The 288,358-nt window shown below is 37.3% G+C and overlaps 1 protein-coding gene across 2 annotated transcripts; it reads right to left on the bottom strand.

Moving 5' to 3' along the window:
* Window positions 1-50,685: 50,685 nt before the first annotated feature.
* On the bottom strand, window positions 50,686-277,466 carry CDH2 (cadherin 2). 2 transcript variants are annotated; one of them, XM_023207748.1, is made up of 16 exons: window positions 277,010-277,466; window positions 247,763-247,874; window positions 113,381-113,607; window positions 111,534-111,680; window positions 109,350-109,505; window positions 105,884-106,028; window positions 103,037-103,209; window positions 94,265-94,402; window positions 93,420-93,605; window positions 90,099-90,352; window positions 88,523-88,665; window positions 85,547-85,780; window positions 85,018-85,251; window positions 82,965-83,104; window positions 63,155-63,319; window positions 50,686-52,073 (listed from the first exon to the last, which is right to left on the bottom strand). In XM_023207748.1, exons 1-16 carry the CDS (start codon window positions 277,067-277,069, stop codon window positions 51,867-51,869), a joined length of 2,721 nt encoding a protein of 906 aa, XP_023063516.1. In that variant the 5' UTR covers window positions 277,070-277,466; the 3' UTR covers window positions 50,686-51,866. The 2 variants fall into 2 exon arrangements, with proteins under 2 accessions (XP_023063516.1, XP_023063517.1); XM_023207749.2 differs by lacking the exons at window positions 247,763-247,874; window positions 277,010-277,466 and adding an exon at window positions 137,842-138,013.
* Window positions 277,467-288,358: the final 10,892 nt, after the last annotated feature.

The following is a 288,358-nucleotide window of genomic DNA, read 5'->3' as shown; positions in this document are numbered from 1 at the left end:
TTTTTTGTTTGGTAGGCTACTAATTATTGCCTTGATTTCAGAGCCTGTTATCGGTCTATTCAGGGATTCAACTTCTTCCTGGTTTAGTCTTGGGAAAGTGTATGCGTCCAGGAATTTATCCATTTCTTCTAGGTTTTCTAGTTTATTTGCGTAGAGGTATTTATAGTATTCTTTGATGGTAGTTTGTATTTCTGTGGGATCAGTGGTAATATCCCCTTTATCATTTTTTATTGTGTCTATTTGATTCTTCTCTCTTTTCTTCTTTATTAGTCTTGCTAGCAGTCTATCAATTTTGTTGATCCTTTCAAAAAACCAGCTCCTGGATTCATTGATTTTTTGGAGGGTTTTTTATGTCTCTATCTCCTTCATTATTGCTCTGATCTTAGTTATTTCTTGCCTTCTGCTAGCTTTTGAATTTGTTTGCTCTTGCTTCTCTAGTTCTTTTAATTGTGATGTTAGGGTGTCAATTTTATATCTTTCCTGGTTTCTGTTGTGGGCATTTAGTGTTATAAATTTCCCTCTACACACTGCTTTAAATGTGTCCCAGAGATTCTGATACGTTGTGTCTTTGTTCTCATTGGTTTCAAAGAACATCTTCATTTCTGCCTTCATTTCGTTATGTACCCAGTAGTCATTCAGGAGCAGGCTGTTTAGTTTCCATGTAGTTGAGGGGTTTTGAGTGAGTTTCTTAATCCCTGAGTTCTAGTTTGATTGCACTGTGGTCTGAGAGACATTCTGTTATAATTTCTGTTCTTTTACATTTGCAGAGGAATGATTTACTTCCAACTATGTGGTGAGTTTTGGAATAAGTGTGATGTGGCACTGAGAAGAATGTATATTCTGTTGATTTTGGGTGGAGAGTTCTGTAGATGTCTATTAAATCTGCTTGGTGCAGAGCTGAGTTCAATTCCTTGATATCCTTGTTAACTTTCTGTCTCATGGATCTGTCTAATGTTGACAGTGGGGTGTTAAAGTCTCCGATTATTATTGTGTGGGATTCTAAGTCTCTTTGTAAGTCTCTAAGGACTTGCTTTTTGAATCTGGGTGCTCCTGTATTGGGCGCATATATATTTAGGATAGTTAGCTCTTCTTGTTGATTTGATTTCTTTACCATTATGTAATGGCCTTCTTTGTCTCTTTAGATCTTTGATGGTTTAAAGTCTGTTTTATCAGAGACTAGGATTGCAAACCCTGCCTTTTTTTGCTTTCCATTTGCTTGGTAGATCTTCCTCCATCCCTTTATTTTGAGCCTATGTGTGTCTCTGCACCTGAGATGGGTCTCCTGAATACAGCAAACTGATGGGTCTTGACTCTATCCAATTTGCCAGTCTGTGTCTTTTAATTGGAACATTTAGCCCTTTTACTTTTAAGGTTAATACTGTTATGTGTGAACGTGATCCTGTCGTTATGATTTTAGTTGGTTATTTTGCTCATTAGTTGATTCAGTTTCTTCCTAGCATTGATGGTCTTTACATTTTGGCATGTTTTTGCAGTGGCTGGTACCGGCTGTTCCTTTCCATGTTTAGTGCTTCCTTCAGGAGCTCTTTTAGGGCAGGCCTGGTGGTGACAAAATCTCTCAGCATTTGCTTGTCTGTAAAGGATTTTATTTCTCCTTCACTTATGAAACTTCATTTGGCTGGATATGAAATTCTGGGTTGAGAATTCTTTTCTTCAAGAATGTTGAATACTGGCCCCCACTCTCTTCTGGCTTGTAGAGTTTCTGCCAAGAGATCTGCTGTTAGTCTGATGGGCTTCCCTTTGTGGGTAACCCGACCTTTCTCTCTGGCTACCCTTAACATCTTTTCCTTCATTTCAACTTTGGTGAATGTGACAGTTATGTGTTGTGTAGTTGCTCCTTTAGAGGAGTATCTTTGTGGTGTTCTCTGTATTTCCTGAATTTGAATGTTGGCCTGCCTTGCTAGGTTGGGGAAGTTCTCGTGGATAAAAATCCTGCAGAGTGTTTTCCAACTTGGTTCCATTCTCCCTGTCACTTTCAGGTACACCAATCTGACGTAGATTTGGTCTTTTCACATAGTTCCATGTTTCTTGGAGGCTTTGTTCGTTTCTTTTTACTCTTTTTTCTCTAAACTTCTCTTCTCACTTCATTTCATCCATTTGATCTTCAATCACTGATACTCTTTCTTCCAGTTGATTGAGTCGGTTACTGAAGCTAGTGCATTTGTCACGTAGTTCTTGTGTCATGGTTTTCAGCTCTATCAGGTCATTTAAGGACTTCTCTACATTGGTTATTCTAGTTAGCCATTCGTCTAATCTCTTTTCAAGGTTTTTAGCTTTTTTGCAATGGGTTCAAACTTCCTCCTTTCGCTCAGAGAAGTTTGATCATCTGACGCCTTCTTCTCTCAACTTGTCAAAGTCATTCTCCGTTCAGCTTTGTTCCATTGCTGGTGAGGGGCTGTGTTCCTTTGGAGGGGGAGAGGCACTCTGATTTTTAGAATTTTCAGCTCTTCTGCACTGCTTTTTCCCTATCTTTGTGGTTTTATCTACCTTTGGTCTTTGATGATGGTGATGTACAGATGGGATTTTGGTGTGGATGTCCTTTCTGTTTGTTAGTTTTCCTTCTAACAGTCAGGACCCTCAGCTGCAGGTCTGTTGGAGTTTGTTCAAGGTCCACTCCAGACCCTATTTGCCTGGGTATCAGCAGTGGAGGCTGCAGAAGAGTGAATATTGCAGAGCAGCAATTTTTGCTGCCTGATCATTCCTCTGGAAGCTTCGTCTCAGAGGGGTACCCAGCCGTGTGAGGTGTGAGGTGTCAGTCTGCCCCTAGTGGGGAGTGTCTCCCAGTTAAGCTACTCAGGGGTCATGGACCCACTTGAGCAGGCAGTCTGTCCATTCTCAGATCTCAGACGCCGTGCTGGGAGAACCACTACTCTCTTCAAAGCTGTCAGACAGGGACATTTAAATCTGCAGAGGTTTCTGCTGCCTTTTGTTTGGCTATGCCCTGTCCCCAGAGGTGGAGTGTACAGAGGCAGGCAGGCCTCCTTGAGCTGTGGTGAGCTCTACCCAGTTCAAGCTTCCCAGCTGCTTTGTTTACCTACTCAAGCCTCAGCAGTGGCGGGTGCCCCTCCCCCAGCCTCGCTGTTGCCTTGCAGTTTGATCTCAGACTGCTGTGCTAGCAATGAATGAGGCTCCGTGGGCATGGGACCCTCCAAGCCAGGCAAGGGATATAATCTCCTGATGTTCCATTTGCTAAGACCCTTGGTAAAGCATAGTAATAGGGTGGGAGTGACCTGATTTTCCAGGTGTTGTGTGTCACGGTTTCCCTTGACTAGGAAAGGGAATTCCCTTCCCCCTTATGCTTCCTGGGTGAGGCAATGCCTTGCCCTGCTTCGGCTCTCACTCAATGGGCTGCACCCCCTGTCCTGCAGCCATTGTCTGACACACCCCAGTGAGATGAACCCAGTACCTCAGTTGGAAATGCAGAAATCACCCATCTTCTGTGTCACTCACGCTGGGAGCTGGAGGCTGGAGCTGTTCCAATTTGGCCATCTTGGAACCGCCTCCTGAAATTATTAAAAATTAGGGCCCAAATAATATTGCTCTATGCAATTCTCTTTGAAATTGTGACATTTTGTGTTTTGTTCATTTTGTTTGGCATTGACTTCATGCTACATAATTTACCTACCTTACATTTTTTAAGTACATTTCACTAAAATTGTCTATCTTCAAAAATCCCATGAAAGCAAATCTAAGGATTATATCACGAATCAATTTGTTTTAAAAATGCAAGAGAAGTGTGTTTTCTGGATAAAGTACAAGATTTTGGCTTCACATCTGTGGGTCCAGGGGCATGGCCAGGATGTATAATCTTAGGTTTTAAGGTCTGCACTATTGGTAAGATTTACACATTAGCTCTAAAGGGGGAGATAAAATGAATGAATCAAGTTGCTTGCAGCCTGAGGACAGTCTTTTTATCTACACATCAATGCTACTGAATCATTTAAGGAAGTTTACAGTTCTTCCTTTTTTTCTTGTAGGAACTGCTCTCCTAAGTGTAACTCCTTGATTGAACCCAGTACTCTGTCCATGCCATTTCTTTTTTCTACTGTTAAAAGAAAGAAGAAGAAAATCTTCCATTCCCGTTCTTCTGTGAACGTAACAGAACCTAACAGGGTTTATCTGTGCAGGCCATTAGAAGTATGGCAAGCAGTCCTATGCATCAGCCATTTGGACAGTGGCTCACTGTCCCCTAAGGAAAAAATTACCAATATCATAAGAATCTCTTTGCCCTTTGTCCCTTTTGTCTGAATGAAATAAATCAATTTGAATGTAATCATTTCAGTTAATCTTTCTTGCATAACTTGCTTTGTTGGATGGCTATAAACCATATCAGGTCAACCCCAAATGCTTCACGGGTACTTGTACTGTAATGCCAAACTACCAGAAATGATTTGCTCAGCCAGGGTTACACAGAGTGGGACAGTAAACCTGGGATGAGTTTCCTCATTCCTAAAGCAGTATTCTCTCTCACTGTCTTTCTTTCTCTCCTTAATAAAATTGTTCTAGCTAATTACTGGATTAGAGAACATAAATCCACATGAAAACTGCTCCAATGGCAACAAAGGTTAAAGCAACAGTGCATTTGTGTGCTGATTACCAGTGGAGGAAAAAAGTCTTTTTGAAAATCATGTCCTTTTCAAGCAATAAACCCTCAACAATAGATACCCACCCTTGGAGAGTAAAAGGCTCAGGGCTGTACAAATGACAATAATCACATGAGAAACTGTTGAAAGCATAAGACAAATAAACCCAACGAGAAACCTTCAGAGGGAAGTAGATAAGCATTGCATCAAAGGGAAATTGTCAGTGAAGCTATTCCAGTCTGGAAGCTATGTTTTTTTCTCCTGAGAGGAAAAAGCACTGATTAGAAACAGAAAATGTGTGTGCATTTTAAACAGAGAGATGAGTCCCGTCGAACACCTATCTTCCTTGTAGCCTCTTGTCTTCTTTGCGTCTAACTCTGTGCTGTGATGGTTTGCCCTTATCTTTTTTTTAAAAAGTTGGGCCAAAATATATTTGTCAGTCAGGTAGAAAAGTAAATGTTAAATGCACATGCAAATTAAAAATGAGAGAAAATGCATGGTTGAAACACACTCAGATTCAAAGTTGGGCTGTTAAACGCAACAGATACAATGCTGATTTATTCACATTGCCACATGCAGATGAAAGAAGTTACCAAATAGAAAACGCATAGTGATGTCAAGAATTTCTACTCAGTAAGCCACCTGTCCCAGAACCTCGCAAGGACTTGGCCTCTGTTTTTAATTCACCTCTTGAGAGTCATGATTGCTTAGGAAAATATGAATGATTCCTTGATGTAGATAAATATTTTTCTACCTGATACCAGCACTTACTTTTAATGCTTCTCAGAGTCACTCACTCATTTGTTAAGCAGCTTTATTGAGGTAGAATTTACATAACATAAATGCACTCATTTTAATTAGACAATTCAATGGTATCTAGTAAATTAATAGAGTCTTACAACAATCACCACCATATTTTCTCTTTCTCTTTGGCTTTCTGCAGTTTGAATGTCATGTGCGTAGGTGTGTTTTATTTCTTATTTATCCTGCCTGATGTTCTGAGTTTCCTGGATCTGTGACTTCTTGTGTCTCATTAATTTTGGAATTCTTTTTGCCTTTATTGCTTCAAATATTTATTCCACTCCATTCTCTCTTTCTTATTCTGATATTCCAATTCTGCATGTAGTACACCTTTTGCAACTGTTCCAATAGTTGTTGGATGTTCTGCTCTGTTGTTGTTGTCATTTTCCTTCTTCTATCTGCATTGACGTTTGGGACATTTCTGTTGACCTTCTTCAAGCTCATGGGTTCTCTCTTCAGCAGTGTCAAGTCCACTCATGAGCCTTTTAAAGGCACTCTTCATTTCTTTTACTAGGGTTTTGCTTGCTAGAATTTCCTTCTGGTTCTCTTTTAAAGTTTCAAAATCTTACCCATCTTTTTGCATGTTGTGTTATTTCTTCATTAAAGACTTTAACATGTTAATTATAGTTATTTTAACTCTGTCTGATAATTCCAATATCAATGCCACATTCCAATCTTATTCTTAATGATTGCTTTGTCTCTTCAAATTTTTCATTCGTTTCGTTTTGTTTTTGCCTTTTGGCATGCCTTGTAATTTATTTTTTTAAGCAGGACATGTTGTACTGGGTAATAAAAGCTGAGGTTAAATAGGCTTTTAGTGTGAGAACTTACAGTAACCTGGCTACAATACTCACTATGTTTAATAATTTCTGTAACTATAGGTGACAGAGTGTTCTGATTCTTCTAGCACCCTCTTTTTTGTCTTTTTCTTGACCTTGGGCTCCCCAACATATTAATATTCAGAGAGAAACCATTTCCTGCAGCTCTTTCAGCTGTCTTCTGTGATTTTCCTGGAGGCTTGTTGGTGTAATGACCAGGGGTTGGGGAAGGAAAGCATTCTACAATCCTATGATTTAATCTCAGTCTTTTAGTGAGTTTATGCCTTGGAAAACTTTTTCGTCATTCTCCACTTCTTTTTCTGGCCACAGCATTCCCAATCTATTTCTTTGAAGCCCTTACTTCTGTTGACTGTGTTTTTTGTTTTTTCCATGAAATAAAACAGGAGGGCAAATGGGGGTTGCAGTAGGAGAATAACCCTTACCCAACTGGGGTAAGACTCTTAGCTTCTAGAGCATAAGCCTTTTTATGAAGGTTCTGAGCCTATTTCACAACGATTACTGGGTCAGTCTGCTCAAGCTGATATAACAAAATACCCACAGACTGGGTGGCTTAAAAAGCAGATATTTATTTCTTATGGTTCTGGAGGCTAAAAAACCCAAGATCGAGATGATGCCAGCTGATTCCATTCCTGGTAAGTGCTCTCTTCCTGTCCTGCAGAGAGCTGTCTTCTTGCTGTGTCCTCCCATGGCACAGTCAGAGCTATCTCTCCCTTTCTCTTCTTAGAATTTCCCTGATTCATCATAAGGTCTCCACCTTCATGATATCATCTAATCCTGGTGATCTCCCAAAGGCCTCATCTCCAAATAGCACCACCCTGGGGTTAGGGCTTCAACATACACATTTGGTGGCAGTGGAGTAGGAGGGACAGAATGCAGTCCATAGCAATTATTCTTCTCCTATTTTTGTCAGAACCATGAGGCAACGTTTTCAGATCTTCACCATGAGAATCTGGTGGAGTTCCTGGAGGGAAAGCCAACAAAAGTGTGGAGCACCCCCTAAAACAGTGATCCCCAGGAGTTTCTCACCATCATAATACTTCACATTCAGTGTGATGGTTAATTTTATGTGTCAACTTGACTAGGCTGTGACACCCAGTTGTTTGTTCAAATAGCAGTTGAAATGTTGCTATAAAGGTATACTTTTAGATGTGATTAACATTTAAATCAGTAAACTGTAAACAAAACAGGTCACTCTTCACTGTGTGTGAACCTCTTTCAACCAGTTGAAAGCTTTAGGAGGAATGATTGAGGTCCGCCAAGGAGAAAGGAATCCTGTCTCCAGATTACCTTTTGATTCAAGGATGTATCAACTCTTACCTGAATTTCTAGCTTGCTGGATACATATATGTGTGTGTGGAGGGGTGGGTGGGTTCTGTTTCTCTGGGGAATCATGACTATTACAACTGCCAGCAATTTATCGAAATCATAGTTTTTTTTAGTGGTCTTACCCGTTTATGGCAGCTCCAGCAGCTTTCTGTTAGATAAGAAGGCCTTGACTGTATGTCTCTGGATGAGACTGTCTTTCCAAATGTCAAAGTGGAGGTTTTCTCTGCAATGTCAGTTTTCCAATAAGTCTAGGAAAAGTCATCTTTTTTGTTCAGTTTTTTATTTTTATTTTTTCTGTTGTAAGGGAAGTGTGATGACTTCCAAGGTCTTTACATGTTGGAAGTGAAACCTAAGGTCTCATTTGTATAAATGGAATCATAAAATATTGTATTAGTCAGTTTTCATGCTGCTGATAAAGACATACCCAAGACTGGAAAGAAAAAGAGATTTAATTGGACTTACAGTTCCACATGTCTAGGGAGGTCTCAGTATCATGGCGGGAGGCAAAAGGCACTTCCTACATGGCAGCAGCAAGAGAAAAATGAAGAAGCAGCAAACGCGAAAAACCCTGATAAACCCATCACATCTCATGAGACTTACTCACTATTAGGAGAATAGCACGAGAAAGACTGGCCCCCATGATTTAATTACCAACCTCTGGGTCCCTCCCACAACATGTGGGAATTATGGGAGTACAATTCAAGTTGAGATTTGGGTGGGAACACGGCCAAACCATATCATTTCACCCTGGCCCCTCCACATCTTATATCCTCACATTTCAAAAGCAATCATGCCTTCCCTACAGTCCCCCAAAGTCAACTCATTTCGGCATTAACCCAAAAGCCCACAGTCCTAAGTCTCATCTGAGACACAGCAAGTCCCTTCTACCTATGAGCCTGTCAAATCAAAAGCATGCTAGTTACTTCCTAGATGCAGTGGGGGTACAGGTATTGGAAAAATATAGCTGTTCCAAATGGGAGAAATTGGCCAAAACAAAGGGATTACGAGGCCCATGTAAGTCTGAAATACAGGAGGGCCATCAAATTTTTAAGCTCCAAAATGATCTCCTTTGACTCCAGGTCTCACATGCAGGTCATACTGATGCAAGAGATGGGTTCCCATGGTCTTGGGCAGCTCTGCCCCTGTGGCTTTGCAGGGTACAGCCTCCCTCCCAGCTGCTTTCACAGGCTGGCATTTAGTATCTGTGGCTTTTCCAAGTGCACAGTGCAAGCTGTCGGTGGAACTATCATTCTGGGATCTGGAGGAGGATGGCCCTCTTCTCACAGCTCCACTAGGCAGTGCCTCAGTAGGGACTCTGTGTGGGGGCTCCAACCCCACATTTCCCTTCCTCACTACCCTAGAAGAGGTTCTTAATGAGCACCATGCCCCTGCAGCAGACTTTTGCCTGGGCATCGAGGTGTTTCTATACATCTTCTGAAATCTAGGTGGAGGTTCCCAAACCTCATTTCTTGACTTCTGTGCACCCTCAGGCTCAATATCACGTGGAAGCCGCCAAGGCTTGGAGCTTCCACCCTCTGAAGCCACAACCCAAGCTGTACATTGGCCTGTTTCAGCTATGGCCAGAGTAGCTGGGAAACAGGGCACAAGTCTCTAGGCTGCACACAACACAGTGACCCTGGACCCAACCCACAAAACCAATATTTCCTCCTGGGCCTACAGGCCTGTGATGGGAGGGGCTGCTGTGAACGTCTCTGATGTGGCCTGGAGACATTTTCCCCATGGTCTTGGGGATTAACATTAGGCTCCTTGCTACTGCATATGCAGATTTCTGCAGCTGGCTTGAATGTCTCTTCAAAAAATAGGTTTTTCTTTTCTACTGCATCATCAGGCTGCAAATTTTCCAAACTTTTATGCTCTGTTTCCTTTTTACAATGGAATGCCTTTAACAGTACCCAAGTCCTCTCTTGAATGCTTTTCTGCCTAGAAATTTCTTCTGCCAGATACCCTAAATCATCTCTCTCAAGTTCAAAGTTCCACAAATCTCTAAGGCAGGGGCAAAATGCCACCAGTCTCTTTGCCATAACATAACAAAAGTCACCTTTTCTCCAGTTCCCAACAAGTTCCTCATCTCTATCTGAGACCACCTCAGCCTGGATCTTATTGTTCATATGACTATCAGCATTTTTTTTGAAGCCATTCAACAAATCTCTAGGAGGTTCCAAACCTTCCCACATTTTCCTGTCTTCTTCTAAGCCCTCTAAACTGTCCCAACCTCTGGCTGTTACCCAGTTCCAAAGTCAGTTCCACATTTTTGGCTATCTTTTCAGCAACATCCCGCTCTACTGGTACCAATTTACTGTATTAGTTTTCATGCTGCTGATAAAGACATACCTGAGACTGGGAAGAAAAAGAGGTTTAATTGGACTTATAGTTACACATGGCTTGGAAGGGCTCAGAATCATGGTGGGAGGTGAAAGGCACTTCTTACATGGTAGCAGCAAGAGAAAACTGAGGAAGAAGCAAAAGCGGAAACCCCCGATAAACCCATCAGATCTCATGAGACTTATTCACTATAATGAGAATAGCACAGGAAGGACCTGCCCCCATGATTAAACTACCTCCCCCTCGGTCCCTCCCACAACACGTGGGAATTATGGCAGTACAATTCAAGTTGAGATTTGGGTGGGGACCATCTGTTTGGCATCTTGCTTGTTTCACATAGTGTCATGTTTTTGAGGTTCATTCGTGTTGTAGTATGTTTTAGTAGATTCTTGCTTTTTACTGCTAAATAGCATTTTATGTATTGTTATATCACATTTCATTTATACCTTCACCAGTTGATGAATACTTGGATTCCAATTTGGGGGTATATAAATCTAATCTTCTAAACAACAGAAAAGAAAGTATACTATTTTCCTTTTGATATACAGTTGTACTTTAACATATGTATAGATTCATGTTATTCTTAAAACAAACAAGATACAAGACAGCTCCATCACCACAAAAACTCCCTTTGGATGTCCCTTTCTATTCTTTCTATATCTACTCCTAACTTTTAACCCTGCCAACTTCTCATCTATTCTCCAGCACTATAGTTTTGTCTTTTCAAGAAGGTCATACAAATGGAATCATATGATATAAAACCTTTTGAAACTGGCTTTTAAATTCAGCATAATGCTCTTGAAATTCATTCAAGTTGTGGGCATCAATTGTGAGTTCCTATGTTATTGCTGACCAATATGCCATTGTATAAGGATATAGGAAAAACCAAAATGTTTTTCCAACTCTATACTCACACAATTTAGCGCAATAAATACTCCTGACACTGATATGTTGAAATTTCTTCCTACACTCTGAGCAATTCATCAGCAAGCACCAGCTGATTGTCCTTCAATTCAATGCTGACATTCTGTACCTGGAGATAGTGTCAGATCCCACAGGTTGAGGGCTCAGTTCCACAAGACTACCTCCCACTTCAAATACCAGTTGCAAGTAGTGGATTATCACTTAGAGTTGTAACCAACCAGCTTTAAATCCGGGTTCCCATGATCCCCTCTTTGGTTCAATTAGTTTGCTATAGCAGCTCACAGAACCTAGGGAAACACGTTTGCCCAGTTATTATAAAGGGTGTTATAAATTATATAGATAAATGGCTAGATGGAAGAGATACTTAGGGTGTGGAAGAAAGGGTATGGAGTTTCCATGCTTTCTCTGAGCATGCCACCCCCTGGCCCATCTCCATGTTCAGCTATCTGGAAGCTCCATGAACCCAGTACTTTTGGGATTTTATGAAGGCTCCATTATAGAGGCATGATTGACTCAAGCAGTGGCTATTGGTAATCAATCCAACCTTCAGTCCATCTCCCTTCCCCAGAGGTTGGGAAATAAAAATCTAAGTGCCAACGCGCTAATCATATTGTGGTCTTTCTGGCAACCAGCCCAATCCTGAAGCAATGAAGGGACCTCCAGTCATCAGTCATCTTATTTAGCATACAGAAGATACTCATCACTTTAGAGATTCCAAGAATTTTAGGAGCTGTATGCCAGGAAATGGGAAGAAAGAACAAATACATATTTCACACTATGATACATTATATGACTACAGAACAATTTGTTGACCCATTTTTCCGAGGAAAATGGATCTTATTGTTAATTCTAGCTATGGGAAATTATTAACAGAGCTGGTATAAACATTTGTGTGAACATCCGTTCACTTTTCTCAAGTAAAAACCCAAGAATAGGATAATGTAAGTGTATATTTAACTATAAAAATCTTCCAAAGTATTTTTCAAAGTTGTTACACCGTTTTTCATTTTCACCAGTAAGGTATGAGAGTTTTAATTGCTCTGTACCTTTACCAATACTTGACATTGTCAGGATTGTTTATTTTAGCTACTATAATAAACTAAATTACTTAGTTTAGTTTAAGCTACTAAACTTAGCTACTTAAGTGTGTAATTGTATCCCATCATAGTTTTAATTTGCATGTCTGTAGTGGCTAATGATGTTGAACACCTTTTCATGTGCTTGTTTCTCAAACTCATACCTCTTTTCAAGTTCTTTCTCCATTTTTAACTTGGTTGTCTTTTTGTTTAATTTTTCTTGCTTTCTTATTGTTGAGTTTAGCAGTTCTTTTTATATTCTGGATACAAGCTTTTTGTTAAATATGTGATTTGCAAATATTATCTCCCATTTGTAACTTGTTTTGCATTCTCTAATAGACTTTATAAAACTCACTTATTAGCTCTAATACTATTTTTCTATGAAGACTCCTTGAGATTTTCTGTGAAGACCATTATGCCATCTGTAAATAGAGATAGTATTATTTCTCTCCTTGCAACCCTCTGTATGATATTAATTTTTTCTTCTTCTCTTATTTCATTGGTGAGGATTTCCATTATTATGCTGATTAGTAGTGGTATGAACATTCTTGCCTTGTCCCAATTATAGGAAGAGCACATTTAGACTTTCACCATTAAAAATAAAGAGATTGGCCAGGCACGGTGGATCACACCTGTAATCTCAGCACTTTGGGAGGTTGAGGTGAGCAGATCAGGAGGTCAGGAGTTTGAGACCAGTCTGGCCAACATAGTGAAATGCCACCTCTACTAAAAATACAAAAAATTAGTTGGGCATAGTAGTGTGTGCCTGTAATCCCAGCTACTTGGGAGGCTAAAGCAGGAGAATTGCAAGATCCCAGGAGGCAGAGATTGCAGTGAGCCGAGATCACACCATTGCACTTCAGCCTGGAAGACAGTGCAAAACTCTGTTTCAAATAAATAAAAATAAAAATAAAAATAAGCAGATCAGGCACAGTGACTCACACCTGTTAATCCCAAGACTTTGGGAGGCTGGCGCAGGAGGATTGCTTGAAGCCAGGGGTTTAAGACCAGCCTGGCAACAAAGCAAGACCATCTCTACAAAACATTTAAAAAAAAATAACCTACAGTGGAGGCATGCCTATAATCCTAACTTCACAGGATACTAGGGCAGGAGGAATGCCCACCAAGTTCAAGGCTGCTGTGAGCTATGATCATGCCATTGCATGACAGAGTAAGATAATAATAAAAAGAATCTGTAAAGAAATTTATTTCTCACAGTTTTGGAGGTAGGGAAGTCCAAGATAAAGATGCCAACATCCGGTGAGGGTCTTTTTGCTATGTCCTCACATAGCAGAAGGCAGAAGGGCTGAATGTTGCACAAAACCTCTTTTATAAGCATCTTAATCCCATGAATAAGGGAGGAGCACTCATGGTGTAATCACTTCTTAAAGACTCCACTTCTTGAAGTATCACATTGGTCACAACTGGATTTTGGAAGGGACCAATACTGAATGTGAATTTTGGAGGCAACAAAAATAATCAAACTATAGCACCTTCCCTTTGTTTTTTGTTGAGAGTTGTTATCATGGGTGGGTGCTGAATTTTGTCTAATAGCTTTTGTGTATTATTTGATATGATAACATGGTGTTTCTTCTTTAGGCTGCTAATATAGTACATTGCATTGGTTCATTTTTAAATATTGAACCAGCCTTGCATTCCTGGAATAATCCTCATTTGTCCATAGTGTATTATTATTTCTATATATTTCTGTTATTAAAGTTACAAATGTTTTTGAGGATTTTTGCATCTATGTTCATGAGGAATATTTTCTTTATTTGTACTATCTTTGTCTGGTTTGGTACTAGGGTAAAGTTAACCTTGTAAAATGCATTGAGAAGTGTTTCCTCTCCTAGTATTTTCTGGAAGAGATGTCTTCCTTTTTTTTTTTTTCTTTTGGTATAATTTGCCTGTGAAACCATCTAGGACATAGGACTTCTTTTTCAGAAAGTTTTCAACTGTGGCTTCAATTTTCTTAAGAGTCAAAGGACTGTTCAGTTTATTTAGGTTGTCTTTCATCTACAAGGAGTTTTGGTAGCTTATGGTTTTCAAGAAATGAATCCAGTTCATCTAAGTTGTTAAATTTATGTATGTAGATTTGTTATAGTATACTTTTATTTTCCTTTTAAAGTTGTGGGATGTACGGTGATATGCCTACTTTAATACTGGTATTGGTAATTTATATCTTCTCTCTCTCTTCTAATTTATTGGAAGTTTGTCAATTTTTCCCCTAAAGAAAAGATTACATACAGATTTTTAATTCATTTTGTTCCATGTCACTTTTAATCATTATGTTTCATTTTTGTACCACTAATATATGTAACTTATGCCACCCATAACTTAATTTTATGACAGTAAAGGATGCACATAATGTTATAAAAGAAAGCATTACACCTAAGGTTAAGAATCACTAATAGAAATCATGGTGCACTGTGGAATGCAGCCACTTAGAGAATCACAGGGACTACCACAACTACTGACCTTTCCTGAGAGCAAGCATCTGAAGTAGGCTTGGGCCAAGGTCCTTAATAAAGACCCACAAAGGTGATGTGTGACTCAGCATGCTCTGCTATTTATTGATCTTTTCAAAGAACTAACTTTTGGTTTCATCGATTTGATCTATTGTTTTTCTGGGTCCAATTTCATTGATATCTATTCTTTATCTACTCTAATAGATAACTATTTCTTCCTTTTTCTGCTTGACTTGGATTTGTTTTGTTCTTCCTTTTCTACTTCCTTAAGGTGTAAACCTAAATTATATGTTTTAGTTCATTTTCTTCTCTAATCTAAACATATAATGCTACACATTTCTTTCTAAACACAGCTTTAGCTATATTCCACAAATTTGCATATGTTGCATTTTTATTTTCATTCAGTTCAAGATAGTTTTAAATTCTTTTTGAGACTTTCACTTGACCTGTGGATTATTTAGCTATATATTGTTTACTTGATACATTTTAGAGATTTTCCTCTTATCCTTCTGTTATTTATTTTTAATTTTATTTTATTATGATCAGAGAACATGCTTTGCATGATTTGAATTCTTCTAAAAATGTAAAGATTTAATTTATGACCCAGCTTATGGTTCATCTTGGTGAATATTCTATATAAAATTGAAAAGTTTATTTTTCTGCTATTAAGTGGAGTGTTCTATTTTTTTCTATCCTCTTTCGATATCTTTTTCTTTGTGTTTAGCTTTCAGAAATTTGGTTATGGTGCATCTGGGAATTATTATTTCAGTTTTATTATTTTGGGGGCTATTAACTCACGTACATATAAAAATATGTATATTCAATGTATGATAAAGGTGGCATCTCAAATCACTGAGACAAAGATTGACTTTATAATAAATGGTGCTGAGACAACCATTTAGCCACTTGGAAAAAGGTGAAGGTAGATCTATATTTCACACCATACACGAAAGTAAACTTAGTAGTTTAGGGATTTGCACATAAAATAAACACTTTAAATACTAGTAGGAAACATGGGTAAACTACTCTAATTTCTGTGTAGATAAAGGCTTTTTAACTACGACTCCAAATCTAGAGGCAATAAAAATGATAAATTTGGCCATAAAAAATTATGATTTTGTATGGCACAAAATACCAGAAACGAAGTCAACAAACAACTGATAACTGGGAGAAAATATTTGCAACATATACTACAAACCGAGGGCTAAATCCCTAATACAGTCACGTGCCACATAATGACATATCAGTCAACAATGGTGGTCCCATATGATTATAGGAACTAAAAAATTGCCATTTCCTAGTGACACGGTAGCCATCATAACCTTGTAGCACAGTGCATTACCTTTTGTTTGTGGTGAGGCTAGTGTAATCAGTATGTGTGCATTACTCATTTGTTTACATTGATGCTAATGTGTGTGCATTACTGTTTTGTTTGTGATGATGCTACTGAAAGCAAACATACTGTGCAGTTAGCTGTAAAAAAGTATAGCACATACAATTATGTGCAGTATATAATACTAGATAAAGATAAATAATTGTGTTATTGATTTATGTATTTATTATAATTTACTATCATTATTTTAGAGTGTATACCATCTACTTATTTAAAAAAAAAAGTTAAACTGTAATACGGGCTCAGGCAGGTCCTTTAGGAGGTATTACAGAAGAAGGCACAGTTATCATAGGAGACTACAGCTCCGTATGTATTCCTGCCGCTGAAGACTCCAGTGGGACAAGATGTGGAGATGAAAAACAGTGATATTAATGATCCTGACCCTGGGTGGGCCTAGGCTAATGTGTGTTTCGGTCTTAGTTTTTAACCAAAAGGTTTACAAAGTTAAAAAAAAAAACATACACACAATAGAAAAGAGCTTATAGAATATGGATATAAAAGAAATATTTTTGTATAGCTATACAATGTGCTTGTGTTTTAAGCTAAATGTTATGTCAACAGAGGCAAAAAATAAATTAAGCATATAAATTTTAAAAGTTACAGTAAGCTAAGGTTAATTTATTATTGAAAACAGAAAAATATTTTATATAAATTTAGTGTAGCCTAAGTGTACAGTGTTTATAAATCTACAGTAGTCTACAGTAATGTCCTAGGCCTTCACATTCACTCACCACTAACTCACTGACTCAACCAGAGCAACTTCCAGTCCTGCAAGTTTTATTCCTGATAAGTGAATATATGGATGTACCATTTTTTGTCTTTTACACCATATTTTTAAGGTACATTTTCTATGTTTAGGTATGTTTAGATAAATTCATATTTACCGTTGTATTACAATTGCCTACAGTATTCATAACAGTAACACGCTATACAGGTTTGCAGCCTAAGAACAATAGGTTATACTATATACCCTAGGTTTGTAGTAGGCTATATGTATCATCTAGGTTTGTGTAAGTACACTCTGATGTTCACATAATGACAAAATCTCCTAAAGATGCATTACTTAGAATGTATTCCTGTTGTTAAATGATGCATGACTATAATTTAAGAACTCTTACAAATTGAGGGACAAAGGATTAAAATCCTGATAGAAAACTCTGAAAAAGACATAAATAAACAATTCACATACAAAACAATATTAAAAAGCCCTGAAACATATGGGAAAATGTTCAAATTTGATCATAATGATATGCAAATTAGACAACACTGAGCTACCATATTTCACTTAACAAATTGGCAAAAATTAAAAGTAAGGCAACACATTCTGTTGACTAGCTGTGGATAAACACGCACTCTCATACATTGCTGATGGAAATACAAACTGCTACAGTCCGTCTGGTGGTGAATTTGGCAACCTACATATACACTTACCTTTCAACCAGCAATCACTTTCTAGCAATCTGCCCTGAAGATACACCTCTAACACTACAAAAATACATATGCACAAGGTTATTGATTGCAGCATTGTTTATAATTGCAACATATTAGAAACAGTCTAAATGTACATGCTTAAGTGTATGGTTGAATAAACTACATACATCCACTCAATGGAATAATATACAGTGGTAAAAGGGATGCAAATGATCACTGAGTATTGCTAGTAAGTGATTTGCAGATTATACTGCTAAGTGTAAACAGCAAAGTACAAAACAAACAAACAAACACGTCTATACTATCCTTCAAATGTAAAAACAGGCTATAAGAAAAGATATATGAATCCGCTCATATGTGTAAAAGAAAATTACCTACAGGGAATGAATGAGAAAGATGTTGAAAGAAGTGGAAATGGAACTGGACTAGCATGAGAAAGATGTAATACTTCTCTAAGTCCCCGTCTTTGTGTAGCTCTGACTCTAAGCTTCAAAGTCATGTTTCAAATGCCCTAATAACAAATAGATAATGAAAATCATACAGCATTTGGGAAACCCAACAGGAATACAAACAGTAACCAATATTCCAAACTGTATTACAAATAAATAACTCACTGAAAGGAGCAAAGAAGACAATTGATCTAAGTAACTTGTAAAAACTGTATTTTGATTGTATACTGTCAGGCTAATGACAAATGGAATTGTACACAAATACTTTACTTTTGTTGATAGATTCACTTCTCACGCATGTATGGTTTGGCAATTAATAAATTATGTTTATACTAGGATTAAACAAATAGGTAAACACATTATAAATAGTGAGAGTCAGGTTTTTCATTTTTAGAGAGATTAGCTACTAATAAAGAAATGAGGGAAGACTAGAATGAACCCTGTCATGTTGGGCTGGAATCAGAAGTATCAGTATGAGCTAATGGTTGTGTGTGTGTGTGTGTGTGTGCACGCACACGTGTTTGTTGGGTCTATTGCCTAGAAGTAATACCAGTTGAAAGCAATGAACACATCTAGTATCTGGAGTTTAGTTTCCAAAATCCAAATATCATTCCTTAGTAGAAGGAACCAAAGCTCCTTGGATAAATGGTTACTTCCACGACTGAGCAAGAAACATACAAGATAGCAACCTGGACCATCCTGCTGTGCCAGAAGGTAAGAAGTTGCTGAAAAGGAGTTGGGAGCTTGTTAAAAGAACACAGAAGCCGTCCTGAAGAAACTCTTAATAACCAAAACTGGAACAATTTGAAGAAAATAACGGAACAATGCACTGAAATATATAGAATAAAATACATATTCAGAGCAAATACTAATATAAATAATTAAATACATATATAAAAGGAGAAGAAAGGATTTACAGAAGAATTCTGATTAGTAAATGTAGAAGAACAAAGGGAATAGAAAGTATCATTTGTCAACCACCACATTGAATAGTTGTTATTGCATGCAAGATTAACCAATGGATGCAAAAACTAGTGGGTAAAAGTTTGAGGAGAACGAGATATTCTAAGTCTCAAAATGCCTTACCAAAGAGATTTACTAATTACAAAGGAAAAACAGTAACTTTATATTAATACTAGAGAACCCGACAGATACCACCTTACCAAGTAAGTAGGTTATTGGCATCATACACCCTGAGATATAATGAACAAATTTACTTCTGTGGCGTTCTTACCAAGTAATCTCAATCTAATGATAAGTAAATATTTAAACATCAAAATGAAAAGATATCCTACAAAATAACTGACCAGTACTCTTCAAAAGAAATTCATGCCTCTGAATTGGAATCAGGAACAGAACTAAAAAGTGCACCGCTCAAAAAAATGATGAAATTCAGAAAGGTCTGTAGTTCAGTTTACTAGAATTTCTCTAATGTTATTTTCCTGGTTTTGGCAACTGTACTATACAAAATGGTAACTTTAGGGGAAGCTAGGTTAAGATCCTACTACATACAGGATCTCCTTGTATTATTTTTGTAACATCACTCTAAGTCTAAAATCATTTCTAAACAAAAAGCTTTAAAAAGAATATATTTAGGGTCACAACATTTTCGTAACACTGTTAGATACCATGAAGGAATAATAAGCATAAAATATAGGCTGGTGGTGACATTTGAGAGTGACAGCATGGGAACTGGATTGGGGAGGGGCACTCAGGAGGCTTCAAAGGTAATTTTAATATAACTGTTTTTAGAATGGTGGTGAATACATGAATGTTTGTTGTAACATGATTATTTTATATCTTCCATATATTTGATCATTTTTTAATCAATGGAATAGATTTAATAAATACAAATATATGATATTCTGACATAAAGAGTTTACATTAGAAATAAGCTCATTTGGCCAGGCGCGGTGGCTCAAGCCTGTAATCCCAGCACTTTGGGAGGCCGAGACGGGCGGATCACGAGGTCAGGAGATCGAGACCATCCTGGCTAACATGGTGAAACCCCGTCTCTACTAAAAGATACAAAAAACTAGCCAGGCGAGGTGGCGGGCGCCTGTAGTCCCAGCTACTCGGGAGGCTGAGGCAGGAGAATGGCGTAAACCTGGGAGGCGGAGCTTGCAGTGAGCTGCGATCTGGCCACTGTACTCCAGCCCGGGAGACAGAGTGAGACTCCATCTCAAAAAAAAAAAAAAAAGAAAAAAAAAAAAAGAAATAAGCTCATTTGTAGCTATTTGACATTGCATTGTATTAAATCAGAATACTCCTAAAAAGACCTTTCGATGTTACAATTTAAAGTGTTAGGTTTACTTCCTCCTCCCTTTGGAAATTCCTAATGTGAGTTGGCTTGCATTTGAGTAAGGGGAGAAGTTGGACTTTTTTTTTTTTTTTTTTTTTTTTTTGCCTGTGGATACAATCTTAAGAAGAACAAATGGGAAAGAGTACTTATTGGCACATATTGAGAAAAAAAAAAAAAAAAACCTGCCGTGAATCTCAAGATACCCAATTAAGATAAAATTAAATCATGCAAATATTGATCCAGTTAAATTTGCCATGGGTACGTCTTATTATCAATCAAAATTTTTATATCAAATAGCAAATAACTATAGAAAAGCTAAAATTATATATATATAAACGAATGATATATATATATATATCAGAGAAACAGTAATAATAAAGAAAAATATATTTTATTTCACTTTTATCACTTGCATTGGGAATTGACTCATAGTTTTGCTTAATTATGCTTAAAATTTCAGACTCCTTCACAGATGATTAGCACTCATAGATAATGCTGTGCTCTCAAAAAACCTAACATACTGCTTAAATAAGATGCACACAATTTTAGTCAATGTGCATATAACTAAACGCACAAAATGGACCACAGAATATCCATGAGCAACACAATCGCCCGTGGCTCTGGATGTCCCTAGAAAATGACTACACATGAGTTCATGGATCAAAGTAATTGATGAGAGTTTTATCACTGTTTGAAGTTATTCCTTGAGGAATTTCATTCCGATTGATGTAGACAAACGTTTAATTCCACAAGTATGTTTGAATGAATGCAAGCCTGAATTTTCTTTGCAAGTTTTTTTTCTTCAATAATATGGTTTCCAAAAGCAAAGTCTCCATTAAAAAGTTTGTATTAAAGCAAACTCACAAAAAAAAAACTCTTCCACAAGAAAAGTACAATTAGCCATGAATTTGCTTTATATTGTTTTCATTATTTAGGACATTATTCCAAGAGAGTTGCCTGCTTTTAAGTCTACCAAATTACACATGCCTGTGTGAGCAGAGACTGCATTAAAGCAGTCCTCTTCAGAGGTCACGTTTCCCATTGATGCTGACCCTTCAGCAAATGCTTTTGGAGTTCCTCTTTTGGAATTGTGCTCAGTGCTTACAACACATTCAGCAAAATCCTCAGAGAAGAACCTTAGTTCTTTGACAGTGGGTTTGATTTTCATAAAGAAAGCTACGTAGCACTTGGTATAGTGATTAAAATAGGTGCTGAATCTGGTTAATGGAATTCTGAGCTAAACATGAGGCGTAATTACAAATGATTGCTACTGCTCCACAGGACATTTTAAAAGGACTTTGCACCAATGGGACCTTTGTTAAAATGAGCATGTAAACTTCCAAAGAACCTATCTTGGAGGACAATATTCATTTGTCTGCATACGTTATGGCATTGACATTTTAACAAACAACACTTTATAATTCCTTGCAGTACAACGTTGAAGGCTGGTTAAGGTTTGTTGTCCCGAATGTGTCTCTGAAAGCCATTCTGTTTCTGCTAGGCCAGGGCTCTTTTGTGAGTACTCTCAGCCACAGGGTGGGGCCGAGCTTCATGGTAGGCCCCCCTCCTTCAGCACCATCTCCCAAAAACTGCCCTGAGTTCCCACCTTTCTTCTAGCCTTGGTGGAAGGCTTCCTATGAAAGCTTCCCCTTTCTTTACACAGCCAGCAGCCTAGAGGCAGCAGGAAATCAAGACTGCTTCAAACAGGTGAAGCAGATGGCCTCGAAGGCCACAAGGTCATCCTCCTGAAGGTACTGAAATTTGACTGAAATGAAATGGCTAACAAGCTCACTAAAGGAAGACTACAGCTGAGAGTCAACGGGAGCAGAGCCAGTGCTACTTTCACCCAAATAAATGAACGATATGCACACACCCCTCGGTTTCAGTAAACAATCAGTTGGCAGAAACTTCTCCTCTCCTGCCCTGACGGCGAGTTTTCTCCCTAACTTGCTGCCGGGGTCCTCCTCCAGGTGTTCTCTCCCATCCAGACTGGCCGGCCATTCCCTGGACCAGACGGTGCTTAGGGCGATCGCGAGCTCTCATCTGGCGTGACTTTTCTGATCGTCAGCTTCCTTTCTTTTTCACTCTCTGATTCTAAAGAGAAAGATAGAGCCAGTTTCTCCCCCTTTAGTGTTTCAAATTCCTTCCTCATTACTCTTCAGGCAGCACAGTGAGGAGATTAAGTGCACGACGTGGAATTCCAGCCTGTCTCCTTAATAGCCTTCCGATCTACCTCCCGGAGGTGTTGTGAGGGTGGAATGAGTGAGTGCACAGAGGGCCTGTAGCGTGGTGCTTGGCCCAGAATAGGCCCTCAGCGAATGTTAGTTATGATGATGATGATTAATACTTCGGTTTCTCTGTGCTCAGCAAACACCACCTCCCTGTGCTGGCGCTGTATAATCCCCTCGCCACACATATTCAGGGTCCTACCCCTGTCTGCTTATGCTGTGGCCTGTGAGGAGGAGGAATGGGGGATGCCTGTCACCTTCCAAGACTTTTATCTGAAACAGGCTTTATCTCTTTCTCTGTGGGGATTTTTCCCCAAGTCTCTTTTGTCCCCTCTTTCAGAGCTTATTTTGCCTCCCTTTTGTGTTACATTTGCTTCTATAGGGGGGTAGAATTGCCCTATTTACAAGAGTAGCTATCACCATGGTAACTTGGTATTTTGATACCGGCATGAAGCATTTCTGAGGGAAAAATAGGTCCCTTATTTTTCAGCTTTGGCATGTAGATGTATGGGAATCAAAATACTTGCCCAACGTTATACAGCTGGTTCAAATGTCAAAGCAAAGAAGCAAGTTTTGTGGATATTTTAAATACGTATTGAGCAACCACAGCATGGTATCAATTGGGCAGAACGTTCTCACAATTAATTCCTGCCGCTTAGGCACTAATGCCTGAAGGCAACGTGACATATACGTTGGTGAACTCGTTCTCTGAATGAAAAAAATAATGGTACACATGGTTGGACAATAAAACATAGTGTTCACTCACATTGCAAAAAGTGTCAAAGATGCCAGGTTGGAGTTTCTGAAATATTTTGATTTTGAGAACAAACAAGACAGAACATTCTAAAGTCAGCCTGTTGTTTAATCATCAGGGGGATGTGATTACTGTATGTGTCACTTTAACTTAAACATCGGGCATTAAGGAGAAGGATGGTATTGGGTGTTGAATGCCTACTGTGGGCCAGGTTCCCTGCTATGAGCGGCTAACATAGGTGAATGAACTGTAATTCCTACCTTTGAGACTTTGCATTTGGTGAAGAAACAAGTAATTATAATACAATGTAATGTGTCTTGATAAAGATAGCTACAGAAATGGTATGAGGGACAAGGAGGATAAAAGGCCTCATAAAGATGAACTTTGAACTGTTTTAAGGGTGACCAGATGGTGAAAGTAGAGGGTGTGGGCTCTACCCCAGACTACCATAGAGTATCTTTCCAGAGCATGGATTTATTTTATTCCTTCTGCCAAACAAGGGCAAGAGTAGTCTCTACTTTGGCATGTTGCGACAACCTAGGGATTCCTGGGACTGGGCTTGGAACTATTTTCAGTTCTCTAAATGGGCCATATTTTTCTTACCTTTGCTCATCTTGTTCCACCTACCTGCAATTTTCCTGTACTCCCATGCCTCCTCCCTATCCATCCTGAAGGTACATATCCTCTTACCGGCTTTGTGTCCTTCAGGCTTTGGCTGTGGTGTTTCTTCCTGGGGTAACCTTTGCAGACCCTCTTAAAGGGCTTCATTACTCCTATTTGCTCCTACAATATCCTCTACTTACCTATATATTAGTGCTTATAAATGGTTTTTTTTTTTCATTGCCTGTTTTCTGACTTGGCTCATTCAATTCACTCACCCCCTTCACTAGGAAACAATGCATATCATTCACTTTTGTATTCCCAGAGCCTAACTTCGTGCTTGTTAAATAGATGTGTAAATGAATCAGAGTAGACAGTATTATAACTGCCCTTGAAGGGAAATAACTACCTTGTCGCATAATGTTGTTCTCTTGGATTTGTTTGTTAGAGTCAGTCTTCTGCAAAGTATGGATGGCTCAACAAGATACATGAAAATCTGTGTTTATTTCATTTTGGGGGTAACATTTTATAATTTCATACTTGTAGAAAATGTGCAAGTTTAGTACACACAAAACCATAAATGTTTGTGTGGATTTTAAAAATGGTTTTTATTTTATCCCATTTGCTTTACCATTCTCTTTGTTCTCCTATTTCTCTGTACATATATGAACTTTTTTTTTAACCATTTGAGAGTAAATTAGAGACATCATGCTTTTTAACTTCTACATATTTCAGGGTAAATTTCCCATCAAAAAGACATTCTTTTACTTTAAATCGCAGTAAAATGGTCAAAATCTAGAAATCTAATATTGATACAATATGAATAATTAACAGTTTATACTTCAGTTTCATCAACTGTACCAATAATGTTCTTGATAGCTGTTTTAGCCCGTCCAGAATCCTATCAAGGATCACATGTTGAACATAGTTATCATGTTGTTTTGAGTGTCCTTTAACATGGAGCTATTTCTCAGCATTTCTTTGTCCTTCTTGATCTTGATAGTTTGAAGAATACAGGAAAGTTATTTTGCAAAATATCTTTCCACAGTTGGCTTAGTCTAATGTTTTCTCATAGTTAAATACAGGTTATGCTTTTTTTTTTTTTTTTTGCCAGGAATGCTACAAAAATAAGGTTGCTATATCTTTTCTGGTGCATCATGTCAGGAAGGATTCGACTTCAGGTTGTCCCAATATTGCTGATGTTAATTTTGACCACATGGTTAAGGTGGTGTCTGTAAGCTTTCTCCACTGTAAAGTTTCTATATTTTCTTTGTAGTTAACAAGTTATCATACACACATATTTATGTAATGATGTTGTTAGATAGCAAGGTAGGAAGATAGATGATAAACAGATAGATAGCCAGCCATGAACATAGAAGTGGATGTAGAGATGGAGACAAACATAGACATAGAAGTATAGTTTCTGGATTTTATGTTAAAATGAATGTTTAGGTTTATGAGAAATTGCCACAGCGTTTTCCAAAGTAGCTGCATCATTTTGTATTCCCACAAGCAATGTATTAGACTTTGAGTTACTCCACATCCTCACCAACATTTTCAGTATTTTGTTTTATTATTGTTAGCTATTTTAAAAGAAATGTAACAGTATCTCATTATTGTTTTCATTTTCATTTGCCTGAAGACTAATGAAATTAAATACAAAACTCCTTTATTACTTTTATTTTTTTCACATTTGGCTGTCCTCTTTCTCTTTTTCTTTAAGTTCTGGGTACATGTGCAGAAAGTGCAGGTTTGTTACATAAGTATACACATGCCATGGTGGTTTGCTGCACCCATCAACCCATCATATATATTAGGTATTTCTTCTAATGCTGTTCCTCCCCTAACCCTCCACCCCACAACAGGCCCCAGTAGGTGATGTTCCCCTCCCTGTGTCCATGTGTTCTCATTGTTCAACTCCCACTTATGAGTGAGAACATGCAGTGTTTGGTTTTCTGTTCCTGTGTTAGTTTGCTGAGAATGATGGTTTCCAGTTTCATCCATGCAAAGGATATTAACTCATCCTTTTTTATGGTTGCATACTATTCCATGGTGTATATGTGCCACATTTTCTTTATCCAGTCTATCATTGATGGGCATTTTGGTTGGTTCCAATTCTGCTATTTTGAACAGTGCTGCAATAAACATACGTGTGCATGTGTCCGTATAGTAGAATGATTTATAATCCTTTGGGTATATACTCAGTAATGGAATTGCTGGGTCAAATGGTATTTCTAGTTCTAGATCCTTGAGGAGTCATCACACTGTCTTCCACAATGGTTGAACTAATGTACACTCCCACCAACTGTGTAAAAGCCTTCCTATTTCTCCACATCCTCTCCAGCATGTTTTTTCCTGACTTTTTAATGATTGCCATTCTAACTGGTGTGAGATGGTATCTCACTGTGGTTTTGATTTGCATTTCTCTAATGACCAGTGATGATAAGCTTTTTTTCATGTTTGTTGACTGCATAAATGGTCTTCTTTTGAGAAGTGTCTGTTCATATCCTTTACCCACTTTTTGGTGGGGTTGTCTTTTTCTTGTAAATTAGATTAAGTTCCTTGTAGATTCTGGATATTAGCCCTTCATCAGATGGATAGATGGTAAAAATTTTCTCCCATTCTGTAGGTTGCCTGTTTATGCCTATGATAGTTTCTTTTGCTGTGCAGAAGCTTGTTAGTTTAATTAGACCCCATTTGTCAGTTTTGGCTTTTGTTGCCATTGCTTTCGGTGTTTTAGTCATGAAGTCTTTGCACATGCCTATGTCCCGAATGGTATTGCCTAGGTTTTCTTCTAGCGTTTTTGTTTTTGGTTTTAGGTTTTACATTGAAGTTTTTAATCCATCTTGAGTTAATTTTTGTATAAGGTGTAAGGAAGGGGTCCAGTTTCAGTTATCTGCATATGGCTAGCCAGGGCTGTCCTCTTTTGTGAAGTGTCTATTCATAATTTTTGCCCATTTGGATTTTTTTTTTTTTTGGTCATTTAATTATTGATTTCTGAGAGTTATCTACTGTGTGTACAAGTTGTTTGTTTATATATTTTGAAAATATTTTCTTCTGGGCTGGTATGCCCATTCATTTTCTTTACAATCTTCTGATGAGTAGAAAATTTTAATTTTGATGTAGTCTGCTTATCATTTATTTTACTTTTGTGGTTATTGCTTTCTGCATCTAAGAAGTATTTTCCTGCCTACTGTAAAGCTATTCGCGTATGTTGCTTTCTAGAATATGTATAGTTTTATCTTTTCCATTTAACTCTATGATCAATATAGTGTTTACATTATGCTGTAGCCTGTTAAGTGTGTGGTAGCATGACATCTAAAAATCAATGTACATACTTTAATTTTAAAATACTTAATTGCAAAAAATGCTAATGATATCTAAGCCTTCAGAAAGTAATACTTTTTCTGTAGGTAGAGGGTCTTTTGTTTAACTTGAAATGGAGACCTCCATTTTTAAAGAATATTTCATCTGGATATAGAATTCTGGATTGCCAGATTGCAGTTTTCTGCAGTTTGAAGATGTTCCTTTGTCTTTGGCTCACATTGTTTCTGAAGGAAAGTTGACCTTAATATATATCTTTGTACACAATGTGTCATTTTAATCTACCTGTTTTCAAAATGTTTCTCTTTATTGTTGGTTTTCAAAAGTTTTATTACAATGTGTCTAGGTACATTTTATGTTCTTAAACTTCTTAGGGTTCACTGAATTTCTTGGATCTACAAGTTACATTTTTCACCAAACTTGGATAATATCCTGACCCTTTCTGTCTCTCCTCTCTTTCTAGGACTTCAGTTACATACATGTTAGACCACTTGATGTCCCATATGCCACGGAGAATCTTCTTAATTAAATTTTTTTCTCTCTGTTCTTCAAATTATATACTCCCTTTTGATTTATATTTAAGCTTATTGACTCTTCTACCACTTCTAATATGCTATTAAGCCAATCAGGACATTTTTTATTTCAGATACTGTATCTTTAATTCTAAAATTTCTATCTGGTTCTTTCTCATACTTTCCATCTGTTAATGTATTACTCCACACTTTTCCTTAAAAACATTAACATATTTATAATAGCTGCTTTAAGCTCCTTGCTCAATAATTCCAATATCTCATTTATGTGAGAGTTGAGTACTATTAATTGCTTTTCTCTGGGCTATGTGACACATTTTTTCTGTTTTGGGGGCATGTCTAGTATTTTTTTTATTATATACTGAATATTGTGGATGATATGCAGTAGAGATTCTGGATTTTGTTATAATCTTCTGAATATTAACGTTTTTTCTAGCAAGCAATTAATTACACTCTAAATTCCTTTCTTCCTGTGATGAACAATAGCTGAAACAAAACTTTCTCTCATTCTTCCAGTTCTTAATTCTAGTTAGTCTTTTAGAGACTTTCTGTGTATGCTTAGTTCAGCAAAGTTTATTCATACATTTTTGTGACATATTCCTCCGATCTGGGACTTCTCGGTATCCCACCTCTCTGGCAGTCCTGATTCCTAACTCTGACTTCTTGAATAAGACCAAGGCTTCCTGCTTACGCTTAAGTGGCTTGGACATGGGGACTGGATGTATCCTCAAGCAAAATGCTATGTAAACAAAATCTCACCCAGTGCTCTTCTTTTTCAAAGACCACTCCTTCTCCAGTTTTTGCTTGCTTTTGATTTCTCTCCAGTACTAATAGTTGCCTGCAGTTTAGAATCATTATATAAAGGAAAGTTAGTTCTATATTAACTACTTTGCAGTTACCAAAAGTGAAACCTGCCAAAATGAACCTTATTATGCACTCAGGTCTTCTGCATAAAATAAGACAAAGATCCATTCATCAATTTACACCAGATATTAGGGATTCTGTCTAGATTTATTCTTTGTTTTGTAATATATCTTTGGGTAATTTTATCTGTAGCCATGACCTCTACTGACCCCTATTATCTCCTCTATTAATATATTTGTAAATCTTTAGCTTTAGACTTTATCATTCTTCTGTAATCCACGTCTTGATTTCCAATTATCTTCCGATTCATATCCGTAAGACAGCATTTTCTTTGTAAAATTTTGTCCATCCATGATGAGTAGAAACTGATACCCCAACTCTAGGTTCCTGAAGCAATGTATTTCTACTTCGATCTAATCACTTGTCAATATCTAATTTTGATTTTAGGTACATTCATGCACTTGTTTTCCCCAAATATACTGTGAACTCCTTGATGCCATATGCCATGCCTTATTTATCTTCCTATCATTAGTGCCCAGCTCAGTTATTTTATTCAAAAATGTTTGTTGAAACCAGATTTCAAAAGAAGCAAATATTTGCATCATTTTTGGCATTATAATTATGGAAGCTATTGTCCCAAAAAAAAGCCCTTTGTTTCCTACAAAGTTAAAATGCTTAGATTTTCAGTAGGCCTCTCAAAGAGGCTTTGAGGAATATGAGAGAAGGGACACACTATGACCCGCTGCTTGTAAGGACAAATATTTTAAAGACAAATATTTAAAGAGAAATATTTAATTTTGAATTTGATTAGATATTGATATTTACCTAACTGCTAGTAAAGGGGAAGTAAGCCTTTCTTTAAAAAAAGAAGTAATTCAATAAGTTCAAATTGTGAGTCGTATACACTCTTGGAAGTGTTGTATAATATATTATCACTTTTGATATAATTATAAGGGGATCATCACATGAAAAACGGTCATTTTCCAAGCTCTCTCTTTCTCATGAAGAAGTAGTATAATAATAAAAAAAAATAGCACATGCTATATTTATTGAATTCTTACTGTATATTTGAGGCATTGTTCAAAGTGCTTCACCTATATTAACTCATCTGATATTCAGAACAATGCTACAGAAATGTATGGTTATTATTTTTATCTCCTCAGTTGAAGAAATTGTGACTTAAGCAGTAGTAAGCTGAAGATATTTTACAGTCTTAGCTTTTGTGATCAAGAACAAACTCTATGGGTATATAATATAATCCCTCTCTGCATACTTATTTCTGATACCTTTATTTTACCAACTCATTGCTCCTTCAATATCTTGTCTTTGCCTTTCATGCATATCATACACCATCATTTTACTAGTGACAAGTTACCTAAAATCCAATTTTTCTTTATGCTTACAAATACTCCCCCGTTTCTGCAAATATTTTCTTTTCTCCGTCACTGCAGTAAGCTTCTGTTTTGTCATTTTAACTGTTGCACTTGCCTATCATTAATACTCCTTTTGACTTAAAGAAATCATATTTTTCAATCATAAGAACCTGATAAGCAATTTGTCCCCAAAACAACAATCCTCAACTTGTTTTTAGTTGGCTGTTCTTCATGTGAATTATGTGTAATGGTATATTGATGTTAGTTGATATCTAATAGGGATTGATTTGACACTACCAATCTCATTTCTTCTAGGTAGTTAGGTGCTTAGGTCCTAAGACCTGAGTGAAGATGATAGTCCCTTTGTTTTTTTAGGTTTATCATGTCACTAAGTGCTTAATATTTGAGGTTTACTTTTTATAAAAAATACAGTAAAATTTTTTGCAGCTTATATGATATTCTTTACCTGGTTATAGGGAAGTGGTACTATTGCTGAGCTCATGAAGAGCAATTAAATAACAATAATTCACTAACATTTCAGAATTAGGCATCGTTATTTTTCTCACATTAAAACTATTATAGTTAGTCTTAAGTATCTCATCATTTTGTTATGGGGAGATTTAGTACACATTTAAATCGGTGTTTTAGTTAAATGTAAATTAGTATTTTTGTTTTAAACTGCAAAGAGCTGGCACTCACTCAGAAATATGGAAATGGTAACCAATAAAAGGAAAATGGTTTTCTTCTCTAAGATGCCTATATGAGAAAATATTATTAACAATAATGGGAGTGAGTTGTTCACATTGAGAGGGCACTATGCCCACAAGTACCCTTGAAGCAACATGGCAAACTTGCCTGTTTCTAAAGTTTTGATTTATGTAGTGCCTTATTCACTGTGCAACAATATCAGTTTCTGAAGTGCATCCTATAATTATACCAGCAATAGCCATTTCTTTTTGTTTATAAAAATAACAGTGAGTGAAGATCTGAAATGTAATTTCCTGAAGCAAAGATCTTGAAAATTGATAACATCTTTGTAACTCTTCATCTATCAGTTTCAAATCCCAGTTCATAAGGTCACTATTTCTGTTCGTTAATGATTTCTCAACAATGTCGACCCAGAAAGTAATGGAATTAATAAAGACAGAAAATCACATATATATCTAATGAATATGTGAAAATATCAAAATATGATGTCAATTCAATTATTCACAATAATTGAAGGATTAAGATATTCTATTTCATTGTGTTTTCTGGTTGCATGAAGCTTGATCCATTTGTGCTAGATGTATGAACCAGTTAACTTACTATGTCTCATTGAGTTACTTACTGTGTCACTGAGTAGACACTAACCAACTGCAAATCTTCAATTTAGAAATCAAAATATTCATTGTATGGTCAATATTCTTTGAAAAAGTATGACAAAAACAGAAATTTAAAGATTCTACCAAATACCATAGGTATAAAAGAGTAATGGCCCAGAAAAATGATTTTCATTATTGCAAATATAAATTTAACTCAAAATTTGATGCAAAAAAGTTTTGGAAAACAACTAGATAATTTTGAATTTATGTAATCTTATTTAAAGAGGTGGTGATAAAAATGCAAATATGAAATTGGCTCTAGCTCTCTTTAGCTAACAGAATAAATCTTAGTTGAATCATTTATCCCCCTTTATACATATTCATATTCTTGCTGTAGCCTGAAAACTCAGAGGTAAAAAAGTAAGGCCTTTAGAGGTATCTAGGACACAATTGGCAAACAGATTAAAAGTCATAATAGTTGGCAATATGCCTTCTTCACGTCTCTTTCTCATTGCCTATGCTTATCTCCATATGGTGCCTCTGTTTCAAGCTAGGCACTATCTCGTCTTCCCCAAATGAAGCAGAATCAAATTTATATTTCATTTTAATCTACTTATTCCAAGAAATTAATGCCACCTGCCCCACATGCAGACTGACATGCCTTCGTTTGGGTGAGCTGTTAACATAATATCTGACTTTACCCTTGTCAAATGATATATTTATTTTTGGGTTTTCTTATATAAGAGAGACTATGTTTACTAGAAACTTTTCTACCATCTCTTTATGACAGTTGATTGATATTATGTACATAAATCAAACATTTAAATGAAATTTACTTTTCCTTTTGCAGGAAATTCCTATGCCAGACTCTTTGGGGGTTATGAACCAATTAACCTTTCTTGATTTCTCTTGAATACTGCTTGGTTCCCATTTATATTTCTTAGCACTCCTTTGGTCATAGGTTAAAAAAATCACCTGAATAGTTTTAAGCAAAGAGTCCAATTTAGTGCAAGGACTTAGAGATCTCTTTTGTAAGCTATACACAGCAATGGGGTTGGCATCGAGGAATGTCTGAGAAAGAGGCACCAGACTGCCTGCATTGAAAAACTCAGCTGTCCCCTGTCATTTCTGTGTCTCTGTGCAGTTGCTGAGTCTCCAGTTGCAGACCAGCTCTTTTTGTTCAGTTCATATAATGGAAAATGGCTATTGAATAACTCCATGTTTGTGTTGCCTTCAGTAAGACATGAGCATGACAGAGTTGAAGTCTTGTTTGCAGCTACATGTTTTCAGAGTCAAACTAGGATCAGCCCCATATACTTTGGCCCGAAAGCTGAATCATGTCAGACAAGCATAGCTGTTGCTGTTGTAAACCATGTAAATGGTGGGAGGACCTTTGAAAGCAATATAAGATGGCTTGATTTTAACTCTCAAATTAATTATATGAAGTTTTGACTTACAGAAGAGATAAATTATGTTGATCAGTTCTATTCATCAATTTTTAGTATCTATCAATGATCAATTAAATATCAGTCAAATAAAATCTAGAGCTTTATTTAAGGGAAAGTTAGATTTGGCTTTGGCTTGTAATCATGCCTTTTAAATCCTGCTACTTATGATCCAGATATATTAATAATATTTGCCCACTTGGAATCATATTTACTAGCAAGCCAGATAATATATTCATGCATTTTTAAATTTTAGATATAAATAATACTATGCTGTAATATTGCTGAAAATGCAAGCACATAGGTTCATATGTAGTTGTAACTCTAAAATATTAATTGTTGACCCTGGCACTCTTCTCTGATGTAATGTGGTTCATACTCATTAGGTCCAAAGGCAGGCATGATAGATGCATTGCTGAGATCATGGTGCCCACGAAGCCAAGGTCATAGGTGCAAGCTCTGTGTGGGCCAGGTTTTCTGTAGAAAGAAAATGAAAAGCCAGCATCTCAAATCTTATCTCTTTTTTGGATGAACACATACCATTAAACAGGAGGTATACTGATGGTGATATTAAACAAACCAAACCAAAATGCATGTCCTCCTTATTGTACCTAAGATCAACTTCATATATAAAGGGAATTTCTGTATTTAATCAAAAGAATATCTTGGTTCAAGAGCATATTTGGCAAAATCATACACTCTGGACTTTATGGAAGTAGGTCCTCTTTACTTTCAACTATTCACCTATAAAATGTATAGATATGTTGTGAAATAATTGTTTAGTCATCAACATGACCAATATAAATCATAATACATATTATTGCTGAACCCCTATAGCATGTCCTGAATATTATGATTTTGCTACAATAACTAGCTAGCTGTTTGAATATACTTAATTCCAGTTCTTAGGTTGGAAAAAAAGAAAGAGAGAAAAGGAGGGAGACAGAGAAATATTGACTATGTTGGAAGAAAAGCAGTCTTGAGGCCCAGCATAGTGGCTTTTACGTTGAGAGATTAAGCATCTTGTAATTCTAACCTGTTTTGGATGCCCAGAGTCACTAAGCTATGAAACTGACTGATGCATCAATGATTATTTAAGAAAGAGCAAGCTATAAGTATTTGGGATTTAAACAAAATGGCATGACACCTTAATGCATATTTTCTAAGAAATTTGAGATTATACTTAACTAAGGCTTTCCAAACCCAGTAAGAATTTATCAGAAGTTGTTGACTTGAAGGCCGTGGTATATTAGCAAATGGTGATAATTTTAGGTAGCTTTGATTGAAGAGCTTATTTGAGTTCCATGTGAACAGTCTCACTGAAATAACATAAATTAAAGATAGAAAATACGTTATCAGCCAGTAAAGACAGTTTTTCTCTCACAACTGTGAAATAGTGAGATGACGGGGCTGCTTATACCCTTTTCATTCTAACAAATACACGTAGGATATAATACACCAAATACTATTATGATTCCTCTATTAATACCATTTTCTTTACTTCCATCAAGTGTGCTGAGGCACACACACTCACAGGCATATGGACATTCTAAGGTCTGTCTCCTTTTCTGGTTCTGCTGGCTTCCATTTTAGGTTTAGTTTATGCTGCTGTCTGCGTCAATGTCTGTCAAACTAGCCAGTAGGTTGTGTCAGTTAACTCCATATTGCCTTCTGACATGATTCTGAGAGCAATCTGAGTGCCATTTTTGCTTCGATGTACAGATTTCTTTTCAAACCAATGAAGGTTCCATTACTGCAAGGAATAGATTTTTCTATCAGAATCACAGTGGTTTATTGTCTCTTTGATACTGCAGGATTTTCTTTCAGAGACCTTTTTCTATTTTAGCAGGATGTCCCTTTCTTGCCCTAAAGATCAGCTACTTTCTAAACCAGCATCTTCCTTAAAGGGCAATACACTAATTTTAATAATACATTTATTAGATAAAACATAATCTCTGCAAGCATTTGAAACATCCTATTAATATTAACATACAATGAAACAGTTACACAGCTGTGTTTTCTTTGGTCCTTGACCCCAGGATTTTCGGAAGCAGTAATTAATTAAATTAATCAATTAACTAATTAGGTACAAGAGTCTGGAACAGAATTGTGTCTGCACTGGAAGCAAGTGGAAGATTTGATTTGGGCCCTGCAGACTCCATAGAACTACCACTGTAACTACTGAAGAATGTCAGTCTGATGATATCTTTCCTTTATTTCAAATTCCTACTCAGCTTTTTATAACCCAAGACATAAAAATCTAAATTCTTTAGCATACTACACAGGTCTGAGTATGATCTGAACCTGCCCCAACTTCCAGCAAACTTCATTCCTTGCTGCTCCAGCCTCCAGTGCTTTACTTGACCATTCCCAGAACGTGCCTTGAGATCACACCTTGGTGTTTTTGTATTATGCTGTTCCCTTTGAGAATGTTCCTTTTTTCCCCCTTGGGTTTGGGAAACTTAGCCTTCCACACTCATAGTAAGTATTGCCATGTGTATTAGTGCATTATCACTCTGCTAGAAAGATACACCTGAGACTGGATAATTTATAAAGAAAAGAGGTTTAATTGGCTCACAGTTCTGCAGGCTGTAGAGGCTTCTGCTTCTGGGGAGGCCTCAGGAAACTTCTAGTTATAGAGGAAAGCAAAGGGGAAGCAGACACATGTTCACATGGTTGGCAGGAGAGAGAAAGAGAGGGTGAAGGGGGAGGTGCTACATACTTTCACATAACCAGATCTTATGAGAACTCTTATCGCAAGACAGCATAGGGGGATAGTGCTAAACCACTGGAAACCACCCTCATGATACAATCATCTCCCACTAGGCCTTACTTCCAATGCTGGGGATTACAATTTGATATGAGATTTGGGTGGGGACATAGAGCCAAAGCATATCACCATGACAAGTAGGTAGGCCAGATGAAGTCAGATATTCCTTTCAATAGCTCCAGTAGAATTGGGTCCATTTCCACTATGGTACTGCCTTGTGTAGTGTCTGGCCACATGACTTATCTCTACATTAGACTAGAAAGTCTTTGAGGGTAGACCACAAGTCTTAATGACCTTTGTAGACTTGTGCTTAGCATGGTGCTTGGCACACAACAGAGGTCCAATCAGTGTCTATTGTTCAATGGCTATCTTTCTGGGCTAAAGTACCATGTGAAATGCATTTTCTTTATTCATTATAGTTTCTTATGCAACAAAATTTGTCTCTTAAGAATTAAAAAGCAAATTATTTTTTCATTTCACATTTAAAGGATTAAACTTAACAAAGCCCTTTTAAGAAGGCTTCACTAAAACTTGTACTCATTGATTTATGTGAATTGCTATATTATCCTGTTACACTATAAACACAACTGTAATACTGAGAGAAAATAGATCAACAAGGGAAGTCCAGATGTGTTTGGTTTTATGTTTTTAATTTCACTTCTTCTTGACAATGGAAGACAGAGATAGATAAAGGGATAGACTCAATGCTTAGACTTACACGTAATGAGCAACTGCTGTGACAACCATCAGTCAAGGTTAGAAGATCAAAATTAATATCGGTATACATTTACATTCTACAAAGGTCTTTTATACCATTTCCTTTTTGCCTCTCATAATGGCCTTTTAAATTAAATAGACAAGCAGGCATTGTTATATGCTCATGGTACAGATAAGGATGCGGATGCCGTGGTGCATATTCACGAGTAACTGGCGAATCTGGGACACAAATGCAGTGCTTCTGGCTGTAAACCTTTCTCACTGTACAGCATTCCTTATTCTATGAATCTGACTACCTACAGATTCCTTTTAATGAGTAAAACAATCTATTTCTCACTCACGCTTTCATAGCTGATGTATTTTTCTTTTTTATACTATCTTCCCCCATTCCGTTTTGTTTTCTCCAAGACAGAATCTCACTCTGTCACCCAGTCCAGAGTGCAGTTGTGCTATCACAGCTCCCTGCAGCCTCAATGTCCCAGGCTCAAGCCATTGTCCCACCTCAGCATCCTGAGTAGCTGAGACTTCAGGCATGTGTCACCATGTTCTGCTAATTATTTTATTCTATTTTTTGTAGAGATGGGGTGGTTTCAAACTCCTGGGCTCAAGCGATCCTTCTGCCTTGGCTCCCAAAGTGCTGGGACTGGCATTACAGGCTGAGCCAATGTGCTGCCCCTCTCCTCCCTTTTGAATTACTTCAGTTATTTCTGCCTGGGCTCAAAAAAACTTATAGGAAACTGGCATTTTATTATGAAAGTAAAACACTCTCAAGTTTTAGAGATATTCTAATTCAAAAGGAAACTTTAGTAATGCCAACTGAATGTGCTGGTAAAAAAAGATGTGCAAGCAAAATAGTTACATTCATATTCAAAATATGAGTAAACTTCATATTAGGACAGCCAACATCCTCAAATTTCATTTTATTTTCTCTTTTCTGGGAACATTAACAGCATTGAAATTGTGGGGTCAACTTTCAAATACATTAAAAGCTTGAAATTTTACCAAAATACGCAAAAGTTACAATTGAAGTTTGAAATTTGGCTATATTAGAGGTAAAAAATCCATCTTTTTGAAAATTTTATTATAATTAAAATAAAGACATTTAAAAGAAAATGTAGTGGTTCAAAATCTGGATCTTAGAATTAGACATGACTAAGTTTGTTTTCCAAACTCTGTAATTTACTGTGTGATTTTGGGCAACTTACATACATACTTTTTGAATCTTAGTTTACTCATTGGTAAGACAGGTTGAGGTTTGGATCAGATTAGATAATTTCTGTAAAGCATATCAATCAGGAAAAGATGTGCAAAATAAAAGGTTGTTATTATTATGACATAAGGCTAATTTATCCCTTTGTTATTTTTAATATACCATTTTAGGGTCTCAGGTACCATTGATATGTATCTCTGAATAACATGAAAATAATCTACACACTGAGTCTTCTAACTTTCTTTTCTTTTTTTTTTTTTTTTTTTTTTGAGACGGAGTCTTGCTCTGCCGCCCAGGCTGGAGTGCAGTGGCCGGATCTCAGCTCATTGCAAGCTCCGCCTCCCGGGTTCAGGGTATTCTCCTGTCTCAGCCTCCCGAGTAGCTGGGACTACAGGCGCCCGCCTCGTCGCCCGGCTAGTTTTTTGTATTTTCTATTAGAGACGGGGTTTCACCGTATTAGCCAGGATGGTCTCGATCTCCTGACCTCGTGATCCGCCCGTCTCGGCCTCCCAAAGTGCTGGGATTACAGGCTTGAGCCACCGCGCCCGGCCATAAGGCTAATTTATCCCTTTGTTATTTTTAATATACCATTTTAGGGTCTCAGGTACCATTGATATGTACCTCTGAATAACATGAAAATAATCTACACACTGAGTCTTCTAACTTTCTTTCTTTTCTAAATTCTCTTCACTATTTCTCTCAAAGACCTGTGAGTTACACAACACAATGGTAGGATTATAAGTGAGCCAAGGATGTAGGAACTACATTTCAAGTTTTCTTTGACATAAGTTGAACTAATAGTCAATTATTTTAGGTTCTCAAGAAAATCAATAATTTATTTTTCATTCCAGAAAGATTTTATGCAGATCCAGATAGATAGTCAGAAAATCATCTGCTATGAATGGTGAGGCAAGTTTTTATTTAATTTTGAAAACACCAATTTTTTTTTTACCTTCTTTAAAAATATAGGCATATGGTATGGTTTGAATATGTGTCCCCACACAAATATAATATTAAAATATAATTTCCAGTGCTGGAGGTGGGGTCTGGTGGAAGGTGATTGGATCATGGGGGTTGTTTCTCATGGTTTAACATCATCCCCCCTTTTTGCTGTCCTCACAATAGTGAGTTCTTGTGAGATCTGCTTGTTTAAAAATGTGTGGCACCGCCCCCATCTCTCTCTTCCTTGTGCTCCAGCCATGTGAAGTGCTGGCTCCCCCTTCGCCTTCCACCAAGATTGTAAGTTTCCTGAGACCTCCCCAGAAGCCAAACAGATGCCCGCATTATGCTTCCTGTACAACCTGCAGAACTGTGAGCCAGTTAAACTTCTTTTCTTTCTAAATTACCCAGTCTCGGGTATTTCTTTATAGGCAATGTGAGAATGGCCTTATACAGCATACGTTTTGAATACCACCCACATAGTATTCATAAACTGGGTATATAATTTGAATACATAATCCATATTTATAGACCATGTTTGTCCTCATACACTTCTATCACTGTGAATTATAATAGATAATTCTTATCTCTGACATCAACATTTCAAGGTAATAAAATGTTATGAGAAGAACAAAATGAATCAACTTGTGGATTATCTTTTTTAATCAAAAGCATTTTTGAGAGCACTGAGATTAAAGCAAGTTTTAAAAGATGCTACTTGTGACTATTAAGTAGGAATTATTAATAATTGCATACTATACCCTTTCACTCTAGTAAGTTATACTTGATTATGTTCTAGATATTTCCCTTATCTTGAGAAACTAAAACCTCTGTGCTTTTTAAATCACTTCACTATCAAGTACTGAGCAGCGCAGAGGTATAGCATAACTTAACTTCTGTATGTATAATCTAGCAGAATTTAAGACAAAACACACCAATTAATTGGTATAGAAATATGCAGGTATATGCAAATTGTGTCTGCTAAATTAGGATATTTGAAGGAAAGCAAAAATATTTTTAGCAAGGAATTCAAATATTCAAGTGGTATAATATTTACGATCTAGATAGAAAGAATGCTAGTACGTTATAAAAATATATCCCTAGAAGTTTATACAAAGTACCTATCTCTATTTGTCAGGAAAATGTTTGTGGGCCTTCTGGATCAGATGAATTCTCTTTCTTCCTATGTGTTTTTGGGAATGCATTCTGCATTTCCCAGTCCTTTATTTCTTGGGCTCCTTCCTCCCAATTTGGCTCTACATGATGGCCTAGTGAGTTTCCCTATGTTTTCTTCCTTGCAGCTACCAAATCAAGCACACGCGTTCTTCCATAGATGAACTAATCACTGTGGGTAAACCCTGGGAGTCATAAAAATAACTGCAATTTCAGATAGCTCCTGGGGTCTTGGTGTCCTTAAGAGCTACATTACTTCTATTTCAATCTGTCACTCCCTGCTGCACTAATATTCCTGCTGAATCTTTACCTGATTTTTACAATGCACTAGAAACACATGAAAGGAGAAAAAGCACAACAAAACCCCCAAACCTCCCACATGACCTTTATAGTAGAAATGGAGGGGGTGGTTTGTAATCAGCACCGCAGATACATTGAAAGTGAGTGTAAAATGGCCCTGATGTCAAACTTTCCCATGCTGTTATGTAGGCATCACTGCTTTCATTCACCTCCACATGCTTCCTGTGCATTGCAGATGTGGCCCTTGAACTCACCTCTTTTCACGTTGCCTCATTCCCAAGAAGTCATCATCCTAGACAAAGACTTCCTTCCTGAAAGGGGAGTTCTTATATTATGTGGTTTAATTTTATTTTTACTCTACTGCAGCATAAAATGGCTAAGTTACCAAAGTTAAAAACAGATTAATAAGCATGCACTATTGTGTGCCTCTCAGGACCTTCTGGAGAACTGAAAAATGTGCTTTCCCATTTCTGAGAGTACTGCTGGCAGATGGCTCTCAGTTGTCAGCTCTCTTCTAGGGTTGCCTCCCAAGGCTAAAACCTTCCTAGGGCTGCACACATCCTGTGTCATATCTATACTGGGCTATATAGGCGTGCCCACAACCCTACCCTTGGGCTTCAATTTGGGACCACCCTAAAGAACCAGTATAGTTTTCTAGTTCCCTAAAGACCAGCATAGTTTTCTAGTTTCCTCAGGTATCAGTTGAGAGCCTTTGTTGACACTTCATAGTAGCCCAACTTCTCTCTCTACCTCATCTGGCTTCTTTCCCTTTCTTTCCACAAACATAAATCCTTAAATTACTCCCCGATAAACTCTCTGCATGCTAATCTCCATCTCAGTATGCTTCCATTGGAACCCATACTGGGACAGGTTCTTAATTAGTGTTCCTCCATATGGTTACCAACTGTCTGAATCAGATGAGACCCCAACAACGCTTTTAGGCAAATCCAGACTTGCTCTTCTCTTGGGTAATCCTGCATGGCGGGTTCAGTTGCTCAGACTGTGGTCCTGGGTATATTGGTGTGGGAGCCAGGCAGTATTTTAAAAAGATCCCTAAAAATTCTAATATGTAGTAAGTTTAGGGATCACTGGTCAATAAACTCAACCATCATCCATCAAGTCCTTTCACCTTCTTGGATGCCTCTTATTATAAAAAACCCTTGCCAACTCTTTGGAGCTTTTTCTTGTGCTTTATTTGGACAATAGTCTTGTTTAATGCTCATCTGAGAAGCCATGTTTTTTCCACCCTGAGACTAATAAGTGACTTCAGTCTCCTTGGCTCCCATTATAGTTCCTCCATTCTTCAAGGCCATTACATGATTTATTCACATATTTCATCTTTCCTAGAGGACCAGTCACATGAGAAATAAGGTTTGATAATAGAAGAATCAATTTAACATGTAAAAACAGTAAAAGACAGTATCCTTCAAAGGACAAAATATCAGTTTGTCACACCATTTAATAATTTTGTCTCACCATTAAGAAGTCATAATTACAATAAATTATTGCAACTATGAGAAAAACAAAATCAAGCAAACATATCCTGGAACAAAAGAACAAATGAATAGCTCCATCTGTGACCTGTTTCTCTGGGTTGTGACATCAGTACATTCTGAGACAGCTGAGTATTGGCTTTTAGTTTGTAGGAGAGACACATAGCTGAGGTTTCAATCTAAGTAGCCCCCCCCCCCCTTTTTTTTTTGAGGAGTCTTGCTCTGTCGCCCAGGCTGGAGTGCAGTGGTGCAATCTTGGCTCACTGCAAGCTCTGCCTCCCAGGTTCATGCCATTCTCCTGCCTCAGCCTCCTGAATAGCCGGGACTACAGGGCCTGCCACCGTGCCTGGCTAATTTTTTGTATTTTTAGTAGAGATGGGGTTTCACCATATTAGCCCGGATTGTCTGGATCTCTTGACCTTGTGATCTTCCCACCTCGGCCTCCCAAAGTGCTGGGATTACAGGTGTGAGCCACCGCGCCCGGCCCAGTAGCACATTTTGTTATGATACATATGCCATCCATTTTTCTAAGTTATTGATTTAATATTTAAAACCTAACATTTATACCACCCTTTCTAGTTTATAAAATACCTTCACATTATTGGTCTCATTTCACATTCTTCAGTTGTGCTAAATGATTTCATAAACTTGGTGATACTAAGTTCTTGTAACGAATGTGATTCTGATTAACAAAAGCAATTTGATATATTTGCTTCTATGCCCTGTACATCCAGTTATTAAAATTTAATGTTGCATGATGACCTAATTTCTGAAAGATTCCTATACATGCAGCCAAAGGGTTTAAAAGGAATCATACTGTTAAGAAGGGAAATATTAGAAAGTAGATATAGAATTAGGTGAGCCAGGCTAAAATGGATGATTCTGCTAACATAGCTGAGTTATTAAATCTGCACTTTTTATGCCAAAGTCCACAAGGAAAATCTCCAGAGTAATAAAGTTTGATCTCTTTAGGATCTATCACTTCCAGGCAATTTAATCGATTTTCAGAATTTCTGTGGTTCCAAGTTTCCTGGATATACTTGGATATTCTTCCAGAGCTGGCAGTTAAGGAAACAAAGTTAACAGATGTTGAAGCATTCTGGAAATTGGGACCAGAAATCAAGTGCAATTCTACTTCCATAAACTTGACTATAAGGGCCAAATAAATTATATAAAACATATTTAATGCCGCTTTTAATAACGGTAAAAAGTTTGAAACCTGGAATGCAGAAAACTTAGACAGATTTTTAATTTTTTTTATGAGGTAAAGTCTCTTACCAACATAAGTGTGTATACTAGAAGGGCAAAAAGAATATGTATGATAGAATTACAAAGTTTTCATGGAAGTTCTGTCTGAAGCCCTTTCAAATAATGTTTGAAAAAATAAGAGAACAACTTGAAACTTAAAAGCTTTTTGAGGGTGAAACATTTTCTTTCTTTGTAAATTATAAAAGGATACAGTGTAACAATTATAGGCATGTAGATAAACATGAACATGTCTTCCTAATAATAGATAACAATAGCTAACTTGTAATGGTGTGTTTACAATACTCAGGTGTCTTCTATTCCACAGACAAGGACACAGAGACTGAACAAATTATCTGAAGTTATGCAGCCATTAAAGGGCACAGGTGGGATTTGAACCCAGGGAGAATCATGCCAGTCTGTGCCTCTGGCCATGTTTAATTTCTTCTCAAGGCACTTGAGGATGTTGCAGCGCTCTGGAAGGCCAAGAGTTAGTATATTAGAAAAACAAATGTTTTTTATCCAAGCTATGTTGCATAAAGAAACAGGAGATTCATCTTTCTTAGTGGAGAAGAAAATGAGTTTCTGCTAGCAGACTAAATGTTCCCCAGAGCCTGGAAATGTTACTTTGATTTTCAAAATTGTTCAGTTTACAACTGGAAAATGAAACATGTGGGCCAGAGATGGTAGGTAGGTCTTGTTTTGTGTATGAATGAGACAGTCCATAGCGGCTGTGTGAGCATGCCTGGCAGCTTTCTAGGCCCTGGAGAGACTGATGAGTAAGAACACTAGAAATGTGGCAGTCTTGGTGTAAGCAGTCAAGGCACTTAGTGAGTATAATAAACTATTATGTTTTTTTAAAAGTTTCCTCTTATCCTGAGGTCTCCCATTCATCTCCTTCCCCCCACACACCCACACTTCTATGTTTAGTGTTTCACAGGGTATTATGGTTCCTTGTAAATTATGTGATTCATTCTTAAAGTTTAGAATGAACTAAAGATTTAATTTAGGTGTATAAATATTTGACTGTCTGAACACCCCAAAATGGCGATCCTGTGTGGTTCAACTAATACACACATGGCACTATGTAAAAGAGCCACTCTTTCTTTTGTTCACTCAGCCCTCTGTTTTTTCACTCAGTGTCTTGTGGAGATAAGTGTGAGCTCTGGAGCTAGACAGTTGGGCTTAATAAATCATGGCTCTGCCACTGACTACCTCAGTGTCAGTGGACAAGTCACATAACTTCTCCTAATAGAGCTCCTCCATCTCAAGAAATCAGGAAAAATAAAAGTGACCTTATATACTTTCATATGTGTTTCATAGACTCAGACACTCTGATGCTAGTGCTTTACTGATGTTATCAAAAAGCATCAATGTAAAGTTTTCACACAACTACAGCACCTTGCTGGGGTACACGCTATTAACTGTATGAAGCTTCTTGATCTTAGAATTGTTAAAATGTGGGAAGTAATGATGAGTCAATAAGAAGTGATGAACTAATTACAATAAAGATTAAATGACTTAATATGCCAAATCCACAGCCCAGTATCTATGCACATGGGAAGAACTCAGTATTAATAAAATCCACGTTGTTGGATGTATTTCTGTGCAAGACTGGCAATAGATTTTGTTCAACGCAGTCTCTGAGGCCATGTTTTCTACAACCACAAAAGAGGTCTGCTTTAATTTATATTGTTCACGAGGCCTGAAGAGATGAGGCTTTGATTTACTTTTACTTATTCCAAAGATTGCTGAGATACTAGTACAGTGGTATAAAACTAAGTATTCCAGGTGAGAAAAACTCTGGGACAAAAGGAAAACATTTCCTTCAGTCTGTGGTGGTTGATGCTTTTTTAGATACCCAAAGATTAAGATGGAGATAAAACAGGAAGAAAATGAAACAAAAAATTATTAAAATAGTCTAAACCAGCCTCTGACTACAAAAACCATTTAAAATGAAAATAAACAAAAATATTCTCATTCAGTAATGTTTTGCTGCTGACCATGGGTGTTAATACCTTTACCATATATAATTTAAAAACTATTCAAAAAAAGCAGCAAACTCTAAAATTGTACTATGCAAACTACCTTTCTCACAAGTAGAAACTAGAAAAATAACCTGTCACTGATAAATATATATGTATTCACCTACAAGACAAAGGTCAACATTCTTAAACTTGCAGTTTTTATTCAGTGTTCCTTAGTTGCCAAGAAAGATCAAGTAAATTACTGTAGAAGCTGACATCTATTTCATAATTAAGTTAGCCATGAATTCCTGAATATATAAGTACTTTTTTGAATTACTCTTGAGATCAACTTGTCCAAACTTTAAAACCCGATTAAATGAATCTAATACATCAAATACATGTTGGCTAACAGTAACAGAATACCTCAAAGGATGTCTGTCTTCCATCATGTTTCTGATTCACAAAGATGTTCCTAATCAACAGGCTTCACCTCTTCCCCTCCTTCTGCCTCCTCATCCAAGAGTGGACACTTAAAATATCAGGCCAGGTGAGGTGGCTCATGTTGCACATAACCCTAGTGCTTTGAGAGGCTGGAGGATCACTTTAGGCTAGGAGTTCAAGACCCAGCTTTGGCAACACAGTGAGACCTCCTGTCTGTTAAACAAACAAAAAAAAAAAAAAAAAAAAAAAAAAATCCATGCCAGGCACACACTAGTTCCACCTACTCAGGAGGCTGAGGTACGAGGATGTCTTGAGCCCAGGAGGTTTGAGGCTGCAGTGAGCTATGATCACGCCACTGCACTCCAGCTTGGGTGCCAGGGCAAGACCCTGTCTAAAAAAATTGTAATTCTCATGTAGACTTAGTTTTTGCTAAAACAATTATAAAAAATATATTCTCAGATTTTAAGTTGTACCTGTCGTCAGCACATCCATTTGTTGTACTAGAAATTAAAGGTACTGGAATTACTTTAAATATACAAATAATCTCTCTTAAACTTGTTTTAGCTGCTGTAGCATCATCTCTTTTTCCACTCACCCAGTGCTTAACTAGGCTGGCTAACAAGCAGAAAAAATGGTGATGTGTTAGCTTTTACTATAAACCTTACATAAGTACTGATGACCAATGAAAAAGCAGGACCCGTAAGATTGAATTTGCTGCATTAAAAAAAAGAGAGAGAAGTGCTCTTGCTTTCTCCCCTCTGAGTCCTTTCGTACTGGGGGTCAATTAACTGATACTTTTCAGGAAGGAAGAGTTTTTTTTTGCTGTTTGCTTGTTGTTGCTAAGGATGTGGTGATAGTAACTGTCAGGTGGTTGATATTTGTATGATCTCAAAGTCGTCTCGCATGAATCAAAAAAGTGACAGTTCAGGATCATATGAACTCTCAGGTCTTCCAGTTTTCCTTATGAGTTAGTCTTCCCATTTTTCCTTTGAATATGAAAATGATACTTTCTCCCCCCAGTGAGGAAAAACTTTTATATCAAAACTATAAAGCTACCATGAAGTAAACATGAGAGGGATAAGAAGCCTGGTTGTTGAATTTCTCTTCAATACCATCAGGGTCCATTAACATGCTGGTGACCTGGAGACACCCTGAAGAGCTGTGGGACCACCAGTGAGAGCCTAGTTCACTGAGGTCACAATTCAAAATGTAGGACTGTTACTGGCTTAAAAGGAGGTAAACTGCAAAAATCAAATCATTGTCTGGACTGGTGTTTTGACCAATCCACTGTTACAGTGTCTGTTTGAAAATGGCATTGAAATAAAAGTTTTAAGACATACATGTTTACAACGTAAAAGGAAAAATTATTCAAGTTATTAACAATGAGATGGACATGCTACCTCAGACTAAAATCACACATATATTTGGCTAATCAAACAAAAAATCAACAAAAGATAGCAGGTATGGCTATATTAATATGGAATAATGTGGAATTTAGAACTGAAGGTACTGAAAATTACCGAGCAAGGACGGGTAAAAGTTACAATCCAAGTTTCAAGCACATATTCATCATGGTCTGGAAATACATCCAAAAAGCTCATGGGAAATGTTAACAAATCCCTTTCAAGAACTGATAAACCAAATGGAAGTAAAACACTAGTATATGAAAAACAAATTAATAGGCTTGGGGAAATGTGTACCCAATAACCAAATGAATATCTGTATCAATAAATATAAAGCTAGTTCTTTTAACAGAATATTTGACTACCCTGATGAAGAAAAAAGTAAAAGGAAAAAGGGGGTGAGAAAACATAACCTAAGGTATGATGCAGAGTTTATGAAGATAATACTGTATGCAATTTTCTACTGATACATTTTTTAAAAAGCTAGATTCTGCAACAGACTTTTCAGGAGAATGTAAATTGTGAAAATTGTTCAGAAATAAGTGCAACATCTGAATTATCCCAATTCCTACTGAAGAAAACCTATCCCCACAATGGTAAAACTATAGAATTTTAGCATTTTTAATGAAGAGTTCATTGTGATGTATAAAATCCAGAGCATAGAAAAAATGGCAGTCTTCCTAATTAACTTATTTTAGGCTAGCATTAAGCCTGATACTAACACTGAGCAAAAATATTGAAAAAACAAAGTATAAGATAATCACATATAACTTAAAATTCCTAATATAGCAGCAAATATATCAACCCATTAAAAGAATAACATTATGACCAAGTAGGGTTTATTCCAGAAAAGTTCAATTCAATATTAGAACATCTAATGGCATTAATGATATAATTCACTCCATTAGTGGGCTAATACACAATCATCTATGTAGATGAAGAAAATGTATCTTATAAAATTCAACATGTACACACAAAATCTCAAAGTAGAAACTTGTATCTATACTAAATGCTATGCATAATCGTGAAACATACAAAGCTTTCCTATTATAGTCAGGAATAATAAAACAATGCTTATAATGATCACTGCTACTAACGATATAGAAAAAAAAAAAAAACTATTCATCTTGGAAAAAGGAAAAACCTGTTATTGCAGTTATGATTGTTTGTCAGGAAAATCCAAGAGAATCGTCAAAAAGCTATTACAAGTAATACAACAGTAAAATAAGACAGTAACGAGAAATAAAAGTTGATAAATTTCCAACAGAGCAGTATCACTAGAAAAAATGCTATGAAAAGTAGAAGCCCACTCATAATAGCAATGAAAATTATTAGAGTGTAATAAAAGGAGATGTTTAGTGAAATTCCATGAAAGTATATATAATGTGAAAAATGAGAACGATATTATAGTATTGGATAGAATAGCAAATGAAACTGTTAGCTTTTCACAATTCAATCAAATTTTGAATAAAATTTGTTATGGAACTTCACAAAATATTTCTACAATTTATGCACAAATGTGAAAAAAGAACATAAGAAATTGTAAGTGGCTTGTTCAGAACTGATAATTCAGTGTAACAATTGAGTGTTGTGCACGAATCTAAAGATCAATGGAACAGAAAACATTCAGAAACAAACACATGCTTGTAGCACAACTCTAATGTAAGTGTATGTGATGTAAGTATATGTGATATATGTAAGTACATGTGATATAAGTATGTGATATATGTAAATATGAGATATAAGTGTAAGATATGTATGTGTTGTAAGTATATATGTGATATAGGTATGTGATATGTGATGTAAGTATATGTGATGTAAGTGTATGTGTTGTGTGTATATGGTAAAGAATGCATTCCACATGGTTGGGTTTATATTGAAGTTTTTAACAAGCAGTGTTTGGAAAACAGATATAAGTGATATAAGTGTGTGTGACAGAAGTGTGTATATGGTAAAGAATGCATTCCACATGGTTGGGTTTAGATTGACATTTTTAACAAGTAGTGTTTGGAAAACAGACCTTTATCTATAAATTTTTTAGCAAGTTAGATTTCTGCATCATGCAAAATCATTTCTAGGTGTATTAAAGAGATAAATGCAAAACAATGGTAAGAGAACAATATAGAATAATAATCTTATAGTTTAAAGTTAAGATCTTCTCAAAAATCTATAGTCAAACATAGAATAAACCACATAAAAATGAAATTTGCTATAAATTTCTGTAAGAAAATGTACTGGATTAGCAAAAGATCATGAAAAAATGCATGTAAGCCCTAATTAATTAAAAAAAGGCAAATAACAGGGAAATGAAAATACGTAATTCAAAGAAACACAAATGGCTAATAAGTGTAAGAAAAAAATCTCCAATCCCTTCATTAGTAATCAGAAAACTCTAATTATTAACATGAGGTATCTTTTGTTGCGTATCATAATGGCAAAACTTCTAAATGTGTATGTGATGTCCAGGACTGTTGAGGATGAGTGTAAATATATTTTTGTACACAGGCTGGTAGGAGTGTAAATTGGCATAGTTTTTACTTAGAGAAATCTGGCAGTGTCTTACTAAAATTTAAACTGCACATACTTTTATCATGGAAAATAACCTATTTCATAGGGGTACTAACACTCTGTATGCATGTTTTTTATCAGCAATATTGCAGAAGAGATCCAAATGACCAGGAATGGCCTAGAAAAACATGTTTCTGGATGGGATCCATAAACCATGTTCATAAATGTATAGTTTTCAAGGTTTTATTATGTCACATGGTTACAGTCATTTTACAGAATACTTAAAACTAGTATTGTGGCCTGACTCAAAGGCTAACTTCCCAAGAAAAAAGAAGGTGGTCCTGGCTAGATTGTCTTACATTTTGTGGTTACTATTTTGAGCTGCATAAAATCCTTTTGCCAGTGGAGGAAGTTGCTGGCTTTTAGAAAGCCTTGTCTTCTTTCAGCTAAAAGGCACTTTTAAGCATGCTAAAACATTTATAATTTCAGCCATATTTAACTAACTTATCTCCACATTCTTTAATCCAGCAATTCCATCTCCAAGCCTCTACTAGTATTAAGAGAAATACTCCCATGCAAAGAGACATGCACAAGGACGTTTACTGTGGCATTGTTTTTAATAGCAAAAAATTGGAAACAACAAATTAATTAGGAAATGGTTCAATAAAACTATTATGTTCATATTATGGAATACTATGTAGCAGTTAAAAAGAATGAGGTAGGTGTACATATATACTAATATGGAAAAATTTCCAAGATACACTCTTAGTGAAAAAAAGGCAACTTACAGAATAATATACAATGTACAATCTCATTTTCATAAAAACGAAAGAAAATCATTATGGACATGTGTGTGTAAAGGACTAGAAACTAGATCAACCAGCTAAACAGAAGTTAATTCTGTAGCATGGCAGGGAGTTTCCATTTTTTATTAGTTTCCTGGTGTTTTTATATATAAAAAGAATGTTTTTACAAAGAAAATACAGTTGTGTATGCCTACAAAAATTAACATTTACATTTATTGTGTATATATTAAACTTTACAAACACTTAAAAGTTTATATATATACACACTAGATATGGCCTGTGAATTGTACATCAACCGTTAAGAAAATAATTTTAACAGTGTTTATCTAAATGGTGTAAACGTTAAGTGTTACAATGTATGAATCTGAAAATATAGTTGTTTCATTTGGATGTACAACAGCATGGAGGCACAGTCTAAGAATCAATTTTAGAAAAGACTATTCTGGTTAGCAAATTTAATAAGTTTCATTACGGAAAATCCCAGAGGCAAGCTCTGGCATTTAATGATTAGAAAAGTAACAAGAAAGTATTGCCTACAAAATGAATCAATAGAAAAGTAAATTCCACTATCTATGTGAAGCAAAAAATATAGTTAATTAGAGGAGGTATATTATGTAAGTGTTTTCAAAGTGTACAGTGTAAGACTGTATGGTGTGATAATGATTAAGAAACAAACAGATAAATACAAGTGAGAATTTCTTTGCCTCTTAAAATTCAGAATGAATCTTAGTAAGATACATAAACAATTTTACAAAATTTAGCACGATTGTTTCCTTTTGTTGTCCTCTGCAACCATTACTATATCAAACTGCAGCAAATGATCAAGTCAATGGATAAAAGCCAGTCAAATCTAAGTGTGTTTCACTGAGTACATAAAACAGTGGCTTCAATGAATTGCACAAGAATTCCAGGTGTCCACTGCAGGTTCCAGGTTCAGTACCATAACCCACTTTACTGAAGTTTCCCTTATGGTGGTGGCTCTAATGGGAAAGGCCTATCAATCAACATAACAATTAGCTTGAGCAGAAACAAATTAAAACACGAGTTGTATTAAGAATTGACACTGCAGTTCACTGAAGATAAAGGATGTGGTTTTTCTATCACCACCAGTAGGGTCTATTCCTGAATCACTTGATGTTTTTCTTCTATGATGATGGCAAGGTCCAAAATGATTCTCTCTGCTGCACACTGTACATGGTTGCCATGCTACGCGATTCAATGGTGAATAGTGCAAGAACAAATACATACTTTTTATACTGTTGTTCTCCAGTACTTGGGATTTTTGCAACATTCAAAGCAGCTCAAGTAGAAAAGAAAAAGTTCAAACCAGTCACCAGATCCAAAATTAGCATTTTATTCAGAACGCTGGGGTCAGAGGTGTATCATTTATATTCTGGTACACAATACAGAGGCAAAGCTGTTGTCAGAAGTCTCTCCAGTTTAAAAGCTTTTTTTTCCCATTTTTTTAAAAAAACCACACACTTAGTAGTGCCAGCAGTGTCAGGCCACCCCTTTCTTTTCTTTCCTTTTTTTTTTTTTTTTTTTTGGTACAAATTATGTAAAACATTTGTGCTAAGAACTTTTCTCCCTCCCCAAACCAAAAAGAAAATAAAAAATAAAAAAATTAAAAAAAATTAAAAATTGAGTATTCTAACTACAGCTCAACAATTGAATCAAATGTCACTTTGTTTTGTAAATACTTTATCCATAACGAAAGATATAAACATGCAAAAAACCTGAATCCATAGTCCAAATAATACATACACATGTTCTGAAGTTTCTGCACTTCTCCATAGACTATGCCAATAAAACATTATGTACACATACTATTTTTACAGTGAAGTGGAAAAATACAGAAATAAAAAAGTGTACATGGATTAAGACCAAAATGTGTCTAACATTCTAGTTTATGAAAAAATTCAATTTTGCTACAAATTGGTGATATGAAAACTCCCTTTATTTGCAACCAGCTGAGTAAGTTTTAAGATTTTAGTGGAAAAAAAGAAAACTAAAGTCTAAAACTAGAAGTAATGTACATTTTCCAATCTCATGGTCTCATCCCCCAAGGTAATAAAATCGCTCCATGAGTTTTTTTTTGTTTAATTTTGTATTTTAATAAAAGCAAATGCAATGTAACAAAGGCATGTTGAAGCATATCATGGTTTAACTTACTGCTCCCACCACAAAATATTTTGTCTTTTACTTATCATTTCAGAAATCAGTACCATTAAAGCCTTAAACAGAAAACTAATTCCAATCTGAAAAAGGTACAAAAAGGCACATAAAATCCCAGTGCTTCTGTACTGTAAAATTCAAGTGTAACTGAGCTCAGTGTTTTTCCAAACAGTATGGATCACTGATATTCCCTCTGAGCCCAAATTGGTTTGCAGCCTATGCCAAAGCCTCCAGCAAGCACTGTGCTAGTAGACTACAAAGTTAAAGCCTAGCTTCTGTATGCTTTTTGGGAATATCAGTTGAAATTGTTTGTACTTGTCCAAAAACCAAGTTCACCCTGAAGTTCAGTCATCACCTCCACCATACATGTCAGCAAGTTTCTTGAACCGTGGCCCCCAGTCGTTCAGGTAATCATAGTCCTGCTCACCACCACTACTTGAGGAATTAAGGGAGCTCAAAGACCCAGCAGTGGAGCCACTGCCTTCATAGTCAAACACTAACAGGGAGTCATATGGTGGAGCTGTGGGGTCATTGTCAGCCGCTTTAAGGCCCTGCAATTTGGAAACACAAAGAATGAAAGAATTAAGAGAGGGTTACAATTTACAAAACCACAAGCAGATCCTAATGAATTCATGGGATCAAACAAACACTTGTTTGTAAATTTCCATTTACAGACCACATTTTCAACACATGGAAACTGGGGATATAACCATTTGAAAGTTAGATAAAAATTAACTTATATCTTTCCTGTGCAAAGAAACAACCCTAAGCAGTCAAGCTCAGGGAGGCCAAGACTTATGAAGGGAGGAGGTTAACTGGGTAATACGTTGGACAGGTGGCAGAAATGAATGGCCCTGCTTGAGGCAGAGAAGGAAGGATCTTAAATAACATAATATATAGAGCAGCATTGCTAGATTAAATTTAAAAAAGCACCTCACTGAAATACAAGAGACAAACAAATGAGTACCATGTGGTCCGTGTCCCTCCCTAGGCTTACAATCTAGCATAACAGGTGCTACTACTGTGTGAAGCAAATGACAAGTGACAAAACTATGAGGTCAAAGCAAAAACCATCAAGTTGTGGGGAAAAAAAAAATTCAGATCAGCATTAAGTGCTAGGAGTTCAACGAGAAAGTAGCATTGTATTTGACCTAATTTTGGAAGGACATCAAAGGAAGACTGAAGACAGGTCAGATGTGATTACTACATAAAGGGAGGTACTCACAAAATAATTTGTGAGATTAACATAATATAAAATGTGGAATTGATTGATTAATTGTAAACTGGTATTTAAAAAAGTAGGGTAACTTCTAACTTCCAAAAAATCCTAGAAATGTCATAATCCAGTATCTGTACATGGTATAAATATTGAAAAGAGGAGGACTCCTGTCAGTCTAAAATAACATGCTTGTCTGGTTCTTATAAAGAATTTTAAAAAGAAAGAAACGAGGAAATAACTACTCTCTGTCTATATTTGTAACTTTTGTAAGCAGATGCTTTGTAATATACAATTAGAGTCTCTATGCTCTGCAAAACTTCTAAGGATTTAGTATTAGGTCCTTTGGTATATTTTCTAACTTTTTTTCCCCAATTCCATTCTAGTACTCCTAGATATACTAACGTTACTAACATTAGTCTCCAAACAAACATTCCCTTTTTCCACATTCTACGTGTCAAATGCTACTTGGCTTATATGGCCTCGCCTATCTAAGACGTGTCACAGGCAGTCCTACTTGAGAGATCAAGCCTGCCAATACACATGCATTTTATGAGCGCATACATGGGTTTTTATAAGCACGTGTTCATCTATCCTTTCAAGGTTACAGAGGAGAAACAGGGAAAAAGCAAAAAAATTAAGGTCAGAATCAGTATGGTATAGTGGTTAAGAGATCACACTGTGAGATAACACCTTAGCTCTCCCCAGTACTAGCTGTGGGACCTCTGCATAACCTCATCTGCAACTGTAATCATCATTGTAAGACTATTACAAAGACCAAATGCAACAAAGGGACCCGACGGCTCACCACAGTGATGGGCACATGTAGAGCTCAATGAATATTAGTATTTTTAAAAAACTTAAGTTGAGAGAAAAATGTCCTGCCTTGGGATCTGAAAAAATAAAAAACAGTAAAGATATATTTTAAGAAACAAAATGGTAGCTACTGACTAGCATCAAAAATCAGAGAAAAAAGTACACATGACCAGTTTTCTCATCTTCAGGTACCTCTTTACTAACAGTCTTAACCATGAAATTTAGCAGTACTTTGCTACTTTTCCTCATGTCACTTTATACTATTTATACTCCAGAAAAGCCTGTGTAAAACAAAATAAAGGAGGTTTCAGCAAAATACTTTGATACATACAACATAAATAATTTTAGATGGGATTTTCTTTATCTTATTTTTAGACTAAACTACAAGGCAATTCTGCTAAGACTGAGAACCACAACCTACAATTTCTCAAAACGTGTAACTCCCTTCTGTGGTAGATTGTGTTACTGCCCTCAGTGATTCACTGCCCTTTTTCCAAACGCAGAACACACACCCACCCTCCCACAGTGCCTCTCTGGGGTCAGGGTTTACTTTCCCAACCACACTGTAAGGCTTGGCTGTCTGACTGGCTCTGGCCAACGCAGTGTAAGTAGCTGTGAAAAGTAGCCGCTTCAAGAACTCTATCTAATGTGTTTCCACCCTTCCACCAATCCTCCTTTCCCCCTCTGCCACAATGGCCTGCTCCAGATGGGAAGTTTATCTGCCTGGATCCTGAAACCAGGAAGACATATGGATCAGGAACTGAGTCACTGACAGACTACAGTTGACTTATAACTTAAGCAAGAAGTAAACCTTCATTATTATAAGCAGCAATATTTTGGAGTGGTCAGTGATTGGCGCCTTAGCTAACGAAAGCCAAAGAATGCACCTTCATTCATTTTGTTTGTGTTTATTAATTCAATTCAAGACATATTTGTTGATTATCTAGTAATATTATTGCAATGTATTCTGCTTACTGGTAGAGACACAGCTATTAATGAGCTAGATCCAATGGCTGCCCTCGTGGAGTTAATATTCACATATTAGCCTACACTCTTCTTCCTTACAAAATCTAGCAACTGCAAATTTAAGCAATAGGGATTCCCTTAGTTCAGCATTGTCTGACTTGGGGTCATACAAGTAGGCCCAAGAAGGATCTGAAGAAAAAACAAGAAAAATCAGGGAAATTCCTGATAAGGAGAATGGGTCCCTGAAAACAAATATTAAATTTTCATTATGACAACTGCGTTATAATACAGACAACAGAGACAATGGCTAAGATCACCTTGTTCAGGTCATCTGCTTTACCACAATTTAATTATTAAGTGAAAATACACACAGAGCCCTGGCCCAATCCTTATGATGTCAACACCAAACTGGAAATATGGAGAGGTTAAGACTCAAATTAGGGATAGCATTAGGAGAAATACCTAATGTAGATGATGGGGTGATGGATACAGCAAACCACCATGGCACGTGTATACCTATGTAATAAACCTGCACATTCTGCACATGTATCTCAGAACTTGAAGTATAATAGTAAAAAAAAAAATAATAGAAAAAAAAAGAATGACAAGTTTAAAAAAAAAAAAAAAGACTCAAATTAGCCCTAAAGAGTCAATGGCAAGGCCGCAAGTTTGTCTGGATTTGGAGGAGAAGAAAAGGGATGGCCTGTGTTTACTACGTCCAGGGAATAAATACAATAAGCGGTCTGGTCTTCCCTGGTGTGTTCATGGACCCCAGGACTCTTCATCAAATGGCTAAGCCACCTAATTTAATTCCTTAAAATAAATATAATGCTTGTGATAATCAACTCCCTATCCACTATTGAGTCTAAAAAATATTATTTTATTTTTTAGCTCCTGCATTGGCTTTCTGATCATCCTGGTAGTTTAGAAATCTGTTTTATTTCTGTTTTTTTTTTTTTTTTTAATTAAAGAGGTTAAGGCCATAAAATCCATTAGAGACAGACCACTGTGCTATGCTAGAGTATGGAACATTGCCTTATGTTTTAATAATTACAAAAGGGCAAAATCACTGTACTTTTTCAAGAGTTCTTAGGCAAGCCAGCTTTCTATGCAGGTTAGGTACTTTAAATCCCTTCCACTTGGATAGCACTGAGTTTCATCTGAGAATAAAATATGACTCTTCTGAACGAGGTATTATATAAACTCTTGGTAATATTTTGGTAATTCTAAAAAGATTGCACTGAAGTCCTAAGAAACTGACAGTAACAGGCACGAAATCTGAGTGAATGTACAGAAGAAATCCAGTGGGCAACAGAACCTTCTGGTTCTCCCTTATGGGATTCCTTTATTCTTGGATGTGAACATTATTTCACAGGATGTACTGTTACCAAATTTACAAACTAACCGCCTGTGTTTCTCTAGGTTTGACTAAATTTAGCAAAGTATCCTCTTGTTCCACCTTTCCTGGAGAGGTAGATCTTGAATTCTGAATAAAGCTGAACTATTTTCTAAAGACTGAGGCTTCTTCTCTGCAGAGAGAGCTTGGCTCTGGCTGAATTCTTGCTGAGCTTGTATTTATAGACTTCTGATCCCAGGCTTTATGGGCGGAGACATGCTTTTATGAGGATAAAACCCCACATTATGCAGTGAGGAACACATGAGGGATGTAAAAGAAAAGAGGTCTTACTGTTTCCTTTACATTCTTTCTTCTACAGTCCTAGTGCCACTGCTTTAGTGCAGGTCATCAATACATCCTGTCTGGACCAGACAAAAAGCCTGCCTAACCGGTCTTCCTGTCTACAGCACTATTCTAGCTTCTTTCCTACAAACCACAGATTTCTCTCTCAAACATTATTTGATATCACTCTTGCAAGTTAAGACCTCTGACTGCTCTCTCTGACTCCTTCCAAATGAAAGAGTTCCCCCAGCAATGGGCAAAATGGTTTTTAATTGGTGCATGAACACTTTAAAACAATTATTTAAAACTCTTTAGAAAGCATTCAGTGAACCAAGACTGTTTACCCACCTTTTCTGTTTCAGCTACTCTCAGCTCCAGCAACCACAACTGAATTACGCACCCCCAAAGGGAATCCCCCCAAACCCCAAAGCATCATGTTCTGGTGCACTTCTATGTTGTTTATTCATTTTTTTTGAATTACACTTCTTATATTTTTTATTTGATTAATATCCATCCATCCATCCATCCATCCATCCATCCATCCATCCATCCATCCATCCAAAAGTTCATTAAAAATATCACTTCTACTGCACAGATCTTTTTTCCCCAGCCATGACTAGGAGTCATTTCTGTGGTCTCTTTGGTCCCCTCTACTTTTTTATTTTTTATTTTTAGAGACAGGGTCTCACTCTGTACTCCAGACTGTAGTGCAGTGGTACAATCATGGCTCACTGCAGCCTTGACCCTCCTGGGCTCAGGTGATCCTCCCACCTCAGCCTCCTGAGTAGCTAGGACTACAGACACATGCCAACATGCTCAGCTAATTTTTGCATTTTTTGTAGAGAGGGTTTTTTGTCTTGTTGTTCAAGTGGGTCTCAAACTCCTGGGCTCAAGCGATCTGCCTGCCTCAGCCTCCCAAAGTGCTGGGATTACAGGTGTGAGCTACTGTGCCCAGCCTCATCTACTTATATCATCTTGTTTGGAAAACAGTAGATTGTGACATCCCTTTCTACAGAGGCTGTTTTATATTCACATCTCGCTGTCCAACACATTGCCTGACATTCCACAGGTATTCTATAAGGTAACTATTCATTGTTGTCCTGGGCATAGTTTTTCCTGCTCAGCATCCTCTTCATATTTATATCCACTCCTTTCAGAAAAAGCTAGAATCTAGATTTAAGACATATGTGGATATAAAAGTACACCATGTTTACATTACAGTATAACTGAATATATCAAGGCCAACATTACTACCCCTCTTTCTGGGAATTTCATTTTACTTAAAGTAATTTTTGATGCAGAAGAAGTGGATTTTTAATTGTTTTCTTACAATTAGAGAACAGTAGAAAGTCTTTTACTCCTAAAAGGTAATTTACCTGTAATAGTTACTAATATGACATCAATAATATATTTTTACTATGTGACAAGCAGTATACCAAGCACATTACAAAGATAATCTCATTTACTTCTCACTGCAGTCTTAAAAGGAGGTTCTATTACTATTCCCATTTTACAAATAAGAAAACTGAAAAGGTTAAAAAAAAGGATCTCGACCTTGTACAAGGTAACAGAGCTGTTAGGTGAGATGGCTAGATTTGAACTTACACAAATGTCCAACTTCTATAAGACCAGAATGAGATATTTTAAAAAAGAGAAATCAAATTAAATTAATAGGAGAAAAAGACAAGCTTTTTTTTTTTTTTTTTTTTGAGTTGGAGTCTCGCTCTGTCACCCAGGCTGGAGTGCAGTGGCACGATTTCGGCTCACTGCATGTTCCGCCTCCGAGGTTCACGCCATTCTCCTACCTCAGCCTCCCTATAGCTGGGACTACAGGCACCACCATGCCGGCTAATTTTTTTTTTTTTTTCATTTTTTTTTTAGTACAGACGGGGTTTCACTGTGTTAGCCAGAATGGTCTCAATCTCCTGACCTTGTGATCCGCCTGCCTCAGCCTCCCAGAGTGCTGGGATTACAGATGTGAATCACCGCATTTCAAGTAAGTTGTAAGAAGCTTCCAAAAGTTTTAAACAATATTAACAAAAAGGTGGTCTTGTAACAGAATTATTCACTTGATTTTTATACTTTTGAGTAGAGAAATAAACTTCATATACTATTGAACACATATATACACACATAATAAACATTTTTATATGTATATATGTGTATATGTGCATGTGTGCACACACAATGATGGTGTTTGACTTTATCCCCACCCAAATCTTATCTTCCCTAGTTCCCATAATCCCTACATGTAAGAGTTCCCTAGTTCCCATAATCCCCATATGTTTTGAGAGGGACCCAGTGGGAGGTAACTGAATCACGGGGGCGGTTACCCCCATGCTGCCGCTCTCACGATAGTGCCTTCTCATGAGATCTGATGGTTTTATAAGGGGCTTTTCTCCCTTTGCTGGGCACTTCTCTATCCTGCCGCCATGTGAGGAAGTATGTGTCTGCTTTCCCTTCTGGCAAGATTGTTAAGTTTCCTGAGGCTTTCCCAGCCCTGTGGAAATGTGAGTTGATTAAACCTCTTTCCTTTGTAAATTACCAGGCTTGGCAGTTTTTCATAGCAGCGTGAGAACAGAAAAATACACATATATATAAAGAAGTGTATTTCTTTTTACAAAGACATACACAGGATTGGTATTAGTAAAATTATTGGAGGCATGTTAATATCTAACTTTTGGGCTGAGATTAACTGAATCTGTTTGAACTTTTCACTCTTTGAAGGTCATGTTTAAAAACTCACAACAGAATTAAATTCTGCAGTGGAAATTCAAAAACATATGACTTATTTTACTCTGCCTACCACACTGGAAATAAGTTATCATTTTTGAGATTCAAGGCAACATTCATTCCTTATTTAAATAAACTAGAAAATGTTCTCATGAGCTTTCTTATTCCTTACATCTATAAAAGCACTCCAATTATAATCATCACTATATTATTCTTCCTTTGGAACATTTGGTGCTCTGCTAAATCAAATAAGACCTGCAGATAAATACATTTGTGTGCCTTTTAAATATTTTTATAAAATGTGCTTGAGTTCTTTCTAGGTGCTTTCAACTGTTTTAAAACTCTACAAGTATTCATTTTTGTCTGTACAGTAAATGAAGACACTGAACAAGTCTTAACATGTATCTTGGATGAAAGAGTCTAGATGGTATTTTGGAGAGTTATTACTGGCTTAGGCCTTCTGACTTACATTAGACTTTCATCTCCCTTAAAAGTCCCACAGAACTGACCATCATCTCCTTAAAACTATCGTTTTGATTGTTTTCTATTATACCTTACCTCCTTAGATTTTCTGTCTCCAACTCTAGGGGCATTTCTAGGTGAATATATTTGGTTCCTCCTCTCCTCCACATTTCTCTATCTTGTAATCACATTCAAATTCATGGATTTGGGCCAGGTGTGGCTCATACCTGTAATCACAGCGCTTTGGGAGGTTGAGGATGGAGGATGGCTTGAGCCCAGGAGGTTGAGGCTGCAGTTTGTTATGACTGTGCCACTGCACTCCAGCCTGGGCAACAGAGAGAGACCCTGTCTCTTAAAACACACACACACACACACACACACACACACACACACACACACACACACTCTCTCTCTCTCTCTCTCTCTCTCTCTCGGATTTAGTTGCCATTTTCGGAATGATTTCCAAATTGGATCCTTTCATCCATTCACTTGTTCACCAAATCATTGTGCCCCATACTGCCCCTCCAGGGAGAAGCCCGTCTCCCCTCCCCTGGAACACAGAAGGGCTCGGCGGGAGGCAGGATGGAACCATGGGATCCGTGATCTGAGGGAGGTGAGTTCTGGATACCATGGGATGCCAGTGGATGGTGCCTAACCCATATTCTGTATGCCTGACCTTTCCTGGGTTGGTAAATACTTAATGAAGTTCCCCCAACGCTAGAAAAATGGGGAAGGGAATTCTAGACAGGAAGAACATCAGATGGACACCAGCATGAAACTGTAAGCTGAGATCGTGAATGACAAGTAAAGTTCTCTGTAGACAGCCTGCAAGATTCTGGGTGGTGAGGGCCTTGAGATGAAGTTGGAAAGCCAGTAAGAGCCGGACAGAATTGGCCTCCTATGCGTGGAAAATAAGGCTTCGGATGCTGGCACGTTTGCATTGCACAAATATTGTGCTAGCAACAAAGCAGGGTATACACACAAGGAGAATTGATGTCTAATTTATGCTTTTATCTATATATTACTTGCACAGTTATGTTACACACACAGACATTTGATAGTGATTTGCTGAATGGATGATCTTACACTGAGCTCAAGATGCTTTCACAATGAGCCATTTTTCACATATGCAGACAATCTTCAAATTATGAAGAGATTGTAATCTGGATGTCAATTTGCAGTCAGTTGCTTGGAACAACGTTTTTCATATAAGTAATCACACCTGTTCGTTAATGGTCTCCAGCCATAACAAACTGTGTACCTGAGCACTGTTCAGGAGAAAGAAAATTCCAAATGGAAATTCCCATTATAACTCCTTCTACTGTGGCTGAGAAGGGTTGGGTAAGTGAAACTTATTGACTAGATGCTCTTTTCTATCTATTGAAGAAGTCAATAGATAGAAATAGATAGTCACTGTTAAAACAAAGAACAACAAAAAAATCAATGACCATAGACATAGACAAACACAAACACACACAGAAAGTACACACTTAAACATAAACTCAGAATTTGAATGGAATCTGACAAGTAGGACGGAAGGCTCCAGACTCAGTATCTGTTGAATCTCAATCAGATGAAAAGTGGGTGGTGCCTATAGCATCATGCCCTACACATTAGCCAGAGTGCATACTCAAATGCCTGAAAATGACAATAATCTAAGAGGTAGGTAACATACTAGATGTTTCAGTTATGAAAACATGAATAAGAACAGTGCTTGTCCTGGAGAGAACTCACATGCTGAGTGGGAGAAATAAATACTGACAGTTACACTCCAGCTGGTGAGGGCTATGACCTGAGGGGCAGCTTGTTACCCCTTCCCAGAGGCATCAAGGAAAGCCTCACAGAGAAATGTTTCAAGCTGAATCCTGAAGGCGAAGTGGGAGTCCTGCAGATGGCCAAGCAGGTAAGGGCTTTGCTGAAGTTACAGTATATTCCAAAGTGTGATGCTTTTGAGGAACTGCAAATAGTTCAGTGGGGCTGCAGCACAGAAGGGAAAAGTGGAGAAGTGAGGGGTAGAAGAAGGTAGGAATCAGATGAGGAACAGCCTTATAAATAAACCTTACTGTTTGATCTTTAGCACTGAGAAAAGAAGAGCATCAGGGATGGAAAGAAATCACACAGAATACTGATACTTCAGGGACAGGCAGAAATATTTGGTAAGGACTTGTTAAATTATACTTAAGGCAGAATTCTGGCTTCAAAAAAGTATGGTTCCAGCTGGGCACAGTGGCTTATGCCTGTCATCCCAGCACACTGGAAGTCTGAGGCAGGGGGATCATTTGAGCCCAGGAGTTCAAGACCAGCCTGGGAAACAGGCTGGTGAGACCCTGTCTTTACAAAAATAAAAATTAAAAAAAAAATTTTTAAGTCCAGTTCCTAAACCTACAGTCAAAAGATTCACTATATCTCGAATTGACAACAATCAGAGTTAACTCAACAATTTCTTACGATGACAAACACAAAATGAGAAATAAAATCATTAGGCACTCTTACATTTTTCTAAAAGATCTAGGCATATATGTATACATTTCTGCAAATTATCCTAACTGGATCTATATATAACTAAGAGCTGGCAAAGTCAGGACATATTTCTGTGGATAGAGGGAGTTACTGGCATTCTGTTGCTTTTGCTTTCTATGTGTTTTTAAATCATGTCAACTACAAATTAACCTTATTACCTATCTAGCAGAAATGAATACGTATGTTCAGAAGGCAGCATATATCTTAGGAATAGAAAGTAATGGATAGTTATAGAGACAGGCAACTATTCCAATTTTGTTTTAAAACTTTTCTACAAGCAATAAGTATATCTAAAAATCGAATGTAGATTATGTTTAATATTATATGAATTTTGAGGAAGCCCAGGATACAAGAGTCTTATCAGCCTATGACTGAAGGCCGTATACAACAGATGCGTTCCACTTTGTAACGCACTGAGACCTATTCTGATCTTGGAGACACCAATGATACGACCAGAAAACAGGAGTTCTGCCACATATTCACAATCAACATCGATATGTATTGTTCTCTTATATTCACAATACAAATTCAAAAGAATTATAGTAAGACTACAGACATGATCAGAAGATGCAGCATAAATCATTGAACTTCAAAACTTAAATATTAAATGTAACAGAACTCTTGGTCAGTAATAAAAGAATGTCACAATAATTTTGACAGTGAAAATCATATCTGTTATATGCAACAGAGAAGTAGCTTTCTTTTACAGAAGCTCTTAAAACTCCTCGACTAGACAAGTATTTAAATCACTTACATAATATTTAATTTAGCTCTTCCAACTAATCTCTTTTGATGGAGTCATTGGGCAGGCACTGAATTCTCATGATTTGTAGGATTCAAAGGTTACAGTGTGAGGAAAATTAAAGTGAACTACTGTTATATTTATTAATGCTAACAAATGAAATCAGAATGCATTATAATATTGTTAGTCTCTTTATTACTTGTAATCAAGGGGAAAAAAATCCTTGGAGACAGTGTGACTAATTCTGATAACATATGATGTATGTCATTTTACAAATGCAGAATCTTAATTGATAGATCTCTTTGTGATTGATCAAAGCAATTACATTTGTTATTTGTCAACGAAGTCACATTTGCTTTTACACGAAGATAAACTTCAGAAACAAAAGTATGTTTTAGCGAACTATATAGCTGTATTCCAAGCAATCTGTGGCCTACACAGATCTAACTATTAGTATGAAATGAAAACTCTTATAGAGAAAACGAGTCTCTCTCTGTACCTCATTAATGAAGTCCCCGATGTCTCCAGGGTGTGGGGCTGCCGATCGGACTGGATACTGGGGCTCGGCATGGATGGGTCTTTCATCCATTCGTCGGATTCCCACAGGCTTGATGGCATCAGGCTCCACAGTGTCAGGCTGCTGCAGCTGGCTCAAGTCGTAGTCCTGCAAAAAGACAAAATCAAAAACCGATGGGAGATGGGCACAGAGATAGAAAATTACAACCTTGCTTTTTAAACACATACTCAGAACACAGAGAAATGAGGAAAATTTAACATAATGGAAAAGTTGCCACTATGAGTTTTTCATGTTATGATTAAATATTTCTTTCACACAGCTCTTTCTTCTGTGCTTTTCATTTCTACAGTCTGTGCTCCATCTGCTTTACAGTGTTCCTCATCAGTTTCCAATGAAAAACAGCAGTGTGATAAGGTCTCACTATAAAACAACTAAGAAACCAACTAGACAATATAGTTGTACCATACAAGTAAAGGGGCTAACTTACTGTCTTTAATATTTTTTTAAAATGAGGGTGGTTATTTTTCCTTTTCCCTAAAGGAAGGCATTAGTTCATCAAGGTTTCAAGCCACCCTCTTTCCTCCCTCTCTCCCTTCTGAAGTCTAGAGCAGAGGTCAGAAAACTATGATCTCCAGGCCCAGTGTGACCTATGGCCTATTTTTCTCTAAGACTAGCTTTTACGTTTTTAAAAAGTTACTTAAAATAAAAATGACAAAGAAAAATGTGCTACAAGGAATATATGTGGCCTACAAAACCTAAATTATTTACTATCTGGCCCCACTGAGGCAAAGTTTGCTGACCTCTGGTTTAGAGGTGTTAGGCCAGAGAGAGCGTGGATTTTCTTCCAATTCTGCCTTGTGGGAATGTCCTGGAAAAACAGTCTGTCCACTTTCAGAGAGGCAAAGTACAACTTGTAAAGAAGGATGCTCTGGCCATAGGTTGGGCCCTCAGAACTATTTTTAGCTCAGGCATCAGACAGTTGGACAGGAATGTATAAAGAAACAGACTACAATGTAGAAATACATCCACATTTTAGGTTTGGGTAACTACTTGGTAGTTTTCAAACCTCTGAATTCTGGTGATATAAAATGTCGTATCCCCAGCTTACCCAACATTCTCCCATTTCAAAACTGACATTTGCAGAAAGCATAGATTTACTTATACTTTATTCTTAGTTTAGCCTTCATCTCTGTCTGAAACTAGCTTTTAAAACCTTTTGCAGTTATCTCTATGGAGACTTTGATTTATTCGACAGTTGAACATTTACCATGTTTTGGCAATGGTCTAGGTGTCTTATATATGTTCACTCATTTCATCCTTAGTACATGTGATATTAAGTTTTATTATCTCCACTTAAGAGACGAGAAAACTAAGTTTCAAATACCCCAAGTCAGTCACATATGGTCCCAGATCTATTAAGAAATAGATTCTGATTCCAAGCGCATTAGATTCCAAAGCCTGGCTCTCTTCACAGTCATCTATGAGTAAATCAAGACTGAGTTACAAGGTTGGATTTAAAGGTAAGGAACTAGATAAATGAGTTTTGAGGGACAGGAATGTGAAGAATGCTTACAATAACAAGGAGACAAAAGGAAGGAAAAGGTCAGTAACCTTCATACTCACTATGGGCCAGGTACTAAACCAGGCTCTTGATAAGTGTTTTCTCACTATCAATGCTGTTTAACAAACCCATGAAGAATGTTTTATTATCATCTTTTTAGATGAAGAAACAGGTTGAGTAACTTGCTCAAGGTCACACAGCTAGTATAAGACTAAAATGAGAATCAAAACCATGAGTGTCTGACTTCATAGCACCTGATTTAAAATTTATCTCTATGCTAATTGGGACACTCGGATCCTGGCAACACTCTCCCTGAATGTCTCCTTATCAAGAACTTCAGCTGACAGGTGACGGCATTCACATACCCTGATGGAAAAACTCCTCCTCTTAGGTGTGTGCAATGTGATGTGGAAAGTGAGGTAGGTACAGAGACTCTGAACCCGCCAGAGTGGGATGTATATTTGGTGTATTACAAACTATAAAATGTTCAGGGGGAAACTGGCTTTAGCTCTGAACCATCTATGGGCTGGCGACAAAGCACCACTTTGGAAGAGTCCATAGCAGGAGCAAAGGCATCAGAATGCTGCTTTCTCTTGTCAGGATGGAGTATTTCAAATCATCCATACAAAACTTGAGAAAAAACACCTTGATCTTGCATAAATGTGCTCCATTTTCAATTTTATAGAATTTGAGTTATTTACAGAATATCTCAGAAAAGTCCCTCAATGATGTAACAGATGTGAAAGCCCTTGAAATGTTATCCTTAATGTTATACATGATAAAAAGAGGGATTTATTCCATAGCACTTTGGGAGGCCAAGGCAGGAGGATCATAAGGTCAGGAGTTCGAGACCAGCCTGGCCAATGTGGTGAAACCCCATCTCTACTAAAATATACACAAATCAGCCGGACGTGGTGGTGGGTGCCTGTAGTCCCAGCTACTTGGGAGGCTGAGGCAGGAGAAACGCTTGAACACGGAGGGAGGCGGAAGTTGCAGTGAGCCAAGATTGCACCACTGAACTCCAGCCCGGGTGACAGATAGAGACTGTCTAAAAGGAGGAAAAAAAAAAGAAAAAAAAAAAAAAAAAGAGGGATTTATTCAGAGAAATTTGTAACTACCAAGCACAATAGAGTGGGGTGAACTGTAAGTATGTGCTCTTATTCAATTACCAAAGCTGTCCCTAAAACAGGGGAAAATAGATGGCAAGTATATTGATGACAGTTAATTAATGTTTTTACCCTAAGGGCGAAAAATGTTTTATTGGAAGTCTAAATTACACAAAAATAGGTAATTGACTCTTACATTTAAGTACTGTCTTTTACCTGGCAACATATTCTTTGATGGTCCTGGATATATTACATAATAGCTTCAGGGTGACAAATATAAGAATAGAGCGGAATTTCTTTCATTATAACTGGAGATAAAAGAGGCATGTGGGCTTTACTCATGCTACTCCCTATCTGGGAAGAGCCACTCTACTCTGACTTCTTCTATAACTCCCAGTGTATCCAGAGGTTGCAAATAAAATTGCATTTTGATTAGCTAGTAGAATTTTAAACATATTCAAATAGGTCACCAACATTTAGACATAGGGGTATCTCACCTGAGAATAACAAGATCTGGCAAAAGAGATCTTACATTCTGACAACAATTTGCTACCGCTGAGAGCAGCTGTCCCCTCTGGACAAGGAAAGGATATCCTCCTAACCTGCTTCATTCATGAATGCGTATATAACATACAAAATAGCAAATAATTTACAGTTCTTTATCTTTCTTTTGATAGCTTTTTCCTACTGTCTTAAGAACCAGAGAGCAGGAAGAGTCTTAAAGCTTCTGTGGTCTTGCTCAGACCTTTGGACTATCAATGTGTCAGGCTCACAGAAAATGCTCACTAAAAAAAGAGTGTTGAATATAATCTCAGTGATGATATTTATGCCAGATATCAAAGGAGCAGCTAATTCAAGAAATGTGACTTGGATCACATTACACACTATAGTCATAATTTATGATGTGAAGGGAGAGAAAGACCCCCTGGTCCCACTGCTGAGAATCATTGCCATGGTGAATCTACCCCATAATGACGGAAACCTGTTAAATTCCTCCACGGTGATGGTGTCCAAAAAGATGCAGAAAATCACTGGTTTAGAGGAAGTTAGACACTAGGTTAAAATATACGGCTTAGAGTATCTCTGTGATGGCTTCTCCTTATCTATGCAAATATGGGATATAAAAATCTGATGATGGCAGGGAGCATGTGGAAGTGTCCTCTGGTCACAGGGATGGGCTCTTCTGTTGACGTCTATCTGTGTTGTATGGCAAAAGTCCTGACCTGACAGTCTAATTTTAGACCTTTTGATAAAAAACCCTCCCTAATTATACATCTTTACAATCCCATAATGATATACATAAACACACAAATGACAACATGTAGGATGAGAATTATAAGGAGACTCACAAAGACCAAAAATCTTCTCAATGTCATTGGGTTCATGGCCTTACTCCTGAAGATTATAAACAATCCAAAAAGACATCTTTATTTGGTTCCTAAAACTCTAGACAAAGAGTGGGTCTGAAAATTCTCTTATGATTGCCAACCTTTACAATGTTAACTTCCCAAAGAAATTTAACTTTCAAATGAAGGCCAAGAAAAATCTCTTTTTTAATTCATTTTAATGTTTGGAATGTGTGTTAATTGGCAATCATAATTAAAAGTAGGCATAGAATTTGGGTTCTGATAATATTAACATTGCAAGTAACTTAAAATTTTTTTGGTCTATGATTTAAAATGTCTTAAAGGTGACACAGTTCTGGGGCAGTTAGAAGTTAGCATGACTCGCAATGATTTATAATTAGTTTGGAAAATGATACAACACGTTTAACTCAGAGCATTTGGTTATGCTACAATAAAATAAAACGCTGCATCAGTATCAACTGAAATCCTAGAATCCCAGGCAAATATTTCCAAAAACTACACTGCATGTAGAATCTATAGAATTATACAGTTAGCCCATTTCAGGCAGTAATGCAAACACTCATTTACCATCCCACCAGTATATATGGAATGCCTACTGGGTGCCAGATGTCATTTTCAGGTCTGAGAGCAAGCAAACAAGCAAGCAACCTTTATGTGGTCCTCATCATCTGTCAGGAATTCCGTTAGGTGCCTTCTCATGTGGTATTGCATATAATACAAACAAAAACCCTTCTAAGTGGGTGTTATTGTTCCCACTCTATTGATTACTGTAGCTCAGGAGGTTAATGATTTGACCAAGGGTCACAGACTCACTTAAGCATGTCAAAGGATAACACAGAGCCCACCAGGGCAAGCAAAATAAATAATCAAAAAGCTGCATCTTTTTGTCACTTGCCAGTGAAGAAATGCACCAAAGAGTTTACTGACGAGGAAAACATCTGGGGTTTGAAGTGCTGGGAGGGGGAGTTCAAGATGGTTCTGCTCATCAGGCACTGGGCGCCAGCACTCTGCATAGAACAGAATGAGTTCTTTGGTCTGTGCACAGTTGGTTAAAATACGACTAACTGTTGTTTAGGCAGGAAGGAGTCCTCACTTAGGTCAAGTAAGAGTCTGATACATGGAGGAGAGGGGTGGACACTCAAAGTTCATGGGCCTTTATCAACCTCCACTGGTTAGAACCAGTGATGAAACATAACAGTGTTGCTATCTCTTAGGCATGGGCTGGTACAAGTGGAACATTTTCCTTTTATAGTTGCAAAGGCAAATGGCTTTAAAATCCCCATATAGATAAGGTAAACATTAAAAATGTTTCAAGACTGAGTGACTGAGAGAAATTAAAATACTCACATGGAAGTAAATGGATAAAATCCTGAAGGAAAAAAAAAAGTATCCAGAAAAAAGCTGACTGTGGCACAGGCAAGAAACTTCAGACACAAAAAGAAATGGAAGGTGGGAGAGAAAAACATCATTATCTCACCCTCTACAGCTCCTGGCATTAAAATAATTGAATAAAATAGTGATAAGGTGTCAACATATTACCATACAACTGCTGACAAGTAAGTCAAATATACCCGTGCAAGCTTTATGTAAATTACATTACAACCTGATTTTCTTCCCCAGTGAAATATTGTTATGACGGTAACTATCTTCACAGGTCAAATGATGTGGAAAACGCAGTAGATTCTATAGATTATTAAAGCCCCTCCCCCTCCCCCCCGCAACAAAAGATTTGCTAAAAGCTTTTTCTGGATTGAACCATAAACCTAATAGAAATAAAATAACTTGGGAACTTTCAGTGTACAGATGAAGGATCTCTGTTCTCTCTCTTCACATACATTTTAATCTTACTGGTAGCCAGTTTTCTACTTCCCACAAGGGAGAGGACTGAGTCCCCACTAAAAGGGAACAGTCATTGTTTCTGCCCCTGTGGCTTACTGTTAATGCTGACATGTCACAGTTTCCTTTAAAATGCTACCTGTTTTCAGAATTATGAATGAGCTACAGGTTCACTCTTTGATGTAAAATTACACTTCTATTTTAGAAACTGCGACTGTTGAAATCCTATCACAACTTATTTCCTGTTGTAAAATTATGGCTTATTCTTTTAGGAACATGTGGCATATACACACTTCAATCAGATTTGATTCCACAAATTCTTTCATAAGAGGAGTCTCTCTTGGGAAACAGACTCAGTTACATCATAGAGCCTTTAGTCTAATGTCTTTTAACAGGACACATTTAAAAACAATGAAAGCTTGGCCAAGCGTGGCGGCTCACGCCTGTAATCCCAGCTCTTTGGGAGGCTGAGGCGGGTGGATCACTTGAGGTCAGGAGTTGGAGACCAGCCTGGCCAACATGGTGAAACCCTGTCTCTACTAAAAATACAAAAATTAGGTGCCTGTAGTCCCAGCTACTCAGGAGGCTGAAGCAGCAGACTCGCTAGAAGCTGGGAGGCAGAGGTTGCAGTGAGTGAAGATCGTGCCATTGCACTCTGGCCTGGGCAACAACAATGAAACTCTGTCTCAACAAAATAATAATAAAAAAATTAAAATTAAAGCTGAATATAATATCTAAACTGTTACAAAAAATATGGAAAGTGAAGGTGTAAGAAACTATGAAGGAAGTACTGCTGGAAGAAGGGAGGATGCAGATATGCGGAGGAACAGGGCTTCAGAAAGATGGAGCACTTGAAATATGAAATAATTTCCCATTGTTTTGATGCAATCCAGTTATATTCCTATAAAGAGAAACACATTTCTTAACCTTTCCAAGCCACTGTCTGTCTTGGGAGACAAAAGTACAGCCATCTAAATGCATGTTGGGTTCCATGTTTTCACCTCGAGCTCCAATTTCTTCTTGGAAAAAACAAAAAACGTGACCACTTGGATAGAGATCAAAGCCACTCTATCTCAGCATGACCTATTAATTCATCTCAGAGAAAACATAAAAATAGGTAATAAAAAGATGACAACATTTGGTTGAGAATATGGTGGCAGAGCATGAAAATCCGCCCCTAGTTTATGACACATCATTTTGAAATGTCCTCGAGAATATTCTTTGTTTTAGGATAAATGTACACATATAGTAAATACTGCAAAGGGAGTCAACTATTTGATTTTTTAAAATCCTTGATTCAAATCCTGGATCCATCATATTTTGACTGTGTGACCTTGAGCAGATTACATAAACTTCCCATGCTAACCTTAATAGTATTCAACTTTTAGACAAAAAAGCCAATGAGAATTCCATTGATTAAATACATCTATAACAAGGTTCAACAATCTTTTCCTGTAGGGTCTAGATAGTAAATATTAATATATTAGGCTTTTGGGGCCAGATAGTCCATGTCACAATGTTTCAACTCTGCTGTTGCTGCAGCATAAAAGTAGTCATAGATAATACACAAAAAATGGGCATCAATGGGTATGGTGCATGGCCATGCTCCAGTAAAACTTATAAAAACAGATGGGAGGCTGAGGCAGAAGTCTATGTGTAGGCTGGGCGTGGCGGCTCACGCCTGTAATCCCAGCCACTTTGGGAGGCCGAGGAGGGTGGATCAAGAGGTCAGGAGTTCGAGACCAGCCTGACCAACAGGGTGAAACCCCATCTCTACTAAAAATACAAAAATTAGCCGGGCGTGGTGGTGCACACCTGTAATCCCAGCTACTCAAGAGGCTGAGGCAGGAGAATTGCTTGAACCTGGGAGGCAGAGATTGCAGTGAGCCAAGATTATACCACTGCACTCCAGCCTGGGTGACAGAGCAAGACTCAGTCTCGAAAAGAAGAAGAAGAAAAAAAATAGCTGGTGGATTTGGTAGCTGCTAGAACACTGGCCTATAGCATTTTTGCATGTTAGTTTTTTTTTTTTTTTGCATAGTACTAATACATGCTTGTTCAAATCTTTATCACTGTTATTACCAGAATATCAATAACTTTCCATTTCCCTAAAACTAAATACAGAAAATTTGTAATTAGCCAGGAAAATTAAATATTAAAATGATTTATATAAAATACTGTGTCATTCGCATGAAGTCACAGGAATGACAAAAGAAAAGTCATATGCAAATCATGTGCACAGTGAAAGTATTTAATAAGTGGGAGGGAATGGGCACTGACCAGTTCAGAACACATGCTTTTACAGCCTACTAATGTGCACCCTGGCCACAAGTGTTTGGAGAATAGCATGCAAAAAGGGAGTGACAATGTGCTAACCCAATCCCTAGTGAAACTTTCCTTTTCTGCAATCAGAATTCTCTCAATAACTAATATATAATAGTGTTTGCAGGTCAGTAAAAATGTATGAATAACTTGGGAACATCATTAACAGAGCATGCTTTAGCTAACAATGACAGTGTTGAAACTGGTCTCCACAGTTATGCCCAGATTCAGCCATCATCTGTTAAGTTTGCTTATAAGGCAGAATAAATTTATAAAGCAATTATTTCAAGCAATCAAATATACCATGGTTAGATTATACAGCTTCACTCTCAACTTAAAGTCAGATAGCTGGGCTTGATTGCCCACATTAGGTCTGGTTCCTGAGACTGGCAGAAGTCTGCAGAGATTCCCTGGCTCAAGAAGAAATTTCTTGACTCAGAAAAGTAGCTGATTTGTTCTCAAGTTGCTTTCCTGTACCTGTGCCCCATCCTTCTGTCTAGGCATCCTGCCTGGACTTTAGATTTAGCTCCAGACTGTATACTCAGAATTTTTTTTAATAACTTGGCTGCTTAGAATGCTTCTTCAGATTTTAACTTTGTTAATGTCAAAATGTGCCCAATTCTGCAAGCTTAATCAATTGATTACCCTTATGTTTTCTAAAGTCATATTACCAGTGGTCATCTAATAAGCCTAGTTGTACTGGTCCAAGCCAGTAACACCTCCTGCCTGCTACACAACAGTGAGACTAAATAAAATATCTATCATATGACCTCTATCACAGTGCATGAGAGCTTGAACTCTCGAGTCACCAGACCTAGGTTTAAAAACCGGACTAATAGCAGTGTCTGCTTCATGGAGTCATCAGGAACATTATAAAGGACATGCAAACTAAGAGAGTAGTACAGTGCCTGACACAGAACAAGTATGCAACAATGCTAGCATTTATGAATGCTATCATCATTTCCTGAAGACATCAGAGATCTCTAAGGATGACAGTGAAGTTATCGGAAGTGTACTGGTTCAATTAAGCCACAGGTAGAGTTGCAAACTAAGTTAGAAATTCAGGAAGAGGGACCAGAGCAGTTCAACTAACATTCTATGAGTGTTGCCAGGTGCCAACTGTCCTAGAAATAAAAAATAAGTATGACAAATCCGTGCCTTACAGAGCTTAAGGTCAGGACAAGCAGTGGACATAAAAGCTCAAAATAGAGGTAGACAGGGAATGCTGTGGGGGCACAGAGCGGAGACACTCGATTAAGCCTGGTACTCCAAGACAAGATGTCTTGCGATGAATCTTGATGGCTAAACAGAATTAGGTAAAGAAATGGACTATGTTAAAAAAGTGTGAAAGAGTGTGGTATATGTGTGCAAGTACAGGCAGTTCAAAATGCAAAGTGGAGGGGTAATGACAGAAGAAACTAAATCGTCAACCCTTGAAGTTCCCAATCCTAAAAGCCAAACCCCAGGTCATAGGAACTGTGGGTTCTTACCCCATCTCAGGCACTTGGACTTGGCGGAATGTGTTTTCTGTGTCACCAAGACTCTAGGGTACTCATCTACATCAATACTGAAGCTGATTTCCACAAATCACATAAAAAAATCAACTTCATTGAAAAAAAGTCAATGGACACTCATATGGCAATTACATCTAGATCTTCTAGGTTCTAAAAACCTAGGCCACTAAGAGGCACTCCTATTATAATTCCCTTTATTCTGAAATTGTATGTGATTCCTTGTATGTGTCAGTGCTGGATCCTGATCAAGAAGACTTTAGTATCACAGAAAGTACTAGAAGCTTTCTTCAGATAAAGGAAAGCTTCCTTCCCTTGTTTTTAGTGAACCTTACATTCCATTTCTCATGTCTATACAGTATTGTGTTTCATGAGCTGTGCCTACTATATCTCCTTTGTGCCAAGGGACCTACTTCCCTGTAACATACCTGGATTGGTCAGAACAATGCAACCCATTGTGGGTGGGGTAAAAAGGGTTCTCAGAGAATCTCCAAAAAGATTCTCTAAATTCAAGTACCTAACCTGGGTGTGTTAAGACTTCCAGCTTATCACTGAAACCATTTATTCTTCTTGCTAGGCACATTGCTAAAGGTTATTTCCCAGGTAATTAGCAGTGGAAGGGACGTGTGCCACTTCTAGGCCTGGCCCATAAAAATCTCCCAAAAATCATCCTCTGTGCCCTATTGTCATATAGTGATTGCATGGATTTAAGGCTAGGGTGATCCTGGAAGTCACACGTGAAAGATGGGAGAGCCTCTGGCACTTAGGTCCCTGAATGACTGTGTGGAGGGGAGCAGACCTCCTTTCTCCATCCCAAATGCCCACAACCTGAAACCCAGTTACTGTTAAGCAAGCAATAAATACATTTTCAACTAGACTTAGGTCACTGAAATTTTACAGTCTGTTACAGCAGCCAGCCTATTTTAACTAATACCTTTGGCTAAATATATTTGTGTTGACTACTTCTCTCTTTCTCTGTCCCTCTTCTTTAAGCAATATAAAACTATCTTAGAAAATTACTTTCTTTTTGTATAAATCTGTTTTTGTTAATCCAAGACTTATTCATTATTGTATAATTCAATCAGAATCTCCAAAATAAGAATCTATGAAGAATGGGCTGATAACATGTATCAATAAAGCTGGTCTCGTACAAAGAAAAAAATACCGGAACATGACTGTCCTGCTTAGAGAGGGAAAATCTCTATTTAGTAACCAACAATTGTCATGTCAAAATGCAGGCCATGTTTCCAGATCTTTCTGCGTTTTTGAAAGGATTAGGAAACAAGAATTTTATGTGAATATTTTCCATTTTTAATTCTGCAAGCTAAAGAAAACATAGTCATGGACTATTTGTGAACAGATTCTCAGTTTATAAAATGCTACTTTAAAATGATACAGAATCCATCTTCCAGACATGTCCCCCAAAACATAGGGGTTAGTATGAGGTATTGCTATGGTCTGAATGTGTGTCCCCCACTAAATTCACATGCTGAACCTGGAATTCCCAATACAATAGTATTAAGAGGTGGGGCCTTTACAAAGTGATTAGGTCATGAGGGTGGAGACTTCATGAGTGGGACTAGTGCCGTTATAAAGAATACCAAGGAAGGTTTGCTCCTTTCATTGTACGAGGACACAGCAAGAAAGGTGCCTTATACGAAGCATAGAGTAAGCTCTCACCAGACACTGAATCTACTGGTGCCTTGATCTTGGACTTCCCAGCATCTAGAACTGTAAGAAATACATTTCTCATTTATAAGCTACACAGTTTATGGAATTTTGTTATAGCAGCCTGAACTACTTTCTTTGAGAGTTCAGTACCATCTCAGATTAAAACAAAACAAAACAAAAAAAACCACCAATGAACCAGGCCTGGTCAGTCTCTAAAACTTAAAAAAACACATTTTGGAATTCAGGCAGAGTCCTCTCAGTCCTGGCATGTGAAACCTATACAGTGTTCTCTGAGCCTAAGAGGTGCTGGGCCTTGTCTGGAGAGACTGAGAAGAAAATGGAGCCAGTTGTCATGCTCCAGTCAGCAACAGACTTGAGTATGAGAAGCTGAGACATGGTGGATCACAAGGGCCAAGAACCCAAGAGTGATCAAGAGAAAACTGATGTGGAATCTTTAAACAGCCACCCAGCCTTACTGTCACAACCTCCTTTGCCCAGCATCAGCTTCAGTCTCTCATGAGTTAACTCTGCCTGAGAGAAAAGTCCTCATCCCTTTGATGCAGCATATTTTCTTTTTCATTTTTGAGATGGAGTATTGCTCTATCGCCCAGGCTGGAGTGCAGTGGTGCGATTTCGGCTCACTGCAAGCTCCGTCTCCCAGGTTCAAGCCATTCTCCTGCCTCAGCCTCCTGAGTAGCTGGGACCACAGGTGCCCGCCACCATGCTCAGCTAATTTTTTGTATGTTTTAGTAGAGATGGGGTTACACTGTGTTAGCCAGGATGGTCTCGATCTCCTGACCTCGTGATCCGCCTGCATCGGTCTCCCAGAGTGCTGGGATTACAGGCGTGAGCCACCGTACCCGGCTGCAGGATATTTTCTTGACCCCTTTGTGGGGCTCATGACAGGGGTGCCCCATTTACTCAGCATGCTGTGTTCACCCCCTTGTAGGAGGGAGTGCACAGGCCAGGGAGTGCGGGAACCGGCTGGCCACCTTGGCACTGGCAGGAGCAAACTCCGTGCAGGCCGTGGTGGTGTCTAGGTGGGGGTGCCTGCCACCCCAAGGCCCCAGAGGGCGTGTTACAATGTTCTCTTAGCTCTGCCATCTGAAAACAGCAGTGTGTCATCAGCTTAGTGGGCCATTTGCCTCATCGCATGAGGTGGCTGCCCTCTGCCAGTGTGGGCAAAGGGCCCGTGTGACAACCTTTTGGGTACCCACACTTGGTGGGTCTCGAATTCTCGTCTGGTACCCAAGAAGAACGAGGTCATGCGACAAACTGAAGGATGGTGATTGTGGAGAATTGTATTGAGTGATGAAAGCAGCTCTCAGCGGAGAGGGGAGCTGGAAAGGGGATGGGAAGGGTGGGTTGCTCTTCCCTGAAGTCAAGTCACCTCTCTGCCCCTCTCCTCTGCAGTCAGATGCCTCTCTCTGACATCCAGCTGCTTCTCTCTTCTACCGGCTGAGTCTGGGGTCTTTATAGGTACAGGATGGGGGGCAGGGCAGGCCATAGGTAGTTTTGGAAAAAGCAACATTTGATTGGTAAAAAGGCATTATTTAGAAGAAACCAGTCGTGAGAGAGCAGGCAAACAGGGACTGAAGTTCTCACTTTGTGCTACAGGTTCCAGGCTTTTCAGCTTTAAGATGGGGCTTTGCCAAGGACCATCCCTGTCTGCCTAGCGTTTCTCTGCCTCCTGCCTCTATCTGAGGCTGGCATTGCTCTCTGAGTCAGAACTCATGGTCTGAAGGGTTCCAGTTTCTATCAATTATCATTTGTGACCCCAGCCAAGATGAATAGCAGCACCTCTTTTCATAGATTATGAGTTCCCACAACAGCCCAAGGCCTTGGGAATGGTTAATGTTTCAAATCAAATTCTGAAAGCACAGGCAGTTGCTGGATGTTCCAGTTCTGCTTCAAGGACGGGAGAGCCTTCTGACAAATTTGCACGACATTCCAAAAGGCAGTATTTTAGTTGCCTGGTTGAACATGAGCTTTGCCAAGGATGGTGTAAGATATGGTAGACACCATTTTCTTTGCACTAAGGCAGACAAAGATTTAATCCTCCCTTTGCTACTTTCTAACAATATACATCTATTTTACTGGACTACTGTGAAGGACAAATGAACTAAAGTATATTTCAATAACAAAATAACGTACTTAGTACAGTGCCTAACACATGGGGTACACCAAATAACAGCTTTTGCTATTAGTATAGAGAATGAAACTGCATTGTGTCAGGTGATGTAGGTAGAGGTTTCAAATGAGTACCAGTTACTAAGCACCATTTATACACACTCGATAAATGTTTGTAATTAAGTCTAAGCCTTAAAAAGCAGAAGGCTAATGGTTTCTGTTTCTTATTCTGGAGCTGAAAGGGGATGGTCCCAGGGAAAGTAAGATATCGGCTATATTGTACATTCACCCTGATTTTATAAGTGATACTGATATGGAAGGAACTTGATACAAAGATCATGGAAAGCGATACAGCATCTGCAACCAACCCCACTGGCCAAAAGGGCACTGAAGGACATTTACTAATGAGGGTAATTAAACATGCCTTACTAACCAGCAAAAAAGCCCTGCTGACTATAGCAGTGAAGCAGATAAAGAAAGAACTTCACCCTCTGAAAAAAGACTGGATATGATACTAAAAGTGTCTGTTCAACCGCTAACAGCCCTGTGTGGAGATAATACTCTCATCAGAACTCATCTAATGCTAGCTTCAAATATGGGCCCAACCTAGGCCTCCTGACAATCTAAGCCACAGCAGAAGTTCCACAAACTCTAATAAATCTCTATTATACACAAGGTAAGAAAAACAGGTATCGCGGTAGTTTTTTTTTGTTTGTTTGTTTTCTCCCATTAGGCCCCTCTTAGTTATTTTGTTAAAGAAATTAGCAAACTGTACCTTGACATAGAACTTATACAGATAGAGACTCTAATCAAAGGGAAGATAAGAACTACCCTTGTAAAAGGCTATTTTGCTTTGTTTTCTTTGTAATCAGTTAGCTGCTGGTATGGATACTTTGTCTTGGCAGGACGAAGAGGAATCTTAGCTGAGCCAGTTTCAGGCTAATTTTCTGGAGACTGCTGTACAGACCTGCCTTGCTGTAAACACAGTCATTACCTGGCATCCAGCAAATACTTAAACTGATCTCGGAGATCTACACAACTTTTAAAGCTCGATAAACAACATGTGGTTCAGTTTACAATGGAATACTATTCAGAAACAGCAAAAATGATTCTTTAAAGACTGTCCAGCTAAGACATGAAGCAGACCAGACCAGCACTGGTCATCACCAGCCATTCACACCTGAAAGTAACACACAGGCTCCATAAAAAAACAGCTATGGATAATAAAGATCGATGAAAACTTGTCCAGAACGCAGCATGGCACCAGTCCCATTTCCAAGGCCTATTACTGTAGAAAGATAATATCTTCAAAAAAATAAAAATTATGAATTAGATTCGATTGCCAAAAATTCTTACTTCACACTACAAAGAAACAGAGTTTCTAACAGGAAGCCACATGTAAATTATGGAAAATAGAACACAGTATATTTCATACTGCTGAACTTCTCAGGAACTGACCATGATTTTAAGATTTAGAGTAATAACATCTATTTAGAAAGTGGAGTACTTGCAGTAAATACACTTAAGAAATAAGATAAATAAATCGTTTATTTTTCTTAAGGAAAAAGTAAAACAGAATCCACCAAAAATCTAACAACAAACAAACAAACAAACAAACCTTGCAGAATATAGTCAGAAAACTTACCCTATTGGTTTCAAGACCCTAGAAAGCTACAGTAATTAAAACAACATGGGATTGACTCAAGAATAGACAGAACAGGTAGTACTGCAGAGAACAGCAGGAAGCTAACCCACAAAGCTGCACACACACAGCACCTGCTTTATGGCACTGTAGCACTGCAATGCATCTTTTTACCAAAGGGTGCTGGATATTCATAAAGAAAATGAAGAAGTCCTGACCCATGTCTTAACCAAATGAAAAATCAATTACTGATAAATTATGGACTTAATATGACAGGTAAAACAATGTAGCTTCAAGAAAATAATATATATAGTTGGGGAGGATTCATTACCTTGGGGTAGAAGTTTTATTTTCTCATTATTATTTTTCTGAGTCAGGGTCTCTCTCCGTGGCCCAGGCTCTGGAGTTCAATGGCATAATCACAGCTCACTGCAGCCTCGACCTCCCAGGCTCAGGCAGTCCTCCTACCTCAGTCTCCCAAGTAGCTGGGCCTAGAGGTATGAGCTACCATGCCTGGCTAATTAACAATTTTTTTTTTTTAAGAGATGTGGTCTTACTATGTTGCCCAGGCTGGTCTTGAACTCGTAGGCTTAAGTGATCCTCCTGCGTTAGCCTCCCAAAGTCCTGAGATTATAGGTATGAACCACTGTGCCCTACTCAAAGTTTTTAAATAGAAACATGAGCACTAACCATAATGGAAAAAAAAATTATTAACTGGACAACATAAAAAATAATAAAAAAACTTCTGTTCACCTAAAGACCCATTAAGAGAATTAAAAAGCTACAGAACGAGAGAAGATATTTACAATATATTTATCTGACAAGGAACACATATCTATAATCTGTAAGAACCTCCTACAAGTCAGTAAGAAAAAGACAGACGACCCAATAGAAAAGTAGACAAACAGGCTGAACAAACTTCATGAAATAAAATGTCAAAAGGGTAAAACCATAGGTAGGAATATCCCAATTAAATAAAGAGACATACATCATCAATGTGGCCTAAATTTTAAAAGACTGAAAAAAATCCAAGGGCTAAGTGAGAAAGAGGATGTGGAGCAATTGGAACTTTCATGTACCACAGTGGGGAAGGGAGGTGTCAATTGTACGATCACTTTGGAAAACATACAGGGCTGTAGTCGAGCTGCACATATGCACACTCCGTGGCCCAGACATTCAACTCCTGTGCACACACCAGAAAATGCACCAGAACCTATGCACGCAAATGTTCACAACAGTTTTATTCATAATAACCCAATTGGAAAACCTAAAATGCCTAAGTGAAGTAGGATGGATACATAAAATGTAGTTAATTCTTACAACAGAATACTATTCAGCAGTGACAAAAATGAACTACTTCTACACACAATTCTCACAGGTATAATGTTGAGTAATAGAAGCCAGATGCGCAAAGTGCCCACTGTTTGATATCTATTTACATAAAAGTCAAAACCAGGGAATGCTAATCTATGGTGACAGAAATAAAAAAGAGTGGTTACTTTGGACAGAGGGCAAACCACCTGTTTGTGGGTCCAAGGGAAGCTTCTAGGGTGCTGGAAATGTTCTTTGTTGGTGTGAGTCATAGTTACACTCTTGACCCTATAGAAAGTATCTGCTTCTGGTTGGGATAAAGTCACGAGACCATTATTCAAACTCTAATGCCAAGAACAAATCAGCTAACTTCCCAACCAAAGCTTTTTGAAACCATAAGATAGCAGAGAACAAAATAAAGCCTAACTGAATGAAAATATAGACTCAGACAAGCCCTTTCTAGGAGAAGACCCACAGCTGCCTTCATCCCTGAAGGAAGAGTGAGAGGAAGAAGACAGAACTCTGCCTTTAAAAAACATACGGATAAATCACCCTAACTTTGAAGGAAGCTGAAGTCGCCGTGAGTCAACAGGCTTGATGAATTCATATCCTGAGGGAGTCTGCACCCACCACTGACTCTTTCTCATGGGTTTTTATCTAGTATATGAGGGGGTAAACCAAAGGTTGGGTGCAGCACTGAAGAGCTGTCATGCTAAGGAAAAAGTTCCAAAGGGTGGATTGGAATGTTAAGGCACAGACAAGACACCGTTGAGGAATCTGTTGTAGGATGGAGGTAAGTGAAGGTAGAGGCCTTGGAAATGAAGATAAGTGAATGGATTTCATGAACTGGTTTAGAGATAGAGGAGAAAGAGCCTTGGTGTGGCACTCCTACATCACATATTTTATTGTGTTATGAGGTTAAAAATTAGATGCATAAAAATCCCATTATATAATTTTGTCACAACTGTCTAGAATGAGAACTGCATGCAGAAATCACAACAGAGGATCAGAGATGAGTGGAAGCTCTTGATCTAGACTAATATGCTATCAAGAACCCAGATAAAAAGACACCACAGGAAGGTTGGTACCAAATTTAAAAATTAGCCCCAGAGTACAATACAGATAAAATTCCAGAAAAGTCTTTGGACTCGTGGGGAAGTACGTATGAAGCAACACATTCATGTCCAAGAGTTTGGCTGGGGTCAAAAAAAATCCCCAAAACCCAACAAGCTTCAGAGAATAGGTAAAGAGGAAGCTGAAGATTTATGATAATTATTTTAACAAATCTTATAATAGGTGAGTTTCACCACTTAATCTCAAGCATCAATCTAAGTGGATAAAGTCAATAAATAAGTCTTTCCTAATGTAACAATAAAGCCATATTACACAATTTATCGAAGGGACTGGTGGGAAAAGGAGAGAAAGACTCGGATCAGGTGACATTAAATACCTCATGGTCCAGTCCCTATATGAGAATTTTCTTGGTTCTTGCCTCTGAGCCTCCAATTTTGGGCAGCATCCAGTTACTACCGTGGTCTTACAGCTATTACTGCTTTTACTGAAGCCTAACTGAGCTGGGTTTTAGGTTTATGCCTTTGTAAAGTACACACAATGACATAAACAAAATACTGGAAGTAGATGATTTATGAGAGAATGTGATCAATATATGTTTGTTGATCTTGAAAACAGCCTAGGAGAGTGAAATAATAGATTAATTAAATAATTAAGCCAAACATGAATTTTAATATTCAAAGACATTTATAAGCAAAATACCCTAAGGTATATTTATAGAGCCACTTCAATTAGTCAGTATTCAAAACGGCTTTACACATTGAGTCAAGTTTTCAACATACTTTAAATATGCATCTCTTCTAAATGAGAGAGCTGGGGTACTGTAAACCAAGCACGGAACCTGGAATCAGAATATGAGGCCTTGAGTCCTGGCTCTGTGGGGTTACAAACTCTGAAAGTAAATCATGCAACTTTCTTCAAATGGAAAATGGAAAACTCTAAGGGGCTGCCACAAATATTAAATAATAATGGATGTAAATGTGCTCTGTAAAATGAAAAGTGATGTATCATTTCCTCAAAGGAGTGAAGCAAGGGAAAAATATGTTCATGAACATTTGCTTTTATTCAATTAATAGCCTTATCAATAATATCTGCACATATACTTAAGACAGTACATTTCAACTTACTGATACTGATGCAAAACCAAAGAATCCTAGGTTCTCTTTCAGACTATTATCCCTGACATTTGCATTAGCCAGTAGAAATTAGATGACTATAAAATGTATCTAAGAATTACCTGTCATAGTGATTTCTCATGGATTACATTAATACTGCCCATATAATTTCAAGAGAAATTGTATCAGAATAGTTTGTTTAGGCTGTGAATTCAGAGAAACCTGCATGCAAACTCTGCATCTATTACTTCCTAAGTGCATGATTTTGTAGAATCTAATCATCCTTACACTTGGGTTTATGCCACAAAAGTGGAGATGTTCACAGTACTAATATCACAAGTTTCAAGGATTTAAGAGAGAGCAGCACCTAATGTACTTAACAGAATGCCTGGCATGTAGTACAGAGCTTACAGATGTTTGCTATGATAACATTGAAAACGTTGCTTCAGAACAGTAGAGACCTTTGTTTTCCATTTATGGTCATTCTCATCCTTGAAGAGGTATGCAGTCCCATATGCACACAGTGATATAGGCTCACATTATTTAATGGCCACAAGGGGATTCTGACATCTATTGAACAACCACTTCGAGCCAGGAACTATGACAGACACTATAAATACAAAGACGAACTAGATGTTCACTCTAACTTCAAATGCCTCACAAGAATGTAAGACTCTTAAGGGCAGATTATTTGTTAACTCTGCCCATGGAGTTATCTTCAGGGATTAAAATAGTATCTGAAATATTGGATTTCCTTGGTAAATACTTGTGGAATAAATAGTCTTAGTTTTCTACCATACGTATAATTATCTAGATCCCAAAGCAGAAGGTGCTTTTAATATATTTTGGATATCCAGTGAAGAGAAACTGTAAAGAACAGTATATTTATCATTACATAGATATAACTAGAATTGGGTTTAAAGTCTTTGAAACAATGTTAATGTTTTTTTTTTACAAAATAAACACAATGACATTTGCTACTTCGAAAAAAAATTGAGAAATATTCAACACACATAGGAAACAATTCACCAAATGACTGATAACAGGAGGGAAACCTGATACCATTTTCTTACCGATGTATTAACACTTCCCACTACTAAATTTATATGATCATAAAATTTCTTTTTAAAGATTTAAAGCACTGCTCACCTGGTCTTCTTCTCCTCCACCTTCTTCATCATATTTTAAAATATTATCTCTTACATCATCTTCTGGATCAATTAAAAGTTGTTTGGCCTGGCGTTCTTTATCCCGGCGTTTCATCCATACCACAAACATCAGCACAAGGACTAGGTAGGAAAATAGTAAAAATACATAATACTGTCATTTTTAAAGCCTGGCCTATCTAGTCACAGTATTCAGTACTAATAATTTATACTTATATAGGCTGAAGGCTTGTAATGCATCTTTCACTCTACTATATCTTTCTGACCTCACATTAAGAGAGACAAGACAACGCAGGCTGAAGCACTGGGTTTAGAGTATGAAGGCCTGGGCTCCCATCCCTGGCGCCCTGCAAACTCATTTGAGAGGTGATCATCCTTGTTCTCAGTTTTACCATTCACATATGGGGACAGTAACTTTTTCCATCTTCCCTTTGGCTTGCTAAAGGATAGTTGTCCTTAACAGGGCCTTGTGAATTCCAGAGACACAAAAACAGCAGTAAGTTGTTACTTGCTGTGTTATGTAGGTTGGTCAGTCATCATTACACTCCAAAATTCACAGAAAACAACACTTCTCCAGGAGAACAAAGTTTGCCCAGATGACCTGGGTAGTAAATTGGAACTAAGTCAGGAATTGGACTTTGAGGTTTTGACTCCCAGAGGCTGGTGCATGTTTCAACTAAGAAAGCTAGGGGATTCATTTGAACACTGAAAAAACATTACACTTTCATGTTTTATACTTCGTGCCAGGTCTAGAACCATAAATTTTCCAGTAAGTTGATGTTAAAATCAGCACCAATTCAGTTTCCTTCAAAACGTCAGTTACTTCTTCATTGCCATAATCCATCATACCTAAGTCTTTCTTGATAAGATTGGCATCTATGGCACATTTCAGTTGAAATGGAAACGTATCCCTGACTGCACATCTAGGAACAAATTCTGTCTAAAATCTGGGGGTATCAGTTTATATCCTGAAGCAAAAGATTTAATGACTCCTATTGGAGCACATTTTTATTATTGGCCATAAAAGTAAATATCCTCCTTTTAAAGCCAGATAACATGATCTCATTTGCTATTGTTCCAGGGCTAAAACTAGCAAGTGGATTATTAGTATAGCATGCAGGTTTCACATTATAGCCAAAGTAGTCTCCACACAGGAAGTAAAAAATGCTTAGACTCCTATAGTAATTGCTTAGAATAAAAGGATAGAATTCTAAATTACCAGAACACTTGTAAATGGAGAAAACATAAAAGAAATGGCCAACATTTTCAAGAAAGTGATTGGTGTATAGCATGATCACACAATAAACTAAGTCCTGCTGCTATTTCACAATAAAACACAGGGCCCAGGCAATTTATTCTTTTAACCTGCCTGCTTAGAAGTGGTTCCTAAAGTACTTTCCAGTGGTTAATTTTTTGCATTCCATTGAACCAAAGATTGTAAAGTACCTTCAAAAGAAGCAATTCCTTAATCTACACTTACTCTAAAGACAATTTATTGAGCTGTGTAATCATTTCTATTATCAAACGTGCTGTATGTGAAGTGCAATCTCTCACTCTTTTACACAGCCCTTCAGAAACAAATACCTTGATCCTCGCATGACTGGAGCACGTTGCTGACTGTGCTTTATATGAAGGAAGGTGAAGGAAAGCGATATACTTATTTTCCTAAATCAACAACTACATGCCATAAATTCATACTCATATCATAAGAAAAGTGCTCAAACTTGGGATTGTTTAACGTTTTTTCTATGAAAAGCGTTTACTACAGCTCCCTGAGCAATCAGCACGAGAAAGGGGAAGAGGGCACGGAAGAGGCATGCTGAGGAGGCTTGTTGCAAACCTCAAGTGCTTGAAACAAAGCTCTGGGGTTTTTTCATTCTAAAGTGGACTTGGCCGACCCATATATGATTGGCGAGGAAATGCTGAAAGGTCAAAAGGTTGTTAGACTACTTTGCCAGGCAATAGCAACAAATGACTTTGCTGAACATCCTGGAAGCCAAGAGAACTGAAATCTAAAAGGCAGTAGAAGTACTCACTAAGCAGGATGATGATGCAGAGCAGGATGGCAATGATGGCACCAGTGCCAAGCCCTGCACCCACAATCCTGTCCACATCTGTGCAGTCCCCATTGGAGTCACACTGGCAAACCTTCACGCGCAGGATGGAAATATTTGATTTGGGAGGATTACCCGAATCTGTGATTATGATGGGAACTTCATAGATACCAGCTTCAAGAAATTTTATCTTTAAATTAAGCTGAGCAAAATCACCTATATGAAAAAGGAAAAACATAGTTTGATAGGTAATACTTAAAGTGGTAAAAAAACACATAGCATTGTTCAGAATGTATTTACTACCTAACAGTACACATAAAGTGGATTACAACTATGCTGCATTCTAAATACTTTTTTGGCCGTAAAGGCCTTTAATATCTTACTTAAACTTTAAGTAGGTTTTAAAGTATGTATAATGAGAAGATTACGAAGCACATAAAAATTAACTTTTCATGCCAGGCTTCAAAATCTCTCAACTGCACATATAGTCAAATAATTAACCTGTTCTTACCATTAAGCCGAGTGATGGTCCAATTTCTCTTAATAGTCACTGGAGATAAAGGAAGATCAAAAGCAAATGGTCCAGCATTTGGATCAATGTCATAATCAAGTGCTGTAATATTAATTGAATTGGGGTCTGGAGTTTCGCAAGTCTCTGCCTCTTGAGGTAACACTTGAGGGGCATTGTCATTAATATCAAGTAAATAGATCTGCAGCGTTCCTGTTCCACTCATAGGAGGAATTCCTGAAAAGAGAAAAATCACAAACGATGCTGAACAGTTCTCTCCAGTGAGCCTCAATTATGGTGAAATTCTCAAAGCTTCTAACCTTCTGGCCCTTATAACTGTGTAACCTTGGAAAAATTTAGTTGCTATGGCATCTGGGCAGACTGTTTCCAGAACAAAGCCCCTTCTTGCTTCCCAGAAAGAATGACCCTGAGCTGCCACTGCTGCTCTGCAGGAGCTGAGCAAGGTGACAAAGAATGCCCCTGCTATGGAATCCCAGACTTTCCTTGCCCCTCCTGCCCATTATTCAGGGCCTGCACAGACCGTGCTCCTCCAGGCACTGTGAGGAATGTTGGAGATGCAAACACAGGGCTCGTGATCCTGTGGACCCTACTCTTTTTATGGAGAACCAATATATATGCATGAAAGAACATAAGAATGCTTTTAATGATCTAACACAGCTTTGACTTCTTGAAACAGTCTACAGACAAGTGATACAGAACCACAGACCTCAACTCAGGAAGGAATATCATGCAGAAGAGAAATGATATTTACTAACCAACCAACTACCTGCTTGAGATCATATTAGGCTGCTCTATGTACATTCTTTCATTGTAATCCTATGACATAGTTTTAAACAGATGAACCTGAGTCTGTAAACTGCTCATGGTCACACACTCTTGTAAGTGGTGGAGTTGTTACTAAAGATGGGTCGACCTGACCTCAAACCCATTCTCATTCCACGATAATAAAATGCTGTCTCCACCACTTTGTGTGATAATTTAGTCTAGTGATTTGATTTGCTTCTGCTATACTATAAATATTCACACACACATATATATAATATGTTTATGAATATTTTATAAATAATGCTGTACACTGAAGACCAGAGATTTAAGCAACCTGCCAAAGGTCATGCAACTAGGAAGGTGCACATACATACGCAATCCTGGGGAGGGAATAAGGAGGAATGTTTACCAATTTCTATGAGGAATATGATAGTTCTAAGATCAGGGAGAGTTGAACTGGAAGCGTATAGTGGCTGTTACAACATTCCAACACCACCATGACCACTATGATACTCGATAGTTTGAGGGACTTTGAAATTTATTATCACATTTAATATTACTATACTTTTTAAACAACCATATAGAATATGTAGGTAGTGAAACAATTTATCAATAATGAAAGTAAGGCATAAAGAGTATAAGAGCTTGCCTAATCATTAAGAAACAGAGCTGGGGCTCCAAATCTAGCCTTGTGACTAAAAATAAAGTGCACTTGCAAAACATCACAGCTACATACATTTAACAGGTCACTTCTCTCTCTTATCAAAAGCTTTTCAATTAGAAAACAATCCTTATTGGTGAATGAGAAATCTGGTCGTAACTCACAACCAATATACATACATACATACACATAATTGTATGGCTCTTTAGATCTTAACCTAGTGATTCAAGATGCATTACTTTCAGTTCCACTGTAGAAAGAAAGCCACTGTTTACGGCAAAAAAGCATAAAACAGGTACGACTGATATGCTTTGATGTACAATGGCAAAAGCTATTCCTACAAAGTTCCAACACTATTTAAACAAGAGGTCCCATATTAAAAAGGATAAGAAATATTTCTTTGGTTGGTCATTACATAGATTTTCTACAAATAGTAATCTCATTAAATCTTAGTATACAGAATTTAGAAAGGTTAATGGACATTATTCTTAAAGTATTGGTATGTAATATTTTAGCAATGCAAAATATTTTACAATTTGAAAATTGCAAACACCAACTTCAATCACCAAATTGAAGCCTGCTATTTTTTTTGTTATTCATAGTTTAATACTGAAAATATTTTAAAATATAGTTGTGTTTCAGTTTTGAAACTATTAATACACAATAGGAATACTTATTTGAGTGGTTAGTTTGTGTCAGCCACTGTTTCAAATGCTTCATATATATGTAGAAGTCATTATATTTTAGTTAAAACACTGAGTAAGGTGCGGATACCTATCTCTATTTAACAAAAAAAGGAAACAAATATATTTAAAACCTCATGCCAATCCCACAGATTCAAAGTGGGAAAGCTGGAGTCTGTGCCTGGGGGTCCTGTAGAACTCCAGAGCTTGAAGTCTGAAGCACACATCATACTGAGAGCTAACAAAGCAAAATAAGCCCCTTATCAGGTCTGCGTAAGTTCCCTTTATATTACATATCTCAAAAAAGTCCTTACCTATAAATCTTAACCAATTAAAAACCAGCAGAGACTCAGGAAAAAAAGAAGGTGCTACGTATATATTCCAAAACCCACACCCTGAAGCTCACTACTCACTTATCTCAATTTATGCACAAAATTAAGTTTCCTAGCCCACGGCAGACAGAGGAAGAGAATTATAAAAAGCAAGACTGATAGAGATGCATATATGAATGGCAGCAAACAGAGTGACTAGAAGACATATAAAAAGAGCCACTCAAGAAACCCAGTGTCTAGGGCCACTGAGGATGGACTTAGGGCATCAGCGTGTGACAGCACAATAAGATAACACAGGTATGTCTACATGAATGGTGGATGAACATCAAGAACAGTCATTGCAAAGACTGAAGGATGTTCCAGAACACCTGTCTGAAATGATAAATAAAAGCTGGACCTCGGAGTTATAAGTCAGTCTTCCAGGCAATTGAGTTTTGTAGAAAATTTTAATTCCTGAGCATGCATGATGAGGATCTACTGTCTTTCATCAACATACAAGAAAAAACAGGGAACATACCATTGTCAGAAGCAAGGAAAGTAGCATTATATATATTGTTTTTCACATTTGGTGATTCTCGGTCCAAAACAGCAATTGTAGTTATTTGTCCATTCACAGGATCTATTTTTAGCCAATTGGCAGGATCAGATAATTTAGTGTATCTACAAAATAAAAGTGAAGTTTAATTTTTTTATATGAAACTTTAAAAAAGCATATTTTACAGGTTTAGTTCCAAATGCAACTGGCTCATTAACTTGCATTTCTGTAGATGACGGCTGGAAATACAGCTTTAACATGAAAAAGTATTTTTGTGACAGTGGTATTGGGAGGCACATAAAGGTTGTTTGGTCAGGCATGTAGGGAACATTCTACAGGTGTCTGAGGGACAAGACTAGGAGCACATTCTCTCTAATGTGGGCTAAAGCAGATTGGAAAGATATCATTTTAGGTTCTCGTCCACTTCAACAGATATCAATGGTGCAGGAAAATAGCTTGAATATAGTTTCTAGATAAGCAGTAGTCTCAATGTATAGGAGTTAAGAGAAATTACAAAAGAAATTGAATACTGTATCACAGAACATGCCTAAAACATTTTAACACTTTATCATGGCCAACATGAAGCCACACTGGAAAGACCATCAAAATCCCATTCCTACTTGCATCTTTCACACTGGGCCGAGCCTCAGATCTATACCTTTGCAAAGAAAGGCCTATAGTCTTGAGTCTAAATTGGCAGATTTATCAGCTTAAATTCCTTTTTAAAATTTGGAGTGGGGATTAACTTTTAAAGATTAGATAACCAATCAGATTGGAAAAGGTATGCTATGTTTGGAGAGGTAAAAGTTGTAGGATTTCAATACCTCTATTAACTGGCTATTTATTAATAGCTACCTTGATTTCAGTGAATAGAGAAATGGAGAAAATTTAACATTTAATAAAAGATAACAATATGAAGTTATCTTCTAGCAGCAGTTCTGTAAGAAGTTTAATGAAATATAAGTTCATTTTAAAAATGATCATCACCAGCTTTGGAGAACAGTCGCATGGGGTGTGCTCTGCCAACCATCCACTCCCTCATCAGGAAGGATAAATTAGATTTTGCTGAGTTTGGAAATCTTTACAGATAGGTTTTATAAGTTCAATAACTACTGTACAGGTAAGGGATGAAAATACTTAGCTCTTCGAAACTGGTTTTGGCATAAGCTTTCTTTCCTTCATGATGCATGGAGGAGAGATAAATGTTATAAGCTTCTGAAAGTTCCCCGTAGAATGTTTTTGTGATGTTTGGCATAAAGGCACAGGCTAAATCATTCTACAGTATTTTTAAAGTAAAAATGGCAGATACAGAGAAGCAAGAACAGCTTTTTCTTTAAATAATAAAGCCATTTTAATATGGATACAGATATCTATATCTAATATAGTCATTGACTGAGAAGAAAATTCAAAGAATTTTAAATTATCTTTTAATATATAGTTTTGATTCCAATGAAAATTCCTTACTCAAATAGTGAATTAGATAGTGAATAGTGAATAGTGATAGTGAACAGTGAATTAGAACATAAGCTCCAAAAACACTGCAAACAGCATTTCATACCTAATATTTTGCTGCATATATCGATCTGGGTCCTGAGCAGTGAATGTTGTCAACATGGTACCGGCATGAAGCCCTTCTTCTTGTCGAATGATCTTAGGATTGGGAGCAAAATAAGGGTTTTCATTTACGTCAATAACTGTAACAGACACGGTTGCAGTTGACTGAGGTGGGTGCTGAATTCCCTTGGCTAATGGCACTTGATTTTCTGCAGCAACAGTAAGGACAAACATCCTATTTGTTTCAAAGTCGATTGGCTGGAAAATAAAAAGGAAGCCATATTTTTGCAGGAAATAAGAATGCTTGCATTCTGTAGTTTATTCCTCTATCAACTCCATTTCCAAAAAATTAATTTGTTCATTTACTTCATGATAAAGTTCCTCTCAAGTTTCTGGAAAACATGCATTAGCATGGTCACTTATCAAAATATTTATTCCAATTAACCTAACTATATAAATCTTGAGTACTTAAAGATTTATGTTCACAAAACAATGCACATGATTACTGCACAGATTTATTTATTTAGGTACATCTAAAAACTTGATTATTCTTAAGAATAGCATTGTTGACTAAAAATACTAAATAATTTAAAGTCAATGAGAACATGAGTGTCTAAATGCACACTCTCAAACATTAGTACAAAGATCACTCCTCATCCAGGAAAGTTTTCACCAGTCTATGATGAATTGACAACAACCCAAAAATCAGAAAATGTAATTTTTAAGTAAAGCTAAACTTATTTGATTTAAAAATACCTTTCATAATTTGAAGCACACATTCTGCAGTACAAACGTATACCTAATCACAAACACACCTTTTAAAAATAATACTGTTGGCATCTCACACCAGTTAGAATGGCAATCATTAAAAAATCAGGAAACAACAGGTGTTGGAGAGGATGTGGAGAAATAGGAACACTTTTACACTGTTGGTGGGATTGTAAACTAGTTCAACCATTATGGAAAACAGTATGGCAATTCCTCAAAGATCTAGAACTAGATGTACCATATGACCCAGCCATCCCACTACTGGGTATATACCCAAAGGATTATAAATTATGCCACTACAAAGACACATGCACACGTATGTTTATTGCGGCACTATTCACAATAGCAAAGACTTGGAATCAACCCAAATGTCCATCAGTGACAGACTGGATTAAGAAAATGTGGCACATATACACCATGGAATACTATGCAGCCATAAAAAAGGATGAGTTTGCGTCCTTTGTAGGGACATGGATGCAGCTGGAAACCATCATTCTTAGCAAACTATCACAAGAAGAGAAAACCAAACACCGCATGTTCTCACTCATAGGTGGGAACTGAACAATGAGCTCACTTGGACTCGGGAAGGGGAACATCACACAATGGGGCCTGTCATGGGGAGGGGGGAGGGGGGAGGGATTGCATTGGGGAGTTATACCTGATATAAATGATGAATTGATGGGTGCTGATGAGTTGATGGGTGCAGCACACCAACATGGCACATGTATACATATGTAACAAACCTGCACGTTATGCACGTGTACCCTAGAACTTAAAGTATAATTAAAAATAATAATAATAATAATAATAATACTGTTGGTAAGTGGAAAAGATTTTTCTTTTCCTCTTAGCAAACTAAAACTCTGTTGTCTTCCAGAATATTTCTGAGTATTTTACTGGTCTGTAAAATCCCCAAACTTAAGAAAAACACTCTAGATAAATGCAATGCACAAATAACCCTTCATGTAAATATTAACTTCCAAAGTTCACTGAATCCTGCTGTCACTAGAAATGTTACCAGGAGTCAACTGACTGGACTGGACATTCACTCTTAATTTCCCCTGTTCACCTGCTAATGGAGGTGCAAATAAGCATTAATGTGCAGTAATAACAGGAAAAACAAGAGCATTAAGATCTCTTAGGCTCATAACTGGTAGCCTAAGAATGATCAAGAGGTGACGCTCATGAGAAAGCCTCATTATCACAGCAGAAACTGTACCAGCTTCCTACCCTAGACCACCTTTTAAAATCTTCAAACACATCGTTTTTTTCTCTCTAAAATCCCCAATTCAACATTCCTTTCTCTAGTATTTTAAAGAAGGCAGAACAAATGCCAAAAAGCAAGACTGCCATATTTAGAGTGATTTCACTAGCCACAGGAAACTTTCCCCTGATGTAACATTTATTTAAGCTAAGGGGTATACGCACAGTTCAAAGTCCTTTAATGTGTATGAAGCTCATTTATCTCTCATAACACCATGACTAACGTACTGTTATCAGCCCCTTTCTGCATGAGAAACCTAGAATTTACAGTGATTAAATAGCTGGCCATGACCACACAGATATCAGGAGCAGCACTGAGACTCTACACAGACAGCGGACTCGAGTTGGTGCTTTTGATCACCATGTTCCTTCTGAGAGTTTCCATTCCCATTCCATTCTACTCATGCATCTGCATAATTCTTGGCAACTTTAGCACATCTTTCCACGTAAGGTCAACATTTAGGTTCACTTACAAATCAAGAGTGTTTACGTGGGAGGCAAAGAAGTAAATCTCTTTACTGGGCAGCTAAAAGAAAGGGATGTTCACTTTAACAGGCTTTTCCATTATAGCTATGCGTTTATTATTCTTGAAGAACATCCCCTTGGCTTCTAGCATTCAATTGTTTTGTTTCGTTCTTTTTTGACCATAAGATCAGAAGAACCGATTTCTTAACGTCTCAGAAACAGCATTTAAAAACAGCCATGCAAATGCAAGAGCTTTCTGAAATGCAGGCTTTCTTCTTGCCTACTCATTCCATTTTACTTCTATGGCTTTTCTGGTTTGTTCACTATCTGCCAATATTCTAACAGCTGTAGACATGAAAATAGCAGGTGTGAGGCATCATTCTTAATAGCTATCAATGGTGATCAAAACTTCAGAATGTGGTATATCACGAACATATCAACTACACCGACAGTTAATGTTGCTTAGGACAGTCCTGTACTCAGATTGGTAAAAACTGTCCAAACTGATTCAAAATCAATCATCAAAATTGATTCAAAATTGATCAATTGATTCAAAATCAATCATCAAAACGCTCACAAAACTCTCACTCAAAACTTATTCAAAAACTCACAAAACTCTCATCACAAACCTCTCATTCAAAAACACTCACATCAGTGATGATGCCTCAGCATAAATTAAACAGTAAGACATAACCTCCCAAATATATATCAGACCCACACCTGGACATATCTGAAAGAAAAACGTCCTAAGCTTCCATTGCAAAACAATGAGTGAGGGACATATATTGGTCCTTGCTGAGCAGCTGTCAGTGGCCTGAGGAACACTTACTTTGACCACGGTGACTAACCCGTCGTTGCTGTTTGGGTCGGTCTGGATGGCAAACCGTCCTGTAGGATCTCCGCCACTGATTCTGTACACTGCATTCCAGGCTGGTGTATGGGGTTGATCCTTATCAGTCACAGTTAGATTAGCTACTATGACATCTACCCTGTTCTCAGGAACTTCACCATAAAACTGCGAGAAAGACAAACCTGAGTCAGAGGAGCAGCGTGGACCACTGAAGGACAACTTGTCTTGATGACCACACCGTCCAATTTTACTGCCCCATTAAATTTTTATTATCAACACAAAATGAGGAGACTGATAACTCAGGTAATCACAGCATTTATGTCTGACTTTAAAAATACTGTAACATTTTTCAGTAGTCCAGTTTTTTTCTAAATTACCTTACAATTTCATTAATATTAAAATCAGCATCCATTTGTGAGTCTCTAGGTGATTATGGTGGGGTAGGGGAAAGAACTTGTCTGCGCAAAATGATTTTACTCCAGATATGGATAATTATATGCTGACAAAGTAGCATAAATCAGTTATGCAGCTCATGCACCTGAAAATATTCATAAGCATTTTGTTATAACAGCACAGTCTTTTTAGGACGTGTTTTCCAGGCAGCTTATTTTAACAACTTTAGCAGTGGACTTGGAGACTACAAGGAAACAAATTACTTGGATGCCTCATGTAAGGCCCTGATGACAGAAATGTCCTAGTTAGCAGCCATGCTACTACTAGGTAAAGCAAGTTCCACTTCTATTTAACACACTTATTATTCATGACCAAACTTCTCAGTAACGAACTATAGACCCAAAGTTGTGTGAGTGACAGGCTGTACTCACCGTCATGGCAGTAAACTCTGGAGGATTGTCATTGACATCTGTCACTGTGATGATGGCCGTGGCTGTGTTTGAAAGGCCATATGTGGGATTGCCTTCCATGTCTGTAGCCTGAATTATTAACGTATACTGTTGCACTTTCTAAAAAGAAATAAAGATAACAACTTAAATGAAACTAGTTCCTCAAGAAGACGTAACAGTTGTTCTGTAAATGGCTCTTTATAATGCAAGGAGAGCATGGCATCATTCATTCTGATTAACATGACTTGAAATTTCCTAAGTGGAGTTCCCTTTAACTTAGAAGCACAGGTCTGGTCCCTGTCTAGAGAGATTTAACTGTGTATATTCACCTCTACTGGCAGAAAGGAACGCAATGCAGATGTGTGAAATTCACAGCTAAGCTGAAACCTCCATCTGGTTCCAACTTTCGCCTTTCTTCACTTCACAGGATTGTGATCAAGCATTCAAGTCATTTGGTTCATGTTTACTTTCTTGTATGTTAATTTCTACCCAGTTTAGGATACTAAAGACAATGAAGAATCTCAAGAGAGGGAGAAGAATGCATATATAATTCACGAAGTATGTAAGCTTTCCTTTTATATGTTCTTAGATATATTCTATTTTAACAGGGTAGATGCAATATTTCCCCTTAAATTCCATTAATACATATAATTCAAGAGATACACAGAATTCTTAAAACAAAGTCAAAACTTGAAGGGTTTACATTTATTTCCATAGTCTTCTAACGGCATATATCTGATAATTGCGTATTCAATGGATTAAGATTTGGGTATAACACTCATTGTGTCCACTGTTTTGAGCAGAGACCTACAATGGACATACATATTGATACATGTAGATGATGATTATTATACAGGCATCCACTACTTTCAAATCCCAGGTTGACTGTTTTAAAAGAGAGCCAAATTAAGCTGTAATAGATCTAAGAGAAAATGCTGGGATTGAGAAGTCAGGCATTTGACGAAAAAGTTTTATACTAGGAAAGCCTAACTACAAACAATATCTAAAATCATTTGGAATCTCTGTGGAAATTGGCACAGACAGATCAAAAACAGTGATCATTTTCATAAATGTTAAAACATTCTGAACAACAAAATCCACTACATACAAAAATAAACTGTCACTGCAAAGTGCAGTTTTCCCTGATTCTAAATATAGCTAACATTATGAATGGCCATTCTTAAGGGATTTCTGGAGCTTAGATAGAACAGACACAAATTGTAGCTTTTGATTTAGTTGTCAGAGGGAGGGGCAAAGAAAAGAAAGGAGTAGGAGGGAAAGCCAAACCGCCCACACTAGATTCTAAGTCTCTGTCTGTCCACCCAAATGCCAATCTCTAGCAGTTATTTATTTCAGTTATTTTTGTCTTCCTAAAAGAGAACATGTTAGACTTTTTTGAATTAAAAAACACACACAAAGAAATAATGTTGGTCGAGTCATTTAATTCTTCTTAACCCACAGTACCTCGCTATAACGTGAACATAAGCTATAATACTTCTTCAATTGGTTTTCTTCCCCAGTTAGAAGTGTCACTTCAGCTTAATGCTTTCATGGTTAGTGAGAGAATTTTGCGGGGCATTCAGTTCAGCCTCCCAGCTGAAAACCATGAAAATAAAAAAAATTATGACTTTTGAAATGTGAGTTTTGTTAGCTGTTATTTGCAGAAACAGATGAACATTCTCAAAAAGAGAGAAAAAAGGAAGTTTACTTTTTAAGAAGTTAACTCACATAGGTATTACATGAAGGTATAGTTCTTTCCTAATGTCTGTTCTACAAAAATCTTTAGAATTGTGTATGCATAATATGTCCAATAATTTTCCACTGATCTGCAATACTGGAATTAGTAGCTAATACTTGAAATTTCTTATTGCTGCAAGCTAGTCTGGAAATTTTAAATTACAAAAGGACATTTGTTATTTCCAAAGAACAGTATCTCTTCAAGTAAAAAAAAAATTCAGTTGGTAAATAATGTCATCTCCATTTTCAAATGCCTGATTGGTAAAACATTCTTATATTTAGTAAGGAAGCCTTGATGGCCTATGTTTTAGACAATGAACTGCTTAGAGATTCTTGCCTAATTTGGTCACTGGGCATCTGTTTGTGAATGACTGACATTTAGATTCCTTAAGGGTTCGACTTCCCGCTCTCATAGTACCTTAGCTGATCAGGGGGATTCTGCTTGAAAACTTCTCTTCCCTTCCTGCTCTATATAGAATACAATCCAAACTCACCTGCTTACTGTCAATCCTTCCCTCTCTGAAACTCGCCTATTTTACAAAAGTGATTCCTCCCATTCGCTTACCCCACACCTGGAGCTATTTTGCATTTATCTTCAAATGCCCTGTCATGATCCTATGTCACAGAATTTGGCATTCACCTCTGCCTAGACTAGTGGATGTTACCCAGAGTGAACATTTTGGGTTGTCACAACTAAGGAGTGCTTAGTTGTGACAACCAAACTTAGTACCGACATCTAATAGGTAGAGGCCAAGGATGCTGCTAAACATCCTACAATACACACGATAGGCCTCATCACCGAGTAAAAATGTCCTAGTGTTCTGGCTGAGAAACCCTTGCCTGGAATACCATTCCCTTCATTCCAAGCCTGGCTAACATGTGGCTTAAAAGCCACTTTGGAGATGACTTCTGCCAAGTCCTCAGGACAGAGCCCTCACAACACATCCCATCACTGTTTATAGTTTATATGGCTGTTACCGGTCGTATATCTGTATCTGCCTCACTGTGCATGTGTGTGTATATATACAGACACACACACACACACACGTCCCAAGGGCCCTTGCTTTGTTGATGCTTGTGTCACTGGCATATGGCACAGTGCCTGACTCAGAGTAAGAATTCCACAAATGCTTCTGACTTGGTGGATGGATGGGTGAATGCATAAGAAACCTTGCGTTTTGCATGATCTTACCTCAGGTAAAGAAAAAACCATCTTCTATTCACATGGATAGCTATAATTTATTTATTAAAATCCATACTGGGAGCATAAGCTAGCTCACCTTTTCCCAAAACCACAGTGATTCATATACAATAGTCCCAATTCTAATATTTCCTCATGCCATGAGTCACTTCCTATTTATCTTGACATTAATTTGCTATTTAAAGCTTAATTTATTGTAAAAGTCCCATAAATGGAAAGCTAGCATCACTTATCATAAATATGACAGTAAAAAACAAACATGATGAATTTCTTAGATTCTGGCAGTCTCTACTTGATGAAGTAGCACCTGAAAGGCTGTGTCCACTTGCTGTCCTAGAGGCGTCTCTGCATTTACCAATTAAAATCTTACGCATGTGCAGCACTATTTTGAAACACTGAAGTAGAGTGACATCAGTGAATGAGGAGGTGAGAACATTTAGTCATTCATACAACAGACATTTAATGAATGTCTTCTAAATGCCAGGCAATGGAGTATTTACTTGGATAAAACAGTGGTCAAAATGAGATACAGTCTTGCTTTCATTAAGTGATGGAGGCAGAGAGTAACGGATGATAGGACCATAGAGAGCCACCAAATGCATGAGTGCAAGTATAGAAATGGTAGGAAGAAGTAATATGAAGAACCTTCAATAGTGCATACCAACTATTAGGTTGGTACAAAAGTAACTGCAGTGTTTGTCATTACTTTTAATGGCAATTACTTTTAATGTCATTACTTTTTTTGATTAAAAAGAGAACCTGATGACTAAACAGATTGTGGGTAGTAAAGGCAATTAAACTATGACCTTGGGAGACTGAGGAGAAGGTCCTGGTCATGTGAAATAGGAAATTCATCATAAATCACAGACTTCAGGACATGACATATTTGCCTCTAGATAAACTGGGTTGGGGACAGAGAGTTTAATAATAATGGCACCGAAACTTAGGAGGGAAGTACAGATTTGTGACTTTGTTCAAATTCTTAACTGCTAAGCCCCAGTCCCCTTATCTGTGAAATGGGACTAAAAGTACCATCTACCTTATAAATGTGTGTCTAACTTTCTTTTGTATACATACTACATGCTGGCACTGTTCCAAGGGCCTTGATTTAAAAACTAAAAACAACTTTTAGTGAGTTTGAGCACTACGTGCCTGGCAGAGTGGTACACACTGTGCATTATTTCATTTAGTCCTCACAATAATCCTATGAGGCAGGTGGAGTTTTGAAACCCCATGTTACAGATGAGGAAACAGGCTTAGGAAGGTACGAAAGCTTGCCATGGACACCCAGCCATAAGAGGCAGAGACTAGACTTGAACTCAGGTCTGAGTCAAGAATCTGTACCATTCATCAACCCACTATGTGAGTGCCTTCTAAGATGGTCAGAGTACTGCACACACGCAGCATGTGCACAGGTCAAGAGGGGAAAGCAGATGAAAAGCCAGACTTCAAGTAGATGAGGAAGGAGTGGAAGTATTTTTTGTTTGCATGTTCTTGAGACAGGGTCTCACTCTGTCACACAGGCTGGACTGCCGTGGCGTGATTACGGCTCATTGCAACCTTGACCACCCAGACTCAGGTGACAGGTGACCCTTTTACCTTAGCCTCCTGAGGAGCTGGGATTACAGGCATGTGCCACCACGCCTGGCTAATTTTTTGTATTTTTTGTAGAGATAGGGTTTCGCCATGTGGCCCAGGCTGGTCTCAAACTCCTGGGCTCAAGTGATCCGCCTGCCTTGAGTACAGGCTGCCCCTTGGAGAAAACTGGTGTGGAACTCAGGGAGAGTATAGTAACTTAAACATTTCTTTAAGATTCATGTTCAGGGTAATGAGACAAGGAACATCTGCCCCACCGGATGTTGAGAATGGGAATCTAGATATACTTTCTGTGCAACACAGTCTATATAGAGGTATGCAGAGACTATTGTGGGTGCTCAGAGAAGGGATTGAGAACTGGCTCTCAGAGGGTAAGGATCAGCCTGTTATGCAGGAAAAAAATATTGAGGCAGAACAAATGGGAACAGGGAACAGAAGAATAGAAAACTTCCTATTTGCACAAGGACTGCGTGTGGTTCAATGAATGGTTGGGCATCATTTGTATGTGAAAGGCAATTAATTCTAGGGGGTTAGGTTAAGGAGGGTTTGGGGGCCAAGGTCACAGAGGATCTGGAATGCACTATTAAAAAGCTCTAACTTCATCCTATAGGGCGTGGAGAGCTATGTTACCACAGTGGAGACCCAGCAGGTTTGTAGATTATGAAGCAACCTGTAGAGAAAGGAAGATTGAAGACACAACAGAAAACAGGAGAACACCCCTTCAGGATGGAACTAGGAGTTGAAGGCACAGACAGAAAGATTATTAGGTTTGGAAAACAGGAAGTATTTCTTTCATCTTATGAGGAGGAGTAAAGGTGATAGATAGTGCTCAACCAGGAGATGCTGCTGTTGCTATTCATCATGGCAATGGGGAAAACAATAGCTCAGATGTATTGGGCACTGTACTGAATGCTTTTCAAAATGCTTTTAAATACACACACACACACACATTTTTTTTAAGACAGGGTGATATGGTTTGGCTCTGTGTCCCCACCCAAATCTCACCTTGAATTGTAATCCTCATAATCCCCATGTGTCAAGGGTGGAACCGGGTGGAGGTAACTGAATCATGCGGGCAGTTTCCCCCATACTGTTCTCATGATAATGCGTGAGTCTCACAAGATCTGATGGTTTTATAAGTGTCTGGCATTTCCCTTGCTTGCACTCTTCATTTCTCTCCTTCCGCCCTGTGAAGTGGTACCTTCTGCCATGATTCTAGGCTTCCTGAGGCCTCCCCAGCCATGTGGAATTGTGAGCCAATTAAACCTCTTTTCTTTATAAATTAACCGGTCTCAGGTATTTCTTCACAGCAGTGTGAGAACAGACTAATACAGAGGGTCTCACTCTGCCACTCAGGCTGCAGTGCAGTGGTGCAATCACGGCTCACTGTAGCCTTGACCTCCAGGCTCAGGTGATTCTCCTGCTCAGCCTCCCAAGTGGCTGGGACTACAGATGCACACCACCATGCCCAGTTAATTTTTGTATTTTTTGTAGAGATGGGGTTTCGCCATGTTGTCCAGGCAGGTCTTGAACTTCTGGGCTCAAGCCATCCACCCACCTCAACCTCCCAAAATGCTGTGATTACAGGTATGGGCCACCACACTGGCCTGAATGCTTCGTGTGTCATGTTAGATAATTCTTAAAACTGTCCCATGAGGTAGGTAATATTATTATTCCCATTTACGGATGCAGGAGCTGAGGTTTCAGGTTAATACACTGGAAGTCAAACAGCCCATAATAAGCAGAGCCAGAGTTCAAACCTGGGGGAGCAAGGGTGAGTCACTGGCAGTCCTGCACAAAACGGAGGAAAATGGACATGAAGTGGAAAGGCCAGGAATACTACCAGCAAGTAATGTCACAAGAGGACAGAGAGGAAGAAACACTGAAGACCGGGGTAATGTGGCAAGTACACCTTTAGGTCTGGAGAAGCTGAAGAATTAAAACTGAATTTTTAAAACCTGAAGATTAAAGACAAATAAAAAGCCTAATCTCAGTAAGCATTTCAGTGATTAGGAGTTCAATCACTTAAAGGTGTCATACATCCTGAGAGAACGAGAACAAATATTACTTTTGACAGAAAGGAAACTGTGAATTCTAATAGAAATAAAAGAATTTCAAGCCTGCACAAGGCCTGAAAAAGTCAAAGTAATTTATCCCCGGCCTCAGGAAGAATTATCATAAACCATCCGAGATAGATACATTTTTTCTATGTTAAATGACTTTCAGAAAAGGAAGGTTTTCCATAATTTTCCCTAGTAACTCATTGTTGTGTTTAATAATTTCATAGTCAAGAAGCTATTTCTCATACTGTATCTAACCCAGAATTCTATAGTTTCAAATCCATTTCCACATTAGTTTCATCAAGGGGTACTGAACAGCTTCTCTATCCACTGGAAGATCAACTTAACGACGATTATGGCCTCACGTCAGGCTTTCATCCTCTAAATGAAATACAGTCTCTTTGATTTTTAAACATGGTTGGTCTGTTTTAGTAAAAAGTATCTTTAATTTTCCATGCCTCTTTCTTTTCATAAAACAGCCAGTCTAAATGAGATAGGAATATTACCGTATGAAAACAGGATGAAGTCTCATTTCTGTATCTCACAATGACAATGTGAATGAAAGAGAAATATTAGGATTGTGAAATGAACTAAATCTACTTGGTATATGAGCAACCTGGCACTGAAGAAAGAATACTGAAAATTACCCCGGATTCTCAGATAAATTATGGCATTCATGCTGAGTTTATCAGCATATAAAAATAGTATTTCATATGGTAATGAAGAGGTGAAAATATATACATGTTCCAAATATTACTGAACTAAAAGTACTAGTTAAGAAACTAAACTGATTTCAACAATCTCTGATGTAAATCGATTCTAGAAAAAGAACTGTTGATGCCTACAAGTTAATAGGTACAATGTCATAGGCATACACCAACTCCTAAGTAAGGCTCTCAGCTCAGAATAAAGTAATCTTAATTGGCTCATATTACTTTATTGTAGTGCTTCTAGCACTATTTTGTGTATAATATTAATTGCAGTAGTAATGTTTTCTTCTATTCAATTCAAATAAATGCGTCTACAGAAAATAAAGTGTCAAAAAACAACGAACTTCTAAAATCCTTGTCAATGTTATTTTATTGCAGTGGGTATAATGTCTCCTTTTGACATACATAATCTGAAGTCTCATTACAGTAAAAGCTGGCTCAGTCAGAAATCTACAAAGCACCGATCTCCCCGAGTTGGCACTTTGCTATTTCACTCAAACAATGATTGCATATGGTCAAAATAGTGACCTTGAGAATCTGTAAGAAAATAGTCAGGATAGAATCGAAAAGGATGAAAAAAGTTTCACTAGGAGTGAGGTTTTCAGGAAAGAATATGAGCAGTGCTTAAGTCAGAACTTGAAGAACTGGAAGATCCAAGATCAAGGAAAAGGTGCAAGGCATGCCTGGCCGAGGGGATCACATGTACAAAAACACAGGGGTATGCAGGAGCACAGTGGGTCGAGGCCGGTAACACTGAGATGACCCACCGGGAATCAAAAGAAGTACCCGTTCCCTGTCAGACTGTGATACTGCATAGTATTTCAATGCCTTCAACACTGCATACATTTTCAACTAAATGTTATGTCAGAAATGTGTTTCCCTGTATTTCTAACTTCAAATACTTGTGAGTAGAATTAATGCAGTTACTACTGCTCAAGCCTTTTAAGTAAATTAATCATAGAGTTAAGGGGCTAGTTCTAATAAAGAAGATAATCTACTATACACTCTATCAGCCTATTCACAAGGGCTAAAAAACCCAAATCACACACATGTTATTTGCAGCCTTTTAATAACACAAGCACTAACAATTATCCTAAGTTTGTGTGCAAATTATTTGGCTGTGATTTTTAATTCCTCACAAAAATCTTTGACTATCAAGGAAAACTGAGGAAATGTTAAAAATTTTTAAAATTAGATACCAGAGAATATTGCTTAGTCAGTATCACATTAAATACTACATAGGCTAGCATTGATTTATCTAGTATATAGACATCATTTAACCAATTTGAAGCTCTGCAGAAAAATATACAACAGATTACTTAATGGAAACGATTAGCATAGCATTTGAACAACACTGTGAGTATATTGTGATGTGGAGATAAAATGTATGTGATATTGTGCACCTTTAAGATTAAAAGCAAACACAAATAAGAGTTTTTGGTTGGCTTACTTCTCGATCAAGTCCAGCCGCCACTGTGATAATGTCACCAGTCTCATTGTTGATTGTAAACATGTTGGGTGAAGGGGTGCTTGGAGCCTGAGACAGGATTCTGTACCTCAACATTCCATTGAGGGCATTGGGATCATCAGCATCAATTGCTGTTACGGTCATCACGTATGTTCCTAGAGACAGTGTACATGGAAAATGGTTACCCTTCATTCCAGGGACCCCAAAAGAGAAGGTATATTTATGGTTTTGATATGTCTTATTTTCACTTTTTAAAAACAAATATTTAAAGTCATTTAGACTTGATTTAAAATGCTACTCACAAGAACAGTACTTATTTCAAAAAAGATAAAACCTGGTCTGGATCCTTGAATGAAAAATTATACAACATACATATTTATAAAAACTCAATTTTTCCATAACTTGGAAGATAAATTCACTTTATGATTCCAAAAAGGTTCATTTTAGACCTTAATTTATATAAAATGCAAATAATGGATAATACAGATACCATTAGAAACATAATTTATTGCCGCTGATTCTTCCCTCTGTCATCTTTTCTTCCGTTATGCAATAACGTCTAAAATAACATGCTGAGTATGATTCTCCCCAGTGCCTGAGTCATTTTCCGAATGTAGGCTGTGTGCAGAACGCGGCACACTCCATTTCCTCAGGTCATAAGGAACCATTTCATGCACTGCTGTTTTGGTACATTGCATAGAGATTTGGCATTATGTTTCATTATTTCCTCAGTGATTAAAAGAACATTGGAACCAACTTAGAGACTTCAATTTATTAGATATTTTGGAAAAGAAATCTTCAAAGCCTTTGTATCCAATTAGTTCAAACTAGCTAGACAAACTGTAATTTAGAAATAGAGTGAGAAGTAGTTACTGTTTAGAATGGTTTGTTCCATGGGATCCTTTTAAGAAGTGAATTATGAAATGTTTATCTCTAGTCTACCTTCCTTTTGAATACTCAAGTTCAGTTCTACCTCAGAGCCTGTTTACATTGGGTATTCTCTCTCCATGGTATACCTTGGGTTCTGAACTAACCATGCTTTGGTAATATTAATCAAATCTCATTTCAGAACTTGTCCCTTTAAACCATTTACCTGTTTTGATTATGTGTCATCCCTACACCCTTATTTTTTCAAAACCTTCAGTGTGTACTTGCTTGTTGTCATGTTTTTTATTTCTCTCCCCTACTACAATTTAAGTTCCAACAGGGCAGGAACTAGCTTGTCACCACTGTATCCACAGTATCAGAACAAGGCCTACTACACAGCACATGCTTTATAAACATTTGCTGAATGAATGAATAAATCATTAGAATAAAAAGGTATGTTTCAAAAGTGTGAGCCAAAATATAGATCACAACACAGTTTAGCTCAAGATTCATCACAAATCTTGCCTAGAAGGATGTTTTCAAACTTATAGAAGACCCACAGGAAATATACTCACAATATGTCTATTTCTAGCAATAGCTGAGAGTCTTTTATTTATGGGTGGATCATATGGAAATTCATGGTAAAATGCATAATAAATATAGCTTTAGTAACACATTTTAAACAATTTTTTTTGTGAAACAATTCTTGCAAAGTTTGAAATAATAGACAAAAAAAAGAAAATAATACAAAAAAATTTCCACAGTCCCAAAAGTCCAATGTTTGTTTTCTTTGGAATATTTGTAAAGACTTGTGTTTTAGTAAGGAAATGCTGAATTTGCTTTAATTTTACTGTATTTTAAAATACTGAAGAAAGCTACTCTGATGACGTGACTTAGAAGGAGTCACAGATGGCTGAACTTCCTGCACAGCCCCTGGCCTCCCTCTAGCTGCCCCCACCCTACCTACATCTTTCCTGAAGAGGCACAGATATGCACTGGGACCAAGAAAATGTATGCGTTTGAGCCGTAGTTGGTTATATCTGTAAACTGACTTATGTATAAGGGTGTTGCATAAACTGGTGTTGATGACAAAGGTATTATGCAGCACAATTTTAAATGCTGAGGTTTTTAAAATACGAAACAAAAATACGATAGCTAATTAAATCTCTCTGAACCCCATGTCATCTCAGGAAGCCTGGTGAAACACTTACTTTTACCATCCCTATACCAACTGATTGTCTTGTCCACTGGTTTTCTAGGGGCCTGGCTAATTCTACAGTGACTGAAGTGTGTCATATTTTTAATATAAGAATCTAAAATCTTAGTCAAACACCACTTTACAATCATGGGTGGCTTTCCTCAAGTGCTATTTCTAGGCCAGCGCATTTTCCATTTTGCTGGTTGAAGGGACAGCACTGCAGGGGACACGCTGGCCACCCTGAAAACAACTGTCCTGAGGAGCTAGAGGGCAGCAATCACAGCTGTCACCACACCCCTTCCATGCTTTCGCTTTGACTTCGCCACCTAGTCCCAGGAACATCAAGTATCTTTAAGGCTTTCCCACCGTGTTTAATTGCTGCTATGGCTCATACAGTCACATCTGTACTTTATAAACAGAAAGCCTCTCGTCTTCTGGGGCTCACTTTCAAGATGCATTGGCTGAATCAACTAAAGCAGAATGAAAGGATCCTATGTATTCCACAGGACAGAATCAAATACTGTAGTGCATATTTTTTCAAAGGTGGGAAAAATCATTATGGGTAATAACAAGGATTTTTGTTGTTGTTTTTCTCTCTTCAATCGGTTTTTTCCTAAGTTACCTTCCTTCTTTCCCAAAAGCACGAATGAAAGAAAACGATCCAAAAAGGCTCACATGATTTCTCCATTTCTTGCTCATATAACAAGGCTGGTTTATACCAAACTTTCCTCAAGTCATCTTCAAATTATTATCTTTAAACTTACCAGGCTTTGATCCCTCAGGAACTGTCCCATTCCAAACCTGGTGTAAGAACTCAGGTCTGTTGTCATTCATGTCAATAACATTGATGACAATGTCAATGGGGTTCTCCACTTGATTTCCATTAATATCTACTGCATGTGCCCTCAACTGCAAAAGGAATTAGGAAACAAAACTATTTAACAGATTTATGTCTGTGAGAAGATAAATACATCATTATAAGGCTACTAAAATAGCAAGAATAAACTCATAACTTAAAAACAAAAGCTGTTCTTCCCACCAAAATTTAAGTTACACCAAGTCCATATAATTAGGATAGATATAGTAGCAAAAAGCTATCATTTACTATATGCTAGGCATTGTTCTCAGAGCACAATGGTTTTTAACTCATTTAATCCACATACAAAGGAGTGAGGCAGAAATTGTCAGCATTTGAAGATGAAATTGAGCCTCAGAAAGACTAGGAAATTTATGAAGGTCACTGCTCTTGCTTTTGACAGGACTCAGATCCAAAACCAGTTGTGTCCAGCTCCAAAATCCTATTGCTAAACCAGTTGAGAAGGCAGACTTAAGGTAATTAAAAATGTGAAAGTAGGCCAGGCATGGTGGCTCATGCCTGTAATCCCAGCACTTTGGGAGGCCAAAGCGGGCAGATCACCTGAGGTCAGTAGTTTGAGACCAGCCTGGCCAACATGGCAAAACCCTGTCTCTAGTAAAAATACAAAAAAAATTAGCTGGGCCTGGTGGCACATGTCTGTAATCCCAGCTACTCAGAGGCTGAGGCAGGAGAATCGCTTGAACCCAGGAGGCGGAGGCTGCAGTGAGCTGAGATCGTGCCACCGCACTCCAGCCTGGGCAACAGAGCGAGACTCTGTCAAAAAAAAAAAAAAAAAAAAAAAATACACGAGTATATACGATAGCTGTTCCTCTCCCCAGCTCAGTTCTCAGTTTTATAGATATTGTTCTAAAACTTTATCTTACTTTTCTTTTTAAACAAAAATAATCATTCGGCTACACTTGGCAGAATATCATCAAAATCCTTTCATCTAGCCCATAGAGTCATTTCATTCTTTTCAATAGCTGTTTAGTGCTCCTTTAATTGTTTCTTTTTGACTGGAATGCTTCTAGTTTTCCTGTTAAGTCTGATGCTTGCCATTGGTTGCTGCTGGATACTCAATCAAATTAAAAAATACCTTCAACATATCCTTTTTTAAATTCAGAGGTTACTTAAACACATAAAAACAATGTAAATTTTAATACTGCCATTCAATACCTATAAAGATAATAATTTTTTTTCCCTTGGCTTATTTAATATCTTATATTACATTAATATTCTTAATACTAAAACTTAATTATACTTATATAAAATACTGAATCTGAATACTAAACCTTAATACTTTCATTTGTATAATTAATTCTACTCCGTTATGGTGTTGCTTTTTTGTGTGTGTGTGAGATGCAGTCTTGGTTTTTCACCTAGGCGGGAGGGTAAGAGTGCACTGGCATGATCTCGGCTTAACTGCAACCTCTGCCTCCCAGGTTCCAGTGATTCTCCCACCTCAGCCTCTTGAGTAGCTGGGATTACAGGCGTGTGCCACCACATGAGGATAATTTTATTTTTTATTTTTAGTAAAGACAGGGTTTCACCATGTTGGCCAGGCTGGTCTGGAACTCTTGACCTCAAGTGAGCCACCCGGCTTGGCCTCCCAAATTGCTAGGATTCCGGGTGTAAGCCATCACACCTGGCTGGTATTGCTCTTTTAATGTGCGAGTAGCAAGCACTTAGCAATAATTTAACCCAAATTTGACCTGAATATACTCATTTCCTGAGTTTTAACCACAGGAATTCAGATAGCGAGAATTCCTGTAGGAAGAGATCCTTAAGAATTTTAAATTGATCTTATTTATATTCATAAATTAGAGACTAGCCTAAGTAGTGGCTGGTCTATTGTGTGCTATCTAAAAATACGTTTCCTTGTTAATGCTATGTTGTCTTTGTGAGACGTTTGGAAGTTTTACTTCTTTTCCTACATTTCACAACAATATGGAAAGCATTAGAATAACCTATTCCTCCAATGATTTTTAAAAATGGAATGATAAAGAAATCAAGGTCTTTGGGAAGAGAGAGTATAGAGCGATACTCAGTGCATAAGATATTTTAAATTTTTCATATACTTATTTGTCTGTCTGATCTAGGTGAATCTATTGAAGTTTAAAAACTTCAATAATTGTTCTCACTCATAGGTGGGAACTGAACAGTGAGAACACTTGGACACAGGGTGGGGAATATAACACACCGGGGCCTGTCCTGGGGTGGGGGGAGGAGGGAAGGATAGCATTAGGAGATATACCTAATGTAAATGATGAGTTGATGGGTGCAGCACACCAACATGGCACATGTATACATATGTAACAAACTTGCACGTTGTGCACATGTACCCTAGAACTTAAAGTATAATTAAAAAAAAAAAAGAAAAAAAATCAGTAATTTTAAAAGTCAGTGAAAGTACAAGAATTCAACAAGTGTATGAGTGGGCAAAATAAGAGTCTGGAAACACATCCATGCACATGTGGGATGAAAGTTTTAGTGATTAAGTAAGTGTAGATGATGGATCTAATGGGGAAACTAATTCAATATATGCTGTTGGGACAAGTAGCTAGTCATAAAGGAAAAACAAAGTGGGTCTCTCCTTTTATTAAAATAATTTTGCAGAGGTTAAAAATTCACATGTAAAAAGTAAACACAACAAAAAATTGGGGAACTGGGGAGACTGGTATCCTGGAGTAAAACTAGGGAGACTGGCACCCGGAGTAGGGAAGGCCTTTATCAACATCTCTGGAAAGCCAGAATGTATGAAATTTTTTTTTTAAATGAATTTTACAGTGTAAAAACGATGTTCTACTACGGGAAAATTATTGACAATGTTAGAAATAAACATAAGGAGAAAATGAAGGACAAACCAAGCACTAATATTCCTAATTAGATAAAAGGTTCTTAGCAATAAGAGTAAAAAAATCCCAAAGAAAATTCAACATAAGAAAGGAATAGGGGATTCACTTTGATGAGAATATTATGCATTCATTAACAATGCTATGATATCTATATATTTTACATGTAACAGATTTGACTCCATTCATATAAATCTGTTCTTACAGGTTCTTAACCACATATCTGAAGGCAAGGATCAATATGTAAAGAGTAATGAGATTTTAGGCAATTTCACTTCCTTCTTTCTTTGTTGTGGCATTTATCTATTTGTTTTTCTATCAGGGCACTTACCAATTCTACAAAAACAATACAATTATTAAAATTAACTAAAAGACTACAGATGCAATTAACTAAAAGACTACAGATGCAATTCTTAAAACTCTCAATACTGAGGCTTTCAGACTGATATAAGAGGCAATGGTAAACTCTGCAGACATTTAGAAGTGTTAATACACAGAATTATCAGCTGGTTGGAAACTTACATGAAACCGGGCTATCTGCTCGCGATCCAGGGGCTTCGTCACTGACAGCTGACCCGAGATGGGGTTGATAATGAAGATACCAGTTGGAGGCTGGTCAGCTCCTGGCCCAGTTACACTGTACCGCAGTGAAAGGTTTTTATCTCTATCAGACCTGATCTAAGGATCAAGAAAACAATCACATTAAGTGAGAGACTAAATGAGCTCATTATCAGAGATGGGGCACATCACACTTCATGCCCTTTTTCAGCTACAAACTTATACCATCTCTTCCCAGAAAATCACTGAAACTCTCCTAGTGCCTGTTTTTCCTCTGCTTCTTGGTGATAGGCTTCAAAAGAGATGTCATCTATCACCAGAAAGACTGGAGGCAACATTAACATCTAAAAGAAGACTCACTAGGAGCAGTGCAAAAGTTCCAAATCTACAAGCGTCAGTTTTTAAACAATCAAACTCTGTCCTGGGAGTTTCTAGGTTAGACGATTTAACATAGTCACAGCTGTCCAATTTCATTAAAATAAACATTGTTTACCTTTTTGCATCAGTAACAAGAATTAATTGTCTATCCATAGTGTGAAATATCCTCAAATGGAACTCTAATACAGTTATGGCTGAGCCTGAATGTCGGATTTCTGTACTTGCATTGTACTAACACTGTTCATAGCACCAAAGCTTTCCATATCATTTTAAAGTGATACCTGAAATTTTCATTAATAATAAAACACAAAAGAAAGCACTTTAAGATATATTTTTTGTGCTCGCAAACATTATATCACTTATAGGCTCACTGCCTTCTCCAAATACAACTACTCTCAAGAAAATTAAGTCAATGTATAAGCAGTCACAGGAGACAGAATAGGCTACGGAAGGGGACGGAGGGAGGCAGGTACAGAGAAAAAAATAAGAGATCCTTATGTATTAGTTACTTATACTTAATCTATCAATAAAATCTAGTTTTTGTTTTTTTTGTTTTTTGAGAAGGAGTCTCGCTCTGTCGCCCAGGCTGGAGTGCAGTGGCGCGACCTTCGCTCACTGCAAGCTCTGCCTCCCGGGTTCACACCATCCTCCTGCCTCAGCCAGTAGCTGGGACTACAGAAGCCCGCCACCACGCCCGGCTAGTTTTTTTGTATTTTTAGTAGAGACGGGGTTTCACCATGTTAGTCAGGATGGTCTCGATCTCCTGACTTTGTGATCTGCCTACCTTGGCCTCCCAAAGTGCTGGGATTACAGGCGTAAGCCACCACACCCGGCCTTTTTTTTTTTTTTTTTTTTTTTTTTAAGTTAAAGCAAAATGCTCTTTTCTCTAAAACTTCATCAAAGTAGAAAAAGAGAGAGTATCTTTACTTCAGAGTTACATTCATTGTTAAAGTGAATTATAATGTACATTAGGAAAGAATATGCAACATAAATAAGTGGCCTATTTTTAAAAAAAGGCTTTCAGTAAGTATATGTTAGAATGCTAAAATAATCATATACAGAAACATTTATATTGTAATAAATGGGAATACAACAGACTTGTCTTACTACACTTTTGTAATAAATAATGGGTTGTCATGTTTACTAAAATGCAAAAATATCAGCATTTTTTTTTTTTATGTAGCTGATGGTATGTACCTAGAGTAAATAAAAACAAAATAAAACAAAACAAACAAAACCTACTCCTCAGATTTGAAAGCCTATGATTTTACACAGCCCTGGGGATTCTGTTAATGGTATCAGAGGTCACTCTTTTCTTTAAAAAAAACTCTCAAATGCATTTGGTGCTGACATTTTTAACAATGATTGCCCTTTATTTTTTCTGTGGCCCAAAAACCATCTGTAGAGGGCAAAGATCATCACAGAGAGCCCAGCTTTCAGACAGGGAAGTTTAGGGGTGTGTGTGTTGTGAGAGTGGAAATGGTATGGTAGGGAATATGTGTTGGCTTCAGGGCTTGTGTAGTCACAAACTGAAAAAGCTTTCTAATCCATAGTGTGCAGGACCTACAAGAGAGCTCTACTTATAAATAATCCAAAAGGTAACAAAGAAAATGACAAGAGGCTTTCTACAACACTACACAAATTCTATCTATATAGAAAAACACTTTTAGTATATACATGTCATAAATTCTACTTTGTAAAAAAAATAGAAATATTTTTAACATACATTCGTCTTGTGCTATGAAAACAGTTAAAATTGTGCCACCTTACCCTGACAAGCTCTTGAGGAAAAGGTCCCCTGGAGTTTTCTGGCAAGTTGATTGGAGGGATGACCCAGTCTCTCTTCTGCCTTTGTAGGTGGCCACTGTGCTTACTGAATTGTCTTGGGAATACGATTTCTTCAACTTCTGGTGGCTCCTTTATATTAAAATACAACAAGACATTCCTGAGTACTAGGAAAAACATTTTCTGAAAGTACATCAATATTATTGAATACCTGAAAGCATAGGAATCACAGTTTATTATGAACAAAAAATAAGTCTGGAGGCCCTTTTCCCTGGCCCCCTATTAAAATAAATTTTAAAATTTTACCATAAAATTTTTGGGTTATACTGTGTATCTGAAAAATTGAATTCTAAACAATTTATTATATGGCACAGCTGTGTAAACTATTTGCAGTTTCTATAAACCTTCTTAGATAGCAGTTAATATTGAGCAAAATTTAATAGTACCCTTTTATATATTTCTCATTAGTTTAAACCACAGTTCAGGTAATGTGCTACTGTACATTAAATTTAGATCTTGATGTGCTAAAATATAATTTGAATTCCAAGAGAAGTTTAATACATACTGCTAAGGAATGTCTCAAATATTTATGACCCTATTAAATCCCACAGAATTAATGCTGTAATTATTCTAAACCTATGTCAGCCATGATGGATGCTGTAGATGACCCACTTTGCACATTAGGTATTAATCTCTGCTGGATGTCAACATTTTCTTCTGTTTCTTCCTCTATCAGTAGACATTTTAGCCATTAGCCCTTGCTGCTTCAGTGCAAATATCCAAGCTAGTTTGCTGGAACACAGCAAATCGACAACAGCAGCATCTTTTCACTCCATTAGTTACTGGGTTTTCACTTTATATTACCCAAATGACATGACTTCCCTCAACAGTTAATAGATTAACAAAGTAAATTTCACATAATAAAACCACAACACTGAAATAAGAGAAAAATGATAAATTTTCCTCTGATATCTTGATTCATGTTTGACGGTGGGTATGTATATCACATTTACAACTAAATACCCAAAATGAATGTGTGTGTTTCTATCTCTCACAGTACAATAAGTATAAAATAATGTAGTGGTCATAGTTCCATAGTTCATGGACTTCAGAATATATGGGTGTGTCCCATCATATTTGTTTTGAATTAACTCAAAAAACTAAAATATTCAGAAAACATTATCATAACTTTACTGAAATTACTGTATTTTATTTGAAATTCCTAACAGTAACTTATACAAATTAAGTGCTCAATAAATATTTGTTGAATTGAACTGAATGGCACTCTGTTGGAAATGTACCTCATTTATTTTATCTTGGCTCACAGCAGCTTCCACCAGAGGGAGTATATCATTCCTAAAAAGTCATGTTGGTAGTATAAATAATTCATAACCCCCAATTTGATTATTAAGGAACAAGACAAAAACCCAATACTCACTGCCAGAAATGTTTTCCTGTTACTACTTTAAATCTGTACTTCTCATCTAATAAATCTGACTGATGACATCTTGTAAAGAATTGTTTATTTTGTGGTTTTATTTAACAGCTTATAAAGCTTCTAAGAAATTTAAAACAAACTGCTTCTAGTTTAAAGTTATAAATCTCAAAGTATAAACAAATCTTTAAAACACAATTCCTAGTTGCTGAAAATACATTTAGTCTAAGTATCTTAAAAGATTAAAAACACAAAAAAAATTACTAAAATGACCGAAGTTGATAAAAATTCAAATAGTGGCCATCCATTAATGTGATCTGAAGCAAAGCATATATTTAGTTCAAACTGTGTAAATCTGATTTTTAACCAGCCCTAAAGCCAGATTTGGATACTATACCTTCATTGAGTCCTCAGTTAAGGTTGGCTTCAGGCTCAATTTCACTGCCACTTGCCACTTTTCCTGGGTCTCTTTGTCTTGGGCATATATCAGGAACTTGGCATGCTCAGAAGAGAGTGGAAAGCTTCTCACGGCATACACCATGCCATCTTCATCCACCTTAAAATCTGCAGGCTCACTGCTCTCATATTGTACTTTTCTTTTTCCATTGCAGTTGCTAAACTTCACTGTAAAAGATAAGAAATATATCAGTTATTATAAATATACCAAAAAGGCAAAAAAATAAACCCCTAATACTTAAACCTATATCCTGCTTAGGTTAAAGGATAAAAATACAGTAGCATGAAACACAGAAGTTTTATTTTTATTTTATTATATTAAAGGCATTTTCATACTATGAAATGCCAGATGGTAGTTCTTCGCTGTGCCCTAGCATTTCCTTCTTCCAAAGCTTTCCCCTTCTTTTCATACTTCCTGGACACTGGGTCCTCAGGTGCACCTGCTTTTCACCCTGACATCTTTCACTGATATTTCCTCCCACCCTATTACAAACTTCCACTCATTCTTCAGTCCCAGGTCTAAAGTCACTCAAAGTAGAACAACCCCCTTTTTCTCAGTTTTCATGTAGTGTGATTTGAGTTTCTGCTATCTCAGTTTCTTAGTCATGTCTGACACTGCCTGGAAGAGGCAGTTCGGGGCAAGTGTTCTTAGTTATCTTGCATACCTCTGCATACTTTCTGGCACACAGTCTTAATACATAATTTCTGAACAAATGCTTACAGGAAGAAAGCAATGCATTTATTAATGTTGAATGCTTACTATGCTCTAGAATTGTAAGACCTTATGGTAATTAACAGGTAAATAATCTGCAAATTTCTATTCCTCCTAGTGCTTATAGTACTTCTATTAAGCAGTAACATTTTAAGCATTTTAAAACAAATAAAAATAAAGGTGTATCCCAAAATAAATTTTAAATTAAAAAATGATGACAAGAGTAGACGAATTCAAAAAGGTTCAGTGTCTTATCTCTATCATACATGCAATGACTTCACACTTAAAAAAACTAGTGCTTTCTTAAATGCTATGACAGTTTATGTCTCAACAGGTAATATAACAAAAATTAAACCATGAACTTGTGTAGAACTAGACAAATTCAAGATATTAAGAACAAAAATAAAAATATTCTCTAAGGAAGATTATTTCCTTTAAAGTCCTTAATTGTTCTTCTAAAGAAAAATTCCATGGGAATAGCAAGTAAAGGGATCAAATATAAAAAGCGATTTTTTATTTCTGTAAACGTCTGATATTATGTTCCAGCTATAATTACATAGGATACTCTTTGGAATGTAATTAATAGGGACATATTACAAAATATAATCAAATACACCTTGTGGTTTTCTCGAGGATCTAAGTAAAGTGTTTACGAACCTTCCCACTGCACAAATGAGCTGCTGACAGTTCTTTTGCTGTCATTAGTATAAATTCACTGAGACGTGCACACAGCCACAGCCAAATAACAGGCATGCTTATTTCCCTTAGTAACCATAAAATCCTTGATATAAGTCATAAAATACTCTAACTACTGAATATATTATTTTCCACATAATGCCATCTATATCATCTTTCATATTTCAATCATTTCAAAGTGAAAATAAAAGTTATATCTCAAACGAAATAATGTGAAGTCAAAATGTTTGTCTTCGGAGTAGAAGTATCTCAAAAGATATTTAATTACTCTATCTTCCATGCCTCATAATTTAAAAGTGAAAAATGGGAATCTTTTCTACAGAACAATGCCATCTACTGCTCATCTTTCATTAAAGACAAAAAATGAAAAGTAAAATTGTTTTTTGGAACCCTGCTGAGAAATAAAAAAAAGAGACTTTTGCCATCTTTTTGTAAAAAAAGTACTTTTTTATATTACAAGAGGGATTCATGGTCCTTAAAAACAAAATCTGGATTAGAAAAATTATATACTCTTCTGCACACTTTTTTTGTTAACTGTGATCACTCTAGTATTATTAACTGTCATCCATAAACACCTGGACTGTTACATAAGCCTCCTTGGTAGTCTTCCCAGTTCCTGGTCATGGCCCGCCCACTGCTAGACTAGACCCCTGCCGTGATTTTTTCCTCCCTGCTTAAAATCTGTAACATTATATGTCAGATCTTTAACCCAGAGTACACTGTTCTCTTAATTCTTGGGTCACCTGGTCTCTTCAGTTTTACTTGCACCACTTTCTAATACATATACTGCCCAGTGAGTGAGGTTACAGTCATCCCCTGACTCGTGCTGCTCCACCCCACAGGCTCATCATCTTACCTGGGACACTCTCCCATTTTCCATACCCAAAGCTCTAGAGCCAGGCCATCATTTTGGGGGAAGAGTCGACCATGATGACTTTCACAATATTTCAGCCTATGCCTTCATTTGGAACTGCTCTAAATTTTTTATTTTTATTTGTATTTCCTGTTCATTAAAACACATTGATACTTTATTTTTATAATAATAATAGTTATAATGATGGTTACTAGTAATTTCATATGAGTAGATCTTCTCTCCCTAAGCAGACTATAAACTCACTTTGGCTTCGTGAGAGTTAAGTCTTGGTTCTTTTGTTTCTTACGACACTTGACGGTGACAGGAACAGTGTAAGTGCTCATTAAATACCCATTAATATCTTACAACTTTTTCAAAAACTAGGAAATAGACTGGAACCTTAGAAGTACCCACAACCTACTATAGTAACATCTAGCATCACAAACAAATGAATAAACAAAACCCAGGGAATTCAAAAAATTCTTTTTATTAGGTTGTTGGTAGTAGAAGAAAATGAATTAATACTTGTGGAATGCCAGGCACTGAAAAAGACACTTAAGATTATGTCACATATGTTAACCTTAAAAATGACTCCTGAGGTGGGAATCATTGTTTCTGTTCTACAGATGAGGATGAAAACTTCAAGTCATCTATGCACATGGCTGTCTGATTTCCAGCTTTTCTTCCCATACAAAAGCGCAAAAGAATCTAAACTCATGACACAAATCACTGAAATCTAAGGCTTTAATAGAAAACAATAAAATTACCAAAACATCTGAAAAATGCATATGAAGAGAATGCCAAAACTGAGAGTACCACAGCAAATAGCACATTAAAAAGAAATCTTTTTCTGTGTCTGAGATGATGATGTTATTTTTTGTTTTTAATTCTGTTTATATGGTGTATCACATTTATTGATTTGTAGATGTTAAACCATTCTTGCATCCCTGATATGAAACCCACCTGATCATGGTGGATTATCTTTTTGATATGCTGTTGTATTCTGTTGTAGCTATTATTTTATTGAGGATTTTTGCATCTATGTTCATCAGGGATATTGGTCTGTTGTAGTTTTCTTTCTTTCTTTTTTTTTTGTTATGTCCCTTCCTGGTTATGGTGATACTGGCTTCACAGAATGATTTAGGAAGAATTCCCTCTTTCTCTATCTTGTGGAATAGTGTCAGTAGGGTTGGTACTAATTATTTGAATGTCTGATAAAATTCAACTGTGAATCTTTCTGGTCCTTGACTTTTTTTTCTTGGTAACTTTTAAATTACTACCTCAATCTTGCTGTTTGTTATTGGTCTGTTCAGAGTTTCTATTTCTTCCTGGTTTAATCTAGGAGGGTTGTAAACTTCCAGGAATTTATCCATCTCCTATATATTTTCCAGTTTATGCATGTAAAGGTGTTCATAGTAGTCTTGAATGATCTTTTGTACTTCTGTGGTATTGTTTGTAATACCTCCTGTTTCGTTTCTAATTGAGCTTATTTGGATATTCTCTCTTCTTTTTTTGGTTAATCTCATTAATGGTCTATCAATTTTACTTATCTTTCAAAGAACCAGTTTTTTGTTTCATTTATCTTTTGTATTTTTTTTTGGTTTCAACTGCATATAGTTGTGCTCTGATCTTGGTTATTTCTTTTCTTCTGCTGGGTTTGTGTTTGGTTTGTTTTTGTTTCTCTAGCTCCTTAACACATGACCTTAAAAAAATCCAGCATCCCTTTATGATTAAAGCCCTCAGTAAAACTGGCACAGAAGGGAAATATCTTAAGGTAATAAAAGCCATCTATGACAAACCCACAGTTAACATTATACTGAATGGGGAAAAGTTGAAAGCATTCCCCCTGAACACTGGAACAAGACAAGGACGCTCACTTTCACTACTTCTATTCAACACAGTACTGGAAGTCCTAGTCAGAGCAATCAAACAAGAGAAAATAAAGGCCATCCAAGTTGATAAAGAGGAAGTCAAATTGTCACTGTTTGCTGAAGACATGTGTACCTAGAAAACTCTAACTCATCCCAAAGCTCCTAGAACTGGTAAATTCAGCAATGTTTCAGGATACAAAATTAATGTATGCAAATCAGTAGCTCTGCTATACACCAACAGCGACCAAGCTGAGAATCAAATCAAGAACTCAACCCCTTTTACAATAGCTACAAAACAAAACAAAACAAAACAAAACAAAAAAAACAGGAATATACTTAACAAAGAGGCAAAAGACCTCTACAAAACACTGCTGAAAAAAAGTCACAGATGGCACAAACAAATGGAAGCACATACTATGCTCATGGATGGGTAGAATCAATATTGTGAAAATGACCAGTGACCATACTGCTAAAAGCAAATCTACAAATTCAATGCAATTCCCATCAAAAATGCCACCATTATTCTTCACAGAACCTGAAAAAACAATCCTAAAATTCACGTGGGACCAAAAAAGAGCCTACATAGCCAAAGCAAGACTAAACAGAGGGAACAAATCTGGAGGTATTATATTACTTGACTTCAAACTATACTATAAGTCCACAGTCATCAAAAGAGCATGGTACTGGTATTACAATAGGCATATAGACCAATGGAACAGAAATGTATGAAAAAAATGCTCAGTATCACTAATTATCAGGGAAATGCAAATCAAAACCACAATGTAATACCACCTCACTCTGCAAGAATGGTCATAATAAAAAACTAATATATGTTGGCATGGATGTGGTGAAAAGAAAACGCTTTTACACTGTTGGTGGGAATGGAAACTAGTATAATGATTATGGAAAAGAGTGTGGCAATTCCTTAAAGAACTTAAAGTAGATCTACCATTTGATCCAGCAAACCCACTTCAGAGTATCTACCCAAAGGAAAAGAAGTCATTACACGAAAAAGATACTTGCACACACACACACATACATGTGTATATACACATATATGTGTGTGTGTATACATGTGTGTGTGTATATATATGTTTTTATATGCACACCATGGGATACTACTCAGCCATAAAAAGGAACAAACTAATGACATCTGCAGCAACCTGGGTGGAATTGGAGACCATTATTCAAAGTGATGTAACTCAGGAATGGAAAACTAAACCCTATGTTCTCGCTCATAAGTGGGAGCTAAGCTGTGAGAATGCAAAGGTGTAAGAATGATGCAAAGGACTTTGGAGACTCAGGGAAAGGGTGGGAGCAGGGTGAGGAATGAAAGACTACACACTAAAGGCCGGGCGCGGTGGCTCAAGCCTGTAATCCCAGCACTTTGGGAGGCCGAGACGGGTGGATCACGAGGTTAGGAGATCGAGACCATCCTGGTCTACACGGTGAAACCCCGTCTCTACTAAAAATACAAAAAACTAGCCGGGCGAGGTGGCGGGCGCCTGTAGTCCCAGCTACTCGGGAGGCTGAGGCAGGAGAATGGCGTGAACCCGGGAGGCGGAGCTTGTAGTGAGCCGAGATCGCGCCACTGCACTCCAGCCTGGGCAACAGAGCGAGACTCCGTCTCAAAAAAAAAAAAAAAAAAAAAGAAAGACTACACACTGGGTACATCGCACACTGCTCGGGTGATGGGTGCACCCAAATCTCAGAAATCACCACTAAAGAACTTATTCATGTAGCCAAACACACCACCTGTTCCACCAAAAACCTACTGAAATTTTTTGAAAAGAAAGAAAAGTAAGGAGGGAGGGAGGGAGGGAGGGAGGGAGGGAGAAAGAAAGAGAGAGAAAGAGAAAGAAAGAAAGAAAGAAAGAGAGAGAGAAGGAAAGAAAGGAAGGAAGGAAGGAAGGAAGGAAGGAAGGAAGGAAGGAAGGAAGGAAGGAAGGAAGGAAGGAAGGGAAAGAGAGAGAAAGAAAGAAACAGAAAGAGAAAGAAAAGAAAGAAAGAAGAAAAGAAAAGAAAGAAAGAGAAGGAAAGAAAGGTGGGATAAGGGTGTGACAGACAGAAGAGGGGATTTCATAGTCACTGGCGCTTATTCTATTAATGTTCTACTGTTACCTATTTGGATTCAGGTGTCACAGTGCTTCAGGGAGGGAAAGAAGGAGGCCTCTGCAAAAAATGCATTTGTAAAAAGTCACTTACTGCACATCCTATGAATGAGAAGAGGTTGACCTAAGTGAGTCTGATAAAATGCTCAGAAGAAACCAGCAAAGAAAAAAAATTCTGAAATAATAAATAAAACTATTCCGTAGCGAAGGCCTTTTTGGACTGATGCTGTACGATGACCTTGATAGGTACTTTCTCGGACGATATCACGTCACCATTGGTATACTGTTAATAGATTAGCTGATAATCCCAATGTTAGTAGGGTAGTGGAATAAAAGTGGAATCATATAATTAAGCCAGATGTTATTAGGAGAGCTGAGAGGGCTCCTGTTAGTGGTCATGGACTAGGTTTAACTATGTGATAAGGGTGAGTTTGGTGAGTCATTAAGTATTGTCATGTAAATAGAGGCTTACTAAGAGTGTGAAGACATAGGCTTGAATTAGGGCGACTGCAATTTCTAGAATTGTTAATAATACTAGGAGAGAGAAAACACTTTGGAGGAAAATGTATAAAGTCAGTCATTTAAAGTCAATTAGTTTTTCTATCACCTCTGCCCCTAACCTATGACCAATATGAATTGGTTTAATATATCTGTTATGACAGTTTTCAGAGTTTTAAAAACAGGTGCTAATTCTCATGTGCTCAAATATTACAATACACAAAATCTTTTGGCATTATTCAGGCTCTATGGAATGTGGTGTATTACATAATTCCCTGTGTACACTTAACCAGTTGGGTCAGTATCTTAGATAAAACTAAGTCAACTGAAAAAGTTCTCCTTGACGAAATATTAGTCCTGACTTGATCTTGTGGTTTTGAAGCAATCCATGTACGGTACCTGGCTCATGATTATATGTGCAAGTCACACAAATTAAAAAGCTTTCAAATTTCAATGGATAACATGTGAATTCCATTTATCATCCACGGGTTAAGGTTTATTGCCTGTTGTCTGGTTCACCTGTGACTTACATGCAGCTATGAATATCTTCTTGAATTTGAAAAGATTCACCTCTGCTCTAGGAACAAACACTAAAACTTACTCAAGTTGTTTATTTTACACAAACTTAAAAGTTAATAGGAAAAAAGTGGGAAACTGTTAAGTTACAGAATCTTAGGTATACAGTAATATATATATAATTTATAAATTATATATTTTTTAGATCAGCCTTTCAGAAAGACTTTAAGGCTTAAAAATAAAAATAGTACACAGAAACAATGTGGAAGGGAGAGGATATACAAGGGACATGCTTTGATAGTTTAAATTAGCTTCAAAAATTAAACTTTGATGATGAAAATAAGGCTAATATCATGGACATTTGAGTGCTGTAAGGAGAAATACATAATCCACTGGAGTCAACCTGTTTCTGTTATTATAATATTTTCCTTATGAATGGCAGGTACAGAACTCTGAGTAACATAATGAACAAGATTTTCAACTTTTATTTTTCAAAATATGAAGCAGTTTTATCATTTTTAATATATGGGCTTTCAAGAAGAGATGATGTCAAATTTATCTTAAAATATAGGTGTAGGAGTGAAACTATTCTGTATGATGCTCTAATGGTAGATACACAGCACTATGTTTTTGGCAAAATCCATAGAGCTGTGTAACACAAAGAATGATCCCTACTGCAAACTAGAAACGTTAGTTAATAATAATGCATCATTATTTATTTGTCAACTGTAACAAATATACCACACTAATGCAGGATGTCACCAATAGAGGAACCAAGTACTGGGAGAGATATATGAAACTCTGTATTTCTGCTAACATAAAACTGGTCTAAGAAGTAAAGTTTATTAAGTTAAAAAAGTATAAGATTTCGTACAGATGATGGTCAAACATGCTAATTATCAGATGTATCTTAAAGGAATGGATGGTTGTCTAGTTGTTAATATCCCTAATCTCTCACAAACGTGACTTCCACTGAATTGCCTCAAGCTGGTATTAGTCAGAGTTGGATAATATAATTGAACCAATAATTTTATGTAATTATCCTAAGTATGAAGATACTGCGTTGACATTTAATGAAAGTTATGCTATTTTAACAGATACATGTAAACAATTAAAATTTTATTTCAAAAATGATTTTAAAATTTGGCTTGAGATCTTTTCCTGAGAGAACCTTCCTTTCACCAACATTAAATTTGCTTATGCTCAGCTAATCTCAAGTAGAAACTCCAGAATATCATAACATAGGATAAAAGAAAATACACTTCCTTAGACAAATGAAATAACAGGCTTGATCCTCTGGATTAATTAAGCCTATCATGACTAAATGATTATGGCAAAAAAATTGTACTATTAAACAACAAATGTATTATTAGAGATATTGCATAGTTTACACACATCAGATGTAGTTACTGTGTTCTAGCCCACATAAAACTGTGTGAACATGATTAACATAAAATTAATCACCAGGGAAATAATTACTTTAAAGAAATTTTTTACTCTAAAGGCAATACCTCAAAATGATGTTAACCATAAAACCATAGTATCCTCATAAAATATTAACAAGAAACCACAGATCTTATATATTAAATGTATTAGCAGTTAATAGCACTACATAAACCAAATGAATGAAAATGTGCAAATATTCACATATGGTTTATAATTTTTGCTCAAGCAAACATTATACCATATTTAGAAACAATTATGTGAGAACACTAAAATATTTTCATGTCTAAATATACCTTTGACTTTTTTTTCATACTAATTGCTATTTTCAAAGGCATTGAGAAAATAGAAATAGTTTCACAGTGTTAACAGAAATTTCTTTTCCACAGCCACAGAGCAGTATTTATTAATGAATGAGATTTCAATTAATGAAGGCATTAGGAGGGAGGAAGGTAGGGAGAAACTGTCTCACCAGTAAGTGTTTCACAGTGTTTTTACATATACATTCCAACGGAGGATGGTTATCACATAACAAATTTGCTCATAAATCTGAAAAAAATCTGCTTCAGTATCATTTTGCCACAATAGTTCCTTTCTAATTTTCATACAGGAACAATTTTTTTTTTCTAGAATAACTTAGTTGCCATGTCAGGGCTTACCAATCCTTTTCACACATATACAATGGGACAGTTTTAGAGACAGGTTGAGAATGAGCTCGGTGAAAAAAGTCATTCCATTATCTTTACAGCATATAATTATGATAAGAAAACAAATACAGAGTATTATGGAATATATAAATTCTTTAATATGTGTAAAATTTCCAACTAAAATATTTTTAAAATCTTTAATGACAAATTTGAGCTTGTGTTCACAAAGTATCTTTGTATGTTTTCTGACTGAAATATCAAATTCTTAATTGCTATCAACGAAAACTTTATTCGCAAGAGTTAGTGGGAGCAAAGGACAGTATAGCATTTACCACTTTTTCTCCAAGTAATAGAAAGTTCTTTCTTGTCATGAGCCATGAGGGCTAAATTTATTAAATTTCATGGTCCTTCTTTTACTTACAAGGGCAAATGTAATGTGGAAAGTCCTTCGGAAATGCAAACGTTTTTCAAAATTTTTCCTATTAAGTACTTCAAAATAATGAGTTTCAAACATCCACAGGGATTGCTCTAATAGTTTTAATCCTGTTTTTTAGGTTTTCAATATAACACCAATAACACAAGTGAATCATTTTTATCCTTTTTTGAAAGTTTAACTTTTGCTTTGTATCTATAAACTGTGTGTGTGTAATATTTTTATATGGCCTTTGCAATTTTCAATGAAGTTCATTCAGGTGCTCCAAAATGTCTGGTAAGCAAGCTATCTTTTTCAAGGGAATAACTCTCCTTCGACAAAGCTAAAGAGAGTAACATTTAAAACACACACTACATTTTTTAAATTAAGTCTTGAAAAACAGGTATTTTTTGGACAGCTTGTGTACACACTGGCAAATATCAGTAAATGTGATAATCTAATCCCTTACCTTTGAATAAAGCGGTAGCCATTTATTTAGATTCATATTTTCATATGAATTTATGTGAAATTATGATGTATGAGCAAACAAGAGCTGAGTACAAGAGCTGCTATGTGAGTAAAACTCATCTCAGATGAAACTCTTGATGTTTACACCTTCATATCATCTATAGCCTTTATAGCTGCATGCCACTAGGGCCAGAGCATCAGCCTCATGGATGAATACTTTTATTTTATTTTGAGACAGAGTGTTGCTTTGTCACCCAGGCTGGAATGCAGTGGGGTGATCTTGGCTCACTGCAACCTTTGCCTGCCAGGCTCCAGTTATTCTCTTGCTTCAGCCTCCCAAGTAGCTGGGACTACAGGCATGCACCACCACGCCCAGCTAATTGTTGTTATTTTTTAGTAAAGACGAGGTTTTACCATGTTGGCCAGGCTGGTCTCAAACTCCTGGGCTCAAGTGATCCACCTGCCTCGGCCTCCCAAAGTGTTGGGATTACAGGCCAACTGCACCTGGCCAATATGAATATTTTAAAACATGAAATATGAGTATTTATTTGCTTCCTGGCATACATAATCTACAGAAGTTTGTTTTGATTTTTTCAGAATAAATAATGATCTTCAAGGATTCTAAAAAGTCTATTAATTAGCAAATATACTAAGGTCTTAAAGTCATCAATATACAGTAAGTTTTTAAATTTAATAATCTGTTTGATTAATGCTGTCACTACGATGTGTGACACGCCCATCACTGCCTGTTCTGACAGTGTTATGCTAACCCGGCTTTTTTTCTACTTCTTCTGCTTCGTTTGTTGCCAGTCTACCACTGATAGTGAACATAGAGGCTGGTAAAATAAGAAATTCCATGTAACAGGGAAGCACTTTGGCTTAAAGTATTATATGTGAAACCTTGTAAAAGATGGCTTTTAAAACTTGAGCATATAGTGCTCAAATCTTTCTCATAAAGAAAGATTCTTACTTTTTGTGTAAGAGAATTCAAAACTACTTATGTCTAAGATGGCTGTTTTGGGGTAGAGTGCCACAAAAATTTGTCATGCAAGGAGCTTCACTTCATCACTTTTGCATGCAAATGAAATATTTACTCCATGTGTGAGAATAATTATAATGGCACATGAATTCCAATTTAAGAGAATCATCATTATATTGCCCAATTATCTTAATCATTTGAGGGATGGATTCTAGTGAGGCTCAGAGGTTTTCAGCATTTATTCTCAAATTATCCTTTGCGTTGGGAAAATAAACACATGTAGAAATGAAATCTAAAGACAAAACAGATTGCAGGCATGCACAAATCTAGAAAATCTATTTGTTAATAATATAAAGTATATATATATAAATAATATAAATTATATGTATTTAAAACATATAGTTAAGACTATCTGCATTTTAAATGCTTTAATATAAAGCATATAAAAAACTTCTACATTAAACATACAGCGATCTAAATTAGAATTTAATTTAGTAATTAAAAGTTAAAAATATATACAATATAATCATTTTCTACATTCCTAGATAACCAAACTGTGTTTTGAAAACAATCAGTTTCTGGAACTTACTGTTCTCTTTAGTAATTCAGTGCCCAGAGATTTCAACTAATTTAATTGAAAGGAGTCTCTTTCCAAAAATGTGTATCTTAAACATAATATAAACACTTTAAACACTTTAATCCTAAAACACACAAAATTAATCACTGATTTCCATTAATAATAAGACTTTTGACTAATTGTTAACGTTAAAATCCAATCAGAAGGAAAAAAGAAATGAAAGCAAAGAAAGAGTAAAAAGAAAAAGGGAGGGAAGACAGAATAAGCAATTAAGAAAATTTACAAAATTAGTAATTTTCAGATACCACACAAAAACAGTAAATGACAATATTTATATAACTTCTATTTTAGAATTAAATAGTAAAAATATCAGCAAAAAATACGTAAATTAAACTGAAAGATAAAATCAATACTTGCATAAAGTCTTCACTGAGGATAAACACATGGGTATTAAAATCGTGATGAGATTAACTGAAGAATTTTGATGGGAAAGTTGGGAAATTTTGTGGTGGTTGCTCCATGAGTGAGGTCTTGGTCAGGGAGATAATCTGGGGAAGTGTTATGCAGGAGACCTCTCTTGTGATCTACACAAGTCTTATGCAGAATAACAGAAAATAATAGGCGGGGCACGGTGGCTCACGCCTGTAATCCCAGCACTTTGGGAGGCTGAGGTGGGAGGATTGCCTGAACTCAGGAGTTCGAGACCAGCATGGGCAACACGTTGAAATCCCATCTTTATTAAAATACAAAAAATTAGCCAGGCATGGCTGTGTACACCTGTAGTCCCAGCTACTCAGGAGGCTGAGGCAGGAGAATTGCTTGAATCCGGGAGGCAGAGGTTGCAGTGAGCCAAGACCACATCACTGCACTCCAACCTGGGTGACAGTGTGAGACTCAGTCTCCAAAAAAAAAAAAAAAAAAGAGAAAATAATAAAAATAATAAGCGTTTGCAATTGCAGGAAGTTTTCAGAGCAAGCCATAAGGGTATTTAAATATTATTATTATTTTTATTAATTTTTAATTGACATAATTATACATACTTATAGGGTATGGTGTGGTGTTTTGATACATGTACATGTACTACAGTGATCAAATCAGGGTCATTACCATAGCCATCACTTTAAACATTTATCAGTTAGACAGGAAGAATAAGTTTCATAGTTCTATTATAGCATAGGGTAGCTATGGCAAATAACAATGGGTATACAGTAGTGCATATACGATTTTGAATATTATCCCTTCAAATACTATTTTAACTGTTGTGAATTAATTTTTATCTGTTTTATTGTAAAAAGTCTTCGCATTTTTAACACTATAAAAAAGCCCAAGGGCACATGAATTCTAATTTGACAGGATCATTATTATATTACCTAATTACTATCTTCATCATTCATGGGAGGAAATGGATTCTAGTGGCTAGGAAGTCACTAGACATCACTGACCAATAAGTGCTATGGGTCAATCAACAGCTTTATCAAAAGCCAGAAACCAGAATTTCTCAGTGAAACTTAAAATCGTAGAGAAAAGGCCAAATTCAGCTAGGCCTGGTCTAGTCTTCAGTCATGCTTTGTTTGTGCTATGTAGCATTTCAACAAAATAATTTCATTTTCTTTTGATCTTTCTACTTCCCCCTGGGAGGCCAGCTGATAAAACTAAGGCACTGATTTGCCCATAAAATGAGACCACTGAAGTTCTAGCCAAAATCTTTTCCCACTATTGTCCTTTTACTTTCTATTACCAAAGTTTCCTTCTAGTCTATTAATAATGTAAAGGCTATTTAGATCAAAACATAATGGTGGCTTGAACAGGCTGAGAAATCTTGGTTAATGTCTTTTGAACATGGTGGTAGATGTGGGGAGTAGGTATAATTATAGACAGCCTTCCAGGGATCACAGCAGAATGACAGAGGTATCAAGGGCAGGCACTCCAAGACCTTGCTAGACCATCCATAACCTGACATCACCACCACTCCCCTACAGATCATCCTCTTGATACCTGGAAATTATTCTCCTTTCTCAGCCCAAGGAGCTACCTGCTGACAGCCTGGAGGGCAAATGCTGTGCAACAGAAATACAATGTGAGCCATATATGTTATTTCATCAATTCTAGCAGCTACAGTAAAAACTAAAAACCAGTTGCAGTGAGTATCTGTAGCACACCGATATCCCATTCATGGCATTCTAGCTCAGAAACATGGATCTACTTGCCCTGCTGCTTAAACATTAAGCCGAATGTAAGCATTAGTGATGCTCAGAAGTATCTTCAGTTTTTCTCCCCTTCCTAGATATTCAGAAAGATTACACTTCTCATCTCCCTTGACATTAAGCCTGACCACATGGGTCAACAGAATCAGCAAATAAAAGGGACACATATCACTTTACAGCAGAAGCATTTAAAAGTTGATGCCCTCCTCCTCTGCAGTGGTCATTCTTTCTGGTAATTATGAAAGAACGGGCCAGCTGGAGGTAATACAAGATCAAGCCCACAGGATGAGTGACCACCCCCATGGAGAGCTGCCCTGAGAATCATCCACACCTACAATGGACTTAGTATGAATATCAGTTTTTTTGTGTTAAACACAGAAAACTGGTGGTAACTGTTAGTGTAGCACATCCTAGCCCATCATGTCTAATAAGGCCTCAACTTGAGTGACCCACGAGACAGTAAAATTAGAAGGAAAGTTCTATAAAAATGAAATAAATCAGAATCAAACTTATTGTAGGTTAAGTTCAAAAAACAAACTTTTAAAAATTACTACAAGTATTGATATTTCCCTACCAAGAAAGTTTTTATTATAATGTTCCCCAAAATACTACAAAGTCTATTAGGAGCTGCTATTTCATTTCCTTTTCAGGAGGTTATGTCATATTTAACTAACGTATACAAGTTGCCACAAATAAAAGAAAGAAATAATGTGCTATGATATTCTTCTTTAATATGAAACTGAAAAAAAAAATCAAAACAGCAGTAGGGATGATACAGAAGAATGATTATGACATCAAAAATAAAAAAATGTAGCTTTCAGTAGTCTAGTAACGCTATGCATACAATTTTATATGTTAAAGTACTGGGAAAGCAGAAAGATTATTGCGTTCTCCCTTGTATACATTCTAATAACTCAAGAGTTTTTAAACTGTTCTTTGCTTCATTGATATTCTTCCTCCAGGCATCTCTATGCTATGAAATTCAAAGAAAACTCTTTCTTTTGACAGAATCCAGCTAAAAATACATAAAATACCAGTGCTTAGGCAGAATTATTCTTTTATTATTCTTTTTTCTTTTTCTTTTTTTTTTTTTTGCAGAATGTACCCATTAACAAATTACACTGAAATATCACTACCTCTAATTAAATTAGTCTTTCAGAGTACAGGTGGTGTAGAAGCTCCCTTTTCCCAACTGTATCATTATTAGTCTCTGAAATTTGATGTAATTTTGTTAGCTCCACATTTCTGGCTACTTATGTCAACAAAGAAAGAAATCTAATTCCTAATTTTTAAAACAGGTTTTTGTTAACTTTGAAAGAAAAAGAAGACTTTCAACATAAATTTTACTGAAAACAGACATTTTGCTAATTGGCATTTTTAAATATACTACTCTAAAAGAAAAAAAAAAAAAAGCTAAACTGAATTAAACCTGTTTCTCAATGAATTTCCACAATGTGGCCTCAAAATGTGCTACAGAAACCATTAAGAACAAATGTGTCCCCCGAGTAACCAACTTACTAAGATACAGGTAGCCCAAGGAACAAAAGGACGTTACTGTTTTGTGAAACTTGATTTTAAAAGAAGATATTCATAGAACATGATGTGCATTAAGCACACTAGCCCCATTGGTATGATGTGATTATCACAGTAACTAAAATTAAAGTACACTGGGCTATTAAGCTACTAAACTCCAAATCATTTGCTGACTGTAAAGTTACAAAACAAACAACAGGGTAAGATTTCATCCTAAATACTTAATACAATTTAAGAAGTGCTTATTTTTTAGGAGAAAAAGGTCATGATCATACACGAAGAAATTTTATATATATATATATAAAACAGTTCTTGAAAATTTACCATAATAATACATAACTGATAGTTTAAAAGGTGAATTCCCAGTATTTACTGCAAATCCAACAAAAAGATACATCAGATCACTAGCTGCTGGAAAGAACTTTGTAAGTTGAAAAGTTGTACTATTCAAGTAAACTGTAAGAATTTAACAAAAGAAATACACAAACCCCATTACTTCTAAAGGATACCTACATTTTCTGAACATTAGCAACCTGATGTGTATTAAGTATTTAATATACACAGAATTCCATGAAACTTTCAGCAATATTACTATTCTTTCACAAAGGCAATGAAGATATTCGAAGTCATGACATGAAATCTTTAAGCTGCCAATAGAATTTAAGTACTAAAAACAATCAATAAATTCTAATATAAGTTCACTGATACCTTATTATTTGTGAAATATTATCATGTAACCAGGTAAAAATCATGGCTTCCCAATGCATCTTTTTATGATTATCTCAGTTCACTACTTTCCAACTTTTCAAAGAATTATTGTATAAACCCTAGAAAGCTGCTCTAGTAGGGAAGATATTCTCCCAAAAATCTATAGGGATAGGTAATATTTCTCAGACTCAGTTCAACTCACTCAGGTCTAACGTACAGAGCCACAAAGAAAACAACCACAAGTAGTCTATGGCACATAATAAGAAATGGATTCCATTTTTAAAGTATTAACATAACAATAATAAAAGGCAATTTAAAGGTTACTTAATTTTATATACACGTATAAATGTTTGAGTTTGGATAAGACTCTTAAAATGCCAGTTACTTTTATTTAGAAATTACATTTTATGCTTACTAGATTTTTATTAGTGTCTACAACTGTAGAACTGTAGTCATGTCAAAATGCCATCATTGGTGGTTTTTTTTTTTAATCCTCTTGAAAAATGTTCCCTCTCTGTTATACCCTGAAATGAACATCTAAATATGTGAACACACCAACTCAGCAATCTGAATAGTTGCTGCTTCAACTGACAATAATAACCCTTATTCTCATTAATGGGCTGACATTTCCTCTTGCAGAAATGATTACACTTCTATTTCACCATTCTCATTAATTACACCAAAGTGAATAGGATTAACTGCCATACACTGTAACAGGATGGCCATCTCAGGTATGCTCCAGCTCCACATCACATGTTTTATCTGGAAAATGTCTTAGGTTGGTGCAAGGTTGCTCTAGGGTTCTGCCTAGGAGAATTCCACACAGACCCCTCCTGAATGCTGCTAAGCACTCTTAGTCCAGCTATTAGGTGTACTTGTAAAGGGTCAAGGTATCTTTAAATTTTTCAGAGGTAAAGAATTTTCACATTTAATTCTCCCTGTGTAAATATATAAACATGTATTAAAGGATTTCCATTACATTAACTAAGATGATGTCCAGGCAAGCATCCTGTGCACGTATTATTTGCTCCCCATTTATATTTCTCAATCTGTATGTATTAGCTACAACAAATCAAGTTAGGCTAAAATAATATCCTTATCCTGTCCTGATAAATAGATGCAATAAGCAGACTAGTCTAAATTACATCCTTTGCCTAAAAGCCCTGGCATTATTAATGCTTCAGGATAATATATTAAAAATCCTATTTTTTTTTTTTTGAAAACTAACTTACAGTAGACATTTGACTTCCATAAGCATAAAAGTGAATAAAAGCAACAGATGTGGATAATTGGGACAACGACAGAAAAAAACCACACACCTAAACAGGAATAATGAAAAATTATTAAGTGTAAATTTTTTGTCTAAAAAAATGACTTTTTTTTAAATGTAGGGATATAAAACCAAGGACATATAGAAATTAGGTATGAAGACTTCTGGAAAGAATGGCATGGCACAATAGGTCCACACTGCTGAAGTATCACCTTGTTCAAATACACAGCAATAATAATCAGATGTAAAAGTAAAAACAAACAGACAACAACAACAAAATACTGGCCAGGATCAAAAACAAGATAGTGTACCATAAATGAACGAGTGTAAATTGCTGACTGGATAGGGAACAAGTGGAGGACAAGCGCAAGTTCAGCCTTTGCAGGGTAAAGGAACGTGAAGGTGACAGGAAGCTGGTACAGCAGCTAGGATGCCACTTGACTCCAAGGATTGGGGCTCGGGCTGGGGCTGAGGATGGGCTTGAGCAAGGGTAGAATGAAAGAGAGATGAAAACAAAAATCTCATTCACAGTGAGCCTGAAATTTCCAAATCATTACATATAAAAAAATCAAGTGCTTAAGAAAGCCAACAAAAATCAATAACCAGAACCTAACACACTGCAAAGGAAATTAATTCCCTGGGGTACTCTTCTGGTTTCCCCAATCCCATTGACGACTCCCTCTCCATCTCCTTCAGTGCCTTAGGGTTTAGATCATGACCTTCCCTGATCCACATTTTCATCCTAGGTAATTTCAACCAATCTTAAGGTTTTAAAAACCACCTGTACTAAGATGAATCTTGAATATGTATGTCTAAACCGTGACCACTGCAATGAGATCTAGACTCCTGTATCTAACTGCCCGCTTGCCATCTCCACTTGGAAATCTAATAAGCAACTCACACTATAGAGATGTGAAAGCCAACTCTGGGTTCACCCTCCTCCTGTACAACCAACTCCACTGTAGTTTCACCCTCCACCCAAATGCTCAGACTACAAGTCTAAGAGTTGAGTTTAACTCTTGTCTTACCAAAGTGTAATCTATTTGCAAGTTCTAACAGCTCCATTTCCAAAATATATCATCAATAGGACCAATTCTCATCACCTCCACAGCTAACATCTTACCTTCAGTCATTATCCAGCATAAGTCATAGATAGAAGGTTCTAACTGATCTCCTACTTCCACTCTTCACAACATCTACAGTGGCCTTTGAAAAACAAACTGGATCGTGCTCAAAAGGTTCCTACTACACACAGAACAAAATCCTTAACAAAGGCCCTGGCCCTTTAACCTCATCCTTCTTTACTCTTCTCCTAGCTCACTGGGTCTCTACAGTTACATATGTTTTCTTGTGATTCCTCCAACAAGCTAAATTGGGTCCTGCTTCAGGGCCTTGTTTGTATATTTGAAATACTGGACAATGGATGAGAAGGAAGAGGAAAGAACAGTGGAAGAGGGGAATCAAGAGAACTTGGAAAAACAGGCAGGAGATGATATCCAGGTTAAAAAAAAAGAGATTAGGCTCATTTTTGTCTTTTATAGATTTTATAGCTAAAGTTATTTTTCCTTAGTTTTTCCAACTTTCTTCCTTTTTCTTTAAGTATTCAATGGGTGATCAGAAATGACTTGTCATCAAATCAGATAATGAATAAAACGAACATGAGATCTTGTTTTATTTTTCAGCTGGTTTTTCTGGAAATGAGTGATGTGAATAATCAGCTTCATAGGGGAGGGGTGCAGTATAGTTCGCTCTTCAATAAAATCTAAACAGATGGAGAAGTGGCAGATAAAAGCGTTTTGATGTTGCAGTGTAGTTATTGGTCTGCTAACCATAACATGTAGCTATGGCCGAGATGCCCCAGATCACCCCTACAGTCTGAACTCTGACTGTATACCACACTCCTTCTCAAACAGCGCTGGAATTTGAAAACTTGCACAAATAATGAACTAAATTCCAACTAGCTTCCCAGTAACATTAATATACAATGCCAACAACAACAGTCTGGTGTTCAGCCAGGGTTCATTCATAAATGTATTACGTCCACTCAAAACTGGGGACTAGGCACAAAGAAATCTGTGGGCTCAGCATCTGAACCGTCGATTATAACCCTGCTTCAAGGTGAATGTGTGTTGAATGACACATAAAAAAACAAGAACAAAGGTAAAGATTGTACCCACTTCCTCATATGCAACAGCACTGGGAACAATATTACATTAACTTGTTTTTTACATATGTGTGAATTCATCTATCTGATAGAAAAGTGTAGCATACAGTACTATACTCTGAACAGAATAAGTAATCAAATATTATTCTCATTACTACTGTTTCTAAGTCATGAGGTTCAGAATGTTTGTGATAAAATATCTCCTTTGGATATCACGTACAATGATTCAAATACTTTAAAGTACTTTTTAAAAAATTATTTGCCAAAACCACAATGAGATACCATCTCACACCAGTTAGAATGGCGATCATCAAAAAGTCAGGAAACAACAGGTGCTGGAGAGGATGTGGAGAAATAGGAACACTTTTACACTGTTGGTGGGACTGTAAACTAGTTCAACCATTGTGGAAAACAGTGTGGCAATACCTCAAGGATCTAGAAAAAGAAATACCATTTGACCCAGCCATCCCATTACTGGGTACATACCCAAAAGATTATAAATCATGCTGCTATAAAGACACATGCACACGTATGTTTATTGCGGCACTATTCACAATAGCAAAGAGTTGGACTCAACCCAAATGTCCATCAGTGACAGACTGAATTAAGAAAATGTGGCACATATACACCATGGAATACTATGCAGCCATAAAAAAGGATAAGTTTGTGTCCTTTGTAGGGACATGAATGCAGCTAGAAACCATCATTCTCAGCAAATTATCACAGGAACAGAAAATTAAACACTACATGTTCTCACTCATAGGTGGGAACTGAACAATGAGATCACTTGGACACAGGAAGGGGAACATCACACATCGGGGCCTATTGTGGAGAATGGGGAGGGGGGAGGGACAGCATTAGGAAATATACCTAACGTAAATGACGAGTTAATGGGTGCAGCACACCAACATGGCACAAGTACACATATGTAACAAACCTGCACATTGTGCACATGTACCCTAGAACTTAAAAGTATAAAAAAAAAAATTGCTGTTTAGACAATGGTTTCCCACCTTTACAAGTAGCAAAACAAAAGGTCACAGAGCGTAAATTTCCTGGTCACACTGAAAAGTGGTGGATGGCACTGATGCCGGAAGCTCTTTGGGGCATCCTGGGAGGCACCCATTCAAATTTAGCACAGAGGGAAATTTCCGTTTCTTGTTGAACTTCCCCACACTCAATGAAAATGAACTACATGATTCCTAATCTACCATTTACGGTGAACATAGAGATGGACATGGCAAGGTCCCTTATCTCTAAGAGTTTAAATTTAGGGGGAAATGGCTTAAAAATAAATAACATAATGAGCAAAACTAACGTGCTTAATAATTACATTTCAAGGGAGACAGGGAAATAACTGAAGATACAATGGACATGGCAGGTGGCTTCTGATCTGAGCACCAAAGAGTAAACATAATCCCAGTAGGGTATAGACAAAAGGTGGCAGCTTCGGCATAAACAGGGGCATGAACGCCAGGCAGCGATGGTACGTTCACAGAGGTATCAATACATAGAGAAAGGGTGGTGTCTGGATCAGCACAGCAGTTCTTCCCTCAATGCCTTTGTTAATGAGTATTTGGGAAGTATTTTTTCAAAGACCAATTTGTTTGGCAAGGTTTTAGGACACATTATTTTTGTAGGGAGGGATTTTTATGGACTAATGTCTTTTATTGGGAAAACAGTCTCTAGGTAGGCTGAAATCCATTAGTCTGAAAGGAAAAATGTCGACAGAGGCACAAACTAAAGATCTAATTACTGATGCACATGAAGTGGTTCACTGAATTTAGGGGCTCTCTGTGTGTGTACGTGTATCTACGTATATGTGTGTGTAACAGACATATCTGACGGCAATATTAAGTGTTAAAATTTAAATTCCGTTGTCAGTTTTGCACAAAAGCTTAGAATTTCCCCATTTTCTGATCCCGTGGGTCCGACATATTAATATGAGAAAGACCATTAGTGGCACTTTTGAAACACAGGCATCATTCAAAAAAACACAATGTAATGTACAAGATGTGATTATAAAGAAATAGGATTGATTCCACAAGTCACACAGAAAAATCAGATTCATTACATTACAGTCATGCCTTGTATAAATTATAGTCCAGCCAACAGAGGCACTAAACATGCACTTTAATTTGGAGTACAGTACAGAAGTAACTTCACTATCTAATGAGATGAATTATTAATAAATGCTAAGATACTAAAAAAAACATGCTTGTATTAAAAAGGCCAATGATAATCTTATGTATTTTACAAGTAATCTTCAATAAGCCACTATCATTTTGTACTCAATTGAACCATACCCTCGATTAGTCTGATATAGTATACTTTTCTTTAAATTGCAAGAAATTACATTGATAATCATTTTTTATCAATTCTTTCCAGTTTGGTGCAAAAAAATTAAAAGAGCAATGAACTAAAAGCCAGTAAACCCAGTTGTGGTTGTGGTTGTACTGATAATAATCTCTCAACAGCTTTGGATCTTCATTTCTTCAGCTGTAATACGAAGGACTCTCACTAGATGACTACTCTGCTAATATCTCGTACAGCACTAAAACTATGCATACGCTAGTCTAAAATTTGGTATCTTAACAAGTACCCGAGTGAGTATCACCAGTGAAAGTTGTGCTCACATTCTGTTTGTTTTTGTTCATGTTGAGCAGTCATTATGAAAAATACAACAGTTTTTCTAAGGCAAAAAGCAAAGGATAAAATTGTTTTAAATTTTTTTTTTCTGGTTTTTAAACAGCTATATATCCCAAAGAAAATTTAAAATCCAAATATCATATTCCAGGTAACTATAGATGAAAGAGCAGCAAGTGCTGCAAATAAAAAAATCACAGTAATTATTCGGTTGTCATGCTTCCTTCCAATACATTAAAAAATTACATAGGCCTTAATGAATTTTAATTTATAATCTAGGTGCTTTTATTTTGCTAAAGTTTGTATGTCATCACAAAAAGAAAACAACAACAAGAAAAACAAAAACAAAACTCAGGCTTTTGAAACACAACTCCCTAGAATAGACCAGTCGCCTTTTTTGTATGAAACAGATTTCAGTCATTTCAACACTAAGGTGTCACAATGAGTATAAATCCTTGAAGTTCAAACAATACTATTCGTACTTCAAGTTCCAAATTCTATGTCTCATTCCCTCTAAAAGTAACGGATGTCAAATAGTAAAGGGAAAACTGTTTAGAGCACAATTCTTTAAGAGTTTTTTGACCTAATAAGGAATACAAAACAGGTGTAACTCTGGAAAGTAAAATTAAACTTTCAAGACAAATAAGGACACAATCCATTATTTCTCTCGAGTTTATCTTTTTGGTAGGATAAATGCTCCTCAGCAAAGATTAACTGAAGACCTATGAAGTTCCTTAGGAGTTACGTGGCAAGCAAACCAGAAAAGGCTCTTCTTTAACCTTACAGGACATAGTGTCTTTTTGAAAGTTTCTAACAAAATAAACTCATTCTTTATTCAGTTTTCTTATCATAATGGCCATACACAGACATTCCACTCCAAGTTTTGGTTTCCAGTGAGTAGCATTCTTTCTCTCAGGTTCAGAGTCATTTGCTTTACTAGCCTATTTTACATACACGTACTACCTTTTGATAATTCTTTTCACGGACTACAGTTTAGAATTTAAAACAGGTAACTTTGCTCCATGTCTTATTGTTTTTCTAGGTGTTTTCAAACCCCTTGATGTTTGGTGAATTTTTACAAAAGTAATGAGGTTAACCTCCATTTTTCAGACTTTCAAAGTTTCTTTATGTTAACACAGACCTCTCATTTAAGGATGACTCATATTCATCTTGTTTAACTTTATTTTTAGGAAAATTTACTAAGCTCAAAGTAGATACAAAAAAGGAGATATATGTAATACCAATCACATTTATTAGATAACTAAATACAGGTTAATTCCACTTACAATAAATGAGAGACTTATGAAGATAGAAACCTCGGCATTAAAATTTAAAGATATATTAATCATGTTTTTCATTGTATAAAGGTCCTTATCATAGCTGCATGGGAGTCTCTTGTCTTTTTCCGTTCCATGCCGAATATGTATGTCTCATTACAAGGTAGGCACTGTGAGGGAGTTGAAAATATAAAAGTGAATGGGGCAAGTATTTCACCAGCAAGGAAGACACACTTGTATCTAAGAATTTCTGCAGTAAATTATATGAATTAAGATGAAGATCTACTTAGTGGGGATTAGGGAAATTAGGTTAAGAAATTTAAAAGCTGAAGTTGACATTTATATAACATAATAGAGTATCACAGAAAATATAAACTTTACCACAAAAAAAAAAAATAGGCTTGTAAATGTTAATTTGCCTGCAGTTTGCAGAAGAATGTCTGCTATAATAAAAGGTGCAAATATAGTTTGTTGCTAACTATTATCAGCTAGATTTGAAAATGTATCCCTTGTTTTGAAATACAAATGTACAACTCTCTAAGTCTACAACTCTAGAAAAGACGAGTGAAATACAGCTTTTGTAACATTTCCTTTTTTTAGATCATCACCATCCCACCCCCATAAAATACATTTGTAGAGTTTTCTGTGATTATGTTTTAGTTCGATTTTAGGATAACAGAAATTCACATAAGCATTAAATTCCTTGTTTAAATATCACATGTACTTTGTACGTTTAAGTCTTCTCATTTTATGCTACTTTGTTTTCCAAGTTAACTAAATCACCATGATATGGAATGAATAAGGCAATTTTTGTTACCTGAAAGGAAAACATACAATTCTGCTTGGTTCTTTAATTTCTCAGTGAAGATACACACATAACGCCTTAATAAAAACATGCCATTGAGTTTCCATTTCCCATAATTCCTTCTGCTTAGTGAACAAAGTCATAATAGGTATGTCAGAATGAAAGCAGGGATAAAGTTCTTTTGAGCTGACGGAAATGCCGAAGCAGCTTTTTATAACTGGAATACTGACCGTCAGCAAAACAGAGATTGGGTGGCTCAAACAGAGCCCTTATTACATCTGATTCACTGATCCCTTTCAAATTCTTGCCCCCAACCTTGGGCACAATACAAAACCTTTCTGAGCTCTGCTGGTGCTTTTGTCTGTTTGCAAAACAAAATACAACATAAGAATAAACTTTAAGGGAGTAAAACAGCACTTCTGTTTGGAAAAATCTCTCCCTTTTGGTTGTCTTAGATGCATGTTCTATCTAGTGTTCTCAGCTAGTAACAATCCATCACTTGTTATTTAGCAATCTGTTAAGTAAAAACATCTATAGCTGTCCCAGCTTTTTCTCAAGAAGGAACTTGGGTGAAAAGTCAATAATATATGCTTTGCATACTCAGTAGCACTTAAAGTGCTTATAAGGTAATCAAGATTTGTAGGGAGTTGGTTTCACATCGTAAATTGTGTATGAATCCAAGATTAGATGTCAAAAAGAATGTATCTGGGAGACTTGTTAAAATACAAAATCTCATAAATAAAGAAATGCATTTTATGTAAAGTGAAAGATGCTCTAAGTGCAAACCATGCCTATAAATAATTTTGCTAATGGGTAGATACAAGATTCTCAAAGAGTGCTTCTTCTCCCAGATTTTTACACACCATGAAACTTTCTGAGGATTCAGATAGGCTGCCAGCATGAAGGCAGAGCTACCTTTAACAATGGGTGGTCAGATGTCTTGTTTTTAAACATTCCCCTTTTAACAATCAACTTTCTAGTTCACACCAAATGCTAAGGTTAGGTACAGCATAAGAATATTGTCGGAAGCAGTAATATAACTTACAGAAACACTTCGAGACAATGCTGAACCTTAGGATTCTGAGACGTCAGACTGGGAAGAAGTGAGTTCCAGTAAGTTGCAGAAATAGCCAGAGTAGAAGAAAGAAGGCAATGACACCTCCAAGGAAAAGCAAAGCTAACCACTGCTTAAAATATGGAATTCATACAAGAAAAAATATCTATAAATTGGATATGGGAAAACTTACAAAAACTTGGTAGACAAGTGTCAAACACTTTTGAGTGAGAGTAATGTTTTGGGCCAAACAAATACACAGGCTGAAATTATAAATGAAAACCTAAAGGCTCGCAAAGCTCTCAAGAGGTTATTGTTTGAACATGAACTAGAGATCTAGCCAGAGTAATGGGAATGGGAATCTCAAAAGAAGAAACATATAAAAAGAGATGAGGAAATAATCCATAAGAATGGGTAGCTAATATGATGTGGGTATAGAAAACAGCGAACGAAGGGAAGTAAGGAGTCCAAAAGGATGCCAATGTTTTGAATCTTGACTTGGCAAAAGATGAAAAGAAACAGGTTAAATCTCAAGGAGGAAATAGTTTTATGAAAGGCTGTTTTTCAGAACTGCTGATTTAATTCAGCATTAAAAATATATATGAGGGCTGGGTGCAACGGGTGCACCTATAGTCTCAGCAATTTGGTAGGCTAAAGCAGGCAGATTAATTGAGCCTGGCTGGGAGTACAAAACCAGCCTGGGCAACATGGCAAAACTCTGTATCTACCAAAAATACAAAAATTAGCCAGGCCATGGTGGCGCACACCTGTAGTCCCAGCTACTCAGGAGGCTGAAGTGGGAGGATTGCTTAAGCTCGGGAGGCGGAGGCTACCGTGAGCTGTGATCGGACCACTGCACTCCAGCCTGGGTGACAGAGTGCGACCTTGCCTCAAAAAAAGGTGTGTGTGTGTGTGTGTGTGTGTGTGTGTGTGTATGAAATGTGCCTGTTCTGAGTGCTAGGTACAAAGGACTCATAAACTAACCCCAAGGCCTTACTCTACAGGAGCTTCCCCAGTCCAATTATAGAAACCAATTCATGTATTTTTTTCGTGCAGTTGAAGTCCCAGGAATCAAGTGAAATCTTTCAGGGAGAAAGTCATGTCTAATCTAACATCTTCCAGCTTAGATTATCTTGTTTACTGGTCTTCTTGACAGAAGACATCTGATAGCCATCTTACACGCAGACATCTCTTCAAAACGGCATTTTAAAAAATGTACTGATGTCAGCCTTGTTTCGTGTTTTCTCCTTATTGAATTTATTAGTTTCTTTACTCATGGATCTTTGATAATTTGTGTGTTTCCTCTGCACCACATTTTAATTTGCTACCACCTTTTTCAAATGTAAAACTCACAAAACTAAAATTTTTAAGAGCAGAACTGCTGGTGCAAATTACTGTCATCACAACAATGTTTCAGTACCTACTGAATGCAAAATACTTTACAGCTTCTGGAACTCCTATGAAGACTCGGCGATTTCTTGTGGGCTTAAAAATCTTTGAATGTATTAATGATAATTGAGGGATCCACATCTCATCTCTGGGACTGTACACAGGACAGTGGCCTTTATGTGTCTTCATACTCTTAGTTCCTTGTTTAAACAATGCCCTGCCACCAGACTGGGTCTAATGTCATACAAAGTCCCTTCATTTCTCTCCTTTCCACAGTTACTGGAAGCTAGCAAGTCCATAACCTACATTGCCTAGCCCTTTGCATGAATCCACATTTCTGACACCTCAGGATTCTGTGGCATAGGGAAGGGCAAGGATACACGACTCACAGGATGTCCCGTGTTTGAGTTCAGGGCAGGGTGCTACACAGGAACTCTCTGATTGGCTGCATTCCTTCCATGCTAGTTCCAGTCTTCTCTTGGACTTGGGAGACTGGTATTGATATTTCATTGATTTTGCATACATGATCATATCTGATCCTTGGAACTCCAGCCTGAGTAGGCAGCAACTCATATTTCCATTTTATAAATGAATTAATTATGGCTCAGGGAGATTAAGCAACTTGCACCTAGGTCCCACAACTGTCAAACAGAACAAACTGCCATTATTAGGGACCAAATGAACTATAAATAACGATAGGTTTCTAGCTCACATTTACTTTATGGGTTGTTATAATTACCTATTTTCTGCTCTACCAGTGCCAAGTCAGGATTCCATAGTCCGTATTGCGTGTTTTTTTGTCAAGTTCTTCTCACCACTAACTTGTAAGGATAATTTTCCTCCAATTTTAAAAGTTGTAGGGTCAGGCAATTCCACACAATTTGGAGTTCTGTGTGGTTTATAAAACAGATCTTGGTATTTTACAGTGCTTAGTATAAACACAAGAAAGCAAAGGTCGGTCAACATTTATGGCTCAAGAAAAAGGAGAGTATTAGACAACCAACAAATAGTTACTTCTTTTTAACTATATGCTGATGACAATGCATGCTTTAATACTGGCAACAACTGACCGGCAATGCCAAAACCAGAAGCAAATCTCATTTTGACTAACTGAACACAAATAAAATTTGCAAATAGTTTGTATTATGATCATATCTTAAAATGGTGCTACTGATGACTGAATAATTATTTGTTTAGTTGGCGGCAACGATGCTTACTAAAAGTTGATTGAACATTTGTGCACAGGGCCTCAGAGTGAATCCAAACAAGTGTGTGGCATGCTGGGGTACTAAACATTCACTTTATGGCTAAATCACTGTTCTTAATAAAGAGAACCACCCCAGATTTCTTGTATGATCAAGATAATAGTACTCCTAACTTATAGCTATGAAGCACTGTAAACGATACAAAACTGCCTTCATATAAGCAGAAGGCCAATTATAATTCTTGACATGGCAGGACTCCAAAAACTGTATGCCAGCGGAGCGAGTTCCATCACATCAGTAATTAACTCACTTCCAAGTAGGTAAAATTCCATGAACAGACAATGTTAATTTTCCTAGGTCAGCACCCTGATAAAAATTGTGTTCCAACAATCTGCAGTCAACACAAAAACCTTTAGGTTTACCTCCTGTTAACAGAAATGTTCAGAACAAAATTATCCATAGGCAGCAAAAATAGCAACTGCTTGAAAAATATCAGATGCAGAGAGCAGAGCAAACAATATAAAGTAGATGCTGAAAAAACACAGTCCAGCCAAGCTTCAATGGAGAATTCTATAAACCCTTATATAGCAAATATTGACCTACTAAGTGCAACAAAAATATTATACACAGAATACCAAATGGATGACTCCCATCCCAGCTTACTGGAGACTCACAGTGTAGTGAGAGCACAACAAATACCACGTATTCTAGTTCATTATTCTCACATGGAAAGATCTTTGATCCACTGATTGGGTGTTTATGCCAGACACACTCCACAGATCATCTCATTTAATCCTAAGAACAACTCTAAAAGGTAGATGTTACTTTAGAAATAAAAAAGCTCCCGAGTCATAAGGAGATAAAATACCAGACCCAGGATGACACAGTGGTGGAACTAAGAATGTTTGAACATCACTGTGTGATTCCAAATCCTGGTATGCTTCCTCAAAAAATCACACTGGCTTTCAGTTACTGGGGAGGGGTTCACAATGAGTACATATTAAGAGTAAAATCATAAATCATGAATTAGTAATTTTATGAATAAAAATATATTTTCCTTAGGAGCAGCACTAGATTATAAACTTAGAAAACAATGAAATCTTTATCATTTGATACATTCTTCAAACAATTGCTTTTACTTGGCATGTTTTCAAAACTGGTGTTCTGAAGAGAAAAACATTTTATTTAGAAGTAAGGTATACATAGGGACCAGGGCTACATAAGTGTTTTTGACTTTGCTGAAAACAAGTACAAAACAAACAGAATTCAATTATTTTCTCATTGTAATCACATATGGCATTTTATATAAAATAAAAAGAATGGATTTCTACTGAATACTTTCTACTTTAATCAAAGCCCAAAATCACACTCGAGCCTCACCAGGCAATGTGCAAAGATGGACAGTCAGCAGGCGACGGTGTTTTTAATGGATAAGTGTCCATGACAACAGGAAAAAATGCCACAGCAATGCACGCAACACTGTTAGCAGACTCAAAGAGATTAGGGTAGAATTAACCTAGTGATTCCTTCCTTCTTTCAGACGAATCATTCTTAACAGAATTAAGAAGCAGTGCAGGCAGTATGGGCCTGCCTCAACATAGTTTTTATACCTATTCCTGAATTTGTCGAGGACTTATGTTCTCCCTAAGTGCTGCCACTATTCAACATTCCTACAGTGTAAATATTTTCTTGTACCTTATAAACAACTTTATAGTCTACAATAACATAAATATGTAAAAGTATACCATTCCAATAAATATTTCCACTTACCTAAGAATTCTACCCTGATTTCATTTAAATATAGTTTATTTATGAAAGAAACAAATTAATGCCCAGCCCCTTAAATAGCAGTCCTTAATTTTTACTATGTCCATTGTAGATATCACTGAGAAACAGTCATATATTAAGAGGGCAATCATCACCATAAAAACAGCAAATATCAAAGTTGTAATTGGTATATCTGAAATGCCAAACTGCTAATAAGCACTTTTCAGTCACACTATGTATTTTTTCTATTTTACTAGTACATTCTAGTCTTAATGTTTTTAACAATATAAATATAAGAATCTTAAAATTGTTAGTATTATTATATAACTAGAACCATTTATTTTGTTTATTCATAGACAAGTTTTTCTACTTTTAAAATACCCAATAAGACAGCATTGGAATTAGGGAAATAATGCTTTATTACTTTAGGAGCATTTCAGTTTAAAAGTTCTTTAGTAATTCCATCATCAACCTGACTCAGATGACATTTAAGGTGATCTATCTGATGTTTAAATCCACTCTTTACAGAATGGTATTACGGTTGGTGTATCTACGGTGATGGTCTTGACATTATACTACCAAAGTATTTACAAATCTTGAAGTTTGATAAATTCTATTCTAATTTTCATGTTGAAAACAAGGAGACAAGTTGTCTCACTTTATCTTACAAAATTATTCATTCATTCAACAAGCACTTACTGGGTACCTATTATGTTCCAGGCACTGTTAGGGGCCCTACGGATACTGCAGTGAACAAAAAAGAAACCATAAAAATACACACACACACACACACACACACAATGTTTATGAAAAATTAAAGCAAGATTTGCATAGATAAGAACAAGTTACTACAGGAAATTAAGGATTTAAAAGTAGAATGTTAGCATTCTTTCTGTTTGAAGTCTATAAATTCAGGATCTCGTCTTTTCCCAGCAAGAAAAAAGAATAATAAAAATCAGAGTAAATGCTTCTAGCTGGAAACTAGGCCTCATACAGGAGTAGAAGGAATAAAGCTCCTTACAACTAAGGAGAAATAATGTTGGTATTTGAAAACTGAAGATATGGATCATAATAAAAAAATATTTGCTAACTTTATTTGTGTTCAATCAGTCAAGAAGAGATTTGCTTCTGCTTCTGGCACTGCCAGTCAGTTGTTGCCAATATTAAAGCAAGAATTATCATCAGCATATGGTTAAAAAGAAATCAACTATTTGTTGGCTGTGATATATATACACCATGGAATATTACTCAGTCACAAAATGGAACAAAATAACGGCCTCTGCAGCAACTTGGATGGAGCTGAAGGCCATTATTCTAAGTGAGGTAACTCAGGAATAGAAAACCAAATATCATATGTTCTCACTTATAAGCAGGAGCTAAGCTATGAGGATACAAAGACATAAGAATAATATTAATATAAAGGAATTTGGGGACTCGGGGGGAAGGGTGGGAGGTGGGTGAAGGATAAAAGGCTACAAATTGGATACAGTGTACACTGCTTGAGTGACAGGTACACCAAAATCTCAGACATCACCAGTAAAGAACTTATCCATATAACCAAAAACCACCTGTACCCTAAAAACTACTGAAATAAATAAACAAATAAATAAAAAATATATAAACAGGTTTGATTTGAAGTAGTTGATGGGGACTTATGAGCTTTAAGGGGACTTAAACTAGACCTCTAACAGCTGATGGCACTGAGTTTTCTTCCATTACATCTAATTTCACTCCAAACTTTATGGTTTTTCCTCTTGAAATAAATTCCCCACCAGCACTATTCTTATTATCATCATCTTTGAAAAGTCTCATTCTGAGTTAACAAGTAAAGATAGAAGAAAATGATTTTCTAAGGTCAAGAGTTGAACAAAAGACCTAAAGGAGCTGGAGATGCTGTGTTACAAGTGAATGATCACAGCAGACTGCTTTAGCTGTGAGTGGCCATCCTCAGGCTGGGCCACTCTTCTCTGGCTCATCTTTCTCAGAATCTTGGACATTTTTTTTTTTTTTTTTTCCAGACAGAGTCCTGCTTTTGCTCTGTCACCCAGGCTACAGTGCAGTGTCGTGATCTCAGTTCACTGCAACCTCTACCTCCCAGGTTCAAGCGATTTTCCTGCCTCAGTCTCCTGAGTAGCTGGGATTACAGGCACCTGCCACCATGCCCAGCTGATTTTTACATTTTTAGTAGAGACAGGTTTTCACCATGTTGGTCAGGCTGGTCTTGAACTTCTTATCTCAAGTGATCCACCCGCCTCAGCCTCCCAGAGTGTTAAGATTACAGGCATGCACCACCACGCCCTGCTAGACTCTTGGACGTTTGAACAGAGGTAAATAAAGACAAGGACCAGTTGGTAGCTGTGCTAATTTGCTGGCTGTACCCTGGAGGTGGAATTCTGGAAACTGTTCACATTTTGCCTGTTAACCCCTCACATTGTTTCTCCAAGGTTTTCCTGGTATATTCTTCCAGTAAACAATTCCTTTTGCTTAAAATGGGTTCTGTTACTTCCATCCAAAAGAGTACTATCACACCCCCTCCCACTGATCCATTCCCCTTTTCTAATCATCTTGCTAAAAACTTTCAATGCTTCCTACGGTCAATAAGATAAAATTAAGACTATAAATATTTCAATATTCTCTGTTATTACACTTCTATAGGCTTTCAAATTCCAGGCCTATCTACTCAGTGTCATGCGAAGTGCATACATAGCCATGCTTCCCATTCTAAAACACTACTAAAAATAATAGTGGAAAAGACAGTGAACATTATTTTAACAGTATGTTTGGGTTCAATGATGGACCTGCTAATTATTCGATGTGGAAGTTTGCACATGTTTTCAAACTTCTCTAAGCCTTAGTTTCCTGTCAAAAAAAAAAAATGAAGATAATATCTTGTTCCTAGAATTACACTGAAGATTTTAATATATAACATTGTGTGTGTGTGTGTAAACAGGTCCTGGCACATAGAATGTTTTCTATAAACGACAGTCGTTATATTTCATTATGACTTAAATCCATTATGTCTATCCCAGAACTCTTTCTTGCAATTCAGAGCAATAGATCTAAATACCTATAGGAAATTATCGTGTGGACAGACCTCACATTCCAAATTCAAAAAGAAAAATTAACATCCACATTCCTCTGAGCCTGGGTTCTCCTACACCACTCACCATCTACCAGTACCTCAGTCATAAGTATGATAATCTTATAGTTCCTCTTCATGCAGCTGGTCTTCAAGCCCTATAGCCTTTACCCTTAAGGGTAAAGGTTCTATCCTCTCCACTTCTCCCAGGCACACAGATTCTCTAAACCTCTTATCAGGCCTCTAGTAACAGCTTCCTAACTAAGCTAGTTTGTCCTTGTTGTACTCACCAAATTTACCCTCCCAACAGCTGATGAATAAGTCTTTGTAAAACTCAAAGCTTATCAGGTTTAAATCTATTAATAGCTCTCCATTGATTAGAAAAGAAAGACCTACTCCTTTGACTGTTACATGTGTCCTTCAACAATGTGGCCACAGCCTAAAGTCAATTCTCTCATCATGGTCTTGTTAATGAACTTCATTTCCATTGTATTCAATTGCTTACAGTTTCTGGAACACATCCAACAGTTTCAGGCTTCTGCCTTGCTCATGCTAGCCCATCTGGGTGGAACACTCTTTCTTAAGCACCTTGGCCAGTGGCTACTCATCTTTCAAGGGTCATTTCCTTTATGAAGCCCCAGCAGACAAAGCCCTCCCCCATGTGCGTGCTTCAACTGTACTCTTTAAATACTTCCATCATAGCACTCAAAGCTGAATTTCACATGCTTGTTTACATATTTTCCTAAACCAAAGCTTCCTTTAGAAGCTCTGGTGCTTAGCTCACAGCCTGGCACAAAACAGGCCCTTGAGATCTGCCTGCTGAATGAATAAAGGTAGAAAGCAGAAAAAGACAATTGAGAGAACTGAATAATTAACAGTAAAGTTCAGGTTATGTTCTGGAGTCTGCAGACATTCAGCTCAGTGACTCTCACTGGACTGACAATGATACTGAATACAGTAACTGTTCATCTTTATGATTTCTACTCATTAAGAAAACACTCCATCAGAGTTGCGAAGGATGCCTTATTTAAGGTAGTCAAGTATGTGATGAAGCTGATGCATCATTCCAAAAGGGACAGAGTCAAGCATTCCTTTCTATAAGATGGCCATTGCCCCTTAAATGACAATTTGAGAAACAGAAAGCCTTCACAGTCTAAATAATTTAAATACTGTGCATTACAGAGCAGCACCAGAAAGAAAGCTATTGTTATCTAGTACTTTGTGATCATCTTTATTATTAGGAAATGTAGGCACTTCAATACATTTATACATAACTTCCTTAGTAGGTAACTGAACTTTCAGAAAAAATCTGGAGGATAAAAATATATTGGAAGAATATTTTAATGAGCTCATTAAAACAGAGAATTAGTTCTTTTAAAATGTTGATAGTTATGCTATAATAAAAACTTTAGAATAAATGCAAAGATGTGGTCAGAAACCCAAAAAGTAAGCATTTTTTGGCATAAAGTGATGCTTTGGGTGGGAAAGAATATAAACATAACTCATAATTTAGAGAAAAATCATATATTATGAATCAAATTAAGTTATAGGACTCGGTGCTGAGAAAATGTTCTGCAGATTTATAGAATGCATCCTACGTAACAAGTCTTCTATGAAATTCTGTCACAGACCTGAATAAAATCTATGTAAGTTGTCAAGATTCAGCCTAGTCAATTAAATAAGTAAATGGAATCAATGGCCATTTTATACTTTTAGATATGCTACTTACTTTAACTTTTATAAATAGTCCTTTAAAAAATGTGGTGGACTTTCTAATGAACTTTGCTCAAAGCAAAAACATAATTTTGCTTTTCAGATTTCACCTATGTTCAATTGGAATAACGGATAAAAGTGACAGGAGCCATGACTGATTAACTGGAAGTAAATTTCTTCCTCTAAAGCAGCCTTAAGGCAGGTATGCAATATTACCTTTGTGAAATCTAGTGGAGAGTTGGAAAAGAAAGATTCTATGAATTTCAAGAATTATACATTACTGGGATGTGCTGAAAACCAAATGGATGTATTTGATGTGATTCCTAGAGGGACTCCTTTACACTTCAGATCTTCTACAGCTTTGTGATCTGCCAGGCTCCAGGCGGTTCACAAACAAATTACTGTCACTTCCATAGGAAGTGACTTTTTAGCTGTAGAGAAGCAACAAGTTACAAAAAAGCACCAAGAGATTTAAATACCTAGAAGCTTGCTAGAAGTCAAGAAGAAATGAGATACTGATTAAAGTTAGATATCTATCATAGAAAGTCTTGGCCCTCAATATTCAAGGCTAAGCAAGAAAAAATATCAAAACACTCTTCATTTTACATCTGAAGATATCTTAAGGACAGAGGTTATGTTTGGCGTGTGGAGCACGCAGCTAACAGATGGCCGTACTTACGATTTTATCCTTTTAAAACACAGGAAACGGCCGGGCCCGGTGGCTCAAGCCTGTCATCCCAGCACTTTGGGAGGCGGAGACGGGCGGATCACAAGGTCAGGAGATCGACACCATCCTGGCTAACCCGGTGAAACCCCGTCTCTACTAAAAATTAAAAAAATAAAATAAAATAAAATAAAATAAACTAGCCGGGCGAGGTGGCAGGCAGCTGTAGTCCCAGCTACTCGGGAGGCTGAGGCAGAAGAATGGCATAAACCCGGGAGGTGGAGCTTGCAGCGAGCTGAGATCCGGCCACCGCACTCTAGCCTGGGAGACAGGCAGACTCCATCTCAAAAAAAGTAATAATAAATAAATAAAACACAGGAAACAACCTGCCCTATAAAGCTGTGCTAAATTTCAGTTCAGTAGGTATCAGGGCAGGAAAAAGCAGTGTGTTCAACTGATCTTTCAAGTTCTGATCTCTTAAGATTTGAGACTGACATAAAGAGACTGCTTCCATAAAAAGAACGCAACCTTGGTAAGTTTGAATTGTGATATGTTTTTGCCTCTATTTAATGTTTTAGTATTTAACGCTAAACTTTAAAAGGGAGCGGAGCTACAGTAAACTTTTCCATTACAGTTTTGCATCATCTATTTGCTTTTCATTTGAAAGTATGGGCAGAGATCTTATTAGCAGGGATCTGCTGCCATTTAATAAATACAATGTCTCGGGCACTAAAGCGGTCGCTTTCTGTTCATTTGATTCTTAAAATAATTCCTGTAATGTAAAATATTATTGTCCTCTCCTGATGCGGCAATTAAGACTCACAGAGGTTAAGCAATTTATCAGATCCCATAGCTAATGGGCTGCAGTTCTAGGTTTCAAGGTAAGTTCCAGGTTTATTGGTAAGTTTGAACTGTGGTATGTTTTTACCTCTTAGTGTTTAATGCTAAATATGAAAAGGGGGGGGAGCTACAGTAAACTTTTCCATTAGTTTTGCTTCACCTATCTGCTTTTCATTTGAAATTATAGGCAGAGATCTTACTATATTAAATGTGTATACAGAAACAACTCTGCAAAAATGTACCTCACAAGGGTGGTAAATAATGATTCTGGTTGTTATAAAGAATAACTGTATTTGATGTGTATTTGATATGGGTCAAATGCTCCCAAAGCATACAAAGTGGGTACCGAGAGACTGGCATTAAAGTGTTGGCATTTCTTCAAGACTACAATGCTATTCAAAATGCTATTTCCCAGCTTTCATGAAGGTGTTTCTTTTCAATAAATCTGAAGCACCATAACCATGACACAAATTTAAATGTAAGCAAAGAATGCTGATCCCCTAACTAAATGCAGCAATACCTTTACTTCAGAACAGGCAAACACTGCCAGTAGAAACAACAAATGAAATTTCTGTTGAAACAGAAACAGCAGAGCGTGAAACAGCAGCCTGCCATCAGATATTAGGAGTTTGATTTTCATCAATGGCAGCTGAAACAGCCCTCTCCACCCACTTCTGCACGAAAAAAGAAAAGAAAAGAAAAGAATACTGATAATACCGTCTACATGCAAGCAGGATGACAAACCTTGTGGGTCTATTTGCTGCACTCCAGCATGAACCTAGAGCAGCCACAAACTCCTCTTTAGGCTCTATTTCATTCCCTGAACCTAACTGATACTCCCAGTTATTGTACATTCGGAGAAATACACAGTGATTTTATTTTTTAAAGATTCTGCCAGTGTTATGACATCTATTGGAAAACTTTTCAAGCAGAGGGCTTCTGATTGATTTGCTTGGGGTCATGTGGAGGTAAAAGAAAAAGTTTGAAGAAATAAGCACTTACAAGTGGCAAATGTCAAATCCAACCAGCAAAGGTGAGTGCATTTCAAAAGCTTCCTCTGTGATGACTACACAAAAACATGCTATGGGCATATACTATGTGCACCAAAATAACTGCTGATGGTTGCTATACGGCTATTTCCAATTCGTCTGTTACAATGCTAAACACGCTCCTGAAACACTACCTTCTGCGAGAGAGGAAACTTTCACACAGAGATGAAATGAATAGGACAAATATACACTGTGGTAGTACTGAAGGGAAATTTAGACCGAATAAAGCAGATTGATAACACGGGTGGAAAACATCTTTAGCTAGACTAGATTGTTAATGATACCGGAGAAGCACCAATGTGCTTTAAAATGCTTATACGTATTTGTGTATCACGAATGGCATATTGATCATAAGGAAACAAAGTGAATGGATTAACTCATCATTGAATAATATCTAGGACAAGGCCACATGCATATTAGGTATCAAAAAACAACCAAACACCACAACAACAACCTCAGCCACATCCTGCAGACCTAGTTACTGCTGTTAAAAATGTTTGGTGCAATTTAACCTGTATGCAACTAATAATTATTATGATGATAATCATTTAAATAGTTTAGAGATTATTGTATAGCAGTAGTCACTACCCTCTTACTGCCACTATTGGCAGAATATACTTTCCCATTTCATTGATGTTTAGTGTGGTGAGGTGTCTTGCTTTGGCCACTGGGATGTTGGTGGATGTAACATCAGTAAATGCTTGAAATGTGCCTGTTCGTGGACTATGCTACCATCATGCAAAAGAACATGTTCTGCCTATCCACCAAATTAAGGATGAAGGCATGTGGAGCAGATCTAGACCAAATCTGTGGCGTGGATCTAAGGCCAGCCTGGATCAGCTGAACCCCACCCAGCTCACAAATGCCGGACGGAGCAAGAAGGGTGACTGTTGTTTTAAGCCATTGAGTTCCGAGGTGGTTTGTTATGCAGCATCATTGTGGCAAATGCTAACTGAGAACAATATCAACAATACATCATCATAAATAGAGCCCATTTTTAATTAAATGGTATAGAGTAAAATTAAAATACAGATATTTCAGTATTGCTGACAGCATATAGTTTTAAGCCTTAGTACTATACAATTGGACCTTCTTAGTTTTACCCCCTTCCGACTCTACTACACTCATATAAGTAGCTGCTGCCATTTAATAAATACTATGCCTCAGGCACTAGAGCAGTCACTTTCTATTCATTTCATTCTTAAAACAATTCCTGTAATGTAAATATTATCCTCCTTTCCTGATGAGGAAATTAAGACTCACAGAGGTTAAGCAATTTATCAGATCCCACAGCTAATGGGCTGCAGTTCTAGGTTTCAAGAAGGTGCTTCCTTAACACTTAACCATATTTCAGAGTAAGATTTTTTTCTATTTAAAAATGTTTAAAGGGGAAACCAGCAGGCTGCATGGAGGAGATATAATGTCTTTTTCACTTTTGTTGCTCTGCAGGGACTCATCTAGCACTGAAATAGCTCTCCCATTCGCACCCCCAGATGGTCCACTTGACAAGGAGAGGCCTCTGGGGATGCCTGAAAGCTCTCTTCTTGCACAGGAGAAGTACAGCCTAGAAAATTCCTACGATAGTCATAAGTTTTAGCTCAAGAGGATTCTTTTTCAAAAGCTTATTTCTTTTAATCTATGATCATTAAGATAATTCAGTCTTGATAAGGACTACACAAAGGAAAAATCAGACTTTTATTTTTAAAAATATGTATTTCCTTAGCCAGGCATATTCCTAACTAATCCATGTTACCAACTGAAAAGAAAATATTTAATTCTCTCAAACAATTTTTCCTTCTCAATTCTAATCCATATGCATATTGTAAAAAATAGGTAACTATGAACATTTTTCTTGAGTTAGCTTTTAGAAGATACTGATGAAGAGATTAAATCCTTCCAGGTATTATATTAGTATTAATATTTCTGTAACCCACACACACTTTTATCAGATATATTTCCTAGTACCCCAGGGTAGTCGGGATTTCTCTATTTTATAGTAGTGAAAACTAAAGTATAGCTAACATGATACTAGGCAAAAATCATTCAAAACCTGAAGATAGTGTAATACCACAAAATAGATATAATGATTAGAAGTAACAATGACCTTGGGAAAATACCAAATAAATTTCAAACTAACCCTGCATAATTAATAGGATGGTGTTATCTCTACAGTCTGTAATACTAGACTTGCAACTAAAAATGTCTGCTCGTCCTGGGAAATGCAGTGTATAAAGTAAGAGAAAGTGATTTCCATGTAAGAGGACAGACTCCTTGTCAGAATCATTCTTATTTCTATCAGGAGTGCTGAACTTTTAAAAATTAAGATACTCAATGTCAAACATTTTTATTAAAGATAACAGAATCTTTTCTGCAAATTAACCTTACTCAAAATATGTCTCCCACCAACTATAGAACTTGCCCCGGATACAAGAGTGTTTATGAGTAAGTTTTCTAACATACATCCTATGAGGACTATTAAGAATGCCTCTAAATCTTTAGTACATGAATCAAACTCCCGAATGTGGTAAAGTACTGTTACATCTTTTTCTATGAAATCACTATGTAATATTGATAACTATGCCATAGCACTAATTTTTTACTGGGAATGACTGCAAAATACACAAAAAGAGAGAAAAGTATGAAAAATCTCATACCAATCATCCAGATTGGACAGCTATCAGAATTTTGCCACGCATGTTTTATATATCTATTTTATTGCAGTTGCCTAAGTACTTTAAAGCAAATCTCGGATCCCATTTGTATGCATCTCTACAAATATAGACACTTTCGTTAAAGAACCACGATGTCATCAGAGCCCAAACATAATTAATGATAACTGTTATGAGATATCTGATATATGATGTTAAAGCAAGCTTTATTACCACCATAATATATTTTACAAAGACAATTCTTTTTTTTTTTGAGACGGAGTCTCGCTCTGTCACCCAGGCTGGAGTGCAGTGGCCGGATCTCAGCTCACTGCAAGCTCCGTCTCCCGGGTTCACGCCATTCTCCTGCCTCAGCCTCCCGAGTAGCTGGGACTGCAGGCGCCCGCCATCTCGCCCGGCTAGTTTTTTGTATTTTAGTAGAGACGGGGTTTCACCGTGTTAGCCAGGATAGTCTCGATCTCCTGACCTCGTGATCCGCCCGTCTCGGCCTCCCAAAGTGCTGGGATTACAGGCTTGAGCCACCGCGCCCGGCCACCCAAAGACAATTCTTTGGATTTCCCAGCTCTAGAGTATGTTTCCCCAAAAAAATTAAGAAATGAAAAATAATTAGAGGAGTCATAATTTCTATCTTCAACTTATTCCACATGGGAAGTAATTTGTGTAAGAGAAGTATAACTGAAAGAAGACATGGTATCAATATCTGTACCAAACTGATTAAACAGATGAAGAAAAAGAAATTATTATTTGAATTTTAGTTTATATTTAAGCCGTAACAACAGCAAATGAAAAACTAAATTTTAACTTCTCAGTGTCCTTTGTCACTGAAGATTATACAGAAGAAAACTCTGAAATGAAAAGCTAATATATTTTATGGTTCGCCTCTCTATAAGGTCTTATGCGTATTTGTTCAGAAAGGTAGAGAAATTTCAAAGACGGCAGAGGAGTATTTGAAAATCATTAAATAGTGCTTTAACTTCAATGTTACATGTACCCATGTTACACGTACCCGTGTCAAAAGTATCAGTATTGGGGAAAATTAAAAGGAAAACAGTACTGGAACAAAATACAAACCACCGAAGGAATGAAAGTGAAAATGTAGGTCGTGACAAAGTGGCCAGACATTCTCAGGTGTGCCTACCTGCTCAGCATCATGAAACAGTTCATTGAAACGAGATGCCTTGTTTTATGCAGTTTAAAAATTAATCTCTCCCCTCAAATCACTAGAAAATTATATTCCATGGGTTATGGGCTGAATGTGTCCCCTTATAATTCATACATTAAAATCCTAACTCCTCAGTACCTTAGAATCTGACTGTATTTGGAGATAAGTCATTTAAAGAGGTAATTAAGGTAAAATGAGGTCGTATGGGTGGGTCCTAATCCAATATGCCTGATGACCATATAAAAAGAGGGATTTTGGACACAGACATGCATATGCACAGAGGGAGGACCGTGTGAGGTCACAGCTAGAAGGCAATCGGGGGAGAAGAAGCCTTCAAAGAAACTAAATCTGCTGGCACCTTGGTCTCAGATCTCCAGCCTTTAGAACTATGAGAAATAAATTTCTATTGTTTAAGCCATGCAGCCTGTGGTATTGTGTTACGTCAGCCCAAGCAAGACATTCTACCTTGTAAATGTATGGTTTGAAAATCTTCAAACTCTGCAAATTATTCACTGACTTCTTACATAACCAGGCAAGTCAGTAAAACCTTAATTTTTAAATAAGTATTAGACATTTTTAAAGATAATAAACCTATTATGCTTAAGAAGATAACTATAATTCATTAAGATTATCAAATATCCAGTGAGTAATTTACCTGTCACATGTTAAACAAAATTTGTAGGGCCCAACAGACCAAACCAAGATGGGGTAATTCATGCTAAATGAAACTAATGAACTTAGGAGTATGTTCATGTAACAAATCGCTGAGTTTTGGTTAGTTACAACAGCTAACTTTAGTTAGTCACTGGAGGCAGCCAACTGGTTCAGATAACTAATTAAGTTCTATACCTCACTTCTGTTTTCTTTCTGTAAATATTGTCTGAACAGGCTGCAGCCCTAGAGTGCGTTCTGGTTCTGACGGCTGCCCGTTTCAAGAATCATAAATATTAAATAATTAACATCTGTATAATAAATTTGTTTTTTAAGACTATTGCTTTTTTGTCTTTTAAGACTACCGGTGTCCAGTGTGGCACCAAAAGTGTATTGACGGTGAATCCAAACACCCCTTGAGGAAAGCAGGACAGGTATCACTGAATTTTTTTTGAAGTCCTCTATCTTTCTTATGGGCTCCCGAGAATTTTAAGCTCCTCTCGAGTTGGACTCTGCTCTTTTTGCATCAAGCCCCTAACCTTTTAGGTTTCCGAATCCGGGGCTAGTTTGTGCTGTGGGAGGCTGCATAACCTGGGGCTAGGTAGTAAGGGTGAGTCTGTGTTGTGAGAGAGCACAGAAGTTTTGAAAGTCTTGACAAAAACAGGACTGGATCCTGTGGGGAGGTGTCAGGAGTCTGAGTCAGATTAAAAGTGCACTGGCTTCCGGAGATAGGTAAGGTTACTAGAATACAAGGAGTCCTGGGATCATCCGGATACAAGGAGTCCTGGGATCATCTGGATCCAAGGAGTCTAGAACTCCTCCATCTGGAACTCCAGACAATTTCATGCATAAGAACTATGGACTCAGAAGCTGTGTTTTTTATTTTTAAGAAAAATGGGTAAACTTTACCAAAAATAGTTAGACTGCTCACAGTGAAGTTCTAACCTAGATAAAATTGTTTACTTGTAGGGCTCATTAGAAAAGAAAAGATCGGAACCTCACAGGAACAATGACATGCATTTTTTTGTTTGGAATACAGAGGCTGTAAGATTAAACTAATCAAAAATTGCCTCCTTAGCAAAGGCAAACAAGTGCATGTCTGTACAGCTACAACACTTAACAGAAATCAAAAGAACTTCCTTGCCACATTTTAAACCAAAACCATGATGTCCCAAACTAAAAAACTTTGTACCCAAGATGTCTGCCTTTATTGTAAACAGCCAGTCCGTTAGAAAGGAAATCGTCCACTTTTACACCAGCCACTTGATTAATGTATTCTCTGAGACCCGGACTGTTTCCCTACTAAAAGAAGCCCCAAAAGACTTTACTCCCAGGATAATAATCATCAAATTAGCCCTCTGTTTGTTTTTTCCTGTTTGATCCTGTAACATGGGAAACTTTCAGTTGACTGAAATTCCTCTTCTCAAACCCTTGTTGCCACCTCTTTCTTGTCATAATCTTTGCTTTACTCCTAAATTTTTTCTTGGTCAAAAAAAAAAATGCATTTATGGCATAATAAGAATTATTTTCAGCTGGTTATTTCAAGACCCTTCTGTAAAAAAAATTTGTATCTATAAAGAAAATCTCAATTTGTAAGTGTGTCTCCCTCTCTATACCGAGAAGACAGAAAGAGCTAAGTGACTAGAAACTTTTACAATGGAGAAGCCAAACGCTTAAATTTATATAACATGCCTCAACTAGGACCTTTTTTTTTTTTTTTTTTTTTTTTTTACTGGACTCATAGTTTCACTTGGCTGAGGAGGCCTCAAAATCATGGTGAAAGGCAAAAGACACGTCTTACATGGTGGCAGGCAAGAATGAGAGCCAAGCAAAAGGGGTTTCCCCTTATAAAACCAGATCTCACGAGACTTATTCACTACCATGAGAACAGTGTGGGGGAAACTGCCTCCATAATTCAATTTTCTCCCACCAGGTCCCTCCCACAACATGCTGGAATTATGGGAGCTATAATTCAAGATGAGATTTGGGTGGGAACACAGCCAATCCATATCACTAGGCTTATTATGCCTTTGTCTCAGCAAATAATGGTATTTAGGCTTGAAATTTACTACAGTGAGCAACCTAGGTAACAACTGCTTAGGGCGATGAAACAGGTAATTGAAAGAGTGATAGTGTAAAGGGTGAAGAAGAGTTATTTGGAGAATGGCAAATGAAAAATCTTAATGAAAGTTCTAGGATATGTTTCTGTCTGTACGGTTATGTATATCTATATATGTCTGTATGTTATATATGTGTGGTATTTTTTCTAAAATTTATAAAGAGCTTTAATTGGCTTTAAAAAGTAATTTAAACATTTAAAGCTATGCTAATTAGTATTTATGAAATGTCTGAGTAATTTTAAGTATGTTTAAACACTGAAACTGCTATATATATACTTTGGCATCTTGATTTTGCATGGTGCAAAGAAGCTAAATATACTATATTTGGGTCTATTAGTTGAAAAAATATTTTTCTATGAGGAAGCCCCACATGTTGTTAGAAACTCTGAAATGTATATACAGAAAGTGCAACTATATGACAGAAAGTTCAAAACTGCTTTGCTTTACTTCCTAGGTTTTTAATAGAAATTAAGACTACTAAGAGTAAAGTATTCTAATGACTATATGGTAATTGAAACTGGAAATGGTAGGGCAAATGGCTCCATATTCGGGGAAAGTAAAACATGTTTTTGGTAAGTGAAGCCATGAGGTTTAAAAGATTTTTTTTTTTTTTAAGAGAAAAACAGTAATTTTTTTCCTAAAATAACTGGTTGTTTCAAAATAAGAAAGAAATATAAGGCCAATGATGAAAAGGATATTAGAAGGTTGTGGAGGATTTGTAGAACATGGGATTTTGTGAAGGGAATTTTAGTTATGACCAAGCTGGCTAAGATTAGAATGGAAATTATTTGTAAGGCTTTCTAAAAATTGAATTTTACTATCAAAGCTACACTGATGCAAAACTAGCACTTGGTCCTTTCTGATAAAACAAATAGGTTTTCTTGAAGTATTTATTTGCTCCTAACAGGAAATGGTAAAAGGCTTTTCTTTATCTCTTAGGTAATTGGCCTACGAAACAAAGATTCTGTGTTTTATCAAGATGAATCCCTGTGCTTCATTTTGCGTTTCTTAGGCCTTTGATCATGTAAGAAAACTGGGTCCTCTCTATTAAAAATAAGACTTTTCCTACAATTATGTAACTTTATTTGTCTTTGAAGAATTTAATGATCACTCTGGCTAAATAAATGACTATTATTTCACAGTGACCTGTGATCCCATTTTGATCAAGTGTTTTAAACCTTTGATACTTTTAACAAACTTCCCAAAAGGAAACTCTAAGACTTTTTGCCTTAGAATTAACTCTGGAATTTTCCTACTAAGTCCCTGAAACCCTCCAAAAATGTGTCTCTCCTCTTGTAAAAGAGATATACTCAATTAATTAAGGTTATTTGATATATTAAGTTATTTGGGAAGCACTGTCAAATAATAAGTGATTCTAAACCTTGAGTTATATTTGCATGGATATGTTATTGGTGTGTGTTCCAGAAACTGTGTAAAATTCTTAGAAATTCAATATTAGCCATAATTTTGGTTATTGTGTTGAATTATTGTATGCCACAGAAATAACAAAATTTCCTTCATTACTGTAAGGAACTCTAATCAGATCTTTAAACATGATCATTTGAAGTCTTGTCATTCACAGATGGTTGTGTACTCTGGTACATTCCTGAGCAAGTATAACTATTTCATCTTCAAGGAGGTTCATGGAAAGAACTCTGACAAGTACAAGTTTCTGATAATTTTAAGAACATATCATTGGACTGGGTCAGAATTCTCAGAACTCTAATGAAGAAACTGATTTGTTTTATAAAACCACTAAATGAACATCAAGCAGAACAAGAATTATTTAAATACCAAGGAAATGCTTTGGCAGATTTTTCATGCTAAGTCTGCCAGTACTGAAATTGCTAAGAAATGAAATTTGAGGCCGGGCAAGGTAGCGCAAGCCTGTAATCCCTACATTTTGGTGAAATCCTATCTCTACTAAAGCAATACAAAAATCAGCTGGGCGTGGTGGTGCGCACGGTAATCCCAGTTACTGGGCAGTTGGGGCAGGAGAATCGCCTGAACCTGGGAGGCGGCAGTTGCAGTGAGCCAAGATCATGCCGCCACACTGCAGCTTCGATGACAGGGCAAGACTCAGTCTCAAAAAAAAAGAAATTTGAATAAACTCTGTTAGATTGATCAAAGTCAAATTACCTATGATAACTTATTTATTAATAGGAAGCAGTCCAATGCACCTGAACTGGACAATCAAAATTGGTATTTAAGAGGATATAAATCCGGTATTAAGTGTAGGCTCATGAAGAACCTGGACAGTCGCCTGGTCTTTCTTGAGTTTTTAAAGTTTCCATTATTAAAAGTTCTACACTTCATCACTCATCATGGAGTAGACAAAATAATACAAATCATGAAAAAAATATTGGTTTGGTGATTGTTCTAGAATTGCTAAGGTGGTTTGTGACCCGTTTGGTTTTTCAAACCTATCATCTTGGGAAGATAATCAAAACTTCAGGTCGTATAATTCTGCTATCTGATGGACCATTTACACAGGTATTTCATTCAATTACCATTTCAATGGGATGTAAATATGTTCTTGTAACAGTGTTCTCTGGTTGGATCAAAGCAGTCCCTGCAGGAAAGTCAATATAATGAGTAAAACCTCATGTATCACCCATTCTTACAAACTTTGATACCAAGCCATATTTTTATAGCTAAAACAAGCCTTTCATAATCCACTCACGATAATCTGACCTTTGGTGATCTGGAACCCAAAGACTGAAACTTCTGGATGGGACGGGACGGGACGGGACGAGATGAGACGAGACCAGACGGAGAGAGAGAGACTATTCTTCTTTAACCCCACTGGAAGGGACAATACAGAGTTCTTCTCCCCTATATTGCAGTAAAGCTTCAAGACCTTGAACCTTGGTTCAAGGTTAAAATGGCCCCTCCAGGCTCATGCAACTGTATAGTTGTTGAAGACTTTTAAGGTAAAGCTGATGAAGGAAAGGTTTCCCTAGGAACATATGACATTTTAGCCTGGATGGTGTTTTCTAAGAAATCAGAACAAAACTCTTCATCAAAATGTGACTTTTATCCCTCTTCATTTTTCCTTGTTTATGCCTACTTTTTTCACTTGGAAGTTAGAGCTTCATAACCGGTCTGAAATGTTGGATCTGTTATGATCTCAGAGATTCCTCAGTCCACTTAGTGTTACTATTAGCAACATCCCTAATCTGACTGTTTATTTAAATTTTCTTAGTGTTCTGTTTTATAGATTTGAACTTCTGGACCCACTTGTTTTCACTTCCTGCTTTGATTTGGCCCAGTCATGGAATGCTAGTTTGCTTACTGGCTAAGTAGGAGTCTGTGCAGTTGCTAGTATTTTTTGTTGTGCATAAATACCTTAAGTATTGTAGACACTTGGTTATAAAACAATTAAAAGAAACAGGCTATTTGGTTAAAACAGGTGAACTCCTCATGTAGCTTATCTATTTGATTTTAGTTGGTTTGATTTATGGGGGCCCTTGCTAAGGCACTAACTCCAAACTCTTGGTATTATCCTCCTGAGAGTCATAATGGCAGTCTCCCTGGGTATGCTGTACTTTCTCAAAAGTTTTAAATGTTTGCCTATAACCATCAAACACCAAATGGTCTCTTTGGTTGGAATGACAAAAACCCAATGAAATCCCTGATCATGATGACACTGTAACCTATGAGGTTAAGACTGGAAATCTAAAATGATAAGAACTGAGAGTCGCACTGATGCCCTTACGTTGTGGTCATACTCTCACCTAAGTGACAGCCTGACCAAAAAGGGGGAAATACCATTGATTTGGACTGGGCTCCTGTACTTAGTCCACCAGACCAAACCAATATGGAGTCATTCATGCTAAATAAAACTAGTTAACCTAGGAGTATACTCATGAAACAAGTAGCTGGGTTTTAGATAGTTAACAGCCCCTGGGTTTTAGTTAATCATAGGCAGCTAACTAATTCAAACAGGATTATAACCAATTAAACTCTATAACTAACTTCTATTTTCTATCCATAAATACTGTCTGACCAAGTTCCAGCCCTGGAGTTCTCTGAACCTGTACTGGTTCTGAGGGCTGCCCAACTCTAGAATTGTGAATAAAAGCCAGTTAAGATATTTGAATAAAATCTGTTGTAATTTTATCTTTTGACACACACATATGCATATATGAGTGCATATTTATATATGTTTCATATATATGTAGATGTATGTATATTATATATCTGAACACAGACATACACATTTGTTTGAATGAGATTCCAATGAGACTGGCTGATAGGTCTCTTCTTTAATCTATGTATTCTTTGTCCTCTTTTTCCTTTCAAACTTTTTTGTGGAAGAAACTGGACCATTTGTCCTACAACATTTTCCCCTATGATCTAGATTTTGCTGATTGTAATTCTATAATTTCATATAATATGATCCTCTGCACTCTATATTACTTATAAGCTGGCACATCTAGAAGTTTGATCAGACCCAGGCTGGTTTTTCTTTTGCTTTTTTGTTTGTTTGTTTTAGCGAACAAGTTCCTAGCAGGAGTACATAACAATACAAACCAGATAGTCTTCCTTTTAGTCACTGGTGATCATCACTTAGATCCACTATTTCAATAAGAGATACAAAATGGTGATGATCAGTTTCTATAATTCCTCCTTTACTTATCATGACTATTATTATTTTTGAGACAGAGTCTCACTCTTTTGCCCAATCTGGAGTGTAGTGGCACGATCTCGGTTCACTGCAGTCTGCCTCCTGGGTTCAAGCAATTCTCCTGCCTCAGCCTCCCGTGTAGCTGGGACTACAAGCGTGTGCCAACACACCCAGCTAATTTTTCATATTTTTAATAGAGACGGGGTTTCACCATGTTGGTCAGGCTGGTCTCAAACTCCTGAACTCAAATGATCTGCCCGGTTCAGTCTCTTAAAGTCCTGAGATTATAGGCATGAGCCACTGCACCTAGCTCCTTCTTTACTTATTAACTGCAGTATTTCTTTACAGAAGAACCTGACTATCTAATATAGTTACCCTAAAGTATAGTCATTCTAGAAAAAGCAAAATAACCACTTGATTCTTTCTCTTTATCTTTTTCAAAACCATACACAAAATGGGATAGGTTTTGTTCCTCATCTTCAATTAGTAACTAAGTTGGCTTAGTTTCAGGAGAACATTTGGTAAGACTAGTAATCTTATAAGACAACATGATATTCCAGGTCATCTCATACACTTCATGCCTTGGACATGGAACCAGCCATTTCTTCAAAGAACCCTAGCTCCTTCTGGTGAACCTCAGTATGGACCCCCAGGGTATTCACTGCTATTGGGTACTCATTGTTTTCGGGCATTTCCAAAGGATAAATCAGCAAAATCGGCAATTTTAAAAAATAAATAATTTTGCTACTTCTCAGGCAAATTCACTTTTTTTACTTAATCACACCAATCTTACACCTCCGTGTTTCTTCCTAATACTAGCACTGCCACCAAAAATGACTGTGAGACAGGTTAACATTTCTTTTGCCTTTTTATGAACTTCAATGTATATCCCACTAAGGTTGTACTATATAGTTAAATTTCTGTGACATAACATCATTTAAAATGGTTCTTCTCAGTGTAGCCATGTATACCAGCATCGTGATTTACACTGGGACTTATTTATTGCACTTTTACTAGTTGTCTTCATTATTTTGGTTTTGTTTTAAACTTAATGCAAAATTTGTACACATTTCCAAAGTCAAGTCCACAAAACACCCTCCTTTCTACAAACAGTAAGCACTGTTTATTAAGTGTACTTCCCTTTTCTGTGCTATTTTCACTTAAAACTTTATCCTAGGCTGAGCATGGTGGCTCATGCCTGAAATCAAGCACTTTGGGAGGCCAAGACAGACAGACAACTTGAGGTCAGGAGTTTGAGACCAGCCTAGCCAACATGGTGAAACCCCATCTCTACTAAAGAAATAAAAAACTCAGCCAAGCGTGGTGGCATGTGCCTATAATCTCAGCTACTCAGGAGGCTGAGGCAGCAGAATCTCCTGAACCCAGGAGGCAGTGGTTGCAGTGAGCCAAGACTGTGCCATTGCACTCCAGTCTGGGAGACCGAGTGAGACTCTGTCTCAAAAAACCCAAAAGCAAACACACACTTTATCCTAGCGCATAAGTCTCTTCTCACACTGCTAATAAAAACATACTCAAAACTGGATAATGTATAAAGGGAAGGGGTTTAATTGACTCACAGTTCAACATGGCTGGGGAGGCCTCACAATCATGGCAAAAGGTGAAGGAATGTTTTACATGGCAGCAGGCAAGATAGCATGTGCAGGGGAACTCCCCTTTATAAAACCATCAGATCTCAGGAGATTTACTATCATGAGAACATCAAGGGAAAAACCTGTCCCCATGATTCAATTATCTCCCACCTGGTCCCTCCCACGACACATGGGGATTATGGGAACTACAATTCAAGATGAGATTTGGGCCAAACCATATCACCTAGAGATCTCTTCACAGCAGTTTGTACACAGCCCTCACTCCTTTTGATAGCCACATAGTACTTCCTTAGAATGATGTACCACATAGTCAATCAATTCCTGGTTTATAATCATTTGGTTTGCTCCAGTCTTTAAATTTTACAAACAGATACAATGAACAGCCTCATTTTTTGCAATAAATTTGTGAGGTATTTAATATTTTTCTAGCCATTTATCTATTTCTTTTTAAAAATTGAAAAGAGGCTAAAATTATTTCAACAGAAAGACAGTATAATGCAATAGGAAAGACTACTGATAAATATTTATTAATTTGTCCAATAAATGAAAGAATATGTCAGTTTTCCAACAGAAAACATGTAACTTCTTCAACTAATTAAGTACAATTTATAATCCAATATATTCAGCTGGAGTCAATAATAGAGTTTTGCCTGTCTTCATTATTTTTATAACATACTATAGATGAAAACTGTTATTTCCACGTTTTTTTTTTAAAATAATGAAACTATTTTTATAACAACCCTTATACTGTAAGTCAAGTAATCCACCCTGTGCAACTGAGTTCATGATGCAAATATTCACCACACTAACATAAAACCAGGCAACTGCATATATTAAAACTCTCCAAATTTTAATGGCGCAACATTAAGAAAAATGGAATGAACTATCACAAATTGAGAAATACATCGTCCAAGTCAGGCATGGTGGCTCATGCCTGTAATCCCAGCACTTTAGAAGTCCAAGGCAAGCAGCTCACTTGAGGTCAGGAGTTTGAGACCAACCTGTCAACATGGTGAAACCCCTTCTCTACCCAAAAATACAAAAATTAACCAAGAGTGGTGGCACATGCCTGGAGTCTCAGCTACTCGGGAGGCTGAGGCAGGAGAATCGCTTGAACCTGGGAGGAAGAGGCTGCAGAGAGCCGAGATCACGTCACCGCACTCCAGTCTGGGTGACAGAGCATGACTCTGTCTCAGAAATACACATTTCATAAAGGCCTAATATGCTCTCAAACTGTTAAAACTATATTATGATAGCATTGTTAAAAAGGAGTACTTTAAACGTAGCTACATTAGATATAAGTAGGAGTGTATGTACTCATAAGTCTTTGCTGTGGTGTTTTTTTTTATAATAAAAGTATATAGCTTTGTAAAATCCTATTCGTTTCATTAAAAACTATTTGGGAAAAAAAATTATTATGGGACAATAAAAATCCTTATACTGTTTTTCTTGTATCTTGAAGATTAACCATTTTACTGAACATTTCATTACTACTGGAACTTATTCACCAATTGGTGTTTAAAAACAAAACAAAGTGGGAAGAGGAGTCAACAACCAACAATGCAGGAAGTACATTAACTAAAGGCAGAAGAATAACACACTGTTTCAGGGAATGAGAAGAGACGGTTCCTTTGAGGAATTGTTCTGTGAAGGCTATGGCAGTCTTTCTCAGCTGGAGCAAAGAACAATAGGGAATTCTGGCAGGTTATTTATAGTGGCACACACCCACAACTTCAGCTCCTCTCTCTCAGCCCTAGTGTAGAGCACTAAAGCATCATTAACACATCCTAATAAAAACTTTTCACAGGGGCTCCCTTTCTCATCAACATGCAAAACTAAATGTCAGCGGGAGGCCTATAGCTTCAGGAAGCCATAAAGTGAAGTTTGAACCCAGTAATGATCTACAGCAGGGTGTCTGCAGAGACAAATTTACTTGGTTAGGGCAGATCTGACAGCATAACTGTGTATGTAAGACTTCATACCATTTAAACTACACATCCTGGGATTTGTAGACAAAAGTATCCTCTTTCATGCTTCAGAAAGCATTAACAGGCTTTTCTACGTTTTCTTCGTCAAGGTGCTTCATAATATTATTCATATTAGAACATAATATGTCTGTATTCTATAATCTTCAAAAATCACCAGCAGCACAGTATATTGCAAATAATAACCAGCCCCAATTTATTCTACCTTTAAGATCGACTTAGACACAGGAAAAGGTAATAGAGTATTTATTGCCTGCCTGCAAGGCGTTAACAGCCAAAACAAGTTAAAATATATGCTGTCCTTCATTTATTTCTCCAGACATGTCTGGATGAGAAACATCTGGAAATCTCTTAAAACTATGAACTCCTCAAAAGAGGATGGAGTCAGGGGGATGGAAGGAGATTTTTCTCTTCTGTCTCAAAACGAACCCCATCTCTAAACATGGTATTTGTATGGAGGCAATCCCTGGGGATTGGGAAAATTTTCTCATCTCTTTTTAAAATTTTTATTAACATTTTTCTTGTAAGAGATAGCGTCTTACTCTGTCGCCTAGGCTAGACGCCCAGGCAGTCACTCAGCCTGAAACTCCTGGGCTCAAGCGATCCTCTTGCCTCAGTCTCCCAACCAGCTAGGACTATAGGTGTGCACCACCACACCCAGCATCCCCTTTTCTTTCACTGGCTTCCTAAACTTCATTTTTCCATGAGGCACCAGCCAAAGCCTATAGGGTCATACCAGCCAGTGGGAAGAAAGGAAATACAAGAGTGGCAAAATAAGAAAAAATTAAAAATAAATAAAAAATAAAACAGGTATAGAGACTAAAACAGAATGATGGGGATGAATGGAACTGGCCACCTAACCCCAGTTCTGAGGTGGTTTAAAGAAATACAAACAAAAAAACCCCAATTAAAAAAAAAAAACAAACCTGGAGTCCTATTTAATAAAAGTATGAACTATAAAGTGAACAGTCACTTAAAATGAGAAAATAAATCACCAACGTTACTGGAGCCTTGAGAGATTCGGGTACCCTTCTTCAGAGATCTCTTGAGGAAATTTACCAGAAATGTTTTCAAATTACAACCTTGCTTCTGCTCTCCTCCTAGGACACTCTAAAATAATTTCCAGCAAACCCTATTACTCAGGGCCTGAAAGTGAGGGGTCCTGAACCTTGACCTTCCCTAGCTTCATGATAAACCTGCCTCTCTCAGCTTGCCCTTTCCAAGGGCCATAAATTATCCCTTTCCTTCCTGAAGCTGCTTACCAGCATAAGATTTCTCATGCCCAAGGAAGTCACAAATGAAGCTGTGGTACAACTCAAGTGCCATGTTCAGTGGCTACCAAAAAACTCTAGATTCACAGTAACTACCCCAGTTTGTAGCTCACTGCAATACTCTCCAGTCCTTCTGATAAAGGGCAACTCTTGGGAACTGAGCCAGAAATTCATTCACCAAGGATTTTTATCTCCTGTTGACATTTCATTGTTAAGAGATGTGACAAGATCTGAGCCAAGACCTAAGCTAGGGTCCAAACTCTATCAGGCATCACAGCTGATAACCTATACAACATAACATTAGTATGTCAGGATACATACAGGTAGTAGGGTGATGGACGAGTATTCAAAACAGAATTTTAATTATCAAAGTTGTAATTAACAAAAACGGCACTTGGGTCATTAAATGTTAACAAGAATCCTTCTATAGCAACTGTAATAAAAATATTTTTCAAAAGGACTGCTTTTTCAACTATATATGCTTCCATCTCCTAATATGGAAGAGGGATTACTGTTCTACATTCCCAGACACTAGCTCAAGTGCCAGGAATGCTACACTGATAATCCAGTCATTGTCAACCTTCAAGGAAATCCATGGTAACTAGCGGTAGAATTGGTTTCTTGTTTGCCCAGAGTGCTGACTTTATGAGAAATGTTACATCATCCCTTTTTCCTCTGTCATTCTCATCTTTATCATCATCATTATCATCATCATCCTGTCTAATTCTCCAACATTAAATTCTGCAGGAGAACATAACCAATGACATCTGAGAAGTATACAAAGATCTCAGTAGTCCCTTAGGTATGAGGTGATACACCACCCTTTATTTCTTATAGGCAATGCCAAACTTAAATGCTAGGGGTTCTAAGAAGACCACACCACTAAATTGCACTCTACCGGGACTTTGAGGATTATCCACCCAGATATGTACCAATTCTGACACAGAAAGCATCCTGGGGCTTTCCAGTGGAGGTGGAGCTAGGGGGATGACAGGTTTCTGGCTGCATTCTGCCATTCTCCCCATTGATGCATCAAATATTCAAGAGCTAGCCATGTTCTAGGACGTGCGTGTTCATTTGTGTCACAATGCTCTCTGAAAATAACCATTTGAAAGTTGTTGGTAAGTTCAAAACATGTATCTGAAATTACAATGGACTGAACTAAACAATACTAAACAATATTTCAATTGCACACAGAAGAAAAAAACCTAGCCAAAGCAGACACTTACTAAATATAAAATAATTGTACCTTCAAAATTAATTATATATAAACTTCAAAATGCAGATATTTCATAAAGAGAAACACTGATTTTACATTATTAAAGTAAAACTTGGGTGTCTAATCACAGTATTTTTAGATTTTAAGGTTGCCACCTTTAGCACAAGAGTTTGAACAAAGGCTCTTATGTTTAATGCATTAAGAATTTTTCAGAATAATTCTTGATAGGAATGCATGGAATTGTATTGATAACTCCCTTCTCCAAATAGACCCCTTTTCACTTTTCAAAGGCAAAACTCTCCTTTTCTTACTGCCTATCAAGCAGACAAGCATGTAATTAAAACCATTTTACTAATTCTCTTTTTAGTTTAGGTGCCACTGAAAAGCTGCTACTACTCTACTGTTTGAATAATGATTTCTATTATAATCAAGCTGAATCTGAACTGTACAAAGGGTAAGTTTTACCACTGGATTAGATGGAAAAAAATTAATCTGTAAATTACAAAAAAAAAAAAGTTTATTGTCACAATTTGAAATCCACAATATGAGCACATTTAGTACTTACTAGACTCAACTCTTGCCTCATTTATGTATATACTCCTCCAATGTGAAAGAATTGGCAAAACTCACAAAAGATAAAAACTGGAAGTAAATTTTAAGTAAAACTCAAAATAAAAGCCCTAAAATAAGAACATATAGAAATTTAGTTTTCTATTTGGGTCTTTCTCCTCACGAACAAGCCTATAAAAACAAAACTTTGCAACGTACGGGGAAAGCAAACTCTACAAATGTACTAACGAATAGATTGCAGGGATTTATATACTTCCTGGTAATTAGCAGCTTATAAAAAAACCTTCACAAAATCTGAAAGTAAGTATCTGCATGCTCATATAGATTATGAAATAAAGATTTTTGTGTTTTGGGTTTTGTTTGCTTTTTGTTTATTTTCTAGTGTTACTGACTAACAGCTTTATTCAGATAATTCACACATACAATTCACTCATTTAAAGTATATAATTCAATGGCTTTTAGTATATTCACAGCTGTACATCTATTACCACAACTGATTTGAGAATGTTTTCTTTACCCAAAAAGAAACCCTGCACCTCACAGCCATCACCTCCCACTCCACTCACCCCTCTCCCCAATCCCCTACCATCCAACCTTAGGCAACTACTAATCTACTTTCTGTCTCTATAAGATTTACCTAAACGTTTCATACAAATGGAATCATACCATATGTGGTCCTTTGTGATTAACTTCTTTCACTTAGCACAATGTTTTCAAGTTTCATCCATGTAGTAGATGTATCAGTACTTCATTCCTGTTTATGACTGAGTAATACTCCATTAGATGGACATACTACTGCATTTTATGTATCCATTCATTAGCTGATGGGCATTTGGGTTGTTTCCAATAGATTAATTTTTTTAAACAGTATCTCTTATTTTGTTTTACTTTGTTGACTAAAAATATTCATCCAATCAAGGCATATAAAGCACCCTCTCCACAAAGTAAAATAATTTACTTTCTGTTCAAGACCATGGTCAAAAGTATTGAACGTCCCTTAGGGTCAAGTTGTAATATTCTTAAGTAAGGTCTATCATCTTATGTGAGCCTCAATTTTCTCATTTCTATAATGATAAATTGTCCAGTTACAATGAGACAAGACTATTTCTGAGTGTAAAGTTTTAACTATTTAGAAATTGATGCTTATAATGCAATGCAAAGAATTGTCAAAATAAAGCTGAATAAAACTCCACATGTAGTATAGTGACACCAGTGTAAAACCACTCCACAGGGAGAAAAACAGAATAATAAATATCCTGATCCTTCCCTCCTCCCTCCCTCCAATCTCTGCCAAGGCTCTCAGTGGCAAATCCTTCCAAAACACAAGGGAGGATCCCACTGCTGAGTCCACACAAATCAGCCTCCTGGGGCAGGGAGTAGATGCAAAGGAGCAAAGAGAAGATCCCCGATCCCCAAACCATTTCAAACAGTTTTCAGACTTGGCAAGTGAACGGTAAAAGAAGAAATAAAAATGTCAGAGCTGCTAGCTATAAGGTCTCAACATTATTAGCATGAACAATGGCTATCTATAAATACAAAGGTGCCAAACAGTCTAAACCTAATAACGTGTCAGTACGCACTGCTGAAGCTCAAAGGTTAAGTTAACAAACACACACACAAACACTCATGTCACTATCAACACCACTTTGAACATTCTGAGATGGAATACACGAATAAATGTTCCTAAATGTTCCCAGCTAGTACAAAACATCAACAAATTAAAAATAAACTGAATTTACTCATACAGCTTATAATGCAGATATTCTGTATTAAAAGTGGAAGATGTGTTAACAGTATGACCAAAATAGCTTCATTGAGCCTTGTTAGAGACTATTGACACTTGATGTTCACATATAAAAATAATAACATTAGCAACCATCATGCAGTGCTAGCAGATTTAAGGGTACACTTGGTTTTAAGAAGGTTGACAAGAAATGCCTTCTTGCTGAAGAAGATTGTGAGTCAAGAACTAACTCATCATGATGAATTAGATCCCATGCTATTTTAGATACAACCTGACAGGGAATGTGCATTTGAAAAGCTATTCAATCTTCAATCTATTTAATAACATAAAAACCTTAGATTACATAAAGGACAAGTCATTCTCTACTATATAAACCATCTTTATTCTTTCTCTTTTGTTATTTTTGGAAAACAGAAAAACATAATGTTGTCCCATATTATACAGGGGGCCTATTCCTGGAGTTCCCCCTTAATTTCAGACTAAACATAACAAGGAATGAGAGGTATTTCTGTTTACCATATGAAATGGAATCACCATGAAAATTACTTCATCTCAACTACTTTGAAAATTATAGTAAACTTGACAAAGCAGAGATGCACATTATTTCACAACTTGTGCACAAAGTTGTACACCTACCTTTACATGACAGTATTTTCAATTTTGGAAATGTGATCACACTAATGCCAACCTTTCCTTGGTTTGTTTATGTAGAATTTGACTTGCTTCTTCAAAATTTGTTTGAGGCAACAATCTAAAAAGGTCTATATGAGTATTTTGTAAGTGGAAAAATAATCAATTTTATTCTGAACTTGCCGTTATCACTCTGGCTCAATGGATGACAAATTTCTATCTTCCAGAGGAACCACCCTCCTCATTTTGAAGTCTTTCTATAATAGTAATCCCATGTTTTCTTTTATTCCAACTTTCAAGTACCCAGAACCAACAGACTTGGTGACAACCAACTTACCTTAACATTGCTTTCCAGGGTACCTTAGCCTTTTTCAGGTGGATTACCTTAAACATTCCTCCCTCAGATCTTAAAAATAAAAGAGAACATTTATTATCTCATCTATACATTATCAGGATGCTGTCCTTGGGCTTTCCCAGACTTGTTTGATACTTGTGTTATGAGCACACACTGAGAGAATTAGCTGCCCCAGTAGAATGTGGGACACATTAAGGCGTCTACCATATTTTATGTGGGAGATCTCCATCTGAGCTGCACTCAGAGCTGACATTGCAACTTTTCTGGAGGCATCTTGAGAAATGGTTGCCTAACCTTCCACCCCATCAGAAACTCCCCTCAAGGTACCATTTCCCTGGGAATGCTATAAAAATGTAATACAAGTAGCTCCTCCCACCACCCCCCAACCAAAATAGTATGATAAAGTGGAAGTTCACTTTAAGGCCTCCAGTGTATCAACATCCACAAGAAGTCTAGTAGGCAGAGGCAAATAACCAGACTAGTAAACAAGGCAACTAACCAGTTAATCCAATCTTCATAGAATCATAGATAGGGTGAAAATTGGGATGTGATTTGGGAACATGGCTTAGAAGAGAGCTGGAATTTTGTAGGTCAAGAAAACTTATGCTAAACTTACAATCACACTACCCTGTCTATAGAAGGAAATTTACCAAGAGTAAAAGTTGCATAGAAAGTATAGTATTTTCAACTACTGTTACTCTATCTTACAAGTTCAACTATAACTACCACCTTTATAATTTGTAAAGTGCTTTCATAGTTATTATCTCATCTGAACCATATCACAACCCTATGAGATAGTATAATTATCCCTGTTTTAGTTGCTAAGGCTTGGAAAAGTACTTGCTAAGGAGCAGAGGTGGGGTGTGCACTGGGGTGTCACTGATTCCAAATCAGATGTTCTCATTCCATGGTACCAGGTTGTCTCCTGTAGCATGAGACTATAATCGACCAACACAAAACGGAGATAGGGACAGGATGTCGAGCAAACTGCCTAGCTAACGCATCTGAGAAGAGAACACATACAGCTAGCCTGTCCTCCATTCCTGAGCTGGACGCTTCACTAGACCAGACGACAAAGCCTTCTGGAATACCTACTGTGAGTGGGGCACTGTGAAGGCAGTAAGCCCACTCCCAGCCCTCACAGAGCTCATGGTGTAACTGGGGACAACACAGTGTAAACAAGTAGTTAAACGTCACAAGATAAATGTAGGGAACAAAAACAAGTATAGGGCAGCATGTCAGGAAATGGTAAACAGCACACTATGTCACATCACAAATCACGAGCAATCCGTCAGTGGTAGGATTTGAATTAAATTACAATTCGATTTTACTTATTTATTATTCAGGAGACATTCTGTTTTTCAATTATTTTTTGTCCTCCACATTAGCCCACCCATTTTAAAGCCCCAAGCATTGATATGATTTCGTGCCAATAATTTGGAGATAATGATTTGTGTCTCGGTTCTGCCTGCATGGATCTCCTTCTGATAATTTGGGGAGAAAATGATGTGTATCTCCCCTCTTTTCAGACTGTAGCCTTGGGGATTTCACTCTTTGTGGGTGCAGGGTCTTAGCTTTTCTGACAGATTTAGGGAACAGGAGGACAGGCATCCAGAACTGAACAAATCTGTCAAACTCATTTTCTTTCACAGTTTTCTCCCAATTTTTGTTCCCTCCCTTTCTCTCTCTCTCTTTCCCCTACTTTTGAGTAAGAGGAAGAGTTGGGAAAATACACATGTGCCGGTTCCTAAACGGACAGACTAATAACTGTTGCTGAGCAAAAATGCAGGTACGTACTAGTCAGAAGGTCACTCTCTGCTCCTTGGAGATGAAGCAGGAAGTCAAGCAGGAAAAGCGTAAGCGAATGCAGGGAGTAGAGAAGGCTAGTGGGAGGGACACTCTGTCCATAACTGTCACACCATCAGCAGAGCACCGAGGACAGGAGGCCAATCTTTGCCTTCCCAGGACTGTACAAGTCTGACCTTCTCTCCCTTCCTCCATTTCTCATCTCCCCATTAGCCAGAAAGCAGGAAAGAATTAAACCTATTTTATTGCTAAATAATTAACAAACTACTGGCATTCTGACAAGTTGGCATGCATTTTGTTAATCAGCAACCCAGTAATTTTGTTTCTAAGCTACTTAAGATAAATACTGTCACTTAAGTATTCTAGATGAGCCTATGTCCACAATCCATTTCCTTGCAGTAGCTTGAGTAATGCTTTCTCTCCCTTCGAGCTTTCTTCTAGGCCAAGTCTGGTTTCTTTTCACATTTAGGGATTACACTATTAACCCTAAAGGTGGCAATAATATGCCTAGGATAGTTCCATTAGAAAAAAATGACCAGGTTTATGAGACTTTTAATGATACAGTTACTCTTTGAAGATCCTAGGAACTTAAGTTACAATAGAGATAATGACATTGCTCTTGATAAGGTCACCAATGATAGCTTAAGCCTAATCGCTCAAGTCCATGATTCTAAAGAACTCTTGTCAAAACATAGCAATGTTTGACAGAGAATCACTTATTCTCTCTGCCTTGAAACTCCCTCACCCCATGCACCTTGGCCCCAACTATCAGGTTCTCTCATTCTCTCCTTCTCCTCTCCCATTTTCGTGCCTTTTCCTTATCAGACCCTTTTACCTCTCTCTTGGGTATGGGTGTGTTCCTAGGCGCCCTGGTTGAATTTTCTTTATATGCTATAAAAAGTCCTTTCCTAATCACCTACTTGTCTCCAACACTAGCCTTATGTGACCGCCATACCACATGCCTTCCAGCTTCTAAGCAGTGCTGTGCTTGTCCTGCACTGGAGTGCCTGTATTCACGCAGCTCTGTCTTTCCTCTTCAGTGCTTCCTATCCCCCTCGACACAGGCCTACTCAACCTGGAAGATACCACCTGGCACAGTTCTTCTCTGTCCTTTTCCTTACCACCATCTGTAATCATGCACTTGTTAACTATCCATCCCACTAGTTCCTTCAGGTCATGGACTCTGTTAAACACTTGTCAAACACTGTTACCCTCTATAATGTAGCAAGTAGCCAATTAAGAGTTCTGAATAATAAAGTAGGTTAGAACACCATGTCCAAATAATAGAGACTAAAAACCCATGAACAATTTTCCATACAACTTTTACATAAAACACAGGAAGGCTTTCTGAGCTTTATGATGTATTTACTATTCCAATGCTTTATTCTTCAAACAAAAGTAATCAACAAAATAACCTCAAATAGTTGTTTACACACAAAGCAATAATTTCTGCTTCACACAAACAGTAGCATTTGAACATAAGAGTGACAACATATATTCAAAATAAAAATCCATCAATGTTCAAAAGTATATAAACCCTAGTTGGAGTCATGGGTTACATACATACATACATTTATGTGTATGTGTAGATCTATATACACACATATATACTCACATATACTCACCTAGCATCCCTATTACTGTCTTAGCTATCAGAATATCAACTGTCAATAATGTCACATAAATTACACAGATGGTGGCACAGAATTTTTTTTGCAAAATATAATCATTTGATAGATGCACATAATACAGAGGATACTGCAAGAATACCAATGAGAATCATCATGCCAGTAATTTGGATTACATTTCCTTCAGTTCTCTAGTGTAAACAAATCTTCTTCCAAATAGCCCTATTAGTAAATGAAATATTTACTACATCGGTAAATTTGCAAAAAAATTTACTGGCCCAACATGTTTTCAATGTAGAGAAGTTCATTTCACAAGGTGTTTATTTCATGTCCATTGTTGAGGTTCACATACAATGAGGGCCTTTAAAAAGCTTAACAGGCTCAAGTTCTAATGACATTTTCTGAGTTTTTATTTTTAAAAAATCAATATAAAGATAGGATCTCTTAGTTGATTGTTTTTTTTCCTTGAAAACTGTAAATCAAGCCCCGAAGATACAGAAAATAAAGACACTATTTTAAATTCTGCTTTTAAAACTGTCCCTTACAATGAGTCTTTACATTTTTACATCTCTTCAGGTGGGGGGAGAGTGTCACTAAAAGGGTGACCTTGAGCCCTCTTAGCTTACTAAAGGCAGATGACAGAATCTACTCTGCTGCAACTGTAAAGATGATGATGTATGAGAAGCATTTGGACTGGTACCAGGTAAACAGATACGTTAAACACATTTATTGAACGGACAAACTAATGAAGCTACTAGTGGGGGTGTTACAGGCTCTGGAATGAGCGAATCTGGGTTCAATATCAGTTTGATATTCTACTAGCCATGTGACCTTGGGAGGCATTTACTTAATACATCCGAGGTTCACTAGCCTTATCTGCAAAAAAGGGTTAACCAGACGACCTTGCTCCTGGGGTTGCTCCAAGATTCGAAGAGATAATGCATACAAAGAGCCCAACACATGTTTAGCCATTCATTATCTTGTTGTTTACATCGTATTAATTTCATTAGCATGTCAGAGGTGGTGGGAAGCAGGAAGATTTGCCCAAAAAGTTCTGAGAGACTACAAATTCTCTGCAAGAATTTTTAAAATTAATTTTTGGTTTTTATTCACATAATGTTTGTTTTGAACATTTTTTGAACATTATGTTTTGAACATTATTTGAACATAATGTTTTGAACATTAACTTGTTTTGAAGTTAACAAGAATACTTAATGACAACTTGTATTTACATGAACAAAGAGGTACAAAGCATTCATGTAAAGGTGAACCTAATATATGGATGATACTCACTTCTCAAGCAAAGATCAAATGAGGCCATTCCGTGCTGTATGAAGACCTCAGCTAGTCTGAATAAGGAAAGCAGTGAGGAAGTCAACTGTCATGACACATGCTTACATGAGAATGCTGAAGCCACCAGCATAATTGTGCAATGTTATTTTTAATAGAACATTACTATCCACGACATTAAATTAACTAATTCCAGTTTAAACCAGTCTTTAGTTTTTGTTTTGTATTTTCAGTAGAGATGGGTTTCACCATGTTAGTCAGGCTGGTTTTGAACTCCTGACCTCAAGTGATTCGCCTGCCTAGGCCTCCCAAAGTGCTAGGATTACAGGCATGAGCCACCACACCCGCATGGGTCTTTAGTTTTTTTGGGTGTGTTTAATTACTCTGCTTTTAAAACTATATAAGCCATATATAATAGTAAAGGTTTAACTAGTTTTATATGTTACATGTTTATAATTATTGTAATATAATTTAACTCCTAACTAAAGGAGGCCCTTTTCATTTATCAAGCTTGAGAAACACTGTTTTCAGGAAATGTGTGGATTATCAGATCTCTCATAAAATTATAACTAAATAAAATAACTGCAAAACTGTAATAGATGGAAAAGCAAAAGAGTATGAAAATTAAATGCTATAATGCATAGGAAGTACTCTATATAGTAGCTGTCACTTGCCTTGATAAAAATTTGCCTTTATCAGTAGCATAATTATCTTAATCATCAGTCGTCCGTCATCAACTATGGCAGCACCTATTCATCTTCTACTTTAGTACTAGGGTGGAAAAGTGGGTACTAAACAGTTTTCATCAAATAGCCAAATTGGTAATAAATGTTAATTTTGCCCTTCCTATTTTAAATAGTTACTGTTGTCTGGAACACTGGCCACACTGCTTGCTGTTTTAAGCCTACTAAAACTGCTAAAAGCCAACTAGTGAGTAACGTCTTCTGCTTGTTTACAATCAGAAGTTTATAAGCAGAAATCATAATCTTTGGAGTCAACAGCCAAAGAATGAATTACATCAAAGATTAACAGAATCTCCTAAACGAACAACATGAAAATTTACAAAGGAAGATGTTATCGGATCAGAAATTAAAATAAGACTGAAAGAAATTCTTTAATAAGAAAAATCATCAGTGCAAGAACATTCAAACATTCCTGCATATATTAGACCAAGGCATCTGTCAGTGTGGTCTGAAATCCCAGAAATATCATCGTTTTTTTAATACTAGAAGTCCTCCAAAATAGAGGACTAAGCAGAAAAAATAAAAACAAATTGCAAAACATTTATCCTATTCCCAAAGAAAAGAAATAGTGAAGGCCAGGCACAGTGGTTCACGCCTGTAATCCCACCAGTTTGGGAGGCTGAGGCGGGCAGAACAATTGAGGTCAGGATTTTGAGAGCTGCCTGGCTAACATGGTGAAACCCCATCTCTACCAAAAATACAAAAATTAGCCAGGTCTGGCAGCATGTGTCTACAGTCCCAGCTACTCAGGAGGCTAAGGCAGGAGAATTGCTTGAACCCACGATGTGGAGGCTGCCCCGAGGTGAGACTGCACCACTGCACTCTAGCCTGGGTGACAGAGTGAAACCCTGTCTCAAAAAAAACAAAAAACCAAAACAAACAAACAAAAAAAACCCAGAAAAAGAAAAGAAAAAAGAAAAGGAAAAGTGAACATCATTAACATTTATTCTTCTTCCATTAAAATGGAAGCTTTGCAAAATTCTGGATACCAAATCAAATCTGTGGCCACTGCAAAAGGACATGTTTTTACCATAGCTTTATCAACACCAAAAACTTTGTATGAAAAGACATCCCTCCCACAGAATATATTCTGACTATTTGTAAAATGTCCTTCATACAGGACAGATTACATTCCTTTTGCATTTCTGCTTGTCATGAAAATGAAGTTCAAAGTTAAAATTTTAGAGTATGCTTCTCAAGATATATTCTGTGTCTCAGAACTCTCTAGGTTAACTGACAGGATTCTCCAGCACTGAGAGAACCCAGATCAGCTGTTGACCTTCTGGAACTGTGCAAACACTGTATGATTTAATATATATAAACAAAGTAGTGATGTACACAAATAAATGAAAATGGAGATTCATTAACCTCAATGTCTTGAGAAAAATAATAGGATATCTGAACTTCAGCAATGGGAAAGGTAGAGTGTTGGGGAGGAACTTAACTAAAGATGGATTAAGACAGCGGAGACCATAGTTGGTGACTCATTAGGATATTGAGGCAATGGAGGGCAATGACGCTACTTCTGACTTCAGGACAAAGTACCAACTCCTAAGAGTGGCAGTGTTGGCCCTTCCTGACCTTGCCTGCCTGCCTTCCGCACCTCCCTCATATTTGATATTCCAGCTATACTAAATTCTCCCTTCCAATATAGTGCTCCTCCAAGCACCTAGGCATTTGCACATTTAATTTTTTTTTTTTTTTTTTTTTTGCCTGAAATACCCTTCTCTAGCTGAAAAACTTCTACTTACCTTTTAAGACCCTAACATGTCCACACAATAACAGTTTTCTATACTCTTCCACCCAGCAGTTTAATCCTCGTCATTTATGCAAAGCATGCTTCTCACTCTTCTACTGTGAGAATGCTTATTTCACATTTGGTTGAATAATCAAATTCGTGGTAACTTAGAAAGGGACTTCTCCTCCGGACATTAATAACCCATTCCTCCACACACTAATCAGAGTAGAGCTACCTTGAACTGCCATTATTTGCTTATCGTGTTTTAATAATGTGCTTTTGGTTCCTTAAGTCTTCAGAAATGTTTCTTATTTCACTCTGTACATAGCAACTTAGTAAATCCTCAACAAATATTTGCTCAATAAAAAAGTAAAATCATCTAATATTTAGCTATCTAAATTGTCTACAATTCCAACCTATGCTTAGCATCATCTCTCAAGATAAAGCTGTGGTAAAACATAATTCCCCTCATCAACATCCATGAATGGGGTTAATGAATAAGTGTTTTTTCTCACCCTCCCTTCAGATTACAAAAACTCTTGCTCTCTAAACATTTTTTTCTATTTTTTTCTTTAATCTCTCTATTAATTCTTAGGATGCAATACATGCAGAAGGTAATATTTTACAGTAGAGCACAGCGTAAAGTTTACATGACTTTCAACCCTATGTGGGTCTGAGTCCTGTCTAGAAACAATCAGAATACATATTCAACTGTATTTGGGTCCAATTATTTGTTATTCTATAGCTAAGTGCCTTCCCTTGATGCAAATTATTCTTCTTTTTAAGAGGTCACAGTTTTGTTTCATAATCCCACTGAATGAAAATCTTTTCCTTTGCAGGATAAATTTATTTTAAAACAAAACCAAGGCAAAGCAAAAATTGATGTTACGGTTAATGGTTTAAGCGGTAAAGATTCTCAATTCCAGTTCTGCTATCGAATCAGAGGCAAGCTGACAAGCCCCTGAGAAGGGGAGAGCCCTGTTAAGCAGGACACTGTCCTAAAACCACAGATCTGCATCGTCATGGTAATGCCCTATGATGGACACTTCGTTCTTGCATGTGTAGGGGGTCACTGCTTTTAAAGGTAAATTCCACCCCCCACTCATAAAACATGTGTCATGTGACCATAGGGCCTTAATTGATTTTTTTTAGAACTGGCCCATTATTTTATAAGCAATTTTTTAAAGCAGCAAAATACAATTTTAGCAAGTGGAAACATGAGGCCAGAAAAACGTCTTCTTACATTTAACACATGAACTGAAATTCTCCAGAATAGCATTACTAGAGTATGATCCAGAGACCCTGAGGAGCTTTCAGTGACTAATGAGAGGTTCCTCGGAAGAGGACACAGCGCTGATACTCAAAAGAGAAACAGAAATGTGCTAGTAATTAATTTACCTGAAGGTGGAGGAAAGACAAGATCCTGAGGGCAAAGCAAAAACTAAAAGGACACTGGCTTTAAGGGCAAAGAGAGAATTAGCAATAAAGAGGAAGGTCACTACCTGTGAAATCCAACACAAGCCCGAGGCCTTGTAGCAATGATCTGAAAACCACGAGTAACACCAGAATTCAGAAATCTGTGCTTTCACTTCCTGTTTAATAAGGCAACTTGAAAGAACCTCTATTCCCATTCAAAAAGAAATTAAAATTCCACAGAAATTATATTAAAACACAAGTTTAGAGTTCCAAGGGGTTTCTGCCATAAACCTGCCTTGCTTTCTAAATTTTGAGGTTGTGAGATGACAGCACCTAAATTTAATAACTAGGTCTTTCAAAAATTAGCAAAGCATAAGACAACAGAAAAAGAAATACTTAAAAAAAAAAAAACTGACACCTTTGATTATCAAAAAATGCTGAAACAAATTACCATAAATCTTAACAGAGTTTAAATTTATTTTGTTTGTATACTGCTTACAGCTTATTTTGAAATCATGCTCATGCTAAGATTTAAACAAATGACCAACCTAATTTAAGAATGATACAGTAAATTGGGAAAGATGCAATACTCCTTCACTCAATCAGCTACTATTACTGGGCACTGCAGATCCTCAGTTAATATTCCACCTTCACAATACAATCCTGTGTACGGCTTGTAATACAAAGAAAAATATTTAACAAAACTGAAAAAGGCCCATGCCTCTGCTTATACCAGATTTCCTGTAATATACAGATTTCCTATAAACTTAGCACCTATTAACTACTGGAAAGCATAGTTGTGCCAGAGTCAGCACCTTTCCTTCCATCTTGAAAGTCTTCTCTGCCCAGAAGCAAGCAGCCCACTGAGCACCCAGCTACAGGATCAAGAGTAAATGATTAAACTCTTGGTCTTGGCTTCCTCATCTGAGAAGAGGCTGCTGTGAGGCTCAACCATAAGGAAAGGACCTTGCATGACTTCCTGTACACCACAGGAATTAGTCATACAGAGTTTCATCATTCAAGATACAGCCCAAGATGCTATTCATTCACCTAGGTCAGGATAAGCTCTCCTTTTCTGGATTCTTTTAACTCAACAGTTTAGCGTATCACTGTTTTTTGAAATTGTTTACTTATGTTAATGTTCTCCCTAGCTGTACTTCATACCAGTTAGGGCAGATCCCATCATATACACTGAAGCACTTCCTAAAGTACTAGTCAAAATAACTTTCCATTAATTCATTTATCCTTGAAAGCCTGAGAAAGTCCACTTTTAAAAAAACAGATGACTGAAAGCTAGAAAGAACAACTTTTGGAAAATGTTTTAAAAGTATCAGAAATTCCCCTACAAACAGGCTACTTTAAAAGTCTTTTACAAACTAGCTGTAATATTTTATCTGAAGATATTTAGCAAGTCATGATATTATAAATCTATTTCTCGGACATCTAACAAAAGTAAATTTTGCCATATATAAATCAAATACATAATTAATTGTATTATTTCACTTAAGTGTAACAATGCTTCATGGATAAAATACCATCTGGCTTCAGGACTGTCCATAAGACTTCCCTGAATAATGATGATGTTGCATTTATAAAATTGACCCTTTCTTATGCTACAGCATTATCATAAGTTGACAATGGTTTAATGCTTAGCTCAGAGGCTGCTGAGCTTCATATATAAGTTAGCATTAAGGTAATAAAAATTATGTGAATAATGCTTATCAAAGGTTACACATTTTGGAACAGGGTATTACATCTGATCAAATTATATAACATAAGCCAGCAAGGAAGGAAGGAGTTTAGCATTTTCTTCCTTGTCATCTTCTGAATACCATCTTTTTCAGTGTCAGCTCTTCAAGTCACATAATCAAGTCCAGGTTGAAGTTCACAGTCTTGTAAAATCTTGCTATAAACTACTGAGAATCTTTTTGTGAAAAAAAATGACTGATCTAATATTTTCTTGTTATAAGGATCACAGTCAATTTAGGATTTCTAAAAAGTGTTTAAATTGACAAGAGCCTGTACTCCCACCATTTTGGGAAGCAGAAGCAGGAGGACTGCTTGAGCCCAGGAGTTAGAGACCAGCCTGGGAAATATAAGGAGACTCTTGTCTCTAAAAAAAAAAAAATTAAACAATTAGCTGAGTGTAGTAGCTCACACTTATATTCCCAGTTACTCTGGAGGCTGAGGTGGGAGGATCACTTGAGTCCCAAAGACCGAGGCTGGAGTGAGCTATGATCACACGACTGCACTTCAGCCTGGCCAACAGAGCAAGACTCTAAATAAATAAATAATAGGGAACATAATACTTATAGGCATGGTTACATTTCTTCACTAGAGACACCATAACAAAGGTTGGCCAGCCTAACAAAAGTAGATCAAGTTCTTGAGTATATTTGCCACATCAGAGATTTTAATAGGTAACCCCCCATCCAAAAATTAATTTACATTTTTTTCTACAAACTGCTCAAAGATTCACAAAGCAATTCTTATCATCTCATTAATCCTATTTTATATTAGATCATAAAATGGTGCATTACACATGTTGTTTTATGACCACACAGCTGTTCCTTAAATAGTTGCTGCCTTAATTGAATTTGAGCTGTGGTTTTTTGAATATAATGAAAACATACTTTCAAAAAATACATTATTTGGGAGACATGGAAAAAGAACAGGAAAATGCTGTCAATACCCACAGAAAACAGTTAATATCATCTCTTAAGAAAAGTATTTCAGCACTGGTGGAAGGCTGGATTGCAACTAGAAGGTTCTTTCCCACCCTCCTGTGACAACAGGGTTAGGGTTTGCTGTCCTTCACAGTGAACGAAGGTAGCAGAGTTTAAAAATACCTTTTGATTATCCTAAAAGCAAGTAACAGTTGATGCCAACTGAGCAAAAAAGAATGTTGATATTCAATTTCCTGCCTATGGACTTCCTAGGGGAGAGACCTGGTAAAACATGCTTGTTGCTGTTGATCTGGTTGCAGAGCTATTCTTTCAATTAGCTACTGGAGACACACACACTATAATTAAATAAGTAAAGATAATATCCCCAAGAAACTCATTTTCAGCATCAGACCAAGACTGCAGTAGTGCCTTGCCTGAATTTTGTATTTTATTGTCCCAGTCCACTCTATGCTGAAGATACTAATAGACAAATAGCCAAAAATCACTTGGAAAACAGAACTAAGAAGAAAATGAAAGGCTTTGATCCAATAGAAACATGGATAGCTGGACCACATTGGACTAAGTAGAAAACATCACGAAAAAAATTGTTTAAAAAATCTTTAAAGTGCAATTTAATGAATTACTAAAATTTGAAAAAGACCTTAAATTAAGATCATTTTATGAATAAGGAAACTAACCTTCCAGAGGTATGTGATTTTTCTAAGGTCACAAAGCTAGTTACTTGCTGAATAAGAACTAGCATACAGATTTTTCTTATTTATATTCAGGCTAAGATTTAGTACACTAGTTCCCTATGCCTTACGTAAGTTTGATGTGAATATGCTCTTTCAATCGTAAAAGGTATGATGGATTGTAAGGTCGACTGAAAACATAAATACATACCCTATAGTTGACTGACTTCATGTTTGTCTGCTGAGGCAAATGGATATAGGACTAGTTAGCACCAGGCCAGGGCTGACAATCACTGCCCTAATCCAGTATTTTGAGAAAATACTATGGTGGCTTGTGAGCAACTCCTCACATTCACATTTTCATATGAGGGTGGGCGGGTAAGTATTTTGATTTAATGAGTTCTACCTCTCTCTTTCTGAGCTCAGTGGACAGCAATTTTGCCGGGTTTAGAGAGCTGTGTCTAACTTGGTTCACATATAATCTGAAGTCTGTCCTGGGTAGCCAGTAAGCAAATCAGCCATGAAGACTTTTGTTTGACAAATTCAAATGAACAAACACCAACAATACAACACTCAGTGATAGGAGCTGGCATACACGGATCTGATTTATTTAATTCTCCGTATACCTATTAGCCTCTGAGCTTTTAGAAATAATCACTCAGGCAGTGCCTATCACTTTTATTTTGCCTGAGAACTCACAAGCAATACTGAGGATAAAATCCAACAGGGCAGAGCCTCCAAAAATGTCACTGAACTCTTAACACAGCAGGGAAGGGATTTCCTTATTTGATGTTATTCTTTCTTTGCTGTTTTGTTTTTATGAGAAGATACAACAGTACAAAATAGTACAAAATAACAAGAATAGTTAAGAGTCACCACCATTTCAGGAGTTGCTTTTTTGTCTTCATCTGTGGTCAACCTTCTGAAAAAATGGCCAGAGAATCTCCCTCTTTATCTGGTTTCTCCAAGTCACATAGTGGAAGAAAGCCAGTTTTATCACTATTTCAAAGAAAGGGAATAGTAATTGGAAGTAACATGCAGTACAAAATGAAAAAAAAAGGACACACACACACACAAACACCGCCCCCCTGCCACATAAAATATCAAAGTCCCAGCCTGCTCTTATCAGCTTATGGGCCAGCTAAACAACCGTTTCTTCCACTTTGACCTGTTCCTTCAACCTCATCCACCCAGCAAAACCCTAAAATTGAGATCAATACAGCAAAGCACGATCTCTCATTCAGATGCAGGAAGCTGAAAACTTCTGGGGGAAAATTGTGCTGTGCTTCTCCTCCTATCCATGACTTGAGTCGTAATCTGGTAACCAGTAACAATGAATTTTTTTAGGTGTCCTCGGTACAGCTCTTTCTCAATTCCCTCAGAGACTATTCTAGACCATCACTAGGCTCTGGACCAACTCACAAGTGATTTATCTCCTGCTCTCCTGAAAAGATGAAGGCCACTAGTACCGGTCAAAGTTGAATTCCCCACTCAACTCTTCTATCTAAAATATACTATACGTAGAGAGAGCCATATCCATCCCTAACTCCGAACTCCTCCTCCTGTTGGAGACTTACTTCCCAATTGAGTTCCTGACCCCGACTTCCTCTAGAGACATGGATTATCTTCAGTCCTTTCCTTTTTTCCATTTTTCTCCTTAAACTTTCCTTATACACAGCCATAAACTTAAAAAATGGTCATTCCTCCCACCACCGGCCTTATCTTAGTGTTCTAAGCTCTATTAAGCAGTCTCTTTCTCGCTCTCTTTCTCTTACACTTACACAAACACACACTCTATCTCCTCCAACTCAAACACTGAGAAAAGACACTTCCCTAGCTAGCAAGCACAGCACCGCAAGCACCGCATTCTACTTGTTCACCCGCTCCTCTGCACATGCATGGTTTTCCACCTCAGTATCCTCATTTCCACCCTGCCCCTCAAATGTTAACCGTCCAAGGCATCATTCCCATATCATGGCTCTTCTCATTCACCTTGTATGGTTGCAACCACTACCACATAGTATCAACAAACAACTCCCTACTGTTGACTGCTACATCTGCACCTTCTAGCCAAGACTTAACCTCCATCTTCAGAAAATCATGTTTAAATAGCTACTCTGTACTGACTGACATTGTCATGTCCATAAGCATCTCAAAGTCACACTTCTGATGGAAATCTTCAACTCTGTTCTCAATCTGGTCCCATACTCTATATTCCTATTCTCAACCCTAGAGTCACAATAATCCTTGAATCCCTAGTGCATAACACTGTGTTTGGGACTTAGTAAGTACTTAATGTGCTCAATGAATGAAATGATTAATTACTTGCAATATTATAATTTCCTAAGTAATTAGTCTTTAGGTCACGTGAACTAATCACATGATAGTCAATATCACAGGACACAGGTTATTAACTACCACTGTGCCCATCTTCTCTAAAGGAGAATAAAAATATTATCCATCTGGAATCATGCTCACCACTGTATTATCAACTTGGCTTTTAGTGACCAGAATACAAGACCTTTGAGACTATGTTAATTTTCACCTAACACAGGGAGAATGTCAACCTTCTAGCAGGCAGCAACAGTACAGCTAAATTCACTCTGGAACAACCTGGTTTGCAATTGATAAGTTGATACAATTAAGAAAATGTGTTTATACTGTTTTAAAGAAGGGATTAACGGGGTTATTATACTATTTTATTATCCTAATGAAGTAGCTTTCCAGTTTTATAACTACCCTATAGTCCTTTTCAACATTATAACTCCATAGTTCTTCAGTTATTGTTAAGCTTAAACATTTCCTCTACTACTATATAACTCCTTAAATCTCTTGGTCAAACTTTGCTAATTGCCTTATTTATTAAGTCTTCATTGTTTTTACATAAAAGGTCCATTTATTTATCATTCAATCACACTATGGTCTCCCACTGAGAAAGGCTGTGTACCTAACAAAAATCTTCAGAGCGTACTCAGGAAAAGAGACTATTTCCTTCTGTGTGGGTCAGCATCACATCCTGTCAAAAATCAGGACCCTATGAGCTCTCTGGGGACACTGACCATGGTTCTAAATAGTATATGAATCTGGACAATTACAAATGTATGTTTTTGCTTTTTGCTCACACACAAGACACACTAGGGGCTTGCCTCTAGTTGAATGGCTTCTTGTTTTCACTCAGTTTCCAGCCTATGCTCTCATCTCATTAGAATTTCAGTATCCTCTGGTCTTGCAGAGTTCCCTTTACCTTCTTTTGTATCAGATAAAAGATGGTAATTTACGTCTAATTAACGGAACTGAGTCATAATGAGTTCTTTTCTCTTAGACAGCATTTGAATGTCCAAAATAACCAGAGAGATTGGGCTTTTTAGTCTTGCTCCAGTTTAAGGTTTTATAACACAATGCTCTCATTCAGGCCTCCTACTTTGCATACAGTCAGAGGGCTGGAGGTTATTCACATTGTGAAATTCTTTGGCTAGTTATGCCCAGAGTGACTGAATGGCAGGCAGGCTGAATTTAATATTTTCTGCTAAGCAGCTCTGTTGAGACAGCCAAGCTTACGATTGCATCCTTTTTATGTCTCTTACTTATACTTTGAAATGCTATCTTTTGCCGGTTGATGAATTTGATAGCATTCTTTATGAGATCAATTTCCTTGAGAAAGATCCAAAAGGCAGGATGAAAGACAAGTTTGATGCAAAGCACACAAAGGGCTGTGCATCTGTGTGAAGGGAAGCATGATAAAGCATAAAGCAGTTCTCCCCACACCATGATGAGGGACAAAGACGTAAACACAACAAGCCCGCCTCAAGAAAGCAAAAGCACATGTTCTAACGGGAGCAGTAACCAGGTTAAAATACTCGAAGCATCTTCTTCCTCTCTTATGCCAGAGCACTTTAAAATGCCCTCTATACATGACGGCATGCCAACACAAACAAACCGCAGGGGCTGAACTCTACTGGCATCCTGCCGTCCTGAAATGACACCAGTTAGATACACTGGATTTTTACTCCTGGGACGGTCTTCAACCAAGCCTTTTATTACATTGGGTTAAGAAGAAAAAAAAATCCTCCTCTCTACATTTCAAAATCCAAGTATGTATTCCTTTGATAGGATATTGTTATATTAAAAATACTGTGGCAATATCACTTGTCATCATGTTCTACTGACACGCATATTCACCTCTGCTCCAAACTTCACAGGCTCGGCCACTCAAAGGAAGAAAAAAACAAAAATAAAACAAAAGAATGAATGAAAATAAAAAACAAACAAAAAATAAGGCTGACCAAACTTTCATGATGGGAGCTCTGGGACCAGGAAATTATAGCTGTATTATAAAGGACAGGCAAACCACACTACAGATACTCAGGTTTTTACTCTCTCCCGCCTCATTTTTTTTCTCCCCCTCAAAGAGGGAGTGAATGTGAAATTTACCAGACAAGCTCAATAGATACACTTTATTTGTCAAATGGAAAGATGACCCTTCAGTAACTAGGCTGCTTGGTGAAAATATTAAACCAGACAGTAAGTCAGAGAAAATTAAATACTACCTTGATTAATTAGGCTTAATGGGTGAGAAGCAACTAATTTATAACATTACACTGACAAAAATAGGTTAAAGAAAAAGGAGGCTGTTTCACATCAGATTAAAGTATAATTTCTTTTTCTTTTTCTACTTTTCTTGGGGAAGGAATATATTGATACTCATAAAGTCAACTACATTTTTGAAGATATAAACAAAAATCACTGTAGACACAGTCTTTGCCCCTTGAGACTCAAAATCTAACGTGAAAAATTAAACATACGTAAGCCCTGAACATGCAAATGAGTTTTTATGTTAATTTATCAATCTGACACTTGAACCATAATTTTTTCATTCAAATTAAACTGAAAATCATTTGGATATCTCCAAGTTAGCTCAGATACCCTTTCTAAATCAGAGCAGAGTGAATTAACAGCACATGGAACCTTGCAATACTGCCTTTCAGCCTCATGCGCTTGAAGGCTTTCAGACTCTGAAGGTGATGGGGAGGAAATGTCCTGGGGTGTATGTAAGTCTGTCCCAGAGGCAGTTGGTGAGCTAGGCACCTCCCAAAGGAGGCAGACAGAGGAAGAGGGTTTCTAGCACAGACAGCACCTGCAGGGGTTTGAAAGGGTTCCTAAGAGGGCGGGCATGTTCCCTGACAGCCACCTTACAGCAAGTCAAGTGTTTCTAAACTGGGGGCCTTCTATGCAGAGCAAAAGATAGCCACCATACAAAGAAGCCAAAGTGTGAAATGAGTGAAGGCAGATATTGCATATCAGGAGAGAAAATACAAATTCTACGTCGGGTGTCAGAAAAAGACTACAGTGCCAATTCAAGGGGAAACAAACCTGACTTGAAAAAATATTAATATCTAGATTATTACACTTTAGTATAATTTACAAAATAGCGATTCTTAAAGAGCTTTGGCAACCAAAGGCTACACACTGTGACTTAGTTTCATTCATTTGCTCTTTCTCATAACTCAATAGAAGTAGAACAGAAAAGAGGAGGAACAGAGCTCATCAGGAGTACATCTCCTTTACATGTCATTCAACCCTAGCACACTGGAAAAGCCTGCTTATAATAAAGAACCAATATATAGAAACCTCACGAAAACCTGAATGCCAAACCTAGATCTCTGACTCCCTCCCAGATGAGGACGCCATCAAATGATAATTTTCTAGAAAAAAGATTTTAGCACCTCAAATAAAAGAGTGATAAACACAATGAAATTCTTTCTATATAATAACTACAACAGAAAAATCAAACAACATTCAGTCACAACTTACAATAACCAATCACATATATTTCTTCACATTATAATTATAAAATCTTCACATTTTAATCATTATAGTCAGTAGCACTTCCTAGAAGGAAATTTTTAAAGGATTAGTATGTCTTATTATACATACGGGTTATCTAATTTCCATTATCTTTTTTTTCACCAAAAAACTGCATATAAATTGATGGTCTGTAAATAGAGTTATACTTTAAATGTCCTTGAATTATTTAAGTAATTCAAAGCAATTTCAATTGCAATTCTGCTCAAGTCCAATAACCTTTTCTAAAGCAAATGGTTATATCTAATTTATGCATTTCGTAATTGGTCCAATCTGTAACGGGTTTTCTTAAAACAAGATTAAAGAAAGTAAGGTTAGCCAAATTCATAATTAGTACTCTCTACCAGGTCTTATTCCAAGAGATGCACTTAGCAACAAATATTTAATGGACACCTGCTACCCTGCTACCTGTAGGCATGTGAACAGTGCCAGGAATACAGAGGTAAACAGGACACAGCCCAATTCCTGTCCTGACAGTGCTCTCTACACTTCAGATCCATGTTCAGCTGACAGAATCTTCCATATCCACTGTGAATTATGCTCTTATAAATGGTTTTATTATATCCTTAGTAAATCTTTGAGGTTTAATTGATGAGAAACTAAAGTGTAGTTAGCATACTTCCAAAACTTATTGGATGCCATCGATGTCAAAGAACTTGGAGATCAATTAGTCTGGCGGTTCCTTTCCTTTTTGAATACAAGTACCAATTTTTAATTTATAAACAAAACAGAACTACATACAAACACAGAGGTATGTGGACCCCCCACATATTAGTAATTGTTCTTTTTTGCATCTGTTGACTAAGACAATGCCTATAAACTACTTTGAATTCACTCTGCTTTTAAATACATGTCTATTACAGTAATCTCAATAACATCTAAATTAATTTGTCTCACAGTGACAACTGTGTGGCATTGGCTGACGTATGGATTTGTGTATTGGACAACAATTCCAAGGGTCATTAAAGGCAATAAAGGCCAAAATCTCACCCATCTCCTTCATGTCCTCATTGCAGCACAAATGAAGACCAGAAATGACTGCACCATCTTCGAAGGCCATACGAGATGGAGAACTAGCGAGAACACTGCGGACTATAGCTTCTTGCCCCGAGGCAGTGTCCACAAGCATCTGCTCAGGTGTTACCCACAACCTTCCCTCCACAGAGGACAATTCTCCTTTAGTTACAAAATTCAAAAGTCATCTCTGTTGATGTTTATTAGAGTAGCTTGTACTGTATTCCAGCAAACTGGTGGCATGCTATAAATGCTCTCCCTTTCCAACCTTATGGTAGACAAGAACTCAAGGAAAGCTAAAATACAACTTCAGGGAAAAAGACAAATTTTATTTTATTGTACTAAAGAATGTTGTATCCATCATAGCCTAAAAATACCCAGAAGCCAGTATAATATTTCTAAAACAACATGTATCTTACTGGTTTGGGGAAGAAAAAAAATAATCCTTTTATTCCTTTTCACTCTGCCTACAACTAGAACATTGAGATAACAGAGATTAAGCCTTACATTTCTATATCCAATAGTGGCTGAATCACAAGAGGACTGAAAAAGCATTTGTCTCTACAAGCTAATACCTAATATGCTAGTCCTCCGGGCAGTTTACATTGATTTTGCATTTAATTGCCTAGGCTGATTTTCTTGTATTTTCCAGGACAAAGTTCTCAAAATGAAAGGATCTAGATGTACTCTGCTATGAAGTCAAAAGAAGAAAGTAAACTTAAGAGCACTGGTTTCTGTAATAACTATATGATTGCAAAAAGTTTTGTTTTTTTTTTTTCCTACTAGAATTGACACTGGGGATCATAAACCAACTTGAGAGCAAAGGTGATAAAACTGTACTTTTCTCCTCAATCCCTCATTTCCCCCCTCTGTTCTTAAATTACTTTCAGAAATGGGAAGAAAATGAAAACACCCTCTGACACTTAAATGCTTTTCACCTACTCTGTAACAAATTGGATTTAATTCCCTTTAGTTCAGTTAGCTGGTAAACTTTGTCCTTCAGTCTGTCTGGTAAATATTTCACAATTCTCTCTACGTTTTTGGAAAGTAGTGGGGGGAAAAAAACCTCATTCATTTCTCTTACCATCAAAGAAGAAAAAGATAGTACTTTGATGGGAATAAAGTAGTTAATCCTAAATGAATAACTCAAATTATTTTTTAGAGTATAAGTTTCCTGAAGCTTCACAGAAAATGATACTTTAAAGACAACTTACTGATTTCCTATTTGAAGAAGCTACCACTGGAAAATTAATTAGAATACCAATGGCTTTGGGATGCTCTCATAGGAGTTATTTGAAAATGACATTAATACAAATTTTGTTTCCAAAGAAAATGGTAAACTCATCTTTTCATTTGATTAACTGAGCTATTTTAATCACTGTTTAAGCAACAGCCCCACCACCCGCCCCCACCACCATTAGTTTCTTAGGGCTGCCATTACAGACTGCCTGGCTTAAACAATAGAAATGTGTATTCTCACAATTCTAGAAACTAGAAGTCTGAGATTAAGGTGATAACAGAGCTGGTTTCTTCGCAGGCCTTTCTGCTTGACTTGGGGACAACCTTCTCCCAGTCTGTTTACGTGGTCTTCCCTCTGGGTATCCCTGTGTCATAAGAACACCAATGACACTGAACTAGGGCCCACCTGATGAAGACCCTCTCTCCAAATACCATCACATTCGGAGGTTTAGGATTTCAATATACGAATTTTAAGGGAACACAATTCAGCCTGTAACACACCCACTAACCAAAAATTAACTCTTCATTTCCAAGTGGCTCTATAATGTCTCCTTCTCTCAGTCTAACATGTAGTGACAGTCTTGCTTCTTAAAGGCCGAGAAAGGCAGACTTTCAGAAGGCAGAGAAATTACTGAACATGATGCCAAACCAACAATAGTGCTAATACAGGTCTCACCTTAGCCTTTATTAAAGAAATGATTACTTTCATGTATAAATATAAAATGCTTATTTATGAAATGAAACAAATAAGTCAAAGGAAGGGTAGCACACATAAATTTTGTTTGTCACCCTCGGAAGACTATTATAATAAACTGATCAATCCGATTATCAAAATTCCTTCTGCTACCCTATTTCAAGGAATAGGAATGAAATACTGATTAGAAGGGGGTAAAAAAAAAAAAAGGATGAAAAGAACCTAAAATTGTAAAAGCCCCATAAAAACTCAGCAGTTGAAAATATTAACATATACTATTATTTTAAATAATATTATTTTGTAGGGCAAAATCTTTGAAGAAACTACAGCAAGAAAAAGTCCCTAATTCAGAGGTGGTATTAAATGACATTACTACTATTTATTTCTAATTTTATTTATCCTTCTTAGAATAAATGAGATGATAGGAAAACAATAGAATTGTAGAAGTCTTCACATCTGTTCCCTATTTTAACAGTGAAGGATGAGGTCCATTAAGAAATTACTTTCTTAACAACCAAATGGAATCCACCAATATTCCAGCCTATGCCACACCCTACATTTACATTTTGTGCTCTTTCAAAGGCAAATGATTTTGAATATTTTTCTATTATTGAGCAAATCACAAATGTAGGTAACACTGAGTTGTCACTTCTGTCCCTCCAAAAGACTTTTTAAAAAGGATAGTGGCAATAGAGTGGCCGGCTATTTCATAAGTCATCACGATCTAGTAGGTACTGCATAAAAGATTGAAACAATGCTACTACTCATAGTTTTCCTCAAAGAACACCTTTTAAAATACAATTGATGACTATGTGAACCTTTTCTCCAAGAAAAAAATCATATATAGCTATACAGATAGATGGATATATACACACATGCATATAATACACACAAAATCTGGCATTTCAGAAAGTTGAAAATATCCCCCAAAAAGTATTATAATATTTAAACCTCTGAATCAGATAAATAAAAACAAAGCCCAAGTTAGAAGATACGGGGTAAAGTCTCTTCTTCCTGATCCCTCATCTCAACTAGAAGAGTGTTTCCATGTAATAAAGGAGTCAGATGGGAATCCTAACTTGTTTTTAAAATTCTGTGAATCAATAATACAGATTTTCAAAGGTTTCTTTCTACTCTTTACACCATTCGACTCCCATATGGAAGATACTATTTAGCTTTGCCTGGTATGACTAAGATATGAATGTCTTTATCTTTTAAAGTCTAAGCAAAGTTAAAAAAAAAAAAAAAAAAGGAAAACAAAACAAAACACATTAGGATGTTCTCAAAACCAACAACGAATTTAGCTATAAGGTTCAGATAAAACACTGTGAAAATCACCATCACTGCCAGCCAGTTAAACGATTAATACATTTTCCTTGACATACTCTATTTCATTCTTTTATACATTATACTGAAAAACTAAAACTCTAAACCTAGTAGTAACTTGTACATGCCTTTGTCACAAAGAGAATCACAATTAAACCTCAAAAGTAAATTTCACTTTTACTTTTAAAAAAGTGAAGAGCATACACATACAATATCACAGTTCTCAGCTCCCTGAGGCATGTTTGGAGGTCTACACAGAATGGAAACAGGGGGGTGCCTGAGCAAAGATGGTCCTCAAAGTCAATCGGACATGTCCCATAGCCCTGATACCAATGAATCTCAATTATTCTTGGAGCACATTAAAAACTTAGACTCAAATGAGCAAATATGTGAATAAAGTTCCTCATCACATTTATGAGAAAATACATCCTTCTACAATTTCGAAATAATCTCCTTTGAAAAGAAACCCCAGCTAGCCTAGTGGACACTGCAACTGTTTTGGAGTTTCTCAACTGTAAAAACGAGGAGTTAAAAGAGATGATTGTGGCCGGGCGCAGTGGCTCACACCTGTAATCCCAGCACTTGGGGAGGCTGAGGCGGGTGGATCACAAGGTCAGGAGATTAAGACCATCCTGTCTAACACGGTGAAACCCCGTCTCTACCAAAAATACAAAAAATTAGCTAGGCATGGTGGCAGGCACCTGTAGTCCCAGCTACTGGGGAGGCTGAGGCAGGAGAATGGTGTGAACCCAGGAGGCAGAACTTGCAGTGAGCCGAGATGGCACCACTACACTCCAGCCTGGGCGACAGAGTGAGACTCCATCTCAAAAAACAAACAACAAAACAGATGACTGCTATAGTTCCTACCAACTATAAAGGCTACCTTTCTGAGACTTAACATTTTTTATAAATGAAAGCAAGGATTCAGTGGGCCAGGCCAATTTAACTAAAAACCTATAAATTAGGGGGGAATAAATGTTAAAGAAATTAGAGCATGTTATAATTTCATATATATATATATATGTGTGTGTGACATGTTATACCATACGTTTTCCAACAACTTCTGTTCATTGCTGCTTTAATAAGGTGCCTTGACTCATATCTTTTAGTGCCTTAAGACCCTTCTAAGCTCTAAGATCAGTTTTCACACTCTGTCACTTAACTAGGGACTTAAGTTTTATCTCCCTGTAAATGGCCAGGCTTCAGGTACTAGGGCTTTTTCATCTGTATGTGCTCCATATCCAATAAAGCTTAGAAGAGTATTTAGACATCTAATAAATGCTTGCTAGATGAACATTTATTCATCTATCAAGCATTTATTGAAGTGACTGCACTGTTGACTGCACTGTTGTGAGTTAGGCATGTGGAATTTAAAAGAAAAAAAAAGGGTTGGGTGCAGTGGCTCATGCCTATAATCCCAGAACTTTAGGAGGACAAGGTGGGAGAATTGCTTGAGGCCAGATGTTCAAGACAAACCTGGGCAACATAGTGAGATCCCATCTCTATAAAATAAAAATAAAAAATAAATAAAAAGTTGAAAAAAAGAATCTAACTATAGGGTTTCACTCCTTAGGATGCATCCAGAAAAGGAGACACAGACAGGTAAAAAATAATTAATTAAGGCTGCGTGTGGTGGCTCATGCCTGTAATCCCAGCACTTTGGGAGGCCAAGGCGGGCAGATCACCTGAGGTCAGGAGTTCGAGATCAGCCTGGGCAACACAGTGAAACCCCATCGCCACTAAAAATCAGCCGTGCATGATGGCACACGCCAGTGGTTCCAGCTGCTCTGGAGGCTGAGGCAGGAAAATCACTTGAACACGTTAGGTGGAGGCTGCAGTGAGCTGAGATCATGTGGTTGCACTCCAGCCTGGGCAACAGGGTGAAACTCCATCCAAAAAAAAAAAAAGAAAAGAAAAGAAACGAAAGAGAATTACCATATACTATGACTAAGTTCCACAATGGAAATGGAGCATACATACAAGGTACAATAGCAACACAGAAAGGGCCTGAAAAAACTGGAGAGACACATAAAAGTTACAGCATGAATTATGGTGCATCCTAACATCAGAAAACAAACTATTTGAGAGTTACGCAGTTTAAACTAGTTCTGTTTCCTTCATAGGTCATTGTGAGGGTGATTCAGACATGTTTTTACGCCTTAACGTGTTTGGATCCAAGTGGAAACCCAACAGTATGAGGTGCTATTCCCTCAATACCACTGGATATGTAAAGGTATGTAAAGGTACATATTACAGACTTTAAATTTTACAAACATAAAAACATATATAACTTGGAATGATTCCTGAAAGAATGGAATGACCTTTACTGTGGCAAAGAAAAGGCTTTACCAGGCAAGTATTTGGGCAAAAATTATGAACAATGTTATACAAGTCAAAATTCCAATAGTAAATAATATTAGAAAAAGATTGGTCCATGCTAGTAATCAGTGATGTATAAATTAAAGCAATCTTGAAATGCCATTTCATGGCTGCCAAGGAAGCAAGTTTTTCTTTTTTCTTTTTTTTTTTTTTTACATAAAACACAATGATGAGGTAACTATGGTAGCGAATACTATTAATTAGTAACACATTTCTGGAACGCAATATGAAAATACACAACAACAAAAAAGTAGTTTCATGTAATTCCACTCTTAAGAACACATTCTCCAAAAATACACCACAAGAAATAAAAAAGAAATAAGCATTAAGTTGTTTATTTGGCATTATCTGTAAAAATCAAAAAGTGAAGCAAAATCCAAATTCATCAAATCAGAGAAGAATGTTAACAAACTAAAGTGTATTGACACAATCTAATATCATGTACTCAATAGTTTATGATCACAAAGGCACTGCAGAAACAAAACAAAAATTTGTTATGAGGATATGTAAAAAATGTGAAATGCCACGTGCACTTTGTAAATAAGACTTAAACAGCATTAATCAACATTTGCTCTTCTGTAGCAGCAATGCTTAAAATAACGACAAGCTAAGCACGCTCCCTACTTGCGAAAGATCAAAATTAAAGATCTGCCAATGTAGTGAAAGTATGAAAATTTTTAGCAGTAATTTCTCCCACGATAATTTTAAGCCATCTTTCAATATCTACACATGCCACCTCATTCAGCCATCCAATTCTCACAGCCGCAAGTAATACTTTCTCCTACCTCTGTACTTCCAGTACACTCTGCTTAAAGTCCCCCTGAGGCATTAGTCAGGGTCTCCCTTGTAGCTGAGGGTGTATCTGCTCTGATGTGCAGGATGAAAGGAAGTAGCATCCTTTCTTCACTTCTGCATCTGTGTCTACAAGGAATATGTATTTGTGTTTCTTAAATTTAGATACCTGTGTTTCAAAGCTAGAAAAAAGAGACCAAAAAGGGATTGAAAATGGAGATGGACAGTCTAAGTCCTCCTACACACCTATGGTCACAGTATTCCAAAGGAAACAGCTATGGAGTTTGTTCTTTAAAAAAACAAAAAAATGGAACTCACAGCCGGGCACGGTAGCTAATGCTTATAATCCCAGCATTTTGTTCTTGCAAGTGCATTCATATCTAATCTGTAATTCTGTCCATGTCTAAAGTACAGGTGACCCACAGTATCCATGGATTCTGCATCCACAGATTCAACCAACTGCTAATAAAAAATACTGAAAAAAATGAAAACAACAATACTGCAAAAAGTACAGTATTTACACAGTATTATGTATTATAAGTAATTCAGAGATAATTTAAAGTATACAGGAGGATGCACATAGCTTATATGCAAATACTATGCCATTTTATATCAGAGATTGAGCATCTGCAGATTTTGGTATCCAAAGGGGTTCCTGGAACCAATCCTCTGAGAATACCGAGGGACATCTGTACTCTGCACTGCTATTTAAATGCATTATTTAAAAATGTACTATAAATGGCCACTGAAATAAGAGCTAAAAATAATTTTTATAATTTTTTCATGTTCCTAAAAAGATTTTCAAATTTTGATAAAATGGAGTATTTTGTTAATTTCTTTTGTTCAGAAAAAGAAACAGCATATTTGAAAGACTATAGAGGACTCTTGCAAATAGCAAAAGTTTCAATTTGTATATCCTGTGTCCCAAAATTTCATTGCAGAAAATTTATCCTAAGGAAATAATCATAGTTCTGATAAAGATTAACTGCCAAGGATGTTTATTCCAGAATTTTATATAATAGCAAAATGTTGGGGAACAGGAAGTTGTAAATGCTCTATAAAAGAACTTTTAATAAATATACTAATAGCACATCTGTATGCTGTATTGCTACACAGATATGACAATCACACTGAAGAGGATCTAGTGATACAGGAAAAATAACTTAAAATACACCATTTAGGGAAAACACATTAAAGAGGAAACTCAATTTTTGAAAAATAAAATAATTGGAGTTATTATTATTTGCAGTAGTTATGATTTGTAAAGTTGCCAAAAACACTGAATTCGTAAACACTGAACCACTGCTCTTAGAAGAAATGCAAAGTTAGGTTCCTACGAGCCTCTGGTCACAAGGTTTTCATCAGCTGATCAATATCTTGTTTTATGTGCATTTCTATTTAAAGACACCTTATTTAATATATGCTGCTGATTCATTAATATTGACCACATGGCCGATAGCACTATAACTCATGCCTGAACAAAACTTATTGACTGCACATATTTTCTCGGTAAGGCACATCCAGCCTTCCTGTGCTTAGGAACACTAGACAGCACTTCAGTCCTACACATGGGGACCATTTTAAACAGTGAAATCACCAACAAAAAGCACACAAATGAGGAAATATAATATTAAGTAGGCTGCAAAAAGGACATTTGTTTAGAGTCTGAGGACTGAAATAGTAAGGCAGAGAATCTACTTGTTCATTCTCAGGTGGGAAAGTCTGCGCTGGCTGACTCAAATTTTTTGCTACTCTTCATGTGTCTGCCAATGACCAAGACAGTGCTATCTGTATTAACTGGGGGTTACAAATAAGTCTAAGGGAATAGGTGAATTTTCAGATATGGACCTCACAAATAAGGAAGAGTGACTGTATATATGCATAGGGGAAAACCCGGACGGATTTAAGTAATCTAGAAACAGGAATCTCTCCATGGAGTAACTAAGTAAGTGCGTTACACGTAATACTTATTTCTTTTTGCTCATCTGCTGCTTCAAGGTAAATTTATCATGCTGCTTCAATTACTTATGACATATCTGATTACCTATTCCAATTAGCTACTGCAAACATCTACTAACTTTTGAATTATAGGAAGAAAACTAACACTAACAAAATCCTTTACAATTTTGGTGTTTATATTTTAAGAACTAGCTTACACAGTTAAATAGTTTGTGATAGTGAGAGTTATTTGCTTTAACACTCCCCTTAACCATTGGCAGTATCTAATTTTAAGGAGTTAAAAAGAATGCAGGTCAAGAGGACTTTAACTTTCTGTGGTGATAATACTACATGAAGAGAAAATGGACTCAAGTTATTTATAGCTTATATAATTCATTTCCAAAACAATGATATCATATTTCACATTTCATGTTTGTAGTCACACTAATATGACTGCTAACCAGTTGCAAGACCTCACCAAACACTTTCACATCAATTAAAATATAAAACGTTGTTATAACTACACAGTAAAAATAATGACAATTGGCAAGAAACCACTAGAAAGAAGTTTAGTAAGGGCAAAACCAACCAAATCCAAAAGGAGTTAGGGAGAAGAGCAGATAACCACTACCTATAAAGAAAAGAAATTAAATATAAATATAAATATTAAATACACCTTGATAAGAAAACAAGGCCATGGAAGTATAAGAAAAATTGAGAGACAGTGTGATATTAGAGAAAGCAAATAGCAAGTTAAAGCATGTGCAATTTCAGATAGAAAAATATTTGATCTCTTGAATATCTTACTTTCAAAGGTAGGTATCACCTTTAGAGTGGCCTAAATATTAAATACAATGATCAAATATTACCATATTTCAGACAAACATCTGTGAAGTTATAAATTTTTAACCAGCAAAAACATAAGTATTTTTTGAACTACAATATGAAAACTTAAGCTTGTTTAATTTCTATGACGAACATTCATCCATCCATCTACTCATCCACCCAATATTTACTGAGAACTGATGTTTATAAAGTACTGTTTGGGGCACTGGATAAATACCACATGTGACGGTTAATTTTATGTGTCAATGTGGCTGGGCCACAGGGTGCCTGGGTATTTGGCCAAACTTTATTCTGGGTGTTTCTGTAAGGGTGTTTTGGGATGAAATTAACATTTAAATCAGTAGACTGAATAAAACAGATTGCTCTCTTTAATGTGGGTGAGCTTCATCCAATCAGCTGAAGACCAGTTGAACCAATCAGTTGAACAAAAGCAAAAGGCCGGCCGGGCGCGGTGGCTCAAGCCTGTAATCCCAGCACTTTGGGAGGCCAAGACGGGTGGATCACGAGGTCAGGAGATCAAGATCATCCTGGCTAACACGGTGAAACCCCGTCTCTACTAAAAAATACAAAAAGAAAAACTAGCCGGGCGAGGTGGCAGCGCCTGTAGTCCCAGCTACTCGGGAGGCTGAGGCAGGAGAATGGCGGGAACTCGGGAGGCAGAGCTTGCAGTGAGCCGAGATCAGGCCACCACACTCCAGCCTGGACGACACAGCAAGACTCCGTCTCAAAAAAAAAAAAAAAAAGCAAAAGGCTGATCACTTGAACAAAAGCATACCTTACTCTGAGTTAAGAGAGAACTCCTCCTGCCTGACTGCCTTTGAACTGGGACATCAGTTTTTTCCTGCTATCAGACGCAAACTGAAACAATGGCTCTTCTCAAGTGTCAAGCCAGCCACTCTTCACATTGGACTACACCATCAGCTCTCTTGGGTCTCCGGCTTGCTGACTCAACCTGCAGTTCTTGGATCTTGTCAGATTCCATAATCCCATGAGCCAATTCCTTAGAAAAAAATCTCCTATGACTCAGTTTCTCTGGAGAACCGTGGCTAGTAACCATGCTGGGCTACCAGGATACATAAGCGTGTCAGAGGAGTCCTGAGTTTCTCCAAACCTGGTTTATGGCCCAACTTACCTGTGGTCTTCAGTCTAGCTTGGCAGATCTTTCAACCATGAAAATCCAATGTTATTCACATACACATTGCATTCCCAAAGTTGTAAGAAATTTATAATGAAACTTAAAAACTTTCTGTTGGAACTTAAAGAGAATTAATAGAATCTTCACAGTTATTAGTGTAATTATAAAAAACCAACTCACTACGGGTCACATCAATGCAATGTATACATTGCCCAACTCACTAACTGAAACATTATACTTTTCTATCCCAATGAACAAGGTCTGGATGTAGGTGAGTGAGACTAATACCATAAAAAAGAGTGAGCTAGAATTCACTCAGACATATACTATTAAAATATGAAGTTCTGCAAAACTTTTAAACAATTATCAGTATTACATAACTTGTGACCCTTCATATTTGTTCTCAACACACACTTTCTAGAACAGCACAGTGGAGAACTGACCATCCAGTATACATGACGATTTAAACACACAAAACATAAAATTTTATCTTTAATACAGATACTGCTAATGACTAGAATGTTAATGGCTTAAACTTTCTAGTTGCATTGGCTCTAGAACACCTTAGCAGCTTGCTTTGCACTTAGTATTTTATGTATCCTAACTTTTGTTCAAGAGTTATTTCAGACCTTCCTACAACCTCAAATTTTAAAGTATACACAAAAACTCTATCTCCCTAGCAGTATGTCATATGACCCCTGTAGCTATTTATATGACTCTCCTGACTAAACACAACTTGATTTTCATCTGCCATAATGAAGTTAGTGGTGAATTCTCCTGCCTTTCAAAGTCATCTGCACCTGTATTCATTTCTTTAACAGCACCTTATTAACTTATATTGCTCCAAGAGCCACCTGGGGAATTGACTGTAACTACACCTGTGATCTATAAACAAATACACCATAACACATTTGAGAATTTAATCTCACCAAGCGTATTTAATACCTATGCGCAATTTAATTTGAGCAAAATGCTATGTTTGCCGAAATAGCTGTTCTTGTGGATCAGAGTTTTAAAAAAGAGAAAGGATTGATTGAAGTACAAGCATAAACTTTTCTGCAATCTAGGAAACTAAGTTGCATAGTTTGAGGCACACAATAGATTAGAAAGAATCTACCCTAAGCATGAAAGGGTTTCTAATTTCCTTGATTGCTTAAGAATTCCAAATATAAGAAAAAAACCACTTTACCCTACAAACACACCCCACTTTTGTCACAGTGAATATCCTACCAAAGGCAAAATTAGCCACTTGTGCACCTGACTTAGTTTTTCTCTGCCCTCTCCATTTCTACCTACATCTCTTCCTATTTCTCAAATTGCTCAAGAGAAAAAAATGATGGATGTGCTGGTTGAGAAGTTAAAGCATGTTCCTGTTTCCCACAGTCATCCATAAAGAAATGCCCAAGTTGTATTTACTCTCCTTAATCATGGAGTAGAAACCTTGTCTCCTATGAAATCTGCCTGTGTCCTACTTTTCCATTGAGAAGACAGAGCAAAAATAACTGGTTCCTCCCTCTCTTTGGGAGAAAGTATTATGTTCTCCATAAACCCAAAAATCATCAGTTAATTTTAGTAGAAAAAATATCTTATTTTTTATCATTAAATGGAGAAATGAAATCCCAAGTGTTTGGAACTGATTCACTACAAACTGCCTAAAGAATTATTAATAAGAAATGAAAATTTCAAGCACAGTCAGGGTATTCTGATCCATCTCCATAGAATCATTTCTTGAAATGTTTTGGTGTTTTTTAACTGGAAACACAGAAGGCAATCCTTATCCATATCCTTGCTTTCTGGTTCTAAATATCCAGCCCTGTGAGCAAAGCTGTGGACCATGTGCAAGAAAAGAGGCCTATTTTCACACTGACTATCCAATAGTGAGTGACAGTAGTTGGTGCCTTGGGAAAGAGCAATTGCAGAGCAGATTATTCATTTTATAATGAATATGCAAATTATTCCCTTGCCTTTTTAAGCCAAGAGTTTAGGCACTTAATGTAAATTAAATATAGAAAATCCTGAAACTTATTTTGTGGCTTGGAGCAAATTATTGCTATTGAGAGGCCTTATTTACTTGACTTATTTGCGGGAGGAGAGGTGGCAAGGGGTGGGCAGTAGTGGTTCAAAGTACTTATCTGAGAAACTGATATGGAAATTGGAAGAAAATATAAAGAATAAAAATAGGCTACAGTTTATGGTGAGCAATGCTAAATATCTAGGAATCCCTAACACTGAAATTAAAACTGGTTTTCAGATTAAGAAAAAAAAATTAGGGGGTAAATTTGAAGTCAGGTGAAGTACTTCTTACATACATCCGTGCTGATTTAAATAATCAAAACCTATTATTTACCTATAAAAAAACACTCTGTTATCACTAGTTACCTAACACTAGGTACTCATAGTAGGCAGATACTCAGTAAACTGTCAGAGAAGAAACAAATGAAGTAATGTAAATAAAACACTTAAGCCCAACTAATAAACTCCTTTTATATATAAACTCCTTTATATATATTTATATATTAATATATATTTATATATTAATACATATATTTATATTTATAAAATATTTATATATGTATATTTATATAAATATTTATATAATATATAAATATATATAAATATAGGCTACAGTTTCTACCTACATTATTTAATACCTATGTGCAATTTATTGCACATATATATATAATATTTATACTTTAAGTTCTGTGATACATGTGCAGAACATCCAGGTTTGCTACATAGGTATACATGTGTCATGGCGGTTTGCTGCACTCATCAACCTGTCATCTACATTAGGTACTTCTCCTAATACTATCCCTTCCCCTAGCACTCATCCTCTGAGGGGCCTCAGGGTGTGATGTTCCCCTCCCTGTGTCCATGTGTTCTCATTGTTCAATTCCCACTTATGAGTGAGAACATGCGGTAGCTGGTTTTCTGTTCTTGTGTTAGTTTGCTGAGAATGATGGTTTCCAGCTTTATCATGTTCCTGCAAAGGACATTAACTCATAGTTTTATACAGCTGCATAGTATTCCGTGGTGTATTATATATTTATATACACATACAAAAAAAAACTCACTAGAAATTTTAAATGCTGTTAATTTTTTTTGGTTCTATAATAGAAAAATGAGTGACAGAGTATGAATACCACTGGCCCAGGAGAAGTTGGGGCGTCACTTTTTCTGGCAAAGTGTACCAGCTGTGGCCAGTAGCATTGAGCTCCTGCGGTAATTCCTGATGCCAGCTGGCTATGACTTTTTCCTGTCTGCCTATCCAAGAAAACAATCAGTGTTAATTCCAGCTGGTTGTATTATTGATTGTTGTTACTAAAACAGACTTATGATTAAGAACTACTATAAACAATCTTATCCAAAATGTCTTTAGGTTCTCTACCATATATTATGACCATAAAAATATTTACCATATATATTCATTAAAAGAACCATAAAGTCTTTTCTTCTGAAGAAACTGACTAAAGCAAAATGATTTTATTTGTTCTTTATCATAAAATTTGATAACAGGAAAATGGAGATTATAACTGTTGATATCTTGAAATCAAGGACAACAAACAGATAATATTTAATTTTTCTCTTTTCAAATATTTTTTAAAAACCATGAAGCAATCCAAGAATTCAAACTAAAGGTTTTACATAGAATTCTTATGCCTTTCTATTATCTTATGGAGGTATTGTTATTAAGGAGTAATAGTCCTAAAAATGGGTGAGAAGTGTAAGTAAAATTATCTTTATCCAAGATAATCATCTTCATTCTTATAATTAATTCACAAACAGAATTAAATGTAATTCAATAAGCAAAAAGCATTTGATTACCTAAACACTCATACAGATGCAAATACATATCTATCTATCTATCTATCTATCTATCTATCTATCTATCTATCTATCTATCTGTAATACACATCTATCTTCTATCTAGATAGATATATGTTGCATCCATATGTATATTTAGGTAATCAAATGCTTTTTTGCCTATTGAGTGATGTTTACTTCTGTTTGTGAATTAATTATGTGAATGAAGATGGTTATCTTAGATGATAATATCACTCATAGACACATAGATATTCACCATAATGAAATACATGTAAACCGTATGTTATAGTTCACTCCTGTCTAGCTTTGTACCATGATTTTTTTTAGAAATGTTATATTATGTTTATTGAAGAAAATTTTCAATGGTAAAATACTTGATCTGGAGCCAGATTTCTTGGGTCACAACCTTTCTTATACTATTCTAGCTGTGTGTCCTTGGGCAAATCATTTAATCTTTCTGGAACTCATTTCCTTCAACTGTAAATTGAGAAGGTTGTGGTTGAAAAGCTCTAAAGTTCCATCCTGTTCTAAAAATCTATAAATCTGTGAGAGAGAATGTTCATAAATATTCCATAATCCTCCTTTTACCAAAATGTTACTTCCAAATATAGATAACCTTCCATGACACAAAGCAAATGTTGTGACAAGGTACCTTTCAATTAATGCAAATTTTAAAGTTACTATTTAAAACAATCCAAAAATAGAGCAAACTCTATCAAGATGTTGTGATTTCAGATAATTCAGAACACAACATAGGGATCACATGCCAATCAAAATAAATCTGAATGAAGCAAATTATTAACTGTGAATTTTACAGAGTTCTGGAATACTTCCAAATTCCTGCTATCATTTTCAAAATAAGCTTTTCATGAGAAAAAAAATACAGTCTCAATTAAACAGAACATATCAATTATACATAAATTTTAAAATTATTATTATTTTTTTCTCTAAACCTAGAAGGAAAGTTCAAACTGACAACAAATTTATATCAGTCATTCAGTAAACCTTTTTCACACATCTTTAACTTCTGAGTCATGGACCTTAAACTCAAAAATAAAAACTCAAATTCAGAAAACTATGCACCCAGATCAATGTACAGAAAATTTTAAATATGATTACATTCAGCAATAGAATCTTAATAACCAAAGTATCCTAATATGTCTTACAAAGATGTTTGAAATTAAAGCTTCACATTAAAAATGGGTTTCTGGTAAACTCCTACATGACTTAATTTACCAGACAAAAACCTCTTTTTTATGCATATTAGTTAATTGAGGATTTATTGTAAAAGCAGTAACCAGAAGTTGTAATAGATGCGAGGTGAGTAGAATTCATTCTCTTTAATATCCTCAAGATGTTACTTAACTCACAGTGCTTATTCACAAGTTCTCTGCTCCGGCAGTTAGTGTGAGATTCTTGAAAATTTGAATATCCTGCCAGCAGTCAGTCACCATTAGCAAATGTGGAATAAGAAAGTGTTATATCAGCTGGGCGCGGTGGCTCACACCTATAATCCCAGCACTTTGGGAGGCCAAGGCTGGTGGATTATCTGAGGTCAGGAGTTCGAGACAAGCCTGGCCAACATGGCAAAAACCCATCTCTATTAAAAATACAAAAATTAGCTGGGCATGGTGGTGTGCACCTGTAGTCCCAGCTACTCAGGAGGCTGAGGAATGAGAATCGCTTGAACCTGGGAGGCAGTGGGTACAGTGAGCCAAGGTGGTGCCACTGCACTCCAGCCTGGGTGACAGAGTAAGATTCTATCTCAAGAAAGAAAAAAAAAAAGTCTTATATCTATGTTATGGACATCAACTTACCAGAGTTTTTTGTTTGTTTGTTTCTTCCCAGATGGATGGTTTGTCTTTATCGTCAAAGACAACAAAAATTATCCACTACAGTTAAAACTTTATAGGTATGATTTAAAAATATGATGTCACATATAACTACTGAACAGTGAGGAAGACCACAAGATGAGCTACTTTTCTGTTTGTGAGTTTCAGCACGTCTGTCCCATTTAATAAGACTTTGTTTCTGTCTTAACTATTCTTTAAAACCTTTTTACTATACGACGGTAAATACATATGAGCATTTAAAAGAAATCAAATTCAAGTCTTTAAAATAATGTATAACTTATAATTTCAGTTCAGCATCTCTAATTGTATTATTTATATCACAGATATCATGAGATAATTATTTTACAGTTTACCTAGTTACACAAATGTTTAATGAAAATTATTATGGATATAAGCAAGAAAAGTCAAAATCACATACAAAGGGGCAACCTAATCTGGCACTGATTAAATACATACTCACACACAACTGGGCATTCATTACCAATTCCGTGAATATTTTGTGAGACGATGAAAAACTTGAAAACAGTAAAGCTGAAAAACTCCACAAGTTTGACAAAATCAGACAAAACTAAAATATACTACTATAGTCCATTTACTGCAGTAATATTTCAGAAAATTCTTGCACCATTTCAGACTACAAAATCAAAGTTAATCATTTCAAAGATCTAATAAATATTTTCCTTACAAAACCATATACGTATAATATAAATAATATAATATTATTATGTAAAGAAGATACCTGCAAGCTTTAAAGTGAAGTCTGTAATATTGTAGTGAAACTAAAATACTCCAAACTCAAAACCTACCAATACTGTGTTTAAAATGTTGAAAAAACTTAGTTGGTGTGACCACAGAATATGGAGTGTTTGATGGTATGCATATTAAAATGGAAACTGTTGAATCTGTGATATATTGTAATATGGAAGGCTGTATACCTAAGGACACTTAAAATGATGCAAAACTAAATAATAAAAAGTCCAATGTAGAAAATATGAGAACCAAATAAATGACTTAATAGGAGTATAATATGTATGCCATAACCCTGATAAATACTGGTGCACAGCTTACATTGACAAGTAGGACTTATTCTCCTAATATTTAAAAGTTACAAATAAGCATATTAGAGCTCTTCTCAACTGTATAAAGAAGCAGTCAATAAAACACAGAGCAAAGCGGGGAAGAGTGCAGCAGGGCAAAAAAAGGCAGATGTCAAAAAAAAGTATGTTTTCCTTTGGGGACAAAAACGTGAAAGGTTTTTATGCATTTTAATTAGCCATCTTGCAAAAAAAAAAAAAAAGGAATCAGGTGAAGACTACTAATTATCACCTTCTAGCCCCACTAACACTTTGTAGTCTAGCGGAAAAGAAAAGAAAAAAAAAAAGAAAGAAGAAAAACACCCTCCCATTCTAGGCCATTAAAAAACATTCACAGTTTCCTCCAGTATCCTTCCAACAGCTACTGACAAGATTTATCTTCAAAGAACTTTCTTGTTTACAATACAAATCTTCCCCTCTGTAACAAATTAAACCCAATTATCTGGCGAACAGTTTCCATAATAAAACCTGGTAGACAGAGGAAACAGTAACCTTCCCATTTTTTTTCCTCTCTATTTGATACCCTTTAGGATTCAAGAAGTGAAAACTATTCTTACTTATCCCATTAACAGATAGGTATTGAGAGGGCATGGAAACTCCCGTCCCCCCCCCCCCCCCCCCCCCCCCCGAAAGATAAATGGCCTCATTTTCTTTGGATCAGACTTTGGAGACAACCTCCAATGATTTGAAAAAGTACGGAAAACTCTCAGTTGCTTATTGGATCTATAAATGTTTAGACTACTATGAGAAACATTCTACAGAAGAGCATTATTAACTCTTTCTGGTCATTGGAATCTATAGTCATTAGTATATCTAGTCATTGCTGAAGGACAAACTACAAATACTCAAGGAAATAGATCCATTCGTTGAGATAACAAACAGACGAAATGCAATCACATACACTTGAGTCCTGGCCAAGTCCAACTCACCCTGACAGACCGGGGCTCAGCTTTTAATCAAGTAGCTGCTCAAAGACACATTTGTGTCTCTGTAACAGAACCCATCCAACGAGGAATTTCATAAAATCAAGTTTATTCTAAGTCTCCAAAATGCATTTGCGCATGCTAAATACAATATATGTAAATTTCAATTACAAAATTACAAATTCAAGTTTATTCTGTGATACTATTTTGCATTAAGCAGAGCTTTATCAGGTGTTACTAGCCATTTCCTAAAGATGTAATCTCTGCTTTGCAAAAAACATTAGATGTACTTTAAAAATAAAAAAAAAAAGGCAGAAACAGCTTTCCCCAAATTTTCTTAACCTTACATAGAAGTAAGGGTGTCTAAATAAATAAAAAATGTCCCCTCTCTTCCCCACTACTCGGCAGAATTCCATTTACCTGGCGAATCATGAAAGGCAGAATCATAAAACTCAAGTTTAGTCAGACCTCAACAGGCTGTGTTCCTGTTGAACATCAAATACTCTGACAACACAACAGCGCCTTCTCCAGTGCTAAAAGCAGCATGATTAATCTTATTAAACCAGCATCTGAACCACGGCCACCATGCCATTGGAGAATAATTAGGCTGCTAATGACCTAAACACTGTATCTACAAATTCCTATTACTGGAGCTAATAAGAAATAAGAGAGAATATTCATGCTTAAAATGGCCAATCAAATTAAGAATATTTTCCATAGAAACAAGATATCTATGCTGCAAACTAAATATATTTTGGTAGACTGGCCTGTGACCACAAGTAACCTTTTTTCTGTTTAAAACAAATGTTTAACATAGTTATGTCAGAAAATGTTTTACTAATTTGCAAAGAAGTGGCAAAACATGAAATGCCCTCCAATTTTAAGTTGATGAATTCCTATATCTCTACACTTTTGGAAGTAAACAGTAAAGTTTTTCTCCTCCTTACACAGTTCATGCGGTATTTAAAAAGGAAGATTCACTGAACATAATGAAAACTTACAGCTGAATTCTTTGGCCACATCTCTGTTAGTTATAGTAATACAAAGAAACAAGACAATAGGAGGAGCTGGATAGAGAATAACCATACAAATAAGAAATTTTGCACTGTTAATCTCAAAACCTGGAGAATTATTTATTATTGCAAATTTCAATATCATTCAAGACAAAACCAAGTCTTAGCTTCCAGGTAAATTCACAAATAACTGGTGTCAAGACAAAACTAAGTCTTAGCTTCCAGGTGAATTCACAAATAACTGGTGTCAAAAATCTCTTGACACTTTTCTCTAATACTTAAGTATATGAAACTCTTTTTTAAAAATTCCATGTCCAGGTAATCTGAAGATCATAAGAAAGCTTTTCTTACTGTTTATGAAATTATGGATTCTTATTATAACAAAAAGCACATAGTGTCAGCATTTATAAAGTGTTATTAATTCCTCTTTCATATGCCAAAATAGTACTTTCAAAAATGCTGGCTAACAAAGGCTATTCCCTTTCTTTTTTGAATGACTGCCCAAGAATGTACATTCCATACTTTTGGAGAAAATCACTTTTGACAGAAGGAATTGTCATGGCAAAAGCATACAACTACAAGGCCATATGGTGTCCTTTCCTGAGATAAGAGGCAATAACCCGACACACTTAGGAGTTTATTCCCTTTCTGAATTAAGAACTTGGTGTTGCCCATGTAAACACATGAAATGAGAACACACACATGCTGTACTAATTACACACAGGGACCTCTGCTGTCATCTCCGCTGTTTAGCATTATCCCGTGGTTAATTCTGCTTTGCTTTAGCTGCAGCCAAAGACTAACATAACAAAACAGTGTTTCCCTACATGGGACCCTCTGTCAGCCACATGCTTTCACTGAATAAATTATTTCTTGAGAATAAACCTGGGCCCTTTGTGAGATCCTAAGTTAAGGCCAGGAGTAAGGGATTGCTGCAGCCATTTCAGCCAGGAAGTCAGTCAGAATCAAACTTAGGAAAAAGGGAATAATGAAGACAGAACCAAGAAAAGAAGTCAGTTGACTGCAGCCAAATGCGCACAGCAACGGTCAATTCTCATTGCAAAAGCCTTTGCTTTTGTCCCTCATGCCTGAAATAATGAATCTGTTCTGCAAGCCACTGGGCCAATCCACCTAAGCAATAGTAGGAGTCAAGAGAGGTTGGATCATGAATATACATGCTCTTGGGAAACTAAAAGTAGACTGAGGATTTCTTTTTGACACTAAAAGAAAGAAATTAATGATCGTGAAATCAATGCATACTGTAATTGCTAAAGTGAATACGTTATTTACTGCAACAAGAATTCAAATGAAAAAGACGCCTATATCTATATAGGCTGCAGTGGAGGCCAAAGAGAGGTAGTAAGATGTGGCTAAAGGTATCCAGCTGCACAGGACAAAGATGGCTGTAGAACTCAAACCACTATTCTCTAAATTGTGGGTTCTCTTTGCCAAGCCACACTCTCTCCGGGGTCCACTTCTAGATCAAGCAGCACTTGGAGTGCGCATCAAGCTAAATGAGGTTAGCATGAGAAAGGAAAGAGGCTTAAAAAGAAAGAAAATGCCCATCCAGCCACCGGTCTGTGCAGAGTCGTGGAAGGTGGGCCTTCTTGCTTAGTGTTGCAAAAAGAGAGTTCTTACCAGCTCTCCTATTAACTCCCAAGCCCAATCTTCAGTGGCACCCTGGCCTACTTACAGGTATTGGAAAGAGGCAAATCAAATACTGCCAGGGAAGAAAACAACAGAGAAGGACTTCTATTATCAAACTTCAAAGCCTCCGCAGCTTAGCCTCAGCCTCCTCCTCCATCCTGGAGCCCACTTGCTGACCTAGACAGAGATATCTTGGGGCATGGGTGTAGCACATGCATACATGACCCCCAACCCTAAATACCCAAGCAATGAAACTTCATCGGGATTTTCAATGTTAGCTAGCATAACTTCAGAATAGAAGTCGCTTTTTAAAAGACTGAAAAAGTGTATTCGAGGTAAGAATGTTGCCGGGCGCGGTGGCTCAAGCCTGTAATCCCAGCACTTTGGGAGGCCGAGACAGGCGGATCACGAGGTCAGGAGATCGAGACCATCCTGATTAACCCGGTGAAACCCTGTCTCTACTAAAAAAAATACAAAAACACTAGCCGGGTGAGGTGGCGGCGCCTGTAGTCCCAGCTACTCCGGAGGCTGAGGCAGGAGAATGACGGGAGCCCGGGAGGCAGAGCTTGCAGTGAGCCGAGATCCGGACACTGCACTTCAGCCTGGGCAACAGAGTGAGACTCCGTCTCAAAAAAAAAAAAAAAAAAAAAAAAAAAAAAAGAATGTTGTCCACATCACAGAAAAAAAATGGAAAGAACTCTGTGCTATAATTTCTGGGAGCAAAAAGATAATCTTAGAAATTATCTATCCAAGACCTAGCATTTTATAAATAAATTGAGCATCAGAGAGGCAGGTGTTGGCTCTCTGAAATTAAAAACACTGAGTTCCCAGATGTCTTGATCAACCTGAAACTTTTTGAGTGAAGCCAAACCTCGGCAAAAAGAACACCAAACCTAAATGTCAGAGTCCCAAATTTTGGGTTAACCCATGCTGTCAATTAGCATAAAGACTGAAAATATCATTCACCTGTTTAAACCCAGTATACTAATATGCAACAGGGAAAGATTAAGAGCTTGAAACACATGATCTTTCAAGTTTTTTTTTCCCCCAAATATAAAGTGCTATGATTCTGTTCTGAACTGAATAACAAGAAAAAAAATGTAAACAGTTTAAACTGCTGTTAAAATAATTACTTTCAAAATTTTAAACTAACAAACTTTTACAAGTATACCCTCATTTTTTATAGATTTTCTTCGCTGGCCTCTGCCACACATATTCTTCTATCTACAAAACTAGAAGGACAGTCTGACCTTAGCATTTAAGGGTAACAGACAATGAGCCCGACAGACAATTAGCTGTTAACAGTTAGATATATTTAGCATTTAAGAAATGTACTATCAGTACACTGAAAGTATTTGGAAAGTTTAGTCATCAGTAGATAGAGCATGAATCACGTCCATGTCACCAGCAGACCACTTATCTAATCACCCCCAATATAAATGCAAGACTGTGTGTCTCCAGAGCTGGTTTGTTTCATATTTTAGCTCCAGGGTCACAGGCAAATTCACTGAACCAAAATAAAACCTTCTGACTTTTTGTTTTCACTGTCCTAAAATGGGTTAGTGATGTCTTGCCCACAGAATTCCACACTATGGGCTGAATGAGCGGAAAAAGATTCTGTCTGGCTCACAGCAGAGATGACACCAAATGGCCAGTAAAGAGGCTGACTCAAATTCCTTTGAAGGAGGCACTGAGGTGATGGATTCAGCAAAAGGCTGTGAAGTTTATGTAAAATTTCACTTATAACTTCAAAAACGCTTAAAGGACGTTAACAGGCAGATTTTCCAAAAGAACATTTCTTAAAACTACATTATAGTGCTCATGATCTTTTCAATAAGCCAATAACCTTTTACTACCATGAAGTATGTAGGCTCTTATAAATATCTTCTAATTAGTCATTCAAACCTTATTTTACAAGAAAAGAAAGAAACAACAACAACAACTTCCCGAGGATCCTTGCCCACATTCAGAGAAGCAGATTTACCTACTTCAAAGTGGAGATCAAAGCCACACACACTCTAAGGCCCCTTATTTCCACAGGCTGGCAAGCAAACAAGGCATACAGGCTTTCCAAGAGTGTATCCTAATTCTCCTACTGAAGAAAAGTCAACAGCACAGACAACACAGAAAAAGGAATCAAAGAGGCCAAATCTGTGGACTGAAAACAATAAGAAAAAATAAATCAACTTTGCTAAAATTTAAGAATGCCAGGGAGGTAGGTAAATGTACTGGGAAGTATGTGTGGACTATGATGACAGTAAATCTCCTTTCAATACAACTGATATTTATCAGATCTTGAATAAAACACTGAACCTGGGTGCTACAGTGCAAAGCAACTATATGGGAACTAGGGCAGTGGAAGTATGAGGCGAGCTGCACGTGTAATTTGAAAATTTCCAGTAGCCAGATTTAAAAGGTAAAAAGAAACAGGTGAATGGATTTTAATATCATATTTTATTTAACTCAGTGTATCCAAAATATTATCATTTCAATATATAATCAATATTTTTAAAGGAGACATTTTATATTCTATTTGGGTACATGGTCTTCAAAATCCAGAGCAATTGCATTAAAAATGATCAATAGTTACACATGGCTACTGGTCTGGAATGCAGAAGTGTCAATATACTGAAGTAAGCCAGGAAAAGGTTAAAAAAAAAAGATGATTAAAAAAAGAAATATGTTTACCAAAGATGTGGCATAAATATTCCCCACTGCCTAAGAAGGGAAGGCAAGGTAGATTTAGCATAACTGAAATAAGAATTATTTGAATTTAGATGGCTTCATAGCTGATGGGATGGGACCAAAACATTTCTACTACTGTGGACATTTTTATGGAATCCTCTTCCTTGGAATACTGTATAAAATACACATAGCTTTAAAAAAAATGACAGAATTAGCTCTGAAAACAAGACAGCGAATATTCAATACTGCTATAAATTCCTTCAAGCTTTTAAAGATGACTCTTAATGTATATAAAGTTACACTCCATAAAAGGCTGAGTAATTTATAAAAGACTGAGTAATTTATACAAACTCCCAAGAGGCATAATGAAAATATGCATTTTCCTTTTAAAAATCGCGAAGGAAAAATGACAGTATCTGGAGAAAGAAAAAGGAAAAAGACTATCTAAAACAAGAGCAGTCATTTGGAATGAAATCAGATTTCATAGGATTTAGTAGTGGCATCCTCCAACAAGTAAGATGTTAGGTGGGAGAGGATACTATAGGCTGGGGAGGGAGGGATAGAGAGAGATTTGTTAAAGGATGCAAAATTACCACTAGATAGGAGGAATAAATTCTAGTGTTCTATAGCACTGTAGGATGACACTAACAATATTCCATAGTTTCAAATAGCTAGAAGGAAGATACTGAACATTCCCAACAAAATAAATGAAAAATGTTTGTGATAATGAATATGCTAATTTCTTTGATCTGATCAATATACATTATATGTATAGAAATATCACCATGCAGCCCATGAATATGTACAATCATTACTGGTCAAAGAAAAAATAAAATTAAAAGAAAAGATGTTAGATGGGGCCAGAGAACTGGATCTTAGAGTACTTCCAATTGATTCCAAGCCTCTATGCCCACACTACACTGTAGTTTTTTCTATTGGTCCTCATATAAACAGTACAGAAACATATGTCCAATCGGAAAAAAAGTGATTGAATATTTTATATCTGGATTAAACTTGTATTTGAATTTTTCCTAAATTGGCCTGACAAGTGGTGAGCAACAAAATGGGCTTTAGTTTCATTTAAATTATGTTCTTCTCCTTTAAATTCCTTTGCCATGGAGCTGTCAAAGGTGGTTTTTAATAATGACTCACGTATCAAGCTGTAGTTCAAAGCTGACATTGTCTGGACCTGGTGTCAGTAAAATACTTAAGTTACTAAGTCATGAGAGATTTTAGTTATAGGGCTTCTAAATTTTCACACCCAGAATCTGTTATTAATATGCCATGACCTTAGGCACACTGCAACCTTAGACTCAACCTGTCCATCTTCTTAAAAAAAATGAATCTATTCTTCTCCATCTAAATTGTAGGCTGCCTACAGAATGGAAAAAAAAAAAAAAAAATTGAAAAAAAGTCTTACGATGAATAGCTTTAAGGTTTAAATTCTGTTTGTCAAAAATGGTTAGGCTCCTTGTTGTTCTCAACCGTTTTCTTGCCCAGTCCAGCTAAGTGTAACAAGCAGTTCCTAAGTCACGTTCCAGTGATCTCCAAGGGGGAGAAGAACGTTTCTTGCCTACAGAAATTCACTGCGCTGAGAACCTTGGAGTGCCAGGAGTCTTCAACCTATCCTTAAAGCCTGGGAAACAAACTGATATCCTGGAAAGACCTGGGATTACTCAGAGCGCTAGCTCCTGGGGTAGGTACTGAGGCTGAAGCTTTTTATGAAAGAGATTCCTGACAAAGATGCCTCTGCTCACAGGTGATTGCCCATAGCAATTACTTCCACAAAAAATGCCGTATGGGAAGGGGGGCATGAGTCATACTGTTTTAGTTACTCCCCTGTTCTCCAGACCCTCCAAACAGGAAGATGCAGGAATATCCCCAGTGTGAATCACTGTGCTGTCCTGGTGCTGACCACTGCAAATCCACCAGTGACTTGGCAGAAGTGAAACCAGTCAACCCCAAGGATTCTCAAACATGGGCCAGGGCAGCGGTCTCCTATTGGCTGGTGACAAAGCTTCCACTAGTTCCTGGTATCTTGCTCAGAGAAATTCCTGACACCAGGGCCCCCCAGCTACACAATCCTGAGGATAGACAGGAAGATGGCTGCGGCCCTCATCCAGAACCACACAGGAACCATCACAACCAATTTACTGTGGTCCAGCTTTCCAATTTTCCAAGATTATTCCAAAGTCAGGGAACTAAATTAAAATGACGACTTCCATTTATATAAACATGTCTATGAGAATTTTACAACCACTTTTTTTTAAGTGACAACAAGTGGGATATCTGCACTCTACTTCATCTCGTACTATCTGTTCTGAATTTTTCAAACATGTATCAAGAAAACAAGGAAAATTCAGTAAATTTCATGAAGTTTTTATATTGCATTTTTATTAGGTCGCCCGAAGTTTGCCACATTATTCTTCCTCGGAAAAGCATTCATTCAAACATTTTTTATGTTAAATAGTGACAATAATCGTTTGTTTATTTAATGAAGTGGTTCTCAACCCGGGGTGATTTTGGCTCCTGAAAATCTGGCAATCTTTGGAGATACTGTGGTTGTCACAACTGTGGATTCTAATGGGTAGAGGTCAGGAATGCTGCTAAACAACCTATAATTCACGGAACAGCCCTATACATCAAAGAACTATCTGGTTCAAAATGCCAATAGTGCCGATGTTGAAAAACCCTGGCTTCATGTCTTCGGTAGGTGTATTTTTTTTTTTTTTTTTTAAGTTTTACTTTTTAATCCATATGGCCTGGCATATAAAAAAGACAACTTGTTAGGGAGAGACCACTAGGTAAGATAGTTTAATAATCAAACAATTTCTGGGCTTTAAAATCCAAGTATCTATAACAATCAAAATAATAATGTGATATTTTTGAATCGTGTTTTAAATTTTACTGTTTTATAGCACATTTTCTCATCAGACTTATGTATTATTTTGAATGTCCTTTTATAAACTATGTCGAGTCAAGCCACATGAATTTTAGCTTAGAACAAAGCAAAGTTTCTTGAGGAAATCACTATTTCAATAGGAAGTCAGTTATCACTGTAAGATTTTCAGTGGAGAGTGAATGTCCATGGATGTGCCTATTTTAGAAACAACTCCCAAAAGGGCAGACTCAGCCACATGATATCAAAGGTCACTGACATTCAAGATTTTTATATAAAACCAGTTAATGATTGTCATTTCCCTGTGTGTCTTTGATCTGGAGCACAGAATCAGTGTAACACAATGAATGCTCAAGGTGTGGGTGCCTCCAAGTATGAACTCCTGACTCAGAAAACTGAACCAGGCTTACTAAAGATACCTGCGCTACCTGAAAGAATTAACACCGGCATACTCTAAGGGAATAGCTGCTTGTTTTATGTAGTAAGCACCTGTCTCAGAAATAAAGGGAGAAGAATCAGTATTTCATCTTTTAAAAAACTAGATTACTCAAATTTGTAGGCGGGGTAGGCTTCATTAAGCAGCCTCATCTCCTACAAACGTGCCTGCAATCTGATTTTTGCACTCTTCCTCCCTCACAAATTACAATGTATTTGAGATAAATCTTCTAATTTTCGAAGTTTGAGAAGTGGCTTGCTTACCTTACTCATTTTTACGCTGCTATTTAATATTATCTTCAAATTAAAATTGCTGCCACAAAAAGGGGATGCAATGACACACAAAAAGGAATCCACTCACATACTTGTAAAAAAACAAATGGTTCTAAATAAGATTAACTGAGACTGGACATACCAATCTCAAATTAAATAAACTAAATCCATATGGCCAGACATGTGATTGCAGGGGAATATGGCTACAGGAAAAATATATGACTTGGACAAATGTTCACAACCAGCAGGACACAGGTATCCCTTCCAGGCTGGCCACCTGGCCCACACCGTGGCAAGTACACTAGGGCTAGGGCTGCTTACACCAAGTGCACACCAACAGCTTCACTTGTGAGCTGGTTCAGAGATTTTAAGTGCTCCTACAATAGAGTAGAAAGAGGCTCCATGCTATAACACAGGGACAAGAGCCTAACATCACTGGATCACAAAATAGATTCATGAAGAGTTTAAGCTATCAAAAAATGTTCATAGCCTCAAAGGAAGATGAATTACACAGATGTGTGCACAAATCCCGCTTGCAGAAGGCAGCTTTTAAAAACTGCTCATTTTTTGTTTTATTTTCTATTGGTTTTAAGACAAAAGTGGACAGTAAAATGATAATCACAGATCTAAGAGAAATTTCAGTAACCACGTAGTGCAAAGCCTGCATTTTACAGATGAGAAAACGGCACCCAGAGGTCCTACAACCAGGTAAGTTTATAATAAAGTTAGTAGCTGAGCCAAACCCCAATCTCAAGTTGCCTGACTCCTAGACTATTACTCCTTCTAGTATGTTAGGCCACCTGTCATCTAAATGACATGCACCAACCTGGGAAAAATATTAAGAGTTTTCATAAATCAGAACTTAAGGGCTTCATCTGACTTAATTTATTAAAAATAAAAGCAAAGAATAGTGATGTTCTATCTGCATCCTTATTTAAATATTATCTAACCTCCCATCAAGTTTAGGGCAACACATACAATTTCCTTTTCCTTTTTTTTCTACTGAGTTTTTTTTTTTTTTTTAATATATCCCCAATGATGTTCTATACATACAATAAAACTGAATCCTTCAAAAGTTGTCTCTATGATAATTAATATTCACATACAACTATGTTAAAGAACAGAGCAGTTTGAGATGGAAAGAAGAGTAAGAAGTGAAGGGATAGAAATGCAATAGGAAAAAAGAAATTAGGAACAAATGCTGATTTTGCCACAAATGCACTGCTACACATTTATAGCCAAAGTGCTCCATCTTCTATTACACGTGGCTTTTAGTGACATCAATATTGATCCTCACTATTTTAATGTAATTAGATAATCAAAGAAAATAATCAACCTATTTTCAAAGAATCCTGTTAAAAAGAACAAATTCCACAGTTCTCATTAAAAAGAATGACACAAAGCAAAAAAGAATGACACAAAGCAAGATAAAACTGGGTGAGCCAAGTGTTCTTTGTTGTTGCTGTTTTATAATGCATTTACAGTTTAATTAGTAGTCTGCTTTTAAATTTAGTTCAGTGTGTGTGTGTGCGCGTGTGTGTGTGTGTGTGTGTGTGTCTGTGACTTTAGGTTACGAGCAGAAGGGGAATGATAACAAAATTCACTGTTTTGAATTTTAAGAATAAAATCCAAACAGTGTACCTAAGGAATATTTAGGCCGTATACTTTAGTAGTTATTGATATATTCCACTAACTTTGTTTCAAAACCAGCCTTTTATCAAGATTGCTCATTCTAAAAAGTCCCAAAATTACAATCTAATTAAATGGAAAAGTATGAACTCTGAATTGCTTATGAAAGGAAACAATGTATATAATTACTAGCTAAAAATATACTTTGTTATGTTAAAAAATAACTTTCCAGATCCTGAAAAATCTCTAATTAAACAGACATAAATAAAGTTATTTTCCTTGCTCTCTGACATGTCCTATATACCACAGAAAAGGTTACTATATAATCCACTGGAAAGTTCAAAACCAAAAAATCCAGGGAACATAAAGAACTCGAAGCTTCAAAAAATACTCCCCACAGCAGCAACCAAGTCCAAAGTGGGTTATGTTCAGGGAATGTTGTGCAAAGCAGACTCCTGAACAAAGAGAAAGAATCCTTTGGGAAACTTTTCCTGTGATTTGGAACAGGTACAGCCACTACTGTCAGGACTGCTTTTCATAGGCCTGTACACATAACTGTAAATGCCTTAATGCTAGGCCTGTGTCCCATTCAGGTATATCCCATGCACAGCCTGGCAAAGGACCACCATACGGGGAGCTTAATAAAGAGTCAAAATGAATGCGCGAATAGAATAATGTTCAAGAAGCAATCAGACACAGACCACCCCAACCTGCTAGAAAACAAACAGATCTCATCAGTAATTGTCATCTACACACAATCAGATCCTTAAAGATTAAAATTCTAGAATTTGAGATCATCAGGTTTTGCAAATTTAGATGTTTTATGCATAATTTATAAAGCATTCAATAATGCCTTAACATTGAGCAATATTGAGTGGACATTCTACAACTGATCAATAATAATGTAAATATAGAAAATATATGTCAGCTATTTATATACACCACCTCTATTGTGCCCTAGGACTGAAACTATAATCCAATATTCATTCTCTTCTTCTTCCACAGTAATCGATGTTATAGCTGTGCATACTGCCACTCACAACTGTCTCCCACGAGGTTGCTGTGCCTTTTAAGAAACCTCTGACCAATGGGATACATGGGTAAGTGACATGTGTACCTTCCAGGTCATGCCTTGAAAAAGAAGAGGGCATTCTCTGCCTGCCGGCTGTTTGGACAGTGAACTTGACTGTTAGCCATCTCAGACTGCAAATGAGGGCAATACTATAGGAGGATCAAAGGACAATGACGGAGCCTGGATCCCTGGATGACTTCATGGAACAAAGTCATCATATCTTTCCTGGAATTCCAGCTTCCAAATGGTTACATGTGAGAGAAATAAACATCTTCCTTGTTTAAGTTATTGTTTTTTCTATTTCCTGTTTCACACAGCCAAAACTGTATTTTGCCTAATTCATAATAAACCAAGTGAACAAAAACCACTATTTTAAAATTATCCCTAAGTACTCTGACTAAATTCTGTCATACACACATACACACATCACGATTGAAACTATACACACAGGCACACTCATATGGGTCATAATGTGTGTCATATATGTATTTTGTATGTATGTGTATAGGCCCCATTTCATATGGCATATCATTTATCATGCTGATAGGTCCAAGATTATTTCCTAAACTTCCTCTCCTCAAGTCATTCAACTAGATGTTTTAAAATATGACCAATTGAGAATGTGACCAAAGAAATCATAGGATGTTCAATAACAGAAGACAGGATATATATTTTGATATATCAAATATATACATCACTTAAGTTTTCTCCAAAAACTTTGCTATTACACAGTCATAGATACAAAACAAATATATATCTATACATGACCAGAATTGATATTTCATGTAATGGTACATGTGCAAACAGGCCGTTTGTATTTAGAAGATATGTCATACCTATAATAAACAAGACAGATGAGCAGTACTATCACACACACAGATATAAAAGGGAGGCATGATTTATGCTCAAGTCGGAGAGAAAACCTATGGAACTTCATCGACCCCATCTATCCTATTCTACATTATAAACCTATGAATGAAAGAACAGTACTGAAGAAATACTCAGTCACAACACACATGGGTCACCCCTAGACACAGATATCACCCATACTATTACGTTGTTTATTGTTGTTTTTATTTCCTGTGAAAATGATCTTAAACTCTTAGGTAAGGGTTTTGGCCCTACCGAAGAGAAAGCCCCTTTGGCCACAGGTGTAAGATTTTACTTAGGGAATCTGACTACTCACAGGCACTGTAATAGCTTATATTTGATAGCCTCCCTCCAAGTCAAGGACAAATACAGAAATCCATGGAAACCACAGTGATACGCTAATGTTATTCTGTACCGTTTCACATAAGTATCCAGTGCTTAGAATATGTTTTACCCAGTAACCAGCTTTCAATCAACTAAAACTGACCACAAGAAATCCTTAGCCTTCTGGTTACCCAGAGGTTTAAGGTCAATAGAAAACACCTAAATAAACTAAATTGTCCAACAGATCATTACAAATGACATGAGAAAACATGTGATTGTTTTCTTAAAGGAACACATATTTTCATCATAACCACTCTATTTAAACTACTCTCAAAGGGCCTGAAAGACGCCCATTCACTGAATACAACCTTTTCATTATGTCTCATTTTTCTTGGCCTCCCTGCAGTATTCTAACCCCTTGGTCATTCCTTAATTCTTGGAATTTTCTTTGTCTTTAGCTTATGTGGCACTGACTTCTACCCTAACCCCTACATTTGGGTCCCACAATTCAGGCCTCAGCTTTCTTTACACTTCTCTATATTATGCACCAACTCTCATGTATTATATTCCCTAACTTCTTCCACAAAGCTAGGCCCAATCTCCAGCTCTGGATGTCCTCCCTGTAGCTACCTTTCCAGCAATTCAAATTCTTTATCACTTTCATCAATTCAACACTCATCTACTAAGTACTGACTGTGTGCCGGGAATTAGGGTTACCAAAAAACAAAAAAAAACAAAAAAAACAGACACTGTAGACCCATAAAACAGAACCACATTCACACTGGTGCGACAGATGATAAAAGTTTGAACCAGTAGCACAGAAGCACCTATCTCAGTGGCTGTGCACAAAGCTGTGATACTTCGCCTGGGTTTTGTAAAAACCCCAAGCAGCGAAGTGAGCAGGGCAGAATGGGAGGGTGGAGATGAGATGAGTAAGTGATCCATACAAAGCTGTACAGCTGAGAGAGTTTGGGAACTGCAATGATTTCCCTCGGTATAGAAAGAACTAAAGGTGATAGAAAATGAGGGTGGTCTTCCCTTCTCCCTCTTGATATGTGGTGGTGGTGCCTCTGGATTTCAGTTGGTGGTATTAGCATTCTTCTAATTACTTATATTCAAAACCTTCAAAGTTTTAGGCTCCTTTCTCCTCCTGGTACCATATGGCAAAAACAATGCCAAGCAAAACATCTCAATTAGCTTCATCTAATTTACACCTATGTTTTCGGGCTTAGCTCAGATGCCATGTCTCCAGGAAACCTTTTTCAACCTCCACCACAGCAAAAAATAATCACTCTTTCAAGGATCCACTAATGTTGTCTGTATTTGTATCAAACAACTCCCCTTTTTAATGAAAAGCTTATGGAAAGCAAGACTATTTCTATTCAGTGTTGTACTATGGTATTTGTACACAGCAGGTACTGCCTTTTTTCTCCTAGGAGTTTTCTTTCGGTTGTCCCTACTCATTATTACATTCTGGCTTTTGTAATGTTCGGTATTTCAAAAATCTTCATTTACACTATTAGCAAAGTCAACATAATTTATGTTAGCTAAGTTAGGTTTTTCATTTTATTAATTATTGGACTCCATGGTAAAGGGTGGGGTGGTGCTACGTAATCGAAAAAATTCCTTCCAAGTCTAGAATTCTATTAGTCTTTGATCATACAAAATATAGTTAACGGAAAAACAAGTTAGTGTGAAGATTTCTAATTATAAAACACTAAGAAATAAACTCTTTAAATCACAACCTTATAAGGTGATTCCATCAAACTTTCTTAAACATAACTCTTTTAGCAGAGTAGAGGTACTTCAATCTTAATGCCTAAGAATATAAACACTTATTGCCTATGACTATAAACATTTTCTTAAAACATTTAGTAACTAAAAGAAATTCTCCAGTGGGCCTCATATGAAACAGTCTTGTATTAAGAATGAGTAATTTCTAATTAATAGGACAACCATTATCAAGATAGATATTTCTAGTAAAAACAATCTCAAGACAATTTCAGATCATGATGAAAGTTTGTGAAAGATGTATTAAGATACGGTAGCCAACAAGGTGACAAATTGTGTTTTAACACTTTTTATGTAAGAGATCAATTTTCAGGCCTCAGTTCTGCTTATCTTGATAGAAGTGTTAGAAAGCTGATATCCCAAATACTCTAAAACACTACTCCAAATACACAAATATTTTTAAAGATAAAAACTGCTTAAAAGTCTCACTAAGAGCAAATCCTGAACTAAGCATAACAATTCAGAAAGTACAATATATTCCAAAGTGTTTTATTCATGCTGCATACAAATGTCCTTGTAGTAAAATAAGAGTTGACAGATCACCTCTCAGATGCTATGATTATCCATATACTTTTGATAAGCATGCTGCTAACCTGCAGGCATATTTTCATAAAATGAAGAATTTTATTCAAAACCATTTAGCAGCAATGATCTCATGTGATTAAGTCACATATATTAACTGAAGCAGTATTTTGCCAATACTCAGTTTTTCTTTCTTGAATCAAATGATTTCTGTTCACTCATTCTTCATTACTAGAGAGGACAGGTTTTTGGATGAACCCAGGAGCAAGTTCTTTTCAGGTTTGTTTGGAGGGGGTTCAAATGCATTGCTCCATCCTGGCTAATAAGAAAAAACCTCAAACATAATTTTGATTGTGTTTTAGAAAGAAAAACAGACACCTTCCTACCCTGGCAGTGATGCTTGGAAGGGAATTGAAGCACAGACTTCGTTACACTATATCGATCTCACTAAATAAACGGTTCTGAATTTATTGATCAGCTCAGACTAAACCCCTAACTGTTTGCAAGACCATGCATGATGTGAAGCCCTGGTTCACTGAAGAAGGAAGAACAGAAAGCACTTTTGTTCTCAGGCAGCCACAGAGCAGCAATTTACACTAAGTAGTAGATTAACATGATTAAATAATAGACAGCATTCAGTTACAGAATGGCGGGAGGTGGGGGAGATACAACTTATGTTAAATTCAAGGATTTCTCCATTTTAAGAATGATGTAGTAACAAGTGAAAGGTAACACTACCTTTAAAAGAGGAATATTTTATTTTCATGTTTCTAAGCAGAAAAGCAATTTTGTCTCTAATACAGTTGTTTCTTTCAAACCCTGAAAATATGCCTGTAGTGATTTTTTTTTAAGTCTACACAGCAGTTTCTTCCCCACCCTCGTCACTTTCACTGACTGCTAAATGATGCACACAGGGAGGGGTAAATCCAAGATTAATTTTAAGGTTCATTTTGTACATCTGCTCATTTTCATTTTCATTTGGAAGGAGATTATTTTCTTTAGTCAAACACAATTCTCATTCAAAATAAGCCTGAATGTGCTGTGAATTGATCTTATTACAATAAAATATTGCTGCCAAATTTACAGCAGGCTTTTATCTCAGAAAAAGGAAAACCACACCCTTTTCTCCTGGTTTTCATAACACAGGCCAAGCATATGCTTCCCAATTTCTGTTAGCACCCATCTTTACACATTCAAAGCGTTCTCAATTTTAAAACAAACAAGAAAGCCTAGCTGTTTTTTCTAAATATTGGCCACTGGAACATCTCCCAAAAGGCTTTCCACCTAGTCTTTCACATTCAAGGACTTAAATACTCTGATCTACTACTTCGATATCTTGATATTTAAAAGAGAAGAAGACAACTATTTTGTATTCAACCACTGCATTAATTTTTCTATTTCTTAACTCTTTTCAACTTAAAACAAATGAAGTAATTGGTTTCAGTCAAGAGGGAGAAAACTCTAGCCCAGGAACTGAATTAAAGCTTGAATACAATCCAAATATGGGTTTGGCCACTAAATACCTGTACAGTGTGGTATCTTCAGCAAGTTGCTATGCCTCTCAGTTTCAAGATATGGAGTACATGCTGCCTGTTCACTGGGTTGGTTCTGACATTTTACGATAATTATTTGAAAACAGCATTAGATACAAAGATGAGTTATTTTTTAAATTGTGTGGGATTTAAATGCTAACATCTTTAAGTCCACTTTATCAGAGAAGACTACAGCTGTCACAAAGACCTTATGTACTTTTTAGTTGAGGAGGGAAAGGGGAGAGACTTCTACTTTACAGTTTATGTTCCAGTATATGAGGCATTAGAAAATTTTTAAGTTCCTTCCTCTAAAGGTCAAGAAGACAGAAACTCACTACAGATGATCCTCGACTTCTGGTGTGATTGCATTCCAATGAAACTCACTGTAAAGTCAAGAACTGTAAATTGAACCATTGTAAGCAGGGACTGCCTGTACATTATTACACAGTCATTAATTCACTTAACCAATATTTACAAAGTACCTAGGATGAATAATACATTAAGCAATGTTGCTGCTTAATACAACAAGAACTAATGTAAAAACTAATATCTGCTGGCAGTGATTCCAAAGGCAGAGAGGAGATAATGGAGTAAAAAAAAAATTTTTTTTTTCAAAATTCACTTTCTTTTAAAAAAAAGGAGGCCAGGATGAAGTGGAAATGTATTGGAGAGGGAAAAAATGGCGAACCTAATCCAAACATGTGTTTTATAAGAATGGACTTATCCACCCTAATATATTCATGTTTTACAGTAAACATTAAGTGTAAATTCACTTGATTTAAGAAAATGCTTCATTTTGAAAAAACTGGGTTAAAAACCCCTAAATCATCATAATGAGCATTTACTTAGCATTTACTAGTGCTGCGCTTGTTCTAAGCCCTTTATAATATTAACTCATGTATGCACCTTAACAGGCATGTGAGACAGTCACCATTAGTATCCTCAGTTTTCAATAAAGAAACTGAAGGCGTTAATCTCAGGTTTCATTTACAATCCAGAGATCACTACTCCTGATTACAAAATACATCATATATAAGTTTACATTTAAGAAATATTTTAGGATGTAGAAAATACACAATGTGATTTCATCATTTTCCTCAATTTTGAACTGAAAATAGTATAAAAATTTAGAAATATGAAAGTTTGCCTTAAGTATAGTATTTTTACAGGAAAAGAGTCTATAGTCAATTGCATTATCTAACACTTTGAACTGCTGGACAAGGGTTCACATTTAAAGAAAAACAGGTGATATTTAATAAAAATGAGACTGTTTAAAGTTTATAGATTATTTATTCTAGAGGAACTATCCAAATGTATATGCTTTAAAACTGAACAAATGTTCTTATTTTGAAGATTGCAATCATTATAAGAAAAATAAACTATAGATATGCATGACTGTTTGCTATATATTAATACCAAATAGATATATGGAATAACACTTAAATAGATAAATGGGGCGAGGTGGGGGACGGTTAATATGGCTACATCATAAAACTTCCAACCAAAGTGAACTATTTATTTAGAACATAGCACATAACATATCCTAGCTTAAGAAAGTTGGCATATGGCCTTTGAAAAAATACATAATCTCCTATTTACTCATTGGGTGCTCGTTTAAACACCCTAGCTTTACTCAATCTGTTTACTGAATCCCTTTAAAATATATATAAAATCCACTCCAACTGGCTGTGATGATAATTAAGTAATACATCTAAAACCCCGAGACATTATCCGGAATTCACGCAAATTTGATATACTTACATAAGTATAATAAAATAAGGTCAGAGGGCTTCCAATCTCTCATCTACAAATAATTAACTTTGAAAAAAAAATAATTTGGGGTAAATTGCTCCAATTTTCTATTAAATAAAGAGAAGGAGTGCCCGCTCTCCATCATTTGTTCCAAACATTCATTGAGGGTGCTGTGCTTGACACAGAAGATAGAGATGTGACTGAGATACAGGCCATCCAGGCAGAGCTAGCAGTCTGGTGGTGAAAAGTGACTTCCTAAAATTGAAAGGTGGAGAGAAGGGACAAGTAATCTTCAGAGAAACCGATCGGAACATGGAAAGACATGACAATGTGATCACATGTGCAGCGGGGATGCATCAATAAGGAAGGGCTCCATGTGACCCTAGAACGTCCAGAGGGACGGTGAGGCGGAGATGCTGGAGGGGTGCTCCAGAGGCAGACCCAAAGGTCCCACTTGGCCAGGCAGTGGACTTCCTCCTCAAGCACTGTGGAACCGTGCATGAGTTCTTAAGCAGGAGAAAGACATGCTATCTGCTGTGTATAAAGAAACCAAATGGAAGACAGCTTGGAGAAAAAGTGTATTAATTTTTAAAAATGATGAATACTGTGTTATTTATGAAATCACTTTATTTTATACAAAAAAAACTAATTGTCAAATCCCCCTATCCACCAACCTGATTTAGAGGAAATAATACTAAAATCTACCTGGCTTTTCTCCTAGTTCCCACAGGAGCAGTTATGGATTTAGTGGATGGATTCAACTTCTGAGTGGCTTGGGAATGTATAAGCTTCCCCCAATAACAGCAAATTCAAATTCTGTTAGCCATAGTGACAGGCTGTTCCAGCCCTAAAAAAACTGGGATGCAGATATCAGAGCAAGGCTCTGCAGCAAAGGGAAAATACTTTCCTTATTGTGGTGCAATGGTTAAGTCAATTTTCCTATGAAAAATACATTTAAGATTGTATTTAATGTTCCTAAAATAATGCTCATTTCACTTTTTAACAAGAAAATCTATTAACTGAACACCAAGGCTGATTACAATATAGCAATTTAAGCCATGACCAAAAAAAACTGCAAATACTTATGAATACAACTACATCAGAAAAAAACAGTTTATTATGGCTGGAGGTAGGGGTGCCCAAAGGTCTACAAGTCCTTCAAGGCTATTTCAAGATGAATTCAAATAGAAAACTCTTTCATAAAGGGACACAAATGTGTGACATTTCTTCTTGCATTTTATATATATACATAAACTCAGCTAATTGTATGGTTAACATATTGTGAAGCTTTATGTGCACAGGCATCAAAGTACATGGGTAATACTGGCCAAGAATGACAGTGGTCAAATATTTTGCAAAGTTAACCTATCAAATATTAACCAGAAATCCTAAAAGAATGCTCAGTGGCAAACAGTTTAGATAAACAAATAAAAAGATAAAGGGATGATCAATGACAGGTTGGCTGTCATCCTGGGACACCTCCCACATTCCCAGGACATTTGACTAAAGGAAGTGGTTAAAATATGGTTAGTATACCACTAACAACAAAATGAAGTCTACGGAAACTCGTGATCACACTTTTTAAAAGTGTATCATAAAATTCTTTGTCAGTTTCTCAAATGTGTAGTGAAAGTGATATAGGTCACATCAGAATACATAATTATGTTCTGAAAAACTTTTTGAATTTGGCTAAGTCTCATAATCTCATCACTTACGTAAAGTCATAGATTCTGCATCAATAATTCTAGGTGTACAATATAATATTGTCTGTGCACCTAAAATATCAGATATATGTATATGTATTTCTAATGACGTGGCTACTGTTCAAAAACTAGTGACTGTTGACAGGGCACAGTGACTCACACCTTAATCCCAGCACTTGGAAAGCCTCAGCAGGCAGATCCCTGAAGTTCAAGACCAACCTGCGCAACATGGCAAAACCCTGTCTGTACAAAAACACAAACAGCAAACAAACAATTAGCTGGGCATGCCTGTAGTCCCAGCTACTTGGGAGGCTGAGATAGGAGAGTAGATTGAGCTCAGAAGGTCAAGGCTGCAGACAGCCACGATCACGCCATTGCACTCCAGCCTAGGAAACAGGGCAAGATACCGTCTCAAAAAAAAAAAAAGTTTGACTATTCAACTGTAATACCTGAAGTTTTGTTTTCATGTGCTTCAGTAGCATTCATGAATTAAGGAGCTAAGTGAATGCTGGGTTTAGCATTAATTCCATGATTAATGAGGCTACTTTCCACAGGACACAAAAACACAAACAGGATGCACTCGGCCACACATGCAACAGGCACCCTATTTATTTTTTTCTGGTAGATATGCCAGTGGTACAAACCAAAGGCCTATTTGAATTGCTTTTTTGCTTACATTTGAAAGTCCATATGTAAACTACTTTCAGATGAAACCAACAACAGGCCACACCCATAAGATCTAAGTACATCAAACCTTCCTATATAGTTTTCAGATATATTCCAGTCCACTCAAAAGAATTAGGCATCTTATGTTAAGTAATTTTTACCCCTGATATATGCAAACAGGCCTTAGAATTGCTTTGTGTGATCTTCTGGTTAATAGCTACTCCACTGAAAATTATAATCTGTCTTTCAAAATATCATTGAGTCGAAAGGTGATGCATTGCTAATGCTAAATTATTTTTCTCTGAAAAAACTTACTCCCATCAGTCTGGTATATTTTTTAAATCACAGCTGTAAAATTTTAAATTCGCAAATAAAACATAACCACCTGCATATAAAAACCTATCTATAATATAAGCCATCACACTTTAATTGTGGTAACTGTCAAAAAATATTTGAAAGGAGTTTGCCTTGATATATTAGGTAAACATGAACCAAAATATCAAAACTTTATTTTCCTTGATGAAAGCCCAGCTTATGATTTCTAAAACAGATGAGTATCAGTTAGACTCTAGGCCTAGCTACAACTTGGAAAATACAAATAAATAACTTAGAAAAATTGGGCCTGCATGGCTCATACTGGTAATCCAAGAACTCTGGGAGGCCAAGGTGGGAGGATTGCTTGAGGCCAGGAGTTCGAGAACAGCCTGGGCAACACAGTGAGCCTCTGTCTCTACAAAAAATTTAAAAATTAGTTGGGTGTGGTGGATGCAAGTCTGTATTCTCAGCTACTCAGGAGGCTGAGGCAGGAAGATCACTTGAGCTCAGGAGGCTGCAGCTGCAGTGATCTGCGATCATACATTTATCTCCAAAAATTAATTAATTAATTAATTAAATTTTAAAAGACTGAATGACTCTACTGTCTATGTCCCAGCAAACATAATTTATAGATCTTTCTTATTATTCATTTTTAGGACATCTAGAACTATATAAGAAAAGTGTTATTAGGCCAGCAAAGCAGAATTGTTGCAATAATGTGACATTAAGCACAGTGTCCCTGCTCTGTTACTTCCTTAGCAGAAGAATGAACCTCTCTTGTCTGTTTCCATTTGTAAAACAGATAACACAATCACCATGCCTATACCTCACAGATGATTGTAGAGCATAAAGAAACTAATTCACATAAAACATTTTCATATCTAGGATACAGTTTTCATAAATATTAGAAGCATTGTGATCATGTTGTAGTTGGCTCAGGACTAACAGAAGGACTCTGGGCATGAGCAAGTCCTGGCTGGTCATCAGAGGTCCACACCACCACAGGACAGACAGAAACACTTCTGAGAGACTCAGGGGCTACGTACTCCCTCCACCCAAGAAAGCAAGGAGGAGGCAACGCTTTCTAAAGTGCAGACAGCAACACATTATTGCTATAATTTAGAAAGGAATGGGATGGAAAATGGAGTATATCACAGTCAAAAGTAAGTCTCGCTATGTAAGTGTAGTATCGTGATGTAAAATGTATTTCTGACATAACATTCTGACAACTACTGCTCTGAAACACATGGGTATCTATCCACTCCAAATCAGAGACACCTGTGAAACCATCGTACTAAGCCTAGCTGGGATGCAGAAGCCAGAATTCACTGGCACAAGTCCTGAAAAAATGGAGCACATCCAGATGTGCGCATGGCTGCTGAGCAGGCCTCTCCCAGGGAGCCCTGCAGGAGAGGATTTGGGCTCTGTCCCCAGTGACTGAAGTTGGAAACTGTGTTACCTCCTTAGGGGCACAGAGGGCTGTAATGCTGCCAAGACTTTCTGAAGTGGAATTAGACTGTGAGAGCAGTCACCCCTCTTTCAAAGTGGTCCAGAATAGTAAAAGGATTAAATTTCTATAGGAGGGTGAGACTTAAGTTTTGATAATCCCAAGTTTTGATGAGGTACCCTTGAAAAAGCAAGAGTTAATTAGAAATTTAGAATCAGACACCACATGTACCGACGCACACACACTCATCCATTCAATGGAATCTTTGTTTTTATTAATGAAAACAGCTCCTTACACCATTTCCTCGGCTAACCAGACATAACCAATAAACAGTTCCAAAAATTCGAGAGAGCAAATGCCATGTAGGACCAATAAATGCCACATAATTTGTTGGTAAAATAATTTACACCAAAAAGGGCAAAAAAGACATTTTAAGGTCTTCAGTATTTGAAAGTTATAATTCCCTTAGAAGTTTCATCAGGTCTATTCACAAATCTAGAATTACATCATCTTGATTTTTTTTTCAAAAATACTAAAACATACAACTGCTAGGAACTAAAAAACAATTCTCAGATAGTAAATATTGTGTCAGTTTTTAATAATCTAACACTCTGAGTAATTGTTATACCCCAACTTTGTGAGAAAGAGGCCACAGGAGTAAAGAGGTAGCAAGGTCTCTGTGCAAGCTCACCATGGGTTTTTATTGACACCACCTTCCCTCACATCTGGGCAAGTTACAGAACATTTGACAGAATCTTCACACAGAACATCAATCACTGTGGTGATTTTACATTAAGATCTGACCTAGAAAAAACCCTTGATTTCTTTTCCCTGTACTCTCCATTTTATATTTTTATGAGAAAACCAAAATATTATGGAAGACATTTAGAAGAAAATTGGTCCATTTTGAGAGAGGGAGAAAATTAAGGATAAAAGAGAGAAGATACTGTTCAAAAAGCATTTGTGGGGTGTGTGTGTGTGTGTGGCCTGAAATAGTGTGATCCTACAGCTCAGTTAAAATTTCATCTTGCCTACTGTTTTCCACTAATTCAAAAGCTAGCATCCCATTCACATCTTTCTAAATTACTTAACCATATCATTAAAAATATTTCCATACTATTCTCTGCAATAGATATTACTCTCCTTCATCTTATTTCTTAATAAACATCCAAACTTGTGTTCACACTCATTTAATCTATCAATGAGTATCAAAAGGCCAGGATTCATCAGGCATTGTGCTAGGCATTGGGAATACCAGGCAAATGTGACACCGTCCCTGCCTTACAAAGGTGACCTCATCTCAGGCTCAGTAGAAAAGCACAGCAGTATGGACCCCTTGATCAAAAAGAAACACCTTTTATTTCTCTCTAACGTGTTACTTCCCCTTTCTGGCCTTAGCCATGTACACCAGCCTCTCATTCCCCCAAAGTTATGCAGTCTGTGCTCACATCCTCGCTGAGACCTTCAGTGAGACCCACTGTCAGTTAGGATGCAACTCACTGCATGGAACAGAAACTCATCTCACGCTGCCTTACACAATCGATGGTGCTTATCAGCTAACATGACTGGAGGCCCAGGGATAGGAAAAGCTTCTGGATTATATTAACTCAGCAGCTCAATAATTTCATTAAGGGCCAGTTTCTTTCCTTTTCTCCACTCTGCCTAGAAGTGGGTGACTGACAAGGATTCTTGAGATTACTGGCTTTCCTGTCTCCAGTCAAAGAGGGAGAGAATCACTGAGAGAAAGGGAAGGAGGTGAGGAGGGAAGGACAGAAGGGGACAAAAGACAAAGGCAAAGGGTGGGAGGGAGCAACAATTCCCTAAATGTGAGCTCCCTGATCCAAAGGGGTTATGCTACAGTCAGAGGAACAGGACTTTGATGCCTCACCCCTAGAACCAGAGGTGGACTTAGCTCATCCTAAAGCTATAGATGGCACAGGAGCAGCAGGGAGCAGATACCTAAATATTAATTTAAAAAATGAATCTCAGGGGAGGCCACCATAGTGTCCACTATGCAACTGATTTCACACAAAACGTTATTCACCAACTGCTTATGGCCTTTAAAGTCAACTTCATCCTTACTGTCCTCTCCCAAGTCCATAACTGCTTAATTCTCCTTCATAGGTCTAGATAACTTGCACCCTATCAGCCAATTCTAATTCTCCCTCTGGCACTCAAGCATCCTCAAGACTTGGTCTCACCAAATAGTTCAGATCTGGGGGGGAGTACTCTCCAATTAAAATCTTCCTCCCATGTCAAACAATTTCACACACATTCTCCTTATCTATCTCTCTTCCTTATCCATCCAAACTGCCCTTCTTGAAATCAGCAATACCTGTCTGATCTGGTTCCTCACTTACTTTGACTTTTCAGGCAAATCCTGTGGAGACAGCATGTTATGTCACAAGAAGAACAGGAGAGGAAATCCCACAGACCATTTGCTAATGATGTGCTTTCAGTAAATCACTTTAAAACTGTTTACATCTGAATTTCCTTATCTGTAACACAGGATTACCACTTTTGCAGGGCTAAAAACTAAAGAAAATTTATAATAAGAACTTGGCAAGCCGGGCATGATGGCTCACACCTGTAATCCGAGCACTTTGGAAGGCCAGGTGGGTGGATCACAAGGTCAGAAGATTGAGACCATCCTGGCTAACACAGTGAAACTCTATCTCTACTAAAAATACAAAAAATTAGCCAGGTGTGATGGCGGGCACCTGTGGTCTCAGCTACTCAGGAGGCTGAGGCAGGAGAATCGCTTGAACCTGGGAGGCGGAGGTTGCAGTGAGCCAAGACTGCGCCACTGCACTCCAGCCTGGGTGACAGAACGAGACTCTGTCTCAAAAAAAAAAAAAGAAAAAGAACTTGGCATATACAAGTTGCTTAATAAATAAAATCTATTATCATTACAGAGCCATGAAATCTCTTGTTTGTTCTCATGGAATTTTTGTTGCTTTCTAGTGCTCTCATATGCTAGCTCTTAACAACAAGTATTCTGGGGCAAACAAGAGGATTTATATCTTTATATCTGTATTTGGGTCTATTCAACTGCTGGCTCCTGTAAACTGCAAAACCGGGATGCTGCTTCATGAGGGCTACATTTGTCTTCCATCATCATCCATAGGAATGTATTTCTGGGTCAGGAGCAATGGTTCACATCTGTAATCCCAACACTCTGGGAGGCCAAAGCAGGAGGATGGCTGGAGCCCAGCACTTTGAGACCAGCCTGGGCAATGTAGCAAGACCTCATCTCTAAAATAAAAATTTAAAAATTAGCAAGGTATGGTGAGCTCATCACGCCTGCAGTCCCAGCTACTCAGGCAGCTAAAGTAAAAGAATCCCTTCAGCTTGAGGCTGCCATGAACAATAATGGTGTTACTACAGTCCTGACTAAATTAAAAAAAAAAAAAAAAAAAGACTCAGGAGGCTGAGGTGGAAGAATCAGTTGAACCCAGGAGGCAGAGGTTTCAGTGAGCCAAGACTGTGCCACTGTACTCCAGCAGCGACAGAGCGAGACTCTGTCTCAGTAATAATGATAATAATAATATTTCTTAAATAGAAAACATTCATGGTTTAAAGTATATTGGGTAGATGGTTGATGATACCAACTACCTGTCCCCTTCCCCCAACCTTTCCCCCACAAAAAAGAACTAAAAATTGCTCAGAACCCATGAGGGTTAAAAAAGATTGAGCAGCTAGACAAGGTGTCTCACACCTGTAATCCCAGCACTTTGGGAGGCCAAGGTGGGAGGACTGCTCACTTCAGGAGTTCAAGACCAATCTGGGCAACATGGCATAAACTCTGCCTCTACAAAAAAATTAAAAAATTAGCTGGGCATGGTGGTGCATGCCTGTAGTCCCAGTAAACTTGGGAGGCTGAGATGAGAGAACGGAATGAGCCCAAGAGGTTCAGGTTGCAGTAAGCCATGTTTGCACCACTGCACTGCAGCTCAGGGGACAAAGCAAAATCCTGTCTCAAAAAAAAAAAAAAGTGTTCAGCAGCAGGACCAAAACTTGAGTAAGTGTGTACTTACTGACATCTCAGAGAAACCAAGCAAAGTTTTGTGATTATTCTTGAAAAGAGGATGGGAAAATGAATGTGTACCCTGACTAGCAACATGGACTTTAAAAACCCAGATAAGCAAGTGAGTACTGGTGTGCAGAGGATGGGAAAGTGGAAGGTACCCAAAAGGCTCGATCAGAAGCAGCTGTTCTGAGACGCGCTGACGTCATGGGCTGGAGGGAAAGGGCCCTCCACAGTGGACAGAAGTGAGAACACAATAATCCAGACCACGTTCGGCTACATATTCATCTCATGATTCTAAGTGAATCACTTCAGCTCCGTGGACTCAGCATTATGTGAAAATAGAAATGCCCCCTGTTCTACCTGACTCATAGGGTGTGGGGCAGCTAAATAAAATTTATGAAATTGCTCAAGAAGTATAACATTCTATGCAAATGTAATACATTTAAAAATAACCAATCTAAATGGCAAAGGTAAAGCGTCTCTTAGAAATATCAAAGTATCATTGCTGAAATGTCCACGTGCTACCAGACAGATGATCTATCAATAGACAGCCAAATGAAGAATGGATCTGTTTTTCATTTCCTATTTTTTAATTATTGCTTAGGGAGTAATTATAATTCTTGTTTGAGATGGGTTAAACCCTTAGGACATTTACATATAAAACTACGAAAACTTGGACAATGGGGTACCAGTATGAGTTGAGAATTCATGCTCTCTACTGATCTGTTAATCATTAGTGAGTGAGAATACCATACCTTAGGTTTATCAGTTTGAGTAGTTAGTGTGAGATTATCCCATAAGGGAACATTTTCCTACAATATAAATGCAATGAGATGCTTTAATAAATTTGTCTTTTGCATCAATATAGATGACAAGTCAACAAAGATGCCATACCAGATCTAAGTGACTGAACTGAAGGAATAATTGCATATATGCATAAGGTGAAAATCTGAAAGATTTGAACTCACAAAGAGTGGAGGACAAATAATTCATCTGTGTTGAGATTTTTCTCTGGTCATTTCATTAAGGTGGCCCATTATTTTTTAAGCCTTGAAAACCATGCAGAAATTCTACAAAGAGACATTTAAATTTAAAGGATTGCCACAAATTATGCATATTTTCCCCACTACCACAACTAGTAATTGTTAGCTGGGCACTGGCATTTTCCAAGGTAATACACAGTGACTTATTTACACAAAACATAAAACAAGTATCTGTTGAATGAATGTACAGAATATAAAGACTTCCCAGAACCTGAGAATTTCCTTATCAACATTTTCTCAAATGCACAATACATGCCAAATCTGAGAATACTTCATTTAAAGTTAACTTCTGAAATGAAAGACAAGTAATAATGAACTGGCCCTGACTTACAGGGTTTCAAAATATAATCCAACAAGTTGCTAACTAAAGTCAAGAACATCAGGAAGGCCACCTGATGTCAGAAGAAAATCAAAGGCAGTATTTCCTCTTTGCCAAAAATGTCCATGGTCAGATGATAACATCAGCAGTTTAATGAAGTGGCCAGGAAGGAGGAGCTTTCAGGTCTAGGAATGAACTGAGAAGTACAGCTTATGGGCCATGTTCTTTGCTGTAAATTTTTTTTTTTTTTTTTTTTTACCATCAAGTAAAGTGAAGAATCTTTGTCGTAATTTGTCATTAAACACGTTTATCAGAGTTTACTCGCCTCCTTATTTGAGCATCTGGTGAAATAAATATTCAAATATTTAAAAACAAACCAAAATGTACTAATAATGTACACAGACATGTCCTGATCAATTGTTAACATGAATAAAGGTTTCTTCAGTATCTGTTTTAGATTATGGCAATGTCTACCGAAGGACAGAAAGTACACTTCTATAAAAAGACAAGAAAGAAGACTTAATTTATAACCTCCAAAGTACAACACCTCCAAAAATCCATCTAGACTAATATGGTTGACTAAAAACAGAGTGAACATAACTGAAGATAATCCATATTTCTGTCATGGAAATACACACTAAGGTCAAATATCTAAGTATAGTAGGAAATAATCTACCAGAATCACTTGGAATTCACTTAAGAAAATACATTTCTTAGGACCCAGATCTCAAACTATGGATGGGGGCCCAGGAATCTGCATTTTAACAAGCTTCCCCTGAACAACACTTAAGCACTCTAAAATTTGAAAACCAATGCTATTGGGTTAGAAGGATTAAAACATGAGGACTTTGAGTTATTTCCTACACTTTTTAATACAGAACACTAGAAAAAAAAAGTTGAACTGGAAAAATAAAGGCATATAAACAGCATAAAATCAGGTAGCAGTCAGTTTAAAAGTTGGTACAATTAAAATCTGATGAGTGCATATGTTGAAGGGATACTTCCTCACACTATGAAAACCTTCAATTGAGGTGAAATAATGCATTGTTACAAAGAATGACTGGCTCTCAGGGAGGTGCAGCGGAGACTGGCCCGGGTATAAAGACACACATCTTCAAAAGTGGCTGGCGCTCTTAGTTTCATTCTTCATACAACACAGAGTATGAATATTAGCATCAAAGATGATTCCATTTGGAAAGAAGTCTAAAGGATTTTTTTTTTAATGACAGGAAAGTATCCATAAAAAGACCTTAATCCACATTGAAGAGGGAAAATTAATAGATCAAGCTGTTGGTGACTTTCTCCCTGTAAGTGAGCAAATCTCAACCAGAGTGATCTATAAAAGATTTAACAATGAACAATTAAAAAAGCAAACTTCAGACTCTTGCAGAGACACAGTTCAAAACACAAAGGTATTAAAGGCCAAAGGAAAAAAAAAAAACACTACTCATTACGTCCGAACACCATAAGGGGTATATCTTTGTTCTATGCTCTGTAAGTTTAGGAGACAACCCTCTATTGATATAAAAGTCCTCAAGACCAAATGGATACTCTTTAACAACTATAGATGTTCTTTAGTAAGATAAATACATTCTTAGAAATATGTAATTTTTATTTTTTTTGTTAAAAAGAATAAGATGCATTTTTCAAGTGAGATCTAAAGCAGTCATAACTGGAATGATCTAAATCCCATTACTTATACCTTCACATATCTGCAGTAGGCCTTTTCTCCACTGTCTGGCATTAAGAATTCTATTTTAAGAAAATCATAGGCCAAGAATTAAAATATAGTCTTAACATGTGTCTTAAAGTTGCTGTAGGCTGAAATTCATGGACTAATTTTTGTTCATTTAATGATTTAAAGAATGTGTGTGTGTGTGGATGTGTGTGTGTGTGTGGATATGTGTGTGTGTGTGTGTGAGAGAGAGAGAGAGCATCAATTTGACAGCTTATGTCATCTAAAACTTGTTGATTTTATTGTATATCCCTTTCTTCAAATGAGGATTTAAAATAAGCACTGGTATTAATTCCTAGGGCTATTACGTGATTGGGTTGTCAGTGGGGTCTCCAGATAATGTTGAAGCTAGGACCTTAAAAAAATCAACCGAAAGGTCTAACATTTAAGTTCAAAAATCAATTTTACAAGTGTAAGATGGTAAGCAGTTTGTTTGAAAAAAACACCCAAGAGTTTTAGTTAACCACAGACTTAACAGGAGCCAACAGAATGATGTAGCCATAAACAAAGCCAAATCCATTCTGGGCTGCACTAGAAGTCCTGCATCTACATCAAAGGCAAGAAGAATGCTTCTGTAGCATGCATCGAGACCCACAAAGTATTGAGCTCAGTTGTGGAGGGAACCTCAGTTTCCTCTATTTGAAAGGAAAGACTAAAGAAGAATGCTCAAACATCACTGAAGAAATTGTTTGATGTTTAGCCTGGTGCAGGGCAGATTTAAGGAGCCAAGGTGATCATGTTCAGGTATTTGAAGGATCTCTAGAACACAAGTTCCTATTACAGGGATTTTGCTTGTCTGTTGACCACTATTGCCCAGTTCTTTGAGAAAGGCCTGGCACATGATCACCATTCAACATTACTTGTTGAATTAAGAAATAATAAAATGAATGACTTCCGAGAGTAAAAGGATATACTTGCTTTGTGTCACGCCAAAGTCACCAGTGGGTAAAAATTTTAGAAACGTATGCTTCAGTTAAACGTTTTAAGAAATCACTTTTTAACAGTGAGAGCACACCAAAGATGGGGAAGACTTGGTAAAAGAGTGATCTCCTCCTCTTTGGGGGGAAGGGAGTGGCAGTAGTATTCTTGCAGAAACTGGAAAACCATCTGTCAAGGATGCTACAGCAATGAAAATGCTGTTTACATCATTGAACACCACAAGGCTTTCATTTTTATCCTCTCTGCCATTTCTGTAGAGAAAACCTTCTGCTGACATAAAATCAGCAAGATAAAATGAAGAGTTTTTAACTATTTTAGGAGTGACTCAACAAAATGTGTTAGAGTGGTTCTAAAAATGCAGGTACATAAAAACATCTGCGGGATGTGTTAAAAAACGCAGTTTTAAAACCTCCTTGATCTTAATTCTCTAGCCTACTCGATGATATTGTCTTAACAACTGTCTCCCCTCTTCTGCATCATCACTTTTTCCCTCCCCACGGGATTCTTTGACCTCATTACACAAACACATTAACTCTCACCTTCAAAAACAAATAGCCTCAGTTGACCCCACTTCTCTTACCAACTACCACCCAATTTCTCTTTTTCTTTTAATGAAAAACTCAATCTGTATCTAGATTAAATTTCCAGACTCCACCTGACTGCTGAACACACTCAAATCAAGCTTCTGATCCTTGTCCTGAAGAGTTTTTATCTAAAACACCGGTTGCCTCCATGTTGCTAAATCCAATGGTGACTTCTCAGTCCTCATCTGAGTGGACGCTTCCATAGCATTTGGCACAGATGATCACTCCTTTCCTCTGAAACACTCCCTCACTTACCTTCCAAGACATCACACCCTACTGATTCCTCTCCTACCTCACTGATCACTCTTACTGAGTCTCTATTGTTCACCTTAACCCTAACTTCCTAACACTAGAATTCTCAAAGTATTGATATTTAAACTGTTTCTTTTCTTTCTTAGGCTTCTCCTCCTCACATTCAGCTCCACAATGATTTTATTACCCTGTGTCAAGGTTTTACTTACTGTTTGTAGATTGAGTACTCCCGACTTTGTAGCCAAGCCCTTTCCACAGAACCCTAGACTCATATCCCAATGTCTTCTTGACATCTCTGATCTTCATCTCAACAGATTCAAACCAAGCTCCTGATCTTCCCTATCAGTCAGTCACATCCTTCCCAGTGCTCAAACACCACATGAAGTCATCCCTGAATCCTCCCTCTCTCCCACATACACATTCAATCCATCATATTCTGTCAATACTATCTTCAAACATATTCAGAGAATGAAATTAGGCCTCTTTCTAACACTATATACAACAATTTAAAAAATAGATCATTTACCTAAATATGAGTGTTTTAAAACAATACAACTCTTAGAAAAAAATATAGGGGTAATTCGTCATGACCTTGGATTTTGCAATGGATTCTTAGATACAATATCAAAAGCAAGAGTAACCAGACAAAAAACAAGTTGAACTTCATCAAAATTAAAAACATCTGTGCATCAAAGGCAATTACCAAGAAAGTGAAGAGACAAGTACCATGGTCTGAATAGTTGTGTTCCCCTACATTTCACATGTTGAAATCCTCATTAACAATGTTACGGTATCAGGAGGTGGAATTTTTGGGAGGTGATCAGGTCATGATGGCTCTACGCTGATGAATGAGATTAGTGCCCTTACAGAAGAGGACCCAGAGAGATTCTTTGCCTCTTCTACCATGTGAGGTTACAGCGCGAACATGGCCATCTGTGAGGAAGCAGGCCCTCACCAGACACTGAATCTGCAAGCACTTTGATCTTGGATTCCTCAGCCTGTAGAACTATGAGAAATAAGTTTCTATCGTTTATAAGCCACCCAATTTATGGATTTTGTTGTAGTCCAAAAAGACTAAAACAACCACCTGTGAAATGGGAGAAAATATTTGTAAATCATATATCTGACAAGGATCTAGTATCCAGAATATACGAAGAATTCCTACGACTCAAAAACACAAAGGCAAGCATGCTACTCAATTTAAAAACCTGACCAATAATTTGAATAAACATTTCTCCAAACAAGATATATATATAATATATACATACATACATATATAAAGGTATGAAACATCATTAGTCATTAGAGAAATGTAAATCAAACTACAATGAGGTACCATTTCACACTTACTAGGATACAATCAAAATAAATGTAAAATAAGATAACAAGTGTTGATGAGTATGTGGAGAAATTCAAATCCTTGTACACTGCTAGAGGGAATGCAAAATGGTTCACATGCTGTGAAAAACAATTTGAAAGTTTCTCAAAAAGTTAAAGAAAAACATTAATATTTAATTCCTCAATTCTACTCCCAGGTATATACTCCAAAGAAGAGAAAACAGGAACTCAGAAAAGTATACATACATATATAGAGACAATGGAATACATTCAGCAGTAAAAAGGAACAGGGTACTAATACAAGCTAGTATATGAACGAACTCCAAAATACTATGCTAAATGAAAGAAGCCAAACACAAAAGGTTTATGCCGCCACAGGGAAGGGAAATCAGAAGGAAAATGCTTAATGACCACAGTGTTTTCTCTTTTTTACTTTGAAGTGATAGAAGCATTTTAGAACTAGATAGAGGTATGGTTGCTCAACATTGTGAATGTACTAAGTGCCACTATACTGTTCACATTAAAATGGTTCTTTTATGTTATATGAATTTCACTTCAATAAAGTACTGTTTTTTAAAGTTCAGAATCTAATCCCTTCTTCTAATTCCACTGCTACCACCTTGATCCACACCACCTTCTCTCATAAGATTATTATTACTATCAGATTATTACTAGGTTAGTAATAATACACCTGGTCTCCCCTTCCTCTCTTGTCATTTTGCTCTTTCCTCAACACAACAGCCAGAATGATCCTGTTTTGAAAGTCAGATCATGTTTTACCTCTACAGAAAGCCTTCCAATAGATCATTAGCTCCTCAAAGTCAAAGCCCCACACAAAGTGGCTCATGACTTACCTGACCTCACCTGACCTCAGACACATTTCTGCCTCAGGACTCTTGCATTTGCTGTTAGCTCTCTTTGCAATGCTTCTCCCCTTAATATGTAAGGCCCATTGCATCATCACCAACATCCTTGAACCATCACCGACATCAGTTCTTATCCTATGCAATGACATCTGCTCCGACCATCATATTTAAATGCAAAGGCACACATTCTCCCTATTTCTCTTCTCTGCTTTATTTTTCTCCATAGCATTTATCACCATCTATCATTCAGTACATTTTACTTACTTAATTGAGTTTCTTTTCTGCTTCCTACTAGATGTTTACTAGAGAAAGCCTAAAAGGATAAAGAGTAACGGCCTCTGTGATCTTAAAAGGACAGATTTTAAACCATTTGGATGTCTGCTTGCTAATATGTCCGTATGTATGCAATGATACATGTGGAGCTGTGACTTGCTTTCTTAAACACGTATCTCCTTGTTTCAAGTTTGTGAGGGAGAAGATCTCAGCTAGTCCAAATTACTGAAGGCTATGAAGAACTACAAAATGACTTTATAGAAAAGTGACCACCCAAACTGGCTTATCTTAGTTTGCTGCACTGCATTAAGAAAACTAGACCTAAAATACATCAAAAGGAATATAAAAAATTCCAAGTATTAAATAAGTCTAAATGACCACAGTGAAAATAAGGATAGAAATAGAAAAAAAAAAAAAAAAAAAGGATGGAGAGTTCTTGGTTCTTTTATTGATCTTATCATATATTCAATTATTTAAAAAAAAAATACTCTAAGGTTTAAAAAACTGTCCTCAGCCCCTGAGAATGTGCAGGACGAGAATTCATTTTTTTCCTCCTTAGAGTTTATCATCAATATCCAAGAGAACAATCTCTGTCTTGGTACCATTTTCCACAATCAACTGGAAACTGTAAAGCGCAAGGGCCTGGCTGGCTTTATTAACAAGATGTTTATAAACCTACCTTTCAAATATTTTTAAACATTTACACATTTGATAACAACAAAGATGTATAAAAATAAAAATACACACAAAAACAAAAGCCATGCGCTCAATAACAGATAATTCAAGTCTCTTTCCCAATTTAGTAATACATCATACAAAAGTATTCATATTATTAAAAAATAGAAGAGTTGTACGGTTGGATAGTCCTACTAAACTAATAAAAAGTACTTCAGTTCTGTTATCTTAAGATCCCATACTGCAGCTTCCTCTGACCACGTTAATGTAGACAAGCCTCAATCAGTAAGCACACTAATCTAAATCAAATTCCATCTAGTTGAAAATAATCATCATGTGCTGCCCAGAGATGGTGAGCATGAATGGATTACTGAAAATATTCATGGTAATTGCAGGTTGCTATTTATGTTGACCAGATTCAGAGGAGTTTACTTAGAGAAATATCTAAGCATGCAGACCACCAATGCTAAACACACAGGAATATCACTCTTGACATCTACACTAAAAACAGCCCAGGATCCTCTCTGCAATGTCACAGTGTGGTTGTTATTTCATAGTGTTAGATACACTGCTAGTGACAAAATGAAAATGTATGATTGCAGTTATTTTATTTTCAAGAAATACGTTACCATAAGAGGTTTTTTTTCCTAGTCAGTGGAGTGTAAGTTAAATATTAAGGACTACGTATTATCTTCAAAAGCCCCAGGTTCTTCTGCTTGTAAACAGGTGTGCACAAAATACTAACAGTGATAATAATTGAAAGATGTTTTTTAATTATAAGGAGTTGCTTAACATATTCCCCAATTCCCAAACATATCTAGTTAACACACAAGTCATGGTGGTAAATGGGGAATAAAGACCTGCTCTAAAATAAAGTGGCAATAACACAACTGGATATTTAGGCTGGATCCCTTCTCTGTGTTATATCATAATAGTTTTTTATCATCAGCATCATCTGAACTAAATTAGAAATCAGGAAACCTGGGTTCTAATTCCAGATCTGCTGCTGACAATTTAAAGAAATACATAATCACATATACACCATGGAATACTATGCAGCCATAAAAAAGAATGAGATCATGTCCTTTGCAGGGACATGGATGAAACTGGAAGCCATTATTCTCAGCAAACTAACACAGAAAACCAAACACTGAATGTTCTCACTCATAAATGGGAGCTGAAAATGAGAACACATGGACACAGGGAGGGGAACACCACACACCAGGACCTGTCAGGGGGTGGAGGGCAAGGGGAGGGAGAGTATTAGGACAAATACCTAATGCATACAGGACTTAAAACATAAGTCCTTGACAGGTTGACAGATGCGGCAAACCACCATGGCACATGTATACCTATGTAACAAACCTGTTCGTCCTGCACATGTGTCCTGGAACTTAAAGTAAAATTAAAAAAAAAAAAAAAAAAAAAGCTATATAATCACAGGAAAAGCCTATAATCTCTGAGCTCTAATTTGCTTATTTTTAAAATGAAGAGTTTGGCCATAAATGCTTTTAAAACAGAACATAAAAATGCAATGTAAAAATGACTATCTAAACCACTAAAATTGATCCTAATTTATAAAAGCAAATATATATATATGTCACCAGATAAAAAAGGAATGACTTTCACCAGAGGGGAAAGAGCAAAATGACAATACATTATGAAATTAAATGGTGATGAGGATGCTGAAAAGAACTAACATACAAGCCTTATAATGAAGAATGCTACAAAATGCAAAGAAAAAAGATACTGTCAAACTCTACATTCCCTTTGACCTAGTAATTCTATTTTTGAACACAAATTCCCCCCCCAAAAAAATTCCTAAAGAAAAATCAAAGATCTCTAAAAAGAATCTCCATAGCAGCACTATATATAAGAGAGGAAAATTAGAAACAACCTGTATGTTCAAAAATAGAGGCACAGTTAAGCAGAATCTGGTTTTGCTAACAAAATGGGACAAAGGCCTATATAGCCATGTTTTAAAATACAGAACTATCTTCAAAGAGTGAATGTATTCATGTGATATTACATAAAATGTAAAGGTTGATCACAAAACACCCTTTTTACGATTTTGCAAAAACCACACAGTTAAAAACTAGAAGATAAATGGAAGGGGTACAGATAGTTCTTTGAGTTTGTTATTTTGGTAAAATTCATTACACCAGCAAAAAATAAAAGGGAAATGGGGAGGAAAGAATGCTCTTTAAACCACAGTCCAGTTTGTACATTTCATGCTGCTTCTATATAATTTTCTACCATGACAAATATCAACTTATGTCTCTACCTTACATTCAATGTTCTTCAAGCATTTTTGCAAAGATTATGTTAATTGTTGGAAAAATAATCAGCGTTCAAGGCACCAATACACCCACATATTAAACTTTTATACAAAGTCTAGTGTGTCAGATGTGTCCTATGAAAGTATATTGTACATATTGGTGAGCCATTGTCATCCTGTCCCCATATGCCATCAATGGGAAATTAAAGGAAGCATCCAGAGTTAGGAATTATGATTCCAACAGGGTCTTGGACTCTAAAGTCAACCAATATACGGTAGAAGATGCCATAACGTAAATGCCTTGGGAAACTGTCACATACCTCTTATCTACAATTACTGCTTTCCTTAAACACTTATAGGTGACAAAATCATGGCAAAAGTCATCATTCTGGTTGGCCTAGCAATATATCCCTTTCAGCTGTGGCAAACACATAGTACATGGATTTACTGTAGTACACAGAATTCACAGATATAATTATGGTGTGGTACTTGGCTTCAGTGTATAGCTATAGCATTGGATTATCCTTCTACTAAAAACTCCAAAAAGACATAAAAGGTAAAAACCTAGAATTATCCTAAGTAGCAACTCTCCAGAAGAAACATTAACTGGAGATAACACGCTTGTGTTGAATAGAAATGCTGATGTTTCACAAAAGCCTGTGTACATTTTCTTCTTTCCAAAAAGTTGTTTTTTTCTACTAATCAATATTTTAAACAGTATGTTTCCAGCTTTAAGATGCTGGTATCCTTTAACATATTCTGAGAATGATAAAGAAAAAAGTAATGGTGTCATGTGAGAAACTGTCCAAGAAAAAAAAAAAAGGCTAAAACCTAAAATTGGGAACAAGTGGATATAGCAAAACTGTAAAAATCTACCACAGACCATTATACATACTTTTCTCAGTGATAGCTAGAGCAGAAAGTAAAAAATATTTTCAATCTTTCACATTTACAACTTTAGCAAAAATCCTTTCTAGCTATCCTAAAAAGACACTGGCAAAAAGCTATGTCCAATTTCTACTGTTACCAGCATTATCTAATAATGTGAAAACAAGCTATTATTTTCAAAACTATTCAACGTGCCAAAGTAATTAATCTTAAATCAATGGTTGCTAGTGACACACCATGTGTTTACTTGTAAACAACAAATTATAAGCTTTTAGAAAATGAAATTACCCATTTAAAAATGAATCTCAAAAATATGCTGCAGAAATGCAACCAATTCCACTTTTTGTTATCTGTCTGAATTATTCTACAGAATCATATCAATATATTTTATACACATTTACAGGTCATACAAGTTCTAGGGTGCCAAGTAATAATTTAAAGATTTAAAGAAAATGGCACACACACAGAACTCCAAAAGCCATATTAAGTTAAAGAAACGCTGTACATGGATTTAAATTAAACCTCCATTACCCACCAGATGAGATAGCAATTCAGTGTTGAGACAGACTAACTCAAACATTCACCTATTAAAATACCATGTAATGAGGCAGGGACAAGAGCATGCCTTAAAAAAATTAAAAATCAACTTCAGAAAGATAGCATAGGTGTGAGCAAATCCTAATTTAAACAGAAATTAAAATAAAATATAACCTGCACCCAAGAATGTTAGTAGCGAAGAGGCCATTTACATTTCAAAGTCCTCTGTCTATGGTATTCTTAAGTACTATACCACTAAGGTTTGTCAGTTCTGTGGAGACACTTCAATTAAGGCTGTGTGGTAGAGCTCTGTGTAAATTAATTAGTTGAGGTTACACAGATTTTCTAAAAGCAGCTCTCTAAAACAGCCTCAGAGATATGCAAGATTTGTGGGGAATTAAAATTTAAATACAACTTACTAATCAATTCTTCTTGCTTTCACTTTTCAATGACATTTTGCGTAATAATAAATAAGTCCATGAAAATACTACTAACCAACATTTTATTTGCTTTCAATTAAAGCTAAAGGAAAGGGCTTTCAATCTTCCTTTTGATACTTAGGTTTTATTTCAGATTTTATCTAGACTTATTGGCAAGAGTTTCCATATGATAACTATAATGAACTTGATCCATATTTAAATGGGAAATGAGACTATATTTGAAATTCACATATGCTACAACTAAATTAGCTTTCTAGTAATTGCTAGAAACAATGTCATAACAAAAATATGAATTTCATACTCCTGCACTGAGACTTTACATGTTAAATTCATTCACTGTAATTCAGCTATATATTAAAGCTTCACATTTTATCTAATGTAATATTATAATAATTTCCTTTAATTCAAAATATTGTCATTTTTTGCTGTAAATAAATTTTAAAGGCACTAGAACCAGATGTTTCATAATTATTCTTCAAAATACTATTCTTTAAGCAAAATGTATACACAAAAATGGTAATAATCAGTTACATAACGGTTTCTCCTGTAAATTAAAAACGGAAGAAATCTGAAGATTTCAAGAGATCAGGAGCCTTCTAATTATGTATATAAGAGATTCATGAGCTCTTCTGTAATCCTAAAATAAAGTCCCTATAGTCTCATCATAGTGATTGTGAAAAATTCATACTTGTTATATGAATAGATATATGATTTAGACTTTTTTAATGGCTAGATAGATTTAGATATATTTTAGATAGATTTTTAGATATATTTTAGATATATATATTTTAGATAGATTTAGATATATGATTTAGACTTTTTTAATGGCTAATTTGTTTCATGAGCATGGACACTGCATGTACAAATGTATCTTTTGAGATAGTACCATTGAGAAGAGGCTGTCCTTCATGCACATCCTTCGATAAGACTGCACTGTAAACATCTTCAGGAAATCCAGTCTTGCATAATGCGATTTCACCAGAAGCCTCTACAGGCGCCTGCAACACAAGAAAAAAAAAAAAAAAAAAAAATGTATGTACAATGATTGCTACCTCCTTCAACTGAGAAACATTCCACTTGGCATAAAGCCTCATTTTTTCAACTATCTTGTACAAACAACCCCTTTGTTTCCAAGTGCTTACAAGTAGAATGTAGAGGGCAAAGGGTTAATCATTTTGATAACTGGAGTAGAAGAAACAAATCCCACTTGTCTAGTCCAGTAAAAGCAAAATAATACACATTCTAGGTTCTTCTAAGGACTGAACATTTCCATTAAAATGCTCATTGTGACTGAAGAACTATCAAGTGGGCGTGGGGTTTGGGGGACAGCCAAATAGTCTTTGGGCTCCACAAGTCACCATCACTAACTTCAGTTTTCATGAAAAATGTATACATTCAAGTATACAGATTTTTATATTCTTAGCTAATTCTCTATAAAGCTGGTTTCAAGATGTCATGTTCATTTAAAAAATAAAATTATAATATACTTACAACAGTGGGACAGACAGTATTTTATACCAAGTAAAACCAATGAAAACTATATATTTATTTCTAAAACTTGAAGGACAGTGGTACATTAAAAATGTAAGTAAAGATTAATACAATTATGTGTTTACACTTAAAATTAGAAAGTAACCAAGTATCTGTCATTTTCTATATCATCATATGCACAGTTAATTTACTCAGTGTGCTTAAAACAGTCATATCTACTGCTGTCTAGCTAACCCTCCAAGTTAGTTTCCCTACTTCTTTCAGCCCTACTGACACAATTGGAGGAAAGTTAGCCCTCAGCAGAGCTCCTGTAGCATCTGCATTAATTATAGGAAACTCTACCATGTACTGATGGGGATTCAAATACAGAGGAAGGATGAGTAGAATGAGGCTACCCAATGAAGGGATTTCAGTGGCCACAGGGACAGCCTTAGGGACAGTCCACCCTAGTGAGAACCAGAAATTGAAAGGAAGAGGAAGGGGAAGTCCCAGAAACAGAGAGATCTCAGAACAACTGTCTGGATGAAGCAATGCAGTGCAGCTTCATAATTAGATGACTACCTGAATTATGCATGTGAAATTTTGCAAATACTAACGTTGCAAAAATCCAGACCAATCTAATAAACTGTTATTTTCAAATCCAAGAAAATAAAAAATAAATTACATTTAAACAGTATTAAATATCACAGTATTTATTCTCAAAAAATTATTAGGAGCAACAGTGAGATACTAGTTCAGGCCCATCAAATGAGTAAGCAGTTTTAAGTCTGTTATGTGCAAGAAAGGGCTGTATCAAGTGAAGAATAAAGAAGTACCAATCCCCTTAAAAGGTGTGAGTGGAAGCTGGTACAGTCACCTTGGCATACTTTTGGCAAACCCTAGGAAAGAAGAATGTGGATATATCCTCCCTACTCCTGAAGAAATATTACCCCACGAGTGCTCCAGTTGCCATGTGCAGGAATGTCCACTGAAGCATGACTGTAATAGCAGAGATTCTGTACATGTCCATCAAAAGGAGAATGGTCTAATACATTATCACAAAGCCAAAAGAAAAAAACAACATTAAAATGGAAGAACTGGAACTACATTCATCCAAAGGGCTACATCTCAGAGGCAAACTAAAACAAAACAAAAAGTCAGTTTAAGTTCCATGTATGATTAAGATATAAATTTAATTATAAATCAACCTAAAGATGACTATTTAGTAAGTTCAGAAACCCATTTGTGCGACATCCCAAATTCAGACTGAAGACAAGGCTCACTGCAGTATGAAATCTTGCAAAAAAAGTAGAAATCATGACTGATGATTCCACTTGTATAAAATTTAAACACAAAAGATAACATAATGTTTTGAACACATACTTATGTAAGAAGAAAAGGAAAACAGCATAGTGATAAACATGAAATTTAGGATAGTGGTTAACCCAGGGGAAGGAAAACTAGGAAAGGCATCAGGAAAGATTGTATGAGTGGCTTCATTTTTATCTGTAATAATTCATTTCTTTCAAAAAGACTCTGAAGGAAACCAGGTAAAATGTAAAGATCTGCATAGACACATAGGTACAAATTACAGTATTCACCCCACAAACTATCTGCTCTACATATTTCATAATGAAAACGAGAAAATATCAGAAACCAATTGAGAAATAAGAAGTGAGGCTTCCAATACCCATCAAGTTTGGGACACTGGGAGACAGTCTGATACCTGACACGTGTAAACATCCAGGTACTGTCCATGCCCGGTACAGTGCAGGAACTGAGTGAAGGAAAACTGTTGCTTTTAGCTAACCCAAACACACACAGGGAATTCCTCAGTTTGCCATATAAAATGGACAAATGTGTTGCAAACCTGTGTCCCACCAACATGTTAGAGGTCTGCCTCTTCACCCTTCTAGCCCAGGCTTCTAAGAGCAGTGAGGCATGGCAGGTGCTAGCCCAGGATAGGTGAGGCCAGAGCTCAGAAAGGCAGTGGCCAGAAGCCAGCGATGGAAGGCAAGGAGCAGATGAGGGTCACGTTTCAAATCGGGGCATTCGGGGTAGTAGAGTATGTGGGTTTGTGAGTAAGCACTCAGAGATCAAGGAAGTCTCAAGACTAGAGGAAACCCGTTAAGCTTTTATTCAACTCCATGACTGTATCTTGTTTCCCAGTGGATCTGCCCTAAGGTAGGAGAATCAGCAGCACCAAGTTCCTGGTCCAAAACCACAGAAATAGGACTTCAGGGCCACATCGAAGCTGACAGGAAGATGATGAATGTCCACCTTTGTGTTTTGTTCTCTGCCTTATTTCAGAAAAGGGACCTTCTGTCCTCAATGTGCTGCCCCTTACTAAACCTCTCCATGCTCATTTTCATGTAAAAAAGGGTACCGACTGGCCAGGTTGGCCATCAGAATTACTGAAACAATGCTTTTAAAGCACATCTCTAACAAATACTGACTAGTAATATTAAATATCCTGGGAAGTCATGTCATACTTTGAATAATTTCATATTCATCTTAAATAGCTGAAACTTTTCTAAATTCTTCTTCCTCAAGATAAAATGGATCCACAAAATAATATTATCCTGGATCCACAATATAATAATAATCTATAATGTATTTTCTTAAAAATAATCTCCATAAAATTATTAAAATATATATTCTCCCTATTTATTTTCTCTCTTAACTTTCAGTCAAAAAATAACAAAGTTAACAAGTTCAAAAAACAAACAGGAAGCACTCAAATGAATACAGGCTCCCAACTGGACATAGTGGAGGCTTACTTTGTGCCAAGCACTGCGCTGGTAAATCAGTACCTCATTCAATTCTCCCTGCAACCCTACAAGGTTGAGCCTGATACCAGGTCTGAGATTGCGGGAGACCAAGAGCTGATGGGCAGAATTCCCTCAAGGGGACTGACTGCACTGTGGTGGTCATCCTTGTTGGGCATTGGAGGTTCTCTGATCTAACACACAGCTAATGCCTGAATGCTCTACAATAGTAGCTCTCCATCCAGGACAATTTTGCCCCCCAGGGGACATCTGTCAATGTGCAGACACATTTGTAGCTGTCACAACTGTGAGGGGGTGCTACTGGCTACTAGTGGCTATTGGCTCTCAGTTGGTTTCTGATATTTTCTCTTTTTCATTAGAAAATATGTAGAGCAGGGAAGCCGCTAACCCTTACACAACACACAGCACAGCATCCCTAACAAAGGAGTGCCAAGCTCAAAATGTCAACAGAGCCAAGGTTAAGAAAACCTGTTCTACAGCAGCACATGAAAAAGAGGTATCCACCTAGCCATTAACACTCCCATCAGTATGAAGATCACTGTCTCCTCAGGTAGCCTCATCACTCTTGGAACACCCTGCATCCCACAAAGCCAAAACCCAGTCCCTGAGGCTTACACCCACATACAGTCATCACTCTGCCAGGCCCAGGATGAAATTCTGGAACTTCAAAGAGGAGAAAGAAGAATCCTACCCTCAACAAGTTATCTGTGGGTATGAGGAGGAGGATGTGAATAACGTGCATTTCCCTAATATTTGAATGGTGCATGGCTGGCAAGCTTTTTCTGTAAAGGGTAAACTAAGTATTTCAGGCTTTTTAGTCCATAGGATCTCTGTTGAAGCTACTCAACCTGCTGCTGTTGTGCAAAAGCAGCCATAGACAATCAGTAGATGAATGAACGTGGTTGTGTTCATTCTAATATAATTTCATGTACCCTGAAATTTGAATTTCATTCCATTTTGAAGTCTTGAAAGATGCTCTTCTTCTTTTTCTTGCTTAAAAGCATTTGAAAATATAAAACATATTCTTGGCCAGACAAAAAAAAAAAAAAAAGGCAGCAGGAGTGTAGTTTGCAGATCCCTGCAATAGTGTGTTAAGTTTCGTATCACATTGTTATCTCACTTAATTCTCACAATAGGCCCCTTAAGAGGGGGTTAAACTATCTGCATTTTGCTAATGAGCAAATAGATTCTCACACAGAGGTACAGTGAAATACCCAAGACCTCACACCCGAGAGAGAAAGAGGCAGGATTCAAACTCTGTAGTCTTTCCAAGTACAACAATTACAATACAATCTTTCAAGAAACATGTACTGAGTGTTCATTTGCCACTGGAAACAGAACACAAGATACAGCCCCCTAAGGAGCTCAAGACTTAATGTGGGAGGTTAAGATATGCAGAGGATATGAGCAAAGCCCAGGGCAGGGAATCTGGGGGCTTCCCAAGCAGAGCTGGAGTAGCAAGGCGCTAGAGGGTGTCAGGAAGGCCATCCTAGGCAGTCACTGCTTGAACTAAAACAAGGCAGCAAGAAACAGCACAGTGCCTGTGGAATTACAATGAGTTCAGTGTCGCTGGAGTCCAAGAAGCAAGGCAGGATGTCAAAAGTTGAGGCCGGAGAGTTAGACAGGGTTAGATCATAAATGGTTGGGGGCTTGGGGTTATCCTGTTGGCTGGGGGAGCCAGGGACAGATTTTAAGCACAGACTGAATGCATCTGACAGAGAATTCTGATAGCTTTGTGGGAAATGTGTGTGTGATAGGGGATGACAAGTGACAACTGAGAGACAAGAGACAACGGAGAGACACAGACCTGAGTCAGGGCAGGGGCTACAAGGAATGAAGAAGGGGCAGATTATGTCAATACCCAGATAGTTAAGATCGATAGGGCCTTCTGGGCAGGGACTCACTGAGGGAGGGAGGGAGGAAATGATGCCTTCCCTCATGTTTCCAGCTGAGTGGCTGTGAACATGGGTGCCACAAGTAGGAAAAATAATCGCAAAACTATAACATCAGGAACAAAGTGCTAAAGAAGCAGAAAGAATGGGATGATAAATCTGTCCGCGGAAGTCAAGGAAGACTCCATAGCTGAAGTGACATTTAGGCTCTGACTTTAAAGATGATTGAAAATTTGCCAGGGGAAGAGGGGGAAGTGGAAAAGGGAATTCCAGGCAAAAGGTACAGCACAACAAAGCCCCTGGTGATTTACGTTGAGCTTGTAGTCCACCAAAAACACCCTGATCTTTTTTTTTCCAGGCAACTGTTAAGTTATGGCTTCTTCCTCTATTATCTTTGCTGCTGATTTTGGGTCCTTAGGGGGAGCAATTTATATTTAACCCTCCAAAATTTGGTCTCAATAAATTAACAGCTGGCTTTAGTAATTCCTTCCAGCTTTATGTATCAAGAAAGTCTAATGAGATACCCCGAAGTCTTCATATAGATGCTACTTAGATGCTAAAAACAGGGTATGTCGCATGCCCAGACATGGTTTGGGGAAATCTGCCCTGGGACACACCCCTTCAACCCCCAGGGCCCTAAGTGAGCTCTTAAGAAGAGTAGAGTGATTGCAGCATGAACTTCCAACAGGTCAGACTGCCTGGCTTTAAATCCCAGTCCCACTGCTATCTGCGAGACCTCTCAGAAGAAACAGTTCCCCATCTGTACAACAAGAGTACTAAAGATAGCACCAACTCATAGGGCAGATGAGAGGATTAAATGAGTTAGTATGTGTAAAGCACTTAGGATAGTGTCTGGCACATGGTTATTCAATGTTTTAGCTCTTTGTCATCACAGTATTAATACTATTGGGGCAACATGAATCCAACTCATGGTGCATCTGCCATACAGGCCGGTAGTTCTCAAACTTACTCAACACAGCAAACAATCTGGGACATTTGTTTAAAATACAGATTCTTGGGTCCCAGCCTAAGACTCATTAAAACAGACTCTCAAGAGGTGTGATGGATAAATTGGTGTATTTAACAACTGCCTGTGCTGCATGTGGTGGCCACACATCCAGCCCTTATCTTCACCTCTGGAAAGCTTTCTGAATGTTCTCAAAACAGCACGGCTACCTTTTGACCCTAGTCTTCAAATCCAATAGCTTAGCAACAACAAAAAGGAATAAAGAAACCATGATTTTTCCATTCTTAATCCCATGCTCTCTTCTCTTTATTCTGAAAACTACATCTTCTTGATTTTGAATTTTTTGTTTTGCTTCGTACTAGAGCATTACCCTACCCCCAGTCCTTTAGCAATTCTCCTCTTCTGCACAATTCCTCAAGGATGACAAGCAGTTAGCAAGTCCTCTCGGCCCACCAGTGCCAAATTCACGCTGGTCAGAGGATCTGAACTCATTTAGTGCCGCTCTGTGCTCTCGCACAATCAGCTCACCTATGTTGAGTTTCAATTTCCTCTTACAAGTATTTGCTCTACTCTTCCCAGGCTGAAGATCGACCTCCTTGTCTAGAGAGGACAGAAGTGTAATAGGAGCTGAGTTCTGCTTGCCTGTGAGTATCGGTCTCTCTGTTCCGGTTCTGCACTCGCAGGCACATCGTTTTTGTTCTTGTTCAAATTTTTCCATGGTCTCAATGCTGTGAGCTTTAAAGCCCTGAGTCCACTACTCTTTTCAGTTCCCATTCTCATTATTCTTTTTTATAGTCATCCTTGGTCACTCGATCTGCTTTCCAATTTCCTCCAAGTCACTCCTAAATCCGAGCTCTTAAATATTCCATGTGGAATCACCATGGACAGACTTCAGTTGCCCTGCCTCCTCACCCTCTTCCTCATTAAGATAATTTATGATTATTGGCTAAAAATTTCACCTCTGAAAGCAGCCTAAACCTAAGGAAATCATAACTTTTCTTTCTGGCTCTGAAGACTGCCTAACCAAAACCTAGACTAAGTTAGTTATCATAAACTCTTAAATGTAATCCATTGGATATCAGATTAAAACACTGATCTCTTACTTTCTCCCTATCAGAGATTCCATAGTCACAATCTTGTAACAATCAGATTACTGTTTGGGAGATTACCAAAGGCAGTCAACAAAGCTAAGGCCTTCTTTTGCGTTATGTTTGCTCCCCTGATTTCTTGTGGAAATAAGGGCAATAATGGGTTGTGACTGGTTAAGACTGAGAACTCCGCAGCAAACCTGCTCAGGTTTAAATCCAGCCTCCACCATCTACTACCTGTGTGACCTTGGCAAGCTGTGTAACCTCATCTGTGCTTCAGTTTCCTCCTCTGTAATAATAATAATAATAATAATAACAACAACAACAACAATAATAGCTAAAGTACAGGTCTTTAGGATTGTTGTGAAGAATACAAAGGGCTTAAAAAACAATACGTGACCACTATAGGACAAGGGTTAGCTATTATGATGCTGGTATTGTTTTGATTGTGGAGATTAATTTTTTTTTTTTTTTTTTTGGACAGAGTCTCGTTCTGTCACCCAGGCTGGAATGCAGTGGCGCTGTCTAGTCTCACTGCAAGCTCTGCCACCTGGATTCAGTCATTCTCCTGCCTCAGCCTCCTGAGTAGCTGGGACTACAGGAGTCCACCATCACGCCTGGGTAATTTTTTTTTGTACTTTTAGTAGAGACGGGGTTTCACTGTGTTAGCCAGGATGGTCTGGATCTCCTGACCTCGTGATCCACTCGCCTCAGCCTCCCAAAGTGCTGGGATTACAGGCATGAGTCACCGTGCCTGGCCTTTATTGTGGAGACTTTTATCTCTGTTCTGTAAGTAACTGAGAGATATTTTAAAATTATCTTGTAAAGAAGGAATACCATAAAGAAACCAAGCTTGAAAAAAAAAGGAAATTTACTCACAAACAAGGATAAAAGATGCACAAGTGGAATTCCCTTCATGATATGTGATTTGAGGGTTTGGGGATGAAGCCGCAGTAGAGGGAGGGCGACAACTATGGTAATACTTTCATTATGCGGTTATGTCTTACAAATGACATAAGCAAACATAAACAGTTAATGAAGGCACTGTTAAGGTGGTCAGTTGAGTACATGGTGATAGAGTAATGAAACTGTTCAAGAACATTTGGCATGACTAATTTTTTTTATTTTTTAATCCAATTTCTCACCATACAATTACATTTGCCAGATTCTTGACATCTCACAGGATTCCATCCATGATGCTGGAGGCTATGTTAAGAAGATTATTCAAGAGCTACTGCCACTCTTTAAAGATTTCTCTCTGTGTCAGTTATGCCACTGATGACATTTTGAATTTCACATCCCTGCGAAAATGCTTAAAACGTGCAGAAGTTTAACCCTGAACAGCTGCAATATTTTTGCTTTGTCAAGTACCATTCTGGAAGGAGATTATCTTGTCCTGCATGGTTTTTTTTTTAACTCTTTCTTGCCTTCATGATGGGCTCTAGACCAGCTTAGGTTCAATGAATACAGCACTGAGGTCATACATTTGCCCCATCTGACCACCTAGTAATTTCCATCTTTATTTTAATTATCCTATTAGGATGTGTCCTTGAGTATCTCTAGTATCAGTATTTTAGTTTTCTGATTGTCATATCTTTTAATCAAGTAAGGACAAACAGAATAGTCAAAAATAGCATTGATGCTGGCACAGGAACCTGCAAACTGTTGAATTGAACTCTTAGCTGAAAGACAGCACCACCATGCAAGAGTTTGATGAACAAAAATCTGGGTCTGCATACAAAATACGGTTTAGAACGTCACCTTCCTAGGAGCAGAAACTGTCAAGGCTTAGGACAATATGAAAACATACATCCAGTGACATCCACATAGACCTTTGTGCAATCCCAAATCTCTTCTGCCCAAGTGAGAAGAGCCTTCCTAGGCTTCCAGGCTTTCTTGAGTAGAGTCTCAAAAGATAGGAGCTTACCACGAAGTGGATGCTTAATGTAACAGGTAGTAATAATGTACCTACAGGTTTAATTGGCAGGTAAAAGGCTAATACTATCAAATGATAATGGCCCAGACAGCTGTGTAATTAAACTGTCAGGAAAGGTTCCAGAAGTACCTATGGCATTCCAGGAGAGATGGCCAATCATGGCTCAGATTGATTCTGTCCTGTCAACTCATTACACTCAGCAGAGACTGCAACACACGTATATATAATACTCAAAATGCTATCAAATAGTATAGCACTTGGCATTAGACTGTGTTTATAATGAACTTGGAAATTCATTCAACTAAATACACTATCAGTGACTGCAAATATTTACTGAGTGCTTAATATGTGCCAAAAAGCATGCTACAATGCTTTCCATGCAGTATATCTTAAATAGTCCTCACAACAACCCTATGAGGTAGATGCTATTAGTACTGCCATTTTGCAGGCAAGGAAACTAACCTAAAGGAAACTGCCCTAAGTCTTTTAGTTAACCAATTTAGGGACACTATTCAAACTGGCATCAAAAGGCCTTGGGGATAACCCTTAACCCAACCACTACAATGCCTATTGAAGCATTCACACACATTGACACATAGTACCTAACTGGCTAAGGGCTGGAAATTGTCCTATATGAATTGAGACTAACTGAAAAATCTGCCTATTGCCATAATAAATTTTCTCCTAAAATACGATTCTCACATATGATAATGTGATATATGCTAATAAACCAATTTCAATGTTTCTGTTCACTATGGAAAAAACTAAGAAAAAAAAGATATCAGGTCAAACTTTTTTAAACATTTTAAATCCTCCAAATCAAAGTCTCCTACCCCCCAGCCCAAACTCTTCTAAAAGTATACATGGAAAATTATCAGTAAATAGCTATCATGGCTAGTATGTTAATTTTCAGAGGTGATATTGATGAAGGAATAATTATAGTCTATAATGAATTCTTCATACACTTTATTCGCTCTGGAGTCCCCTGTATTCATGTACAATTAGGCCCATGTCATAAAACCTGGAGCATGGTTTCAGTTTTTAAAAATGGTTACAGATGTTTACAGTCCCCATAACTCTGATTTAACTTGAGTAGCTGGCCACAGTAATGATTTATGTAATTCTGAGTCCCTGATAAGATAAACACAACCCAATTATAGCATTATTCTTGTGAGAAAACAACATTCAAGACACAGCTTCCAGAAATGCACTGCAGTGAAAGGAGGCATAACGCCAGAGTTCAAAGCCTTTCCCGAACTTATTCTGGAAGCAGCACCCCATCCAGTGGTGTTCTAATAGATCAAGCAATAAAGAAGTACATCTTCAAGCCCTGCAGGCTGAGAGGTTGCACAGCTAATATGGTCTATTCCAGTTTCAACTCAAGGGCAAAGGACAAGCATTGTCCTTTGGATATCTTTGGTGACTGAAGTTTGGCATCTGGATAGTTTCACAGTGTAACAACCCATAGAGGAAATGCTGCTTCCCTTCCTGATGCTTCTTTCAATGTGGAAGGCACTCTGCTAACTCTCAACTCCCAGTAATTTCCACTGCCCCAGTCAGTCTTATCCTGAATGACAATTCTTAAAGTACGGTCTGAGGAGTGGACTCCTAGGAGTTCCCATGATCCTCTCAGGGGATCTACAAAATCAAAGCCACTTCCAAAATATTACAACATATTTTCCCTTTTCACTCTCATTATCTCACAAGTGTAAAGTGAAGTCTTCCAGAGGCTATGTTATGTGTGATACCTTAACAGAGAAAATGCAGAAGCAGATGCGAAAAACCAGCTATCTTCTTATTAAGCTAGACATTAAAGACACTGCAAAAATGTAATGCACAATGCTACTCTTCCCACTAATCTTGTTTTTCTCTTTTGGAAAATACATGAATTTTTCATTAAAAAATGTTATTTATGTTACACATACAACTGGTTTAATATTTTAAATGAATTCAATATAATTTTTTCAGTGTAATTTCTCTATGGTAAACACTGGTCGATATTATCTATAATAGAAAAGCTCATTGAAGAACTCACTAATTTTTAAGCAAGTAAAAGAGTCCTGAGACTAAAAAGTTTGTAAAGTGTTATGCTAAAGAGAGAGGGATAGATCAAACTTACCTGAAGGCTGCATTTGAAAGAATAATCTGAGCAGCTGGTGCCCAACCCTGTGCCCTACTCCGCCCATCTGGGAGTCACAGGTCCACAGAAAAGCAGCTTGGTGATCTCATTTTCCATGCTGGGAGTTCACAGATTCCCTGCAGCAATCTGGCAGTGGAAGGAAGTGGGCATGTCTTTGGAATTCTGGGATTCAGTGTTAGTAAGGGGGACATGCCAACAGAGGAAGGCCATGCCTGCCAGCCTAGTGCTCATCAGGACTACGGTGATATTTTCGTTTCGTATCTTCTGATTCTTCTGGCTTACATTTCAGTTGGTTCAGAATTCAAGACAGGGAGGACAGGTCCTATTTACTGGGCCCTTTGAAAGACTTCAGCACTTGGTGACCTATCCGGGGATCTTGAGAAACAAAAAAGGAGTCCAATGTAGGGGAAGAAAGTACTCATGGAAGAACTTGGGCTTCTGGCAGTGGGAAAAGGGTGCTTGCACTTTTTTTTTTTTTTTTTTTTTTAAAGGAAGTCTCACTCTGTTACCCAGGCTGGAGTGCAGTTGTGTAATCTCAGCTCACTGCAACCTTCACCTCCCCGGCTCAAGCAATTCTCCTGCCTCAGCCTCCTGAGTAGCTGGGACTACAGGTATCTTCTACCACGCCTGGCTAATTTTTGTATTTTTAGTAGAGATAGGCTTTCGCCATGTTGGCCAGGCTGGTCTCGAACTCCTGACCTCAGGTGATCCACCCACCTCAGCCTCCCACAGTGCTGGGATTACAGGCAAGAGCCACTGCACCCGGTCCCCTGCACATTTTTTTTTTTTTTAACTTGGTGGTTTATAGCCATGACTCTGTAGGGTGGCTGGTTTTTATAGTTGGAGAGGTGGCTTTTAACATCAAAAGGCTTAAATTCCTAAACCACAGAGTATTTTGACCTTGATGCTTGACCACCACTTAGGGTGGCTTATCTTCAGGAAAATGATAGCTGTTAAAGAGGTAGTGCCTCAAGAAAAAAAAACAGCAGAACCTCAGGAAAGACTATAAGCCAAGGGTCCTAGAATAGAAAAGAGGCAGGGTGCACAGTGACCTTAGCCCAATGGTGAAAAATTTGGGTAAGGGATGCCACAATCTGGGTGAAGGCTGCCACAATTTGGCCTTGGCAATGGTCTAAGGTAGCTCAGGACTCTGGAAGTGCTCAAGTGAACAAGCCGAGAGGCATAAAAAGAGAATTATTTCAACATCTACTGCCTAAAGACTAGTCAATGAGCAATGCTTGTAATTTTTTAATAACACTGAGTTCAAGGGCACTAGCAAGGCTCTCACTTGGGCAAGGTGGGGACAGTGTGGATTCTGACAGCTTGACAAATGGCTCAAGGGTCAGACCCCACCAAGTGGTCTTTACAAGTGAACAAGAAATCTTTCCTTGAGGTGGCCTTCTTTGGCCAAAGCAACTCCATAGTAAATGGCAGAGAAAAGAGCCAGTGGGGCACGAGACTGAAAACACCTGCTCCACTAGTCAACTACCAGATCGAACCCAACGTGGTGATAACACTGGGCTGTCAGATCCAAGGGACACGAAGGGAAAGTCTCAAAGGGAAAGGAGTTTTGAACAGGCTGGCTGTAAGCCAAAACCCAACTGGGGAGAGGCTCCCATTGGGAGGTTGTTTAGCACTTCCTATTTACCATTTGGGGTAACACATGCATACCAGGTTTTCTTTCAGAAAGCTGGCATCTGACATACTGTCACCCAGCACATGGTTCAGAAATGTCCGATGGTCCTCATCTTTCTTGAGGTGCCTTTTTTCTCATCTAGCATATTCAGTATCTTTATGTTTCTGCTTCCCCCTATCAACTTCGTTTAGTTCAAAGGTTGCGGATTACAGACAAGAGGCTCAGACTGACCAGCATCCAGGAAAGGTCAAAATGAAGAATGTTTTCTCTGCCCACTATCAGTCCATCCCTCACCTATCACGAGCTCTCTACTGTGGAACACTGAGAAACAATTTCGCCTGGATGATTCTTCCAGGAGCACAGCCTGGTTTGCCTTCTAACTTTGAAAACTGTTAAGACTACTGGTGTGATCATCTTGCATGACCCATTAGGTTTTAGTTTGGAAACTCTATAAAAAGTAAAGCTGGCCAGGCGCAGTGGTCACGCCTGTAGGATCCCAGCACTTTGGGAGGCCAAGGTGGGTGGATCACCTAAGGTCAGGAGTTCGAGACCAGCCTGGCCAACACAGTGAAACCCCATCTCTACCAAAAAATACAAAAATTAGCTGGGCATGTTGGTGCACACCTGTAGTCCCAGCTACTTGGGAGGCTGAGACAGGAACATAGCTTGACCCCGGGAGGAGGAGAATGCAGTGAGCCAAGACTGCATCACTGCACTCCAGCCTGAGCGACAGAGTGAGACCCTGTCTCAAAAAAAAAAAAAAAAAAAAGCAAAGCTACAGATCTTCCAAGTGGGGAGTTGTCACATTTTGGAATAAGCACACACTACTTGATGGCTAAGAACATGAGCTCAACAATCAATCCAAAATTTGGGGAACGTCAGAGGGTAACCCTTATCCTCTACTTCCATGTAGTGGGAGCTGCACTAGTAACAACATTCCTGACTTCTGGCCAACTTAGATAAAGCAAGTGGACATACAGAGCCCAGGCTCTTCATCACCTTTTTTTCTGTCAGAGCCACACCACCTATGTCATGCAAATATTGTTAAGCTATAGGTCTGAGGGGGGCAGGATCCCCAGATGGGAGCACTGTCGAAGATGGGAGGCCAAGGGTAAGTAAATCTGAGATGTGCAAGATTTAAGCCACATTCTCTAACCTTGTCTTTATCAGTAATACATGTTGTAATTTTGGTTCTCTATCTACTGATTCTTTGGTCTTATTTGTACAGAATTGAAACGGATAAGGAGCACTAAATTATCTACAAAGTCTCAATCTTACTGAACACTCAAAGGCCAAGGCTAAACGATCAAAAAGAAGTAGGTCCAAATAACATTGTTAAACAGACAGCAGGGCCTCAGGCCCACTAGGATGTCTCTGTGCTGAGTCTGATGCACACAACCAAGACCCCTCAAGTACTTAGGGGAGCACAACCAAGACCCCTCAAGTACTCAGGGGAATACAAGTGCTCGCAACAGAAAGCCACATATGCCCCTAGATTGCTGGGTGAGTACAGAACTGGGCCAAGGTGGAGTGAGGTCAGGAGACAACAGTGTGATTCACAGAAAGAACTATCAACAGCTCATCATATACTTGCATCTCCAAGTCACCACCAAGAAACTGCCTGGCGAGCAGCAGAAACCACCTGCTTCTTTGGTAGCCTATCCTGAATCTGGCTCAATCTGTTAGATTTTCCCATTCTTAAGCCCAGAGTTTGCTCCATGAAACTGAGATCCTTTAAATCCTCATTCTAAAGTCCAAATCCTCTTTCAGGCAACAATCCTTCAAAGTCCAGAATAGACTAATCTTGCTCCCACTGCGTCCCTTCTTTTGCAGACTTTCAGGGAACTGGCCGAGTTGTTAGCAGGAAAGTAAAGCACTGTTAAAGCCCTGGCTGGCCACCTCACAGCAGTGTGCCTTCAGGTGAGTGGTTTAAGCCAATCTCTGTTCAGACATCTGTAAAATGGATAATGATAATAATGTCTACCTATTGCAGAGGATTGATGTGAGGATTATATGAAAATGCAGGTCAAGTGCTTGGCCTGGTTCATAGTAAGCACTCAGTAAATATTAATCCCCTGTGTCGGCTACCTAGAAGGTTCTCAATGCTTCAAAACACACCTACACAAGCCATGACTGAAAATGTTAGGTGAAGAGGAGCAACACACAGCTAGCCCAAGCTACAAACAAGTTATGAACTTCATCCAACAGGCTAGTGTTCATACAGACACTTCAAGGCAAACCAAAAGGTCAAAATACATACAAAAACTCTCATCAGAAACCAGATTTCAAATTTAAGGCAAAATGAGACACTATTATGCAGTCCACCAGATTTTTTAAAATGTTGAAGTCTGACTACAACAAGTATCCTAAAATTAGGGGGAAATTATGCACATAGTGCTGGCAGACCAGTATGGAAAACACAATCTTTTATTAGCTAGTAATGATGAAAACATGAATACCTTGCAATCTACCAATTCTACTCCTTGGTACATATCCAAGAGCAGACCACCATACTATCACCTGGGAGTCTGCCAGACAGGCAAATTCTCAGGCTTTACTGAAGGCTTACTGAATCAGATGATCAGGACTAGGGCCAGGAATCCGTATTTTAACAACCTTTCTGGTGATTCTCATTTAAGTTTGAGGAACACAGCCCTAGAGTATCGCTGGCATTTATACCCAGGTGGCATGCATAAGAATGTTGACAGCAGCAAAAAACTGAAACCACACACCCAAGTCCATCAACAATAAACCAAATAAGTAAATTGTACCATATTCATAGCATGCAATGCTCTACAGCAGTGAAAATGAACAAATGACACCTACACAACTCAGCTGAATCTTGTAACATACTGCTAAGTAGAAAAAGCAAATCACAGAAAAATACATTATATATACACATGCATGACACATGTATACATCTATGCATGATGTATATACATATATAAAAACGTGTTTCCTCTCTCTCTTTCTCTCTCTCTCTCTCTCTCTATATATATATATATATATATATATTTTTTTTTTTTCTGAGACGGAGTCTCACTCTGTTGCCCAGGCTGGAATGCAGTGAAGCAATCTCAGCTCACTGCAAGCTCTGCCTCCTGGGTTCATGCCATTCTCTTGCCTCAGCCTCCCAGTCTGCCGAATGGCTGGGACTACAGGCGCCCGCCACCATGCCCAGCTAATTTTTCTGTATTTTTAGTAGAGATGGGGTTTCACTGTGTTATCCAGGATGTTCTCGATCTCCTGACCTCGTGATCTGCCCGCCTCGGCCTCCCAAAGTGCTGGGATTACAGTTGTCAGCCACCGCGCCCAGCTGTCTCCTCTCTATATATTTAAAGAATATATACATAGATGATAAAACTACAAAGGAAAGCAATGAATAACTGTTAGAAAAATCCAGACAGTAGTTATCTCTGGGAGGAGAGAGGGGAATGGATGCAGTACTCTGGGGATGTCCAAGGTAGTAGGAATATTCTGTTTTCTTAACCAGGCTGGTAGTTATACGGATGTACTTTATATGCTTTAATTGTCCTTTAAATTGTACACATACGCTTTATAGACTCCTCTATCATATCACACTTCACAATAAAGTTATTTTTAAAAAGTGATCTTCATATATATATACATAAAAAATACAAACGGATGTCAATCTGCTTTCATATTTTTTCTGCCTGTATTCAAATACGTATCAAACCTAGAAACACAGGCCCTGACATGAGGCTACTTGCATTTAAACCCCAGCTCCAACATTTAACAAAACAACCTTGCACAGCTCAGATAACCTTGCCATGCTTTGGTATCCTAATATGTAAATTGGGTATACTGGGGAGGAATTTAATGGGTTAACACATGTAAAGTGCTTTGTATCGCATCTGTTACATAGTAATTACTAAAATAATGAAAAGCTATTATTAGGATAGAAAGATACTAAGTTATAGGCAACATTTCCTGCATCTAATCATCAATAAACCATCAGCATCTATGAGAACAATGAATCCACCTTCCCTGTTTTCCCAGATGCTGTGTTGGCATCAACCAATATGGTACCATTACACTCAACCCTCTCCTCTACGGGCTTGTCATCATCATGTTAAAAGCATTCAGAGGCTGAGTAACTTTGATTCTAGCCTAGTCTCAAAACACACACAAACACACACACACACACACACATGTGCGCACACATGGATCCTTACTAGCATACGAAAAAATTAAATTACAGAAGCAAGAGACAGATCTAGGAGGAGACACCAGAAAAGCTCCTATCTGATATACCTGTTGTTTCCAAATCAAATCACTGGCAGAATTAACACTCTACATACACTAATTCCTTTCCCTAATTATAAAGACAGTGGAATTGTATCAGCCTAGATAACATCTGTTAAAATTTAAGGAGGATTGTTAAAATATTTGCCCTTCAATTGTGGTTTCCAAGTGTGGTTGATGGAACACTGGTAGTAGGTAGTCCCTGCAGAGCTGTAATTTATCTGGTTGTCACACTGAACATAGAACAAAGTCTTGCATGCATTAAGTGCTCAAACTTATTTAAACAATTACATTATCCATTGATTGTGTTTGTGTAAAACAATGGTAAAGACCAGGTCCCCAAATCTTCAAATAAATATACAACATCTTGCTCACTATATGAAAGCACTTCTCTATCATTATTATTATTATTAGAGACACAGTCTTCCTCTGTTGCCCAGGCTGGAGTGCAGTGGTGTGATCACAGCTCACCGTAACCTTGAACTACTAACTCAAGTGATCATCCTGCCTCAGCCTCTGGAGTCGCTGGGACTACAGGTGTGCACTACCATACCCAGCTAGTTATTTTTTGTAGAGAGGGAGGTCTCACTATATTGCCCAAGCTGTTCTCAACGTCCTGGGGTCAAGCTATGCTCTGGCCTCAGCCTCCCAAAGTGCTGGAATTACAACTGTGAGCCACGACACTCAGCCTGAAAGCACTTTTCTAAGTGATTTATATATGCACACACACACACACACACACCCATTTATTCTTCATAACAACCTTATGATAGATACTATTTATTACCCCATTTTACAGATGGGCATACTGAGACAGAAAATCAAATATGTTGTCCAAGTCAACACAAAAAACAAGTGTCAGAGCCAGGGAACCAATGCAAATCTGACTCGAGTCCCCAATCTTAACCACTATGTCACACTGCTTCTTCAGGCTACTAAGTCAGTGTAACGTAAGAGAAAAGACAGAAAAAGATTTAGAAATCCACAGAAATGATGTACTTGGGAAAAGAAGCATTTCAGTTCAGAAAAGCAGAAACTTTAACAAATGCTAAATGTATTACTGTGTGTATATCTATCACCATGTATACAAAATCTAAGCAAAAAAAATAAAGCAAGACCTCCTTCCAGAAAATACATGGAAAAGTAAATTTCAGATAAGTAAAATATCCGTATGTGAAAACACAAACAGATAAATAATATCTGACATAGTATGAGGTTTGAGGAAGCTGTCTTCGGAAATGGACAGGTCTCAATTTATATGACTGCTTACCTACCAAAGAGGAGTATTTCAGACACACTCACATATATATGTCTGTATTTTAATTATGAAGAACCAAGATTCAAGAAAATAAGGAATCACAATCTTGACAGTATCTATTATATATATAAATACTTAAAGTAACCATTCAAAATGCTTTATTTTCTACCCTAAAATGTTATAAGCAATCTGCAAAATAATCCACTGTTATCTACATTTGAGTACACCGCTATCTCCCTTTAAAACACAGCTTCATCAAGAAGACCTCAAATAAAGGAAAGGATCATAAACCAAATCATGAATTTAACTCGGTTTCATTTACAAGGTACTTAATTCTAAATCAATTTGTAAATTAAATCAATGGTTATAATATTCTCCCCAAATGTTCTTATCTGTCAAACAGTAAAGATAGCACTGTGAATAAGACGTAATGCCCTCAAACACAAACACTGTATGTACACAATTACTTTTATGGTAGAAAACCAATGTGTGGAGGCAAAAGCAAGTGAAATACAAATTACCTATTAATAAGCTAAGGCCACACCAAGAGCACAATCTTTAAACTATGGTAAAATTAAGTCCACAAGTGTAAGAAGATAAATAAATTAGAGAAGCTTTGAAGCCAACAAATCCTTGGTGGGCAATTACCTATGGAATTTGATTCCTTAAGTCTTCATCATTATGCATGGAATCCTCTACCAGCAATCTAGAGCTATTAAACCATTACAAACAGAAAAGGCCTCCAGAAAGACAGATCCTGGGACAAATGTGGGCAACCTGCATCCCTCCTGGCAAACTCTCAGATCTTTAAAAAAGATACACAAACATAAAAAAAGGTAAATGGAACCCAGACACACACAGTGTGTGGAATTAGAAACCCCTCAATGTAACCTTTCCAAAATTAAAAACAAAAAACAAACTGGGTAAAGCCTTGTTGAAAACTGGGTCACTAGTAAGCTCAGAGAACGCATTAAGCAGCATCGCTGAAAAGATTAGAGTCTGTTAACACCTAAATCTTCTGATTAAAAACTTCAGGTCAGAAAGATAATTTAGTTCTTTGTCTCCACTCTCCTTCTAATAAAAGGGAGGACAAGAGAGACTAACTTAACAGAATTCCAAATGTCTTTGGCATTTGGCTGAAGTGATATTGCCAAACTACCAGAACTACGGCAAAAGACCTTGTAAGAAAACTCACAAAAGGTATATAGTGGCTTGACACCATAAATGTGCAAGTGGCCTTTAGCTGCAAAAAACGATTAATCTTTCCATTTTAAACCAATTTTCAACCTCCTTACCTCCAATATATTTCTATAGTGTCCATAAGTCTTTCCTAGTTTTGTGACAATTACAAATACATATGATATAAATGAGAAAGATTCTGCATACTGAGTGGAAGATGCCAGACACAAAAGAGAATATGGTTTCATAAAGTATAAATAAGCAAAAAAATCATGCTGTTGGTAGTCAAATAAATAGTTATCACTGAGGGATGTTAAAATTGGAAGGGGGTACTGGTAAAATTCTGTCTTGATTCAGTGGTGATTAACTAGTATGTTCCATTTAGAAACATTTAGCAGGCTGTCCACTTCTATGTACAATTTCCTGTATGCATTTGACACTTCCATAAAGTAAACATACATGTGTGTATTATACATATTTAATCTTAATTTTGAGTTCCCTAAAATATCGTATCAGGAAGCAGGATATTAGAACCAGTCGTGGAGGTGCTGACACCAAACAGACTTTACCAAGAGAGTGGGTGCCAAAGGCTAATATTTTCACTGCAAAAACAGACTTTTCTTTATTTACTCAACCTGAGAGCCATAAAGAATGAACTTTAGACTTTGAATGTCTTTGTTAACCAATTAAGACAACAAAAGGAAAAATAATAACAAAGTGGTCACAGTTTCTAGTTTATTAAAGATTTATGTTAAGCGGGGGTGGGGCGATTATATCCCCCTTAAACTTAGTAAATGTATTTTTTTAGTCCTTAATTTCAGGTTCCACTTAATAGTTTCCCAACAAACAGACATTTCGTGCAAGATTACAGTCAAGCCAAGTGTATCCACCCACCAACAACAGGTCAAGTTACAAGTAAAATAGTTCTAGGTTTTTCCCAGCAGCAAACAAATCAGTATCTGTACTCAGTTACTCTACAGAATATTCACTGAAACTTGTCTGTAGGGGGTCATTTTGAGATATGGACATGTACATTAAAATACTGCAAATAACTTTATCATAGTGTGAGAAAAAGTAATGTAAAGTTCAAATATGAAAAATGAACATTAAACATTAAAACTTCTCAAAAATTGGTGGTGGAATATCTTGCATTTACTTTCACACTGAAGAATACAGAAAAAAAGAGTTTCAAAAAAAATGTGTAGTCTGTGGCCTGAGAGTTTATAGGCTTTCAGAAAGTATTTTATGTTCCAAGATTCATACATTATTTTGGAGTAATTACCAGCATATTATTTGTTGATCAAAACAATTAGAAGAACTTTTAAAAACTGATTAGGAATGCTTCTAAAATGTTTTATCTCTCCTAGAGACCATATGAAAAATGAATGAAAATCTTAACCAAGCATTATGTTTTGGCTTCAGAAGACAAAAGAAAGTAAAATATTTAAGGCCAAAGTTAAACAGAGAGTGTAATTCAAAAGTTAATTATTTAAAGAAAAAAAATAAAGTAAGTAGAGAGAAACTCTTCTTTATTGTGATATTCACTCTCTGGGTATTATATTAAAAGGGCTGCAGTCTGATAAAAGAGAGAAACCCGTATGCTTTGTAGTCAAGCCCAACTTGAATATGACAAACATGGTTTTATTCTGGATTCTCATCATATTCAAAATGTTTGAGTTCCAGTTCTGTCATCTCTAAAATGAGAACAAAACCACCTATCTCATAGTTATAGAAACAATAAACTGAAACATAATAGTTTCCTTCCCTGAAATTAAAAATACTTAATTTCTGAGGTTTAATACTACCAGACATTGGCTTGAAAAACTTTAAAGAGGCAGCAAATACCTGGTTTCAAGGGTTTTCTCTGCTGTATTTGCTCTACTGAGTTCTATGAATGACCTACTGACAATTACCAAATATAAAATAAATTGGGAAATGTCTTAAAACTGCAGATGTGGGAAAAAACTAAAAGGACAATCCTTACAACCCTTAATGAAAGCAGTAACATCAAAGTCCGATAGTTAGTGCAACAGAAGAAAGTTGTCATTTTTACATTTTTAGTGCCAGTGATTTCTGGAATAATAAAAACTCCAAACTATACACCTGTTAATTTACTTTTTAAAACTAATTATTTAATCCACCCAAACATTAAATAACATACCAGAATGGAAAGAAAATCTGGGCATACATGTTTTAAATTATAATGGCCAATTAATGTTTTTAATTACATAAAAATCAGTATTAAAATTAAAACTACAACATATGGGAGTATGTAAGTATACTATCTAATTTTTAAATTATAGGTAGGTATATTTTATGAAAGAAAATCTAAGAACAGATCATGGATCAAACATCTCTCCATTATAATTGCCCTGTCATATTTATAATAGCAACTCTTTTTAAATAGCTCAAGCTGCTTTAAAGCATTATACAACTAATTCTCCCAATGCTACTTTGAAAAACCCAAGTTAAACTGCTTCCTTAATCAAGGCAGTGGGTACACTAGAACTCTGATTCCTATACTAAATGTTCTTCTGTCTCTCCAGTTCCTGATACTAGTAAGGTCTACTTTCAATTATACTTCCACCATGGGAACAGATGAAAAGTTAAACATCCAATCAGTCAGGAGAATGTGAAATATTACCATGGTTTACCTAACTAGGATAATATCTCAGGCACTGAGAACTCAGCACAAAGTGGTTATTCCAAGATGTCAGCATGGACACTCACCCATTATTTAGCTATCCATTAATTTAGCCAATCTTCCTCTGGATGTACTTACAGCTCAGGCTGTTATACGTTGTTCTAAACCTAACTTGGATTGTCCTAGTGTTAGTTTAGGTTATCTTCATTCTTAATTCTACTGTTTGATTGTATATTCCTCAGTTGCAGCTTATAGTATGGTCTGTGTCAAATTAACCCTCATTCAGAAGCCAGAAACCCCCATTTATTTTGGTTGCCCTTCTCCGCAGCTTTTTTTTTTTTTTTTTTTTTTTTTTTTATTGAGATGGAGTCTCGCTCTGTTGCCCAAGCTGGAGTGCAGTCGCGTGATCTCCGCTCACTGCAAGCTCTGCCTCCCAGGTTCAAGTGATTCTCATGCCTCAGCCTTCCAAGTACCTGGGACTACAGGCATCCGCCATCACGCCTGGTTAATTTTTTGTATTTTTAGCACAGACTGGGGTTCACCGTGTTAGGCAGGATGGTCTCGATCTCCTAACCTCGTGATCCATCTGCCTTGGCCTCCCCAAAGTGCTGGGATTACAGGCATGAGCAACCGCGCCTGGCCCTCTGTAGCTTTTTTAGGTGCATGACTATTTCCAAAACATGAGGTGGCTTAACAATCGCTTTCTTGAACCTGAACTAGTAGAAAATGTTTTGTTCCCTACAGCAGGAGTTATTAAATTTAGCTTCACATTACGCCATAATTTATTAAATCATTTCTTACTCATGGACTTTTAGAGATCAAATAATCCAATCGTCTGTAATCATAAGCAATACTTCAATGAATATCTTCATATATGTATCTATACCATGTGTTTGTCATAAATACATGCATACCTGTACAAAAAAAAAAAAAAAAAAACTAGAGGAGGCCAGGAGTGTGGCTCATGCCTGTAATCCCAGCACTTTGGGAGGCCGAGGCAGGCAGATTACCTGAGGTCAGGAGATTGAGACCAGCCTTGCCAACATGGTGAAACCTCATCTCTACTAACATACAAAAATTAGCTGGGTGTGGTGGCACATGTAATCCCAGCTACATGGGAGGCTGAAGCAGGAGAACTGCTTGAGCCTGAGAGATGGAGGATGTAGTGAGCCAAGATTGTGCCACTGCACTCCAGTCTGACAGAGTGAGACTGTCTAAAAAAAAAAAAAGCTACAGGAGAACTTGACAAAGGGCCATATTTTTAATGCTGACCCACTTATATTTTTAATGTTGACCCCTATCACTCAATTCAATGGCTCTCCTGAAGGCTATCTTCTCTCAAATAAACATGAGCTCATAAAACTAATAAAATAAATAATTTTTAGTCTCAGTAATATTACACTTACCTTCCATTAAGCCTAAACCCCTCCCCAAAACCGTTTACTTTTACTAGCAAAGGTAGCACAGCCGATGAAGAAAATTTTAAGTTTAAAATTCAGGCATATAAAAAATACAGATGACTTTAAACCTATCACTTATGATAAACTATAGTTAATAAATCTTCAAAACTCACACTCTATCACTCCAAGTATGTGAAAATTCTTATATTTTAGGCTGAAAAAAAGCCTTTCCACAACTTTCGAAAAGGAGATGTGTTTGAGATATTTTTTGAGTAGCCCCAGAAATCATGCAACTGTACAATCTCTTAGAGATCAACGAAGCCAACTAGGCCCAAGATTTTACTGTTGAGGAAAATGAGGTCTCAGGAATTTAAGAGAGTAGACTACATCTGGACCAGATCAGAACCCCATGCTTCCTTCCCTTGACACTACACAAGAGGGCATTCACTTGCACAGATCAGTTATTATACTGTTGGTGCCTAAACCACCTTTCATGACATAAAGTAATCAATCAATTATTGATTGATACTTCATATCAGACTCACTCAGTGTTGGAGACTCATATGTATATAGCAGTCCTCAACATACATTTGGGGTGTGTGTGTGCATGTGTGTGTATGCAATCCAAGGACTTGAGTGCTGTAAGTACAGTTGGAAGCAAACAAGGAAGTGCACTGAGTACCAAAGAGTGAGTAACAAGGAATAAAAATTTAAGCAGAAATTAATCTAAATTTTCCTTAGACTCTATTGTAACATAAATCATAATCTTTAAATCTATGTCTGTCAAAAAGTCTCATGTAGCTTGTGAATTCACCTTGTTCTGCCTACTTTAGACCCATCACTTCATATATGCAGAAGACATAGCTCTTACTAAAACATTAATCTGTATATACCTCTTCCTTGGCATGGATAGGGTTGTTTAATTAAAACTTACATGTATTTAGTTAAATACAAAGACGAGCATCTGCTCAAATTAACTGATGTCTTTTTCTGAAAAATTAAAATGAAATTTTAGTAGGGAAAAAACAGAAATGTGAGACATAGTGATTTGTTGGTACCAATTATGTTTCAACTTAAAACTCTTAACCCAACTTGAAAATACTTAGGTTCTAGCAAGGATACTGCTGTCAGAGGGAAATACTTATTCAGATGATTATCCAAATTTAAAAATCTATCACGTTTTTAAGTGGCTGACAAAATCCACCACCAAATCCAAGCAGTGCCTAAACTTGATTACTTTTTTGTATCTGAGCCAAAAGAACAAATCTGAATGTTAACCTGGGAAAAATGGTAGTGTATACACAAACACTACACTTCTTAAATAACAGCTCTGATTTTTAAGAATCATTCTTGTAACTTCTTAATATCCCCTTGAAAACAAGATGGGGATTTTAATCACTTAGGATTAAAAACAACAACAACAACAACAGGATTTAAAGCAAGATTAACTGTTGCTTTAAGTCTTGACATTTCCCTATTAATAACCCTAAAGCTTAATGAAGCACAGCAGATTTAAGAATTGAAATTTTTAATGAAAAAGAAAATTAAGGACAGTTTGCTGCTCTACACTATCATGAAAATAATCTGCTCCAGAAAGACTTTAGACTCTACATGTAAAAATCAAGACATATCTAAAAAGTATTTCCTCATAAAATCTCAGTCTGAACTTTTAGAAGGTTAGCGCAGACTTTGATGAAAGTATAAAACTCAGAAAGTATCTAAGGCTTAATATATAGTGTTTTAAAAACAAGTAAGGATATACAAAATACTGGTTTTCAAATTACACCTAGTATGTTTGCAACCTACTACCTATTAGTAATAACCGCCATGCCTCAAGTTAAGAAAAGCACAGAAATACACATAACTTTGTCTAGTAAGTAAAATAAACTGAACACCAACTAAGTTAACTCTTCTTATTTTCACAAGAACTCATGTTTCAAAGTACACGAAAATCAAATACATACTGAGAATAAACACATGCTTTACACTTAAGATGACTGCTGAATCCTTGCCACATTCTAGAACAAAGCTGCTGCTTTTTATGTATGCTTCAAATGTTGAATATTAATCTCTTTAAAATCTGTACCTAATAGGTGAAAAACACATAAGGTTTATGCATCTTTTTTCCAAGGTCCTCACACAGAGTTGAAACCAGGATCTATGTGTTAAGTCTTAGAACTCTGAATTTCTATGAACATTAAAATACTGTCCTAGATGCCCATAACCCATACAAACGTATTTAAATTAGAACATAGGGGTTATGCAATTCAGATGTGAACCAGAAAAACAACACAGGTTTCTAATATATTAATTAACTAGGTCAATGGTAAAAGCAACATTAATTTTTTTTTCTTAACCATAAACCTATGTAAGAATTTGAAAGTCACTTGTATTATTTAAAGGGAAAGCTGGTTATAACTTTGTGATATAATATTTTATCTTTTTATCAGGTAGGCTGAATGCTCAAATTCGGATTTTTTAATGTAAAAAACGCTAATATCTTAAAATGAGAAAGACTAAAGAAAATATTGACATTGATCATAATATGCAAAATTGACTAGAATTATGTAAATCTATGTAACAGACTAATAATTTCTCAAAGTAAAATAACGTAGACAATTAATTAAAGGCACAGGGTCCTATGAATATTTAGCTTGTATTAAAAAAAAAAAAGGGTGCTCCATATCTGCACTAATAACTTATGCATTCTCTTTTCTGAAACTATGGGCTGCTTAGTCTGTAATTTTAAAAAGAAAAAAGAAACCCCTAGATTGCTAACAGCAGCTGACTGCAGAGCAGCCACTTTCACCTTGGAGATAGAGCTTTGTTGTTCTGGCATGTAAAGCAGACCATTAGCACAAAGTCATTTCTAATCTCAGTTGTACATCCACATGGTGCACTTAACCCTAAAACTCATGTGGCATAAACTGCTCTGCTTCCACTCCTAATGACCTTTCAAATCATTCAGCGTTACTGCTTGACTTGTACTCATGAATTAGAGGACTGCCAAATAACTTGATGACAAAGTTAAAATTTCTCCTTTCCTGAAGGTTTAAAAAAGTCAACATTGGTATAGAAGAAACTGAGAAAGAACGTACAACGGAAAAGAAAAGCACATTATTTAACGCTTATAAACGGTATTTTGAGAAATGCTTAAGAAAAAAATGACAGAAAATTCACACCTGACTTCAAGGCAGATGACTAAAACAGAAAATGAGACTGTTCCACTTGTAACACACAGATTTCCTACAGCATTCATGACCAACAAATGTCTCTTCGTGTCCTAACTTCACTGAACAGTATTCAATTAAAACTCACTTTTAGATGAAAAAGTTTGTGAAAATAAACATCTGCTGCTGGATTTACACTGAGGATTTACTATCTGTAAATAAGATGACCCAATACTGTCCAAAAATTCATGTTTTTAAAGTAAGATTTAAAAAAATATATCACATCTCCTTCGTTAAAAAAAAAAAAAAAATCCTAATACAGGAGTCTTAAGTTTGTCTTGCCTTCCTTTTAACTTTAAACACTTTAAAAGCAGGACTTTTTTCCTTCTTCCTCCTTCAGCCTAACCTCTTTAATAAACCCCATTTTTAAAGAAGAAACAATAAATGAAGTGACACGAGGTGAAAGAATGAGGAGTGTGCGCTGGGAGAATAAAGGGCGGTTTTATAACAGGAGGTACTTTTGTTAGCAAGTGACTGGCAGGTCTCCTCCCCCAAGTTAGAAGGAATTCCATCCACTCTCCAAAACTGCAAAGGCCAAAAATGTCTAGTCTAATAGTTCTGAAATCCCGGAGACAGGAGAGAGCCCAGTGGGGGATGGCGAGTGGGGGAAGGGGAGAAAGACCGGTAGGAGACTAAAGAACAAAAGAAGAAATCCAAGAAAGGGGAAAGGAACGCGGAGACCCTGGCGGCCTGGGAGGCAGGGGTGGGGAGAGAGAGAAAGTGAGAGAGCACGACCCCGGGAGGAGAGCGTGGAGCAGGGCAGGGCCAGGCGTGCCGCACCATGGCGCACCATGGACAGGGCTCCGCGCGGCGGCCCACACCCGTCTAAGAGGTGGCGGGAGAAAGCGCGAGAGACTGCGGGCGCCAGCCCCGTCCCGCCCCCGCCCCAGCAGCACTCACCCCCCGGCGGGCCGGAGCGCACCTGGCCCTGACCCGTGAAGACCACGGAGCGGGGCAATCCACACCACCTGTCTCCACCCCCGGAGCAGACACTTCCGAGCTGCGTCCGCACTTTTCCGGACTGCCAGCTGGCAGGAGACCACCCCTCCCCCTGCCCCGAGGGCGATACCACGGGGTCCCTCCGCGGATTTTCCTGCCCCGCGGCGAGGGCGGGCACGCCCCTTTCTCGCAGCCTTCTAGGGACCCCACGGCAGGCGGAGACTGACTTGGGACCAGGGCACTGCGCCCGCCCAGCTAGAGGGTCCCGGCCGAAGCTGTGCGAAGTGGCCTCCAGGCCTGGGCTGGCTGGTCAGGAGGAGCCTAGGGGCATCCTCGGGTTGGAGGCGGCGGAAAGTTGGGCAGCCGCTGGGCTGGGGACCCGCGGAGCGCAGCGGCGAGGGAACCTGCGCCCGGAATGGAGCAGGTGCTTCCTGCAGCTGAGGAGCCTCTCAGTAGAGATTAAATGAAAAGGCTCGCTGGCGCTCTCCCGAGGGTATGAAAAGTACGGAAGGCTCCCGGCGAAGGCGCCCCCGAGGCGCACGTAGGGCACAGGCAGCCGGACAGATAGAGAGAGGAGCAGCCGCGTAACGGAACTTCTCGCCCGAGGGGGAAAATAGGGGCGAGAGGCCAGACTGGGTCTGGAGGCAGGCGCGGACCGGCAGAGACTCCTCCCGGAAAAGGGGCCAGATTTTCTTTCCAGGTGGAACCGACACAGCATATTGTAAGGGCAAGAGAAGAAGAAAAGGAGGCAACTCCGGACTGGGATAAAGACAATAGGACAGTGGAGCCCTTGGGCACCCGGAGGCGCACGGGTGCAGGGTGGGGTAAGGTGGAGGCAAGTCCCGTAACTAAGACACCAGAGTGAGAATTCCTACTGTAAACTCGCGACCCATCCCTGCAAAAATAGACAACAATAAAAAAAAAAATGGAGCAAAGTACTATGCGAGGGGCGAAAGGCACAGAAAACTGCAAAACCTGGGAGTCACCCTGCCTCACCCTTCTGCTTCCTGAGGACACCCCCCTCGAGCTTGCTCGGCCCCGAAGAAGGAGCAGAGGGGACCCGCAATCGCGCCCCTAGAGCCCCGTCAGGAAACGCGCGAGAGACCTGCTGGCTCCGGCAACCCTGCCCCGGCGCCCAGACGGAGCCTGATGCCTGCGCAGCTCCCAGCCGCGAGGCGCGGCGCGGCACCTCCCTTCCCGGGTGCGCAGCCCGGCCCCGCAACGGCGCGGGGAACAAAGGGACCCGGCGCCGCCCGCCCCACCCCACCCGTGGCCCGGCCCGCGGGAACTGCCGCGTACCTGAAGCAGGGCCGCCAGCAGCGGCAGCAGGGTCCGCAGCGCTCCCGCTATCCGGCACATGGAGGCGGAGAGGGGCCGAGCGAGGAGCCGGAGGCGGCGGCGGCGGAGGCAGCTGCAGCACCAACAGCGGCGCGGAGAAACGGCTCCAGGCAGTTTCCACCCCTTCCCTTCCCTTCCCCTCCCCTCCCCACCCCCTTCTTCGCTGCTCTCCGCTCCCCGCCAATGGAGAGCGAGCTGATGACAAATAGCGGGCCGCGGAGTCCGCGGGACTCGCACCAGGAGTAATAAAACAGACCCAGAGATCAAGGAGCTGGGGAGGGGGGAGGGGGGCGGGCGAGCGTGTGAGTGTGTGTGTGTGTGTGTGTGGAGGCGGCCGCTGTGGCAGCGCAGGCGGCTCGGCTCCGGCCCGGAGCGCAGCGGAAGCCGCGAGGGATGCAGTGGCGGGGACCTTGGCCGGTGGAAGATGCGGAGGTGGAAGTGGAGAGGATGGCGTTCCCCAAGAGCTCCGCCACGCGAGGTTTCGGGCTCGTGGTTTTGCTTCCTCCGGATCCCCGCTCCAGGGCCGCTCGGCGCGACGAAGACGCCGGAGACAGCGCCACGGGGAGGGCGCTCCGGGCCGTGCGCGCTGCACCCACAAAGAGCAGCAGTCCCGCCACCCGGCGCCTCAGCTGCGTGGGGGCCAAGGGCCGCTTCTCGGCTCCTCTTTCCGGTGCCCCGGCGAGTTGGAGACTGTTCTCCGGCCTCGGCCGCAAGGGGGTGAGGCGAGGGGCCGGCGCGGCCGCTCCCGCCGCGGCTCCGTCCCGCGCAGCTGCCGCCGCAGCCGCCCCTGCTGCCCGCGCACCGGCACCCGCCCGCCAGTCCTCGCCCTGCGCCGCTCACTCGCGCGCGCCGCCTTCGTCGCCGACCGCGCACCCTGCTCGGCCTCCGCTGCGCGACCTGGGCGAGCCGCCGCCGCGCTCGCCGCACGCGCTGCCTGGCTGCGCGGCCCGCTCCCCTCTCCTATCCCTCCCGCCGCCGCCGCCGCCCTCGCCCCCGCCTCCCTCCTCCGCCGAGCTTCCCCGCCCGCGTCGTGGCCAATCGGAGGCCACCAAGCTGCGGCTGTAGCCGGCCGGATCCGCGGCAGCCGCCCGCCCCCGCCCCGCCGAAGCGCCCCGTATTTTGCTGCAGCCCGCGGGGGGTCGCCGGAGGGAAGCCTGGGGTGCGCCGAGCACCGCCCCGGCAGGTGGAGGGGCTGCGGGAAATAAAATAACTTGGGCAGGAACTTGATTGGTAGCAGGTTCATCTTTGGTCCGCGGTGGGGAATCTAATGGAGATGAGGAATGGTGAGCGGGGGGGGGGGGGGGGGTGCTTCCTTGAGAGCCTAACGCACGCTTCTTTATTTTGTCGTTCTTAGAGATGGGTAATCTTTCCTGGCAGGGGCAGACACAGCAAACTAAGGACGCAGGCCACGCTCATCCTAGCTATTGTTGTCTGAGGCGCTCGCCGGGAGCCACCTGCGGGCGGGGAAGGGCGGAGGCCAGGGCTCTCTCTGGAGCTCGCACCTCCAGCTCCCACCCTTGCGGGTGTACAGGAACAGCCCAAGTTTTTGTGTTCTTGGTTTGTTTTCTTTTGTCCCCTCTGGGAGTTTGAGAGTGCATGTTTGTTATTTTATTTGAAATTTCACGTTTTCTATTACTACCCGTTAGTGGTACTGTTCACATTTGGGGCCAACAGTTTCAGGGTACTTTTATCCCCTCCTACCACCCCCAACAGCAATTAAAAAAAAAAAAAAAAGGAGAAACTAAAAGCCGGAACTCGTGAAAACAGGATTATCTAAAAGATAAAATGACTGATACAGAATTCTCACCGTGTAAAGGGTTTCTGCTGGCTTCCTTTAAGGCATGAACTTGGAGTGAAACACAGTGAGAGACTTTACAAGTTTGAGTCACAAGCATTTGTGGAATGAAGCGGGGGATGGGGAGCAGTTTTTGGTTTTTTTGTTTTTTCTAATTCTGGTGAGGTAATAAATTGTCCGGAACCTTTAAAAAAAAAAAAAGGTTTACAAATAAATAGAAATACCCGTTTTATCTAAGCTTTTCAACACTTGGGAGGTGGGCTGAAGTTCACTGCAGTTAATGAATATTTTTTGTCTTGCTTGTTTTTCTGCTTTGGGTGACTGAAGTATTAACATTATTTGAGTTTCAAGATACCGATCATTTAAGAATTTGATGATGAACCTTTAAAAATCAGCTACTAATTTCTTGACATAACTGATGCAGCTTTTAATAATGTACTATTGCTGGCTAGGCTTTTAAAAATTTAATATTCATAGGGAGGCTTATTCAATTTTAATTAAAACATAATATTGTACGTTTTTTATGAAACAAAATTTTTCCTGGATTTTCTTTCTTCTCAAAAGAATAAGAAAGGTTATGTTAATTAAATTTAAAAGATGAGATGAAACAGTTAGCTAATATAGTAATCAAAACTGCTTGTTCTTACCCTTTCTCTTTTTTTTGCTAGATATTATTGTCATACTATTGCTAATCAGCCTAAAAGTTATATTTGCAATAGAGTATTTATAAATTATGCTTTCTGGGAGTCGTGCAAAATAATAGTAAAAATTCAGGTGAAGTATGGGGATATGTTTGTTGTACTCCAGTGTGAGATGTAGAGATCTCATCTCCATGGCTGAGATTTAAGCTTCGACCCTCGACGTGGGGTTTTCGTTGCATCCTCATCACTCCTAGCAGTACCCATTGATGTTTATTATCATTGTGATTAATTGAAAGGTAGAACAAATTTCAGCATGAGTAACTCTTTCTTGTTAGTAATATTTACTTGAAGCTTTAAACATCATGTCCCTTATAAATCAAACACTTATGATTTCAAAATCTCCTTTGGAATGGCTATCAGTCAAGGAATTCTCTGATTCCAACAGTTTTTGATCCTTTAGGTAAGCACTTGCAGCATTTTTTAAAAGTTCAGTTTGCATGCCTCTCACTCCTCAGTGGTTGTGAATTATTTTAGAATCTTGCCTTATTTTAAGTTGATCACCTGGTCAGCCAAATTTTGCTAATAATAATAGGCCTCTGATTACAAGAAGGAATAGTCTAGTCTAAAATCATGCTGTTGGAGACTTTGTGCATCCAGTTGATGTTAATGAAAGTAGATCTAGTGTTGACTATGATATCCAAACACAGCTTTATCTCAGTAATACCATACCTAAGATTAGCTAATGGGGCCATTCATTGTCCTGGGCAGGTAATGACCAAACTCTCAGATTTTTAGCCCCTGCTCAAGGCGTTACTTGTCTGAAGACTGGTTTTCCGTCAGCCTATAGAACTCCAGGGATGTAGGGGATTGTCAGTGACCTAGAGAAGCAACCAAGAGGTATTAGGTGTTGGATGATTGGAGACAAGAAACAAATATATAATAATATAAAACATGACTGTATTCACACATCAAAAATCAACCTAATCCTTCATTTCTGACCTATGGAGTGATGCCTGTTTACTACAAGAGGTCTGCAGAGCATTATGGAAAGACTGATTAAATGATGTACTCTGAACACATGGCCAGTTTTTATATGTAGGTAGAGGTCACGATGATTCTAAGCATTCATTTTTATATATGTGTAGTTTTTATATGTATGTAGAGGTCATGATGTTTTTCTCTAAGCATTCATTTCGAAAATCGTAATAATTTTTGTTCTGGTGTGTTTTGTCAGACAGGAGATGCTAAATGTACAAATTCACCATGTGGGTGTTTGTGTACAAGGGTTCTTGCTTTGGACATAAATGCTCAACAGTAGTAGTCTAATCTGGAGCCTCCTCTCCCGCACCTCCCCTTCCCTATCCCCTATAGATATACACCTCAAAGATAGGCTCCACACTTGTCTTTGTCTCTGACACCTAGTGCAGTGTCCTTCCCAAATGCTGAATGAAGACCCTCTTCTCCACTCTTCCTCCTCTCCCCATCTTCAGAGCAAACTAGGATTGTCCCTCTCCGTTAGAAAGTACCCCTCAAATTACATTTTCTCCATAATTATCTTTAGTGTACATTAAAGCTGACTTTCCCTGGGTAATATCCCTTTCATAGAGTCATAGAATGTTCTAAACGAAACATTAAAGATGGTCTTTGCAACCCCCTCATTTTACAGATGGGACACCCTGAGACTTAAAAAGGTACACAAGGCCACCCAGCTGGCAAGTAGGGAATGCAGAATGGGACCCAGGTTCCCTCACTCCCACTCTTACCTATGCTCTTTATCTTATTCTGGGAAGTTCCTTTAACATTGAAAAATTCAACTATATGGGATGAGAGGGAGATTTTTCTTTTTAAAGAAGAAAGTATAATGATGCTAGGAATTTGTCTACTATTTTTCTCAAGTTTTTTGTTCTTCAAAGTATGTGTGAAATTGAGGACATTTATTTTCACTGCTCTCAGTTTTCATATGCTTTTCTCAGTGTGATCATCTTGTCTTATTTATTGTGATTTTGGTATTTAAAGATCCATATCTTTGATACAACCTGGCTGCTAAACACAAGCTAGCCGTTCATCTGTTGCTCGGATAAGTAGTGATCTGATCCAATATTAGAAAAAAACCTGGCTACTTAAAAAAAAAGCTACTCTTGTTTGAAGATGTTATTTACCTATTGTTTTTCAATATTTGAAAATTAAAATCAACATCTTCATGGAAAATATAACCAAAAAAGTAACTTGAAGTAAGTTATAAAGTTGCCAGATGAACAACTCAACAGAAGGGAGTAATTCATAAGTAGGCCCTGAATTACAAGGAACCCCACCAAACAAACAGACAAACAAAAAACAGAAAGAAAAAGAATCCCATTCTGACTCTGGAAGGTAGAGGGGCATAGTATAATAAACAGATACGGCTATAAATTCAAGTAGACCTAGCTCTATGACCTTGAGTAAATTTCTTAACATTTCTAAGGCTCTTTTTTCTTATCTCGAAAATGCAGGTAATGACAGTATTTCTTTAAAAAGTCTGATAGGAACACAATAGAGCACAGTAGGGCCTTAGCATTTTATCTATAGTGTATTAGGTCTGCTGATTTCCACAGAGGGTTAAGAGCACAGTTACTTAGGAATCTGAGTGAACACCCTTTCACCTCTCCCAGTTGCTGTCTGCAATTAAAAAACGTGCTTTCAATCAAAATTTTATTTGGGAGGTTCAAATTTTACGAAACAACACAAAATCTCTAATGTAAAAAGTAATTGCTAAGTAAATAATCTACAGACTGGTAAAAGAGAAAAATTTGGTGGCTTTGTAATGTTCAGAAAAACAAGTCGACATAAGAAAGTATTCACAGGAAACAATATAATCAGTATCAATGTATTGATTTGGTATAGGAGAATGAATTCATATTTGAATTATCTCATAAATTGAAAACACCAAGACCAGGACTAAAACTCCATTTTGCTTAGGACCTTTCTTTTGCTAACCTGACTTTTACGGTTTCTTGAACTGCTTTTTGCCTGTGTGCTCCCAGAGTCGGGTTTGCATAGTTGATTTCATGAGTCTTGTTTAAAGATCAGCTATATTTGAGAAAATAAGATTTGCACGATATCCAAGAATCTACCTTCTGCACCAGAAGCATGGATACTTACACAGTAATACCAGCACTTTGGATCACTTAAAAGACAGAAAGCCTATTTCACAAGATCAACAAATTTTGAGAAAATAAAACAAATCATGCTGAAGACTTTGGTAACTCTTAGTGGTGCCAAACTTTTGCCTTCATGTCCTTTTAAAAACAAAGATCTGCCTTCAGGAGAGTTCTGAAACACAACTGTCAGTATTTAGAGGATAGTAAAACATATTTACTATCTGAACTTATATTTGATTGTGCCCTTTCCTCCAATGAAAATTGATGCGGTGGATAAAGTATTGGCTTGGGTTCAGGAGACCAGTTTTCTCTTCCCAGGTCTATGGCTGGCTGAATAATCTTACGTGTGACACTTAATTTCTTTAAATGTTTTCTAATCCATAGAGCAGAAATAATGCCACTATTCTCATAAGAATGCTGAGAGGACAAAGAAAACAATGTCGGTAAAATCTATTTAGTTCTTCATAGAGAGAAAGGTTCTACATAAGTACATGTTATTCTTTAAGGCTGTGGATTCAACTGTAAGAGGAATGATTGGTGTCTAATGTTAAGTTACATTTTAATGATGTGGTATAATCAACAAGCCACCAAGTGCTTATTAAATTTTTCTCCTTTTTCCCACTTATTCATAAATTTTAAAAATAACAGTTACTTTCACATTACAAAGGCAACATTCACAGATATTTGATAAAATTATATTGTTAAATGCATCATAAACATTCATAGATTATGCTTACCCATCCTTATATTCCAGTATCAGCTGGGCAGATATGGTCTGAGTTTCCTTTTAAACAGGGAATGTAAAATATCAAGGATACTCCTATTTATTACAGAATTTACAATGTATGTCACTCTGACCCATTTTTTACATAGTAACTAGAAAGAGCTGAGTGATTATCACAGATAAGCATGATCTTTCTGGGAGGTCTATTATTTTGACTCATCCTTGAGAAAGGTTTTTGAAAGACACACCTGCAAGAGATGGGGACAGTCTCATTTCGAAAGTATTTACTAGAGCCAATAATAAAAGTGCATTTGCATTCCAAGACTAATTTATCCAAGCCGTGTGAAATTTCCAGCTCTTGCAGGCGAGGACACAGGCAGTCTCAGATTGAGGGAAGAGGGCTTTGAGGAGCCTGCTGGTCCATGCCGTGAGGGAAAGGAGGCGAAAGACAGGGATAAAGGTCACAAGTGGACATCAGGAAGGACTAAAGCGCTTGAGGTTTGTGCGCTCTCAGCAGAAGGGGCTCATGATGTGGATACAGTGTGGACTATGGTCAAATGATAGGATCTGGGGAAGGCCATAATCATAGCAATTGCTCAACAAATATTTGCCCAGATTTAGGAGTGAGTCATAGAGGAAAATAGGACATGGGATTTGGACGGGAGGGTGGGGACAAGCCTTTTGGTATCCAGAACTGATAGGAGGCTCCACACAAAGGGAGCACCTGATATGTAACAGTTCATCCAGGCCAGTTCACCCTGTCCTAGCCCTAGATTTGCACAGTTCTTGATGAGGGAGAGCAGCTTCTCATGAGATGCTTGCTGGGGATGTGTGGGGTTATCCTCCATTCTAAAATTGCTGCTTCAACACATGTGAAATACCTATTTATACTTCTTCTCAAGTTGTTTTTGTAAGGATGGAAATGATGTAAAATGGTTTTTGTACTTTACAGTCTTTTCCAGTCAAAAATAAGCACGATTTGACTGAAAATAAATGGATAGTATAAGCTTTAACTGAAGAAGATACAAGTTGACTTTCTTAATTTATTACCTCATTTTCTGAACCCCTGTTTTTTTGGATGCAGAACTTTCCAGAGTATTGATGTTTAATTTTTTGATCTCTCTCATTTTCTCTTCTCTCTTCCTCCCTCTTTCCCATCTTCTCTCCCTTTCTCCCTCTCTTTCCCTTTTTCTCTAAAATAAAAAAAAAAAAAAATTGGAGTTTCTTTACCTTTTTTTCCTACCTTTCTGCTGAGATGATAATATTTTTGATTTCCAAGAGGTTTTAGCGTTCTCTGGTTTATTTTTTATAGAACTTTGCTCTCATTTCATAAATGTAAGAGCTTCTCCCAAGTCTACATATTGTTCAAAGTTTTCTTCTGCTTCTGCTTTATCTGTGTTTCTTCTCTCTTTTTTTTTTTTTTTTTCAGTGTTTGTTTTTGTCTCATGTTTGAGGCTTTCTTGAGGAAGAAATTATGTAGTATGCAGAATTTCATTTAGTCCTACCAGGTTTTGATAGGCACCCTACCCTGCCTCGTTTTTGCTTGAAGCAAGAGGTCACAGATTGTCCCTAAGGCTTCTTCCCAGGAACCTTCTCCTCCAAACTTCTTCTAACCACTGCCTTCTCCCATATTCCCTCACTTACACCAGATACCTCATTCCCATCTGCACCCTGGGACTAGTTCCTGCCCTGTAAAGGTGTTTAAAGAACCTCCCCAGGTGAGACTGGCTGAAGTCACACTGTGCTCCGCTGGGGGCTTGGCCTTACTTATCTGTGACAAGATGTCACCTGTGATTTATTCCTTGATAAAAAGGGAAGCAGGAGCCCTAAGTGATTTTCTGGATGACGACTGACACTTTTCTGTTGTCTGAGTCGGTCATCTACCTCTTCCCAAGGATGAGATACACATCACTCTCATCGGAGGCTTTCAGTTTGGGACCCTTTTTGTGACATGGAAGTCACAAAAGTTAATGATGGGCCTCCCGTGCTTCATGTCCTGTGAGAAATAGTGTCATCTCCACCAATAACTTCACCCCAAATTATTTGTTTTGGCACCTATAGTTTTCACCTTAAAAAAAACTTCTAAATGCTTTATCCTCAGCATAACATAATAACAGTTAAATGGGCTGGGTGTGGTGGCTCATGCCTGTAATCCCAGCACTTTGGGAGGCTGAGATGGGTGGATCACGAGGTCAGGAGATCGAGACCATCCTGGCCAACATGGTGAAACCCCGTCTCTACTAAAAATACAAAAACTAGCTGGGTGTAGTGGTGCGTGCTCTAATGCCAGCTACTTGGGAGGCTGAGGCATGAGAATCACTTGAACTCAAGAGGCAGAGGTTGCAGTGAACCGAGATCACACCACTGCACTCCACAAGACTCCATCTCAGAAAAATGAAACAAAACAAAACAGAAAAACAGATGAAATCAGATTTCCAAGGTTATATAGGGAAGCAGTTCATGGAGGTACCTTCACCCTAATGTGTTCACTCCATTCACACTAATGGAATCATCCAGAGTGAAGTAGCCATTTCCATAATATGAAAAATTTTTGTGTTCAATAGATAACAAGAAATATAAATTTCTAATATTGGTACCCGAATCCTACTATTTATAGTAGATGGAATAGAAACACTTCAGTAACTAAAGTGTTTAGTAAAATTATCTTCAATTTTGTTGTTGTTGTCATAATGTATTTGCTAACATGTCCTAGAAATAACATCTTTCATTTGGGAGGTGTACTTTATAAATATAAGTTGATCAATAAGTGCTTTTATTATACTTTATCCCAAATATTATGACATGTTCCTCTTAGGGAAGGTCATTGCTACTTTCCCTGCTAACACTCTTCCTGTTGAAAATCGCAATTTAATATTTAATTGCTCTTCACTCTCATTTAGTATAAATCTTCTGTTATTCATTTGAAGTCTTATGAGGTTGAATGTTATGTTGCTATTCAGCGGTGTGCCATCACTTCACCTTATAGGTATTTGTGAGGATTTTATTCACATGATGCTCTCAAGCTTGGAGTTGAAATTCATTCAATACGTTAGGATATTAGGGTCCATTGAACAGCTGCATAGAAATCAGTCACCATTTCACCCGAAGTTACATCCAAATACTTAGTCTTATTAAATGCATCTGTACTGCTTACAATATCCAGTTTTGCCTTACAGTAAAATTGGTTAGGTTTACCACCTACTAGTAACACATTTGTAAATGAACCAGAGGAAAAAACCTACTTTAACTTACATAACAAATACCTTCCCTTAAAAAGAGGTAACATTTTAAAGATTGTATCCAAATTGGAGAACTTACCTGAGAATAACAAAAAAGTACAAGACCAATACAGCCTCTTTTCCTTTTACCCTTAGCCATACGGAGGACAAGCTGGCTTTAGTGTAGCTGTGGCACAGACTACAGAGCACATGACAAAAAACGATGGGGCCACCAACAGTGTGGAAGGGAAGGAGCACTAAAGTGAGCAGGAGCATGGACACATGAAGGCTCCAATGAGATTCTTAAACTCTGTGTGTCCGGCAAACACTAGCAGTGAAGAAATGTTAACATCATGTATCTTCTCCTTGAAGAAAAGCAACATTCTAGGATCTCAATAAGCAAAAAATCCTTCATTTGGTTCAAAAGATCCTAGAAAATTAACTCAAGATGCTCACTAAAAGATGTTCCCTGGTAGAACATGTTTTTGTTTGTTTATGTTTAAGAATCACAAAGTCAATCCAGTTCCTTGCACGTTGCAAACCTCTGAGAGATCCCTTTGCACCCTCTAAGTCCTGCAGTTTGGGTTACTGACAGCATCTCCTATAATCAATAGAGCATAATTGGATTATTACCAAAGGCAAAATAATATATTTGCTGTTTTTTAGTTTTTAAAAGCTAATATTTTAAAACTCTGGGTTTAATCATCTTTACCATCTAGGTAATAAAATACATATGTGCCCCCACACGTTTAAATAACCAATATCTTAATTAATATTTTTTCCAGAAATAAAATTCTTAAATCTTTATGCAAAGTTTTGAACATAAAAATATTTTGTATCCCTAGCTATTATTTTCTTAACTTCTGTTTTCATTTAGAAATGCTTGCTTTTGACCACAATCTTCTTCACTAAACATTTTTCGTATTTGTCCTCCTTTGATTTGAAACCCTTAGCTAATATAATTTCTTAGCTCTCTTTGCTTGATGCAGTTTTTAAAAGGTCCATTTATTTTGAGTCAGCTTACAATGTCTTAAAAATAAGCAAGGAAAGAAAAGGTAAGGAGGGAGTAGAGGGAAGGAAGAAACAAGAAATATTCAGTTATGAGCTGTTGACTTTTTCTATGCTTTGTTTAAATGTCTAATCTTAAAGAGGGTATGGTGGAATCCTGCTCTTTGAACCAGCCATTAGGAGGTGCTCACAGTTCAGAACAAACTCTTCAGACCTTTAAGGCTTGTCTAGTTTTTCTGTTCTGTAGAACTTATCTTTAATTTTAGAAATTTTCTTTCACTTGAACATACCACTTGTAAAAATTGTCTAGCTGACAGCTCTGGGAACCAAAGTCATCCAATTAGTCCAAAAAACAAATGTTTTGTGGCATCTATCACCACAGAACACCAATAGGCCCTCAGACAAACACATCAGGTTAAAAGAAAAGCATGTATTTGAGAAGGAAAGCCTTCTTGGGTATTTTGCTTTCAGAGAGAAATGGTTGATATTAATTGGTGTAAGGCAGTGGTCTTCAGGAAGTGTTTCCAAGGGCTATATCTGATTTTGTAAACTAAAAGGGCATATTTATATCCTGAAATATGCCTACAGGTAGAGGGTACTTACTTTTTTTTTTTTTTTTTGAGACACAGTCTTGCTCTGTCACCGAGGCTGGAGTGCAGTGGTGCAATCTCGGATCTTGGTTCACTGCAACCTTTGCCTCCCAGGTTCAAGCTATTCTCTTGCCTCAGGCCTCCTGAGTAGCTGAGATTACGGGCTTGTGCCTCCACGCCCCACTCTCACAGCTGTT

The sequence above is a fragment of the Piliocolobus tephrosceles genome, chromosome 18 (assembly GCF_002776525.5).
Source record: "Piliocolobus tephrosceles isolate RC106 chromosome 18, ASM277652v3, whole genome shotgun sequence".
Lineage (NCBI taxonomy): Eukaryota > Metazoa > Chordata > Mammalia > Primates > Cercopithecidae > Piliocolobus > Piliocolobus tephrosceles.
Note: the sequence above shows the minus strand (reverse complement) of the source record. Positions and strands in the feature narration are given on the sequence as shown.

What these genes read in the sequence shown, in the direction of transcription:
- CDH2 (XM_023207748.1), bottom strand. Translation starts at nt 277,069, where the DNA reads ATGTGCCGGATAGCGGGAGCGCTGCGGACCCTGCTGCCGCTGCTGGCG. An exon ending in AGGACAGCCTCTTCTCAATG is followed by an intron (nt 113,608 to 247,762) that starts GTACTATCTCAA and finishes TATCTTTTACAG; the next exon opens with TGAAGTTTAGCAACTGCAAT. An exon ending in CGGCTGGACTTGATCGAGAA is followed by an intron (nt 94,403 to 103,036) that starts GTAAGCCAACCA and finishes ATTTCTTTTTAG; the next exon opens with AAAGTGCAACAGTATACGTT.